This window comes from Macaca nemestrina, chromosome 11 (genome assembly GCF_043159975.1).
Source record: "Macaca nemestrina isolate mMacNem1 chromosome 11, mMacNem.hap1, whole genome shotgun sequence".
In the NCBI taxonomy this organism is placed as follows: domain Eukaryota; kingdom Metazoa; phylum Chordata; class Mammalia; order Primates; family Cercopithecidae; genus Macaca; species Macaca nemestrina.
In genome coordinates this window covers 113,967,108-114,255,465 of record NC_092135.1, presented here as the reverse complement: position 1 = coordinate 114,255,465, position 288,358 = coordinate 113,967,108, and the positions used below count along the sequence as shown (strand labels likewise).

Genomic DNA, 288,358 nt, shown 5'->3' with positions numbered 1-288,358 from the left:
CCAGGGGCTCAGATGTTTATTATAGATAAGAAACGAATCTCCGATTGGCCACTCCCAGATTTTCTAGCTCGAAACACACATTCAGGCGCATCTGCCATACAGGGTCATTATAAAGGTGTGCTTAAGTTATTGCTATCAGGTGCATTTACCCTACACTGGGTAAGACACTGATCACATGGACTCTTTCTTTGTAACGCGCAAGAATTCATGAATAAAAGGACACAAAGACAGAATATCTAATAACAGCAAACATTTATAGAATACTTGCAGCTTGTTTCATATTCACATTCTCAATAAATGCAGAGAGATTATGTCTTCACAATTTAGTAGTCGGACCCTTTCCACCTATATAACATGGACAAATGTTTATCACCTCCTAACACAGCAAGAACATCTAGCACACGTGCACACAAACACATTTATAAAAGAAGGGGACTAAAATGGTTGAGTCCCATATTTCAGGTGCTGTTCTAGGTATCTGATATAAAACACACTCCCCAAAGTCCTGCTCACGTGTCTGTGTGTGTCTAGTTCAATCCCCTCCCTCCCCTTTTACCCTTGCCTTCCCACCCCTCGTACCACATGTATCTTCCTTTTAACTCCACACATTTGTGCTCTGGAGACATAATAATCTCAGTGGCTGTTATGGGTTGAATTATGATCCCCAAAAAGCTGTGTTGAAGTCCCAACCCTCAGTGCTTCTGAATGTGACCTTATTAGGAAATAGTCTTTCCTAATGTAATTGGTTGATAAGCTCAGATGAGTGGGGTGGGCTCCTCATACCACTGGTGTCCTTATAAGATGCCCTAGAAAACCAATACAGTGGCCTAGGAGGGGAATGTGTGCGTGTATGCATGAACGCTGGGCACTGGGATTATGCCTAGTGTGTGGACTAACAGTGTATGTGTGCATGTGTGTGAGAGAAGGTTTGAGTCTGTGTGCCCATGCAATATGCATGGGAAGCCAAGGGATGATTCTGGCATTTACCAACACACACACACACACACACACACACTCTCTCTCTCTCTCTCTCTCTCTCTCTCTCTCTCTCTCTCACTCCAGTCCTGAAGTTCTGAGTGTCCTCTCTGCTTGGACTATTAATTAGAATCGTGTATTCCTGCCTCCCTTTGCCAGTGGGCAGAAGGCAGTTTCTGAGCAGTGACTAAGCCTCTATCAGGACACTAATGCAAGTGGCCCATAAAAGGCATCTAACCCTGACACTACTGCTGGAGGATCTAGGGCCCAGGAAATTGGAAAGAAGGAAAGAAAATCTTTTAACAAAGGAGCCAGGTGAAGCGACATACCGCAGTGTGACTGACCTGCTGAGGTTCCAAGACCTGAAACACAAACATACACGCGCATGCACTCCTCCTCCCATCTAGAACCCAACTGTTTTTGAGTTCTGTTCTCTTAGTGGGCTTTCCATTCCTCCAACATTCTCTGAGAGGCAGCTCTCTGTTTTGTATGAGAAAATGTAGTCTGTTTGAGTGATGCACACTGGATCACAGAGCAAGTTACGGACAAAGATGAAACTGTCTGAGTGTCATTACTTATTTGCTAAACCACATAGGGCTGGGGGTATCCACTCCTAAAAAGCAGAGCAGGATATTTTAAAGCCAGACAGGGGGGCTATATAGAGAAGGAAGAAAAATAGAATTGGAAGGACTGATAATGGAAATATTTACTGTACACTTACTGTACACCAAATATTTTATGTTGTTCATACTCATTTAATCCTGACAGCCCTGAAAGTTAACATAAATCCTGTTTGACAGTTGCAGAAACTGAGACTGAGAATGGTCAAGCAACTTGACTGAGGTCACAAAGCCAGTATATAGAGGCAGATTTTGAAAAACGCAGTTTGATTCCAGGCTGGGCTCTGATAATACTGAGTGGGCATTAAAAAGCAGGCTTCCGGGGAAGATGGAAAAGGAGTTGTGGAATCATCAAACGGCATGGATGTTGTACATAACTGAGGCCCTGGATTACAGAATTAAAATTCCATGTCTGTACTCCTCCCTCCCGCTCCCGCTCCACAGTTGGCAAGCGTGGGCCAGCCCAAGGCTACTGGTGGTGGGAGGAATAGCTTCATGTCCTCAAAGCACTCACCTAAATTCTGGTGTAGGGAGAGCTTAAAGGCTGTGGAAGAGACCCAGCATGCCTTTCCAAGTAGGTCCTAGGTTAGAAAGACTGGGGAGGCCTGTGTGTTAAAAGAGATGGCAGGAAATGATCCAGATCTATATCTGTAAAATCTCTGGCAATGACAGGATGTGAGGAAAGACAGGAGGATCAGGAGGGCTGGGGGGGGGGGGCGACTGAAACGTACTAACACTGATTGCAAACTAAAAATAAAATCCTAGGCCCCCTCTAGCAACCGGAATAGAAACCCTCTTGGCCAAGAGGACCTCAGAAAAACCTTAGAAACTGAGTTCCCAGCCATGACAGGACAGGTCAGACACGCCTCGTTATACTCTCCTCCCTTTTATGGTTTAGACACAATTGACCAGTATTAATGTCAAAATAGAGGTCATAAGACTGACCAAACACATTCTTTGTGGCAAGATACCAAATTATAAACAGGACCAACGGCCACGCCAGGCAAGGGTTAAGTCATGCAGCCCTACACTTAGGTAATAAACTATGTTCTAACTGCCACAAGGTTTTTCCTTTTCTCTAGCAGCTAAATAAGCACTGGCCTCTAAATAAACAATACTAAAACACTTGCAGCTCCACCAGGTGCTGACTAACTGAACTCCACCAGCCGTAACAACAGCTTTGATTGGACAAGAGTGATGTCGGTAACTTCCTCCTGGTAAGAAGCCCACCAACCATGACTGGTTCTAGTGGGTTTACAGAGATTGCACACTTGAGTGCCTTCATGTCCTGAAAAGACCTTTTGATGTATAGGGCCTGATTGTAATATTTAAATATTAAGTCTCCACCCCAAGGTGAACATGGGTCATATGTAACATGCATGTTTAATATGCATGCATCAGGGCCACTTTCATTAATATTCATAGCTCCTCCTGTAACCTGTTGAATATGTGTTCAGCCAACCCATTCAGCATAAAAGCATAAAGCTCCTATCCCAACCCCTCCTCCTTGGAAGTGCCTGTCTCTGGGCTTCTGCTGGAGGAGGCTGTGCTTCCCAGCCTGCAGGATGGCCACCTGGCAGGCAGTCACCCTTAAGAAATAGTCTCCATTTTTCTAAATTTATATCTTATGATTTTTTTTTAAGTTAACATATCTGGCAAAGATGGGATTCTGAAGCAGCCCATGAATTTCTTTTCCTGTGTCACCCAGGACACCAGGTACAGCCAAGGTCACTTTGAAAAAGTCCAGTTGTTCCTGACCATGCTGCGAAAGGATCTGGGTAAGTGCTATCAGAATCCCAAGATCTCCCACTTTTAGGTTGCAGACTTGATTTCTTCTCTTAGGCCCCCTCCATCTGCGAAACTCCAGAGGAGACCCTCCTGCTGGCCCTGGGTTTGGGAGGGCATTCCTAGTTCTTTCAGTCCTTTCTGGTTCCCTCCCTCCATGGACCCCAGAGGGAACATCTCTCCTGGCCTTGGGTTTGGAGGAGGCCTTCCTGATTCCCTCCATCCAAGGGCCCTGGAGAAAATGCCTTTGTGGGCTCCAGGCTTATGGAGAGGCATTCAGGTTGGACTCAACTGGTCCAGAAGGTTTGTGGGGATGCTCACACCAAGGGCACTGCAAGATTTGTCTTCATAAAGTCAGTGCAATGGGTAACTTACCCACTAGGGGCAGGAACTCCTGCAGAAGTTCAAAGGCATGCCAGGTTTTCTAGCACTTCAGCTAGCTACATATGGCCTGTTCTTGTGCACATTTTTAAACTCAACGGGCAAATTACAGCAAGGAAAATTCAGAGCTCAAACGCCCAACCTGCAACTATACAATTAAAATGTAGAGTTTGCTAAAGCTATCTATTTCTTTTTTCTTTTCAGCTGGCTTTGAATTTGCTGTTATTAAGCTACTGCTGTTAAGATAAACTCACTGTTTATGATATTACTAATTCAATGCTACTTGGAGATTTGTTCTTATACAGCTCAGCCCGTTGTAGCTAAAATGTAAACACTGAAAACTCATTTGAAACTTCAGAAAAAAAAAAAGGGTAAAAGGTTTTTAAAAATAAAACTGCCATGAAAACTACTTTTCCCAAGACTTTGGTCCACAGCCTTCACTGGATTACCTACTGGGACAAAGTTTAGCCATGTGAACAGGTCCCAATTTTATCAGAAATAATTTGGATCCAGCTGCCTTTTGTAAAGTGGTGAGTTTGTGTTACTATCTCGTGGCTAAGGTTCCAAAGTAAAAGCTGTTAAGATCTTTGCGTGTATGTGTTTAAATGTTTGTACATGTACATGTATTATGTTGTGTTGTGTCTAGCATGGTACCAATCTGGCTTGTAAGTAAATTATACTTATAAACTAAGTAAGTCCAAATACTTTTTAGATTCTTGTGAACTTAGTAATCTGGTAAATAAAAATGGTTTTAAAATTATTGGTAAAATAAAACTAGAAATGTCTTCAGAATTGTCAGCATACTTTTTTTGGTCTGGGTTTACTAACTATTTTATATTTGCCTCTGCTAGATGTTTTAAGGTATCAGGGTTTGGTACAAAAGTTTATAAGACTATAAACCCAATCAAAAAGAGAATGATCTTTGTGTGCTTTTTTTGACAAGATTAATATATATATATATTTTTTGAGATGCAGTCTCGCTCGCTCCGTCTCCCAGGCTGGAGTGCAGTGGCCGGATCTCAACTCACTGCAAGCTCCACCTCCCGGGTTTACGCCATTCTCCTGCCTCAGCTTCCCGAGTAGCTGGGACTATAGGCGCCCGCCACCTCGCCTGGCTAGTTTTTTGTATTTTTTAGTAGAGACGGGGTTTCATCATGTTAGCCAGGATGGTCTCGATCTCCTGACCTCGTGATCCACCCGTCTCGGCCTCCCAAAGTGCTGGGATTACAGGCTTGAGCCACCGCGCCCAGCAACAAGACTAATTTAATATTGTTGGTTCAATGAAAATAGCTAAGTTGTTAGCTGTTTTGTTAGCTTCTGAGTTGTCGGCAAAAATATCCACGTTTAAGGTTCTTAACTTACATGAACATCTGATATTCACAGGCTACAAAAATGGTTAACAGGGCATACAGGCTACTAAACAGCTGATGACTTATCATATAGAACTTACAGATAAGTCACTGTTGTAACCTTGCTTTTTGGCTTTTATGTTGCTCAAAAGGTGTTTTTTTTTTGTTTGTTTTGTTTTTTGAGACAGAGTCTCGCCCTGTTGCCCAGGCTGCAGTGCAGTGGCGCGATCTTGGCTCACTGCAAGCTCCACCTCCCGGGTTCACACCATTCTCTTGCCTCAGCCTTCCGAGTAACTGGGACTACAGGCGCCCACCAGCACGCCCAGCTAGTTTTTTGTATTTTTAGTAGAGACGGGGTTTCTTTTTTTTTTTTTTTTTTTTGAGACGGAGTCTCGCTCTGCCGCCCAGGCTGGAGTGCAGTGGCCGGATCTCAGCTCACTGCAAGCTCCGCCTCCCGGGTTCACGCCATTCTCCTGCCTCAGCCTCCCCAGTAGCTGGGACTACAGGCGCCGCCACCTCGCCCGGCTAGTTTTTTGTATTTTTTAAAGTAGAGACGGGGTTTCACCGTGTCAGCCAGGATGGTCTCGATCTCCTGACCTCGTGATCCGCCCGTCTCGGCCTCCCAAAGTGCTGGGATTACAGGCTTGAGCCACCGCGCCCGGCCGAGACGGGGTTTCACCGTGTTAGCCAGGATGGTCTCGATCTCCTGACCTCATGATTCGCCCACCTTGGCCTCCCAAAGTGCTGGGATTACAGGCGTGAGCCACCGTGCCCAGTCGCTCAAAGAATACTTATGAAAAGCATTTTGTGTGGGATTAAGTTGGCTGTAATTAAATTATTTCTGAAAGTCTTTCTAAATTTTGGTCCCTTATTTTAAAAGAAAGTTGTCTTAAAATATTGATTTACTCTTAATTAAAAGAGGTTTTGATTTTTAATTCTAAACCTGTTTCTTGTTGAAAACTTCTCAGATTCGTATCTTGGAAGTTCAACTTTCGCTGTGTCTTGCTACTTTGCTTTTTTCCCCCTTTGAGAAAGCCTGAGATGTTAACTTTCCCCTTCAACTGTTTTGCCAGCTCCTGTAACTTTTTTCCTCCGGTTCTAACAGACATTGTGGCCAGATGCTAAAATGTTTTATCTTGAAGGTCTAGAAAAGCAGTGTTTTCCTACAGTATAACTTGATTCTGCATTCTTGGCTTTTCCTGATGTCTGAATTGTTCCACATAACCAGAAAACTTCCCATGCTGTTACTAAGAGTCATGTATTCCCCTGTTCAAGATACAGTTTTCTAGTTTCCTGTTTCCCCTATAATACAGAGTTCATTCATGAGCCCAGACACACTCTTCCTCTGTCTGATTAATTCAAGTAACTTTTTCCAGTTTGATTTCCAAGTTATCTAAATGGGCTTCTCACAGGAGAAGCAACCACACTGTAGGTTTTTCTTTGCCTTTTTGGTAACTGGCCTAAGAACCAAAGATTTTACATTTTATCAAGATAATTCCCATGTTTTCTTTATTAGATTTTTGATTACTTAGGAAAACTGAGGGTTAAGGTTTTTACATCCATGTGACTTTCTATATTGCATTTAAAGTCTTTTGATTATTACTTTTGGTTAAATGAATAACTATTACAATGACCTGTAATTCCATTTTGATCAAATGTTTTGAGCCTTTGAACATCTTTGACAAATGTCCTCAAAATCAAATAAACACTGCTAATTCTTCATGTTTTGCTTTTCAGAGTCAATAAAATCTTTTTTCTTTTAAACTATTTACAGCTTACAGAAATTGGGTAAAACAATGAAGATTACATTTCTCTCTACCTAGTATCTCTAGAATTTGAAAACTATTCAATCCCCCTAGGCCAATCTGCTTTCCATTGCCAAGGCACTGCTGCAAAAGTACAATACAATATCAAGCACCCTCCCAGTAGGCCCCTGGACTATCACAGAAGGGGTGGCAATGAGGTTATAAGGGCAAGTTTTAAGGGATAAAATTAGTTCAGACCCTCCAAATTAAAGATGGGCATACAGATTACCAAACAGCTTATGGCTCAACACATGGAATTTACAGACAAGTCACTTTTGTAACACTGCTTTTTGGTTCTTATGTTGCTCAAAAGGTTTTTAAGGGTTAATGAGCGCCTGTGAACCTCCATCCTCATCTGGCCTCCAATGTTTAATTAGTTATAAGTCTTTTGGTTCCAAGTCCCTTGGCCATAGGGATCCCACCAAAGAACAGAATGAGCCTGGGGCAGGTAACCACACCACCCCGGCAGTGACATGAGACAAAATAAATGTTTGGTCATCAATGTTGCCTCTCGCACATCTTGGCTAAAAGGGGAGAATGTCAAGTAAAAATAAAATCCTAAGACTCCTCCCCTACAGACTGAATGGACCCCCTGTTGGCCAAGGGGACCCAGAAAATTCTTAAAAACAGAGTTCCCAGCCATGACAGGACAGGAGGTTAGACACACCTTGTTATACTCCCTTCCCTTTTTTGGTTTACAGACAATTGACGCGCATTAAAGTTAAAATAGAGATCCTAAGATTGACAGAACAGATTCTTTGCGGCAACAACATAACAAATTATCATGCCAGGCAAGGGTTATGTACCCCAATGCTTGACTCATGCGAGGCAAGGGTTAAGTTAAGCACCCCTATGCTTAAAGAATAAACTAGGTTCTAACTGCCACAAGGTTTCTTTCTCTCTAGCAGCTAAACAAGCAGTGTCCTCACCATCAACACTACTAAAACGCTTGCAGCCCCACCAGATGCTGATGAACTGAACTCTACCAGCCATAACTACAGCTTTGACTGGACAAGAGAGTGATTTCAGTAACTTTCTCCTGTTAAGAAGCCCACCGACCATGGACTGGTTCTAGTGGGTTTACAGAGATTGCGTACTTTGGTGCCTTCCTGTCCTGAAAAACCCTTTTGATGTACTGGGTCTGACTGTAATATTTAAATGCCAAGTCTTCCCTGTGAGATGAACATGGGTCACATGTAACATGCTTGTTTAATGTGCATGCATCAGGACCACCTTCATGAACATTCACAGCTCCTCCTGTAACCTACTGAATATGTATATTTAGACAACTTGTTCAGCATAAAGCTCCTAACCCAATCCCTCCTCCTTTGAAGTCCCTGTCTCTGGGCTTCTGCTGGAGGAGGCTGTGCTTTCCAGCTTGCAAGATAACCTGACAGGCTATCACTCTTAAGAAGTAATAGTTTCCTCTCTCCTTTTCCAAACTTAAGGATTTGTGATATTAAAAAGTTAACATGGCTTACTTCATTGTGAGTGTTACTTAAATGAACTGATTTTAAATCTCAAACAAACACACCAATTACCACATATATGGTAAAACTGGAGTCTATGAGGGTGAAGCAATTTCTCCGAGTTTCCACAGTAAGTGAAGGAGCTTCAAACTGCCATGCCGTTCATCAACTTTGGACGCTCTGCAAGTGGAGATTTCTCCCTCAGGCAGTGGCAGGAAGAGACTCTGCCCATCTCACTTCTGCCCACTTGATACAATGGTATGGGATTATTTCTCCTCTTTTTCCACAAAACAACATCAGGAGTGGATTGCTATGTTTCTCTATTACCGTGCATGGGTCTCACTCCTCAGCTTTTTCCGGTACAAGGTAGACTCTAATCTCAGAGGTGAGCACATTCTATTCTATTCATCTCTAGAACACAAGCCACAGGAATTTAGTGTTGACAAAGATGGTTCTTGGTGTTGCTAAAGCTGCAGAAATGACAGGACTCAGGAGAGCTTCTGCTGTTTTTGTTTTGTTTTGTTTTTTTCCAGCTCCTATCAGACATTCCCAGGTGGAGCTGGGGTATTGTACCATCTGGCTTCAGAAATGCTCTAAGACTCCCTTTCACTCCTACCATCCGCCAACTTCTGTCAATACAAACTGATAAGAAAGGGAACCTATTTTTCAGCCTAGTATTCTTACTGTGGCAGAGATAGAGAAAAGTCATGCACATATGACGTAAGATTGTCAAGATCTGCCAGGGATTCACCCTCTGCCTCTGAGCAAGACTGTTTCTAATGTGAGTAGGAAGACACCAGAGAAAGGAGAGAGAAATCGTTTCCTGTTTTCAACATCTCCAGAGCAGATCCCTCAGCCAAGAAGAGTCTTAACCCCAGTAACAGACACAGCATCCTTGAAACAAACAACAAAAGTGATGTGGCCACATGGATATGTGTTTAATTCTTTGACAGTGTATTTGATCTTGCCCCAGTTTGGCCTCACTTAATCAAACTCAAATCCAACAGCTTGGAATGCAATTTTAAAATTCTGGGCAATGGCAAATGTCTCACACATGCTACCTTTAGTGCTTTCCTGGTCAAGCTATTATCCAGTTATTTACAAGAATAGAGTTCATTTTTGTTCTTAATTCTGAATGGGGAAATGACACGAGGCTTGATTTTGGCCACAGGGGAGGCATGGACATTCAACCTAAGGAGGAGCAGAGTTTGCTATCACCTACATTTGATGATTTCAGGTCGAAACAGCAAGGCATGCACATAACCCAGAGATGACCAGACTCTCTGGGCAGCCTGTTTTCACCCTTGCCCTCCTTGAAACAGGTCACATTCACAGCACTTATATGCATCCCCTAAAAATACCAATTCCAAGCACATTAGTGAAATGCATGTTGCACTGAATACTCAGTGGGGAGATGAAAATTCACTCAACCCAGACAGAGTAACTTAAGACTAGGATGCCTATGGACATTTGTGCTTCCCCAAGCCCCTAAAGCTGCCCTCCCCTGCAGCTGTCCATTGCTGTTGTCTTCACCCACTTCCATCTCTAAAATTCTCCCCTTAAGATAATCTTTATCAACACCAAAGCCAGTAAGCAGCCAGAACATCTCCCCTACCACCAAGTTCCCCCAGAGTGCCATCTTCCTTCTGCTTTCCTCTATCTTGGTGCCACTGCAATGCCTCAAGTAGTTCATCAACGTATTTATCCAACAAACCAGATCTGTTCCTAAGGGAAATTCTGCTGCAAAATAAATTTTAGTTTTCATCCTATTTTGCCAAGCTATTAATATATGCTGTTAGCAGTATGTGCTCATTAATCTTAACAATAACCCTATAAGCTGTTATAATTCCCAGCATACTGAAAAGGTAACAGGGAGGGGTGTAGAGAAATTCAGACTTACCCATGCTAAGACCCCCATTCCAGGTCTGCCAGGGTCCTTACCCACAACACAAGCTGCAGTGCAAAGGTGAGCGGCCCTGGGCAATGTAAAATGGAAGGCTGTGGACAGGGCCTGGGTCTGGAGCTGCTTTCTCAACACTCCAAGCAGTACCCGTTCACACAGTCAAGCAGCTCCTGTGAGTTCCCTTTGGCTGAGAACGTCCTGTCTCCTCCTGGGCCACCCTGCCCACAGATAAAATGTAAGTGATTTATTTTGTTGCTTACAAAGGTTAAGGGACTTGCGAAGGTCATATAACTGTTAAATGCTATTGACATCTGGATTTAATAAACCTAAAATATCTAACATCCAGGTGGCTATTTAAAGCACTATGTCATTATGCCTCTTGAAAGGAAGTGTAGTCCTGGGTTACGTTTAAATGAAGAAGCATTTCTTTCCTTTCCAAATTGACTGCAGAAAGCCAACTATCTAAGCAGGGATTAGCAATTCTACTTCTGATCAGGTGAACTGACCTATATGGGGTAAAACTGCAGGGTGGGGGAAGCCCTATTTCCCCATCGCCCTCCTAATATTCCCCTGCCTGCTATAGGTAGGACTTACAAAAATGGCTGGAGACTGAGCTAGATTTATTACAGGTCGTTAAAATCCCTAATAGGTTGTTTAAACATCATATACATTTCCACTTCCTGCTTCATGCTGTCAACCAGGCACAAGCACCACGGCCTACTTTTTTTTTGAGACGGGTGTCTTGCTCTCTTGCCCAGGCTGGAATGTAGTGGCGTGATATAGGTTCACTGCAACCTCCGCCTCCCAGGGTCAAGTGATTCTTCTGCCTCAGCCTCCTGAGTAGCAGGTATTACAGGCGCCTGCCACCACGCCCAGCTAATATTTTGTATTTTTAGTAGAGATGGGGTTTTGCCATGTTGGCCAGGCTGTTCTTGAACTCCTGACCTCTAGCGATCCACCCGCCTCTGCCTCCCAAAGTGCTGGGATTACAGGCATGAGTCACCGTGCCCAAGGGCCTACTCTTTCCAAGCAGGCCCAATGAGACTTCTTCCCTGTCTTAGGCTTGGCAGTCAGTTGGTGGTAAGATCTGGATGTAGGAGGCAGATGACAAACCTAAGCCATGAGCCACAACCTAGCTGTTCCAAAGATCTCTGAAATAAGCTAATACAAAGCAGTATGTTGATTTCCATTTTGCTGTCTGCTCCTTGTGCATTTAGCTCCAGGAGGGAGTTAATAGGAGAGGGGTGGGTGGCAAGGCAGGAAATGACCATTCCTTGGGCCCTGGTTGTGATACTAACTTAATATAATCAAAACCTAGGGTGACCATATAATCTATAATCCGTACCAGGACAATTTTGAGAGTGAAAAAGAGCACTATTAATTATGCTAGGTCAACAATCCATCCTCCGTAAGCTGGAATGCATGGTCACCCTGTTAAAAGTAAGAAAACCTACCCTGGGTCCTACCCTTACCTTTGATCTCATGGAGACTTTAATTTTTATGTATAACTAAGAAAACCTAAGTCCAATAACAATAGATGATTACAAAGAAGACAGCACTGGAATACTCAAGGTCTTAGAAGAAATAAGGTTAAAATAAAAAAACAGCAGCAGACCTATTTAAAAGTTGTTATGTGGCTGGGTGCAGTGGCTCATGCCTATAATCCAAGCACTTGGGGAGGCCAAGGTGGGCAGGTCATTTAAGGCCAGGAGTTTGAATCCAGCCTAGCCAACATGGAGAAACCCCGTCTCTACTAAAAATACAAAAATTAGCCAGGCTTGGCAGTGCATGCCTGTAATCCCAGCTACTTGGGAGGCTGAGGCAGGAGAATCGCTTGAACCTGGTCAGTGGAGGTTGCAGTGAGCCAAGATCGAGCCACTTGCACTCCAGCCTTGGTGACAGAGTGATACTCTATCTCAAAAAAAAAAAAAAAAAAAGTTATATTCTGCCCAGGCCCTGGATTTGGAGTTTTCATGAAACCATCTCATTTGTAGAAAGCATTTTAGGTTACAGTCCTTTTATGGGCATGCTCTTACTAAGCCTGTGAGACTGTGACAGAAGCCATGCAGCAAGCAGCAGAAGCAGGACTCAAGTCCAGTATCTGGGTTAGCCCAGTGTTTCCTCCTGTACTCATGCTGTGTCCCCTCATGGCATCTGCTCTGCATGGGCCACAAGCTTGTGTCCTGAACTTAGAATATCTGGGGGAAGGCAGGGGACAACATGAAATGACGCCCACGGGAGACAGGGAACCAAACAGAACATCTGTTGCCCGAATCAAAATTAACTGCAAAGCCAGTCATTAGCACTGCACATCATCAAAACAGAAGGAGAGATCTGTGTCTATTTATTTTCGAAGTCATCCTGGACTTGGGGGAAAAAAAAATGCTGCCTAATCCCAACACGATTTTTCAATTAGTTTTCTAAGATTCTAAATCTTTTATGTAAATTAACTGGCAAAGGATTAAAACCCAACATTTAAAATAGTGATACTTAATGAGGGACAGCACATACCGTCAAGGGGGCATCTGGAAATACATGTCATCTGAGTTGTGACTTGGGTGGGGGGGGTCACAAAGAGGATGACTCCTTTTCAAGTCAACAAATTTTAGTGACATAGAAGAAAAAGGTGACAGGGAGCATAGTCAGTGACTTGCAATTACAGACAAGCCTATCATTTGTGGGATTATTGGGTTTCTGAGGGGCAGCCCATGGCAGACTGAGGACAATACAGCACTTGCTGTCCTCCAAGGCTACACTCAGCCGAACACCTGGGAGTTCTGTAGATCTGCCAATCTCATTTCAGGGAAACAGGACTTTCATGTGTTCATGCAAAACATGCTGTCCCTCCTCAAAACAGTACGCTCTGATGAAGTCTACATAGCACATATACTGTGCCTGTATGAAATGGATTTGGAAAGTACATGACTCATTTAGTTCTTTCTCTCCTTAGCCTGTGAAACTAATTTCTTCCTTGAGGTATTCAGATTTAGGTGAAACAGGGTTAGAGAAGCACAAATAATCCTGCTACATTCAAACCAAGTCAAAAAATATCAGAAGATCTAAAGGACTAAGTTGATTTAAACTTTTCCTGGCATGACAAAAAGACAGATGTTTCCAAAAAGAAATTCCCCAAACTGCCAAAGACAGGGGCTGCTGACAGAGCCATACTTACTGAGCTGATTCATATTGCTGGGAGGATCTGATAAGAGTAATGAAGATTTCAGAGATAAAAGTTTCTACTCTGTGGTTCTATGAATGTCTGTTTTGTCCAAGTCACAAACAACCCCTAGGCTTTAACTAACCAGAAACTATGATGTCATCCTCTGTTGGGGTTACTTTAAATGGGCACCTGTATGTCAAGTTTGATGCAAGTGTGTATAGTATTGACAGGATGGCCTACAAGCCCAAAGTAAAGCACTCCTTTCTCTCCTCAGCTAAATGATGTTCTACCTTGCAGATCCATTTTCCATCAATGGATAAGGGTGTTCAATTCTCAGCAGAGCACTGAAGAAGTCTTTTGCAGACAATAATTAGCAGCAATTCACAGAGAAATGAGTCATTTATGCCTTTAATGTTACATGTACAAAATAGTGTATTAGCGACCACTTAAGAGGGTGCTGAAGACAGAGGTGACTGGGCACCAAGAAGTCTGTACACCAAGCAAAGAGGAATTGGAACTCAAGGCAAGAATGAGGACAAGAAAAAAAGAGAATAAGGGCTTTGTTATTTTCTTATTTAGTAAAGGAGATATCATCCAGAAAGATGAAAGCTGACTTAGGTAGAAATGGGAAAGACCGAAAAGTTACCTAAGTGTTTTAATATAACGAAACTTTCTCTCCTTGAGGCTCTCAAGTAGAGAATCGTAAAGTGATATAATTCTAACTATTGTAGTAAATTTCTCAGTTTTTGAGTTTTTAAAGGTTCACTGATATGGCAGAGACTGGGCCAAAAGAAGGTCTTTTCTTCATGAGACCACCATCATAACTCACTGCTTAAAAGGAGTATGAAGGGAAATTGTGCTCCCCTTCCCACCCCACTTAAAGAAAACCACCTATATATAGAGCCAGAGTAATGTGGTAACTAAAAGGCCTCAACTAAAAAGAGAAGTGAGTCCGTCGTTACCCATGGTTTTCCTAACCCAGCTGCTTGTTGGGAGGAAGCAAATGCTATTGCTTGCTCAACATCAGTTGTGACAGCTGTTGGAGGATCAGGCAAAGGAGGACTCTGGAAAGGGTTAAGAAACTCATCAATAACGGTGCCATGGTTCCACATGAGACACTAATCACATCACAAGGGCTGCAATTGTCACCGATATACTAGTACTAGGTCAAGAAGATAACTACTTTCCAGAACTTCAAAGCATGTATGTAATATACAAAGATCAGTAAGACCACAGAAGAAATAATACACCAACCAGAAAATAACAATGACTCTTTATAAACTTGTATGGGGTCTAAATTATCCCTTGTAATATATATGTGTGTATTCATTCCACAGAGAATTAAGGTGATCCGCCTTCGGGTAACCTGCTGGGAATTTCTTGAGCTTTTGGCTCCCCTTGAATGGCTGCATCCAACTTGTTTTGTTAGAACTCCCAGCATCACAGCGATGGCAGCTCTCTTAGATTCCCCATACATCCACGACCTATATCATGTCCAACTGTAAACAAGAACAACACACTTAGAAAGGAACCAGGACAATTTCATACCACTACTTCTCTGGTGAGAGAGGGTTTAATGAAATGACTCTCTGCGTTGGAAGACATGCATGTACATGCTCATTTATTCACTGCTCACTATTTTAGGAGTTAAACATCCAGGTATCCACTCATTTTAGTAATGAGAATGTCTCTAAAAAAGGTTGACATCATAGTATGTAGTGTTTGTTGGACAGTTGTCATATGAAGCTTAAAGGCAGGAAGTTTCTAAACATTAAGGATAGATATAAAAGACAATATTTACTACACAACTTCTCAGGCATCAACAACATGGTGTAACGGGGTCCAGAAATCCTCAACTGCCTATCGGTCTATTTTGTTTACATTAAGTTAATTGAAAACATTTAAGAAGTAGCCTTTTTAAAGGCTGTTTTTATTTGTTAACCCACACAAACTGCATGTTGTATTACTTATTTTTGGCTAAGAGCAATTTCAATGAATTACAACATTTTGCTACTAATGGAATAGCCTCCCTAGTTCTTTTTCAGCCCTTCAAAGGAAAGGATTAATCTGAATGAACAATATAGCTGACACCATGAAACAAAGGAATTTCCATTACGAAATTACCTATCTGATTAAATGTATAATGGCAATTAATAATGGTGTAGGGAGCTTCTGGTGTATTGAAAATTAAAACACAAATAAGCAACAAGTCTATGATAATCAGCCTTTGTGGCTGTATTTACAGCTCAGGCGACTTCAATCACAGAACACCAGGTGCATATTAAAAGTACTTACTAAATCGTCCACATCACCACCTTCTTCAAATACAGCTGCTGTGTCTCCACTTGGTTTGTCTTTGGGGGCCAGAAACTGTAAATAGAAAGTCAGTTATCACACCAAAATGGTATTTTTGCCCCTTTGAAGGAGGGAACAATCTGCTAGCATTGCCACAGGGAAACCTAAGGCAGCCTGCTTAGCAAAGTCTCACTGCAAACCGCCCAAAAGAAACATCATCCTGGCCTAAGTTCCTTTATTTGGCTTTGGGTGAGAGGCCCAGTTTTGAGGTTCAAGTAGTCCATACTAAGTTATCACTAGAAAAAGTGCTCATGAAGAGGGAGGAAATGACATGGCTTGTCAAGACAGTGACTATGTGTAGGGTCCTGTATAAGCATGGTGGACATCTGCTGTTTCCAGTTCTGCTTCCACAGGAAATAAGTTGGCTAGCTAAGGTTAAGAAAATAACCAACCATCCCAAACTAGTATGCTCTTTTGAAAGGAACATGAGAATCAAGTCAAAATTAGAATAATCTCAAGTTGAATGATGAAGAACCAGGGGGGAAAAAAAAAAAAAGATTAGAATAATCTATTCTTAAATTCCACTGTGGACAAAAGCAGTACAAGGGGGACTTCTTATGAGAAATGGATGAGAAAACCGTTCAGCATCACTGTTCAAGATGTGGAGCTTCTGAAAGGCAGATATGTAATAAAACATAATAAAACAAAATAAAAACAGATACATAATAAAAGTCCAGGAAGTGAAGTCTGTGAGGATCTAGGAATGACACTCAGATTTTAAAAGGGTAGTCAGGTGAGTGCCCTTGAAACTTATCTGAACACTCTTTTTCCTGTCCCTCCAAGGGATAGCAGTGGGGAGCCTTTTCCTTCAAGGCATGTGGCAGCTGCCTCTAAGAGCTGGGTTCTAGCAATGCGTATCTATCTAGCAATGCGTATCTATCCTAACACAAGAAGGTGATCTTCTGGTAGCATGCCTGCCTGTAGGAGTGAGTGTTTTAGAGGGGGCAGTGGAAGGTGGGGCACTTCTACTTTTCATCTGGGGGCCAGAAACAGTAAATAGAGTCAGTTATGGTACCACAACTGGCTGGCCCCTAGAGGCATTCTGGCATTCCTCAGGGTGAGAGTGCATGGAGCAGGCATGCGGTAAGCGAACCTTTCAGCCCACTCATGCTCTCCTGTAGTTGCTTCCACCCAAGAGGAAAAAGTATAGTTATACTTTCCTCACTCTCTCAACATGAAAAAATGGTAAGAACTGCCATTCTCTACATTCCTGTTATTTTTATGGTACAATGGACACAATCATGACCTCTGAAACCTAAGACCTATAAACTAAAATATGTCTCTTTAAAAAGTCAAACCAAAGTCAACCATGAAATATGAGGCTGCATGCAGCAAGTTTCAGGAAGCAAGAAAGCTCTGGCTGTCCTTCCATTCCTCATATACAAAAACACACACAGGTAACAAAGTGGTAACAATGGAGGTCATGTCTGCCTTAAGGTACAGGGCCTTTGTCAGCACCATGGACATAATTGTTTGTTGACTCAACCACTCTCTTGGACTTTGTTTTCCCTCAGTTAAAACTACCTCACTATTCATTAACTTCTTTTTTGACTGAGCGAATAAGGGAATTTATCTTCTTTTAAGGACATTTGTGGATCTTTCCATAGTCCTTTGTTACCCTAAACTGGGCCATGTGCAAGACTGAGAATCTATGATGTAAGAGACAGAAAATCCCACAATGGGAGCAGACAATCAGTAAGGAAGCTTCTGTTTCATTCATTCTATTTATTCTGGGTGATTATGAATAAAGATATCTGAGAGCCAAATACAGATAAATGAATAAAAAATCTATACATTCACTGGCATATGATTTATGTGTAAAGGTTAAATAAACTGTACTTTATCCTAGATACTGAAATTGGTTTTAATTTGGGGTTTTCTGGGTTATTATCATACTTTTTATGTTGTACCTCTCCTCTCCTACTCATTATCATTAACCCCTGCAGGATTTTTGTGATATCACGACTATATGGCTACAGGATAAGACTTATCCAGTTGAGACAAGAGAATAAAAAGCAGAGTTGCATCCGGCCATAAATCTCTGTGGGGCCACAAATGACCAGTATCTTCCAAACATCTGAAAAACTCCATGGGCTCAACGGTTCTGTAGTCCACTATACCTTGTATGACCCCTTGACTTAAGGACTTATTGATGAATCTAGAAAAATCCCTGATGTGTTTTGGCACTCAGCCAAATTTAGAATTTGCGATTCTAAAATCTCAAATTCCCACTCCCTACCAACCTGCAAAGCCCCCTTCACACTGCAATTAAAGAATAAATTAACATAGGACTGGTGGCACAGTATGACCACGGTAGATATACTTAAGCACAAATGGTACATCTCTGAGACTAGGCCAAATTCCTAGGAAGAAAGGAGCAGCAGCAAAAATTTTCATCAAGTGCTAAGTATCGTCTGCAACTGATTTGCCTGACAGATCTGCTTCACATTTCTGTGTAAGCAAATTATGTTTAAAAGCTGGGCTGCCATCCATTATCCTTCCCAATGCCCCAGGCAAGGCTGATCTCTTCCACATATCACTCCTCATCATCAGTGTTTGTAACTGTAAGTAATTCCAGCCAATGCAGTGACAGGAAAGCAAGATAGAGCAGAGAACTCAATGACTGGCCTGCTTTCTCAATAAAAGCAAGAGATTCTCTGAATCTCTTCTGCAGAAAGGGGTAGGAGTCAACTCTCATCTTTTTTCATGTGTTCCTTCCCTCTGCAACATGCTGAGAAAGTAGAGAACAGATAGAAAGGGCACGTGTGTGACATATTCCTTCTTCCTCAAACCACCATCACTTACCCGGGGTTACCATTAAAGTGCCTCCTTACCTGGAGAACTTTATGAAATGGATAACCTACTACTTTTCAAGTACACTGAAATATAATCCTGGCCACAAGCAGAGAAATGAAATCAATAACCTCTATATAGAAACTGCCAGTCCTACCTCCCCATAAGACTAAAAAACTAACTATCATCTTGTGCTCAGACCCTTACCAACCCCCAAAGTAAAAACACATGACCTCCACTGGGTTGTTTCCAACACCATCAGGTGATTCCAAAGGATTACTCACAATCTAGATGTGTTTTTGCATCAAAAGTCAGTTTGCATGTACTCTGCCTAAAATGACATATATTTGGGTTTCATTAATGCCACTAGTAGCTTAATGGATGCTATAAACACTAATATGGTGCAAGAGGGAAATCCTGTAGCCTAGTGTGGAGAACACAACCCTGTCAGTTTCTCAGGAACCCTAGAATCATAACCCTAAATCATAACTAATTTCCCTCAAAAATAAAATGTGAATACTACTACTTACCATACCTATCTTAGGGGTTGTATGAGTCTCAGATAAAATAAAGTATAAAAAAAGTATTTACGGTATTGTAAGTTTTATGTTCTAATTCCTAGGAATACACTTAACATATGTCCACCAAGTGATATATACATACAGATATATATATATATATATGTAGATATATATCTACAGCATCTTTATTCATAAAGCCAAAGGATAAACAAGCAAATGTCCATCATTAGGAGAATGGATGAATAAATTGTGGTAAAACCATAAAAGGGACACTACATAGCTATAATCACATAATTGGTGAAAAAAGGCATGATTCCAATTATATGAAGGTCAAAAACAGGCCAGACGACTCTCAAGTGACAGAAGTCAGAACAGTGGTTCCCTTGAGGGATGGGGCTTCTGACTGGGAAGGTACCAGGGAGCCTTATGGGGTGATGGAAATGTTCTATTATTTTGATCTGGGTGGTGAGCACCCAGGTATATGAATGTGTAAGAATTCATCAAGTTGCACAGTTAAGATCTGTGCATTTACTATACACATATTCTACCTCAATAAAAAATTTAATATCATATCTTAAATGTATCAAGTCTTAAATAAACAATGGGTAACACTGTGATACTTTCATTATTACTTTTCTTGTACTAGCAAACTACACCAGAGAATTAAGGCAGAAAATGAAAGCAGAAAAGAGCAAAGAAAAATGTCATAGGGTCCAACAGGGGCCAGCAGTTTGACAAAAATGCTCTCAGGAAATGATTCTTAACCTTTGTCTTCAATCCTTCACTAAGCTTTGGAGAATTCCTGTGCACTCTCACACACAGAACTGGATGTCCTCTTGACAGAGGGAGCATGGGCATCCTTTCTCTAGGTAGATGTGGTCGGTGGCATTATAAGTTGAAGGCGTGAAGAGTTGGCACCATGGTGTGGTGATAAGGTGACTGTAGCAGGCATCAGGGGGTCTGGATTCCAGTCAATTCTGCTGGCCACTAGCTTGCTGTGAGGCACTGAGCCAGAAAACTTTACCTCTCTAGACAGGGGTGTTGGTAAAATGGCCACATTGCTATCTATTAATGTCTGTGATACTAAGGTGGAAAATCCATAAATGTCAACAATAAAGAAGGATAAATTAGGCAGTTACAAGAAAAACAAGTGCTAAAATAACTTTTTTTTTCATAGAGCTTACATCAAATAATTATTTAGACATAGCTCAGCCTCTTGGAATCTGGTAAAAAAAAAAATAATAATGATGATCCCAATGCCATGGAGATAAATCCTCTTTCTTCACTGCTTTCTCAATACTAAAGGATAATGAAGGACTAGGGCAGTGCTAGAACTAGATTCCAGGCCAGTGACTTACTGTGAGCTCTCAGACACACCACTCAACCTCTTCTACCCACTACAGAGCCGGGAGAACTGACAGATGAAGGGCACACAAAGGCTATACAAAGATTCTACCAAACAGCAAATGCTAATGCCATATCTCATCATACAAACTAGAAACAGAAAAAGTGGATGAACTGACAGCTTATAACAATAATAAAAATGAACATTAAAGAATGATAATATTTATGCCTAGGTTTCAAAATTAAATGAGAGGTACCAGGAAACTTAAAAGAAAGTGACTGTCTAAACTTTTGCCATGGAAAAACTTTCTATTTCCGTAGCAGAGCTGACTTCCTTCTATTTCTCAAAGGATCATACAATCCACATATTTCTAGAACACACTGGAGGGTAATAGCTCTTAAGATGTTATACAAATGTAAAGTTGTAATTTAATTTTCACTTAAAATGAACATCCCTGGATAATTACTTCCTTTCAAATGTCAACATTTAATAGCAAGAATTTGACAGCTTGCTAACTTTAAATAACTTACGGGATGTACCTCAAAAGAATTTAAATGGACTGTGAGGATTGTTCTTTAACCTCACTGATTATAGTCAAGTTTCCTTAAATGATTATTTGGGAAGTGACCAAATTGAACATTTGAAGGCAATATAAATGAATATTTCAGTGCATGGTCAAAAGGGATTATACTTCTCTCACTTGGCTAAGAGAAATAGCTAAAGCAAGTCTCTTCTATTAAAACCACAAGGAATCAGGTTCCTTGAGCCAGAATCTTCCTCCGCAATTCTCCCCATTATCATCTACATGTATACTCCTTTTTCTACACTTCTCTCCAAAAATCAACAGATGCCATTTAAACGCATTTTCAGGCCAGGAATGGCTGGTATTACATGCCTATAATCCCAGCACTTTGGGAAGCCAAGGTGGGCAGATCACTTGAGGTCAAGAGTTTGAGAACAGCCTTGCTAACATGGTAAAACCCCCTCTCTACTAAAAATACAAAAATTAGCCAGGTAGGGTGGTGAGCACTTGCAATCCCAGCTACTCGGGAGGCTGAGGCACAACTACTTGAACCCGGGAGGCAGAGGTTGCAGTGAGCCGAGACCATGCCACTACACTCCAGCTTGGGCAACAGAGCGAGACTCTGTCTCTAAATAAATAAATAAAAGCATTTTTAATATAAAAGATCAAGTTTTCACTCTGGAAAACAAAATAAAGGGTTCATGTGATATTAAAGCAGACACAAAAGCATAATCTCACAGTAAGGCACGATATAGTGACGGGGGGTGGGGGGGTACTCACCACTACACTAACAAGAACTGACAGACATAATACAGTGTACACTGAAGGTGAGTCAAAATTACAGGGTCTACTCTATGACTTTCCAGGTTATTCTAACCACCACCTTGGTTCTAGGCACAGAAAGTCATCTGTTGAAATGAAGCAGACAGGGACTACTGTATTTTAGAAATGACTGGTCCAAGATTCCACTTATAAAACTTAATCCACTTGAAAATGAAGGTCTGGTGTGGTGCACAGGAACATGCATTTTAATTCTCTTGCTACCTCCATGAGCTCCAAGTGTAACCTTTACCTTTCTGGGGCTTGGCTTCCCAGAGGTAACAGGGATGGTAGTTCCTGCTCTTGGTAATTCTTAGCAGATAACTGTGAGGATCACAGAGATAATACTGGGCTCTTTGGTTCGGGAATTGAATACAAGTAAAATTCTACCATTATCTAGATACGATGTATATAGTGCTCTAGGTACACACCATACAAAAACAGTTCTTTAGAAGTGAAAGAGTTATATAAATACCTGGCATACATACTACATTGGCTGAAGCACTGATAAAAGTGGGGGGGGAAAAAAGGAAATGGCATTTTCTAGATGTGAAAGAGAGTCTGCTAGGTGAATGTGCAATGTACTTCTTTTGGAGGCTATGAGATAATATATATCAAAGTGCTTAGCACAGAGCTGGTACTCAATACATTTTTGTTGAATTTCCTAACTTCTTATCTGCCATGACAGTGAAGTTCAGTGTTGCTGGTAGTACTGGAAGCATACTCTCTGTGCCTTGACTATCGAAACACTATGCTCTAAAGGAAGAAGAGGCCAGTCAGAGCCAGGCAACCCATGGCTGAAGTAGAAGAGATTCTCTCCACTTGTTTTTTATGATGTTCTCTCTATTCAAAGATGGTGACGTTTTGAGAGGTTTTTTTTTTTTTGGAGACTGAGTTTTGCTCTTGTTGCCCAGGCTGGAGTGCAACAGCACGATCTCAGTTTACCCCAGCCTCCGCCTCCCGGGTTCAAGCGATTCTCCTGCTCCAGAAGAGTTGTCTTAAACTACAACTGACATCAGTTCTGGTGATACCAGAATTATCTAAGGACACCATCTTATACCTACCCGGTCATTAACTGAAATTTCTTTCTATAGCTTCATCATCAGACATTAAAATTCCTCATGCTTAGGCTCAGTGCCTTTACATTTCAAGGAAGACATCCTATTTGCATTATAGAACAAGCCTTGCACAATTTGCAAGTGCATCATCCGTTTTCAGATTTCTTTCCTGTCTAATACTCTGGGTTAACTTTGGCTAAGATGTGCTGCTGGGAGGAAACACAAGCTTTTTTAGGTCACAGCTCCTCACTTCTTCCAAAAACTCTAATATGTACCCAATTGTCACCTGGATAACAAATCTTCTTAATGTAATAACAACAAAAAAATATTTTTCCTGATTTACTTGTTTAGCAAAAACTGATAGGTCTTCACGCCATGTGACAATTAATATTATGTGTCAACTTGGCTAGGGTATGGTCCCCAGTTGTTCCATCAAACACTACTTTAGATGTTGCTGTGAGGGTATTTTGTAGATGTGATTAACATTTACAATTAGCTGATTTTAAGCAAAGATTACTCTTAATAATATTTGTAGGTCTCATCCAATCAAGTGAAGGCCTTAAGAGCAAAAGCTGAGGTTTCTGCTTCAGGACTGTAACATAAAAATCCTGCCTGAGTTTCCAGCCTGCTAGCTTGGTCCTACAAATTTCAGACTTGCCAACCCTACAATCACACGAGCCAATTTCTTAAATTCAGCTAATAAATCTCTCTCTATATATATGTGTATATGTGTGCGTGTGTGTGTGTGTGCGCGCGCACACACACACACATATACGTTCTCTTGGTTCTATTTCTCTGGAGAACCTTGACTGAAACAGCCCAGTTCAAGGAGGAGATATTATCAAACATTGTATAAAGTGACAAATAGAAATAAAACCAAACAGTTAAATGGCATACTCAAGCCCATGGTGCTCAGTACTGACTGTGGCAGAGGGTACAGACACCATGGAATCCCTTCTGAGATACAATCACCACCTTACAGTATGCTTTGAAAATTCCAGGATCCTACTCCCTGAAAGTAGGGATGACATCTGTTTTGTTTTGCTTTTTTTTTTTTTAACAAAAATCTTTTGCTAGGCAAAGTGCTTAATAAAAATTCTTGTATATTTTAATTTCTCTTTCAAACCATACTATGGTTTCTGCCAAATGCCTTACTTAGTTGAAAATTGAAGATATTTAAATTTTGGCCTGAATTTAGCCTTCTGATTAACATTTCCAGTTTTGCGTCTGTCACTTCCCTAACAGATTCCTATTCACCAGCCCCAGACCAAGCTCTCCCTTAGTGTGTATAGTTATTTTCTGAGTCTCCGTTGTTTCCCTCTGCTCCATTTTAACTGCCTGAGCTTCTAGAGGACAGGGGTGCTGTCTTATCATCCAGCACAGTGCCTAGCACACTGTAGAAGCTTAGTAACTGAGAGCTGTCAGGTGCCAGCAGGACTACATTAGTCAGTGACTGTAACTGAAACTGAATGTTATGAAGTACATACTTCTGAGCTATTCAACTTAATTCATTAAAATTTCATCACAACCTTGAGGTACAATGAAGGATTACTGAACTAAATAACTACATGTATTTGACTCATGGCTGAATCAGATTCAATACACACCTAACAAGGAGGCCTAGGCCTAACAATGTGTGTGAATAAAAAGTTCATGGGGACTGCATGGGGTCTTTTATTGAAAATACCTGGACGTCCCTTATGCTAGAATACTAGTGTTTCTCTATTCACTTATAATACAATCACCGGAGGGGTTTTAAAATGCAAACAAACCGGCTGTGCTCAGGACCCATCTCAGACTAACAGAATGTCTACAGTAATTCTAATTTTTAATCAGTATTAACAACAACAGCAACAAAAAGAGGGAGGGAGGGAAGGAGGGCTCACCAAGTGACTAATGTGTGGCCAGGGTGGGAATCACTGTGGATTTCATAGCCTTTACCAGGGCTGAGGCTAAGTTTGTGCACTATGGAGTTCAACAGCATGCTCTAGAGGTACTGAAGCTGGGATTACAGATGAGTTCCAGAAATATAACCACAGCCTACAGGAAACTGAGTAAGATTATAATTTCTCCCATGAGGATGCTGTGATTGAAGCAATTTACATACTGAATACAAAATGAGTACACTCATTTAGTTACCCATAAAATTTAACTTCTTCGAGGGCATCAAGAAAATAAAGTCCACTATAATAATTCATCTGAAGACAAAGAGTTACCCCTCAATACCTTTTTGGCTTCGTCAGCTGTGACAGAACTTCCAGAGGCTTCCTCTTTGGTGATGAGAGTAATTCCATCTAAAAAGTAATTCAGAGTAACATCTAAACACAAAGATACAACCCCAATCCCATTTTCCTTTCCACACCTCCTCCCACCTTTGAGTTGGAGATTTCTTTTTTTTTTAAATAGAGACAAGGTCCCACTATGTTGCCCAGGCTGGTCTCGAACTCCTGGGCTCAAGTGATCCTCCCAAGGAACAAAAGTAGGTCCTTGAATAATGTTGTTTCATTAAAACATTGATGAGAAAAAAAATGGTTTCATTATGTGTCATTTTTCTTAAAGTCAGAATTTTCAAGAACCTATGGACAATGATAAGGGAGGACTTACTGTAGCACATAGCAGAAGTTCAATAAATAAATGATAATTAAATGATTGTATGCTTTTGTTCAAACCATCAGGCACCCAATATGGAACTATGCATACATTTTGTCTTGTGGCCATGTTACTGCCTATTGATAGAGTGGCCAGAGGACTAGGGAGGAAGAAAACATGGTCTTCACCAAGGGGCATGTCTATCATTTAGGATAGTTCATCAATTTTAGCTCAGTAAGAACAAATCAAGGGTAGAAAATCCACTCTTTAGTTTGCTCTTCTTCTTAAGATATTTTCCTCCATCAAATGGCTGATGATACCTGACATACTGTCTGAAAAGCATATGTATTTAACATCTATTTGTACCTATGAATGGCCTTGGCCATCTGTATTCTGTCAGTGGCATATAAGCTATCAGAAAATATGGATTTTGCATATGTCCTATAAGTTTCTTTTCAGCAAATATGCTATAGGCATTCAATAAATACCAAAACCAATCTCCTTCATTTACTGGGTCAACAGCAGAGACACAAGTGATCTGAGTAAGCACCCTTCACTACCCATTCCAATTCCTTTTGTTCTCCAGTGCAGAAGTGAAAGGGCTGAAAAATTAACTGTCAGAAAAACGGTTACCTGTGTGATGAAGAGTTACCCATTAGAAGGTGGACAGATAGGTATGCAACTCTTTTTATACAGAATTTGCACACAAAGAGAGATTGAAACAAATTTTGCATCTCTAGTATAAGTGAAAAGTTTCTCTGTCTCATAAACATCATCGTTTTCATAATATGTATTTTAAACAAGAAATATCTTATACTTGGGTTCTAAAAGAAAATCAGGTCATGTTCTAAAAAAGGTGGGGCAAAGGGCATGAAAAAAAGCAAAGATCAAGCCTAACAATGAAAGAATGTGTGCTGTCTTCTTTCTGAGTTTAATTTGCATTGGTTGCTGTGCAAGTGAGGAACTGAATGGTTTTGGTGCATGAAGATGCTGGTCCGCTGAAATGGAAAGTCCAAGTATATGGTAACCGAAAAATAGCAGGGAGATAAAATCTGGGTGAGGTCAACCAAAGGGCTGTGGATCCAGCAGGAGTGAAATGGCCTAAGGATCTGAGAAAGCGGACAATGTTCACCCACACAGCTGCTCCATTCAACAAACAGAAAGGCACAGCCCTGAAATAGGTCACACTGAGTAAAGAGTCTAAGATGGAACTTACATGTTTATTTATTATTTATCACTTTGTATTTATGCTTATTAAGGGAGAGTTTGAGTTCACTGAACACTGAGCATTTCCCAAAGCCATGTAGAAAGTCATCATGTTTCCCACGTAACTCATTATACAATATAGTTTATATTTAGAATTTATGTGTATATTTAGAATAAAATAGCCTAAGTATTTGCAGAAAAAGACAAATGACAACTTACCCTGAACAACAATTTCCCAGAAATGATTTAACTGTTTAATTTCCACTTTCTCTCGAAGGGCTTTCAGGAAGTTGTTAAAGCGCTGCTCTTCTGAAAACTGTGGTAGCAAGTTGGGGTAGAGGAGGCGGCAAGTCAGAGCAAACACAAAAACAAATTCAGCCCCAGACCAAACAAAGTATTGTATATTCTGAAGCACCTTACTTATTACAAAAAAATAAAATGTTCTTCTTTGGTACATGGGAAGCTGGCATTCCAAACTGAGGTGTGTTCACTGGGGACCAGAAATCCTTCCATCTGTGGAAGGCACAGAGCTTCCCAGAGTCAGTTTTTTTGTGGTGGCCTAGCTCTTTGTTCTTAACATTCAATGTAGAAAATCTCAAACAAAAACAGAGAACAATTTTGTGAGTGCTCACACACTCATAACCCAGCTTCAATAATTATCAACTCAAGCTGGGCATGGTGGTTCATGCCTGTAATCCCAGCACTCTGGGAGGAAAGGTGGATGGATAACCTGCGGTCAGGAGTTCAAGACCGGCCTGGCCAACATGGTGAAACCCCATCTCTACTAAAAATACAAAAATTAGCTGGACATGGTGGCATGTGCCTGTAATCCCAGCTACTTGGGAGGCTGAGGCAGGAGAATCGCTTGAGCCTGGGAGGCAGAGGTTGCAGTGAGCCAAGATCCGTCACTACACACCAGACTGGGCGACAAGAGCCAGATTCTGTCTCAAGAAAAAAGAAAAAGACAAAAAGAAAAAATAATAATCTCTCCATTAAGATTGAATGATATGTCACTGAAGTCTCTTCTGCTCCTCTCTCTCTCTGTCGTTTTTTTTAAGAAATACGGGCCGGGCGCGGTGGCTCAAGCCTGTAATCCCAGCACTTTGGGAGGCCGAGACGGGCGGATCACGAGGTCAGGAGATCGAGACCATCCTGGCTAACACAATGAAACCCCGTCTCCACTAAAAATACAAAAAAATTAGCCGGGCGTGGTGGCGGCGCCTGTAGTCCCAGCTACTCGGGAGGCTGAGGCAGGAGAATGGCGGGAACCCGGGAGGCGGAGCTTGCAGTGAGCCGAGATCGCGCCACTGCACTCCAGCCTGGGCGACAGAGCGAGACTCCGCCTCAAAAAAAAAAAAAAAAAAAAAAAAAGAAATACGATGTGACCTGGTATTTTTAAGGACACTGGGTGGCAACCATGCACAGAGGTGTTGTAAGACACCCCATCTAGCCTGGGTAGTGCTTTAAAAAAACAATACACTTTTACTCTCTCTCTCCATCTAACCAAATCTTTCTCTACCAAACGGAATCATCTGCAGGCTTGTCCTGACTCTACTTTTCCAAAATTTGTCTTTATCTGAAGAGTATTCAGGTTATCTACTTCTGGATCTTTTATTGTAATCTAATTTTAATGAATTTTCTATTTTCTTGTCACTCTTTGTAAACACCTAAATTATTTAAGCATTAATTCATTCATACGTTCAGCAAATATTTAATAAGTACCCACACAAGAACATACACTACAACTGTGCCCACTTTAAAAACATACTTTCTAATTTAAACTTGCTCACTTCTTACCTAAAGATACAAAAGCCTATACAAAATTTGGAAAATGTTTAGAAATATTCTCTAAAAATTCCTAATAAAACAATCAAACAGACAAAACCCACACAAAAGGCATGGGAGGAACTTACGCTCAGTGTTCTTTTTTTTCCTGACATTTAGATCCCTACTCCTGTCTTCATAAAATCTTTCTCAATAATTATACCAATATATATTTTCCATCAATTTCCCTAAAATACCCCTTCCTTTACAATAATGAGCAGGCCACCAGAGGTTATAATGGAAATTTCCTTGGTTCCCTAAATAGGAAAAGAAAGCAAAGGCCAGGGCTTCCGTATAATAAAAAGCCAACTTTCAGGGATAAAACATCCTACCTACTCATCTTTATTCCACCTCAGAAATGACAGTGATAGTAACATGAGTTTAAGTCATTTCTAGTTCCATTGGCATACACTGCTATTCACATTGAGAATGATAATTTCCACGGCCCAGGCTCATTTCCGGGATGCTGTATGCCTCTTTCCCTGTGATAGTGGCCAACTGTTTAGGAAGAAAAGAGATGCAAGGATAACAATACCTTAATGGCTTCTTCTCGGAAGGCTCGGATGCAGTCCATGCTCTTCATAAAATATGGTGTTTCATTAGTATCCAAAAACTGTTCGATGTGATTTATGAGCTGGTTACTCGCTAAAACATAAGACAACACATTTTCTTAGATTTGAGTGATGCTTGAGAGAGGGTATGCTTCTGTGTTTATGCCTATAAGTATGTATTATAGTTCACAAGACTCATGGTCAGCAAGTACAATTGCCATACTTCTTTTAGGAGAGAGAGGAGATGCAAAATCCTGATTTCAAAACTCTATATTTGAGAAGTCTGAATAATACCTATTGATATTTGTCAATAAATTAATTTCTAAAATGCTGAGAATTACAGTCGAAATACTCCTTTTTGGGATATCAGAACCTAGGTTGTAGATGTTTTTAAAATTGTTGTTGTTGTTATTTTATTTTCCCCCAGAATTTAGGGGCCATTTGGATAATTCAAAACTGCCTTTCCTATTGTATTCACAGAAAACAGATCCTCTAGTCCCTCCCCTAATTCTACTCAGGATAACTGTCGAACAGTGCTGGGCAGTGAAAAATAACGAGCCAGGGACACCCCATCTTCTACCAATCCAAGGTTAAATTAGGAAAGATCAGCCCCAGTCTTAACAAAATATCCCTTTTGAATGAGAAATCATTACTATCTATCTTATGCCCTTAGCTGGACCTGAATATTCTCCCTATTGCTCACCACTCCAAAAGCCACAAATACTTAATAAACAGTAACTGTCAGCAAGCAATGTCATAAATGCTACAGAAGGAAAAAATGCATTCACAGTGTTATCATTTCCAAAGTAGGTTACAACTTATAAAGAAACAAAAAATTATTCAGTATGAATAAAAAGCAGAGGAAAACGGAAATCTAAAAGTCATGAGGAAGCTTAATTTGCTGTGCAGATCAAAACTGACCCTTAAGATCTGTGTGGAAGAACAAATCAGTGAGATGTGGGTATTCATGCCTAAAGGCTCCCTCTCCTGTGTCCCCTCAAACCATTCACTAGCTGTGGCTGTTTGGCAATTTATGCTGAATGTTCAAGATATTCTATGACTGCATGTTTCCCCAAATCACAGCCTCCTGTGAGCATTCTAGCAGCTACGTGTGTGTGCACAGTGCTAAAGAAAACTACTTTCAAGCTTTACCAATAAAGACCCCAGGCCACTAACTCTGTGAATCACAGTGACCTGAACATTACTCAACACCTTCCTTATTAAAAACATGAAATCGGTGCTAAGAATCTACTTATTTCCTAAGGACCACACAGCATATAGAAATGATTACAAAACTGGATGAAGTATTTTTTAATACAGCAATTTTCCAGCAAGGGAAAAATATCCCCAGTAACCGTTTCATCCCTTCTACCAACTCGGAAATTATGATCTCCATTATAAGAAAGCACTTAACAAACTTGAGGGATTAAAGAAACATTTTCCTGCAATTTCAGAAATCTTTACCAACGTATCCCGCAGAAGGGAATTAATATCCAACTACAATTCAAAGTAGAGAATGTTCAGATGAATCTTTTTAAACAAGGTAAATAATACAACCCTGATTAGTAGGCAGAGCAGAAAACCATCAACAAAAACTCAAAGCAAACAGAAGTTATCTCCCCTTTTCAGCTTGAAAAGCAAAATAACAGAAATGTCCGATAACAGAAAGCGGTGTACTTTCCCAGATCATTTGATAGAAAGTTCACTCGAAGTTACATATCTGGGCACAAATAAAAACCTTTACAGGCCAAGGACAATAATCCTAGAGACTCTAAATTCTCCATTTCTTTTGAAATGAGAACAGGAAATCTTAGGAAGCTATAACGGAAACGTTTCACTTTGTTTGATAGTATATACTTACTGTATGACTACTATGTAGAAGATACTATGTTATGTTCTGTGGGAGACAGAATTAAGTTGAAGATAAGGCCCTTGCCTTTGAGGAGTTTGCAGTTGAATAGGGGATATAATGCATTTACATAAAATTAACACTGGGAAATAATGTGAAGAGAGCTATGAGTTTTAAGGAATTATATTAATCGGTTTGAATTTTTAAAAAATCTTTGGTGATTACATAAAGTTTCATAAATCAATATGGCTTTTTAGTTAGGCAATGAAAAACAGAATCTGGCAATTACACAGCAGGAAGCAGAATTAGCCTAAGTATGAAGAAGAAAGCACAAGGTGTGTGTGGAGAAAAGCAAATGGCCTCATACATGGACAGAAATAGGGAAAGAAAAAAGAGTGAGGATTAGACAGAAAATGGCTGGAGGAAAGGCAGTTCCAAGAAGACAGTATATGTGAGAGTCCTGAGGTAGGGGGTAGAGCTTGGCTCCTTAGAAAGTGTAGAAGAAATAAGACATTTTAGCGGTTGGATAGTGGAAAGGAAGCTGAAGAAGGTGGCTAAGAAGAATTAGTCACAGAGAGCGAGCGAGCGTGTGTGTGTGTGTCAGGAGTTCATGGCATCACAGATACTAAGAGAAGACATTACTCAAAGGAAAGAGTTGTCTGCTGTGTCCAAACTATTGCAAAAACACTACAAGGAAAAGAATATAAAGAGCATAGGTAATTAAGGATAAAAACATAGGAATCCTAAGAGCTTGGAGCCCATGAAATGACTACACAGGTACTAAACTGCTTTGCGAAAAACCAAAGCAAAACAAAAAAAACAGAACAAACCACCAGCTTCCTGACTCATTTTATCCTGAACTATGATAGAACACGAACACACACACACACACACACACACACACACGCACGCACGCTATCTTACAGAGAAAAATATTCAAAAGAAACAAAAATAAAGCAAATACCCAAGCCAACAATCCATTTGCAATGATAAAGGAAAGAAGGTAGTCTAGTCTGCCGTAACTTTTTTTTTTTTTTTTTTTGAGACGGAGTCTCGCTCTGTCGCCCAGACTGGAGTGCAGTGGCGCGATCTCGGCTCACTGCAAGCTCCGCCTCCCGGGTTCACGCCATTCTCCTGCCTCAGCCTCCGGAGTACCTGGGACTACAGGCGCCCGCCACCACACCCGGCTAATTTCTTTTTGTATTTTTAGTAGAGACGGGGTTTCACCGTGTTAGCCAGGATGGTCTCGATCTCCTGACCTCGTGATCCGCCCGTCTCGGCCTCCCAAAGTGCTGGGACCACAGGCTTGAGCCACCGCGCCCGGCCGTAACTTCTTTATAAAAGGCAATAGCAGGAGTCTTAATACCCAGTTTCTTTGTAAAAAATGAAGTCCTAATGTATCTGTGGGCCTATTTGGATTTAGTTTTTCTTATTTACATGTTAGACTGTTCTGCTCCTTCCTCCAGAGGGTTCACAAACACAGATGGATAAACATATCCAAACTTCCAATAAACCCAGTGAATACAAAGAACCAGATTTTGGCCTTCTAGGAATACTCAGTTACATGGCTTGTAAATCTGGTCCATGATTCTAAATTCTGTCCCTCTACCCAGACTACTTCTGTGGATCACTGACTATGATGAACCATTTAACACCAGGGAATAGCTGTGATGGATGATGTGTGAATATACTGAGTATCAAAAGGGATATAGACAAGAGACTTCCCTTCCAAAGTTTTGTGGCAGTTCACATTTCCCTGCCATTTTTACTAAAAGTAAAATGCAGAAATGGCTAACAAAAACAATATTCCACTTTGGCTGGATTACGCTTTTGATTCCCCTGCCTCACATAAAGGAAACGCTGATCATCAGGATGCTTTTCTCTGCTTCTACATCAATTACAGGGCTAAGGAACAGCTTATCAGTCTTCAAACTCAGTAAATCACAGCCCCAATTATAATTCACCAAAATGCTCTTCAAAATTAGTCAGTGACTCAATAATACTCATTAGTAGCTAAAATAAAAAATGGCCATTGGAAGGGCCATCCATCTTAGGATACTAAGTCAGGCAAATGGCTGTTACTTATTTCCAGGATTACTTCAAATGTCTGTTTTGGATTTTGAGGTTTTAGATATGGGCATCATATACTAACCCAGTATCTCACATGAGTACAGATGTTGATAACCAAAATCAATCTCAATACTTCAGTATCATATTCAAAATGTTATCAAGATTTAGAAATGTTACAGAAGAGGAAAATGGCAAAGTTTTCTTGTTTAATCTGAAATACACATTCTTCTCTACTGAAAACATTTACCACCACCCAAAGTCCCGTAAAATGGACTACACCTCCCTTCTCATTGCAGTCACCAAGGTCAAAACACCCAGGGCCATGTGCATGTCTGCCTCTGACTTTACATTTACTCACTACCTCTGTTCTTTGCAAAGATGTTTCCAGCAAAGTGAAAGGAAGTCATTTATTGTGGGATTTTCTCCTCCATCTGACAGAGCTCAAAAAGCAGTAAGTTCCCTCATCTGTCACAGATTATATATAAAAGACTGTGAAGACACCTCGAACAATTTGGCTGAACTCAGCCATCATTTAGGATATTTCCCAATTTAATTCTTCTCACTTTCTCAATGCCTCATGTAAATGTAACTTATTGAAATGCTGTACATTTTGCAAATGTCAGCAGTTAAATAACTTTTAAATGTTAAGAACAAATTTATGGCCGGTCGCGATGGCGCAAGTCTGTAACCCTAGCACTTTGGGAGGCCAAGGAGGATGGATCACTTGAGATCAGAAGTTCGAGACCAGCCTGGCCAACATCGTGAAACCCTGTCTCTACTAAAAATACAAAAATTAGCTGGAAACCGCTTGAACCCAGGAGGCGGAGGTTGCAGTGAGCCGAGATCATGCCACTGCACTCCAACGTGGGCAACAGAGTGAGATTCCATCTCAAAAAAAAAAAAAAAAAAAAAAGAAAGGAAAGAAAAAAACAAATTTATATAGCCAATGACAATCGCATCTTTGTAACACAAAATTAAAAGTGACAATAAAAATCAAGCACTTAAATCAAAATAAGTATAAGGACAGGTAATTCATTATTAAGAGAATAAAAAGGAGTAATGCCCATCAGCAAATAAAACTCCAGGCAAGCAGTCCAGTCTACCATAAATTAAATCCACGTGTAAATTACAATCATTGTTTAAGCCAGAAATTTGTAAAAGATATTTGCCTGATAAGAAAGAAAGCCTGTTTTAACACAGGCAATTTAAGAAACGTATCAAAAACAGGCTTTCTTTATGCCTCTTTACTATCGGATATAAATTGGCCACTGTGGGTAGAGGCAGTATGTACATCAGTCAGGGTCCAACACCAACAATATAAATCATTCCAAATATTTAACACAGGAGATTTAAGACAGGCAATTGTTTCGCAGGTTATGAAGTGTGTTAAAGCCAACTGAAAATGGTGCTGTAACCCAGGGATTGGTAACGGCAAGAAACCCTTAGCATCCCTTGGTACACAGGAAAAAGAAAAGAAAGGGTATAAATAGAGCTCTGAGGACCAAAGATGCTACCCAACACAGAAAGGGAGGAAGAGCTACCCTGGTTTCTCCCTCCCTACTTCCCACCAGTATCTCTCATGCTGAACCCAGCAGGAAGTCTTTAGACACAGGAGCCTGGAAAATGCAACCCACAGGAGCCAGCTCTGCCCACACCTCCCTCAGATGCAGGGCATACAGAAGAAGGGAGGGGGAGGAGGGGATCTAAGGGCACAGTGTGTTATGAACTCACAAGGGGATGGCCCATTTTATGAACTGGATATTTCCAGGAGACAGAAATGCAAGGGATCAGGCTGGGCCCAGTGGCTCACGCCTGAGATCCCAGCACTTTGGGAGGCCAAGTCGGGTGGATCACCTGAGGTCAGGAGTTCAAGACCAGCCTGGCCAATAGGGCGAAACCCTGTCTCTACTAAAAATACAAAAATTAGCTGGGTGTGGTGGCACATGCCTGTAATCCCAGCTACTCAGGAGGCTGAGGCAGGAGAATCATCTGAGCCTGGGAGGCAGAGGTTGCAGTGGGCCAAGATCTCACCACTGTACTCCAGCCTGGGCGACAGAGTGAGACTCCATTTCAAAAACACAGAAATTAGCAAGGCATCATTTAAATTATAAGGGAAGCTAAAATATGCAGGTTTATTTCTTGCTAGCGAGGTAGGATACAATGAAATTCAATTAAAAGTTATTGAAGAAGTTCAAAAGCGTATTTAAAGCTTTTCCCAGCCATTTTTATTTTTTTTAAAAAGCTATATTTCTGTAAAAAACAAATTACGTAAAAAAATATTGTTTTCACTTCTACTTGAAACATTTTTAGAGCTACATACATTTCCTTTCCTTTGGGTCTAACATGGTTGTGACATGCAACTGTGTGGACCATGACAATAAACAAGAGGTAATGGATGCAACTGAGCATTTCCCATGGCATTCTGGTCCTCTCAGAAATCAAATGTACTTCTGAAATTTTAAGTACAAAAAGAAGGTATCTTAAATATTTTTTCTCTAAATCACACACACACACAGACACAAAATGCTGACTTATTTCTTAAACACCCTTCTTTCTGCTTCCACTTCTAAAGAGTTCGGACTGAAGAGTGCTCTTTGCTCTTGGTATTCTTTGTTTTTTAGTTGTATGGTCTTTAATGAAATATTCTTATTAAGGAAAAATAAATCACTGGATGGCAACAAAAGAGAACTAGGAAAAAAGCATAAGCTTGAGTAACCTGAAAATGACATTGGAATCTGTCATCTTTTTTAAGCAGCTGGACTGAGAAGCAGACATAGCTCTGCTCTTTGCCTTAGCCTGCCCTTCTTCCACCTTCTAGAAACTATTCTGTAAGCTCTTTGCCCCAAACTTCCTCAATCTAAAAAAGAAGTTCCCTGCCTCCCTTTCAGAACAGAAAAATCAGTAGATACGACAGAGAAAACACCACAGACATAATATTATGCGTGACCAGTGGCACAGGAAATTGGACTAAGGTATGCAAAGTGCTGACCACCTCAACACACAGATGCAGTCCTGTATTTTTAAATTATTACTATTCTTACCAATAACTAAAAAACTCAATTAAAACCTCACCATTTAAGTTCCACAAGTTCAGTCAGAGCCCATTTTTTCATGCTTAAGGATTTTCTCATTAAGTGCAGTAATTTCTTACAAATTGCAGTAATAAAAGTAAGTCCGGCTGGGTGTATTCCCCCCTTTTATATGCTGCCTTTTCATTGATGTGTTAAATTAAAACCCCAGGCACAAGGAACAGACTAAATGCAAGGTCTTTATTGTCAGAATCCATTCCTGCAGACTATGAGATCTCTCTCCTTTTATTTCTGTTTTTATTTGAGCTAGCTGTGAATCCTACTTTGTAGCCACAGGAAGAATAATATGGAAGGTCTCTTGGCCTTAGCTCACTCTGTATAACAAATATGGTACTGGGAGCTAATGAGAAACTAGAAAAATGATATCCAGTTAGCCCACTGGCTGTAAGCTCATTTTATGTAAGACAGCATTATGATATAACATTTTTATTGTGATGAATAATAGTTCTCATCTTAAATAGCCTGGGTTATGACCAGATCTGTTACCAGGTCAGCTGGTAAATTTTAAGTTTCCTGGTAAGTGGAATAGTTCTGTGGCATTCTACGGTCTTGTAATTTTTTATTAGAAATATTCAGTTTAACCATTAAAAAACCACTGAACATATCCCACAAAGCCTGAAGGTCATCAATTAATATTTACAGGGCATACAACAGTTAACTAAAGACCAAAGAACATGCACTGCCTAGTGTAACTAATTTTCCCCAATTCTACAAAGGAGTGCACTTAAAGTAGAATATTGAGACATTATGCTAACATAAGAAAGAAACTAAAGGAAGACTTTCTCATTAAATGAGGAAATATCTTTCAGCTTTTTAGGAAATACATATGTCACATGCCTGAAGGAATGTGTTGTGGTGGGGAGTGAAGGCTAAGGGAAGGCAGAGAAAGAGGATCTCCACAATTTTCTAAGGTCCTAGAATTCTAAAACTTGGCAATGCTTACTAGAATTGATAGAGAAGAATTAAGAACCTTTTCACCATGCTTGATTCCATTCCAAATGAGCAGTAGGGGAAAGGAAAAAATGCAAGATAATAGCGATAGGTACTGTAGCAAATTTATAGTATCTATCTAGCTTCATACCTGAGTAAATGTCATCAAACTAACATAGCAAGTAAGTAGAAGACACCAAGTAGTCATAGTAATGGTGCAGCCAAGAGGAAACAGGAACACAAAACCAATCTGGCAACGGGATCCAATTAAAAGTTGGTAATTGAACGGAACTGAAACGCAGGTATCAGTTGAAGAGACAGAGTGAGTGATGAGTCAGACTCCTCACCAAGGAGAGAACAGGCAGCCATTGTTGAATGGCTTTTGGGGAAGTTGGACAACGGGGACACAGCACACAAGTCTTCTAGGATGCCTCAAGAATTTCAGTATTTTTTGAAAGGAAATACTAGGTACCAGAAATTTTATAAAGACAGTATTCTATCTGATAACTCCTAAAAACTGATAAATAATGCCTTGTGTTTATACGGTATCTTTTCTTAGGGACCTCTCAGATTCTTCTTTCTTTTCATTTTCCCCCCTCTATCCTTTCTGATTTTATGAAGGAAGTTTTATAATATTCTAGAGGTCAAAATACAGACATGTTAGATTCTCTACTTCTTCTCTGATGGGGCTAAGACTTAAGAACTAATCCAAAGAACCAGAGAAGTAAATCTGCTACAATTCAAAAATTCAAATCATTATTACTCCCAAGCACTGTTTTATTAAAGTTGGCAATGGAAAACAAAAAAGCCAGATGAAGGTCATTTTGTCTCACTGATGGTAGAGCACCAGCAGTATCTAAGATAATGAATCATACTACAATAAAAATACAACACGTCATTGGGATCCAAAGATATACTGGTTCTCAAATCACAGACATCTCTTTAGAGTAGGATTTGGGGGTAAATACAAGAACGGTCATTTTTAATAAAGAGTTAATCAGCTTTAGAAAGCCGATGCTGCAAGGGCATTAGCAGGAATATGGTTTGAATACAAGGTTCATAGAGGGAATCTGTATAAGAATAGGTCAGGAGAGGCAGAATGGGACCAGACTGTGGCAAGTCTTGAATGGGGGGTTGAATGGGAGTAATTGATAATGGTTGACGCAGAATAAAATCTGTGCTATAAGAATTTAAATCTGTATAAACATATGGGCAGGAATGAAGGAGAACTTTGAAGGTTATTAATGAAGGATGCTGGAACTGTCCAATGACAAAATAATGAAAGCCTGAGTTAGGATAGTGATAGGATGGAAAGGAAGAGACAGACCTGAGAAGTAAATTAGAAGACGATTAGAAAGCAGAAGAGAAATGGATACAAAGTTGTCAGAAATGCTCATTAAACTCAAGGCCAGCCATGGTGGCTGATGCCTGTAATCCCAGCACTTTGGGAGGCCGAGGCGGGCAGATGATCTGAGGTCGAGAGTTCAAGACCAGCCTGACCAAGACAGAGAAACCCCGTCTCTACTAAAAATACAAAATTAGCCGGGTGTGGTGGTGCATGCCTGTAATCCCAGCTACTCAGGAAGGCCGAGGCAGGAGGATTGTTTGAACCTGGGAGGTGGAGGTTGCGGTGAGCCGAGATCACGCCATTGCACTCCAGTCTGGACAACGAGAGTGAAACTCTGTCTCAAAAAAAAAAAGATACTCAAGGGGCAAAACAACAGCAACACTGCCACTTATTTCTGGAAAGTCCCATTAATAGCATCAGGACACGCCATCGCTTAGGTGGTTGCCTTCCTTAGAATGCCCTTCCTTTGGGCCCTCTCCTATCCACCTGTACCATAATGGACCAGGTTATGCCAACCTCCTCCAGGAATTATTTTTAAGACAGAGTCTTGCTCTGTTGCCTAGGCTGGAGTGCACTGGCATGATGTCAGCTCACCGCAACCTCCTGCCTTCCAGGTTTAAGCAATTCTTGTGCCTCAACCTCCCGAGTAGCTGGGACTACAGGCCCACGCCATCACGCCCGGCTAATTTTTGTATTTTTAGTAGAGATGGGGTTTTGCCATGTTGGCTAGGCTGGTCTTGAATTCCTGGCTTCAAGTGATCCACCCGCCTTGGTATGCCAAAGTGCTGGGATTACAGGTGTGAACCACTGTACCCGGTTCCTCCATGAATTCTTCTTCAAAGGAGTAACCTACCCGCATTTGCACCCATATATTCTGCCTTCCATCCTATTGCCTTTGCTGAACTGTGTGTTATCTAAGTTATCCCCTTCCCCTTGTGCCCTAGATCCCATGCCTCTCCGCTACTCCAGCATTTCTTCCAGTCTCACGTCTTACAGTCTCTATGGCACCTTCTCCATGATTTATACATACGACTCAGACCTTTTTCCTGAAGTCCAGACCTGTGTGACCATCTTCCCCTTCTCAGCAAATGGCAATTCGTCCAGTTGCTCAGACTAAAAATCTTGGGAGTTATTTTTAACCTCTTTCTCTCTCACACACTCTACATTCAAATGATCAGCAAAACTTGACAATTCTACTATCAAAACAGATAAAAAAATCGGACCTCTTCTTACTACCTCCTGTCACGTGGATTAATGCCAAAGCCTTCTAACTCATCTGCCTACCTTAACCTTGCCCTTTTCCTCAACATGGTATGAAATATAAAATCAGATCATCCACTACTTCAAACTCTTCAACGGTTTCATATTTCACTCAGAGAAAAGCAAAAGGTCTAGGAGGCCTTATGTGATTATGTACCCCAGCCAGCTCTCTGATCTCAGCTACTTTCTTTGCTCCAGCCACACAGGCCTCTCTGATGCTTCTAGCCAAGCACACTCATCCTGAGCTTTTCAAGAACATGCTGCTCCCTCTGTCTGCAAAGCTCTTCCCACAGATATCCACTAGGTTCTCTCTCTCACTATCCTCAATTCTCAGTTCAACAGTCAGGACTTCCCTGATCCTCTACATAAAATTATAAGCCCATCTCAACCCAGCATTCCCTATCCCACTATCCTGCTTTAACTTGTCTCTATAGTGCTGCCACGAGTTGAACAGTATCCCCACCCCGTCCCTACATTCCTGTCCTTACCAAAACCTCACGTGACCTTATTTGGAAAAAGGGTCCTTGCAGATGTGTGATCAAATTAAGATGAGGTCACTAGGAAAGGCCCTAATCCAACAGGACTGACATCCTTATAAGAGGCAAATTTGGATACAGACATACAAGAACTCCCTGTTAAGAGAGACGCAGAGATAAGAGTAATGTATCTACAAACCAAGGGATGCAAGAATTGCCAGCTGTCACCAATGGCTACAAGAGAGCACTGAACAGATTCTCCCTCACACCTCTCAGAAGGAAGCAGTCCTGTGATTTTGGACTTTAGTCTCCAGAACTGCAAGGATAAACTTCTATTGCTTTAAGGCACTCAGTTTGTGGTACTCCATTACTGCAGCAACAGGACACTAACACAAGTGCTTATCACCATTTGACATATATTTTCTTATTTGTTTACTGTCTGTATCTCGGTATGCCTGGCACACAGTAGGCATTCAACAAATATCTGTTGAAGGGATGAACAAATGGTGTAGGCCTCACTGGTTTACTCTTCTAAAAGCCTAAGGAATGAACATGTCTTTTTGTTGTTCGTTCAATTTAAACCTGTAGGCTGTGTATTTAGTACTGGCTGCCCCTTAGGGGAGTAGACAGTCTAGCACTCTCTTTTATCCCCCTCCCCGCCCTTAATTTTACAGAGATGGAAATAGTTACAATAAAGCTCTACTGAAGGGGGAAATGCAGAAAGAATAACAGGCTATGTAAGAGATATATGCAGATGCACAGGGATGAGATATCACATCCAACATTATCATGATTATATGCATGAAGACATCGTGGCTTTTTATTGTTGCTTACTAAGTATGCCTCATCTCATCTTGGTGTACACCTTTTTCTTTTCTTAGCTCAAGCTGCTTGATGCCACTGGGAACGGAGAGTTCTCCCAAAATGTACTGTCTCTGACTATATTCCCAATTCATTACACCCGAAAACAATTAACCATCTTGATCACAATACAGGGCATTAGTAGGGATGAACAGGGTTATTCCTATGAAGACAGAGAATGTGGGTATGGGCAGAGTTTCAAAGGGAGGGAGACAATAAAGAAGATGTCCACTTTTTAACTTTATATGCTATTATATTACTATTTGCCTTTTCCCCCATATAAGCATGTACTTATTCTTAATGAGAAGCCTAAGCAGCAAGTAAATCATCTCAAAACAGTTAAGAGATTGTCATACCAGGAGACAATAAACAAGTGTTTCTATTTCTAGTGAGCTCTCAACAGGAAGACAATTTTCATGGGGTGACACTTAGGATACTTCTATTTCACTGATCCTTTTCTTTCTTTTTTGTTTTATTCTTTCTGAACCAAATACTTTGTTCTTTTCGTTTATTACTCATATACTTAAAGAGCAGTGGTAAAAAAGGCCCTTAGAAATAATTTCATCTACTGTCCTCAGGAAATTTGAAGCAGGTCTACAGGCATATCTTATCTTTGGTTTGTGGCTTTTACCATTCTTACAATCCTATACATTTAAAATTCCTATGTATACGTCTTGCTGGCTTCATTACAATCCACCTAAGAATAATCAGACACAGGGCAAATTGCGGGAATAATCCAACCTTAGTTATATTTTCTTCTCAGTCCATGAGACAAAAAAGGAGTCAAACAAAATAAATACATGCTTGACAAAAATGGGACAAAAGAAGAAACAAATGAAAGGAATAATGAACCTGTAAATTTTCAAAATCTATAAACATCAATCTAAGACTTGATGTACTTGATATACCTGTTGCCACTAAAATTGACTTTCATTTCTCACAACTAATCACTTTTCTGCTCCAACAAGTTCCTAAAATCTACACAATTTTTCCAGTACTAAGTAAATTTATCCTCTACTAATATAAATTAATATTTACTCGAAGCAAAGGATTCAGAAACACACACAAACTTGCAGCACACATAGCTAAGTTTATTTTTCTTAAAATGCCAATACCTGAAGACCCGTATTTAAAATATACTCTATTACCTGAACTGACAATGTTTTCTTTAGTGTTACCCTGTAAAAATTCACTAGGATCTCATGACCCAAGCTGGTTTAGCTAGGTGAGACAAAAATCATAAAGGTCTCACTAGCACACAAGGTCTCAAGGTGAGTAACTTTCAATACTCAAAACACCACAGAAAACAACTAGATAGAGAATCAAAAGACAGATTTGAACAAACTATCAACCAAATTGCCCTGACATTTCCAGCACACTTGACCTAGTAACAAGAGAATACACGTACCTTTTAAGGCCATAGGGAACAACTGTCAGAACAGACTATATGTGAGACCACATAAGAACAAGTCTGAATAAATTCAGAAGGACTGAAGCCACTCAAAGTATGATTTCCAATCACAACAGAATTAAACATCAACAAACAGGAAGAAACTGGGAAATCTTCAATATTTGGAATTTAAGAACACATTTAAATAACCTAAGAGTCAAAGAAACAATCATGAAAGACATCAGAATATATTTAAACTGGATGAAAACAAAAACATAACACATCGCAATTTGTGGTGTGCAACTAGAAAACTGCTTAGCAGGAAATGTATAGCTTTAAATGCCTATATTAGAAAAGAGGTTTCAAATCAATAATCTAAGCTTCCCTCCACCTTAAGAAACAAGAAAAAGAAAAGCGAACTACAGCCAAACTAAGAAGGAGGAATGGAATAATAAAGATCAGAGCAGAAATTAATTAAATGAGAATGGAGAAATCAATAAAACCAATTAAAAGCTGGGATCTTAAAAAGATAAAATCCATAAGCCTTTACCTAGACTGACCAAGAAAAAGGGAAGATACAAAATCCCCAAATCAGAAATAAAGAACAGATCTCAAAAATATTATTACAAGGGAATAATAATCAATGTTATACTAACAAATTAGACGAAAGGAAAAATTCTTATAAAGACATATTACTAAAACTGATTCAAGAAGAAATTTTAAAACTGATCAGATTTATTAGTTGAAAAATTGGGCCCGGAGCAGTGGCTCACGCCTGTTATCCCAGCACTTTGGAAGGCTGAGGTAAGTGGATCACTTGAGGTCAGGAGTTCGAGACCAGCCTAGCCAACATGGTGAAATCCCGTCTCCACTAAAAATACAAAAATTCGCTGGGTGTGGTGGCAGGTGCCTGTCATCCCAGCTGCTTGGGAGGCTGAGGCAGGAGAATGGCTTGAACCCGGGCAACGGAGGTTGCAGTGAGCCAAGATCATGCCACTGCACTCCAGTCTAGGCGACAGAGTGAGACCCCGTATCCAAAAAAAAAAAAAAAAAATTGAATTAGTAATAAAAAGCTTCCCACAACCTCTTCCTCACAGTTCCATACTGAACTTGAGTTGGAGGAGGCAAGTCTAGTCTTAAAATGCAGGTAAAACCACTACCTGGTCGCCCCTAGGCTAGCTCCGGCCATTGTCACTGCTGCTGCCACCAAGAGGAGGGAGGCCATGATCCAAAGGAACCCAGCGCGGTTGAGAAAATTGTTTATCAGTGGTCTGAGTTTTAAAACTACAGATGGGTTAAGAGAACATTTTGAGAAAGGCAGTACGCTCACAGATTGTGTGGTAATGAGAACTCCAAGCAAACATTCCAGGGGCTTTGGTTTTGTGGCTTACTCTTGTGTTGAAGAGGTGGATACAGCAATGTGTGCTTGACCACACAAGGTTGATGGGTGTGGAGTGGAACCAAAGACAGTTGTTTCTAGAGAGGATTCTGTAAAGCCCGGTGCCCATCTGACAGTGAAGAAAATTTTTGCTGGTAGTATTAAAGAAGATACAGTTTGAGAAATTACTCTGAAAACTATAGCAAGACTGAAACCATACAAGTTATGGATGACAGGCAGAGTGGAAAAAGAATGTACACCTTTAACTTTTGATGATCATGATACAATTGATAAAACTGTTGTTTGGAAACACCATACTATTAACAAGCACAACTGTAAAGTGAAAAGGGCCCTTTCTAAACAAGAGATGCAGTCTGCCGGATCACAGGGGTGACGGAGGTGGATCTGACAACTTTATGGGTTGCGGAGGAAACTCTGGAAGTGGTGCAAGTAATTTTGGCTGTGGTGGAAACTTTGGTGGAAGAGGAGGCTCTGGTGGTGGAGGTAGAGGTGGTGGCAGCAGAGGTGGTTATGGAGGATATAATGGTGGATATAATGGATGTGGAGGTGATGGTGGCAACAATGGTGGTGGGCCTGCCTACAGCAGTAGTGGGGGCTATGTAGACTGTGGACCAAGATATGAAAACCACGATGGCGGGTATGGTGATAGTGGTGAAGGATATGATGGTTACAACGAAGGACGAAATTTTGGCAGTGGCAACTATTGTGGTGGTGTGAACTATAATGATTCTGGAAATTTTAGTAGACAAAACCCATCAAATTATGAACCCATTAAAGGGTGCAGTTTTGGTGGAAGAAACTCGGGTAGTTCCTGTTGTGGTGGTTATGGATCTGGTGGTAGACGTGATAGATATGGTAACAGAAGGTCCCAAAAACAGCAGAGAGGGGCTACATTTCTTAGCAGGAGAAAGAACAAGGAGTTGTCAGAAAAGTTACAGGTTATTTGAGATAGTCATCCCAAATGCATTAGAGGAACTATAAAAATCTGCCGCAGAAGGAATGATGATCCATAGTCAGAAAAGTTATTGCAGCTTAAACAGAAATCCCTTCTTGTGCAGGACTGTCATAGCCAGCTTGCAAAAGTGCAGCTATTAATGAATGCAATACAGTGTCAATTAGATGTACATTCTGGAGTTCTTTTATCTGTTGTAGTTTTGTCTGTTTCTTCTTCATTACATCAAGTATATTGCCCTGTAAATTGTGGTAGTGATACCAGGAATAAAAAAATTAAGAAATTTTAAACTTTTCAATATTTGTGTAGTTTTTCTATATTTTAGTACAGAAACCTTAACAAAATGCAGTTTTGAAGGTATTTTCTTTTCAATTAACAAGTAAAGAAGATTATTGCTAATTACTATTTTGTATAAATTTTGCTAAAGTTAATTATAAAGAAACATATGCTGACTTGCAGCTTAAGGGGAACCTACTGTCCCCATTTCCAAACCATGACATGAATGGGCACTGACATGTGAAGAGAAGAGATATTTGTATGTTTGCAATGTATGTTTTAGATACACAGGATTTGGTATTTAAATTAGCATATTTGTGAATTTAAGAGCATTAAGGTGACCTTCAAATGAAACAATCTCAAAATTCAAAAAACAAAACAAAACAAAAGCTCCCCACAAAGAACTCAGATGGCTTCACTGGTAAATTATATGAAATATGTAAAGAATAAATAATAGAAATCTTGAAGAGAAGGAAACTTCCTAACTCATTATGAGCCCAGTATTTTCCTGTCACCAAAGCCAGACAAAGACATCACACAAAACAAGAAAACTACAAACAATATCCTAACAAAATATAAGCTGTCTTAGTCTATTTTGTGCTGCTGTAACAGAATACCCAAGACTGGGTAATTTATAAAGAACAGATATTTATTTAGCTCACAGTTCTGGAGGCTGGGAAGTCTAAGAGCATGGCACCAGCAGCTGGAGGTGGTCACCCCACATCAGAAGGTAGAAGTCAGCCAGAGACAGAGAAGAAATGAGGCCGAACTCATCCTTTTTATAACTAACCCACTCTGGTGATAAGGGCCTGAATCCTTCCATGAGAATGACGCCTCCACAATGTAATCACTTCTTAAAGGTCCCACCTCTCAGCACTGTTAGAATGGGGATTAACTTTCCAACACATCAACTTTGGGGGACATTATTCAAACTGCAGCATTAGCTAAATGAATTCAGTATATATAAAAAGGATTTTTTAGAATGACTGGATTTTACACTTGGAAAGCAAGGTTGATTTAGCAACTGTAAGTCAATTAATGTATTAGCAGAAGAAAAAAAATCACAGTCATCTCGCCGGGCGCGGTGGCTCACGCCTGTAGCCTGTAATCCCAGCACTTTGGGAGGCCGAGGCGGGCGGATCACAAGGTCAGGAGATCGAGACCATGGTGAAACCCCGTCTCTACTAAAAATAGAAAAAATTAGCCGGGCGCAGTGGCGGGCGCCTGTAGTCCCAGCTACTCGGGAGGCTGAGGCCAGAGAATGGCGTGAACCCGGGAGGCGGAGCTTGCAGTGAGCCGAGATTGCGCCACTGCACTCCAGCCTGGGCGACAGAGCAAGACTCCGTCTCAAAAAAAAAAAAAAAAAAAAAAAAAAAAAAAAAAAATCACAGTCATCTCAACAGAGGCAGAAAATGCACCTAACAAAACCCAACATCCACTCATAATAAAAACTTTCAACCAATTAGAAATAGAAGGAAACTTTCTCAAGCTGACAAAGGAAATCTGGGTAAAACTTACAACCAACATCATACTAATAGTGAAAGACACAGTTTTTTCCTTAAGATCAGGAACAGGGCAAGGATGTTCACGCTTATTTCTATTTAACACTGTGCCGGAAGTTCCAGCCAGCACGATAATTAAAAAGAAAAGAAAAGAAAACATACAAGTTAAAAAAGAAGTAAAGCCTTCTTTATTTGCAGACATGATCCTGTATGTAGAGAATCCTAAGAAGTGTATTTTAAAAAACCACAAGAACTAATAAGTTTATCAAGGTTGCAAGCTATAAGATCAATACACAAATAATTTCATTTCTATATACCAGCAACAAACAATCCAAAAATAAAATTAAAAAACAATTCCATTTACAACATCATCAAAAATAATACTTGGCAATAAATTTAATAAAAGAGGTGTACAGCTTGTACACTAAAAACTATAAAACATTATGGAGAAAAAGATCTAAATAAATGAATAACTATTCCATGTTCATGGATAACTCAGTATTATTAAAATGGCAATTTTCCCTTAATTCTTCTATAGGCTTAATAAAATCCCTATCAAAATACCAGTGGGCTTTTTCATATAAATTGAAAAGCTGGGCTGGGCACGGCAGCTCACGCCTGTAATCCCAAAACTTGGAGGTCAAGGCAGGTGGATCACCTCAGGTCAGAGCTCGACCAGCCTGGTCAACATGGCGAAACTCCGTCTCTACTAAAAAAATACAAAAACTAGCCAGGCGTAGTGGCTCATGCCTGTAATCCCACCTACTCAGGAGGCTGAGGCACGAGAATCACTTGAACCCGGGAGGCGGAGGCTACAGTGAGGCAGGATCATACCATTGCACTACAGCCTGGGAGACAGAGTGAGACACTGTCTCAAAAAAAGAAAAGAAAAGCTGATGCTAAAGTTTACATGGGAAATGCAAATGACATAGAGTAGTTAAAACATTTTTAGAAAAGAACAAACTTGGAGTGTATCCAAGTACTCTATTTTTTTAGTCCTTTTTTCTTAAACTTTTCCTTCTTAGGTTCTTTGTATTAACTTTTTAGTTACGAAATAACAACCTTTACTCTCCTCCCTTCCACCAGACACTCCCTTGCATTGTTAGCTTGTCTAATTATGTTTGCTTAGAAGTTCCAGAGACAATCCAGGTATCTGTAGAATGTTCCACCACCAGGTGATTACTTGAAGGCTGCAGCTAATTTACAACTAACTGGTCAAGCCCAAGATGGCGCCAGCCCATTCAACAGATGGGGCAATAACTCAAGATTATCAGAACAAGTCATGTAGGCCGGCATCACCTTGCAACCTCCCCCAACCTGTGTGCACTCCCAACCCAAACTGACTATGAACAGGTCCCAGGGATTTTTGGGTGTGAGAGAAATGTTCTTTGAACTGTGGTGATAATTTTACAATTCTATAATTTACAAAAGTTCATCAAATTATACTTACCAGTATATTTTATAGTAGAAAATTTTACTTCAATAAAGCTATCTTAAAAAGTAGAATTAATAAGTGCAATTTAAGAGACTTGTAGAGATTTACCACAGACAGAAGAGAGAAACTAGATGTTTCCATCACAGAGTAAGTATGAAAACTTAGCATAAGTTACTCTCAATGTCCCAAGAAAACACTATCGGATTCCAAGAGCAAGGGAATTGTAAAAAAGTAGTTCTTATATGAGCAATGGCTCCTCTGACTTCAACGGCTACCAATGAAGTACAGTAATTATCCTGAGTGTTACGGCTGAGCCTCATTACCACTGAGAGACATGAACAGATAACTACAGATTTCAGTAGTTTAATCTGACAGAGGAAAATGAAAACGGACCTTTAATTATAACTATTAACTGAAGATTTTTCTCCAACTGTCCATAAGGAACCTCTAAAAACAAGTTAAATTTTCTCCAATTTCCAAAAACATCTAAGCTGGTAATATTCTCCAGCCCTGCTGAAACTGTTCTATAAAGGAATTAAACTCCCTTCCCTTTTCTGGCCAAAGAAGCAAGCATGACATTTTTCTAGGTTTTATGTAGACACGCATGGATCTGACAGGCTAACTGTACCAAATTACACTTGCCACTTCTTCCTGTGTCAGCATATTTTTTGCCTTGGGCATGCAATTTGAAAGGGGAGGACCCAAACACTTTTATTACATTTAAGTGGAACTCTTAGCTGTTTCTTGGCTCCTCTTAACACATTTCAGTTGATTAGTGACTATTTTAACAAAAGCCTAACATCCTTTCCTAAATATCTTAATTGGTTAAGAGCTTCTGTTGTTTGCCACTAAAATTGGAGGAGACAATTTTCCCCAAAACCACCTGAAGTCATTGATTAAAGCAGTTTGCACATCAGTACAATCTGAAATCAGTTTCCTTTTTCAACCAGCTGGGCTTATGGAGCAATCTTGAAGACAGCCCAGTTCAAAGAGAACCAAGTGCAATACCCTATATGACAATGATCTACCATGGAAGGAAGAACTGCAGAATCTATAGGAGGTGGGAAGAAAGAATCAAATTGCCATGAATAAGTACTTGAACCGCTCTCTGCCTCACAAATCATACTCATTAGCACTTACCGCAAGGGTGAACTCTAACAGCAAGCTGGATGCCCTTTCTCCTAAGCACCCAAGAGTTCTGCGTTTCCATCAGAACCAATTGTGAGCACTGCCTTGTTGCACTGATGGCCCAAGTCACTGATGCAAGCTGAAATGATATGGTTCGGATTTGTGTCCCACCCAAATCTCATATCAAATTAGAGGAACCTGGCAGGAGGTGAATGAACCACGGCAGAGGACTTCTCCCTTGCTGTTCTTGTGACAGTGAGTTGTTTTGATACCTCATGGTTTAAAAGTGTCTCTCTCTCAATCTCTCCTTCATAAAAGATTCGTACCAGGAGTGGTTTAGTATATTAAATAAAGGCTTGAATGGACTCTGGGCTCATTTAGTTCTGATGCTGAGAAAGCCTTCATGAATTCCACATTTTTAGCCAGATGGGAAATTATCCTTTCCATTTTTAATATAAAAAGAGAAAAATTACTCAGCACATTTAAGGGAAGCAACTTTCCTATGTAGCATGAGAAAACAAAACACTAGGAGGAAACAGGACACTGTCATATATTTCATAAAGACTTTTTAAAAAAACTCTCAGGAAGAAATTCAGGTGCTCACAGAAATGTAAACTAAAAGTCCCAAGCTCTCCACTGACCAAATGGACCCCTCTTGACAAAGCGGACCCCCGAAAACCTTAACTGGGTTTCTGGCCATGACACGACAAGGGGGCAGGTTGCATTTTTTTTTCTTTCTTTTTTTGACACAGTCTTTGCTTTGTCACCAGGCTGGAGTGCAGTGGCACGATCTCGGCTCACTGCAACCTCTGCCTCCCGGGCTACAGGTGCACGCCACCATGCCCAGCTAATTTTTTTTTTTTTTTTTTTTTTTTAGTAGAGATGGCCTTTCACCATGTTGGCCAGGATAGTCTCAATCTCTTGACCTTGTGATCCGCCTGCATCAGTCTCCCAAAGTGCTGGGATTACAGGTGTGAGCCACTGCGCCCAGCCAGGTGCGTCTCATTATACCCCTCCTTTTTGCAGTTTAGACACAACCTTCCAGCATTAATGTTAAAGTAGGTATCATAAGACTGAGAGAACAAACTGCGTAGTAAACAGGACCTAAAGCCATGCCAGGCGAGCATTAAGTCACAGCCCTATATTTAAAGAATAAACTATGTTCTAACTGCCAAAAGGTTTTTCTTTTTCTTCAGCAGCTAAAAAAGTACTGGCCTTGGAATAAGCAATATTGTTTTCAAAACAATTTGCAGCTCTACCAGATGCTGACTTACTGAACTCTGGTTCCACCAGCCGTAACTACAGCTTTGATTGGACAAGAGAGTGATTTTGGTAACTTTCTCCTGATAAGACCACCAACCAGGGACTGGTTCTAGTGGGTTTTACAAAGATGGCACATTTGTGTGCTGTGTCCTGAAAAGACCTTTTGATGTACAGGGTCTAATTGTAATATTTAAATGTCAAGTCTTCCCTGCAAGATGAACATGGGTCTTATGTAGCATGCATGTTTAATACTCATGCATCAGGACCACCTTCATGAATATTTATAGCTCCTCCTATAACCTGTTGAATATGTATAGTCAATCAGGTCAGCAATAATGCTCTTACCCCAAACCCTCCTTCATAGTGCCTGTCTCTGGGCTTTGGCTGGAAGCCATGTTTCCTGGCCTTTGAATACACTAGGACTAGCCTTTCCCAGTCTTTCATCAAAAGTCCTACCAATAGGTACAAGGTTTCAGATACATGACCCTATAATGTTGTTTTAAAAATTGTAGGAAAAGAAGGCATTAGGAATCAAAAGAAACAGTATGGCTAAGTAAAAAATCCAGTATTTGAAAGAGACGTGTTTGAATTCCTATGTGGTCTTTGGGGAAAATTGTCTCCTCCAATTTTGGTTTATCCATCAGTAAAATGGGGATATTAATACTTACTGTAACTTACATGCGATCTAGGGTCCACTTGGCCTTGCTATTTCCACCTTGCAAGCTGAAACCCTTTATAAGAAATAAAGCTCTCTTCTTCTAAATTTATAGATCCTGTGATTTTTTTCAGTTAACAGAATGTAACTACAGCAAACATGCTTTCATTTTTATGGTACCAGACATTTCTCTTTCTTAATGGATAGCCAGGCTACATTTTACAAGAGCTATATCCTGTAATTAGGGATATTCTGATACAGATTGACAGAAACTTAAAAGGATTTTAAAAGCTGGATAAGAACAGATGAAAGCCTTTTAGGAAGAGTCGCTGAAAAATGAAAATACTTAAAAATTATTATGTGTGTATAATGGTCTTTAGTTTCCATGTCATGTGATTTTTTATTTTTTCTTTTCATCTTTATTTCAATGATTCCACTTAAATTATTTGGCTGCCAAGTTTCATTATATTAAGATGTAAACTTCAGGGTGGTGCCGTGCCATCCAATGAAATATACACAACCAGTAAAAAGGTTTAAGCCACAGAGGCCGAGAATTGGCTCTCTGGAATTTGATCCAGAGTCTTCCACATATTTGCAATTATCTGTGAAAAGTCATCCTAACTACTCTGGGCCTCAGGCCGCCCACATGGAAGATGAACAACACTTTAAAGGCCAATGGTGCATAATTACTATGTCAGATAACACACCCTTTCAGCAGGTATTCTCTACAATTCCAGATTGATTTTTGTGTTACAATGAGACCACTTGTCTTGATAAATGAAGCATAAAATAAGCCTGGATCATCAAGTTCTGAGGTTGAACAACTTAAAGTGAGTTAAGAAGAAAACTAGTGAAAAACAAGTGAGATATTTAATAAAAATACAAAGTACAGACTAAACCTCTAGAATCCTAAATCATGAATTTCTCATGACTAGATGTATCAATGCTATTTGGAGACAGGACTAAAAAAAGTATGTCAAATTCTTTAAGAAAAAAAACTTGTATAGGGCTAAAGATGTTTAAAATTTTAGTGACTGTATGTATTTAGTATCTTTCCTTTTAAGATGCTCAAGGTATTTGAAAGAGCTTATTTTTCTTAAATTTACCAGTGCTGTGTAGAAATATGCCATATTTTTATCTTCTTATCTATCTGGGCAGAGTTTAATTGATTATATAATTCATACCCAAGATTACATAAATCAGGATCAATTAAAAAAAAAAAAATCACACACACACCCCCACCCCCACAAACCCACACCAACACGAGAGAGATTTCTGCTAGATCACAATTCTCTAGGGTTTATTGTTTAGGGCTTGACTCCTGGCAGAAAATCACATAATGTATGTAAGTAAACAGCTATGCAAATGGCACAGTGCTATACCATACAAAAACAACACTGAAAACTATCTGGCTTTGATGAATATATTATTACTAATTGTACCATATTCTATCTAGTGCTGAAATTGCTTGGAAAAGTGAATTTTAGGAAATACCTTTTAAAAATGAAAGGCTGTTTCTGATAAGTGAGATTAAAGAAGGTTGAAGAACAAAGGCAAAAAGACTCTAGGATGAGATGTAATCTAAATAAAGTGAAAGGGGAAAAAAAAATGAACTGATCACCGTCTAATCAAATGGACAAGTACATATTACTGCTCTCTTATACCTAAGTCAAATGTTAAGGCTGTTTGGGGCCTGTACTATTTCTACTTAGGTCTTCTCTTGACAGACTTTTTTTTAAACCAGTTATGCTCGTGTGAATTCAATTTGGTAACATGGAGCTCTGCCACCCTGTCACTACACGCAAGCCTAATACAGAACCTACAATCTCCGTGGCAAAAACAAGGTCCCTGAAACAGAGAATCATCTCATTATAAAGTTAAGTTACATTCCATCCTTTTATCTGTCCCCATATATCCATCCTTTTTGGCTCTTAAGGTCCTCACAAAACCTGTTTTTGACACACCAAGAACACTGAAGCTATTTCACATTATCTCCCATACTCAGTGGGAATTTATAAATTCAGACATAATCGCACAGGAATTGTCTGGAGGAAAGAAGTAATGTGGCTTTTCCTTCTCGAATCTGCTGTCTATCTTTTGACATTTTATTATTTTATTTTAGCATTCTTCCTAAGTTGGGAAAGGGCAAGGAGTTGAAAATCATGGCATTCCTCCTTAGCAGCTCTGTTGATTAGCTGGGTGGAAGATGTCCAAATAAGTGGATAAACTCAATGTAAAGAGCCCCTGGAGACTCTGTGAAACCCACAACTACAGATAACAAATCCCAGATGATGGCATGATGTGCTTATGAATAGCGTATGTAGGGAAACAACCCTACTTTCACAACTGATAGATGATTATTATATATACAGCTGTAGTCAAAATTTTTTCTGAGCTGGGCTTGGTGGCTCACACCTGTAATCCCAGTACTTTGGGAGACCAAGGCAGGCAGATCGCTTGAGCTCATGAGTTCAGAACCAGCTTGGGTAACATGGTGAAACCTCATCTCTACAAAAACTACAAAAATTAGCCTGGTGTGGTAGTATGCACCTGCAGCTCCAGGTACTTGGTCGGGGGGCTGAGGTGGTAGAATCACTTGAGCCCAGGAGGTTGAGGCTGCAGTGAGCCGTGATCATGCTACTGCACTCCAGTCTGGCCGACAGAGTGAGACCCTCTTACAAAAAAGGAAAAGAGAAAAAAAATTGTTTTCTATTCTAACACTGTGGTGATGGGTAGGGAGAATGGAGGAAAGGGGCTGGGAAAAGGGCAGCCAGAAAGAACATGCTTCCTGGGGTTCAGGGCATTGGTTCTCTCCTCTGTGCCGGTAAGCTTAGAACAAGATACATCCCTCACACTGAAAACCAGAAGTTAAGAAAACGTGCAGCTGCCTACTATAGAAAAATGTCGACTGCTGATGTCAGGGAGAGAATCACAAGACTCTCAGTCCGACTATGCTACTATTAGGCCTGAGAAATGTAACTATGCCCATATTTTAATTTATAATGATAGGTAAAACAGCCAAGTTCTACCTAAGGGTCAAACAATCTTACCAACTATCTATCGCTGATCACCCTTTTGACACCTGAATTTTAAAAAATAAATTTACTGGAGAAAAGGGGAAGGGATTCCTGTCTCCCGACTCTGGATAGAAATCTCTCTAAAAGAAGATCACTACTAGGGACGGAGAACTCTTTGGGCCTGCAAGAGAAGTGAGTCTCTGCTTATAAAGGGCCTTAGTAAAAAGATGCCCTAGCGGAAGAACAAACAAACAAGATGCCCAAAACAAAGAACAGGACATTAATAAAGAAACAGAATTTCTGGAGCTGGCACCGAGAACGGCAGAAGGGATAAAAGGGAAGCCAAGTTAGAACCACGAGGAGAACTAGTTGCTAAGAAGCAGTCCCATTTTCCAACAGCTCTGTGGAGAGTCTGGTTTCGTGACATCACTAGAGGGCTCTGATTTACCAAGTCTTAGACTGAGGTCAGAGGGACATCTTTTGTCGAAATACCAGCAACATGCTGGGTCTCAAAGTCACATTCAATATAAAAGGACAGTCTATTCATCAAAAGTACTATCAGTAGGCACAAGGTTTCAGATACATGACCTTAAAATGTTGTTTAAAAAGCGTAGGAAAGGAAGGCATTAGGAATCAAAATAAACAGTATGGCTAAGTAAAAAATCCAGTATTTGAAAGAGACATGTGTTTGAATTCCTGTGATCTTTGGGAAAATGCATCTTCTCCAGTTTTACAGTTTATCCATTAGTAAAATGGAGATGATTGATACTGTTACTAATTGTAACTTACATGCTATCTAGGGTCCACTTGCCCTTGCTATTTTCACCAGACTGCTGTGAATCCCCAATCCCATGGCCATAGGTAAGACATATTTTCCTAAGATGTGAGTAGATTCTCAGGAACTGACTCTTTCCTGGTCTTTTCAGACTCTGGCCTCGTGTGTGCTCAGGTGCTTTCTCTGCTCTGCATGAAACAATGCAAACTGCCAGTTTCCCCAAATACAGCACTTTAAACCTGGCATTTCCAGAGTTTTACTGATACTGAGTAATTTGTGGTCATGAGTTTGAAACGTGTCGTAGAAGGCCGTGACTGTGCGTAAATTCACCCACTTTGTCTCCCTGCCTCTTTCCTCTTCTTCTAAGTCCCTCCTCTCCTAAACTAGCTCCAGTTACTTATATGATGCTGAGGAGCTTCCCTTTCCTCTGAAGCCTATGGACTGGCCAACCAAGTTTGGGGATGGAGACTCATTCTCTACCCTAAGCACTTATCAAAGTTATTTTCCCAAGTAAAGCAATTCTCTCAAAAAATTCTGGCAAAAGCTGTTAAAGCTCTAACATTTTCTTCATTTCTTCACAAAACTTTGCAGAACTGCTAATGCAGGGTAATTAAAATAACATAATAAAGTGCTAGCACAATGCCTTGAACATAGTAAATATGAAACCGCTAGTGGCTGCCATATAATGGTGATGACAGCTAGATTCAGTCCCTGAAAAGACCATACCTACACCAACCACAGAGTCTAATCACTTCCAAACAGGGGACCTTGGACTTTGGCTGAGGTAATTGACGACATACAACTGAAAGATAGGAAAGTCTCAATTTTCCTTCAAAACCATAACAGTCTTGATAAACAAGAGTTCATTGACTTGTCACAGTAGCATCTTTGGCCCTTTCCAAACACCCTGTAACAATATACAGCTGAACAGACAACAGGTATAATAATGTGAAAGTCCCTTGATCACTTCAATACATTAAAGAGAGAAATTCTGAAGTACTGTTTTCACCAGTACTAGAAAACTGTCACTTAGAACTTTAGATCTCCTTCTGTTTACATGAGGTTTTGTTTTGCGCTAAAACTCAAAGTTTTTCTCCTATATGGCAACTTTTAGCAGGACAAAAAGCTCTTCTTCCATCTCAAAACCGAAAACATATACACCCCACTTAAGAGACTGCAGATTACTATGATAACGAAGCTGTTCTTCCTCTGGAGATTCTCATGGGTTTGGCCTTTGGCATTCCTGCTGACAGGATTTAGCCTGGTAGACTGTAAGTTCTCTCTGAGGCTCAGCTGCTCATGCTTGCCTCTGGGCAACAGCACAGTAGATCTGGGGATCTTGCCAGGATTCCTAGACTCTAAGTAGTAAGGTACATTAGACCTACTGCAGGCAGTAGTGCTTCTAGGCATTTAACTCTCACTTTTGGGCTGGGCACGGTGGCTCATGCCTGTAATCCCAGCATTTTGGGAGGCCAAGGTGGGCGGATCAGTTGAGGTCAAGAGTCTGAGACCAGCCTGGCCAACATAACGAAACCCCATCTCTGCTAAAAATACAAAAATTAGCCAGGCATGGTGGTATGTACCTGTAGTTCCAGCTACTCGGGAGGCTGAGGCATGAGAATTGCTTGAACCCAGGGTGAAGGTTGCAGTGAGCTGAGATCTCACCACTACACTCTAGTCTGGGCAACAGAGCAAGACTCTGTCTCCCCAAAAAAAAAGAAAAAGAAAAAGAAGTAATTTTTGGCCAGGCATGGCGACTTACACATGTAATCTCAGAGCTTTGGGAGGCTGAAGTGGGAAGATCACTTGAGGCTAGGAGTTCTAAACCAGACTGGGCAACATAGTGAGACCCCATCTCTACAAAAAATTTAAAAATTAGCCAGGCACAGTGACACGCGCCTTTAGTCCTGGCTACTCAGGAGGTGAGGAGGAAGGATCACTTGAGCCCAGAGGTCCAACATTATAGTGAGCTATGATCCTGCCACTGCACTCCAGCCTGGACGACAGAGCGAGACCCTGTCACTAAAAAAAAAAGAGTAATTCCCCTGCCTCTGGCAGGATGTTGGAAGAGAAAGTTCTATACACACATGAACAAACATAAACACTCACATACATAGAAGTCAGCTCACAGACAGGCCAGATTTGGACCAGTAATAATGAATATAATAGTTTATACATAAAGCTGCAGGATTAACAACTGCCAGTTGCCATCATTTAAAGGGTAAATGAACAGAAACCTGAATGCAATCAAGTGAATGAATGTTAGTCCCAGGCCCTCTGTGCATCCCTGAAAGCTATTTTTATGTTAGCCACAGCCTAAATGGGATTCTAGGTACTATCTGATAAGGAAAAGTGACCATGTAGTCATTTTGAGAAGGATTAAACTTATTCGAGTAGCATCAAGGTCTTTCTGGGTCTACTATAAAAGGGCCACAAACTCTTAGGACTGGAACAAGAATTACGTGTCTCCAAAAATAGGAAGATGTGGCCGGGCATGGTGGTTCACGCCTGTTATCCCAGCACTTTGGGAGGATGAGGCAGACAGATCACCTGAGATCGGGAGTTCAAGACCAGCCTGACCAACATGAAGAAACCCCGTCTAAACAAAATTAGCCGAGCATGGTGGCACACGCCTGTAATCCCAGCTATTCGGGAGGCTGAGGTAGGAGAATTGCTTGAACCTGGGAGGCGGAGGTTGCGGTGTGCCGAGATCGCACCATTGCACTCCAGTCTGGGCAACAAGAGAGAAACTCCGTCTCAAAAAAAAAAAAAAAAAAAGAAAGAAAGAAAAAGAAAGAAAATAAAATAGGAAGATGTGAGATAAAAGCGTTTTATTTATAGCTCACCACAAAATCCTAAAAAACTTCAATGACGTGGAGCTATAAGCGCCAAGGTGTTGGCCCAAAGTTTTTTAGTATAGAGACCTACAAGTTAGTTCCTTTCTGGGAAAATCTGTGCTGAGTTCACTTTCATGTGCTCATAATGTTGCCTAACAAGGGAAACCACAAAGATCCGCCAGTAAAGAAAAATGCTAAAGTGTTACAACAAAAGGCTACAGTTCTTAATCTAGACTTTAAATCAGTTAGCTTAACTAAACAGCTTCTCCTAAATGCAAAGCCAACCACTCACCTTCCTCAAAGCTGGCCTTCTTCTGTTTCACTAGAACACGGAAGTTTTCAGCAGGATTCACACTTCCAACCTAGAATATACCAACAGACAGGTTATTTCTTTTTAGCAGTACCCCAGGCAATACAGGATGGCTTAATGTAGTAAGTGTGCTCTGATAAAATAAAACCAAAGACAAAGAGAAGGCCTTTTCTACTCATATTCATTTCTAGGGCCGGCAGATTTCAGTGGTCCAACAGCTGCCCTCTGTGCTTTCACTCACCTTGCTTTATGCAAGCTGATTTCTTTCCAGAGGGGTCGGAAAAGTATTACAGCTCAAGCCACCAGCCAGCCCAGCTGGAAGGCTTTGTGTAGCACAGACTGCCTGTATATCCTGTCACCCAACCAATTAGAAAGTAGAGGATTCTGCAGTGTGGGGTCGGTTTCGAATATACTTGCCCCACTAAGATAACATGAGAAATACAGCTTAATGCCTGATTCACCAAAGTGCCCATTAGTGGGACTGCTGCTGACCCTTTGGCACTGAAGTTTTGGTAGAATATACAAGCATATCCAGGTTGAATACGTCCTCAGAAAGTAAAAGCAGATTATGTACAAAGATGTACTGCAGTGCTGGGTGAGGAAGTTTGAAAGACGAAACCCTGCCATATTGTATGGAACTTTCTGATTATACCTCTGTTTTTCATCTGCTGGCCCCAACCCCTCACAGGGCCGAAGAACCACTCAGCTCATAAGAAAGAAAACGATGGGGTTCCAAAATATACTAAAGCTTCCAGTTTGCTAGGGTATTGGAAGCAGAAAAGCTCTCAGAACAAGATCATGACTTTTTCCTTTACTATTATATATAAAACATCTAAATGAAATCTAAATTAAAGAAAAATTTTTAAATTTTTTTTCACACATTCAATTTTTCTGAGTTTCTGTTTGAGGTGAGAATAAAGGCATGCCCTTTATTCCCTGACTATCCTTCCTAGTATATTTTGTTAAAAAGTTATTGGCCAATTTTTAAGTTCTGTCAATTCACACTAATGCTGCTTAAAAGAAGGCACTATTTGGCTGGGTGCAGTGACTCATGCCTATAATCCCAGTGCTTCGGAAGGCTGAAGCGGGCGGATTGCTTGAGCCCAAGAGTAACATACTGAGACCCACCTCTATGAAAAAGAGCTGGGTGTGGTGGCATGTGCCCTTAGTCCTAGCTACACAAGAGGCTAAGGCAGGACGATCACTTGAGCCCAGGAGTTCAAGGCTGCAGTGAGCTAAAATCACACTACTGTACTCCAGCTTGGGTGACAATGACAATGTATTTCTAAAATTAAATAAAATATTCTTCCTCCTGGCTGAGCAAGATATAAAAATAAATAAGTAAATAAAATAAGGTAGTATTTTCAAGTTCCAAAAAATTTCTCATTAAATAAAAATCTCATGTATCAAAGGATACTTTCTTGGGGAAATCCTAAACTTGTGAATCCTATTCTAAAGTTGCATGTTAGAAATTAGGAAAGTTACACTAACTTAAATTGTACGTACTTGAAGATTAAGGCTCATACCACTAACCCCCACTTGTCCTAGCATTTTGACTAGCTGAAAAGCTGCAAAATAATGCCAACAGCAAAATCTCAACACTGAGATGTTCCATGTTCTATAGATTATAAAGAGCTCTATATACCTTATGTCATATAGATAATTCTGTAGGCAATTCATGATAATAATTACTTAAAGAAGTATGGAATGGGTCTTTATGGCTTCTATAGAGCAAGGACCAGAGAAAGTGATCATGATCTTATTTGAAAGTGATAAGAACAGACTAACAAAAATTGATGCACTCTTCCTCAAGCCCCAACCTTCCTGCAAAGGGGGAAGCACACTTGAAAAGCTTTGCTTACAGAGGTGACACTGCCTTCAGCCAGACTGGAGACGCTGAAGTGGGCACCCCCTTGCTCAGTCTTTAATTTTTTAGCGGTAGGTCCATCTTCATGGCTAGAAAAGAAAAAAAAAAAAAATTATCTTAAAACAGAACAAAGAATACAAAACCAGATTGCTATTGTGAAACTTATTTTCCAAGCACCAAATAAATAAATAAATTAAATTAAATTAAATTAAATAAAGAAAAAAAAGAAGAAGAAAAGAAAAACAATAGCTACATGTAGTCCTCTTACAAACGAAAGCTGCCTCCCTTTCCCAGTCACCGGGCTCCTAAGGGCCTAACTTGAGGCAGCTCTGGCTTTGTTTCACAGCAGTATGAGAATCAGAATTAAGCAATGACATCATAAGGTCCTTGCAAAAGATGAAACTGCAAGCACAGATAACGGAAATTTAACATTTAAGTAAGAAATCCATTTACTCTTCAGATATTATTTTCTAGTTCCTGTCTCAGAATTGACAGCTATTAGCTTTCCATGTACACAGAAGACCTTTGTGTCTAACAACCCATTTTCTCCATCATGTATGTTAGAGCTTTATAAGCTTCTGTTTACAACTGTCAAAACTTACTAGACAATCCTTAATTAACTATGCAAGAGCTTTCTCTCTTTAAGAAGTCATAAACTATAAAAAAACACTTCCCCAAAAACTTTCAATTTTTTCTTTTATAAACCTAATTCTGTTTTGTGCAATATGCTAACAGCCCAATAGCATCTGTGTGCTAAGATGTTTGAAAAGTGTATCAAACATCTTGCCTCAAGTAACATACTGGCTTTAACAGCCTGTCTTAAAGTAAAGAAGAGGTCAAGTTAATTGCAAAAGAGAAGAAAATCAAATCCAAAGACTCTGCCTGTAATCTCCCTTAAGCTGCTGAACATAAAGAAATGAAGATGCAATCTGGGACAAAAGCAGCCATCAGAAATGGCTAAATGATAAGAGAAATTAGTAACCAAGATCTAGAAATTTTAAAAATTCATTTATTTTAACAAATAAAAATTGCATATATTTATCACGTACAAAATGTTTTAAAATAAGCATTTGTGAAATAGCTAAATTAAGCTAATTATTGTATGCATTATTTCATTTACTTATCATTTTATTATGAGAACAGTTAAAATTTCTCAGCAATTTTCAAGACTAGTATTCTAAATGTGTTTTTTTGCTCAAAGCCCCAACCTTCACACAATGAGGCTTGAAAATGAAGTCATTTTAAAAATGAAGCAAAAATAAATTTTAAACATAAAATGAAGCAAAGAATAAATAAAACATACATGGGCTTCCTCAATTTCAATAATGAATTTCCTCTTAGAGGTAGGTAAAACAACTAAAGTAATCATCACAGCCATACATCCATGAATTAAAACTTTCACTATCTGGCATCTTTCCCATTCACTACTAAACGTTTTCCCTTCGAGAAGTAGACAAGAGCTAAGTAGAAGACAGAAGGGTGGGAACCAGGAAACATTACAAGGCATAAGTCACCCAGAACTCTTTTCTTGCAAATAGAATAAAAAATAAACAAAGCCTTCATGGAAAAAATGAAAGAAAAAAAGCAGAAATCCAAGGTAGGATGAAATTCCATTAGCAGTTGAGTATATTTTAAAAAAAAGGTCAGAGCCAGTCATTTCAATTAACCTTTGCCAGTTCTTCCCAAGAGACAAGTCAACAACATTAAACTACTGAAGAGTTGGGAGTCAAAAGACCTGGATTCTAGTCTCAATTTTGCCACTGACTAGCACTAAAATCTTATACTTTCTTGATGGCGTTCACTGTGTACTAATTTTTATCTGTCTAGAGTTTAGAGTCCAGTAAGCTACTAACCTCTCCAAGCTTCAGTCTGCTCCTTAGGAAAGCACTATAATGAAAAGTACCATCAGTATATCGACTATTCTGTTCCAAAAATACAGATTAGCTTACATAGTAGTATTAAGAAGGATTACACATAAAAAGCTAAGTTATGTGGGTATATGAAGTTGAATCACATGAAGAATTTCTTTTTTTTTTTTTTTTTTTTTGAGACGGAGTCTCGCTCTGTCACCCAGGCTGGAGTGCAGTGGCACGATCTCAGCTCACTGCAAGCTCCACCTCCCGGGTTCACGCCATTCTCCTGCCTCAGCCTCCCGAGTAGCTGGGACTAGAGGCGCCGCCACCTCCCCCGGCTAGTTTTTTTTTTTTGTATTTTTTTAGTAGAGATGGGGTTTCACCGTGTTAGCCAGGATGGTCTCGATCTCCTGACCTCGTGATCCGCCCGTCTCGGCCTCCCAAAGTGCTGGGATTACAGGCTTGCGCTACCGCGCCCGGCCGAAGAATTTCTTCAACCCTCCCAAAATGAGGTTCTAGGGAAGGAAGGGTAAACAGACATACATACAATTTTCCCGTATTGTAGAACACAGTAAAATTTAGTATGGTTAATATTCTCCAGGCCAAATCATTTAATAGCATTATTAGGAATTTTGCATATACTAAATTAATAATGTCTACGTGAAGTGGGAAAGGGTAATGACTCTCTTCCCTAAATTATCTATGAAGGAACTAAGCTCTAAAAAGTAGAAATTTATACACACAAGATCACAGTAGACATATAAATGTCAGCAGTTGGTGCATTTGGATGATGAGACCATGGGTAATTTGTTCTTTTTCCTTTCTTATTTTCTTTCACAAACATGTATAAATTTTGCAACTCACTTATTTAGGCTAATATTTACTGAATATGTACTATGTATCAGTCACTAAGCTAGACTCTAAACTCTCAATATACAAAAATTAATATACTATCAACACCTTCAGCCAAATAAAAATTTAAGTATACATATAGACAATTAACAAAATACTGTGATAGGTAGCCTATCTCTTTCAGAGGATAGAAAATAGTTGTATTGGGCTAAAGCATAAGGTGCAAGCTGGGAAGTAGTGACAGATGGAGCTAGAAAATACATTAATTAGGAGCATTAAAAAACGTAAGGAAAGAAAATGGTTTTCTCTACACAGCATGTGTGCTGTCTGTCCTCAGTCTGGTGGCTTTGTTGCTGGGCACACTGCTCTCAGCTGATCCCTGCTGAACTGTGGGGACGGTTGCCTGGACAGGATCCTTCATGACCGCTTTTCTGTTCCTCCGTCATCACGGGGAATAAATCTGTCTCGAAACTCTCTGGCCCGCTCCCAGAAAGGCAAAAAGATATTCAAAAGCCCTTCTTCCATCTTCCTTCCTTCCAGAGGGCACTGAGCCCAGCATTTGCAGCACCCACTGCTGGCAGTCTGGCCAGGTGTCTGTTACCTTGAAAAATGGCTACTGGACAGGATCGTGTGGTTGCTCTCATGGACATGGACTGTTTTTTTGTTCAAATGGAGCAGCGGCAAAATCTTCATCTGAGGAATAAACCTTGTGCAGTTGTACAGTACAAATCATGCAAGGGTGGCAGAATAATTGCAGTGAGTTATGAAGCTCGTGCATTTTGGGTCACTATACATAGGCAGATGATGCAAAGAAGTTACGTCCAGGCCTTCTACTGGCACAAGTTCGTGAGTACCATGGGAAAGCTAACCTCACCAAGTACCGGGAAGCCAGTGTTGAAGTGATGGAAGTAGTCTCGTTTTGCTGTGATTGAATGCACCAGCATTGATGAGGCTTACGTAGATCTGACCAGTGCTGTACGAGAGACTACAAAAGCTACAGGGTCAGCCTATCTTGGCAGCCTTGTTACCAAGCACTTAAACTGAAGGGTTGCCCGAAGACCCCACAACAGCGGAAGAGACTGTTTCAGAAAGGTACCTCCATAGCATATTACTTCTGCTTCCTGCCTTTGGAACCTGCTTTGCTTGGTCATGCTGATTCTCCTTGGAATAACTAAAAGGAAACTTAACCTATGGCCTGAATGAATCACAAGGACTCACATGGAAGGATATACAAATGTTCTTATCTTCCCAGGTATACGGATGTTGAGAAGCTGTGAAATCTGTATGAAAGTAAATTTTTCTTTAGATATAACTAGGGCAGGTTAGTGTTATAAACAGAAGGCAGAAGGTTGACTGAGCACTTTGTCATTGGTAGTTTACTTTATATCATTGTAACTTAGAGTCTTGGCTTCTTCATCTATAAGAAGGGTAAGCTTTTTAAAGAGGGACCTCAGGTATAGGGAATTCAGTCACTCAAAATTTCTAATCACTTCTTAGCCCATTATCAAATACGGGCTGTGCAAGGCCCTTCTCATTGTATTTTACTATCTTTCCCCTTCATAGTGATTTTCCCACTCCCTCTGCACCCCACCTACCCTCTTGTACCCAACGATATATCAGACGTATCTTAGATATGTACATATCTTTATAAGTTACACAGTACTGCTTTATGTATGTGCCTTCTAATTACAAGATGATTTTGTGCTATTATAGATCTCATTTTCTTAATTTTCCTTCAATGGTGACCTTAGAGATCTGTCGATGTGGTTGTTACTTGCAGCATAATCCATGATATGGATCCACCATGTTTACAGACCATTTTCCCTAGTGACAAGTTCACTGGTAGCTTCTAATGTCCTACTCGGTTTACATTCCCCCTTAGCAGTACACAGAAGTTCCTGTTTCTCCCATATTCTCACCAACAACTGGTCTCATCTAATGTTTAAAAATATTTGCCAATGTTTGTTTGTTTTGCTTTGATTTACAGTTCTCTGATTACTAATTGAGACTGAAGATCTCTTCATACACTTGTAAGCCAGCTGAGTTTCTGCTCCTGTGATTTGCTTATTTATAATCTTTGCCTGTTTTTCCATGGAAAAATTAAAAAATTATTTTTTGATTTTCCAAGAGGTCCTTGTATATCCTAATTATTAGTTCCTTTTTTTTTTTTTTTTTTTGAGATGGGAGTCTCACTATGTTGCCCAAGCTGGAGTGCAGTGGCTATTCAAAGGTGTAATCATGGCTCACTGCAGCCTTGAACCCTGGACTCAAATGATCCTCCTGCCTCAGCCTACAGAGTAGCTGGGACTACAGGTGTGTGCCATCATGCCCAGCTAATTTTTATATTTTTTGTAGAGATGGGGTCTTACTATGTTGCCCAGGCTTTTATATATATATATATATATATATTTTATTTATATATATAAAATATATATATATATTTTTTTAATTTTCTACTTGGTTATTGATGTGTTGGGAAATGATAAATGGTTTCTTTAAATAAGTTCATTTTTTACTTGCTTTACAAAAAGAAAACGGTTTTCTCTAGATAACTGGATTATGAATAGATGCCTCTTTTCTTTCTGCTTATCTGGATTCTCTCATTTGTGTAAAAAAGTTTGACATTATGCTGAGGATAATGGGAGGCCATTAAAGCAAGGGTTTTTTAATTGGGGGTCCAAAGATGACATCAAGGAATCTGTGAACTACCAGAAATTATAACCAAACTTCAACTTAGTCTGTTAAAGCATTTTTCTAGGAAGAGGGTTCATAGATTTTGTATCAAGTGAGTTCACTGCACTCTCTGTCTCACACATATGATTAAGAATCATTACTTTTAAGAATTTTAGGCCGGGCATGGTGGCTCACACCTGTAATCCCAGCACTTTGGGAGGCCAAGGCGGCTGGATCACGAGGTCAGGAGATTGAGACCATCCTGGCTAACATGGTGAAACCCCGTCTCTACTAAAAATACAAAAAATTAGCCGGGCGTGGTGGCGGGCGTGTGTAGTCTCAGCTACTCGGGAGGCTGAGGCAGGAGAATGGCGTGAACCCAGGAGGCAGAGCTTGCATGAACTGAGATCAGGCCACTGCACTCCAGCCTGGGTGACAGAGCAAGACTCTGTCTCAAAAAAATACATATATAATAATAATTTTAAGCAACAGAGTGATGGGATCAGATTTGTTTTTTAAACTCACTCAGGTTAACAGCATGGATTGGAAAAGGTAAGACAAATTAGGGAAATTATTGAAGAGGTTATCTCAGTGAGGCAGGCTAAAATGAGAAGGCCTACATAAAAGCAGTGGCAGTGGGCGATGCTATTAAGAGCTTACATTTCTTTTTAATGCTTACCATGTGGTAGTCACTATGTTAAACACATTTAAATTACCTCAGTTAAACTTTGCAACAACCCTACGAGTTAGTGATTATCAGCATCCTTTTACAGATGAGCAAACCAAGCCTCAAGAAAGTTTGATCCCTTGTTTAAAGCACACAGGAAGGGGAAATAACTAATCCTGTACTCATCCATTCTCCTATCCAACCTCCAGGAAGGCAGGCATTTGTTATTGCCACTTGACACTGAGTAACTTGCCAATTTCAACTGCTTTTAAGGGGAAACGCTTGAGTTTAGCTCCAAATTAGACCCCAAAATCAACGCCATTAGCCACCAGACTAACCTTAAGTGAAAGGGTTAGATTTGAGGTAAATGTAATACAACTTGGTAAACCAATTACATGTAGGATGTAAAAGAAAAGGAAGACTCGGCCGGGCGCGGTGGCTCAAGCCTGTAATCCCAGCACTTTGGGAGGCCGAGACGGGCGGATCACAAGGTCAGGAGATCGAGACCAGCCTGGCTAATACGGTGAAACCCCGTCTCTACTAAAAAAATACAAAAAACTAGCCGGGTGAGGTGGCGGGCGCCTGTAGTCCCAGCTACTCGGGAGGCTGAGGCAGGAGAATGGCGTAGACCCGGGAGGCGGAGCTTGCAGTGAGCTGAGATGCGGCCACTGCACTCCAGCCTGGGCGACAGAGCCAGACTCTGTCTCAAAAAAAAAAAAAAAAAAGAAAAGGAAGACTCCCAAGAAATTAGGTGTCATTCACTGAAATAAGAGAATAATAGCACGAAGAGGGGTTGGAAAGGAGTAGGAAGAAGAAAGCAGATAACAAAGCCATTTCTGGCATACTGAACTTGAGGGGCCCACAGGCACCTAAGCTATTTAGTGGATGGGATACAAATCTGAACTGAAGATAGATATTTAGTAGTTTTGAGGCTCTGAAATAAAAAAGAGGTCTTGGGATATGCACTGCTAAGACAAAATGGCATTAGTTTGAAGTACAAGCTCTGGAGGCAGAATGCCTACGCTTAAATCCTTACTCTAACACCTACCAACTACAATCTTGGGCAAGTTTCTCATCTTCTCTAATCCTGCGCTCTAATCCTGAGCTTTAAGTTGGGGGTCAATAAAAGAATCTATTTCATAGGATGGCAAAGTGGGTCCAAACAGATAATGTGTGTAAAGCATTTAGCATCATGCAAAGCACTTAACATTAAGTTTTGAAGTCTGAATATAATTTCAGGTAGTTCACAGATTTCTTGATGTCATCTTTGGAACCCTGATTAAAAATGCTTGCTTTGATGGCCTCTTCAGCATGAGGTTCAATAAACGTTTGCTGTTTCTGAGGACAAATCCTACAGAATATCAACACAAAAACACACAAAAGCAGCCCTCACAGGAATCTGAGAGGGAGTTGCCAAAGACTGAAAAAAATGTGGAGAAGCTGAAGTTAAGACAGATACATGAGTTTTAAGAGAGAAGGAATAATTGACAGTGTCAAGAGTTACAAAGAGGTCAAGAAAGCAAAGGACCACAAAGCAGAAGTAAATTTAGCAGTTAGTGTCATTTGGAAGATGAGTTTCAAGGATGTGGTGGGGGCAGAAGCTGGTGAGAATGAGAGCTGAGAAAGGTTGCAGAGTAGACTATTCTTCTAAGAGCCTGGCTTCTGGAAGGAAAGATAATAATAGATTAATAATTAGTAACAGGTAGTAATTAGAGGGAAGCAGCTAGGGGATTATTTTATTTTGTGTTAAATGAAAGAAATTTAACATGAGAGAAGAAAGGAGCTGGTGGTAGACGGGGAGAAGCTAAAAATACAGAAAGAGAAAAGAAATTATTAGTGGATTAAAGTACCAGATGAGGCAGAAAAAGGAATCCATCCTAGGGAACAAAGTAAGACTCTCATCTTGGCCGGGCGCGGTGGCTCAAGCCTGTAATCCCAGCACTTTGGGAGGCCGAGGCGGGCGGATCACAAGGTCAGGAGATCGAGACCACAGTGAAACCCCGTCTCTACTAAAAATACAAAAAATTAGCCGGGCGTGGTGGCGGGCGCCTGTAGTCCCAGCTACTCGGGAGGCTGAGGCAGGAGAATGGCGGGAACCCGGGAGGCGGAGCTTGCAGTGAGCCGAGATCGCGCCACTGCACTCCAGCCTGGGCGACAGCGTGAGACTCCGTCTCAAAAAAAAAAAAAAAAAAAAAGACTCTCATCTTGACAAAATATAAAAAAATTAGCTGGCGTGAGCTACTCAAGAGGCTACTGAGGATCCTCAAGTTGGGAGATCACTTGAGCCCAGGAGGTCAAGGTTGCAGTGAGCTGTGATCACGCCACTGCACTTCAGCCTGGGTGACAGAGAGAGACCCTGTCTCAAAAACTAAAATTAAAAAAAAAAAAAGAAAAGAAAGGATCCAGGGCACAGGTAAAGGAATTCACTTTAGGCAGGATGAAATAAATACCCTATTTCACTGAGACAGGAAAGAAGGAACGTAAATGCAAAAACATGCATGTTTTGAGATAAGATGGGCCAGAAAACTGAGGAGTTCCTACCTGCTTTGGTTAGGCTTTGTGTTCCCACCCAAGTTTTTCCTTTTTTTTTTTTTTTTAAGACAGAGTCTCACTCTGTTGCCTAGGCTGGAGTGCAATGGTGTCATCTCAGCTCACTGCAAACCTCCGCCTCCTGGGTTCAAGCAATTTTCGTGCCTCAGCCTCCCGAGTAGCTGGATTACAGGCTTGTGCCACCACAGCCAGCTAATTTTTGTGTGGAGACAGGGTTTCACCATGTTGGCCAGGCTGGTCTGGAACTCCTGACCTCAAGCAACCCACCTGCCTCGGCCTCCCAAAGTGCTGGGATTATAGGCGTGAACCACTGAGCCCAGCCCCAAATCTCATTTTGAATTGTAATCCCCAAGTGTTTAGGGAGAGACCTGGTGGGAAGTGATTGGATTATGGGGGCGGATCCCTCATGCTATTCTTGTGATAATGAGTGAATTCTCACGAGATCTGATGGTTTTACATAAGGTAGTTTCTCCTATGCTGATACATACTTGCTCTGGCCTGCTGTCATGTAAGATGCACCTTTGCTTCTCCTGCCATGATTGTAAGTTTCCCGAGGCCTTCCCAGCTATGTGGAACTGTGAGTCAATCAAACCTCTTTCCTTCAGAAATTACCCAGTCTTGGGTATTTCTTCATAGCAGCATGAGAAGAGATTAATACACCACCTATTGGCCTCTACTGTCATTGTCACTGCTAACATGCCAGGCACATGACTAGGATTTTTAAAATCATTTATTCCAAACTCCATTTACTCTTACTATTTGCTAGGCACTTTGCTGGGTCCTAGGGATACAACAGTGAACAGCATACACTGCTCAATTAACCCCCATGACAACTCTATGAGACAGATACTCCTATTATCCCTATTCTACCCATGAGGAAACTGAGGCTTTGAGAGGATAAGTAACCTATGCCTAAGGCCACACTGAAGAGCAAGGGGTCTGACTCATATTGACTGACTCTGGAGTCTGAAGTCTTAACCATTAACCAAGTGAGGATGTCTGCTGAGAGTAAGTGAGGAGTCTTCGTGGACCTGAAAAGAGCAGAAAGCTTTAGACTATCTGCATAGAAATAAATAGAAATCAAGATCACGTACACATCAGCTGCATAAGCAGGATTAGACCTGAGATGTCCGAATTCTCATGCAAGTTCCCCGTCCAAGAGATGAATTTTCATTTCAAGGGTGTACAGCAACATTAAGGGAAGCAATGCTTTTATTTGATAAGGGTAATATTTAGTATATTTTGGGACTACCGCGTCAAATGGTGTTCTTATCCTCTTGAAAAGAAGAAATCACTTCTAACACTAGGTATTCAACAAGTTCAAGACAAACATTAGATCTTCTCAAAGATTGAATGTTTTTTATAGATAATGATACGATTATTGCTTTAGGTTTTGACTATTGGTTTCCCTCCAAATACATTCATAGGCCACAAAATGATGTTTTGGTCAATGACGAGCCACATATACATGGTGATCTCATAAGATTATAATGAAACTGAAAAATTCCTATCGCCTTGTGACATCAGGGCTGTCATGACATCACAGCACAAGGCATTACCTTTTCTTTTTTTTTCTCTTTTTAAATTAAGATGGAGTCTCGCTCTACAGCCCAGGTTGGAGTGCAGTGGCGTGATCTCAGCTCACTGCAACCTCTGCCTCCCAGGTTCAAGAGATTCTCCTGCCTCAGCCTCCCAAGTAGCTGGGACTATAGGCGCATGCGTTCATTTTTGTATTTTTAGTAGAGATGGGGATTCTCTACTAAAAATGTTGGCCGGACTGTCTCGAACTCCCGACCTCAGGTCATCTGCCCACCTCAGTATCCCTAGGCATCTAGGCATCTATTATTAGATATGTTTATATATGTAAATACCTCTTTGTTACAAATGCCTACAGTATTCAACATAGTAACACGCTGCACAGGTTTGTACCTTGGGGCAAAAGGCCATACCACATAGCCTAGGTATGTAGTAGACTCCACCATGTGGGCTCATGTAAGTACACACTGTGACATTTGCACAACGAAATCGCCTAACGACACGGTTCACAGAATGTATCCCTGTCGTTAAGTGAAGGATGACAGTTGCTCAAAGTGCTTTAATATCTGTGATTTCATTGTTATATCATCTCTCGAGATTTTTCTTTAGGTGAAGAAAATCTCATAAAGGTAAAATTATTTCACCAAAATCATATCGAGTGAAAAAACTGGAATGATTCCCAGCTCTTAAGACAATTAAACTTCCCGAACAGACATTTGTCCACTCCTGATCTTAGGCCCTCTCCAGGTACACTGGAAATATGTACCCTGGATCCAGAGATGATGAATATACACAAAGACACTGCAAACTGTTGGCAATTTTTTCTTTCCTTGGAAAAATTACCTCTAGAACTGACTGGAGGTTCATCATCAAAATTGAGGGGTTTTAGAACCTTGTAGAAAGGACTGAATCATTCTTCTTGAATACAGGTGGTATTCAATATTTGCTAAATGAATCATTTCTGCAATTCTTAAAAACTAAGCTTTCTCAGAAGAGAATAGGAGCGTGAGCAAGTGTGTGTGAATAAGATATTTCTCAGGCCCCTGCAAGAGTAACTTAGCTATGCTGCGAACCATTATGGGAGCAAAGAACAAGAAGCTCAGCACACCCAAACTTCCAGAAGAGTGCCTAGCAGGACCACAGCCAAAGGTGTGATCACAGCAGGGATCAAATGACAGAACAGCATTCTTCTGGGTCTGTGTGGTGTGCTTTTTTTATCCAGCTGATTTACATTTTAATCAAAGGGAAGAGGAGAAAATGGCCCACTTCTTTCCCACGGCACCAGAGTAAGATCATGGACTGGAGCTTTAACACACACAAAGAGAATAGCCCTGTGATTGCAGTAAGACTAGAGTAAGGTGTCACAGAAAGAAAAGGCTGCAGACTTTTATTGAACTGTTTTAAAATACAAATCCAGAATGTAGATAAGGATAGCAGAGGGAAAGTGAATTTTTAGGGACAGTCTTCTTGTGTAGAATGATGATAGACTAAACAGAAACGAAAACCTCTCCAGGATGTGTAAGGAATGCACATCATAAAAATCTATCAAGAAACAATCTATCAATCTCCTTGAGAGACGGTCTTACGGGGGGCAGGCAGTGTGCGGGGAGGAACCAAGTGCATGATTTTTTTTTCAATTCTGACAAAGCTTGGATGTTAATCTTTAGAAAGTCACAGAATGTGCAAAGCTTTCTATTCAATTTAGACAGTAATTCTCTAAATCAATGATTTATAGAAAACTGTGAAGATTTCCGGAAATTACTCAATACTTCTCCACTGCGGTATTTATAAATAAGAAGCTTTGTCAATAAAGATAGTTGCGGAGAGAAAATCAAAAAAGGGGAAAAAAGTCATGGTTTAAAATCAGATCTCAAAATACAGCCAAAAGAAAGGTATAGATTATTCTGGCTTGAGAAAAAAAAAGTCACCAATAACTGGTTGACCTAAACCCGGTAAAAATCAATTTTACATACTCAAATAATTCTGGATAAGGAACAACAATTTCTTGTTTTATTTCTGTTTTGTTTTGAATGGAAGCTGACACAGATTGTGAACAGAAGAGGGAAAAAACTTAACAGCCAGTTGTAAGCTTGATTTAAGGGTATATGAAAAGCATTTTGGAAACCTTAAAGTACAAATACCTCCCCAATAGCACAACCAAGTACATCACTGATACACTAACAGAATGGCTAAAGAACTGATAGTTTTTCACTTTCGTTTCCACTTTTCCTCCAAAAAATCTCATTGATATCCCCAACATCTAATCTCCTCCCAACCAAAAAAACCTATGATCTTCAACACAGTCATTCTCAGTACTGTACTTTAAAAAGTCTAAAGTATTTTTAGACTCAGATATTCAGAAACTTATCTGATTATACATTATATATAATTCACCAAAGAATCTGATGTTGATCAAAAAGTCATCAGCCCAGAAGGTGGCTCTAAATCCAAGGTGAACAGCAAGGATAAAATATGATCACAGCAGACAGATATAAGAAATCAGTACTTCAATGTCAGGGCCAAATAGCAAAAGGCTTCTTCCTCTCACCTTTTTAATTCCATAGTCCCCTATGTGACACCTCCAGAGCCACTCCAAAATGACCACAAATCTTACATACCCCAATTTATATGCAACTATACCGAGTACTTACTTGTCTTGGAAAATGTCCTGAGCGGTCACTTGATCCTTTTTCTTGGCTTCAATCAGAGGAAAAAGGGTCTTTATTTTAGAGAGAGGAATCTGACTTTTCGTTGTCACCTCAGCAGGAGGATTCAGCATGTTCCAAATATGCTGCTGAATTGGGGGTAGAGGCTCCCGGGGATGTAAAGCTCTGTGCAGCAGACACTGTTGGAAAAGGTAAGGATTTTAAAACACAGATGGAGACATATATGGCTTCTTTATATTTTCTGATCAAGGATCCTCCATCTTTAGTGTGGGAGGGCTAAGTGATTCATACCACATGTAAAAAATAACAGAGGATTCACCCAGAACCACCTTTCTTGGCAGGATATTGGTCAATACCTAACCAATTGTAAAAACAGGTCCAAACCTAGCAATAGTATCTTCTGCTCTGGACCTCCTGGAAAGAAGTCTCACCTTATAAATCAAAGCTGTTGCTTTTACTACTTGGGGAATATGCAAGATTCCCTAAAATACCTAATTCCAAGACCTGATAATCTGGGATTGTAACTTTCTTGTTATAATCCTTTTATCTCTCTTAATCATGCTGTGCTTTCTCTCACTTAATTTCAGAGAATGCCATGTGGTGGATGAAACAGGTTGCTACAGGGAAGCTGCCCATGCTCAGTGAGTCCCAGAGAGAAGTCTGCGAAAAGAGATGAGAATACTGAGTTGTCCCCAAGTGCTGAGTCTGCACTTTTCTCCACAAGTCCATCCATCTTTCTCCTTCCCCACTGCTACCATTCTTGCCCGGGCCCCATCACCTCATCCCTGGCCTACCACAGTCACCTTCTAACTGGTCTCCCGGCTTCTCCTTCCACTGTCTGACTGGAGGTGGTACGAGAATGAACTGCTCACTATACCCTAGGATCCTGTGATGCAGCCCTGCTTGCCTCTTTGATGGCATTGCCAGCCACTTGTTCTCCTCACTCACAATCCCAACAGGCTGGGCTCCTCCTGCTTCACTCGTACACCAAGCTCATCCCACCTTTGGGGCCTGGACCTAATGCTACCCCTGCCTCCTCTGTCTTTCCCTAAACCTCGAAGGAGTTAGCCCCATCCTCATCCCTTTTTGTTTTAAAAATCATTTTGGTCTTTGCTGAGATACTATCTCCAAAGAGAGGACTTCTCTGACACTCTAAATGAAGTAGCCCCTCCACCCCATCCTACCACCCTAGTCATTTTCTGTCACTTCCCTTATTTTATATTTTTATAGCCTCCATCATTATCTAAAATTATCAATTTTCTAGTTTACTTATTATCTAACCCTCCTCCTTACAAGTAGGACTCTTCTCTTCTTTACTGCTGAATGAATTCTAAGCATCAAAAATACTACCTGGCATATAATAAGCACCTGGCAGATAAGGGCTGAAGGAATAAAGTGCTCTTTTCCAGGGCTCTAGTTGTTGACAGTGGTGTCAAGAAGCAACACCAAGGGGTAGGGGCACCAAGATCAAGGCCAGGGCAGGTTCTCCACTGCCCATATGAGTGAAGTTCTGCACAGCATGCCACCTCATTCAACCACCTATCCTGCCTCGAGTCTACTGGGCCAGGCCTTGGCAGTATGCCAGGCGTTGGCCTGCCCAGAAAACGTAATGCTCTAAAAGGAGTATACAAAGGTAAGCAGTAACATTAGATGTCATTAAACAACAAAGAAATGAAACTATCTGTTGATTGACGTTTTCCTTCCTTCGATAAAGATTAATTCCAAAATTAAGGTATAACTATTCCACTTTTAAACAACTTATAAATTTGTAATTCTAAAAAAAACAAACAGAACACCAGGGAGCTGAAGAGCTCCTGTAATTTCAAAATACTACTCCTATCACAAAGTATATGATTTATACTATCCCATGGACTCCTCTCCTACACTGAGGAAAATGTAAGCTGAAAGTTTCTATTCTAAAAAAATAAAAGATGTTTAGGTTTAATAGTGAGTATCATCCAAGAGTCAATGTCCAGTAAGTTTCAAAAACCCTGAGGTAGGAATTAAGTACCAACTTCCTCCAGAAATTCCATGCGCTTCTCCCTGCTCTCTCCCCATTTCAACCACCAACCACAGCTCTTCCTTCTCCGTAGTACATATTCATTCCTCTCAGAGTTTGATGCTTTATTCTTTCCTAATTACTTGACTTTCCCTTGAGCATCAATAACATCAGGCCTATTCAATGTAAAGCAAGATAATCCCAAAATTGTTTAAGCAAATCCAAATGATCCCAAACTCTGTGAATCTACCCCCTCCGCCTTCTTATTATGCATAATCCTTTATTCATAGTGCTCTCCCTTGGTTCATTAATAACAGCTTAGAAAGTCCTAAAGATGTAAAGCAGTAATCAAACACCCAACATAGCTGACTACCTCTCATAAACTCCTAAAGATTCTATCTGTGATATCCAATTGACATGTCTTGGAAAAGGGCTAGAACAACCAATGGACAAGTATCCTACCCAGCCTTCCTACTGAAAAACATTCCAGATTCTCAGCATAAACTCCAGGCAATCTTTTCAGTGTCATCATCCGTAAGTCAATAATAAAGGATCTACAAGAGATGTTCTGAAGTACCAACCTCCCTCTCGTATTTTCTGAAAGGTCACATTTTAGGCAAATTAAGCTAAGCGAGATACTTATAAAACTCATTCAGGTAAAAATTCCCAATGCATTAAAAAAATGGGATTATGAGAAAGTGACATTTCTGAGTGGCTGGGAAGCTGAGATCACAGTTCTTGACCTATTTATTTCTCTTTTAAACAACTGTTACTCGATGTGATTTTTACAATTTGAAAAAGATTAGAGGAAAAACCTACAGACCACAGTAGCTCAGAAGTTACTAATATACTGATTTTAGCAACATTGCATCAATTATTTAAAAGGTGGTTTTAACCGTTATACATTTTTAGCATTTCTTTCCAAAATTAGAATTAATCTCTTGATAACAAATTGATTATTAATCTCTCTCTCCTTCTCCAAGCTCATTTACCCTTAGCTGTTGGTATTTCATTCAAAAAGAAAAAAGTAGCCTTCTTGGGTCCCACAACCTCCTACAGATTACTGTGTCCTCTCTTTCTCTCCATCAGGAAGTCTTTCTCATCTAGGCATTGTAACCTGGCTTGCACACCACTACTCAACTGATTCTGTGTCCCCGAAGTCCTCAAACTGGACTACGAATTCCTAAAGATCTTTGCTAAGCTCACCTCTACTCGCCACTGTGCATCTGACTTGGGATTCTTTCCTCTCCAAGTCTTCTCTTCCTGTGCCTTCCAAGATGCATTTCTCCTAATTTTCTACCTTGCTGATTTTTGCTGGGGGATGGAGGTAGGAGCATTTGGTTTTGTTTTGTAACAGCCCTTTTTTATATGTCTAATTGTTCACTCATATGTTGGGGTTCTCTACTTAGTTCTCTCCTTCTCACCCAATGTGTTCTCCCAGACGATCTGACTCACTTGTCTTTCTGCCTCAATGAGGAGGACTCTCAAATCTGTGTGTTTAGACCTGACTTGTCTTCTGGGCTCTGCAACCGTTTCTAACTTCTCACTGAGTGACTATACCAGGATATCCAATAGATTTTCTCAATTTTAACTCTTGTGAAAACAAATGAATTATCTTTTCCACCTGCTCATTCTGTATTCCTTATCACATTGAATGGTGACATCATCTTTTCAGTCACCCAAGCTAGGATCCTGTTATCTTCAATTACTCTTATTTTCCATCAATCACTCAAGTTCTAGCTATACCTTCTAAATGCCTTAAGAATAGATTCTCGTCTCCACTCTCTCCATCACTGCTTTAACTCTTAAGCCTTCAAGTGGGCCACTGAAAATTGTTTAATAATTACCCACTGCTGTAAAATCCAAATGACTGAATGTGGCATATAAGGTACTCACAACCTACCTACAATTTAACTTCTCTGTCACCTTTTCCATCATTTTCCCATACAGAACTTATACTGCAGCCAAAGAGATCCACATCCTAGCTCTTCATATTTTCAACCTTTTCCACATCATTTATTTTGCATGGCATGCTCTCCTTACAACATGCATCCCCTTCGTTCTTTTAGAACTCTGTCCGAATGCTCATTCCTCAGCAAAGCCTTCCTTAAGTCACCCACTTGCAAAAATCTTTTTCTTCTTATTCTCATGGTGTTTTCCAACCACGGTTTTAACTACTGGTTTTTTATCTCTGTACTTTTCTCACTCTTCTAGAGGGGTCCATAAAAGAAGTAAGCTTGGCTGGGCGCGGTGGCTCATGCCTGTAATCCCAACACTTTGGGAGGCCGAGGTAGACGGATCACGAGGTCAGGAGATCGAGACCATCCTAGCTAACATGGTGAAAACTCGTCTCTACTAAAAAAAAAAAAAAAAAAAAAAAAAAAAAAAATTAGCCAGGCATGGTGGCGGGCGCCTGTAATCCCAGCTACTTGGGAGGCTGAGGCAGGAGAATGGTGTGAACCCGGGAGGCAGAGGTTGCAGTGAGCCAAGATCACGCCACTGCACTCCAGCCTGGGTGACAGAATGAGACTCCGCCTCAAAAAAAAAAAAGAAGTAAGCTTATAGTATCTTTAGCATGTGGTCCATTATTAGTACTCAATAAATAAGTTTTTTTAAGTTTATATGTCCTAGTAAAGATACGTCTTTATACAGATAAGCCATATTAAAAGCCCTCCCCCACAAAACAAACTAATAAAAATCAAAGCTTGTGCTTGCAGCCACTTTGGAATATAAAAATGCCTGCATTTATGGCTTGTATCTGTCTGTTATTCCAAGAAACATTTATTAAAGATAAATACAACCTACCCTAGATAAGTGTGCAAAATAGTATTAATAGAAGTTCTCTTTTTCTCCATAGTGAACCATTTTGGTAAGCTTTGAACTGGTCTGCTCCTACCTTTCCTACAAATGGCGTAAGGCTTTAGGTCTTCAAGTACACTTGCCAAAAAACACCAAAGGATTTTTATATCTGTAATTTATACTTCAGTACACTTAGCATGCTGCAGTACAGATGGTCCCTGGTTTATGATGGCTCAACTTACAATTTTTCTACTTTACAATAGTGTGAAAGCGATACTCATTCAGTAGAACTCAGTAGGACACTTGCAATGCCGGACAGTGATATCAAGCTGCAGCTCCCAAGGGTAGACAACCTCTACAGTGCATTAGGCTGCCAAATGATTGTGCCCAACTGTAGACTAATGTAAGAGTTCTGAGCACATTTAAAATAGGTGAGGCTAAGCTATAACAATCGGTAGGTTAAGTGTAATAAATGCATTTTCAACTTATATTCTCAATTTAGATGGGTTTATAGGCATGTATCCCCATCATAAATTGAGGGGCATGAGTATTCAGAGTCAAGTCTTCACATGTTAAGCCTCACATTTCTGATTTTAGAACAAAAGATTTTTTTCACTACTTAAAAGAATTAAAAGCATCAAAAAACAGGCAGTTTCTTTCAAGTAGACGATCCCTCAAATCACAAGCCCCAATACGAACTTAAGTTAGTTACAGATGTTTCATGAAGTGAGTCAAAAGGGAGAATCTGTGGTCTCTCCAGCACACGCCCTGTTACCCCCAAGCAGCCGAAGAGGGCCCTCTGCTCCTCTGTGAGCAACAGCTCGCCTAAAAAAGCTGCTTATAATCTTTTTTCAGTTTTGTGAGGCTCAGAGAAGCCTATGCCCTGCTCTCATCAACTGAATCCAGGACTGGAATATTCCTTTCTCCTTCAACCATGGTCTAGCCCTCACCTTCCTCAGCATAAGTCAGCTCTCTTGTCAACTTCCCCAGTTTACCTTAATCCAATCTCTGCCTTCCAATTCCTTTGGCCTAAGATTCAGAAGTACATTTTTTATATTTTCTGTATTTTAATTATTCTTTACTAATTTCACAGTATAACCTCTTTATCTGACCCCATGCTCCCTTTAATTATGAAATTTTTGAGAAATGTGGCACTAGAACACTTCTTCTCTAACAATGTTATTATAGAGTTCACACAAGCTCTCCTACTATTTTGATATAGAAAACGAAGAAAAGTGTTATTTACATACAATACAGGAGAAAACCCTGAAAAAATATAAAAGAGCCATCGCGGGGGCAATGGCACACACCTTTAGTCCCATCTACTCAGAAGGCTGAGGTGGGAGTTAAAGACCAGCCTAGGAACCTTTTTTTTTTTTTTTTTAAAGACAGGGTCTCACTCTGTCGCCCAGGCTGGAGTACAGGGGTGTGATCTTGGCTCACTCCAACCTCCGCCTCCCAGGTTCAAGCAATTCTCCCACCTCAACCTCCTGAGTAGCTGGGATTACAGGCGTGTGCTACCATGCCCAGCTAATTTATGCATTTTTTGGTAGAGACAGGGTTTCACCATGTTAGCCAGGCTGGTCTTGAATTCCTGACCTCAAGTGATGCACCTGCCTCAGCTTCCCACAGTGCTGGGATTACAAGAGTGAACCACCGCACAACGGCCAAGAACTTGTCTTTATAAAAATTTTTAAAAATTAGCCGGGCATGGTGGCATGTGCCTGCAATCCCAGCTGTTCAGGGAAACTGAGTTGGGAAGAGCACTTGAGCACAGGAGTTTGAGGCTACAGTGAGCTATGATCACAACACTGCATTCCAGCATGGGTAACCGGCCTTCCTGTATTTTTTTTAAGTAACCTTCTTCCAGAAAAAAGAAAAGAAAGAAAACATTCTAACTTTATTTTTCCTTTTAAGAGCTCAGAATATTTTTACCTTTTGAAGTAAGAGAGGAAGATGTTATTCTTTCATTAAATAGAGCAAATGGGGCCTTTAGAGAATAAAGACATTTATTTAGGACTGGCCAATGATTGTAACTTTGCACTGAGCTCTCTTTCATTTAAAAGAAATAAGACTTGTTCATTCTTCCTCTCTCACCTGAAATAATCTCTGAAATCGAGGATTTGGGATTTTGGTGGTTGGAAACAAGTCTTCAAGGGTGTCTGTCTTCTCGTCTTTCTTTGCCAAGCTCATGGAGTCAATCAAAGCATCAACAGCATTCAACTGTGCCTCTTAAAGATAGAGAAGCAGAAAGAAAAATGATTATTTTTTATTATTCTCCATGAAAACAAATGCTTTCTATGTAGAGCTATCCACAGCAATATTGGCAGGTTATACAGTCCTGGCCCTGCCAAAGTATTCTCTAGCTATGCACGCATTTAACTCAAGTCTTGGTTTTCTTATCCATGAAAAGATCGATTTAGAGTGATTGATTAGGTTCCAGTTCTACCATTCAGTGAGCCTTTAACAATGGAGTATCAGATCAAAAGCAAGAGAGTTTGTTTCAGAGGAATACAGCCATATAAAAAACAATCCCTATATGGAGATTGGAACAAAATATTTAGTATTCATTGAGCTAATATTTTAAAAACTAGTAATTAGCTAAAGAAGAAAAACATTAAAAAGAAAAAATCTCTCTGGTAATGAAGCATAAGCATTTTAAGGACTAATATAACTTTTATCAGAGTACAGTACCTTAATAGGAAGACACCACTGGATCAGGGTGAGCTGATTCCTTCACAATCTACCAAGGCACAATAAGCTCTCTTCTCTCTCAATGCCTCCATGAAACTAATCACACCTGAGTACATGTCTTATTCTACTCCATTCAAACTCTCAAGTTCTATGAGAGCAGAAATATGACATCCTCTTTCCTTAGGTCTCTCCTAATACTAATAGAAAATAAGTGCTCCTCAATAAAAATCTACTCAGTCAACAAAAATGGCACAGCCCAAAGCAATATGGATGAAAGGCAATGCTCCCAAAGATAACTTCTGCCTAAACTACCGTGTGTAACTTTCATTTTGCTGATTTATACAGCAGTTCAGCTGCTGAACCTGAGGCACTATTTTTGGAACATCCACAGTCACCAGGCAAAAGGTGGAAGACAGTAAGCAGTTTCTAAAAAGTACATTATACTTCTATTCTGCACCTTTTCAAATATCTCTTTCGTACAGCTACAAAAATAAAAGACCATACAGATATTTATCATGAGATATTTCTTTTCTACCTGTTTATGGACTTTTCAGGGGAGGTTTCAGGCAATGGCACAGCCAACACCATCTTGAACTTGCTAATTCAAGGCCCTCCCAGCAACAGGTAGGAGGCAGTGCTTGTACATGTGAACATTCAGTGATTTTTTATCTACTACTACAAGGTAGTAGGAGGCCCGATCATCCTGGCATTGCATCCCTACATAGACATCTACTGGGAAATACACGAAATAACTTTAATGGTCCATTTTTCCAATGGAGAAAATGTAAACAAATGCTAACTCACAGAAAATAGATAACAGAAGGTATTTAATGTTTTAGATACTGAGTGATTTATGTCAACAAAATAAACTATTAACAAAGTGGGTTTTTAAAAATATTCTGGGCTGGAAGTGATGGCTCATGCCCATAATTCCAACACTTTGGGAGGCTGAGATGTGAGGACTGTTTGAGCCCAGGAGTTTAAGACCAGTCTTGACAACATAGTGAGATTCCCTCTCTACAAACAATTTTAAAAATGAGCCAGCCATAGTGGCGCGTACCTGTAGTCCCAATTACTTGAGAGGCCGAGGCGGGAGGATTGCTGGAGCCAGAACTGGCTGTGTCCCCACCCAAATCTCAACTTGAATTGTATCTCCCAGAATTCCCACATGTTGTGGGAAAGACCCGGGGGAGGTAAACAAATCAGAGGGGCTGTCTTTCTCGTGCTATTCTGATGATAGTGAATAAGTCTCTAGATTTATTCACTTCAGATCTGATGGGTTTATCAGGGGTTTCTACTTTTGCTTCTTCATTTTCTTTTGCTGCCACCATGTAAGAAGTGCCTTTCGCCTCCCGCCAAGATTCTGAGGCCTCCCCAGCCTCTTTTTCTTCCCAGTATGTCTTTATCAGCAGAGTGAAAACAAACTAATACACAGGGAGTTTGAGCTATGATCATGCCACTGCCCTCCACCCAGGTGACAGAGTGAGACCCTGTATCAAATAAGTAATTAAATTAAATATTCTACTCATTTAAGTTTTGGAATTATCAAGAAGTAGAGACAGAGTAATACTGTAACACAGTGGCAACTTCCATACAATCAGGTCCATGCCTGCCTCCACCATGATGCAGACAGACTCATTTGTAGAAGGAAGGTAAAGATACAGGCCCTAGAGAACCAACTGATTCTTGGCCTGTTGATAGCACACTACTTCCACAGGGTCTAGCCAAAATAACAGAAAGAATTGAGTTCCGAAACCCACCTCACAATTCCCTAATCCTGCACTGATAGAGACAGTATATTTAAATTTATAAACTAAAACATCTACGCATCATTTGTTGTTCTCTTTGGTATGTTTTCTACTTCTGCCCCCTATTATATTTTATTACAATTGTTTTAAATGATAGACTCTCTGAAAGACTGGACCTGTGGCTGTAAGAATCATTCTGTATAGGACCCTGACATTTGCAGCCGGATGCTCAATAAGGGCCTTTCATACCAAGCCTGAAGTAACTCCTAAAAGCCAGAAATAAGTAACAACGAGACTTGGACTGTTGGTGCAAACTACAAAAACGGGGCAAAGAGAAAAGTTAATCTTCAGCACTGTCACTTTTCATTTCAAAGCTACATCAGACTTTACATAGAACACTGAAATCACAGGTTTGATACTACTCAGATTCACTTCAGCAGGGGCAAACTCTGCTCACAACTAGAGATGGACATCCATTACCATCAAGTTTTCCCCTAGGTACATGCTCCAAGGCAAAAACTGGACAGTGTTGGATGAGTTTAGGGCAAACCTATCCCTACTAGTGGAAAAACACCAAGTAAACCACCTTCATCATTACTGTGTGTAAGTGTATGACTGGAAATCCAACTAATTGAACCCTGTAAATACCTGGCCCCAACCAATAACTAGCAGACAGGTGATTTCCCAAGAACAGTGTGTGTAGAGTAAATGAGTGATCTAAACGAAAACAAACTCACCAGTGGGAGCATATTTCTTACTGTTTTTCAAGGATGAAAACATGTATTGCCGCAAGTCTTCCATGAAAGGCAGCTGCACATACACTAAACACTAATGAGAAAGAAAAGGGGTAAATGCAGAAATGATCAAAGTAATGAAAAAATATAAAACTAATCCCAAATTCTGTGAAAGTAGCATAACAGAAAGATTTTAAACATCAGACAGCCCAATTCCGGCACATGAAAACTGAAGTGTTTTGATTTCTGCTATTGGCTGTTCACAACTGCAAACAGTATAAAGAATATAAGAGAAATGCATAAAAGACAGGCTACTAAAGGATTGCTATAAATTGCATGACCAATACAACAAATGAGAAGACTGGGGTGCAGAAGGTTGACCTGGATGTCAAGACATGTGCCTTCTCTTTCCAGTTCTGCCACAGTAAATTCTCTGAGACAGAGGAAACGGTAAGGAATTTAGAACTGTATTTTACACAAGAGAGCCCTAAATAAACTGTATCACAAGGATCACAACAAAATCACATCCTCAACCTGTATTCATAGTTCTCATTTGTAAAAATGGAGGTAATTTCTCTTTCTATTTGGTTCCAATAAGTCAAGAAGGATGAGAACCAAGAAAAGGCCATAGTGAACCTTTATGATTAGATTCTTTTAATCTAAAAAGATTTTCATAATACTTAGTAAAGAGATTCTTGTAATACTTTATAATTAAAAGATTCTTATATCATTTTTATAATGTATACTTCTTCCTCCAACTGAAAGTATGGTTCACAAAACAGTATCAGCATTTTTTGAGAGAAACGGAGAATCGGTGCCCTGCCCCAGAACTACAGAATCAGGATCTGCATTTTAACAAGACCCCCAAGTAATTACCATGAACATTAGCAGCCGAGAAACCCCGCTTAGACTAAACGAACTGAAGAAAAAAAAAAATTAAGACTTTGGGTTTTACCTCATAGTTATGCTTGATATGAGGAAAAGCCACACCGACTTGAGGATTAGCTCTTTTGTCATAAGCATATCGAACTATGGCCACCATGTCTAAATCCTCCAAAGCATGAATCAGGGAGGAAAGTGCAACTGCTGCTGCCTGGTAAGAAAGATGGATGTATTAACACATATTCAACATGTGAGAGTTTTCACAACAGAACTAAATACTTTACGACTGTTATCACTTTCTTTCCATTTTGTATTTTTTAGGTGCCCCCTTACTTTAAGGACGAACTGCACACATTTGCTTTTGATTACATTTACAGCAGCTATTCTGGGACTAACCTCATTAACTAAATCCTGTCTTACTGCTCCAACCTTCCTTCTCTAAATTTATCTTTACCCTAAAAATAAACTCATCTCAGTCCTCCTAAACAAAATCTTTTGTCTCTCCCACTCCATAAATTGCTATCAGTATCTTTCCTGTCTTTACCTCTAAATTTCATAAAATAATAGGCATGCTGTTTCCACTGCTTAGTGCATAACTATTCTTCAGTCTAGTCCAGCTACTGCCCCCACTTCCTTACTAAAATTATCCTCTGAAGTCACCCATCACCTCCTAATTGCCAACTCCTTGGTTCCTGATTTTTTTGTTTGACAGTAGCATCTCACCATTCTGCTGTTTCTATACTTTCTCCTTCCTTGGCTTCAGAAACAACATTCTCCCGATTGTTCTCTTTTCCCCAATTTGTAAATTCTACTTTAGGCCTTTCTCTCCTCCTCTCACTCTAAAACTCTACTTGGGGATTATTTCATCCAGTCCCACGAGTTGATGAATCAAAAATCTGTACATTCTTTTTTTTTTTCTGAGACAGAGTTTCACTCTTGCTGCCCAGGCTGGAGTGCAATGGTGCGATCTTGGCTCACCGCAACCTCTGCCTCCCAGGTTCAAGCGATTTTCCTGCCTCAGCCTCCCAAGTAGCTGGGATTACAGGTACCCGCCACCACACCTGGCTAATTTTTTATTTTCTGTAGAGACGGGGTTTCTCCATTTTGGTCAGGCTGGTCTCGAACTCCTGACCTCAGGTGATCTGCCTGTCTTGGCCTCCCAAAGTGCTGGGATTACAGGCATGAGCCACCGTGCCAGGCCTGTACATTCATTTTTAAAATTCTCCTAAGATCTAGACTTAGATTGCCTACTAGCCGGTGGATATTTCAAACGGCATCCTCAGTTATCTCAAACTGTTCAGTATGAACGGTTCACATTCACCACGACAAGACTAAAACCTAAACTTACTATCTTTCCCCTACAATCTCCTCCTGGATTCCCTATTTCCATTAACATCATTGCCCAATCAACCAAACTGGAAACCCCAGTCTTTGATAATGCCACCACACCATTCTCATCTTTCACTTTTTTTTTTGAGACAGAGTCTCACTCTGTCCCCCAGGCTGGAGTGCAGTGGCACTATCTCGGCTCACTGCAGCTTCTGTGTCCCGTGTTCAAGCAATTTTTGTGCCTCAGTTTCCTGAGTAGCTGGAATTACAGGTATGCACCACCATGCCCAGCTAACTCTTTGTATTTTTAGTAGAGATGACATTTTGCCATGTTGCCCAGACTGATCTCGAACTCCTGACCTTAAGTGATCCACCCACCTCGGCCTCTCAAAGTACTGGGCCTCATCCCTCACCTTTTAAGTGTTCACGAAACTCTACCAATTCTACCTCTACACTGTCTCTCAAATCCATCTCTTCCCTCACAGCCTGCTCTGTTTACAGAGCTCATCATGTCACTCCCTTCCAGTGGTTCCTCTATTCTGGCCTTACTGAGCTATCAATGATTGGAGCAGGTCTCATACTTGGCCTTTGCTCATACCATTTCCTGCTAGCTAGAATGCCCCCTTACTAATCTCTGGCTCTCCAGCTTCTAACCTTTTCTGAAGGCTTAGTAAATTGTTACCTTCTCCATTCCAGATTTACCTTAGTCAGCTCTCTCTCTCTCTCTGTAGAACTCCCCAAACACTATGTACTTTTCTCACTATCATGGTTAACCTTATCAAAGTTAAAAAACTATGACCTCTCAGCCATGCTGTTGTAAAAACAAAACAAACAACAAAAAACCTATGACCCCAAGACCTGGCCATTAGAATCCTGTACAAATTTCATAACAGAATCATTACTTTTTCAGTTCAGTTCAAAGGCTATTTTACTCAGTGCCTGTTCTTTGCCAGGCACTGTCTTGAGCCCTGTGAAAAAACAAAGATGAGTCCCTGACCTCACTTAACTAATACATTCTTTACTAGCAGAAATGAGCTATGTAGGGATGTAGCAAATACGGAACATGTATGTTCTAATAGTTAAGTCCCATAAGAAAGGGCTAAACACAATGAGAATCTGAGGAAGAGATTACTTTCAATTTGTTTGAAGTTTTTTTATTTATATGTCTTTGATAACACCAATTAGGATGTTTAAAAGAAGGAAGGGGCCAGGCATGGTGGCTCACGCCTGCAATGGGAGGCCGAGGGGGGGGAGCGCATCGCCCGAGGTCAGGAGTTCAAGACCAGCTTGGCCAACATGGTGAAACCCCGTCTCTACTAAAAATACAAAAAGTAGCCGGGCGTGGTGGCGGGCATCTATAATCCCACCTACTTGGGAGGCTGAGACAGGAGAATCACTTGAACTCGGGAGGCAGAGGTTACAGTGAGCCGTGATCACACCACTACACTCCAGCCTGGACTATAAAGAGCCAAACTCCGTATCAGAAAAAAAAAAAGGAAGGATGGGGCTGTGAATGACTGCTACATGGTAAGACAGTACTACACCTGTGTATAACTCAACTAAAGCTCCATTTCCTTCCTTTCTTTTCCCCCCTTGTTTTCTACACACAGTGCAAATCGGCACATAAAAGTATAGATTCTCAACACAAAAAATTATATGCTAATGACCAGAGAAAACTGTAAGAGGGAATTATCCAAAGAATCAGAATATTTGAGCTAAAAAACAACAGTATTGATCTAGTTTAACAACCCACATGTACATCTGACTGGGGGTGATAAAGACCTTTCTTGTAAACTTATAGAAATGGGGATCTGACCATCTTACAAGAAAACAATCCAGTGAGGACAGTGATTCTTGTTGACAAAATAATTCTTCATCTTCAACAAAAACCATTACCTGCTGTTTCCAGTTCACCCCTCTAATATGAAGCAGAGTTTAATTTCTATTCTACAGGATAATTCTCCAAATGCATGAAGAGTGCTATTATGTCTGTCATCCCTCCTACACTTGCCTACCTACACAAGTCTCTTCCAGGCAATTTTTTTTTTTAACTGGAAGTCCTCATATGACATTGTTTCCTTACTCCCTTGCTTATCTCATAAGCTCCAATTAGATATTCTCATTTTTTGACTACATCAAAAACTGACACTAGACAGTATCCCTTTGCCATTAGGAGGTAAATTTTTTTTTCTTGAGTTACCTCAAAGTGATCCTATGATATACAGAAATTAGTGTTTGTATAAGGCCAGATTCGAATTATGCAATCCACAAGGCTGCCCTTAGCTAGCAAGTCTACATAATTACCCAACATGTGTGTCTCAACACAGCTTTGTGATTCCTCACTGCATACCTAGCAAGTCTCATGAAGTGATCAGAATGTTCTTTGTGTAATGAGACAGTAAGTGGAAGTTAAAACTTCAGCAGAAGCCAGGAATGGTGGCGTACACCTATAGTCCCAGCTATCTGGGAAACAGAGGCAGGAGAGTTGCTTGAGCCCAGGAGTTCCAGGCCAGCCTGGGAAACATAGTGAGACCTTGTCTCTTAAAAAAACAAAACAAAATAAAACTTCAGCTAAGTTGTGGTTTGACAGTATATACCAGACTTCCATGATTCCCAACAGGATTTGACTCAAGAGAAATCCATGAACTAGGATTCTCAAACTTGAAGATTCATATATGCTAATATTCTGCTCTAATAATTCATTCAGAACAGCGTAGAAGCCAAACATTTTCTTCCCTTAACTGTTCTGAGATAATAATGGCATAGTCATTCACTACATCAGCAACCAGCTACCTTCCAGAAGTGAGGAGAAAAAGAGAACTATACTAGTTATACCACCACCCTACCCCCACCTCATACAAAAAATATTCTTCTACATCCAGTTTATTAATTGCAAATGTAAATACTTCAGGATCTTGGAAACCTGCTTAAGCTGCCTTAAACAGATAGTAGACTGCACACTTCCAGTTAAAATCAACATCTCCAACAAAGTTAGTTCTAACTTGGAGATCAAATAGAAAATATTTACAGAAAGAGCAGATATGAGTGCAGAATGCAGCAGTCATGGGCTGTTAGCGAGAGCAAAACCAGCCTAAAAACAAAGTATCTTGGGGAGGCAGGAAAAGAGTGCTGAGAGAGGAATAGAGAAAAGACACATTTCCTCAATGACGAAAGCAGTCTAGTGAGTCACTGAAGTGCACATCCAGGATGCTTATGACAACACAAAATGTCAACCTGACCCCAACCCTCCTTAACAATTGACTGTGAAATTCCCATACTTAAATGCAGTTGTTCAAAATGTTTTTAATACTTCCTTGGTCTCCATGTCCTCGGGTCTTGTGCCCATGCTAACACAAATTCATTTACCATATCTCCATTTTCAGTTAAAGATTAGTGGATTTTCCCACTCCTATTGCAAGAATTCATGTCATTTTAAACTATAAAGCGCCAAACAACTCGTTTTCACAGACTTACAACTCAATTCTGCAGCACTACCTCAAAGACGTGCTGCCAACTCACCTCATCATCTCTTGCTGCAAAGACCTTTAGAACTTGATTTCCCATGAAGAATCTTCTCTGAACCTACAAGAGAGGAAAAGAATTGGTTTTGATCCAAAATAAGTAACATGTATAACCATAATGCCACACATTGCTAAGAAATTCCATTCAAAATCCTCTTACTGAAAAACATCCAGATACTAATAACATCTTAAAACCTGAATTTTAATTCAATTCAACACAACAAATATCTGAGCATCTAGCATACGTCCAACATTGAGTACTATAAACACAACAGTGAACAGAATATAATCTTGCCCTTGAGGAGCTTCGATAGATAAATATGAAATTAACTGCAGTACAGTATTACAGTCCAGGTTACACGGTGCTGTAAGAGCACATAAGGAGGGCAATAAGCCTGGTCATGAGGGATTAGGGAAGGTTTCTGCAAATGGTGACACCTAAGTTGAGATTTAAAAGGACAAAGAGGAACTAAGAGAAAAGTCTGGGCACAAGCGTTCCAGAGAAAACAGTAAGAATCAAAGTCTGGAGTGCTGTAAAAGCATGGTACATTTGGAGAGTAGCTCTTGGAGTAGTACAGTGCCACTGTGTGAGGGGAAAGGTGAAAAATTAGATTAGTGAGATTAGCAAAGATCAGACGATAAAGTCTAAGAACAAAGCTAAGTGGTTTGCATTTCCTCCTAAGAGTAGCAACGAGGCACTGATGAACAGTAGAGGCCTGAATGAAGAATTAGAGGGGAAGGGCTGAAAGAGAAATTAAATCAAAAATGAGTACTGCATGTCTCTCCCCCCACCCGCTTAAATTCAATTAACTTATCTAGCACAGTATCAAGAGGGGTCAAGACAGCTCTACTAATATCAGATTAGAAAATGAGTACTGAAGAGTTCTGAAAATCATAACCACCTGCACTTATCTATCAAGATGAACTTTGTCTCATCTATGAAATCTGGAGCCTGGGGTTTATTTTTAAGAACATGCCATGTGCTGTATTGGGCAATGTTTCTCACGTATTTGTTATGCCCTCTCACCTCTAGAGTTGAGATATTATGAGCACTTTCACCATAATACCAGCTCAAGAAGACTGAGTCTCAAAGGGATGAGGATCAGGCCCATATAATTCAAATACCCCTCATCTCCACTTCCATTCCCCATTCAAAAACCATCCTATATTTTTAGTTTACTATGCTCATATAGATTTACTTAATGGCTCTGAACCTCAATTTCCTAATGTATAAAATACATACCATGGCAACATTAACCCCCAGACTACATTTCAGAAAGATTAAAAGTGAAATAAGGCCGGGCACAGTGGCTCACGCCTATAATCCCAGCACTTTGGGAGGTTGAGTTGGGCGGATCACCTGAGGTCAGGAGTTTGAGACAAGCCTGATCAACATGAAGAAACCCATCTCTATTAAAAATACAAAATTAGCCAGGCGTGGTGGCACACGCCTGTAATCCCAGCTACTTGGGAGGCTGAGGCAGGAAAATCGCTTAAACCCGGGAGGCGGAGGTTGTGGTGAGCTGACATCATGCCATTGCACTCCAGCCTGGGCAACAAGAGCAAAACTCCATCTCAAAAAAAAAATAAAATAAAATAAGTGAAATAAATATACCTTACACACAAAATGACCAATCAAAAGCACACCATTTCAAGTAACAGCTAGGAAAAAGCTCATTCATTTTGTTCACAACTGTACCTGAGAAGATTTACAAAATCCCAAAACAGAGAAGCACTTCCCCTCCGATTTATATTTCATTTGTTCCTCATCCACTTTAGAGAAAGGAACTATATCACTTCCATAGCGGAACCCTGGAGAAAAAGGGAAGAGCATCTGTTAAGCATATGGGGCCTCATTTTCTACAAGCTGAAATTAGCTCTATGCATACATTAACAATACAAGCACACGCCAGACCAAGCCTCCATCTTCTATTCCCTGGAATCAGATTACTGCCCCTTGTGATCAATGGTGAAAAAGCAGCAGCAGATACACAAACCACATATACAATATAGAGACGATTAAAATCTAATTACATTTTTAAAGCAGCATATTTTGCAATCTAGTTACCTTAATGATTACCCAGCCTAAAAGAAAAAATCTGGCAAACGTAATGTACTAGTTATCCTCCAAAGATAAACTATAGTTGACTGAAGTACAGCATGACTTGTAAACATAAGAACACATTATTCAGAAACCTAGAGACCTACAGAGAAAAATGCCAACAGGAAATTTTCAGAACAAAATGTTCTCAAAAACGCATGCTGGAGATATGCAATGCCTGACAGAAGCTAAAACTCTTGTTTGGAAATATCTAATTGATAAGTTGTATATTTTTCTATATTTAAATTTCTTTTATTTCTGGGATTTAATTGTATTTTTTTCTTTTTAATTGCATAGGATATTTACATAAATATAGGCTCTTGGCTTCTTGAAAAAAAAGAAAAAGAAAGTTCAACCCTGTTCTGTAGCCTGTATTCTATGGAAAATCACGCCCTTTCAATACACAGTATATGTTTTGTGGGAAGAAGGAGCATCAAAATCCAAGGATTCTGGCCTTGGATAAATGCAAAGGAAAAGCACATGCATCTTTACTCCAAGACACAATAAAACTTTCATATCCAGGGACAGATTCTGTGATCTAGTATTAGTCTGTTGATGACATCTATTTTATTAAAAAGAAACACATTTTTAGGCTGGGCACGGTGGCTCACACCTGTAATCCCAGCACTTTGGGAGGCCAAGGCAGGTGGATCACAAGGTCAGGAGATTGAGACCATCCTGGCTAACACAGTGAAACTCCGTCTCTACTAAAATTCCAAAAAAAATTAGCCAGACATGGTGGCATGCGCCTGTGGTCCCAGCTACTCAGGAGGCTTAGGCAGGGGAATCGCTTGAACCCCGGAGGTGGAGGTTGCAGTGAGCTGAGATCGCACCACTGCACTCCAGCTTGGGTGACAGAGCAAGACTCCATCTCAAAAAAGAAACACATTTTTATTTCCATTTATGTCTTTTTTAAAAAGCTAGTGACAAAACCAAAAATTCCAACAAAAATTAACAGGGAAATGTATGGCACATGATTAAGACTGGTACCTAAACCAAATGTTTGTCTTAACTTATCTCTGTCATCAGTCATCTTCTTACTTGAATCGTGTGAATCGTGTAACTTGTAACAAACATTCTAACTAAAACTGTTTTATATTTTCTTGTTCATTTACTTAAAGGGCATATAACTACAACTTTTGTACATTGTATACTTACAACAGACTACAACATTTAACCATATTCCTTTGCACACATGTGTATACTGGTACCTTCGCTCAAGAAAAAAAAAAAACACACACACACACACACACAAAACTGCTAGCTGATTAGGGGCTGGAAATTGGAGGATAGGCAAAGAAAGTAAGCAGGTAACCACAAAAAGGTACAGGAGAAAAGATTCACTTCTACCCTCTTTGAACCCAAGCAGTTTTTAACTCTTCCCTCTCCATTGCCCCAGCAATAAATTTCCTTTTTGCCTAAGATAACCAGGGATGCCTTCTTTGCTAAAAACCAAAAGAACTGGCATTCATCCTCGTCGCTAGGTCCTTCTCCTTCCAATCCACCCTACAACCAGTTTGAGTCATATTAATCTTCCTAAAACATAGCCCCAATGGTTCCTCAAAACCGTAAGTGGCTCCACGTTGTTTTCAAGGTTATGCATAAACTTTTAGCCTATTATCCAAAGCCCTTCACTACTCAGTCCAAATTCAGAATAGTATGCAGACACAGACTCTGAAGCAGTACAGGCCTAGATCCAAGTCCTGCTAGTTGAGAGCTCTGTGGCTTTGAATATGTGAATGAGTATCTTTCAGCCTCAGTTCCCTTATCTATAAAATGGAAATAACAAAGAATGCCTGCTTTATAAGATGGTCGTTGATGATTAAAAGAGAAAATGCAGGCTGTCCATTAGATGCTACCCGCAAGTACTAACCTGTACATGCTCAATACACCAACCCAACTGGACTACTTAGTATCTCTGAGAAGTCCCCCTACTTTCCTGGTCTTGTGCCTTTAATCATGCTATTCTTCCTACTATGAGCCAGTTATTATACCAGGATCACATGATTAACCAATGATGGAACCATGATTCTAACCCAGGTTTGATTCCAAAATTCATGTTCTATGCTACAGAACTGAACTCAATAATTAGTAGAAATTGTAGGGTATTAATTACATTCTATACATAATCCATCAGGAGAAAGGAAGGAATCATAATCACCACCACCTTTAAACAACCCCCTCCCCTCCAGCACACACAAACATACACGGTAAGATGAAATACAGTGTCACAGAGGAAAAGAATTATTTTCAAGACTTGCAAATCAAAACTATACTGGGTAGTGAATAGCCTGGCAAAATATTTATTTAAGGACTCTGGTTTCTATCTTAACCATCATCTGGTATCTTAATAATTTTAGGTCTTGAACATACAGATATCCTCAGCTAGTTTCTAAGTCCTCTGGATAAAGATGCCATCTAGACACACTATTCAATCCAAATGGGTATAATAAAGGAGTACAATTTTTTAAAAAATCCTATTTAATATGAAGCAATATAATAAATGCAAATAATTTTCAGCCCCTGGTATGATATAAAACCTGAAGTTGGCACTTACAAGAATCATCACCATGAAAGTCAAAAATAAAATTAAAAAACCTTAGTTCAGCCATATTAAACATTCTCCTAGCTAGTGAGTTTCAAACTTTAAAATAAAGCCAAGTATTATCACTTAAGACATTTAAAACTCAGAGATGGAACACCCAAGCGTAATCCTGAGAACCAACCTGCCTAAGACCCAACAAATGAGCTAAAGGACCTAGGGTCTCATTATCCTTTCAAACTGTTGTATCTCTATAACTCAAAGACGTAACTTTAAACAAATAATAATACAAACTCCAGCTGGCATCGTATCATGTTAAAGAAAATGTCTTTCAGGCAACAGTGAAAACTCTTTCTTACTGACATACCTTGAATAATATCCTCTTTTAAAACTTCAGTTTCATCATCATCATTTAAGCAATAAACTGTTTCTTTTTGAATATCTTCTTTTTTCAGGGTTTTTGCATCCACAACTGTCCAAGTCTTTTTAACTCTCTCCTGTAGAATCTTACATTCCAAAACACAAAGGGAAAACAAGGAAAGTTGGGATTCCGATTGATAGAAGATGAAAAACCTAATACACCCTTTGGCACAGACAAAAATCCAGAACAATTACTCTAGCTACATTATTTTGTCTGCTCATGCCTATTATTTTTAGTCTATTTCATAAAAAAATATACTGGATAACTTTCTCCACATTTCATTTTCTCCCAAAGGTAATCCACAAATATTTACGTTCACACTTTCTATACAAAACCTCACACTGTCCAATATTTTTATTTATTTTATTATTATTATTTTTTGAAGGCCGGGCGCAGTGGCTCAAGCCTGTAATCTCAGCACTTTGGGAGGCCGAGACAGGCGGATCACGAGGTCAGGAGATCGAGACCATCCTGGCTAACACGGTGAAACCCCGTCTCTAGCCGGGCGCGGTGGCTCACGCCTGTAATCCCAGCACTTTGGGAGGACGAGGCGGGCGGATCACAAGGTCAGGAGATCGAGACCACGGTGAAATCCCGTCTCTACTAAAAATACAAAAAATTAGCCGGGCACGGTGGCGGGCGCCTGTAGTCCCAGCTACTCAGGAGGCTGAGGCAGGAGAATGGCGTAAACCCAGGAGGCGGAGCTTGCAGTGAGCCGAGATCGCGCCACTGCACTCCAGCCTGGGTGACAGAGCGAGACTCCCTCTCAAAAAAAAAAAAAAAAACCCCGTCTCTACTAAAAAATACAAAAAACTAGCCAGGCGAGGTGGCGGGCGCCTGTAGTCCCAGCTACTCGGGAGGCTGAGGCAGGAGAATGGCGTAAACCCGGAAGGCAGAGCTTGCAGTGAGCTGAGATCCGGTCACTGCACTCCAGCCTGGGCGACAGAGCGAGACTCCGTCTCAAAAAAAAAAAAAAAAAAAAAAATTATTTTTTGAGATGGAGTCTCGCTCTGTCGCCCAGGCTGGAGTGCAGTGGCACGATCTCGGATCACTGCAAGCTCCACCTCCTGGGTTCACGCCATTCTCCTGCCTCAGCCACCGGAGTAGCTGGGACTACAGGTGCCCACCACCATGCCTGGGTAATTTTTTGTATTTTTAGTAGAGACAGGGTTTCACCGTGTTAGCCAGGATGGTCTCGACCTCCTGACCTCATGATCCGCCCACCTCGGCCTCCCAAAGTGCTGGGATTACAGGCATGAGCCAACACGCCCGGCCTATTTATTTAACTTTTATTTTTTGAGACAGAGTCTTGCTCTATCGCTCAGGTTGGAGTGCAGGTTGGTGTGATCTTGGCTCACTGCAACCTTCGCCTCCCGGGATTAAGCGATACTCATGCCTCAGAAACCCAAGTAGCTGGGACTATAGATACACATCACCACGCCTATTTTTGTATTTTTAGTAGAGACAGGGTTTTGCCATGTTGACCAGGCTGGTTTCAAACTCCTGGCCTAAAGTGATCTGCCCACCTCAACCTCTGAAAGTGCTGGGATTACAGGCATGAGTCACTGCACCCAGGCAGACTGTCTAATAAAAAGAGGACTATACATTTTATCATAGTTTTCAATAGAAAAAAAAGAAGCAATATATCTGTGTCAGAAATCAACAAAGAAATTTGAAAAGGAGGCCAAAATAAGAAAGGGGGGAGACTGTATTCACATTCTTAGGGACACTATTCTAGGCTTTGATGGAAGCTGAAATAAATAAAGAACTACCCCAAGGTTCTCAAGGATATAGCATGTATTTTGGAATTAAGCTCTTTAATACACAAAGAAAAAAACTGAATACATAAAAACATGTTTTTGTATATTTATTTTATGTCTAAAACGTTCCTATGTATTTTGAACACTTAAAGGGAAAAGGCAAGGAGGCTCATATGGAGGCACCAATCAGATTCCTACTCAAACTAGAATTTCATCAAATAATCACCAAAAGCAATTCATTTTTTAAAGTGTGCTATTGTAAATAAATGTACATATATTATAAAATGCAATTTTACAGTAACAAAACTTCTTTTACATTTCACAGATGTTATTACTATCAGATCATTCATAACTAAATTAGGTGTGACTGAAGCTCTAAAACTGAACTTAACTTTGGTGCATTATCTACATTTCTGCTACAATACTACAATAACACAGCTTAATGCATTTCACTTTCTTTCTTTTCAAAGAAAGAGAGAGGCCTAGAACTTATGATTAACAATCAATTACCAATGGAGAGAAAGTAAAAAAGGAGGGAATCAAACTCTATTATAGGCAATTTTTTAAACTTCCTCTCCTAGCCTGCCTTTTACACAAAAAGCTAAACACAGAGATTAAATGAGCAGGGAGAACAACTAGAAAAGCAGCAATTATAGTTCCGAGTAACACACACACGAATGGTCTGTTCCTTATATACACATATTTATCTGCCTGGCAACATTTCTGTTAAAAATGTGTACCTGCCACTTACCGATTTATAGGCTGCAATCCTTATAGACAAATTGGAGCCAATGGTCAGTCGGCAGGGCCAGTGAATGGAATGCCTCTCAATTTTCTTGAAGACACACAGTTTTCTCAGACTCTCACTTAAAAAAAAATATAAAATGAAAGCAACAATTTTTAAATGTTAACTTGTTCTGGATGATGCATTTGATTTTCTAGAATGAGAAGCGAGCTGTTGTTAATTATAAAGAGAGAAACAGCAGGGGATGGCAGGAAAACAACAACCACAAGTTGGGAGATAGCCAGGGCATGAATGAGTTGGCTTAGAAGGAAATAGGAGCTACATTACTAACAGGTGAAAATGAACAGCTCTATCTTCCCCTTATTCAGTATTTTCTTTCAACTCTGCCAGAGGTTCTTAACATTTTTTCAGGACCAAGGACATCTTTGAGGATGTGATGAAAGCACATTCATGAATGAGCCTGCACACAATATAAAGGGTTCACCACCAACTCCCTGAAAACCATGGACCTGAGGATAAGAACCTCTGCTCAGGCCCGGCATGGTGACTTACGCCTATAATTCCAGCACTTTGGGAGGCCAAGGCAGGCAGATCACCTGAGGTCTGGAGCTCAAGCCCAGACTGACCAACATGGAGAAGAAACCCCATCTCTACTAAAAATACAAAATTAGCCAGGTGTGGCGGCACATGTCTATAATCCCAGCTACTCGTGGAGGCTGAGGTAAGAGAATCACTTGAACCTGGGAGGCAGAGGTTGCGGTGAGCTGAGATCACGCCATCACACTCCAGCCTGGGCAACAAGAATGAAACTCTGTCTCAAAAAAAAAAAGGAAAAAAAAAGAACCTCTGCTCTAGAATATCCAAGGGAGGGCACCATCCTATAACTATCATCACTGTTTACAACTCTATAATTCATTAATTCCAATTCTGAATATTAAAGATATATGTTTTTATTTTTTTATTTTTTTTTTATTTTTTATTTTTTTTTTTTTGAGACGGAGTCTCGCTGTGTCTCCCAGGCTGGAGTGCAGTGGCGTGATCTCGGCTCACTGCAAGCTCCGCCTCCTGGGTTCACGCCATTCTCCCGCCTCAGCCTCCCAAGTAGCTGAGACTACAGGCGCCCGCCACCACGCCCGGCTAGTTTTTTGTATTTTTAGTAGAGACGGGGTTTCACCATGTTAGCAAGGATAGTCTCGATCTCCTGACCTCGTGATCCACCCGCCTCGGCCTCCCAAAGTGCTGGGATTACAGGCTTGAGCCACCGCGCCCAGCCAAAGATATATGTTAAAGACTCTCCAAGGAATAAAGGAATTTAGTTCACATTTAGTCTTAAGGTAAAACAGGTTAACTCTAGGTTTCTTACTGGTGGGAAAGGCTGGCAGAGGTGTAAACAGTGTTGTGGAGTGCTGCTTCATTTAAACAAAAGTGAAGATCAATCATATTTTCATCTGGCCCCTAATCAAACACAACAGGGAAGACGACAGGACATAGATGGAATTTGTGGTATTCACTAAAATCAGCAGCAAAGGAATTAATGACAAAATACACTCAAAGCATACAGTCCAGACTTTCTGGCTGAACTCCTTGGTATAGATAAAAAAACCAGATCTACAAAGTGGTAAAGAGAATTATTTTACATTATCCACAGGGTTATGGACAGAGAGGTCTCAAGAGACTCCAATTTTCAGAAATAATTTAAAATGAATAGTAGATATCTTACCTGACACCCAGCTTCCAAAGCCTATGGTGCACAATGGCTCTGGATTTGTTGAGGAATGAATGGGTCTGAATCAGGTCTAACCTGTCTCATACAACATTACTAGTCAAACAGAATATAAACCTCATGGCCTAAAACCACCATGAGGTTTAGATTCTATTTCAGGGAAAATTCTAAAGACCGGCATCCAATATATAAGATCTGAGTAGCTGGGCATGGTGGCGCACGCCTGTAATCCCAGCTACTTGGGAGGCTGAGGCATGAGAACTGCTGGAACCCGGGAGGCAGAGGTTGTGGTGAGCCGAGATCACGTCACTGCTTTCCAGCCTGGGTGACAGAGAGAGACTCTGTCTCAAACAGAAATCTGAGAACAACTGACTCAGTTCTGCAGTAGAGCTCAATCTCCTTAAGTAGATGTCAAGTTCTGTTCCTAAGATCTATATGGAGATAGATCTAGTCCAGTGCTGTCCAGTACAACTCTCTGCAATGATGGTAATGTTCTATTTCTAACCATGCTAGCCCAATAGACACTTTAAACACAGATACTATGACTACGGACTCAATTTTAAAATATATTTAATTTTAACTAACTTGAATTTAAATAGCCACATAGAGCTAATGGCTACTGTATTGGATGGTAAAGTTGTGGTCTATACTTCATTGCAGATCTAAAATCAAAGAAGCATCGAAATGCTAAAACAATGCATAGTAAATAATTTCCCTACCTGATATGCTACAGAAAATTTTAAAAAACAAAACCACTTTTTAAAGAGTAATCTATATTGGCCTCTAATTTTTCTTTTCTTTTTGAGACAGAGTCTCGCTCTGTCACCCGGGCTGGAGTACAGTGGCATGATCTTGGCTTATCGCAACCTCCACCTCCTGGGTTCAAGTGATTCACTTGCCTCAGCCTCCAGAGTAGCTGGGACTACAGGCATGCACCACCATGCCCAGCTAATTTTCTATTTTTAGTAGAGACAGGGTTTCGCCATGTTGGCCAGGCTGGTGTCAAACTCCGTCTGACCTCAAGTGATCTGCCTCCCAAAGTGCTGGGATTACAGGCATGAGCCACAATGCCCAGCCTGATTTTTCTTTATGATATCATGGGTAGTATGTTTAGCTTAAGGCATTTATTCGCAAATTTGAAAGAGAAACAACTTAGGAACACATACCCGTACATATTGTGACAAGAACACATTATGCCAAGAAACTTCACCTCACAGGATTCCTCACTGATTCCTAGGGCAATCCTGTGGGCAATTACAATTCTGTTTCCTAAATTTCCATTTACCTATCATTTTTCAAGGCTGTCTGTATTTAGAAAATCAGAATACAGTTTTTGTCAATTATAGCTCATCAGAAATATTAAAAACATTGAGAAAAAATATTAAGGAGATATACACTGTAGCTACTTAAAAAAATTCCAGTTGTTGAATCATTACTTCAATGTGCTTAAACAACCTGTATTTTGTGTACAGACTGATAAGTTGGAAATAATTCATGAATATCAAGCAGTATCATCCCTGATGATCTGAACCACCCAAGCCATAATGCTATGTAAAGTACTATTGCCACTTTTATCAAATTGAACCCCATACACACACACTATTCTAGATGCCACCGATCCTTCTTAGGTTCTTTGCTCAAAACGCATGTATGTCCAATTCCAACCAAGAATAAGATAAAGGAGACGGTTTCTTCCATAGTCTCTAGCTGGATGGTTGAAAAAGCAGTTTGCTTTATTGTTAGATGGTACTTCAAGGAATTCACTTGTCTTAAATCATTCTGCCTTTCCAACGCCCACATAAAGTAAGTAGGCCATGAACTCTTTACATTGTAGGTTTTTTTTTTTTTCACTCAATCAAACTGCTTTGTGATCAAAAGTTTTTTTAAAAATCACTAAACCATAGTATGCTACTTTCTAAAACCTTAAATGGATGATAAGAAGATAGTGACTATCTCAGATCTGAGACCACTTTCTATAATTAAGAATTTTTGTAGATGTGTAAAAAGAAAGGGCCCAAGAAATGTATCCCAAGCTTGGCATAATGAAGAAATCTACTATTTCATCTTTTGCAATTTGACTTGTTAATTTCTCATGGTATCTATATACTCCTGAACTTCGCTGACACAGGTCCTGCAAATAAATGAGAAACACGTGCCAAGAACACAAACTTTAAAAAGGGTGATTAAGGGTGGGTGTACCATTTATTTAATAAAACTCAGAATATTAAGGAATGACTAATTCAATAGTGGCCCAGAAAAAGGAAACATTTGGGAGACCTCTAATCAAAACAGCAATTTATGAGGGTACAATTAAAAATTCCCATCAATTTTTTCAATTCTTACCTGAATGAATAAATTTCATCCAACCCATCTTCACCTTCTAAAGATATCATCACCATTTTCACTATCTCAAGACCTTCTTTTTGCTGTTCGGTAATTCCTTTTAGTGGAAAGGAGGGCCCATGGCCACCCAAGCGAAAGGTGCCATCTCCTCTGTCCCCACTTCCATCTTCCATGCCAAGCGAGAAAGGCAAGCTATTAAAGAAAGATCAACAGTAGTTAGTGTTCTAATCCTGTAACTGTAACTCATCAGCTATGAGAAAATGAGCACATCAGTCAACCTTACCAAGCTTTGAATTTCTCAGCTGTCAAACGACTCTTACCTACCTTAGCCAATATTCTCCCAGTTTCAAGTGACTGAAACGTCTTTGATTTGTAAAAGGGGAAAATCACTGGCTACTACATAACCAAGTAACTGAAAGGGCAGGGTGGCACAAGGCCTTAGAAAGTCCAGACCCAGGGTCTCAACTGTGGCAAGGATTTCCCTCCCCCTCTCTCTATTTTACCTTCATTTGCCTTTATGCTGGCTTCCCTCTCTCAGACTGGCCTCTTCCACATTGTAACGGTCTATACGTGTCCCCCAAAATCATTGTTTTGAAATCTAATCACCAATATGATACCATTAAGACAGAGGCCCTTCAAGAGGTAATGAAATCCTGAGGGTGGGGAACTCATAAATGGAATTAGCGACCTTAAAAAAAATGGAGAGGCTTTTTGCCATTTTTGCCTTTTATGTCCTTCCACCATGTGAGAACAGTGTTAGCCCTTTTGACATGGGATGACACAGCAACAAGGCACCATCTTGAGAGCAGAGATCTCTCAGCAGATACCAAATCTGTTAGTGCTGTGATCTTGGACTTCCTGGCCTCCAGAACTATGAGAAATAAATTTGTTTTTAAGATGATTTCTCATTTTATTTGCTACACTTAAAACAGGACTTTCTGTTCGCAATTTTTCTTCATCTACTTAGCAAACACAGCATGATGTAATTTGCATGTCCCACATTATTTATCAGGTAAAAAGTTTCCAGGGAGGAAAGTGTGACACACAAGGTTTGCATCAGGTTACTCCTGTTTCCAAAGCAACAACCAGAAAAGGACAAATGTCATAAAAGCGAAGAGAAAGGAAGTTATCCTGGAAAAAGAAATTACAGTAACAGTTCTGGCTATTCTGCATTAGATCAGAAAAAAGCTTCCTCAGTAGTCAGTAGAAGAAACTAAAAACTACACCAGGCATAGTGGCTCACGCCTGTAATCCAAGCACTTTGGGAGGCCGAGGCAGGTGGATTACTTGAGGTCAGGAGTTCAAGAGCAGGCTGGCCAACATGGTAAAACTCCATCTCTACTAAAAATACAAATATTAGCCGAGCATGGTGGCACACACCTGAAATCCCAGCTACTAGGGAGGCTGAGACAGGAGAACTGCTTGAGCCTGGGAGGCAGAGGTTGCAGTGGGCCGAGATTGCGCCACTGCACTCCAACCTAGGCAACAGAGTGAGACTCCATCTCAAAAACAAACCAACCAACAACAACAAAAAACCTAAAAACTGCTGGGTGGGGTAACATGCACCTGTAGTCTCAGCTATACGGAAGGCTCAGGTAGGAGGTTCACTTGAACCCAAGAGTTTTAGGCTACAGTGAGCTATAACTATGCCACTACAGAAGAAGACCTCATCTCTAAAAATAAATCAATTAATTAATTAATTAAAAACAGAACACAGTGCTTCTCTGGCTGCTGGTATTTTTTTTAGTCCAATTACAACAATCAGTTGTACATGGAATACATCAAACAGTAAAACTATGAACTCTACTTTGTATGCTGGAGGTTTGTAGCACAGGAAGAAAGCACATTACCAAGAAAAAAATACAACCAAATAAAAAGCAGATACGTTATGCTTTCTCTTCTGCACACTTTTCTGTATTGCTCATCAAAAAAAATGGGTAGCTCTTTCGAATGACATTCACAGAAATGCAGTATGCTTCTAACATGTAAAGGCATCCTGAGATTATGAAAAGGGACCAGAAGCTGAGCTGGGCTTCTGAAGTACTGAGAAAAACCTCAACTCAATAAGAAGTGTCACTTAAAAGCACTTAATTTCTCTGAAGTACCATCTTAACAAGTACTGGTTTGATGGGTTATTCTGAACTCTTTTTCCAGTCATACAGAAAGGAGATGTCACTCAGTAGTTTTAAGAGAAGACTACTCATATACGCAAAACAAGTTCTTCATGTCCCCTGGCATTTTATGAAGCCAAAGGCTTACTACTCTAAGCTACAGGCTTCTTGGCATAGCTCTCAATTTGAAAAACGAGTATTCCCAGAAGATTAATAATTCAACATCCTATATCACCACTCAATTGTCACCAAAAATAGGACAAGAAAAAATAGGTTCCAAATGCAGCAGGAAGGGTTAGTGTAATGAAAAGAAATTTTTGTTAGGGATATAACACAGAGAAAATAAATCCTGGAGGGAAAATTCAAGTTACTGTGCGAGGAGGAATTCTCTCCCTAACAAATTGTGAAATACATATTTTTCCCCTAAAGTTTTATACTCCATCTCTGAATAAACATAAGCAAATCAAATTTTACATATGTGTCTACATATTTTGGATCTGTAAAGAATTAAATATAGGCCGGGCGCGGTGGCTCAAGCCTGTAATCCCAGCACTTTGGGAGGCCGAGATGGGCGGATCACGAGGTCAGGAGATCGAGACCATCCTGGCTAACACGGTGAAACCCCGTCTCTACTAAGAAATACAAAAAATAGCCGGGCGAGGTGGCAGCGCCTGTAGTCCCAGCTACTCGGGAGGCTGAGGCCGGAGAATGGCGTGAACCCGGGAGGCGGAGCTTGCAGTGAGCGGAGATCCGGCCACTGCACTCCAGCCTGGGCTACAGAGCGAGACTCCGTCTCAAAAAAAAAATAAATAAAATAAAATAAAATAAAAGAATTAAATATAAACATGTTATGTATTTAGAATGATTCCCAAGTTGGCATTCCTGTCTACCCTAAAACATCCACTCTCTATAGGACACAGTTCTCTAGAGCTGTTTAAAAAAAAAAAAAATCCATCAATCTGCTAACTGTTTGGGTAAAGCCTTCTATGCAGGAAGGAGACAAACTGGATATCCTCAAAGGGTTCTTCTAATCCTCAATTCTTTGAGTCTAACGACACTAAACAATGATCTGCCACTAAGCTCAATTCTTCTGGATCACTGACTTTCATCTTTTTGTCACCACCACTCAGAACAGTTCCTAGAACACAGAAAGTAATCAGCAAATGTTTGCTGAGTAGTCAGTCATCTGACAGATTCAACCTTGGAGCAGAAAGTGAAAATTCCCATAAACCAAGTACTCTTTTATAAAGAGGTCCCATTCAGTGCATTAGGAAATCACAGGATTTGTCTACATGCATTATTCTTAGGCTCTTACAAGAATTGCAGGGAGATGTCACATTTCTTCAAGCTATGAATTATAATATCCAGCTGACTTTTGCTGAATCGGCTGCTGAGGTCAGTGAATATTTCAATATGCCTCTTCTCAAACTTCTTTCCTCTAAAAGACAGAGTTATCATATTAAGAAATCATTCTCCTGAATTATTATTTTTCTACAAATTCAAATATACTTGGTCACTGAGGACAGAAGCTTAGAAACAGATCTGGATAAAGTTAATAAATGTGATTACATTCTAGTAGTCCAATGAAGTTCTCATTAAATTCATAATCAACCTGATATACTTTATACTTTGAACATCTTGGCCAAAATTTCTGAGCATTATGAAATATTATCTTTCTGGATTTGTAACTCAAATGTGATGAAAAAATATCCCTTCCCAGCCTCCATACAGGCAGAATGTAAACAAAGAATTATCCCAGCATACTATAACTTCAGCCTTGCTCAGGTTCACTTTCTAAATATCCTGCTCTGATTCCATGCAGATTTTGTGTGGCAAGACTCAGCAGAGGATATGTAGAGACTAAGAAATGATTATACAGATTTAGGCCTGGGATTTTAGTGCAAATGATTTTCCTGACAGGCAAGAGGTATGTGTATATGTACATGTACGTCTCCAGAGATACATTTCCAAGGCACAATAATTAAATAACGAATTAGGAAGCAGGCCAGGCATAGAGGTTCATGCCTATAATCCTAATATTTTGGGAGGCCAAGATAGGAGGACTGCTTGAAGCCAGGAGTTTGAGAAAACCTGGGCAAAATAGTGAGACCATCTCTGCAAAAATAAAAATTCTAAAATTAGCTGGACTTGGTGGCATGCACCTGTAGTCCCAGTAGCTCAAGAGGCTGAGATGCAAGGATCTCTTGAGCCCAAGAGACCAAGCTGAGGTTGCTGTGAGCCATACTGGCACCACTGCACTCTAGCCTGGGTGACAGAACAAGACCCCAACTCCAAAAACAAAAACACCAACATACACACACAACAAAAAAGGGAAGTTGGCCAGAGTTACTATGCACTTAATGACATATGGCTTATACCACTTAGTGTTTTTTAAAATTCCTGGTAATCAGCTTAAATCTAATAGGAAGTAAACTGAAATAAGTCAAATGTTTTACTTCTCCCAGAGAAATACTCACCGAGTATAGCCCTTCCTCTTTTAAAACTCTTATAAAACAGAAAGGTTGGACTGAACCATTCAATTCTATAAAATATTTGTCCTGCCACACAAACATGTTGCTTGATTAACAATGAATCACAAAGTACATTCAATATATTAACCCATACAATTTTTGCAGAAAGATTCACTTCCAGCTCTCTTCCTTGGAACACTTACATTGTTTCATGTTGAATCACATCCATGCTCACGATTAGTGCATCCAGGACTCAGCTAGTTAAGGACAGGGATATCACCAAACAGTCTCTTCATGCCATGAACATGCAACTCTTTCCAATGAAGTCCACTGTGCTGGAAATTGTGGACACTGAACTATGTGATGACTTAAAAGTACGTGCCTGAATGTCCTTCTTCCAAAGTTCACTAACATATATTCATACATTCAATATATCAAAGTACATATTCTGCCAAAAACAACCAAGAAATATAAACAAAAGGTAACCTAACACATTGCATTCATTTAACCAAAAATTATGTCATTTAATAGTATCTAGAACCCATTTTTGGTGGTCACAGTTCATTTTTAAATACGAAGCGAACCATAATGTAGCATTTGCAAGTCACTCCTAACACAACAGCACTTCCCAGTGATCAGGAATAGCACTACTAATTGATTAGAAAAAGAACAAGAGTGATCCCTTAAAATTAGGGGACCTGTGGAGTAAACTGGAAATCTCACTTTGGGTATCAATCTGATTTCTGGCACAAAAACATCTTCCACCCAGAAAAAAAGTAGAGAACACTGGGAGGATGCTCTTTTAAAAATATCTTTTATTGGCCGGGCACGGTGGCTCAAGCCTGTAATCCTACCACTTTGGGAGGCCGAGAGGGGCAGATCATGAGGTCAGGAGATCGAGACCATCCTGGCTAACACAGTGAAACCCCATCTCTACTAAAAAATACAAAAAAACTAGCCGGGCGAGGTGGCGGGCGCCTGTAGTCCCAGCTATTCGGGAGGCTGAGGCAGGAGAATGGCGTGAACCCGGGAGGTGGAGCTTGCAGTGAGCTGAGATCCGGTCACTGCACTCCAGCCTGGGTGACAGAGCGAGACTCCGTCTCAAAAAAAAAAAAAAAAAAATCTTTTATCCACCTCCAAACATTTCTAACGAGCACCCCTAAAACCCTCTGCATATAGTCAATGCTCACATGTGCTCCTAGGATCTTCCTTCTTCCTATGCCTCCCAACCTCTCAATATCATCACCCATGCAGAGAATAGGGAAGTGAGTGGAGGGCTAGGAACCCAGGCACCGTTTTAAACTGATTAATTTCACATTAAACCCTATTAACACATTACCTCCCCCTCCTCAGAGCAAAATATACCCATATACTCATAGCTGAAACTCTGGGGGTGTCTCATCAAACTGCTTTACGATTCCCGGAATAAAGGAAATTTCTTAAAGTCTTCTCTGGCAGAAAAAGGATACAGTCAGCCTGTTGAGAACCTGGTTGGATTTTGCTTTCAATGTCCTCCAGTAAATCAAAATCTGGTAGCATCAGATGTCTGTGCACTGTGATGTTCTGATACTGATCCCCACCAGAAAGGGGATTGTCAGTGCCATCTGTACCAAACAGGACTAAAGCAATCTCATCCTTGTTCTCAGCAAACACCTAGAAAAAAAGTCAGATGGCAGAAAACTATATTATAACAACCTGGAAGCAATAAAATACCTAACCTTCAGGGAGCAGGAAAACCAGACCTCCCTATGGCAGATCCCTGGGGTCATATAGTACTGGGCGGGATGAAACATGAGACTCACAGACAATGACAATTCTTAGGTTCTAAACATATTTTTTTCATTGACTATAAGTCTCACCCTTCCTTTCAGCAGAAGTTGGGGTGTGGAAATAGGAGGGTAGTTAAGTGCTCTTGATGACTTCCAGCCAAATCAAACTCTAATTCTCAATTAGAGAACCAATCATGAATAATTTGAAAAGATTTTAGTATGTCTTTATAGAATGTCTAAGGTTTAAATTTTCCAGAGGTTTAAAAAAAATGCAGGATAGCCTGCATCCCAGCAATTTCACCAGTAGGCATATACCGTATACCCTAGAAAAATTATGTACAGATAGGAAGTTTACACTTCTGCGCCGTTTATAATGGGGCAAAAACTGGAAGCAAACTATCAATAAACAGGAGAATGCAAAAATACATTGCAGAATATTTATACAACAAAATACCATACTCCAGTAAAAATGAATAAATTTGTGCAACACATATCAACATGAAAAGATCTAAAAAAAAAGGTTGATAAAAGATATGCTACAGAATTACATGTACTATATAAAACCATTTACATACACTTTTGACAGCTTTATACAATACTAAGTATTTATGAGTATATATTCATGTCCAAGTATAAAATATACATGGTACTAACTACCAAAATCCTGAGAAAAGGAGAAGAGAAAAAAAGGGTTAGCAAGGGCCTTCAAGTTTATCTGTAACACTTTATTTAAAAAAAAAAAAAAATCCAACAAATGTGGTAAAACATTAAGATTTATAGCATAAGACAATGGAAAAATTGGTTACCTGTATACTCTCTGCATTTGCCTCTTTTATAAAATACTTCATAATAAAGTATAAAAACCAAAAATAGTATCTGACGCAAAAGACAGGCTTGTCCCCATCTAATTACTAACACAGGCCTTTTTACATTGATGGGGAAGAGTGCTGTACGAATAGATAATTGAATTCTGTCATTCTTCATTTTTGTAGGGTCTGTTTAATCCTTTAGTCTGTAAACAACACAATTACAATTCCCAGTTGTACATGGAGTAAAGGTGTCTGCTGCTGGATTCAAACATGTCTAGCATAATGGCTGAGCAGGTATCTGCCGCCTAAACAAGCAGCCATCTTAAGGCAAGGGAATCTTGCCCTAGAGAAAATCTCAGTCATGGGAGGGGAGAAAATTCAGAATGTAGAAAGGGAGTGGCACTAAGCTCCTGATTCTGACTTCCTGATTCTTTCTCCTTAAAACAGACACAAACAAAAAAACACCTATACTCTTGTTACTGGGGTGTGAGTCGGCAGTTATCCAGAGAAACTCTGCAGGCGACTCTGCAGTAATCTCAGTTCTTGATCTTCTCGAAGTAAAGAATTCAAACGACAGACACAGGCAAGATTTAAAGCAGGAGGAAAAATTTATTTTTAGCAAAGTCAGAGTTTACTGAGAAAGCAGAGTACGCTTGGAAGAGAACCAAGAGGGCGACATAACAAATCAAGTGCGCTGCGCCCTTCTTTGTTTAGTTTTTAGACAGCCCCGCCCCCGCGGCGCCATCTTTTCCCGAGCTTCCAGTTTCCTTTGTTCCTCCCTTGAGCAGGCCGAATTAATCAACGCATGCGCACTAGCCCTGCTTAGGAGTGGGCCGCACGCGTAGTGTTTACTAGTCATGCGCATGCTCAGTAGAGGCAACTCGCCCTTTTTGCTCGAGCGCCCCCACAGGAAGCTTTTATACCGGTTAAATTTCACCATCTTGCTCTTTTACTGCGCATGCTCGAAACCTTAGGGATTATGGCTTGCTAACTCCAGGTGTTTTCTGTCTGTTGTTAAAATACCTGGCGCCAATCATGGCCACTTATTACCTTAGAGTGGTATTTTATGCCCGCCTGTCTTCCCCTCAATGAGAACCTGACAGCTTTGGGGCCCCTCCCTTGCCCTGCTCATCACTTCAAAGGGACAGATTTCTAATTGCCTAACCATGGTTTCACAAATGCCCAACATTCTCGGAGGCCCTCTCTCCTGCCCTGCTCATGTCTACCTACCTTCTCTAACAGCATACTAGGGCACTGCCACGCTACTTGAATTCCACCAACACAACCATAACCAAGAACAGGGTTAGAGCACCTTCCTTGACACAACACCTCAAGGATTCCAGGTCATCAAGATTTTTAAAAATCTGGAATGACAGTTGGGACGTACTAGTGCTCAACGGAAGTGGACACACACAGAAGAACAGAAGTGTCCAGGAGGAGCAGCAGTAGACAGTGAAAGAAGCAGAAACTCATGGACTTAGCACAAGTGGCAGTCATACCAAGTAGAAGGGGCAGAAATAAAAATAGCTGATACTTACATAGTGTTTACAAAATTCCAAGCACTATTCTAAGCACTTTATCTACATTAATTCTTTTATTCCTCAAAACAACCCTATGTGACAGGTATTATTATTCTCATGTTACAAATGGGACACTGAGGCACTGTAGTAGCTAACCTCAAGATAGCCACCATCCATTCTTTCTCTCCCTGTATTTGCAGGCTACTCTTTAAGAAAGGGAGTCTAATTCTCCTCCCTTAAATGTGACCTAGCCTTAGTGTCTTGTTTGACTAATAAAAAACAAACGACTTTCTGGGGTTTTTAAAAATAGGTCATAAGAAGCCACATAGGCAGGGTCTCATAGAACGGATACTCCTTAGAACCAGCTGCTTCATGTGAGAATTCAAACTATACAGAAACCACATGTAGAGGTTCTAATGGACAGCCCCAACTGAGCTCACAGCCACTAGAAAGCATCGTCTTCCAGCCATGTGAGTGAGCCATTTTGGACATCTCGTCCAGTGGAGCCTTTGGATGACTCCAGCCCCAGATGCCATCTGATTGCAACTGCGTAAGGGGCCTCAATAGAGAATCACCCAACTGAGCAACCCAGTCATCCCACAGAACCATGAATGATGATTTTTTAAAATGTGAGACACTATATTTTGGGGTAGTTTATTACATAGCAAAAGATAACTGAACTAGTCACAAAGAAGTTGAAGGACTTGTTCAAGTTCAGGTTAGTAAATAACATGGCAGAGCAAGGATTCAAACCCAAGTCATCTGTCTCTAGGGACTGTGCTTTTAAACATCACTTTTTACTGCCTCTTGTTTCTGATAAAAACTGTAATAGTGAAGGGGCCAAAATGAGGGAAGAAAAAATATCAGACTGTAGTGGAAGGTGAACTTGTATGTGAGTACACATAAGGAAACTCCCCAGATTCCCTTAAACAGAGGGCTGGACACTATAAGGAGGCTGGTATCTTGCATTAGTAAGGTAGAGGCAACAAGCAGTTGAAACATGGGTTACAAGCTCAGTGTCAATCTGAAACTTACCTGTCGCTGGACAAACATGGTTATCACCTTCTTTGCTTGCTCAAATGGGGATTCTACACCAGGAATGGAGTTACTCATGGTAAAGCCCACGTCCATGCACAGCACAACAGCTGCCTGAAAACAAAGTTCCAAAGAGTGTTTGAGAAAAGAAGTCATGAGAAAAGACGGTCAGAATGTCCCTTGCTTATTGTATTCACGAACCTGTATCACTATGTAGTAAAGATGTGAGACAGGGATGTGTTCCACATAAGAATGTTTGTAAGACATAAATTTTCACTACGGAAAACCCTTAAATAGTCCTGGTACTTTCTAAAAGCTACAGAAGTTTCTACCCGGAGAGCAACATGCTCCAGATAGCTGCCACTCCTTTGGTCTGAGCCCCAGAATAACTCCATGATGAGTAGATATGACGCCAACCTGCAGGCCAGAGTTAAACCCAGTTATGCCCAGTATGCATCAGACAAACTGCAGCTGATCTGTAGACCTACAAACATGAGAACAGATGTTTTCATTGTAAGTCACTGATTTGGGGCATAATTTGTTATGAAGCATTTTTGTTACAAGTAACTGCTAGAATCTAGATATATGCTAAGAGGTAGACCCTGACAATTTGAGTCAGTTTGTAAACTGATGATCTAAAATAAAGACACCAAATCTATTCTAGTAGAGGACACAGAAGATAACAAATAATACCAGAACAATGTGCCATGAATAGAAGTATGCACTGGGCACTGAGAGACACAAAAGGAGCATCCACTCAAGACTGGTGGAGGGGATTACCAGAGTGGTGAGGGGGCAGAAAAAGCTTCCTGAATGTGGACTTCCTTGGGTGAGTCTTAATGAGTAGGAGTCAATCATGTGAACAAGGAAGTTACAGACAGAGGGAATCACATAAGCTAAGGCACAAGCCATTACATAGCAATCACGTATGTAGGAGACTAAGAAAACAAGAGAAACATAAACTAAATGCAATACATGTAAAGTTATTTATACCTGGCTTCCAAAGTTTACCTGAATACAAGCCAGAAGAGACCTGGACTGATGGCAACTCACAATTTCAGTGTGAGTTATAAAATCAATCAACAATGTGAAATGTCTTTTGCACCACATTCCCCGCACCTATCTTACTTCATTGCCTAAATACGTTGGTCTGTATCAACAGTGTAGTGAATTCAAAAAGAGAAAAGAAGGGTTTTCCGGTGAAAAAAGATAATAGCAATTGGGAGACCTGGGATCTAGTCCCATCTCTCCTACCCATTAGTTCTGAGTCCTTGGGAATGTCACTTAATCTCACTGTTAATAATACTAAAAGGTAGGAAACTGTTGGACTAGATGAGGTTTAAAGTCCTTTCTGGAGTTAACATTCCTTGACTCTCACTGATAGTCCCAGCAGTGCTTTGTACCGATCAAACAAACTGTGAGCAGTTCTGGGCTAACATCTTACCAGGAAAATTAATTACAAATGAACATGAAACAAGCAGGTTAGGGAAGAATCTGAAGAATACATGATGTAAAGAACAGTAGGAAAAAACTAGATATTTAAGCCAGATGAGAAGATTAAAGGAAACATAATAGTCTTCCTCCCCATCATTTTTTTCCCTTTTTTTTTGAGACATAGTCTGTCACCCAGGCTGGAGTGCAGTGGTGTGATCATGGCTCACTGCTGCCTCCATCTCCAGGGCTCAAGTGATCCTGCTACCTCAGCCTTCCAAATAGCTGGGACCACAGTTGCACTCCACCATGCCTAGCTAATTCTTAAATTTTTCTTTTTTGTAGAGATGGGGTCTCACTGTGTTGCCCAGGCTGGTCTTGAATTCCTCGGCTTAAGCAATCCTCCCACCTCCGCCTCCCAAAGTGCTAGGATTACAGGCATGGGCCACCGTGTCTGGCCTCCCCCAAGATATTTGACAGCTGTTGTATAAAAGGATTGGTCTGCAAGAAAGACAACAGGATCAACAGATGGAAGTTACAGGGAAACTGGTGCAACTCCATACAAGGGATAAAAAATAACATTTAGAAGTGATCAATAAAGAAATTACTCTTTTTTAAGTGACCTCTTAACCCTAGAAATGTTTTAAAAACCTGAATGAATTTCTATCAAGAAAGTTATAGATGATTTCTTTTTTTTTTTTTTTTTTTTTTGAGACGGAGTCTCACGCTGTTGCCCAGGCTGGAGTGCAGTGGCGCGATCTCGGCTCACTGCAAGCTCCGCCTCCTGAGTTCACGCCATTCTCCTGCCTCAGCCTCCTGAGTAGCTAGGACTACAGGCGCCCGCCACCGCGCCCGGCTAATTTTTTGTATTTTTAGTAGAGACGGGGTTTCACTATGGTCTCGATCTCCTGACCTTGTGATCCGCCCGCCTCGGCCTCCCAAAGTGCTGGGATTACAGGCTTGAGCCACCGAGTTATAGATGATTTCTAAATGTGGTTGTATCTCAGGCAACATATGAAAAGGAAAGATTATTTTTCACTAGTTTACAAACAACACAATGCACTAATATTAAGAGATTTCTGAAGTAAAAATAGATAACTTAAAAAAAAAAAAAAGGTGCTAATAAACCACAAAATTCCTTTGAGAACAGTAAAATGTACATCCCAGTTTCAATGCCTGGGGCATAATAACCTAAAAAAACTTGAGTCACAAAATATGCTGTTGCACTTATTTGATACACATCCACAAAAGCTACTTTTAAACCAGAAAACTCTATAGAGGACTAAAGCACTTTGTCATGAATTAGGTATGCAGAAAATGCCATCAAAGGTTTTCAAATATGGAACTTCTTGTCTGGAAGCAGAGTGGTCTATATATCCGAGTTCCTATCTGGCAGCAGTAAGAAAACTGAGAAAAAGAAACTGGGCAGCATAGCAACTCTTCATTTCTATACCAAAGCAATACAAGCTGTTAGAATTTTACTTCCAGTCCATCTGCCACAAACAGCTCCTCCACTAGAGCTACAAAGTTTTCAGGAGCTGAAAGAGGAGGAACAAAGGAGGTGAGTGGCATTATTAAAAGCTCACGATCGTTTTAATCAACATTTCTCAATGACGAGTGCTCAAACTCGTTTCTTGTTTATCTGTAGTGAATGAATTCATTAATCCCTGGAACCACATCTCCCTCTAGTGACCCTTCGGAGACAACTACCACCCTTTTATGTTGAAAAAAAAAAATCACTTTAAAATTCATTGTAATTTCTGTTATTGATCTGGGACACCAACGGTCATAGATTTCTAGCAACACAGGGGTTCTCCAGGGCCCTGAAACCAGACTGCTTGGATTCAAATCCGGATTTCACCACGAAAAGCCCACAGTTCTTTATTCCTCGGTTTTCCCACTTGCAAAATGGGGGTAGTTTTCACTTCAAGGGGCTGTGAAGATTAAATGAGATAGGAATAAAAGGTTTACATCCGTCCCTCACAGAGTAGGCTTTCAATAAATGCGGGATATTACGTTATTATAAAGGTAATAATACGACACTTTGCATTTTAAGTTATTTTAGTCACAGATAGTCCTTCTCTTAAGTTTTACAACAAGCCCTGTGGGATAGTTGCTTTATCACAGCTAATTTTCACTCTCACAGAGATCTTAAGAACCCAGGCTCCGAAGTAATAGAGGAAGTGGGGTTAAGGAGTGGAATGGGATAAAGGGAGAGAGGGGGAGGCGGGTGGGGAGGGAGGTGAGACAAAGAGCAGATAGAGAGGGAGAAAAGGGATGGGATGGGTGGGTAGTGGAAAATATGGAGTCAGCGAGGCTCAAATTCAGGTCTTGGAACCCGAAATCCCCAGCTTTTCTCATAGCGCATCCCTCGGTCCCGGCCCTCCTGACTGAGCCCACCACCACGATCTTCTCTTGCCCCATTCTTTGGCATGGCCGTGATCCCACGATTCCCGCTTCCGAACCACCCTCTCCGGATCCCCCCGCAAGGGTAAGGCCCAAGTCCATGGCTTTCTTTATACCTTATTCCCCGACCGCACCATGTTGCCGGTCCTCAGGCGCTTTGGTCGCTTCTTCCGGGCGGGAACCTGCCGTCTCGCAACTCGCTTCCGGTGGACTAGCGGCAGATAGCGGGAAGAACCGCTTCGCTTCCTGCTAGGCCTGAAAGGGGCGGGGAAACCGTGCCCCGCAGCTCTGAGCATGCGCAGACTCCCGCCGAGCTTGCGCCGACTCCCGCCGAGCTTGCGCCGATTCCCGCCGAGCATGCGCCGATTCCCGCCGAGCATGCGCCGATTCCCGCCGAGCATGCGCCGATTCCCGCCGAGCATGCGCCGATTCCCTCCATTACACCCTACTCGGGAGCCTGTGGTCCTTGAGCGTCTTGAAACGCTAGTACGACAAATTTACTGAACGATTCGCTTAATCACTTACAGATTCACTTCCCTTTTCGCTCATTGAGAAAAACACCTACGGCATTTTGTGTCAGAGCTGTGGAGTTAGATTTTCTTTTCTTTTTTTTACTTTTAAAAAAAATCTTTTTTTAATTTCATTTTTTCATTTTTTTTTTAACTTTTTATTTTTTGTTCTCTTATCATTTGTAGATTTTTTTCTACTTTTTATTTTATTTTTGGTTATTTTGGAGTTACATTTTCTTGAGTATGAATGCAGAAAAATTTCTTCTAAAATGTGTGATAATGAAACATTTCACCGATGTGATAAACTTCGAACCTACTCAGGAAGAGTAGGACTTCCCCATGAGCACAAAAGTAAAAAGGAAATTCTTCCAGAGAAAATGGGATGCACGAACGCCTGGAGGCATGAGACGTTATCTGCTAAGGCTCTGTCAGTAGTTATCAGTGGCTGCAACTTGGAAGGGAGGAGTCGAGGTTTAATTTAGGAGACAAGTCTAGGGAGATATTATAGAAATAGCAGCTGTCATCACAGTGCTTTACTTGACTACGAGCCCTCTGTCCAGCCCGCAGCCCCTAACCCTTTGAGGGAGGCAGGCCCGAGCAGTAACTTGCATAGAAATGACTGCTTTCTATACCAAATGACCCCCGGCTGACAGGTGGCTGGACGAAGGGTCTGGCAACCTGCAGTGTCTGCAAACCTCTGCCCAAACTGAGAAAATCAAGTCCAATAAATATTCTCTCCTGCTTGAAAATTGTTTCTGGGAAAAGCAAGAATCGAAGCTGAAAAGATGTGGAGAATCCATGAGCCAAAATTATAAATATATTGAAACCTCTAGGATGTAGAGTAAGACATTTTCAGACGTGCACATAGAGCCCCGGCTCTTCCAGCTTTTGATTCAAACTCAAGGAGTTATTTAAAAGCTGAAATAATTATTTTGAATAATACTTTTAAGGAACAGCAGTGCCCTGGCCGCTCAGCTTTACGCGGGCTGCGGCAGGGAGGCAGGCACAGACACTCGCCCTTCCCTGCGGGTAAGATTCCTGAGAGAAAGATCAGCTCAGCAGAAGGGGCGGTGAAGATCTGCGAGGTTGTCAGCTAAATCTGCTCCAGCAAAAGTGGAAACGAAGCCCAACGAAGGCAGCAGGACAGCATAAATTTTCAGACAAGTAAACAAGGGAAAATGGGAGCAAAGGGCACACAGGCCAAGTGGCTAACAGGGAAATGAAAGATTTCCCTGTGGAAAACGGTGAAACTAAAACAAGGAGAGTTCAGCCTCTGGAGAAGCAGGACAGAAAGAAGCCAAATCTGATTAGTATCACATACCATATCTTATCAGTGGTCCTTGTCTCCCTTCTTGTACAATCCAGAGCTAGAGAGAGAGAGAAAAAGAAAGAGACAGGGTCTCGCTCCGCCCAGGCTGGAGTCTGGTAGCACAGTCGTAGCTCACTGCAGCCTAGAACCCCTAGACTCAAGCGATTCACTTACTTCAGTCTGCCAAGTAACTGGGACCACAGGTGTGTGCCGCCAAGCCCAGCTAATTTTTGTGGGGCTTCTTGTGTGTGTGGAGGCGGGGACTTCCTATGTTGCCCAGCCTAGTCTTGAACTCCTGAGATCAAGCCATCCTCCCACCTCAGCCCCCCAAAGTGCTGGGATTACAGGTGTGAGCGACTGCACTTGGCCTCAGAGAAATATTTTTATCAACTATTTTGATAAGGAATATTTTTATCGACTATTTTTAAATGCAAGTTTTTTAGTAGCCCTAGAAACATTTTTTTTTTTGAAAAGGAGTTTCACTCTTGCCCAAGCTGGAGTGCAGAGGTTCAAATTCTGCTTACCGCAACCTCTCCCTCCCGGGTTCCAGCGATTCTCCTGCCTCAGCCTCACAAATAGCTGGGATTACAAACATGCACCACCACGCCCAACTAATTTTGTATTTTTAGTAGAAATGGGGTTTCTCCATATTGGTCAGGCTGGTCTCAAACTCCCGACCTCAGGTGATCTGCACCTCGACCTCCCAAAGTGCTGGGATTACAGGCGTGAGCCACTGCGCCCGGCTGAAACATTTTTAAGAAGGAGGGAATCCCACCCGCTTCATCCCATTTTTAAAGTGTAGCTTTTAAAAGGTGAAATAATTCACTTGTTTGTTGTTTGGTACAACCAGCAAACAGTGGAATAGTGAATAATGGGAGGATTTCACTGTCTTGGAAGTCAGTTTAACATTCCCTAGGGAGAGGGTATTTTATTTCCTATAGTACAAAGCCTACTAAATGGCAATATAGAACCACAGTCATGCATTTAATATGTCTTTAAAAATTTTATATAACTTCTATTTTCATGGTTGTTTAGAATTGTTTCCTGAAGAAAACCATTCCTTGATCACGTTGCTATCCGTGTCAAAATTGTGTGCACTCTAACATCTTTGGTTATGTTAGTCCAATTTTCCTGATAACTTTGTTAATGTGCTGTGAAATACTGAAAGTGTGAGTGTGTAGAGTATATGATATTAAATTGTGAATTGGTGGGACTTATGTGACAACTTATCAACAGTTGGATATAATGTACCCTGATAACCTCTTTTTCTCTTCTTTTTTTTTTTTTTTTTTGAGACAGAGTCTCACTCTGCACCCAGGCTGGAGTGCAGTGGCATGATCTCGGCTCACTGCTAACCTCCACCGCTCCCACCCCCCACCAGGCTCAAGCGATTTTCCTGCCTCAGCCTCCCAAGTAGCTGGGATTACAGGCACCCACCACTGTGCCCGACTAATTTTTGTGTTTTTAGTAGAGATGGGGAATGACAAAATGTTATTTTGGTGATCCCTGTGAGCCATGCCTCCCAGCATTCACGCCGTTATGTATTTCCTTCCCCTTGAATCTGGACAGGCCTTATGACCTGCTATAACCAGTAAAATGTGTCAGAAGTGACAGTAGACAGTTCTGGGCTGAAGCCTTTAGAATACCTGGCAGATTTGTCTTTTGCACCCTGGTGAACCCAGATACCATGTATGAAGTCTGCCATGCTGTGAAAGCCCAACATAGCCACACGAAGGAGCCCTATTATGGACTGAGTGTGTCTCCCCAGAATTCATATGTTGAGATCCCAACCCCCAATATGATGATATTTGGAGATGAGGCCTTTGGGAGATGATCAGATTTAGGTCATGAGGGTGGCCCTCCTGATGGAATTAGTGCTTCTGTGAAAAGAAACAAGAGCCTAAGAGATGCTAGAACTCTCTCTCACTCTCTCTCTCTCTCTGCCTCTGCCTCTCTCCCCGCTCAAAGAGGTCATGTGAACACAGAATGAGAAGATGGCCACTTGCAACCCAAGAAGAGATCCCCCCAGCCTCTAGAACTGTGAGAAAATTAATTTCTGTCATTTAAGCTACCTAGTCTATGGTATTATCTGTTATGACAACCCAAGTCTGTTATGGTAGCCCAAGCAGACTAATACAAGCACTGAGCACCAACAGCCCCAAGAGTAACCTGGATGTCACCCAGCACCAACTTGGCAGCCATGCAAGTGAGGCTGTCTAGGGAGAAGATCCTCCCTAGGAAGCAATCTCAGCACTAGAAACATTGAGCAGAGACTAGTAGTTTCCACCAAGCTCTGCACAAATTACAGAACTGTGAGCAAAGGAATCAAATGGCTATTTTGGTGGGTTTTTTTTTTTTTTGGTTTTGGTTTTGAGATAGGATCTCACTCTGTCACCCAGGCTGGAGTGTAGTAGCTCTATCTTAGCTCACTGCAACCTCCACCTCCTGGGATCAAGCCATCCTTCCACCTCAGCCTCCCAAGGGGCTGGGACCACAGGTGCACACCATGCTGTTATTTTAAGCCATTGTGTTTTAGGTGTTACAGCAGTAATAAATAACTGAAACAACAGAGATTTTTTTGAACTATTGCTACAATGTAGACAATGTGCTCCCTTCAGGTAGTTAACAAAGGCAAATAAAATTTTTATTTTGTAATTATAATTTAAGTTGCTGGAATATGTTTGCATTTGATATTACCTTGAAAGTGAACTATATGAGTAATGACTTTGTGAGCATTATAAAAAATTAAAATGTACAGGCTTTGTGCTCTGACAGAGAGCTGTTACAATGGTTATATGGGTAACTGAGAAAATAGGTAGAATATTAACAGAGTACAGATATGAAATAAAATTTTATATCCTGGCCGCCATGGTGGCTCATGCCTGTAATCCCAGCACTTTGGGAGGCTGAGGCGGGTGGATCACCTGAGGTCACGAGTTTGAGAGCAGCCTGGCCAACATGGTGAAACCCCATCTCTACCGAAAATACAAAAATTAGCCAGGCATGGTGGTGGCGCACCTGTAATCCCAGCTGCTGGAGAATCACTTGAACCCAGGAAGCAGAGGTTACAGTGAGCAGAGATCGCACCATTGCACTCCAGCTTGGGAGACAAGAGTAAAACTCCGTCTCAAAAAAAAAAAAAAAAAAAAAAAAACAGTTTATATCCCAAACAGATGTGAGCAGTGAGATGTCCACTAATATTTTTCAGCATTGCACAAATTAAGCTCCAGGTAGCCATTCTGAAATGGCAAAATGAAACTTTCACATCATCTGAAATTAGTTATTTTTAAGATTTAGAATCTTGTTTTATAGAAAATCATGCGTTTTACTCTTCTTGGATGTGAAGTGAAATGAAGGGTGCTACCTAATGTCAATAGACAAGATGACTTGGAAACACATCAGTGTCACCGTATGGGCCAGACATGGTTTATTGAGCTCAGTACATTATGGCTGTTAAGCAACTGGAAAATATAGTCCTCCTCCTTGACATTCACCACGATGATCAGGTAACTATGAGCCAAAAGAATTGTTCAAATATGGTATTGAACTCTCCAGTTTCTCCTCTAATGGTCTCTGTGGTGTTTGCTGAGAGTAAAGATGAGACACTTTGGTTCTTTTTGGTTCTGTTTTTCCTTCCTCTAGTCTAGGCTTTTACATACCTCTATAGAACCCCTTTGAAATGATTTTAATTTACAAGCCTATTTCTTCCACTAGATAAAGGCCATGTCAACTTTATCTAGGTATCTCTTGGGTATGATCTCATCAACATCCCACACTCTTCCATGGCACCACAGCCACTTTACCTGTGTCCTAATCATGACTTTTTGGCTTTTCCCCTTGGTTTCCCCAACCCCAGAAAAATGGGACAAATGTGATTGCAAGTTTCTAATGTGGTTTGTGAAAATAGTCCACCTAAATAGAATTCCCCAAAATTAGTGAAGCGTGGAAAGAGTCCAAACATAAGGACTCATATTAAGATCATTACATATATAACATACATATAGGACAGCCATCATGCTCACCCTTTTTCTGCAAGCCATAGCATTCAAAGCAATTTTGAAGAGCTTCAAAGACAAAATGAACAAATGATAATCAGACTTTATTTTTATTTTGTCTTCATTTTAATTGTTCATATCTCTGCAAATGCACCATAGAGCACCAAGGTTAACATTAAAACTGTTGGGCACTTTTTTTCTTGTCAAGCTAATAATAGTTATTTAAAAAAAAAAAAAAAAAAAAAAAAAAGAGTTCCTCTGAAGGTGGAGCTCAGCACCATACATCAGGCAAATGTCCTGAGCTCTCTGTGGGGAGCATGACCAACTCCTGTGGTTTGATTCATCGCAGCAGTTCTTTCAACAGCTTTGTTTTGAGATATGAACAAAAGAGCACCAGCTATTCTTATAAGGACCCAAATCTCCCAATTCTGCTGACTTCTTAGGAGTTGATATTTTGAAATTAGAAGGACACCCTTAGGAGTGACTCTTTTTTTTTTTGTAAGTTCAGAGTCTGTTAATCTGGATTAATCTGGTTTACACTCCCTAGAGGCCAGGAAGACACAAGTTTCTCAGCACAGCAAAGATCATGTCTGTGGTTAAACTCAGAAAGGTCTGAGGGAGTAAAGCTCTGAGTGAGGTTTTGCCAAACAAGAGAAGGCTAAATCTGGCTTCTTTGTGCTTAGGGCTACTGATCTCTGTTGGAAGAAACTTTGGCAGATGCAATTCCTCCCTTGCTGGTCTTTAATCTAGGTTAAATAATACCACTTCGTCCCACCTCCACCACCAGGACAAAGAGTTATGCTACTATTATAAATTGTACTCTCCTGTCCACTATTCCTTTCCAAAAACAAATCACATGACATTACAGAAGCTTAATTGCAAAGTATATGAGGTGCTAATATCTATGTATAGCATATTCGAAGTATATGTAGCTAATATCTATATATAAATTCTCTGTGTAAGATTCAGGCCTAAATAAATAAATGAATAAACAAATGAATGAATAAATAAATAAATAAATAAAACCATATTAGCAGTTTGGGGTTCTGAATGTATTTAAATGATCATTGTGAGGCAAACATTCTGACTTGCCTACCAAAATAACCATTTTTTCCTATAATCCCAGCACTTTGGGAGGCCAAGGCAGGCGGATCACCTGAGGTCAGGAGTTCAAGACCAGCCTTGGCAACATGGTGAAACCCCATCTCTACTAAAAAAAATACAAAACTTAGCCGGGCTTGGTGGCATGCACCTGTAATCCCAGCTACTCGGGAGGCCAAGGCACAAGAATCGCTTGAACCCGGGAGGCAAAGGTTGCAGTGAGCCGAGATAGTGCCACTGCACTCCAGCCTTGGCAACAGAGTAAGACTCCGTCTCAAAAAGCAAAACAAAACAAAACATAAAACAAATAACCATTCTTCCTTTTTCTCTTCAATTAGTGTGAACCCAATATTTAGCTGAGAATATAGCTACCCAGCCCAACAACTACATTTCCAGCCTCTTTTGCTCATGAGATCATGTGACTGAGGTCTTGCCAATGAGATATAAGAAGAATTGAGTGGGACTTCTGGGAAGTCTCCTTGAACAGGAAGGGTGTGTGCTTCTCTGCCCTTTCCTCTATTTTATCAGAAACATGGGGCCGGGCACGGTGGCTCAAGCCTGTAATCCCAGCACTTTGGGAGGCCGAGACGGGCGGATCACAAGGTCAGGAGATCGAGACCAGCCTGGCTAATACGGTGAAACCCCGTCTCTACTAAAAAATACAAAAAACTAGCCGGGTGAGGTGGCGGGCGCCTGTAGTCCCAGCTACTCGGGAGGCTGAGGCAGGAGAATGGCGTAGACCCGGGAGGCGGAGCTTGCAGTGAACTGAGATGCGGCCACTGCACTCCAGCCTGGGCGACAGAGCGAGACTCCGTCTCAAAAAAAAAAAAAAAAAAAAAAAAGAAACATGGATGTGATGGCTGAAGATGTAATCAGCACTGGGATGTTGAGGATAAGGGTGAGAAGGGTCACATCCTACTAATGGTAGAGAAATAGAAGAAGCCTGGGACCTGGATTACTTCACAGGGTCCCAGGATAGTCTGCCTCCAGACTTCTGTACAAGAAAGAAATACACTTCTATCTTGTTTAAGCCACTGATATTTTAGGGTTTTAATTCTATGCAGCTCAATCTAAATCTAAATGATGCACACAAATGTTTACCTTCTGCTACACTGTGGTAGCCCAGCTTCCTAAATGTCTCACTCCATCCCTGTCTATTATCTTGGTGGATGTGGTTACCCCTGAGGTTCTTTATTCTCCCTGACACATTTGGTCACATACTCCCCTCAGTTCTAGGCACCGGTAACACCTTCAGGCTCCCAAAATGACACACCGGAGAATTCCGTTGTCCTAGATAAATGGTGATTTTAGGGCAGGGAATCAAGAAGAGTTTGTCCATTGGATGAACTGCTTTGGCACAATTGCTCGTCTGTTCCCTGCCCTCCTGGAACCCTCAAGATGATAAAACTGATCAGTATGGACTATGGTTTCCCAGAAGAACTACAGAGAGCAGGGGGTAATTTAAAGAAAGAATCTGCTGGAATTGTAAGATGATATATAGGCTACTGGGGCCAGAGGAGGAAGTAAGTTGTTGGGAGTTTAGACCGTGGAGGTTTCTACCTCTTGGATGGGGTCCTTGTTGGAGAGAGTGCTTGAGATATTGTCGGATTCAAGCAACTCTACAATGCTGTAGGGAGAACAGTCCTCTAGACCCAGCTTGCTGCAGAGCCAGCCACAGAAGCCTTTCTCCATGTCCCGGGCAGCTTGCCACCATGCTCCCCAGGACCACGAGAGCTGGACCACAGCGGCGTAAAGGCCCAGGGAGGAAGCCATGGCCATGATGAGCACTGGATAGAAGAGAATGAGGCAGGGGCAATACGAGATCTTGTGCCAGAAAGTCCTTTCCTCATTATACACGAGGAAGATGTTGTACCAGGTGATAGTGCCATAGTAGAAAGAGACAACAAAAGAGAGGATGAAAACCACAGGCAGGCAGACCAGCGTCCAGAGGACCACATGGGGCCCACGGTCGGCTCCCACCTGGCAGGCCATTCTTCCTTCAGGCGTCGTTTCCCTTGATGACTCTTTAGGCTTGGTCAGTTCCTGCAGCTCTTTCTCTGTCAATGTGACATGGATGTCCACCATCTGACCCTTTTTCTTCCCTCGTGTGATGGTCCCAGTTAAGGTGACATAGCGGCTGTCCAGAGGCAGGTTCCACATATCTGCAGGGTACAAAGGAGGTGAGAGTCAAGATCAGAAGAGTGGGCATTGCATCTCCATGTCACACCCTCCCAGGCTGGGCATGAGGACAAGAGTAGCCTTTTTTACAGCATCTGGCACAGTCCTGAGTCAGTGATTCAATGGGGGACTGAGTGGGTCTCCCTTGGGAAGGCGACCACTGGTGTTATTGCTCCCACGTGAACTCACACTCCTTGTGCCTGGGCCCTGATAAAATTGTGAGGCATGTTAAGCTTGTTTTTCATGTACTCTCTCTGCTTTTGGGGGCCTCAATCTTGGCACAATCTCTGTGGCATGGAGGAGTGTGAGGAACTTTGATACAGACATGATGCAAATGATGATCCTATTTCTAGGTAACCGGTGCTGTGAAGATACTGTTCCTGTGTGTCAGCTACTCTGTCAAGACTGCATGTGTGTGCACTGGACTGATGGACAGCCACCACCTTCCCTTATCATGCCTAGTTCTGTGCTTTCTGAGAGGGGGCCCCTCACATGCCTGATCCAGCCCTCACATCTAGGGGCTGCACGCACACACACATGCATCCCACATATACCATACACATACACCCTCTCACATACTACATACACACCATACACACACACACATGCCATCTCCCATACACACGACACCGTCCCATACACACAACACACCATGCACGTCACATACACATACCACATACATACCCCATACACACACCACATACCCCAAACACCATACATAACACATACACCACACACATGCCACACACAACCTCCCCACACCTGCCACATACAACACATACATACACACGCCATATACACACCACATACCCATACATACCACACATACACACAACATACACACATCACACACCACACGCACCCCACACACACATAGACACATCTCACACACCACACATACACACACCATACATGCACACAAATGCTACCCCCCACACATTCCACATATACGCACTACACATACCCACCCACATGCCATAGGCACACACCACATAATATACACATTCTACACACACACCACATACCCATACATACCATACCACACATACCATACACATACACACACCACACACATACCACCCACACATACATAGACCATATACTCCCCCATACCACACCACCCACACCCATCCACACACACAACACACCACACATCACACACATACCATACAACACACACAAACAGCCCACACACCTCCACATGCACCACACCCACACCGCACACCACACACACACACACATACATGACACACCCACACAGAACCAAATAGCCATCTTCTGGCCACCCGAGAAGTCTGGGTGGGGATGGGAAAATACAGGCTTTAGGCAGGCATGGACCTTGGGCCCTGTGGCCTCCTTGCCCCACAGCTGAGAGATAAGACGAAGTCACTTAAAGAGCAGGGCCCTGGATAGTGGCAGGAACTCTGCTTACCCAGAGAAAAGGAATGTGCAGTCCCCCAAGCCCCATCTTTTCCCAGTCTTCATCACGGTAAACACCACCATCTATCCTCTCTGTCATTCCTGTCAATCACCCAGGAGTCATTATTGATTCCCCTCTTTCCCTCACTCCCTGCCTCTGGTCAATCAGCAAGTTCAGATTGCATCCTGAATCCAGCTTTCTCCTGCTATCACCCGAACTTCTCCATTAGTGCTACTGTGGCTGCAGGGACATAATAGTCTCCCATCAGCATCCAGTCTTAACCCTTATAATTCATTCTTTATAGAGAAGCCAGAGTGATCTTTTACAAATATAAACGAGATGATGTCTCTTTGCTTAAAAGTCCTCCATTGCCTTCCTCTTGCACCTGGAACAAATCCCAAACTCTTTGCCAAGACCTGCAAGGGTCACCAGGATCCATCCCCTGTCCACCTACCTGTCCTCCTCTCACCATCCTCCCGCTTATTCCCTATACTCCCTACACTGAAATAACTCCTTTCCATAAACAGGTCAAAGCTGCTCTCACCTCAGGGGCTTTGCCCTTGCTGTGCCGCCTCCTCCAAAAACTCTGCCCTAGAACTTTTCGCGGTGGCTCCCTCATGTCATTTGGATCAATTCAAATGTTACCTCCTCAGAGAAAGCTTTCACAACCATGCAATCTCTCCCCCACCACCTTCCACCCTCCACCAGTACTCATCTTCCCATCAGCGTGGTTTTGTCATCTTCGGAACTCATACCACTACCTGAAAAAGTATCTTTTATTTGTTGACTTGTTCATTGTCTGTCTTTCCCTGAAGGTCAACTGCAGAAGAGCAGGGAAATTGCTTATCTTATTCACTGTGAGCATATGTCTTAGAGTTCTATCCATCTACACAAGTAGATCTGCCTCATCTCTCTACAGCTGCACAATAATAATAATAATTATTATTTTTTTGAGATGCAGGCTTGCTCTGTCACCCAGGCTGGAGTGCAGTGGCAGGATTTTGGCTTGCTGCAACCTCCACATTCTACAAACACACATTCTCCATCTCCCAGGTTAAAACAATTCTTGTGCCTCAGCCTTCGAAGTAGCTGGGACCTCAGGCATGCCCCAGCACACCTGGCTAATTTTTGTATTTTAGTAGAGATGGGGTCTCACCGTGTTGGCCAGTCTCAAACTCCTGTTGTTGGTCTCAAAGTCCTGACCCCACGTGATCTGCCTGCCTTGGCCTCCCAAAGTGCTGGGATTATAGGTGTGAGCCACCGTGCCCAGCCTCCACAATAATTCTTAATACAAATACATCATAGTTGCATTAGCTGCAACAAATATTCGTATACATGCCTCCTTATACAAGGATAACATGGGCACAAGTTTCATGGAGTAGATATTGATAATTTCTGGGTCATGAGGTATGCATGTTTTGAACTGTGAATTTTACTAAATATTTAATAAATGTTGACAAGTTTCCTCCACAAAGTAGTTGAGGCAGTTTCCACTTTCACTAAGGTGCATGAAGTATATCCATTTTCTCATATTGATGTATTCATAGTTTACCCAATTTTTGGCAAGCCTACATGGGAAGGAATACTATATCTCATTGTTGTCATCATTTGCCATATGATTTTCTTATGGCAAATTTTCTCATAATTTTCTTTATTTATATGAAAGTCAACAATTATTATTTTATATACATTAAGTAGTTAGCATAGTCTGCTTGTGTTACCAATTTTTGTGTATAAATCAGCCTCTTCCATTACATTAGGAATTCTGAAAGGGTGGAGATTTCTGTACTATCTAGAAAAAATGTAATAGGTGCTCAGTAAATACCATTTGTTGAAATGAAGACTGTAATATTGCGCCAGGCGCAGTGGCTCATCCTATAATCCCAGTGCTTTGGGAGGCTGAGGCGGGTGGATCAATTGAAGCCAGGAGTTCGAGACCAACCTGGACAACATGGTGAAACCCAGTCTCTACTAAAAATACAAAAATTAGCAGGGCATGGTGGAGCATGTCTGTAGTCCCAGCTACTCAGGAGGCTGAGACAGGAGAATCGCTTGAACCCAGGAGGTGGAAGTTGCAGTGAGCCGACACCATGCCACTGCACTCCAGCCTGGGTGACAGAGCAAGACTCTGTCTCAAAATAAATAAATAAAAGATGGTAATATTGCAAGAAGAAATGTATCACCAAGAAGAAATAGGTCAGTAAGCATACGCCTGTCTGTTCTGGAAGATGCCCTTTTGGTTTCCTTCTCATGGCTTTAAACACGTGGGCTAGAGAGACTTACCATCATCCACAGGGTAGTCTAGGAAATCATCTCCCTCCTCCTCTTTCGGCCGATCTCCACCTTCTGATTCACTGGGCTCCTCGTCTGTTTTCTCGTTGTCTGAGCGGTAGATGATGATGGATTCTGGGCGTGACTCTTTCCTCTTCTTTTTCCTGCGCCCTATTGTGGATTCGCCATCCAGCGCCAGGGCAGCAGCCACAGCCTTCCTGAGAGAGCCCTGGTGGGGGCTTGGGAGCTGGACCTGGCCTTCTACTGCTGCTGGCTCTTCCATCCCAGCCCTGACGTCTACCTATGTATTATAAAGAGTTGGACTTCTTTGAGCAAACTCACAGTTCACACATCACAGAGCTTCTTCCTAGATGGGGCTATGCATGTCCCAAGGATGCATTCCACCTGAAAGATAGGAAAGCAAAGCCATCAACAGGAAGCAAATGGGGTGAGATGGACAGGAATGTGGGAAAGGATCCTCAACTTGGCAGAAGCCTTCCTCTCCCTTTACTTCTTGCAACACTTTATTTTGGGAGTGCAATAGAAATCTCTTACAATAGATAGTGAATAAACTTTTGCTACAGTAATATTTTTATCATTTATACAAACATATAATATTTGGCAAAATCCATGTGAAGGAATACTATATCTCATTGTTGTCATAATTTGCATTTTCCTTATTCATATGAAAGTCAACAATTATTTTTTTTTTACATACATTAAGTAGTTAGCATAGTCTGTTTGTGTTACCGATTTTTGTGTAGAAATCAGCCTCTAGTTGGAGCATGCAGAGTATAAGGAAGTTGGGTGAGGAAGCCTTACCAGTAAATGAGAGTTAAGAATCACAGGTAGGCCAGGCGTGGTGGCTCACCCCTGTAATCTCAGCACTTTGGGAGGTTGAAGCGGGTGGATCACCTGAGGTCAGGAGTTCGAGACCAGCCTGGCCAACATGGCAAAACCCCGTCTCTACTAAAAATACAAAAATTAGCCGGGCACAGTGGTGGGTGCCTGTAATCCCACTACTTGGGAGACTGAGGCAGGAAAATTGCTTGAGCCTGGTGTGGGGGTGGGAGCAGTGGAGGTTGCAGTGAGCCGAGATCATGCCACTGCACTCCAGTCTGGAAGACGGAGTGAGACTCTGTCAAAGGAAGAAAAAAAAAAGAAAAGAAAAAACCACAGGTGGCTGGGACCAGTACTCCAGACTTCTGGCTATTGAGTCATACATTAAAACTATACTCAAATGGATAAATATAACATTAAGCAAGCCACTCACAGATGGTACAACCTCACCAACCATGTCTACCTTGCTATTCTGTAAAGGAAATCTGTCTCCTGGCTTCTTGTCAGCCCACAATCTCAAAAAGTTGCTGGGATTTGTCCTATCACATGCTGCAAGAGCAGTGGAGAGGCTTCACTTTCACCCTTAAAATAACATTGTCTCTCCACTTTCTGTTCTGGACAGCGCAGGTCTATATACCTGTCCTTCATTATTTTTCCTGGTAACTTATTTGTTAAAGAAAGCAGGTCATTTATCGTGCAGATTCTCATAGTCTGGTTTTTGCTGATTGCATCCCCACAGCATATGCCTCTGAACTCTGTGTTATGAGTTGATAGTTACATAGAAAGTCTTGATCAATTTCATGTTGAAATTTTTTTGGTTGATGGTTTGTTTTGTTTGGCAAGACAACTTTAGAGGTGGTGTTTTGTACTTCCATTAGAAGTCCCCTAATGTCTGGTTGACTCTTTTTGTGAAGTTAATAGCCCATTTATGGCCATTGACTATACCCATTAAATCATTAGGGGTTACAGAATGATGCTATTCCATTTCTCTCACTTCGTCATTTATTAGCTAGAATACTGTCATACACTTTTAACATACCCAGTTTTAATCCTAGTGAAAGAGGCAAATGTTCCTGCTGTTATGCAATATTATTGACATTTATACTGTGAAAAATAGCATAGGAACTATAGTGGCACCCCATATGGATATAAAAAGTTTCCAAGCTATTTACCAAAAAATTCCCCACTTTTCAAATAACTGTGCATATTATTGAGAATAGCAAGCTTCTACTCACAACCCTGCTGCCCCACACTCCTCGAGGCTGTACACTCTTCAGCAACTCCAGGTTACTGGCTGTTACTTTTGTTCCCAACTCCCAAATCCCTCACTGTATTTCAGTGCTCTCTGAGCTTTTCCTTTCTTGCCACATGTACACCATTTGCCATCCCTTTATTCCCAATAATAAAGCTTCTTCTCCTCTCATGTGTATTCAAATGTTCCCAGTGTCTAGTGGACTGGCCCAGTGGATGGGAGTGGGGCAGTGGAGAGAAGAAAGAAACAAAAATTTCACTAGGCTCTAGGATTCCACTAGGCTCCATTCATTTTGAAGCAAATCCCATGTCTAAAAATTATATATCTTTGGTAATTACCATGTGACAGGAAGGACTGTATATCATATCTCTTCAAATGCCAAAATACATATTTTTTTTCTCATTTCAATGTTTCTAAAATTTAGGTGAATTTTAAGCCCAATGGAATGGCTTTTTCTCTCCCTCCAGGCAGGGGAGCTCTCCTCTGCTGCTCTCTCACCCAGTATTTCCTCTGTCTTCTGTTAATTTTCTTTTCCTTTTTTTTTTTTTCTTTGAGACGGAAGTCTCGCTCTTTCACCCAGGCTGGACTGCAGTGGCGCTATCTAGGCTCACTGCAAGTTCCGCCTCCCGGGTTCATGCCATTCTCCTGCCTCAGCCTCCTGAGTAGCTGGGACTATGGGCGCCCGCGCGCCCTGCTAATGTTTTATATTTTTAGTAGAGACGGGGTTTCACCGTATTAGCCAGGATGGTCTCGATCTCCTGACCTTGTGATCTGCCCGCCTCGGCCTCCCAAAGTGCTGGGATTACAGGCATGAGCCACGGCGCCCGGCCCCTCTGTTAATTTTCTTTGTCTTTCTGTTGGATTGGCAGGTGTTGGATCTAAATTAACTTTATACCTGGGCACTTAACCCAATGCCTGGAATAAATCAGGCACCCAGCGACAGAATTGGGAATCTTAGTGGTAGGATCCACAGGAAGAAATGGGCAGGTTTCACTACATCCTCACTGCCTGACTTTGCCTGGGGGGTGTACTGTGGGCAGAATGAGCGCAATTATCTTTAAATTCTTATACATGGAGCTTTCTGGACCAGGAGACTAATTTGGCTGAGGTGTCTAAAAGTACAAAGATGTACACAGGGAGAAGCAGGGGAGACAGCCCTCCGAAGGTAAATAGCTCCCGAGGACATGTAATCCAACCGTTAGAATGCTGAGCAGGCCTTGGGCAATGATGAACTCGACCAGGGCTCTTCTACCAAAGTGGCCTCAACACAGAGGACAGCGGACCTCTACCCACAGGAAACTGAATGTGGAGGCTGAACGCGATCCACCCCCAGGTGAAGATTTTCAGGTTTTGTTGTTAAATATATGTATATGTATATGTATATGTATATATATATGTATGTACACACACACACTTTTTATTATTACTTTAAGTTCCAGGATATACATATATATGTATACCTATATATGTACTTATACATATGTATATATACACAAATGTGTATATATACACATTTCTCATTCTACTCTCTAAGTAGAATGTTTAATACAAAAATGTTTTCCCTGATCAAGTCCTCTTGTAAACTGACACTCAGAAAGCTGCATCATGGTAATTCTATGGTAGGAACGACCTCTGAACAAACCACTTTGTACCTACTTGAAGGATGCAATGATCACAGCTTGGGAGGCCACCCTAATCCACTGTGTTTTCCTACTTAGATCTTCTGTTTTTCTCTGTAGTTTCCTTGGCCCTTCTATACAGTGTAAGTTTTCATACTAGGGGTTGAGACCCTGAGGAGATTAAAGGACCAGAACTTCTGAGCTGGGAGAAGGTTTATGTTCTGTACTCCTTACTCCTTCTTTGAAGATGTGCCTAGATGTTCAGAAGGGAGACAGAAATGTTAAAGAGTATATGTGAGAAGGCAAGTTGCAAATCTCATACTTCTCATTCCCTTTTCCTCTCTCTTTGTTGAGGGGATAGTGCTCTAGGAAGATGTGGCAGGGCAAAGTGAACACATGCATGGAGATCATGACCCTTATTAATGGGCCTTACAAACAAAAAAAGGTAGCCGGGTGCGGTGGCTCATGCCTCTAATCCCAGCACTTTGGGAGATCAAGGCAGGTGAATCACTCAAAAAAATTTTTTAAATTTAATTTAAAAAAACATAAAAAAGCTATGATGTTCGACACTCTTGATTTGGTTGGGCACAATGGGAGAGGCCAATGTTAGATAACAGGAAGAGCTTCCTGAGCCCAGGGACAGACTAATATAGAAAATAGTAGCTAAGAGAAGCTTTGGAGTCTCTTGGGGATATAAAAGATAAACGTGATCATCTTGTCAGCTGATGGCGGAGAGGGACAATCCTATCGGAGGCAAAAAGAGAGATGACTTTTGAACATCCCATTAAAACCTTAGATAAGAAATATGAAATGTAAAGGTTGGTGAGCTCCTGGCCATTCACATTAGGGGGCTATTTTTTGCCTCAGGCACAGCTCATTTTAGAAAGGTGCCCAGCCAATGTCTACTCACAGTAGTCACAGGACAGAGACACTGTCCTTGATTTACCTTGAAACATGATTTCCTCATCTCCCTACAATTAGAACATTATCCTTTGAGACTACAAAATATTCCCACAAACTTAGGAAAAGATGGATTGTTTTGTAGTCATGGTAAAAAGTAGACAGTAGAACCAGTTTTTTTTTTTTTTTTTTTTTTTGAGACGGAGTCATGCTCTGTCGCCCAGGCTGGAGTGCAGTGGCCGGATCTCAGCTCACTGCAAGCTCCGCCTCCCGGGTTCACGCCATTCTCCCGCCTCAGCCTCCCAAGTAGCTGGGACTACAGGCGCCCGCCACTTCGCCCGGCTAGTTTTTTGTATTTTTTAGTAGAGACGGGGTTTCACCGTGTTAGCCAGGATGGTCTCGATCTCCTGACCTCGTGATCCGCCCGTCTCGGCCTCCCAAAGTGCTGGGATTACAGGCTTGAGCCACCGCGCCCGGCCTTAGAACCAGTTTTAAACCTGTTCAATTGATTAACAACAATCTCCCTCAGCGTCTTAGTCCATTTGAGTGGCCATTAAGAAAATACCGTAGACTAGATGGCTTATAAACAACAAAGATTTATTTTGTACAGTTCTGGGAGCAAAAAGTCCAAGATCAAGGTTAGGGGTTTGGTTAAGGGCTCACTTTCTGGTTCATAGAGGGTGACTTCTGACTGTGTTTTCACCTGGTTGAAGGAGGAGCTGACTAGCTCTCTGGGCCTCTTTTTTTTTTTTTTTTTTTTTTTTGAGAGGGTGTCTCACTCTGTCACCCAGGCTGGAGTACATTGGGGCAATCTCAGCTCACTGCAACCTCTGCCTCCCGAGTTCAAGTGATTCTTCTGCCTCAGCCTCCCAATTAGCTGAGACTACAGGCGCCCGCCACCACGCCTGGCTAATTTTTGTATTTTTAGTAAAGATGGGGTTTCACCATGTTGGCCAGGCTGGTCTCAAACTTCTGACCTCATGATCTGCCCGCCTTGGCCTTCCAAAGTGCTGGGATTACAGGCGTGAGCCACTGAGTCCAGCCTCTGGGTCTCTTTTATGGGGGTACTAATCCCATTCCTGAGGACTCCACCTTCATGACCTAAAGCCTCACCTAAAGCCATCACCTTGGGGGCTAAGATTTCAACATATGGATTTTGGGAGAACACAAACCATACCATAGCACTCAGCAAAGTTGTTTTTGGAAATTAACCCATCAGTCAGTCCTTTGTTTCTGAAAGTCAATCAGGTGAGTGACTCTGTCCCTGTTTGGCTGACTTTCACACTAGTGTGAGTTGACTTTTGGCCAATCAGGGTCTGGCACTCTGATGTTGGCTTTCAAAAACGTGCTCACTTAGGCAGTTGTTGATTTAACATGTTTAAAACCAGTTCTGGTGACTACTTGTTATCACGAATACTGAAAAAACAGTGTTTTCCTAAATTTGGGGGTATTTTTTATTGTTCCTGCAAGGCTGGAATGGTATCAGATGTCTCAGTACTAGAATATGAGTTATCTGTTGTCATGCAACAAATAACCCAAAAAGTAAAGGTTTAAAACAATAAAAAAGTTATTATCTCACACAATTATGTGTGTCAAGAAACTGGGAGTGCCTTAGCTGGGTGGTGAGTAGTCTTCTCTACCTGCTTCCTGCCTATAGAATTTGGAGGTCCAAAAGCCTTTTGTTTTGTTTTTGTTTTGTATGGTTTCTGAACCTTTTAGTGTTCTGTGAACAGAATTTTCTCAAAAATTCTGTGGGATTCCTATAAATAGTTTCTCTGAGTCAGAAATGTGAGAGTGGCTTAGCTGGTTTTGTTTCAAGATCTCTAAAGATGTCAGGGCTGCAGTGATCTGAAGGCTTGAATGAGGCTAGATCTGCTTCCAAGATGGTTCACTCACATAATGCTGACTCAGTTTCTCTCCACGTGGGCCTCTCCATGGTCCACCTGAGTGTCCTCATGAAAGTGGCTGGCTTCCCCCAGTGTGAGTGGTCTGAAAACAGGTATTTTTTTTTTTTTTTTTTTTTTTTTTTTGAGACGGAGTCTCGCTCTGCCGCCCAGGCTGGAGTGCAGTGGCCGGATCTCAGCTCACTGCAAGCTCCGCCTCCCGGGTTCACGCCATTCTCCTGCCTCAGCCTCCCGAGTAGCTGGGACTACAGGCGCCGCCACCTCGCCCGGCTAGTTTTTTGTATTTTTTAAAGTAGAGACGGGGTTTCACCGTGTCAGCCAGGAAGGTCTCAATCTCCTGACCTCGTGATCCGCCCGTCTCGGCCTCCCAAAGTGCTGGGATTACAGGCTTGAGCCACCGCGCCCGGCCTGAAAACAGGTATTTTCTTTGACCACCCTGACTTGACTCTTGATCCCATCTCTTCCTCATCTTTGATTTCCTCCTTCTCCAATAGCTCCAACTTCCTTCTACTGGCTCTTTCCCCTTTGCCTTCAAACAAACTCAGAGTTCCTTATCTAGAAAAAAATAACTTTACCTTGCCACTTTACTCTGATATCCCATTTTTTTCTCCACCAAGCTTTTCTATCAAATAGTTTATAGCCACTCATATCCAGTTCCTCCTGCAATCTTCTGCCCTCTTTTTCTCCCCACTCCCAACCTCCGTACACACACACACATATGCACGTGCAAATCACTTGCAAAGATGATTTAGGCCAGGAAATTAGCATGTATCAAGCCTTAGGTGTCAGGCTGTAAGGTAAACTCTTTATAGACGTTACCTTACTTGCATGTCTCAGCAAGCTTGACGGGTAGGTCTTATTTTCCTCACTTGACCTATTAGGTTCAACATGTTAAATATAGCAGTGAGAGAACTTGGGTTTAACTCTATACTTGCATAACTCTAAAGTCCAAGATTTCCCCACTGAGAGTTAGAAGTCAAGGCCGGGTGTGGGGGCTCACGCCTCTAATCCCAGCATTTTGGAAGGCCAAGATGGGTGGATCACTTGCAGTCAGGAATTCAAGACCTGGCCAACATGGTGAAACCCTGTCTCTATTAAAAATACAAAAAGTAGCTGGGTGTGGTGGCGCATGCCTGTAATCTCAGCTACTCAGGAGGCTGAGACAGGAGAATCGCTTGAACCTGGGAGGTAGAGGTTGCAGTGAGCTGAGATCGTGCCACTGCACTCCAGCCTGGGTGAGAGAGTGAGACTCTGTCTCAAAAGTAAAATAAATAAAATAAAATATAATGAAAATAAAAAACTAGAAGTAGTCAAGTTGTAGTAGCTGCAGTGAGCAGCTGATGGTTTTTGGGTTTTTGGTTTTGTTGTTTGCTGTCGAAAACCCTATTTCTCCTTCATTTGATGACAGATCCACTCATTTCGGTGAGGAACAGTCTTGAAAGTGCCTGATGGGATCACAGTGACCACTTCGCCATTCTTACTCTCCTTGTCACACCAGTGCTGTTAATTCCACTAATTTCCAAATCTTTCTTGAACCTTCCCTCACCTCCTTTAACTTTCTACTCTCTCTTTTACCTCTCAAACCTTCCTTCTGTCTCTTTTGCTCCCTTATCTGCCTTCTCCAACCCATAATTGCCAGTATTTTGTAGGCCCGATTCTTAATTCATTGTCCTCTATTCTCAATAACACACTCTGTTCCTCTTGTTGAAATATACAGCCTTCCTGCACACAGCTGTAGGACCACTGCTATACCAAGAACACCCAAATCTAGATCTCAAGACTGTATCTCCAATAGCCTGGCAAATATTTTCTAATTGAATTCCCATCATTTTAGCAAAGCATGTTCAAACCAAACTCATGTTTATTTACAGCAGACAACCTCTCAGTGTTACTAAGAGGAAAGGAAAAGGGGGAAAGGACAGGAGAAAGGGATGAAGAAGGAAACTCCACAACATTTGTGGGGTTTACTGACTGTATAATTTGGTAGGTTCTGTGTTAATTGATTATATAGTTCAGGCATTATCTCACTTAATTACACATTCGAAAAGTATTTATGTATTCATTTATTTTTAGAGATAGGGTATTTCTATGTTGCCCAGGATTGACTTGAACTCCTAGGCTCAAGTAATCCTCCCACCTCAGCCTCCTGAGTAGCTGAGACTACTGTCATGTGCCACTGTGCCCAGCTTCAGTAAATACGTATTAAGTAACACTATGTGCTAGATATTGCACAATTGTTCTAGGTACAACAAATCTTTTTTTTTTTCTTTCTTTTTTTTTTTTGAGACACAGTCTCGCTTGGTCACCCAGACTGGAGTGCAGTTGTGTAATCTCAGCTCACTGCAACCTCCATCTCCAGGTTTAAGCGATTTCTGTGCCTCAGCCTCCTGAGTAGCTGGGACTATAAGCATGTGCCACCATGCCCAACTAATTTTTGTACTTTTAGTACAGATGGGGTTTCACCATATTGGCCAGGCTAGTCTTGAACTCCTGACCTCAAGTGATCCATCTGCCTCGGCCTCCCAAAGTGCTGGGATTACAGGTGTGAGCCACCATGCTGGCCTAGGTACAACAATTTTATGAAGCAAGTATTATTTTGCAGATGAGTACACTTGGACTTAATAATAGTAACAACAGAAACTTATTGGATGTTTATTGTGTGCCAAGTGCTCTAAGTACTTTAAAATAATCATATTGTTCAATATTCACAACAAACCAATGAAGTAGGTACTGTTTTTATTCCCATTTAGAGGAGAAATTTGCTCAAGCTTACATAGCTAGTAAGTGGTGGGGATGGAACTCACACCCAACTTTGCTAATTTCAAAGCCCATGTTATTTTCATTGTGCCATACTACTCGCCAACATTTATCCAAAGATCTATAAACTTCTAGAATGTTCTTTGATGAACCCATTTCCTATATGAAGGACATATTTCCATATACCTAATAATAATTAGTCTCAAAGTACTGCTAGTCATTCCTATGAAATCTTTTTGTTAATTTGTTCATTTGAATTTCTCCTACCACCATATGCCAGAATATAGCCTTCATACTACTTCCTGTAAACTGGAAGTCATTCTAAAATAGAAGACATTCCTCTACCATTTTTTACCATATTAATGTTGATTAATAAACAAAACAAAACGAAACAAAACAAAACAATATTTTTATTTTGTCTTGCCATTACTGACTAAAATACATCTGAAGGCCTGTCTGGTGTTTGAGGCTCTCCATATTTGCGCCCCACCCTAGGATTCAGAAACAGTTTTTCCCCTTCCCTTTCCCACATGACTACTCAACACATCTGCTTATGTTGATTTATTCATCTTTGTCACATTTCTCCACCTTTTTCAAGCCTGGCTCAAGACACACTCACTCACTCACGTCCTTTCCTATGACTACCCCAGCCCCCACGTCCTCTCCTCCCACCCTAATCCTGTGTTGCAGGTGTATGGTGAGAATTCAATGAATGGCCCAGTATAAAATGCCTAATACATGACTGACACTTCATAAATATGTTTCTATTCCCTTTATTTGGCCTCCTTCTATATGCAATGTAATAGCATTTGCCATCTGAACCATACTCTTAATACTTAATTACACAGCATTTCATATCATTGTATGGATTATAGATGGCATCATGAGTTTTCATTCATCTTCCTAAGTAGATAACAAACTTCTAGAGATCAGGAACTCTCTTACTCTTTTTCTTCACCACCAACGGGAAAACCCCAGGGCTGGACATATAGGACAAAGACAGTATGTATTTGTTGACTTGATAGGACAGAGAAGAGAAAACGCCTTACCAGAAATATGACATAAATAGCTGTTAAGAAAGAAAAGCTTGGCCGGGCGCGGTAGCTCAAGCCTGTAATCCCAGCACTTTGGGAGGCCGAGACGGGCGGATCACGAGGTCAGGAGATCAAGACCATCCGGGCTAACACGGTGAAACCCCGTCTCTACTAAAAATACAAAAAAACTAGCCAGGTGAGGTGGCGGGCGCCTGTAGTCCCAGCTACTCGGGAGGCTGAGGCAGGAGAATGGCGTAAACCCGGGAGGCGGAGCTTGCAGTGAGCTGAGATCCGGCCACTGTACTCCAGCCTGGGTGACAGAGCGAGACTCTGTCTCAAAAAAAAAAAAAAAAAAAAAAAAGAAAGAAAAGCTTAATTCTCTTCCCCATTTTTGTATACTTTATTATGCTGTTAGTATTAGATCTGAGAAGCAGGTTCTAAACATCTCTCCTTCCTTTTAGATTTCATAAGAGAGAGGTTAAAAGAAAATCTTACCCAATTTCCAAGGCTTTAATCAATAGACTTGAGAGGAGAGAGAGGACTCTGTTCTTTTCTCTGGAAGTTAAGCTGTGCCCATCTTCCACTTCCACTTCCAGTCTAAAGATTATTAATAGGCTGGTCATGGTGGCTCATGCCTGTAATCCCAGCACTTTGGGAGGCCGAGGCAGGTGGATCGCTTGAGATTAGGAGTTTGAGACCAGCTTGGCCAACATGGTGAAACCCCCTCTACTAAAAAATACAAAAATTAGCCAGGCATGGTGGCACACACCTGTAATCCCAGCTACTCTGGAGGCTGAGGTAGGAGAATTGCTTGAACCTGGGAGGCGGGTGACTTCACCCTGGGTGACAGAGCGAGACTCTGTCTGGAAAAAAAAAAAAAAAGATTATTACAAATGTGATATTACAGAGTGTTAGCTTCAAGCAACCATTAACTCTGGACTCTTGGTCATTGTAGGGGGGAAAACAGGTTTTTAAGAACATGCTTATACTCTAGAATTCATGCTTAGAATAACTGCTTTTAAGCCACTTTTGAAAAAAACTATCCAGATAATTCTTTTTTTTTTTTTTTTTTTTTTTTTTTTTTGAGATGGAGTTTTACTCTTGTTGCCTTGGCTGGAGTGCAATGGCACGATCTCAGCTCACCACAACCTCTGCCTCCCGGGTTTAAGCAATTCTCCTGCCTCAGCCTTCTGAGAGGCTGGGATTACAGGCATGCACCGCCATGCCCAGTTAATTTTGTATTTTTAGTAGAGATGGGGTTTCTCCATGTTGGTCAGTCTGGTCTCGAACTCCCAACCTCAGGTGATCCGCCCACCTTGGCCTCCCAAAGTGCTGGGATTACAGGCATGAGCCACCACTCCCGGCCCAGATAATTCTTAAATTCATCTACCCAACTTTCCCATCTCCACTGCTTCTCCTCTGGTCTAGGAGGCCACTGTCTCTTAACTGTGGTTCTAAAAAAAAATGCTCCTATCTTCCAGCTTCCACTCTTGCTGCCTTCCAATCAATTCCTCACTCAGCAGTAAGAAACATCTTTTACTTAATTTTTTTTTTTTAATTTTTTGAGACAGAGTCTCGCTCTGTCACCCAGGCTGGAGTGCAGTGGCATGATCTCGGCTCGCTGCAACCCCCACCTCCCCGGCCTGATTCGCCTGCCTCAGTCTCCCAAGTATATGGGATTACAGGTGTGTGCCACCACGCCCAGCTAATTTTTGTATTTTTAGCAGACATGGGGTTTCACCATGTTGGCCAGGCTGGTCTCATACTACTGACCTCAGGTCATCTGCCCACTTCAGCCTCCCAAAGTGCTGGGATTCCAGGCATGAGCCATGGCACTCAACCAGAAACATCTTTTTAAAACATAAAGAAAATCAGATTGCCAGGTGTGGCAGCACGTGCCTGTCATCCTAGCTTCTTGGGAGGCTGAAGCAGGAGAATTGCTTGAACTTGGGAGGCAGAGGCTGCAGTGAGCTGAGATCGCTGCCATTGTATTCTAGCCTAGGAGACAGAGTGAGAATCCATGTCAAAAATAAAAATAAAAAGAAAAAAGAAAATCAGGCTGTTTTCTGCTTAAAATCCTCCTGAAACTTCCTACTGTTATACAGGTGGAAGTCCATGTGGCCTAAGGACCTCCTGATCCTGCCACTCCATCTATACCACCATAGGAGGTACACTATGCTCCAATCACACTGGCTGTATATTTATTCCTCAAGAGCACCAAATGCTTCCAAATGCTTGAGGTCTTCTCCAGTGCTGTCTACTTTGCTGCTCTGCCACTCCACCCCTGCCTCTTCCTATGCCCGTTTTTTTTTTTTTTTTTTGAGTCCTTGTTCAAATGTCTCCTCCTCTGAGCCCTTCTTGACAACCAAACTAAAAACTTGACTCCCTGCTCTGCCTCTCATTATTCTTCATCACAACAGCTTGTTTCCTGTATAAGACTTACCAACATTTGTGATTATTTATTTTTCTTTTACTTATGTATTGCATAGCTCTTCTACTAGACTCTAAGCTCTATGAAGTGGTACCATAGAAGACGACCAACAAGTAGATGTTCGATAAATCTTTTTAAGTGACTGGGTGAAGTGGTAGCAACTCAGGAATAGCTTATTTCTGTGAAAGCCTGAGACTAAGGAGAAGTTTAATAAAAAGACTTCAATAAGCTCCTTTATATGCCTCGTTACGGCACAATTGCTAGGGAGTTTTGCTTCGAGGTGGGGGCAGGACCAGATGCCTCACTGACATTCCTTCAGCACTGAGATTCTGGAAGTCTAAATGTTGAGAATCCCACAAGCCCCTGTCAGTCTGAGCTAGCAGCTGCTTTGCAGAGGGGAGAAAATAAAGTTACCAGGCAGATGGGGTGGGGGAGGGGTGGGAAGATGAAGGCAGTCATTGCTAATGGGGTATGACAGAGCCATGGGGAGAGGTTTGGGGGTGTGGGAGGACCTTGGCCACAGGAATGCCTTTTTCCCTAGGACAAAGAGGGCAGTGACACAGAGCACAGGGAAGAGCAGCATTTGATTCAACCAAAGGAGTGGTCAATGCGGCATGGCGTGGTTGCCTTGGGAAGAGATGCCTCAACTGGAGGCAGAATTAAAATCTGAAACAAAGAGCATCCAAGCAACAGAACTATTGCTGTGCTTCCAGACCTTTTCGCCTGGAACTTAGTGGATTAGTGGACTTTCAAACCCTGACAGAGGTCAGAGGCAGAGGCAGAGATCACGCCTCTAATTTTAAACAAAAGATCACTTGAAGAGACCCCAAAGCTCTCTTAATCGCAGGTTCTGCCTGGATTGTGAAAAATCGCCTTCTGACTGCTCATCCTGCAGCTTCCTTGCAGCTGAGGAATGGCACCTTGTCATCCTCAGTGGGCATCACTGGCTTGCAGCCCTCAGTCCCTGTTTCACTGGAAGACATCAGAATCCCACTCTCAGTCTACTCGGCAGCCACACGGAAGCTGCAGAACAGCCAGATTCCCACTGACCTGCCCTGGCACACCTCTGAGAATCCATGGGTCCAGGTCAGGGCATAAATCATGTTAAGTTATATCTTCAGTAAAGTTATCATTTAAAAGAATTTAAAGTGTCCCCACCCACAAGAAAGAAAGCGTGGACTTTTCTTGAATAAGTTACCCCTCAGAACTGAATCAATATTTCTTTTCCTTAAAAAAAAAAATACTTTGTCATTGGGATCAAACCAAGAAGAGGTATATTTTTCTGCAACAATACTTTGAGCTTTCCTGTTTGAATTTACTTTGTCTTAAAGGAGGTGATGGTGTTGTGATTTTGAAAAATTGGTCCTAACTACAGAACTGACTTAAGTAGTAGAGGTAAGTGATTCCTGGATAAACTATCTAGCAAATGGCAACCAGGAGATTTATCCTTTTCTTTAATGAGTGTAGATTTGAATCTGTCAGCAACAAGGATAGAGGGAGAAGTGTTTCTAAAAAGAGATCAGAGAAGGACAAGAGGATGGAGGAACAGGGAAGTGTAGCTTCCAACAAGAACCGCAGCCTGGCTGGTGGGTGGGACCTCATGGAGGAAGTGATGTCTGATTCCTCTGTCAACCAGACCCATTTCCAAATGGCTTTTGAATCCTAGGTGGTAGGTCCAACAAAAGGATGATGGCATTTATTTGCCTTTATATCGTTTTAATACCTGTCAGGGGAAAATGCAACACTCTGACAACAGCCTTAGAAATAGCATCCCACCTGGATTGTTAAGACCACCGCAACTGGCACATTTGGCCAAGTTCTTATGGTGAAGTCTCAGTAGGCCAGTCCAGGTGTAATCTGACTGGTGGGTTGACAGCGGGAAGCGAGATGAAAAATAAGGAGCAGATCTGAATAATAAATCACTGTTACTGGGCACCAAAACACAGATGAGAAATTTCCCTCATCCTCAGCAGGTTCACCCTCCTGCACAAGGAATCAACTACAGGACATGATCTCAAACACCTATAGATGCATCTTGCAGGAAGCATACACCCTTCAATGAAAGATCCTCTTCTGGACTTGCTATGCAGCCCAGCTGAAATGGATCAGGTCTCAAATCTGGTAAAGATGATCTTTCCCCTTGATTTTTGGGTGGGGAGTGGGAGGTGAGACAGGGGTGGGCCTGAGTTTATTTTTTAAATCGTGTATTCTCTTGGTTCTGTGGAAAACTGCAACCGTATCTCCTCTTCTCCTTCACTCTCTCCTCCCGGGCTCCCTCCCCAAGGATGAAAGGATCTGAAAGTCGGATTTCTCCCCCTCAGCTAAGCCTGCCCTTTCTCCCCTTCCCAGCCAGCAGCACACAGCACCTGGAGCCCCAGCATCGCCGACGTCCGACTCTGGCAGGCGGGCGCAGCGAGGGCGCCGAGCTGCAGCCCTTTTCCAGCTGCACTGGAAATTTAATTATAATTAATCGTGAGAGCTTCAGCCTTGAGGATTGAATTTTTGAAATAGAGCACACCCCGCTGGTTTCTTTCTGGTCTTTTTTTTTTTTTTTTTTTTTTTTGCATTTCCCTTCCACCCTCCCCAATGGCATCGAAATTTAAGAAAACGAACGAGGAGTCTCACCCACACCTGCCCAGGGACCGACGCTGGCGGAGGATGCGGACAGTCGGCGAGGAGCTGTTCTGCTCGTGGAGGATGCGGCTTTGCCGCGGCGCGCGGGCGGGGCGAGGGGCGGGGTGGGGCAGGGCCGGGCAGGGGAGGGGGCGGGGTCCTGGCTGTCACGTGGGCTCGGGCCCTGCCCGGCCCTCCCGCCCGCCCGCCTCGAATGGCTCTGAGAACCAGCAGGGCCCCCGCTCAGCTGTTCTGGCACGCCGCTGCAGAGATGGCCTCCTGGGCTAAGGGCAGGAGCTGCCTGGCGCCTGGTTTGCTGCAGGGCCAAGTGGCCATCGTCACTGGCGGGGCCACGGGCATCGGAAAGGCCATCGTGAAGGAGCTCTTGGAGCTGGGTACGTGAGCGGGCCGCTGGTGCACAGAAATGGCTGGGGTGTCCTGGGGTAACCTGGAATCGGGAGCCAGGGGCTCTCGGCGGGGCGGGGGAGTGCGGAGCTGCAGAGCAAAGCGGGGGCAGGTGTGGGCGAAATTACGACCACCATGGAGACAAAAGAGAGCAGTTCTTCCTAAGGAATTATGGAGCCACTGGTTAAAAACTAAAGGGACCACTCAGGCCAAAGAGACTGTGCCCGAGATAGGCAATAAAAAGAGCAGTGACACATGCTGTGCAATTAGTTTTATATTCAGATTTAAAATTCATCCATTCTATATGCTTAATGTGAGTGATTAGGAAACGTGGGAAGACTTCATTTAACTGGAAAAAATTGTAAGCATACTGAGAGTCTCTCATAGTATCTTCTCACATCTCTTAACCACAGCAAGGAAGTATGCTGAATATTTACCTTAACTTGGGTGAAGGAAGGCCTTTGTAAACATTAAGTGAGGGAATAAACCACAAAGGGGAACATAAATCAGTCTGCCTGTATGAAGGTGTAAATCTTCATTGAATTAAAAAAAATGTATAAAGTTTAAGGGCATATGAAGAAAAATATTTACAACATCGATAAATTATTTGTTGGTTTTGAGATAGGGTCTCACTCTGTTGCCCACGCTGGTCTAGAACACCTGGGTTCAAGGGATCCTTCTGCCTTGCCTCTGACTCCCAAAGTGTGGGGATTACAGGCTGAGCCACTAGACTCGGCAAAGAAAAAATCCAACACACTGATAGAAAAATTAGACTAATGGTATGGACTAAGTGTTCCAAAAGAACTACAGACAGGCAAGAAGCATACGAAAAAAGAATCAACTTTATTGGTAATAAAATATAAAACAGTAAGATTTCATTTTTCTAACAAAATTTTGAAATATTGGGAAAAATTAAAGTGTTGATGCAGGAATGAGAAGGCAGGAATGTAAATTATTACAAAATTTCTGGAGGGCAATTTGGAAAAAAAGATCCAAAAACCTTCACAATGTTTATGCTCTGACAGTAATTCCTTTCTCAGGAATTTAAAGAAACAGAGTCAAGCAAAGATTTTCATGCAAGGATGTAGTCTTGAGTAGTGAAAAAATGGAAATTGCCTAAAAATCCAATATGAGGGAAATAGTTAAATCAATTACAATGAAATATAATGCTTCCATTTAAATATCTTGCTATTTGTCCTGGCGAGGTGGCTTATGCCTGTAATTCCACACTTTGGAGGGCTGAGGCGGGCAAATAACCTGAGGTCAGGAGTTCGAGACCAGCCTGGCCAACATGGTGAAACTCCATCTCTGCTAAAAATACAAAAATTAGCGAGGCATGGTGGTGCACACCTGTAGTCCCAGCTACCTGGTAGGCTGAGGCACAAGAATCACTTGAACCTAGGAGGCAGAGGTTGCAGTGAGCTGATGTCAAGCCACGGCACTCCCGCCTGGGCAACAGAGTGAGATTCCATCTCAATAAATAAAGAAATAAATATCTTGCTATTGAAGACTTATTTGGATAAATGCATACCGTATTATTGGGAAAAGTAGAATTCTAAACCTAATAGCCTTCCAATTTTACTTTTTTTTTTTTTTTTGAGATGGAGTTTCACTCTTGTTGCCCAGGCTGGAGTGCAATGGTGCCATCTTGGCTCACCGCAACCTACGCCTTCTTGGTTCAAGTGATTCTCCTGCCTCAGCCCCCTGAGCAGTTGGGATTACAGGCATGCCCCACCTCGCCTGGCTAATTTTGTATTTTTAGTAGAGACGGGGTTTCCATACGCTGGTCAGGCTGGTGTCGAACTCCCAACCTCAGGTGATCCGCCCTCATTGGCCTCCCAAAGTGCTGAGATTACAGGCATGAGCCACCGTGCCTGGCCCAGTTTCGCTTTTAATAAAAAATACACATGGAGGGCTGGGCGCGGTAGCTCACGCCTGTAATCCCAGCACTTTGGGAGGCTGAGGCGGGTGGAGCACGAGATCAAGAGTTCGAGACCAGCCTGGGCAAACATGGTAAGACAGGGTTTCATATGCCTGTAATCCCAGCTACTGAGGAGGCTGAGGCAGGAGAATCGCTTGAACCCAGGAGGCAGAGGTTGCAGTGAGCCAAGATCACGCCACTGCACTCCAGCCTGGGTGACAGAGCAATACTCTGTCTCAAAAAAAAAAAAAAGTATTATACATGCAAAAATAGACCGGAAGGAAGTTTATAAGATTTTTAGCTATTTTTCTGAAAATAATGTTAATTATGAGTAATTAAAATTGTCTTCGTCTTTTAAATATTTTTTAATGAACATCTAAATTATCTTTGGTTACCACTGTTTCCAACATCTGGCATAGTATGAACTGAAAAAGAAAACATCTATGTTTTTAGTTAAAAAAAAAAAAAAAAGCAAAAACATTTCCTAGTAAGGCCATGATATAACCTCATCACCATTACTGCCTAGTTTATTCTCAATACCAAACTCTCTCCTTTTTCAGGAAAATCTATAAGAAAATCAGAATCAGTTATCAATTCATGCAAAGGTCAGCTACTAGGCTTCTCAGCAGATGCATAGGACCCTAGTTCACCTTGAAGGACTTTCAGTGGGATTTTATGTATTTGAACTTTCATCCTGTTGCATAAGTGTGCTATTCGAACTTTCATCCTGTTGCATAACTGTGCACTGGCCAAAAACTACACCCCTGGAATAAGGTGGTATTTTTCTTACCACAAACTAAAACATTAGGACAATGGTCTTGTAATCTTTTGGAAGACATGGATCTCTCTGAGATTCTGATAAAAGCGATGGAGTGTCTTTTGAGAAAAAAAATCATATACTTAAAATTATATATAGACAATTATTTTGTTGTATTGGAAATGGATTTCTTTCAGTGAATGAATATAATATAATATAGTATTTTATATATATATATATATATTTTTTTTTTTTTTTTTTTTTTTTTTTGAGATGGAGTCTCGCTCTGTCGCCCAGGCTGTAGTGCAGTGGCACAATCTTGGCTCACAACAACCTCCGCCTCCCGGGTTCAAGCAATTCTCTGCCTCAGCCTCCTGAGTAGTATTTTTAATAGAGATGGGGTTTCACCATATTGGCCAGGCTGGTCTTGAACTCCTGACCTTGTGATCCATCCCCCTCGACCTCCCAAAATGCTGGGAGCTACCACGCCTGGCCACAAAAATCATTTTTTATAATGACTTTTTCCTCTTTATTTTTTTAATGCAAGAATTAATGGCTATTTCCACAGCATTGTTATAAAAACCCAAATTGAGCAAAAAAGAAAATGTTAGCCAGTTTTTTTTTTTGAGACAGAATCTCACTCTGTCACCCAGGCCAGATTGCAGTGGCATGATCTCAGCTCACTGCAACCTCCGCCTTCCGAGTTCAAGCGATTCTCATGTCTCAGCCTCCCAAGTAGTTGGGACTACAAGCATGTGCCGCCACGCCTGGCTAATTTTTATATTTTTACCAGAGATGGGGTTTTGGCATGTTGGCCAGGCTGGTCTTGAACTCCGGACCTGTAGTGATCTACCCACCCCAGCCTCCCTAAGTGCTAGGATTATAGGCATGGAGCCCTCACGCCTAGCCTCCAGTTTTCTTTCTAGTCAGAAGGCCACTGTTTTTTGTTTTTGGTTTTGTTGAGATGTGGTTTTTAAAACGATGATGACTGTATTGTCTTTCACTTCCACAGGATTTTGACTTTTCCTTTTGCTGAGAGGATACAGAGAGCTTTAGCTCACAAAAGCAGGATATTGTAGGCAGAATTGGATCTCCTTTGTACCTTTGACAGGTGCCGTTAGGCAGAGAGAAACCTGATTTCGTCAAGAAAAACCTAAGGTCATGAAGTTGAATTCATATCAGATCTTTTTTTTTTTTTATCTTCAAGTTAATCATTCACTTTCTGTTACTACAGTACAACATAAATTAGGTATAGTAGATAAAATGCAATTAGGAAATGCAGGTGGAAATTATGAGCCAAGACAGCATTTTTTCTTGCTCTAGTCTAGTCTAACTAGCCTGTTACCAACACCAGGGACCAAGAAGTTGCTGAATAAATGTAGTATTCTGAGTTGAAGATGGAAAAGGATCAGTATCAGCCTAAGCAGGAACGCAGCATACTGGGGCTACAAGGCTCTGATGTTGAAAGAACTCCTTATCCACAAGCTACTCCTATACCTATTCTTTTTTTTCTTTTTTTGAGATGGCGGAGTCTCGCTCTGTTGCCCAGGCTCGAGTGCAGTGGCGCGATCTCGGCTCACTGCAAGCTCCACCTCCCGGGTTCACGCCATTCTCCTGCCTCAGCCTCCCGAGTAGCTGGGACTACAGGCGCCTGCCACCTCGCCCGGCTAATTTTTTGTATTTTTAGTAGAGATGGGGTTCACCATGTTAGCCAGGATGGTCTCGATCTCCTGACCTCATGATCCGCCCGCCTCGGCCTCCCAAAGTGCTGGGATTACAGGCGTGAGCCACCGCGCCTGGTCTTCTGCACCTATTCTAACCAAGTCAGTTGTGCTTCCAGGATCTCTCTAGCTACATATAAACAGAAAGTTTATTCAAATGATTCAGCATGAAAGGTAAGGATTATATATAATATTTTTCTAGTTTATTATAAGGTAACATAAGAGGTTTCCAATAAAAATAGTATAGAAGTGTATAAAAGAAAAAAATGAGCTTTACCCATTCTGCCCTTTTTCTAAATTCCCTTCCTAGTGATTTTCTATAAATTTAATGTGCACATGTATACACATGTATATATATTTGTTTTTTACAAAATTGGGATCACAGTATTCCTGCTCTGTAATCATTTATACACACACACACACACACACACACACACACTTAAATATCTTGTTTTTTCTTTGTTTGTTTTTTTAGACACAGGATCTTGCTCTGTCACCCAGGCTAGAGTACACTGGTGCCATCATAACTCACTGCAGCCTCAAACTCCTGTCTCAAATGATTCTCCTGCCTCAACCTCCCAAGTGTCTAAACTATAGGCATGTACTACAATGTTTGGCTAATTAACACATTTTTTTAGAGACAAGGTCTCACCCAGGATGGTCTTGAACTCCTGGCCACAAGCGACTCTCCAACCTTAGTCTTCCAAAGTGCTGGGATTACAGACATGAGTCACCATGCCTGGCCCATATCTTGTGTTTTTCAATGGTAGTACTGTAGTCATATCTCATTCATTTTAAAGCTGCATAGTATTCCATTGTGTGGATCTGTAATAACTTATTTAACCATTTCCTGAATGGGCATTTAGGTTTTAATTTTACCCAGCATTGCATTGTTTTTCCCTGTAATACGTTTGCACCCTAGTTTAAGTTTGTCTATAATGGACAGTTCTACCAGTGAAAGTAAATGGACTTGTAAAGTGGTATTTCAGTGCATCTTTACTTGTAGTAGACAATTGTCCTGAAGTCTTGAGGTTTCAGATAGTAACTAGTGATAATTTAGTAAACTTCTATTTAGATAATCCATGTGAGTCATCCTATTTATAGTCTCACCATATTTTTTATTTGAGGTCTTGGACAAAGTTAGGCATTAATCACCTTAGTGTTCTTGTTTGGTTTCTCTCTTCCCTCTCCCTCTCTCTCTTTCTCTCTGACACAGTCTCACTCTGTCACCCACGCTGCAGTGCAGTGGCACAGTCTTGGCTCACTACAACCTCTGCCCCCAGGTTCAAGCAATTCTCGTGGCTTAGTCTTCTGAATAGCTGGGATTACAGGCATGTGCCTTCATGCTCAGCTAATTTGTTTTTGTATTTTTAGTAAAGGTGGGGTTTCACCATGATGCCCAGGCTGGTCTTGAAGTCCTGAACACAAGCGATCCACTGGCCTTGGCCTCCCAAAGTGCTGGGATTACAGGCGTGAGCCACTGCGCCCAGCCTAGGTGAAGTTTTTAATCCCCGCCCTGCGGAGCCTATGCCCTACTCTGGGAACTGGAGCGAAAAATACACATGTTGAAGGCAGAAATATCAAAGAAAGAAGTGGGCGAAGGAGGTGGTGGCTTGTCCTGGGGTGCTTATTTCTCCTTTCCATCTCACTGATCAGCTCAGCTATTTCTCCTAAGTGACAGAAACCTAACAGGGTTGGATTAGTCTGGAAGTATATACAGTCATGTGTCACTTAACAAAGGGGAAATCTTCTGAGACATGCATCCTTAAGCGATTTCATCATAGTGTGAACATCATAGAGAGGTAGGCAAACCTAGATGGTGTGGCCTACTATACACCTGGGCTATATGGTATAGCCTACTCTACACCTGGGCTATATGGTATAGCCTATTGCTTCTAGGCTACAAACCTGTACAACATGTTACTGTGCTGAATGCTGTAGGAAATAGTAACACAAAGGTAAATATTTGTGTGTCTAAACATATCTAAACATACAAAAGATATAGGAAAAATACGGTATAAAAGATTAAAAAATGGTATACCTGTATAGAACACTGCATAGGACATAGAAGCTTGTGGGACTGGAAGTTGCTCAGGGTGAGTTAGTGAGGGAGTGATAAGTGAATGTGAAGGCCTAGGACATTATTGTTTACTGTTGCAGAATTTATAGACACTGTACACACAGGCTAAACTAAATTTATTAAAAAAATAAAGTAATTGCACCTATGACATTACAGTGGCTACAGTACCACTGGATGATAAGAACGTTTAACTTCCACTTTAATCTTATGGGGCCACTGCCATATATGTGGTCTATCATAGACTAAAACATTGTTATGGGGCGCGTGACTGTGTTTCAGTTGTTTTTCCTCCTGGGAGAAGAGGGCCCTCCTGGAAACTAAAGGAGAAAGGAGTAAGCATTCTCCTAACCATAGAACTTCTGTTTTGTTGAACATTATATATTTTGATAAATTCCATTTTAAAGTTAGGCAAGGCTTACAAGGAACTCATGGTAAATCTTTCCAATTTTTGCTTCATAAAACCCTCAGATTGCACACAAGAATTTCCAAAAGTTGTTACCATTTTTAGTTTACTAAATTATAACCTAAACTTTAAACATAGTTTTTTAAATTGCCTTACTTTGTACAAGCTCTATGGAAAACAGTATAGAGATTTCTTAAAGAATTAAAAATAGAATTCCCATTCAATTCGGCAGACCCACTGCTGGGTATCTACAAAGGCAAATAAATCACTATGTGAAGAAGACACCTGCTCTAGTATGTTTATCACAGCACTATTCACAATAGCAAGTTAAGGAATCAACCTAACTGTCCCATCAATGGATGATTGGATAAAGAACATATGTTATATATACCATGGAATACTACTCAGCCATGAAAAGAATGAAATCTTGTCTTTTGCAGCAACACGGATAGAACTGGAGGCCTTTATCCCAACTGAAATAATTCAGAAACAAGGTCAAATGGTGCATGTTCTCACTTATAAGTGGAAAGTAGAGAGTGGGTACACATGGACATATAGAGTGGAATAATAGACACTGGAGACTCTAAAAGGTGGGAGGGTAGAAGCAGGGGAGTGAAGGTTGAAAAATTACCTGTTGGGTACAGTGTCCACTATTCAGGTGATGGGTACACTAAAAGCCCACACTACACATATATCCATGTAACAAAACTGCACTTGTCACCGCTACATCTATAAAGATAAGAAATAAAATAAAATGCCTTATTTTAATATGCAGTAGCTAGCTTATCTTATACAACTAAAATAGTTCAGGCCAAATGGAGAGCCCTTGTACTCTGTGCCTTTATGAGCTTCATTTATTCCACATATATATGTTGGACTGTGTGTTAGCATAACAAATAGAGCAATTACAGGGTCCCTACCTTCCAGGAGATGACAGTGAGTGGTGCAGACTGTTAAATTAGCAAGTAATTATGATACAGTGAAATGCTGTATTAGGGTGAGAACAGTCTATAACTGTATCGCCTCACATGGAATTTAACACTGAAGAACCACTGCAGTCCAGCCTGGGCAACACAGTGAGACCTCATCTTTAAAATATATATGTAAAAGAACCATTTAACAGTTCATAGGTAGTCTTTGCTTTTGCATGGCATTGTAGCATTGTAACAATGATCATGCAAGCTGAAACCATGCAAAGCAAAAATAGTCAATGGGAAAAAGTACAAGTATTTCATTACCTTCAGAAATTTTTGTCAAAGTGGTGCCCAAACAGGGACTTTCAGGGACAAACAGAGACCTGAAGGGACCTAAAGAGGCCTGCAGGGACAAATAGAGATAAGTAGGGATAAATAGAAATGGTGATAGAGTTCAATAGAGACTTTTTGGCAAAAGTCATCTTCACTTGCAAGGCATTACTGTAGTCCCAGGAGTTGCTGATTTTGATTGTGAAGAAAACATTCCGGTAGTCATAGTGTCACAAGATCTTTGGGTTTTTGAACGAGGAGAGTATATTGCACAACTATGGCTTGTTTCCTGTAAGTTGCACCCTTCTCCACGGAGGGAGAAGCGAGGGAATCAAGCATTTGAAAGTACAACTAGGAGAGAGATTTTTCTATCACAACCCACAGCATTTAATGGACCCACCTGTACAGTACAAATTGAAATTCTTAAGGATCGTTGTTGTTGTTGTTGTTTTTGGAGACGGAGTCTTACTTTGTTGGCCAGGCTGCAGTGCAGTGGCGTGATCTTGACTCACTGCAAGCTCCACCTTCTGGGTTCACACCATTCTCCTGCCTCAGCCTCCTGAGTTGCTGTGACTCCAGGCACCCACCACCATGCCCGGCTAATTTTTTTGTATATTTAGTAGAGACAGGGTTTCACTGTATTAGCCAGGATGGTCTCGATTTCCTGACCTCATGATCTGCCTGCCCTGGCCTCCCAAAGTGCTGGGATTACAGGTGTGAGCCACCGCACCCGGCCAAGGGTTTTTTTTTTGCTATACTGTTGCACGAGAAGGATGAGCTTCAATTTGCTTTTCCTGTGCCTTCTGTTAATCAGAGAGAGCCTGCATCTCCTTATCAATGAGAAGTTTTACCCTACGGTAATTAACCAAAGAGGCAGAAGCTGAGTTACAGCTTGTGGAGCAGATGCTTCGGCATGCCTCCTGGCCACAGCCACAAAAGCCTTTGCTTCTGTTTCGGTAGATTTACTAACGTGGGGATGAGGGTATCCTTGTATTTTTGCAGGAGATGAGCAAACCGTGTGGGTTCCCTCAAGGTGTGTGCGACCGTAGAATGGGAGACTAGAGGGACCCGTGGATCCCAACCATGGGCGTGGTTCCCCCAGTACATGCTGAATGTGAAGACGGAATGAACCACTGAGGCTACACATTTTGCAATTGCCTTTCTCAATTAATTCAAAAAACAAAAAGGGAGAGATGTTGCAGGCCGAAAGAGTGAGGGTCGTGATCAACTCAGTATAACACTGGAGGGTATATGAGCAAACAGCAAACTGTTCTCGTAAATGCAGAATGTTGGCATACTGACAAACTGTCTGCCACCCGGAAGGAATGCTGAAGATAGTCACGACCCAGGCACAAGTGTTTCTTGTGATGAGGCACATCTGAAGCTTGTTAGCAATAATGTGAACCTGTGATCAGTTAAGCAGCTGACCAATCGTTTCCTCCTCCTCCCTGCTCTTTCTACCCAATAAATACAAAAGGCTGTAGAAGCTCAAGGCTGCTGCTTTTGCTCACTAGAAGCAGGGAGCCCTCTTCTTTTTCCCCTGGCCCCTTCCTTTAAAACAGTTTCTTTTAAGTTTTCATTTCTGCATTCATCTTCCTTCCTTCAGTCTCCTAATGATGGTCTCAAGTAGTAACAGTAGTAACTGTAGGAGTGAGTGTCTCAAGCTCTCAAGTAGTAACAGTAGTAACTATGGCAGTCTGCCACATAGGGAAATGAAAAAAATAGTAAAACTAGACCAGTTTTACTGGGGAGATGTTGGTCAAAGAGTACAAAGTTTCATTTAGACAGGAGGAATAAGTTCTGATGATCTATTGCACAGCACGATGGCTATAGTTTGTAATGCATTGTGTATTTCAAAATAGTGGAAATAGTGGATTTTGAATGTTCTTACCTCAAAGAAATGGTAAGTATAAGAGGTGATGAATACATTAGCCTGATTTCATTATTCCACAATATGTTTATGTATCAAAATATCATGTTTTACCCCATTACTGTATACAGTTATTTGTCAATTAAAAATAAAAATTTTAAAAACTCAGTATTGAAAATTAAACTATTATTTTCATGTGAAAAGTATGTTGAGTCATTTGATTAGTGCTTGCCTTCTCATTGTATACCTTATGATATGGAGCAAGCATTTTTCCTATACCTTGTTAAATTGTAATACTCCTTTCTACGTTTGGATCAGCTTCCAACGTTTTATCTTTTATACTTTCAATGTCATGAAATATTTCCAAAAGTTTCTTTCTTTTTTTTTTTTGAGACAGAGTCTTGCTTTTGTCACCAGGCTGGGGTGCAATGGTACAATCTCAGCTCACTGCAACCTCTGCCTGCCTCCCGGGTTCAAGCAGTTTTCCTGCCTCAGCCTCCCGAGTAGCTGGGATTAACAGGCACCTGCCACCATGCCTGGCTAATGTTTGTATTTTCAGTGGAGACAGGGTTTTGCCATGTTGGTCAGGCTGGTCTCAAACTCCTGACCTTGTGATCTGCCCACCTCAGCCTCCCAAAGTGCTGGCATTACAGAAGTGAGCCGCTACGCCCGGCCCCAAAAGTTTCTTTAATGTGAAATTTTTTGTGGGTGTCATTTCCTTTGGGATATCTTCGTCTTCTTTGTCACGTGTACTTTCCTCATTAAGTTTGCCTTCAGTAAGATCTTCTGGCTTTCTGTAGTTTCTAGAATGGTGGCAGTGTCATGCATTCCCCTTTTATAATTCCCCTGATACGCAATTCTAATTTTGCTTCCAGTGTTACAGATTTTCATTTCTTGGTCTCACTTTTCATGTTTGTTGACCAGTCCCTCCTAAGATCATGTGTTTTTGTAAAATGTCACTTGGGTTTCTTGTTGAAAAACCAGGAGGTGACACAGCTATATTCTTTGCTGTCTGAGCTCTTCTGAACTGAAGAAGAGATGCACAGTGGCCATTCACTGATAGACGTTGGAAGAAATGACATGATTAATCACTGATCTTGATGTACATCTGTTATTTATGATTTGCGGGTTGAAAAGCTAGCAGTGGAGTTTGCATTTTATGCAGTTACGGTTAATATACCGTGGTTATTGAAATTTGAACCATGTTGTTGAGAGGCTGGTGTCTTTAAGCTAAGCTAACTGAAATCAGAGCATAGTAGAGCAGAGCAAAGGAAGGACTGTCTCTACTTCCATTTCACCCTTCTTAGCCATTGTGCTATTATTCTTTTTTTTTTTTTTTGAGACGGAGTCTCGCTCTGTCGCCCAGGCTGGAGTGCAGTGGCGCTATCTCGGCTCACTGCAAGCTCCGCCTCCCGGGTTTACGCCATTCTCCTGCCTCAGCCTCCCGAGTAGCTGGGACTACAGGCACCCGCCACCTCACCCGGCTAATTTTTTTGTATTTTTAGTAGAGATGGGGTTTCATTGTGTTAGCCAGGATGGTCTCGATCTCCTGACCTCGTGATCCGCCCGTCTCGGCCTCCCAAAGTGCTGGGATTACAGGCTTGAGCCACCGCACCCGGCCATGTGCTATTATTCTTAAGGAGAAAGAGGGAACCATTTTATTTCTACATATGTTATAAATCCTATAATACGTTGTTATTTTTGCTTTGAACTATCACTACCTTTTAAAGAGATCTGAATAGAAAGAAGAAAAATCTTTATATTTTCTCACGTAATTACTATTTCTGCAACATAGACCTCATCTCTACCAAAAAAAAAAAAAAAAAAAAAAAAAAAAAGGGGCCGGGTATGGTGATTTATGTCTGTGGTCCCAGCCACTTGGGAGGCTGGGGTAGGAGGATCAGTGGAGCCCAGAAGGTCAAGGCTGCAGTGTGCCAAGATCACCGCTGCACTCCAGCCTAGGCAACAGAGTAAGACCTTGTCTCAAAAACAAACACACAAACGAATTGTTTTTAGTTCTCTTTCTTCTTCTGTGTATTTTTAGATTTTTATTTGGCATCATTTTCCTTCTACTTGAAGGACTTCCTTTCATCTTTCTTGTAGTGCAGAACACCTTGATGAATTCTTCCAGCTTTCATATGGGTGAAAAAGTCTTTATTTTGCCATCATTTTTGAGAGATAGTTTCACTGGGTCAAGATTTCTAAGTTCACCATCTTTGTCATTGCTTTCGGTACCGTAAAGATGTTTCACTGTCTTCTGGCTTGCATTGTTTCTGAAAGAAGGTCTTCCTCTTTCTTGTTCTATATTTAATGTGTTGTTTTTCTCTGGCTGCTTTTAAGATTTTTCTCTTCATCACTGGTCTATTTAATTATGTCATCAGTGTCATTTCTGGTTCTAGTTTTTGTTTTTTGTTTTTTTTTTTTTGTTGTTTTGTTTTGTTTTGTTTCATACAGGGTCTTGCTCTGTTGCCCAGGCTGGAGGGCAGTGGGGTGATCTCAGCTCACTGCAACCTCTGCCTCCCAGGTTCAAGAAATTCTCCTGCCTCAGACTCCTGAGTAGCTGGGATTACAGGCGCACGCCACCACGCCTGGCTACTTTTTGTATTTTTAGTAGAGACAGGGTTTCACCATGTTGGTCAGGCTGTTCTCAAACTCCTGACCTCATGATTGGCCCGTCTCAGCCTCCCAAGTGCTGGGATTACGATTACGGGTGTGAGCCACTGCGTCCGGCCTGGGTCTGTTTTTATTAATTGACTTTTCTCCTCATTATGTGCTGTTATTTTCCTGTTCCTTGGCATGCCTGATAGTTTTTTTGTTGGATGCCAGATACTAAATTGACCTTGGTGGATGTTGACTATTTTTATATTCTTATAAATATTCTTAGGCGTAAGAGACTGAGACCATCCTGGCCAACATGGTGAAACCCCATCTCTACTAAAAATACAAAAATTAGCTGGGCCTGGTGGCGCACGCCTGTAGTTGCAGCTACTTGGGACGCTGCGGCAGGAGAATTGCTTGAACCCGGGAGGAGAAGACTGCAGTGAGCTGAGATTGTGCCACTGCATCCCAGCCTGACGACAGAGCGAGACTCCGTATCAAAAAAAAAAAAAATTATATATATATATATGTATATATACACATACATATACTCTTGAGCTTTGTTCTGGGATACAGGTAGGTCACTTGAAAACAATTTAATACTTTAAAAGAGGCTTGATCTGAGCAGCCTTTAGTCTATGGTGAATTTTGCCTCACTGCGGAAGCCATCTGCTTCTGTGTATTTTACAGAATGCCCTGTGAAAGGTTTCCTTCTGCTGGGCACACTAACCATTCCCAGTGCTGTGTGAGTGCCAGGGTTTGATCTCCCTGCCCAGTTTTGGTGGTTCTTTCCTCTTTGATTTATTCCGAAGCATCGATTGGTACTCAGGTGAAGATTCAAGAGAGACTCTGCAGATCTCTGGAGTTCTCTCTCTCTGTATATCTTTCCTCCCTATTCCCTGGGCAGTCTCACTGCCTTAGATCTCTGGAGTTCTCTCTCTCTGTTTATCTTTTCTCCCTATCCCCTGGGCAGTCTCACTGCCTTGGCTCCCTAGGCTCCCAACTTCTTCTCTTCCACCAGGGAGACTTTGGTCTCTGAACGTGTTCCCCTCCCTTGCTGCAGTCTAGAACCTCTCTCCAGGCAGCAAGCTGGGGCAATCCAAGGGCTCATGTTTGTTTTCAGTCTTCCAGAGATGACCGTCCGGTGCTACTTGATGTCCAGTGCCAGAAAACCATCGTTTCATATATTTTGTCCAATATTTTAGTTATTTCAGGATGGAGGGCAAATTCAGTTTCTATTACTCCATCTTGTCCAGAAGCAGAAGTCCTAATTCAGCTGTTTTTAAGACATAGGAACACACATGGCCAGGTGCAGTGACTTGTGCCTGTAGTCCCAGAACTTTGGGAGGCCAGGTGGGAGGATTGCTTTAGCCTGGGAGAAGTTCAAGGTTACAGTGAGCTATGATCGAGCCACTGCACTCCAGCCTGAGCAACAGGGTGAGACCTTGACTCTAAAATAAAAAATACTTCAAAAAATGAAAGACATGATATTTTTTTCAATATTATTATTGAAATTTGGACAACTGGTGAAAGCATATTTATTTGTTCCCTGGCTGTTTACTTCTCAAGGTGTAATGTGGTCACTGCATCTCATGAAGGCATATTTATTTGTTCTCGGGCTGTTTCTCCTCAGGGAGTAATGTGGTCATTGCATCCCGTAAGTTGGAGAGATTGAAGTCTGCGGCAGTTGAACTGAAGGCCAGCCTACCTCCCACAAACCAGGCACGAGTCATTCCCATACAATGCAACATCCGGAATGAAGAGGAGGTAATGGAGAGCTATCTGTATCGTTTATTCATTCATTGTAATTTGCAGTAGTAGTTCTTAAACCTGGCTGTGCTTCAGGTTCTCCTATTGTAGCTGTCTTAGATGAGGCTCACTAGAAGCAGAGGCTGTGAAGGAGTTTCTCATGTTAATGATTTACTGAGCCAGTGGCTCCTGGAGAAGGAGAGGAAGGGAGGCAAGAGTGTGGTCTCAGCTAGAGATGGCCTTTTGCCCTTTAAGTCATTTTTTATCTTTTTTTTTTTTTTTTTTTTTTTTTTTTGAGACAAAGTCTTCCTCTATTGCCCAGGCTGGAGTGCAGTGGTGCAAAATCGGCTCACTGCAACCTACACCTCCTGGGTTCAAGCAATTCTCCTGCCTCAGCCTCCTGAGTAGCTGGGACTATAGGTGCATGCCACCATGCCCAGCTAATTTTTGTATTTTTCATAAAGACAGGTTTCACCATGTTGGCCAGGCTGATCTCAAACTCCTGACCTCAGGTGATCTGCCTGCCTCGGCCTCCCAAAGTGTTAGGATTACAGGCGTGAGCCACCGTGCCTGGCCCCTTGAGTCATTTCTTAATGTTCATTTTAATCTGATTTCATCAGTGTTTATTCTGGGTTGGTAGCTTACAAATTAATATACGACGGAGGCCTGCGCTACTCAAGGGTGTTCCAGGCCCTTGGATCTATCTTGTCGTCAAAATGACAATTTTAGCTTTGTGATGTGTGGGTATTGGGTGCTGGTACATTATTCGTTGATGTAGGAGTTTTAGGGTTATTCATTGCTGCATGTTCATTCATTGTGGTACTTGGAGTGACTGTTCACTGTGAGAGATTGCAAATTCTGTCTAGAGCAATCAATCAGGCCAGGTAGCAGGTTAGGCTAGTAAACTTTTAGTAACTTCCAATGTTCTTCTTTAGGTGAATAATTTGGTCAAATCCACCTTAGATACTTTTGGTAAGATCAATTTCTTGGTGAACAATGGAGGAGGCCAGTTTCTTTCTCCTGCTGAACGCATCAGTTCTAAGGGATGGCACGCCGTGCTTGAGACCAACCTGACGGGTACCTTCTATATGTGCAAAGCAGGCAAGTACCATCAGTATCCACAAGTCACCATGTCTTTATTTAGAGATCTCAGGAATCCTATGAGGGACTCAGAAACCCCATGTCATTAACATTTCTTGCCTAGATTTTCTCACTTACAACATAGGAATGTAAATTGGTACATTTCAGTATAGTAATTTGGCAATATTTATAAAATGTGGATATCCATCAATCTCATCATTTTATTTCTTGGAATTTATTATGAGGAAATTATTAATGATCTGTACATAGATTTAGCTATAAACTTGTTCATAAAATTGGCGAAAACTCTCACACTTATTTTGTTTTTAAGAAATGAATCTATTAAATCTTTTAGCAGAACCAATTAATAAATTCAGAGAGAATACCAGAGACAGAGTCTGTATGCTCTCTAACAACTAATTAGCATGCATGTATAGTCTTTGGATTAAAGGTTGTGTTTTGTGGGTTGTTAGTACTGAACTCCTGAGTTGGGTAACTCAAGAGATTCTTTTTTTTTTTTTTTTTTTTTTTCTTTGAGAAGGAGTCTTGCTCTGTGGCCTAGGCTGGAGTGCAGTGGCCTGATCTCAGCTCACTGCAAGCTCCGCCTCCTGGGTTTACGCCATTCTCCTGCCTCGGACTCCCGAGTAGCTGGGACTATAGGCGCCCGCCACCACGCCCGGCTAGTTTTTTTTTTTTTTGTATTTTTTAGTAGAGATGGGGTTTTACCATGTTAGCCAGGATGGTCTCGATCTCCTGACCTCATGATCCGCCCGTGTCAGCCTCCCAAAGTGCTGGGATTACAGGCTTGAGCCACCGCGCCCAGCAAGAGATTCTTTAAAAACTACCCAACTCTTTCTTATGATGAAAAATACAGATGAAGTACAACCCTAACTCAAAGGGTCTTCATGCCAACCTGAATTAGGCTTTATATTCTTAGTGTCTACAAGTCAGAGGTCTTGCAGACATCTCTACCTGTCTAGCAGAATCAAGCTCTGTATAAGTTGCGATACAAGCTGGGTCATTCCAGTAACATGAGTTGATTTTTCTCACATAAAAAGTCCAGGTTGGTAGTCTGAGGATTACATGGTAGTTTCATAATCATTAGGGACTGAGGATCCTTCTTATTGCTCTACTGTTCTTGACCTGTGGTTTCCATTGCATGACTGAAGAGGGCTGCTCCAGTTCTTGCTATCAAATGTGCATTGCAGACAGCAGGAATGGGGAAAAGTGTAATGCTCACCCATTCCTTTTATGGGCACCATCTGGAAGTAGCACCATGATGTTTGCTCACATTCATCAGCTAGAATTCAGTTAAATGATCATACCTAGCTGTAAAAGAAACTGGGAAATAGAGTCCTTAGGTGGGCAGCTATGTGCCTAATACAAATTCTATTTCTGTGGAAGAAAGGGAGACTGAGTATTGGGAGACAACTAGTGGTCTCTAACCCAAGCTGTATAGCTCGGTGCTTTCACTCCTTGTAACAAGCAAATCAGCAATGTCTTACCAATCCAAGATTCCTTGCTAACCACTGTCAATTAAAAGTCTACAGAATTGAAATTCAGCAATAATTTTTATTAGCCAAAACTGGCTTGTAAAGAGTACAGGCCGGCCGGGCATGGTGGCTCATGCCTGTAATCCCAGCACTTTGGGAGGCCGAGGCGGGCGGATTACCTGAGCTCAGTAGTTTGAGACCAGCCTGGGCAGCACGGTGAAACCCCGTCTCTACTAAGATACAAAAAAAAAAAAAAAAAAAAAATGAGCCCGGCATGGCAGCATGCATCTGTAGTCCCAGCTACTTGGGAGACTGAGACAGGAGAATCTCTTGAACCAGGGATGCAGAGGTTGCAGTGAGCCGAGATTGCGCCACTGCACTCCAGCCTGGGCAACAGAGCGAGGATCCATCTCAAAAATAAAAAATAAAAATAAATATAAATATAAATAAATAAAAAGAATACAAGGCCTATTATTTTTGCTTTTACTTATTTGGGGCTTTTAGTTTTTAGTTTTCATAAGTTATATTTTTCTTTTTTCTTTTTTTTTTTCTTTTGAGACAGAGTCTCACTGTGTCACACAGGCTGGAGTGCAGTGGCATGATCTCTGCTCACTGCAACTTCTGCCTCCCGGGTTCAAGAGATTCTCCTGCCTCAGCCTCCCAAGTAGCTGGGACTACAGGCACACACCACCACATCTGGCTAATTTTTATATTTTTAGTGGAGACGGGGTTTCACCATGTTGGCCCAGGATGGTCTCCATCTTCTGACCTTGTGATCCACCTGCCTCAGCCTCCCAAAGTGCTGGGATCATAGGCATGAGTCATTGCGCCTGGCATGGCTACTAACCACCATGCTCGGCTAATTTTTTTTTTTTTTGTAGTGCCAGTGTTTCCCTATGTTGCTGAGGCTGGTCTCAAAACTCCTGGGCTGAAGCCATCCATCCGCCTCTGCCTCTCAAAGTGCTGGGATATAGGTGTGAGGCACTGCTCCCGGCTGATTCCATTTCTGATCTTTGCCCAATTTACTTTCAGAATTGGAAGATGTACAATGATGATTTAAAAAATTTATGCCTTATTTATTTATTAATTGGCATTCTTTTATGAAGATGAGTTTTTCCTTGTTTTCTCACCTCCCTATCCCCATCTCCTAAGCATTACTGTCGATGAATGGAATTTATTTTTATTCAGTATTTCTAACCCATTGTCATTTTCTTTCTGACGTTCTAGTTGTCTGGCTGATCTGGCTTCTGTATCTTTTTGACATGGCTCAGACCTGTTTCTCCAAGAAGACCTAGTTCCCTTTACTAGGGAATCATAATTGTTGTTTGCTTATTTATTTATTGACTTTTTGGAGACAGAGTCTTCCTCTGTCACCCAGGCTGGAGTGTAGTGGTTCAAGGCTGCATAGCCCATTGCAGCCTTGAACTCCTGGGGTCAAGCAATCCTCCCCGCTTCAGCCTACCGAGCAGCTGCTACTATAGGCACATGACACCACGCCTGGCTAATTTTTAAATTTTTCATAGAGACAGAGTTTTTCTGTATTGTCCAGGCTGGTCTTGAACTCCTGGGCTTAAGTGATCCTCTCACCTGGACCTGCCAAAGTGCTGGGATTACAGGTGTGAGCCACCACTCCTAGCCGGGAATGATTTTTAGAAGGTGAGATTTGGGTGCTACATGTGTTCACTACTACTGCGTTATCATTTCTTCTAGACATTTTCAGATCTAGGAAATAAATAAATATATGAATATGGTGGTATTTGTCCAGAAGCAGAAAGTCTGTATAGAATAATTTAAATAAATGGTTATTCTTCTTTCTTGTGCTAAAAACAAATGGTTTTATATAGTTTTCAGTATTTGATATGATATGGAAAATATTGCTTTATTTATTTTTATTTCCAAACTTTTCTTGGCTATTCATGACCATTTACTCTTGTTTTCTTTTTTTTTTGAGACGGAGTCTCTGTTGCCCAGGCTGGAATGCGGTGGTGTGATCTTGGCTCACTGCAACCTCTGCCTCCCTGGTTCAAGCAATTATCCTGCCTCAGCCCACGGAGTAGCTGGGATTACAGGCACGTGCCACCATGCCCTGCTACTTTTTGCATTTTTAGTAGAGATGGGGTTTTGCCATGTTGGCCAGGCTGGTATTGAACTCCTGACTTCAGGTGATCCATCCACCTCGGCCTCCCAAAGTGCTGGGATTACAGGTGTGAGCCATCACACCAGGCCCATTTATTCTTTGACATGAATTTTATATTCAAGCTTCTTCCTCAGAAATCCTGGGGAAATTTGATTGGAATTGTGTTAAATTTAATAACTTGGAAATAATTGACATGTTTAAACATAGAATCTTTCCATCATAACATATCTTTTCATTAATAAAATATTGTTTATATCTTTTGGCAAAGGTTTGTGGTTTGAATCACATAGATCACTTTAAATTAAGATTATATGCCTAGATATATTTCATGGCTATTGCTAGTTTGAATGGACTCTTTTTACACTTTATTTTTCAGCTGGACTATTGTTGGTTTATTGAAAACTTATTTTTTTCAAATTTATCTTCTAGCTTTAACTGATAATTTGCAGCTTTATTTAATAGTTTGTCAGACTAGTTTCGGGTTTTCTAGGTATATGATCGTATTGTTTAAAAATAACTATTGTATTTCATTGGGCCAAAGATATAGTTAATTGTGAAATTCACCATCATTCTATATACCATTAAGAAAGTAAAAACACTGCTATTTATAATTGTGAGATACCACCAACTGTAAGGCATCCCAAATTTAGCAATGTGAAAATAAGGTGAAAAAATTGTCTTAGATTCCGAATATGTTGTATTTTATGTCTTCTTTTCTACTGGCTTTACTTTCTTTTTTCTGTTGTATATTATGAATTGGTAAAAACTCACAGGGAAGCAGTCGGTAATAATGGTAAGGTATTCTTATTTTTGCTTAAGCCCTTAATAGGATTGAGTATTTAATTTTGTCTGATCTTTAAATTCTAAGAATTCGGGGCCGGGCGCGGTGGCTCAAGCCTGTAATCCCAGCACTTTGGGAGGCCGAGACGGGTGGATCACAAGGTCAGGAGATCGAGACCATCCTGGCTAACACAGTGAAACCCCGTCTCTACTAAAAAATACAAAAAACTAGCCGGGCGAGGTGGCGGGTGCCTGTAATCCCAGCTACTACTCGGAGGCTGAGGCAGGAGAATGGTGTAAACCCGGGAGGCGGAGCTTGCAGTGAGCTGAGATCCGGCCACTGCACTCCAGCCTGGGCGACAGAGCGAGACTCTGTCTCAAAAAAAAAAAAAAAAAAAAAAAGAATTCGGGTTTCTATTGAAGAGAGACTGGAGATACATCTCTAGCATTATCTTGATTTGTATGAGTAGAATTGGTGCCAAATATCAAGTGGAGCTTCCAGCATATATAAATCATAAAATATTTAACAATGAGGCTAACAAAAGAAGTGTAAGACTTGTATGCTACAAACTGCCAGACACCGCTGAGAGAAATCAAAGAAGATTTAAATAATGTAAAGATATTCAGTGTTTATGGGTTAGAAGTTTCAATATTGTTAATGTGTTAGTTCTTCCGAAATTGATCTGTAGATTCAGTGCAATCCCTGTACATTTTTGCAGAAATTAACAAACTGATCCTACACTATATATGGAGATGCAGAGGGCCCAGAAAAGCCAAAACAATTTTGCCAAAGAAGAAAGTTGGAGGACTTAACGCTTCTTGATTTCACAGCTATTTCTTGATTTTAAGACAATGTGGTACTGACATAGGATAGATGTATAGATCAACATGATTAGTCATTAGGGAAATGCAAATAAAAACTCCAGTGCGATACCACTTCACACCCACTAGAGGGCTATTATGAAAAAATCAGACAGCAAGGGTGTATGTAAACTACATCCCACATGCATTCCTGAGAGTAATGTAAAATGGTGGGGACACTTTGGAAAACCATTTGGCAGTTTCTTTAAAAGCTAAACAGAGTTGGCCAGGCGCGGTGGCTCAAGCCTGTAATCCCAGCACTTTGGGAGGCCGAGGCGGGCGGATCACAAGGTCAGGAGATTGAGACCACAGTGAAACCCCGTCTCTACTAAAAATAAAAAAATTAGCCGGGCGCGGTGGCGGGCGCCTGTAGTCCTAGCTACTCAGGAGGCTGAGGCAGGAGAATGGCGTGAACCCAGGAGGCGGAGCTTGCAGTGAGCCGAGATCGTGCCACTGCACTCCAGCCTGGGCAACAGCGTGAGACTCCGTCTCAAAAAAAAAAAAAAAAAAAAAAAAAAAAAAAAAAGCTAAACAGAGTTAACATATGACCACACAAAGATTTGTATTCATAATTGCCCCAAAGAGGAACTATCCAAATGTTTATCAGCTGATAAGTGGATAAATAAAATATGGCATATGCACATAACAGAATACTACTCAGCAATCAGAAAGGAACTATTAACACATTGCAACATGGATGAACCTCACAAACATGATTCTAAGTGGAGGAAGTTAGACACAAAAGACCACATATTGTATGATTCACTTTACATGAGATTTTCAGAAAAGGTAAAGGCAAATCTAGAGAAACAGAAAGATGAGTGTTTTCCTGGGGATGGGTTGAGCTGCAAATGGGTGTGAAGGAACTTTTTGGGGTGATGGAAAGGTTCTAAAGTTGGATTGTAGTAATGGTTGCGCAACTCTGTGTGTATTTATTAAGTCATTACATTGCACACTTAACGTAGATGAATTTTATGATGTGTAAATTTTACCTCAATCAGGCTTTTTTATAAGGAAATGTAAATGAACATGTAAAACATAAACCAAACAGGCACTGTGCTGAAACAAGGTATCAGGAGGAGCAGGACACTGTTTAAAAATTTAGTGATCGAGTTTGCCTCTATCCTGCAGTTTACAACTCCTGGATGAAAGAGCATGGAGGATCTATCGTCAATATCATTGTCCTTGCTAAAGCTGGATTTCCATTAGCTGCGTAAGCATTTTTATACTGTTTTCGTTCTACGTCTTTGAGTTTTGTCTTCTGAATGGGGGAAGCGGGATAGGGAACATTTCTTAAATCAAGATCATTAATACCTTTAATGAGTTGTGATCCTAATAGTTAGCATTTTCTTTTAATTGAACTTAAAATTGAAGTTAAATTTCAAAGTTTTATTTATTATTTATTGAACTTAAAATTCAAAGTACTTCTAAAACATTCCCGTTCAGATTCAGACTGCCAGATTCAGACTACCTAGTCATGTGTTCACCCATTAACCAAAAACTGTAGAAATTAGGTTGCTCTGATATGCATGGTCAGCCTGAGGAATGAGGAACTGCGGTCATCACCACTTGGACATGCACTGAGAACAGGCAAGAGGTACTTCCTCAGGTGGAAATCAATGTGATGTTACTAAAAACAGAGTAAAAAATGGTGTGCAGGCCATTGATACCACTATACCTTCTTTTCCTGCTCATTATTCTTTACTAAACATATTTACCTATTTTAGCATCTTGGAAGAAATAATTCAGATTGTAGGTTCTTTCTGGCATTTCCCATTCCTCACAGGCAATTACTGTTGATAGTTTTGGGGGCATGTCTTTTTCCTACATTTTAACAAAAAATTTAGGATACTTTAAACACTATTCTGTATCTTGATTTTTCTCAAATGAAGCAAATATCCTGGAGATATTTTCTTACCCAAATCTAAAGAGATTTCTTCTTTTTTTTATGACTAATATGCCACTTTATAAACCATAAGTAAGGAATGATTTATGTAACCATTTCCAGTTGGTGAGCATTTGGGTTGTTAATACCAAAACCCAACTAAAAACCTTCAGTAAGTAACATTTTATATACATCAGATGGTGTGTGGCCTAAATTGCAAGAAGTATATTTGCTAAGTCCAAAGCCAAATGCCACTGTAATTTTAAGAGATATTGCCAAACTGACCTTTGGAAAAGCTGTAGTTCCTTTATGAGTGAAATTTATCCTCCTTCATGCATATGTAAGAAGTAATGAGAGTTTCTTTGCTTAAAATACATTTTTGAAATGAAATCAGTGGCTTTTCTGATATTCGGTTGGAGGAAAAAACACAAACTTGTCTTTGCTATGGAAAAGACAGTCTTTGCTGTGGAAATATGTTTCAGATATTTCTTGCTTTTATTCTTTAAGAATCGTTTCCTTTTCCAATGGCTTTCACACTTTTGACCATGACTCATAGTAAGAAAAAAATTTTACATCTTGACCTAGAGAACACATACGTGTATGTGTGTCTATAGGCAAAACAAAATTCGTGAAGGAAACCTATTCTTACTATCTATGTGCCTCTGATTCTTTTTTTCTTTCTTTTCTTTTTTTTTGAGATGGAGTTTCGCTCTTGTTGCCCAGGCTGGAGTGCAATGGCACGATGTTGGCTCACTGCAACCTCTGCTTCCTGGGTTCAAGCGATTCTTATGCCTCAGCCTCCCGAGTAGCTGGGATTACAGGTACCCACCACCACGCCCAGTAATTTTTTGTATTTTTAGTAGAGACGGGGTTTCACCATGTTGGTCAGGCTTGTCTCTAACTCCTGACCTCAGGTGATCCACCCACCTCAGCCTCCCAAAGTGCTGGGATTACAGACATGATCCACTGCACCTGGCTGATATTTTCAATTTTATTGTGGTCTGCTCTGTTATATTTTCTTTTTTGTACTTGCTGCTTATTACTTGCTAATTTTATTTCACTATTATCATGGTGTTGTAATTTGAGATTTGGAAGACATAGGTTTCGGTATCCTCTACAATAGATGAGGAGGGTGAATGTCAGAGATTGAGCACTCCTTTGTTTTAAATTTGAGCTCTCTTAAGAGACAAATTGAAACTGTTAGCTGTCACTTGTTTACTTGACCGGTATAGGTACATGCACAAGGTACATCTGGAAATACTAAAATGAATCAGATGCCGTCCACACTCTGAGGGAGTCACAATTAGTAGGGGAGCAAAGTATGACAATAATCAGCCAGAGAGAGAAGGTGTTGGATGTTCCAGCAAAGGTATTTGCAAGTGTGCAAGCAGGGGCACAGAGGAGGGCAGCATCCTGGCAACATGTCTCGAAGGTGAACTCGAGTTTGGTGACATAGGAGTAGGAGAAAGGAAGCCAAGTCAATGAGACATTTACTATGTAAAGACGCAGAAATTTGAGACATTATGGCGCTTTTGGGAACTACAAATAATTCATTGTGATGATGGGTGGTGCGGCCAAATGGAAATTAATAGCTGGGAACGGAGTGGGAGTCAGAAAAGGCCTTAACTACCAGGGAGAGGAGTTTGAACTGCATCAGGGCTTCCTACACTAGAGCCTGTGGCCCTGGGGCTCTGGGGCTGTGCATCCAGGAGGGCGCCTAAAGCCGCAGGATTATCACAACTAAGGCATTTACTTGGAGGATCTTTTTACTCTTAATGGTTGAGAAGGAAAACATTTATATTCAAGTATGTATTACAAAGAAAAGCTCAAGAATGATGAGGATTTGGGAGTCATGGTTTGGGAGAGCATCATCTAGTTGTCTTTATGGGGAATATTTATATACTAGGTTTAGCCTATTACAAGTTGTCTTTTCTTTTCTTTTCTTTTCTTTTTTGATACGGAGTTTCGCTCTTGTTGCTGAGGCTGGAAGTGCAATGGCACGGTCTTGGCTCACCACAACCTCAGCCTCCTGGGTTCAAGCGATTCTCCTGCCTCAGCTTCCCGAGTAGCTGGGATTACAGGCATGTGCCACCATGCCGGGCTAATTTTGTATTTTTAGGAGAGATGGGGTTTCTCTATGTTGGTCAGGGTGGTCTCGAACCCCTGACCTCAGGTGATCTGACCACCTTGGCCGCCCAGTGTGCTGAGATTACAGGCGTGAGCCACTGTGCCCGGCCTATAAGTTGTTTTTATATTAAATATCTTTTTTCTTTTTTTTTTTTTTTTAAGACAGAGTCTCGCTCTGTCACTGAGGCTGGAGTGCAGTGGCGCAATTTCTGCTCACTGCAGCCTCTTCCTCCCGGGTTCAAGCAATTCTCCTGCCTCATCCTCCCAAGTAGCTGGGATTACAGGTGCGTGCCACCATTCCCGGCTGATTTTTTGTATTTTTAGTAGAGGCGGGGTTTCACCATGCTGGCCAGACTGGTCTCGAACTCCTGACCTCGTGGTCCGCCCACCTCAGCCTCCCAAAGTACTGGGATTACAGGTGTGAGCCACCGCACCTGGCCTACATTAAGTATCTTTGAATAACCCCAAATTTATTTTTTAGCTAATGACTAACTTACAACATCCGTGACTGTAGAATTTGGAATATCTTGTGAAGTTCACCATAATGGAATTTGACATATTTCACTCTTATTTTGATTTTGATTAATTTTTCCATTGACAATAGATATTTATTTTTTCAGAAAAGAAGTCAGTGGGGCTGGGGGCAGTGGCTCACACCTGTAATCCCCGCACTTTGGGAGGCTGAGGTAGGCAGATCACCTGAGGTCAGGAGTTCAAGACCAGCCTGGCCAACATGGTGAAACCCCATCCCTACTAAAAATACAAAAATTAGCCAGGCATGGTGGTACACATCTATAATCTTAGCTACTTGGGGGGTTGACGTATGAGAATCACTTGAATCTGGGAGGCGGAGTTTGGGCTACAGAGTGAGACTGTGTCCCCGCCCCCCGAAAGAAAAAAGAACTTAGTGACCTTATTTAACCTACTATCTCAGTTATTTCTTTCTTTTCTTTTCTTTTCTTTTTTTTTTTTTTTGAGATGGAGTTTCACTCTTGTTGCCCAAGCTGGAGTGCAATGGCACGATCTCGGCTCACTGCAACCTCCACCTCCTGGGTTCAAGCGACTCTGCTACCTAAGCCTCCTGAGTAGCTGGTATTACAGGCGCCTGCCACCATGCCCAGCTAATTTTTTGTATTTTTAGTAGAAATGGGGTTTCACCATGTTAACCAGGCTGGTCTCGAACTCCTGACCTCAGGATCTGCCCACCTCAACCTCCCAAAGTACTGGGATTATAGGCATGAGCCACCACACCCGGCCTATCTCAGTCATTTCTTTCAGAAGAATCTAAAGGCCATCCAAAGAGAACCAGGAGAAAAACAATATGCCAGGAAGTAACTTGAAAAACACAAGTTTAGCAGTTGACAAGTGTGGATTAAAAATACATATATATTTGCTGATTTCTTTAGTATCTTTTCAACATTCTGATTCCTTCCATTTTTTGGGGAAGCCAGAGATTGCATTTTTAAGAGGCAATAGAGAAGGTCTTTTTCTACAACCTTAGATAACACAGGCACTGAAAAAAAAAAATTACACAAATATAGGTTGAGCATCCTGATCTGAAAACTCAAAATCCAGAACGCTCCAAAATCTGAAAATTTCTGAGCACCAATAGGATGCTCAAAGGAAATGCTTTTTGGAGCATTTCAGATTTTGGATTTTCAGATTAGGGATGATAAACAAGGTAGTATATGCAAATATTCCAAAATCTGAATGGATTTGAAATCCAAAACACTTCTGGTTCCAAGCGTTTTGAGTAAGGCATACTCAGTTTGTAAAATGTTCAGTTGAGGCTCGGCACAGTGGATCATGCCTGTAATCCCACCACTTTGGGAGGCTGAGGCAGGCAGATCACCTAAGGCCAGGAGTTTGAGACCAGCCTGGCCAACATGCCGAAACCCCATCTCTACTAAAAATACAAAAATTAGCCAGGTGTGATGACACACGCCTATAAACCCAGCTACTCGGGAGGCTAAGGCAGGAGAATCGCTTGAACCCGGGAAGCAGAGGTTGCAGTAAGCCGAGATCGTGCCACTGCACTCCAGCCTGCGTGACAGGGAGACTCTGTCTCAAAAACACAAAAAACAAAAATAGAGCCTTCGTGAACTGTGAGACAGTTGGAGTCTCTGAAAGAGAAATGAGAAACAGGGACAGAAAAAAATTTGAAGACACTGTGGGTGAAAATTTTCCAAATTTGATTAAAAACTATAAACCTATAGATCCAAGAAGCTCAATAAATCCCAGTACAAATAACATGAAGAAAAGTGTACAAGGCACATGATAACCATATTGCTGAGAACCAGTGCTGAAGAGAAAATCTTTTTTTTTTTTTTTTTTGAAGAGAAAATCTTAAAAGCAGCTGGAGGAAAAAGACACATTGTAGACAGAACAGATTTCTCATCAGCACCAATGCAAGTTAGAAGTCAGTGGTGTAACATCGTTAAAGTGCCAACAGAAAAAAGCATGCAAACCTGGAATTCTGCATCCATTGAAATATCTTTCAAAACCAAAGATGAATTAAAGACTTTTTCAAACATATAAAATCTGCAAGAATTATCACTAGCAGACCTATGCTAAAATAAATGTTAAAGGAAGTCCAACAAGATTTACTAAATAATGTGTTTTTTACCATCAGATTTCAAATGCCTTTGATTGGAAGAATTTTCCTAATTAGTTGTATAAGTTAATTTTCTCACATTAAATTATCCTATATTTGGTTTTGAGGATCTTGTAATTAGAAATTCTAAGCCATAGTGTCTATCTACACAAGACCCCATACTTCATTTATTTTTGAGATGGAGTCTCATTCTGTTGCCCAGGCTGGAGTGCAGTGGTGTAATAACAGCTCATTACAACCTCCGCCTCCCAGGTTCAAGTAATTCTCCTGCCTCAGCCTCCTGAGTAGCTGAGATTACAGATGCCTGCTATGATGCCTGGCTAATTTTTGTATTTTTAGTAGAGATGGGGTTTCACCATGTTGGCCAGGCTGGTCTTGAACTCCTGACCTCAGGTGATCTGCCCGCCTCGGCCTCCCAAAGTGCTGGGATTATAGGTGTGAGCCATTGCACCTCGCCACCTTTGTTATTTAAAATTGATTTTAAAAACAACCACATGCTTGAAATCCTTAAAATTACCGATATGTTTTCCTTTATAATCAAAGTTCTTGAAAGTATTCCTCTTGCATAGTGATTTGAGGAGCCTTATCTGGGTCTATGCCATGTGAGAGTTGCTTGATCATCAGCTATGGCTTGGATTTAATACTGAAGGACATAGTTTTTTCTTTGTTGTTTAGACAGAAGCTCAACAAGACAGACTCCATAGCAAGAAGTCTCTGGTGGAATTGTCAGGTAGTTGGCATACCTGCCAGCTTGGTGAACAAGAGAAATACTCAACAGAAGCTGATTGTCATGTTTATGTTTTGTCTTTCAAAGGCATTCTGGAGCTGCAAGAGCAGGTGTTTACAACCTCACCAAATCTTTAGCTTTGGAATGGGCCTGCAGTGGAGTAAGGATCAATTGTGTTGCCCCTGTAGGTAAACGATCTATATTGAAATTTATTGACAAATTATGCTTCTCTGATTCCATTTGTGGTGTTGATAGAGGTATTTGGTAATATGCAAGTGTAGCATAAAAGATTGACTTTAAAACATAGATAAAATGAGAAAGTCTAATTTTCTTTTTTTTTGAGATGAAGTCTCACTCTGTTGCCCAGGCTGGAGTGCAGTGGTGTGATCGTGGCTCACTATAACCTCCACCTCCGGGGCTCAAGTGATTCTCGTGCCTCAGCCTCCTGAAGAGCTGGGACTACAGGCACACGCCACTACCCCGGGCTAAGTTTTGTATTTTAGTAGAGATGGGTTTTCACCATGTTGCCCAGGGTGGTCTCGAACTCCTGAGCTCAGGAGATCTGCCGCCTTGACCTCTCAAAGTGCTGGGATTAGAGGCATGAGCCACTGCACCCAGCCCAGAAAGTCTAATTATCATTACAGAAGTACTCTTTGATTTACAGCCAGATTGTCAAGAATGTTAAACAAGTGATTCTCGATTCTGGGTATTTTTTTTTTTTAGAAGGAGTCTTGCTCCGTTGCCCAGGCTGGAGTGCAGTGGCATGATCTTGGCTCACTGCAACCTCTGCCTCCCGGGGTTCAAGTGATTCTCCTGCGTCAGCCTCCCAAGTAGGTGGGACTACAGGCACTTGCCACCACCCCCGGCTAATTTTTGTATTTTTACTAGAGACGGGGTTTCACTGTGTTAGCCAGGATGGTCTCAATCTCCTGACTTCGGGATCCACCCACCTTGGCTTCCCAAAGTGCTAGGATTACAGGCGTGAGCCACCACACCTGGCCTATCTGTAGATCTTATCTCTGTGATGTCAATAGGTGTTATATGTGCCACTCAGTGAAGGCTAAGCATGCCTGACTTCAAGCATGAAGTTAGTAAACTCATCTCTGACAAAGGCACTCCTACTAGTTCTAATTCATGTTTGCCTTCCAGAGACTTTTTTGGTTTAATGACCAAATTTTCATACTTCTAGATTTTATCCTCTTTAAATAAAAGGCAACATATTGTGTAATTGGAAGCCACTATATCTCTCCAGTATCATTTGAAGTAATTAAAACTGCCAAATTTTCTAATTTTATTTTAACTTTGCTTTCCTCCCCTCCTCGCCATAATTTGTTTAACAGTTTGAATCCATTACAAATGGCTGTATCCTGTGACATACAGTTTTTTTTTTTTCTTTTTTTATGTTTGGGACAAGGTCTCGCTCTGTTGCCCAGGGCGAAGTGCGGTAGTGCGATCACGGCTCACTGCAGCCTCGACCTCCTGGGCTCAAGTGATCCAACTCAGCCTCCTGAGTAGCTGGGACCACAGGCGTGTACCACCATGCCCAGCTAATTCTTTTTTATATTTTTTGTAAAGACACAGTCTCCCTTTTTTCCCAGGCTGGTCTCAAACTCCTAGGCTCAAGTGATCCTCCAGCTTCGCCCTTGCAAAGTTCTGAGATTACAGGCATGAGCCACTGCACCTGGCCTGGGATACAGTTTTTGAGTAATTTTCCTGACCTTAGAAAGCTAGCGAAAGATACATTTAAAAATTTTGAAACAATTAACATTTTAGTTTATTGGTATTGGATTCAAATGCTTTATTTGCGATTTCAATCTAGGTAAAAAACCAAGAAAATATTGCATTTTTCTAAGTCTCACGTAGCCATTGCCCAGTCTTCTCTTGTAAAGCAGAGAAGCCAAATGGAAACTAAAATAAACAGAGTCCCCTGTCCCATTGTTCCAAGTTAAGTGCCTCTTTCATTTACTTACATAATCATGACCTTCAGAAAGCAAGTCTTTCATGAAAAAATCCAGGACATGCTTAGGAGGAAGAGGAGGTCACAAAATAACCATTGAGATCATCCATTTGAAGATGATGGGGACTGTACTCCTTTGACAACATGGAGGAAAATTAATATCAGCACTGTTCACTTGTTTTTGACTTAAGCTACTTAATGTTTGAAATGCCAGTAGGCTATCTTGATATCTTTATAATTAAAATGTAATGCACTTTATTTTAGTGCATTTAGTGTAATGCACTAAATTTGTTTTATTTTTAAACACAGGGAATTATTTATTCCCAGACTGCTGCGGAGAACTATGGTTCTTTCGGACAAAGCCTCTTTGAAAGTTCTTTTCAGAAAATCCCCGCTAAACGAATTGGTGTTCCTGAGGAGGTAAGGCATATTTCCAGCATTGATTAGAATTGCTGTGTGTTGTACTTTGGAATTTGTAATTCAGTGTCATTTTTATGTGGTCTGGATGACATTATTTCTCCCACTGCCACCAGATCATTTCCCCTGTTCTTTCTGGCTCTCAGATATACTCTGGTTGTGCTTTGACTACTGACAGCAATCTGTACTTGAGAGTGAATGTGGTATAAATTAATAACAGCGTTTTTTTCCAGTTTGTTTTATTGTATTTTCATCCCATTATTTTGTTACCTGGCATTTGTTGGTACACAGGACCCTAGGACTCTAAGCAAGTCAGACAATTATGGCCATAGGAAGTTCCACATGAGATTTTGGTAAGATTGAAGTCTGTAAAATCAGCGGCTTTCCAAAATGCCAGCAACAGCAGTCTTTGTGGTTTTTTTTTTTTTTGGCTTGAGACAGGGTCTCACTCTGTTACAGGCTAAGTACAGTGTCGTGATCATAGATCACTGCAGCCTTGAACTCCTGCCTTGGCCTCCCAAAGTGCTGGGACGATGATGATGACGATGATGATTTTTTCGACAGAGTTTCTTTGTCTCCCAGGCTAGAGTGCAGTGGCGTGATCTTGGCCCACTGCAACCTCCACCTCCTGGGTCAAGCGATTCTCCTGCCCCAGCCTCCCGAGTAGCTGGAATTATAGGTGTATGCCACCACACCCGGCTAATTTTTGTGTTTTTAGTAGAGGCAGGGTTTCACCATGTTGGTCAGGCTGGTCTTGAACTCCTGACCTTAAGTGATATGCCCACCTCAGCCTCCCAAAGTACTGGGATTACAGGTGTGAGCCACACACAGCACCTAGCTTTGCATCAGTCTTGAAATGTAATTTTTTTTTTTTTTTTAGGAAAAGGATGTCTTTCCCACAACAATAAAAATGAAAATATCTAGTAGTAAACTTACCTCTAAATGAAAAACAAAACAAAAAATCACCTGCCTCCTTAGGGCAGTAGGTGGTGCATCAGTTTCATAAATGAAAAAACAAAACAAAACACAAAAAGTCGAGGAGCAGCAAAAAGACCGGAATAACTAGGGGCATATAATATTCCTTGATGGGGAGAACCAATTTTATTAAAAAGTCAAGTTTCCCTAAATTAATTTATAAATTTATTATCTTTTGGGAATTTAACATGCTGATTCTATCAAAAATATTTATGCAAAAATTGCCAAAAATGTTTTGAAAATGAATAATGAGACGATTACCCTTCATGGTGTAATGAAACTGAAGCTGTATATATTTACGTACTGTGTATTTACATACTATGAAACTATATTTATTTACAGCATCTGGTGCCACTAAAGAAAAATATTAAAAATAGTAGAACAGAACAGATTCTTGAATTGGAACCATATGGGGGAGTTTATGGAGTCAAAGTAGCATTTTAATCTGTAAGGAAAGCACAAAACACTCAGCAAAGTGTTGGGGGCATTTGGCCACTTAGTAATAAATTAGAGTCCCTATCTTGTATTATATACAAAATAACTTTCAGATTTACTAAATTGCTAAATATAAAAGCAAACCCGTGAAACTCATTAAAAGAGTTATCATGCCTAGAACTAGCTTTTATTATCAGTTTGATGAATGGCTTTCCAGAAATGTACTATGCGTGCATTAAAAGTTTGTATTTGTTGACTTTTTTTTTTTTTTTTTTTTTTTTTGTGGCAGAGTCTCACTCTGTGGCCTAGGCTGGAGTGCAGTGGCCGGATCTCAGCTCACTGCAAGCTCCGCCTCCCGGGTTTAGCCATTCTCCTGCCTCAGCCTCCCGAGTAGCTGGGACTACAGGTGCCCGCCACCTCGCCCGGCTAGTTTTTTGTATTTTTTAGTAGAGACGGGGTTTCACCGGGTTAGCCAGAATGGTCTCGATCTCCTGACCTCGTGATCCGCTCGTCTCGGCCTTCCAAAGTGCTGGGATTACAGGCTTGAGCCACCACGCCCGGCCTTTTGTTTTTGTTTTTGTTTTATGAAACGGAGTTACGCTCTTGTTGCCCAGGCTGGAGTGTGGTGGCACAATCTTGACTCACCACAACCTCTGCCTCCCAGGTTCAAGCAATTCTCCTGCCTCAGCCTCCTGAGTAGCTGGGATTACAGGCATGCGCCACCACGCCTGGCTAGTTTTGTAAAGATGGGATTTCTCCATGTTGGTGAGACTGGTCTTGAACTCCTGACTTCAGGTGATCTGCCCACCTCACCCTCCCAAAGTGCTGGGATTACAGGCATGAGCTACCACGCCTGGCCTATTTATTGACTTTTTTATGAAAACAAGATCTTCCTTTATGTTATTTTCCGTAACTTGTTATGGATATACTATAATATAATCAAGTCCCATTATGATTTGCATTCTATTTACATTTTTGTTCTTGTGGTAGTTCTGCATTGAACATTATGAATATAATCATGTACTCTTGTGTGACGGGATATGTTTCTAGAAACAGAGTTCCTGAACCAAAATAGGCTTGCATTATATTTTGTAAGATACTGTTAAATCAAACATTTGATGAGCCAAGGTCTTTGGATTTGTATTCTGAAAACTAAGAGTAATTTTGAATGAATTTTAATCAAGGGAATTATATTACATTTTTATTTTGGATAGAATACTTTGTTTAGGAGGCTAGGCACAGTGGCTCTCACCTGTAATCCCAACAGTTTGGGAGCCTGAGGCAGGCAGATCACTTGAGGGCAGGAGTTCAAGATCAGCCTGGCCAACATGGTGAAACCCCATCTGTACTAAAAAATACAAAAATTACCCAGGCGTGGTGGTGCGTGCCTGTGGTCCCAGTTACTCGGGAGGCTGAAGCAGGACAGTTGCTTGAACCCGGGACATGGAGGTTGCAGTGAGCAGAGACTGCGCCATGCACTCCTGCCTGGGTGACAGAGTCAGACTCCTTCTGAAAAAAAAAAACAACCATATATATATATATATATATATATGTGTGTGTGTGTGTGTATGTATGTATGTATATATTTATGTGGCTTATGTTGTCTATATTTGCTGTATTAAAAATTAAAACCAAAATTTAAGAAATATTTATGAATTCATTTAAAAATTATAATAAAGCAGTACATGTTAACATAACATGTAATCAAAAATAGCTACATTTAAGAAAAGAAACAAGAAAACCATTATTATTTTTTTTTTTGGGGGTCAAGCAATTCTCCTGCCTCAGCCTCCTGAGTAGCTGGGATTAACAGGCATGCATCAGCATGCTTGGCTAATTTTTGTATTTTTAGTAGAGACAGAGTTTCACTAAGTTGGCCAGGCTGGTTCAAACTCTGACCTCAGGCGATCCACCTGCCTCAGCCTCCCAAAGTTCTGGGATTACAGGCCTGAGCCACTGCGCCTGGCCGGCTTTTTGTGTTTTTGAGGGGGTGTGGTGTACAGAGCGTTAGAGGTCATGATTACTTGGGTGAGATGGCTGTTGTCTGGCTGGCATTTCAGAAAGGAGCTCATTGGAGCAAGCCTCTTTTAGATGGGCGGACTTGAACGAACATGTTCATTGGCTGAGTTGTCACTACCGGATCAAACAGGGTTAAAACCAGCTCCGTTGCTTATTACCATGTCTCAGTACAATCTGCCTTTTCACAGCAATGTGGGACCTTTTAAATAGGGAATTCTGTGCCAACCCTGTCCAATAGAAATACAATAATAGCCACATTTGTAATTTTAAACTTTCCAGGAGCCACATAAAGAGGTGAGATTAATTTTAATAATATATTTGATTTAGCTAATACATCCAAAAGTGTCATTTCAACATGTAATCAACATCAGAAATTGAGATTATTTTCTTCACCCCTTGGAGCCTTCAGGATTAATGAGATATTTTACATTATTTTTCCCATACTAAGCCTTCAAAATCCAATGTGTGTTCCACACTTACGGCACATCTCAATTGGACCAGCCATATTGAAAGTGTTTGAGTAGGCAGCTATGGCTAGTGGCCTCGTTTTAGATAGTGCAGCTCTGTACTAGCTGCTGGGAATACAAGGATGGAGAGAAGGCTTGGCTGCTCTCCAAGCTCTTAGGGTCTCAAGGAGGTATAGCCTTGTAAATGTAGGACCAGGACTGGGATGAGGCAAGCAAGGCATGGACAGAAAATGTAAGGACCCGCTCCCTCTCAGGGAAGATTTTGCACTTGTGCAAACCTGAGAGTGAATACCTCCTTAAATCTTGCACCCTTGACACCTTATTTGCCTCACGCTAGTCCTGGCCCTGCCTGAGGTTCTTTTAAACTGCAGATTCTGGGACCCCCAACCCCAGGGTTTACAATTGCTGTGATCCTGGAAGGATCTAGGAATCTGGAGTTTCAGTAAGCCTCCCTAGTGATTCTAATGCAGATGTTTTGGATCATCACTGTTTAAGAAACTCTGCTTCTTCCCACAGCCTCAAATGAGAGCTCCTTTACAATCAGTGAAATAACTTCCTTCTGATTGGGTTGGGAGTAGATGGTGCTGAACCCATCAGCTCCCTATTTGAATTTTTAAGGAGTGCAGTGGGAGTCTGAAGTGCCTTTGGGTTTGTTTCTGAAATGGAGTCTCACTCTGTCACCCAAGCTGGTATGTAGTGGTGCAGTCTCAGGTCACTGCAACGTCCTAGGCCCAAGCAATCCTCCCACCTCAGCCTTGTAAGGAGCTGGGACCACAGTGCTTAAAACTTTAAATACCACAGTGTTTAAAAAAAGAAAGAAGAAAACCATTATTTATTTATTTATTTTTTTGGTTCAAGCAATTCTCCTGCCTCAGCCTCCTGAGTAGCTGGATTAACAGGCATGCACTAGCATGCCCAGCTAATTTTTAGCCACTGCGCCCGGCTAAGTTTTTGAAGTTCCTCTTGTAGAGAGCTCCTTTGAGTGTGTGTTGCTGGGCTTTTGGCCTCACAGGACCACAGACTGAACAAACCAGAATGCTAGTTTATTGCTAAACAGACACGTTGGCTGTTTCAGGGACCAACATATAAAAGACCATGAGGTAGTGATGGAAAATGGGGTTGCGAAGGACAATGAAAGGCATGAAAGGAAGTGAATTGTTTGACATGGGAAAGAGCAGAGCTGAAGCACTGAGTCGACTTATGGCTTCTTCATGTGGTGTAGCTTGCTTGACACTGTCTAAGGCTCCCTCATACCTTGCCACCTTTACCCTATTCACCTACCTGATTTTGGTGATGCTCAGGTAAAAAGGGAAGTTGTAGGAAAAGGAAGTTGTCTATGTACTGTGAGGTTGTGGTGCACATGCACACACTGTTGGATTCATGTTACAGTCATGTGCTTTGAGCTGTCTTTACTAGGGAATGTGAAGTGGTTGGAAATGGGGAGTATTTGCTTTTACCTATTCACGTGTGTGTTTCTGCTTCCAGGTCTCCTCTGTGGTCTGCTTCCTACTGTCTCCTGCAGCTTCCTTCATCACTGGACAGTTGGTGGATGTGGATGGGGGCCAGTGCCTCTATACTTACTCGTATGAGGTACCAGGTGAGCAGCTGAGGAATGAGCAGTCACCAGCTTTATGCTGTGTCGTGTTCAGGAGTTTAAAATGTATTATAAGTAGTTATTTAAGACATGAAGGTGTTCTCTTATAGAACTTAAGAGATGAGGGTATTCTCTTATAGAACATGAAAATGTACAAAATGTTTATATTCATGATGTGATTTTTTAATGAAATATTCCTAGTCACAGAAAATATCTCACTATATTATAGAACTTAGCTTTTTATATATGCATAGGTTGGTGGAATTTGAACCCTGAGAAATATTCTCAGTATGAGTATATGTTTCTAAAGAGGAGATAGAAAAGAGGCAAAAGCATGCTATAGTTTTAAAGATTTAATTCCATTTTGTTCCTCCAATAAATGGCTTACATATCTAAGCAGAAGAATCAGGCCTGCTAGGTGGGGTGGGGTGCTATGGTGCTATTTTGTACTGTCTTTGAGATGTATATTGAATGAAGCTGTATGAAATTTTTGTATTCATCATTTTTGATGTACAAAAAACAGAAATATGGCTGGGCGTGGTGGCTCATGCCTGTAATCCCAGCACTTTGGGAGGCCGAGGCAGGTGGATCACTTGAGGTCAGGAATTTGAGACCAGCCTGGCCAACATGGTGAAACCCCATGTCTACTAAAAATATATATAAAAAACAACCAGCTGGGCGTGTTGGCAGGCACCTCTAGTCTCAGCTGCTTGGGAGGCCGAGGCAGGAGAATCGTTTGAACTCGGGAGGCAGAGATTGCAGCGAGCCAAGATCATGCCACTGCACTCCAGCTTGTGCGACAGAGCAAGACTCTGTCTCAAAAACAAAACAAAACAAAGCAAAACAACAAACAAAAAACAAACCAGAAATTTTATAAGTTTCAATCAAATATTGATATTACATGCAAATGCCTTTGTGTGTGTGTGTGTGTGTGTGTGTGTATCTCATGACTAGACAACAGAACTTTGGCATTTGATGGGTCCTAAAAGATCACGAAGTCCAGTACCCTAGTTTTATAAACAACAAAACAAATCCACAGAAGTTAAAAGGTTTGTCCAACCTAGTAACTCTAAATCACTCCAAAAATGTAGTAAAGGATATAAAATGCAAATGTATTGAACTTCTGTTCCTAAAGATAATTAAGTGACTAGTAGCAAATTAACATGTGGTTGATGTAACCCAGATGAATTTGAATTTCATATCAAGGACCCAGGTTTTACCTACTCTTTCAGGTGCTGACAGTCTGATCAAGGCTTAAGGCCTTTTTTGCATTGATAAATGACTGGTGTATCGGAGAGGTGAGCAAAAACTGAAACTGGTTTTCCTCTGCTCCCACAACACAACAACCATTAGCACAGAAGACCTCTGTGTCCGGTTGTTTGGGGTTATTTCCCCCACACACCAAGCAAGCAAGAACTTTTTTTTAGTTCCGCAGCAGACCCCGGCTGGGCGTCCTCTCATTCAGTTCTGACAATGGAGATAGGGTCCGCTCCCACAGGCTGAGGCTCAGTCCCACAAGATGCCCCCTGCTGCAGACACCGTCGCAAGTCAGGGCCTCCAAAGCTTCTGACTGACTAGCTGCAAGTTGGGGTTCCCATGACCCCTTCTTTGGGTTGGAGTAATTTGCTAGAGCACCTCACACAACTTAGGAAAACACTTCGATTTACTGGCTTATTATAAAGGATATTACAGGAGATACAGCCGAAGAGGTGCACAGGGCAAGGCATGTGAGAAGGAGCACATAGCTTCTGTGTCCTTTTCGGCCCCACCACCTGCCAGGAACCTCCATGTGTTCAACTATCTGGAAGCTCTTGAACCCAGTCCTTTTGGGTTTTTATAGAGGCTTCATTACATAGGCATGGTTGATTAAACCATCGGCCCTTGGTAATGAACTTAACCTTCAGCCCCTCTTACCTCCCCAGAGGTTGTGGGGTGGGTATGGGCTGAAGGTCCATACAGCCTTGGTCTGTCTGGTGACCAGCCCCTATTCTGAAGCTTACTAGGGGCTGCCAGCCGTCAGTCAATCATTAACATATAAGAACACACCACTTTGGAGAGTCTAAGGATATTAGGAGTTGTATGCAGGAAATGGGGTTGAAGACCAAATGTATATTTCACAATATCACGGTATTAAACTTTAATTTTACTTATTATTTTCCCCTCCCATGTGTACTTCATTACTAGTAGCATCAATGTGGTGATGTCCATAAGATACTGTGGTTTGAAGCATCTTGGTTGGAAAGAAGAAACACCTGCCTAGTTTTGCTGTATTGTTTTCTGAAGGAATTCCAAGTAGTGAGGGTGGAGAGAATCTTTCCACTTCTCTCACAGTAGAATTCAGTCACTATTTCTTACGGTAGGTTGCACTGTTTTTCCTTTAGAAGGGCAAGAAATTTCAAATAGCTGCTTCCTTAGGCCTTCAGTGAAATGATTTTCTTTTGTAATTCTAACACTTTTTTTTAATCATTAAAAATATTTTTTTAAGTTTTTGAGGAAAGCAGCTACATCTGTCTTTTAAGAATATACTGCCCCCCGAGAAATGATTGAGACTATTCAGCCTTTCATTATAGTGTTTTCTTTTAAGATTGGCAGCTCCAACGTGAGAATGCCTAAGATGGAAACTTGGCTCTACCCTTATTAGCTGTATGATTGTGAGAAAGTTAATTTCTATAAGCCTCCATTTTTTCCCTATATGCAGGGACACATACAGTATTTATTTCATAGAGCTGTTGGGAGGATTAAGTTAGATAATGCACTTTTTTTTTGTTCTTTTTTGAGATAGAGTCTCACTCTTGTCGCCCCGGCTGGAGTGCAGTGGCATGATGTCGGCTCACTGCAACCTTTGCTTCCCAGGTTCAAGCGATTCTCCTGCTTCAGCGTCCAGAGTAGCTGGGATTACAGGTGCCCGACACCATGCCCCACCACTTTTTTTGTAGTTTTAGTAGAGATGGGGTTTCACCATGTTGGCCAGGCTAGTCTCAAACTCCTGACCTCAGGTGATCCGCCTGCCTTGGCCTCCCGGAGTCCTGGGAGTACAGGCATGAGCCACTGTGGCCGGCCTTAGGTAATGCACATTTAAAGCCCTATGTCAGGGGCTGGGCACCATGGCTCACACCTGTACTCTCAGCACTTTGGGAGGCCAAGGTGGGCCAACTGCTTGATCCCAGGAGTTCGAGACCAGCCTGGGCAACCCGGCAAAACTCCGTCTCAACAAAACATTGAAAAAATTAGCTGGGTGTGGTGGCATGTGCCTGTAGTTGCAGCTACTTGGGAGGCTTAGGTGGGAGGATCACTGGATCCTGGGAAGTAGAGGCTGCAGTGAGCCATGATCGCATCACTGAACTCCAGCCTGGGTGACAGAGCAAGACCTTGTCTCAAAAAATAAAAATAAAAACATAAAGTTCTTTGTTGAACTGGATGTTTTTAGTCACAACTCAAAATGGGCTAATCAGTAAAGGAATTCGCTGGCTCACATAACTGAAAAACAGGTAAGACTTGACTCAGGAGCTCACTAATCTCATCAAGGATAATTTTTCCCCGTTTCCTGTTTTTGCTTCCATGGTGTTGGCTCTGTCTTAAGGCAGGCTGTCCTCATTGCAGGATGGCTGCCTGCTGTTTCTGTGTGTAAGGCTGCATACTTCCGTGTTCCTACCCAGATGGACAGAGAGAGAGAGGGCTGGGGGAGTGACTTTGTTCCAGAATTTCTAACAACATGCTGAGATCCACTCTATATTACATCAGCTTATGCAAATGTCCATTTCCAACCAATAACTGTGGCAGGGTTATAGTGCACTGATTGACTTAGCTTAGACCTCATGCCTTGGTGCCAAGCTTCCCCGGCGCCTTCTAGATCCTTAAATGGAAACAAGCTGTTGGAAGGAAGAGACGGGGACCTGGATGCTGGAGAGGCAACTAACAGTGCCCGGTACAAAGTAAAGACACTATTTTTAAATTGTTATTATTAAGGAGACACTATTTCTTGATGATCCACAGTATGCCAAGCAATGCACACATGGTGTCATGTTTAACCCTCACAACTCTAAAAGGTAGATATTGTTATATCCTTTAATAGAGGAGGAAACTGAGGCTCAGAAAGAGTCATGCCCCCAAATTCAGGAAAGCTAACATGTGGCAGACCTGAGATTCAAACTGAAGTCTTTTCTCAAACGTGTGCCCTAAGAATTTCTTTTTTGGTGCTGAGAAAATGTGTGAACCAGGGAAATTCACAAGAGGATTTGGTGGGATCAAAGAGGACAAATGAGATTTGCAAGTTACAGGAGGTTTTCCACTTCTTTAACAGATCATGACAACTGGCCCGAGGGAGCAGGGGACCTTTCTGTTGTCAAAAGGATGAAGGCGTCTTTTAAGGACAAAGCTAAGCTCTGAGTGGAGGAAACAAGGTGTCCTCCATCCCCCAGTGCCTTCACATCTCAAGGATATGCTTCTGTACTTTTTAAAAGCTTATAGTTGGTATGGAAAACATTTTTCTGATTTTTAAATGTTATTAATTATATCTATTGAAAAACTATTCCTGAAATATATACACTCTTATGTCCCAATAAGCCTGTGATTTAAAAATGTTTAAGTAACAGAAATTAACATATTTTAATGATTTTACTTTGTATTTCTAAGAAAAGTATTTGAAAGATGGAATAATTTTAAATCAATAATAATTCTAGGGATCATGAACTCCCAGAAGATTTTATTATTTAATTGTAAAGGTGGAGGCCAGGAGCCATGGCTCACACCTGTAATTCCAGCACTTTGGGAAGCTGAGGCGGGCGGGTCACTTGAGATCAGGAGTTCAAGACCAGGCTGGCCAACATGGTAAAACCCTGTCTCTACTAAAAAACAACAACAACAAAACACAAATCAGCCGGGTGTGGTGGCGCACTCTTGTAGTCCCAGCTACTCGGGAGGCTGGGGCAGGAGGATTGCTTGACCCCGGGAGGCAGAAGTTGCAGAGAGCTGAGATTGTGCTACTACAGTCCAGCCTGGGCTACAGAGTGGGACTACATCTTAAAAAAAAACCCCAAAAACAAAACAAAACAAAAAAATCATAAAGGTAGAAAATAAATCTAAATTGTGTCATAATTATGATTATTACAATTAAAATTATAAAATGACTTATTTTTGGTGGCAAATACTTTTGGAACAATAAAGCCTTATGGTAATTATTGATGTGTAGTTTCTTTTGTTCATGAAGTCAAATTTGTATAAATTCTGTTAATTCAAAGAAAAAGTTTTTTGTGATTTATTTTTGGCAGTGCCTGATTTGTGTCTTGATTTTCTGTCCAAAGTATTCCCTTTACTCATGAATCTCCTTCTGTAGGCAAAAACAAAATTTCAATTGTATGCAAATGTATTAGGGTTCCACATTCTGCCTTCCGTGGCTCCAGTCTGATAGTTAGACCCTAATTTAAGAAATGCCTTTAGCAGCTTGAGTATGTTCATTCTTTGTCTTAATCAAAGTTCTTTCAAGTGTCTGAGGTGAAGTAGCTATTTTATTTTCTTTATCATTAACACTCATCTTATTTGTTTGTTTATTTTTGAGATGGAGTATCACTCTGTCACCCAGGCTGGAGTACAGTTGAGCAATCTCAGCTCACTGCAACCTACGCCTCCTGGGTTCAAGCGATTCTCCTGCTTCAGCCTCCTGAGTAGCTGGGATTACAGGTGTGCACCGCCACGCCTGGCCAATTTTTGTATTTTTAGTAGAGATGGTGTTTCACCATATTGGCCAGGCTGGTCTTGATCTCCTGACCTTAAGTGATCCACCTGCTTTGGCCTCCCAAATTGCTGGGATTACAGGTGTAGGCCACTGCGCCCAGCCTATCATTAACACTCATTTTAAAGTGTATGATTTACCAAGCTCTGGGGTTTGGGACCCAGAATCTGCAGCTTCCTCATGCTCCCAAGCAGGGCTAGCATGAGGGAGAGGCCAACGCGGTGCCCAGGGTGCAGCATTTAAGGAGGTATTCTCCATTGTCAGGTTTGTGCCAGTGCAGACTCGCCCTTGAGAGTGTGTCCTTAAATTTCGTGCTCATACTCATAATGTGGGAAGATCAGGAAGCTTTCTTTTCCTCCCAGACAGCACTTTAACGGTGGTCTTCTGGAACCGATAATATCATAAAAACTGAGGATTACAAAGTGTGTTCAAGGGCAAAGTGGCCCTAATACAGGTTAGTGGAGAAGATGGAAAAGACAGGGCTTGCTTTCACATGACCTGTGTTGTTGACTGCCACTGACTCCTTAAATCTCCATAGCGTTGCCATTTATTTCTGCTTAAGGCACGGAACCTGCCTATGTAGCACTAAACTTAGGTACAACTCCTTATTAGAGCTTCTTCTTAGACTATCACGGGACAGCTGGTCATTACCTATATTTTAGAATTATGAATTTATTATCCAGGGCTCTTGTATACCTCCTAATAGTATCCTGTCAATAATACTCTTTTGCAACTACACTTAGTAAATTTTGTTGTAGAGTGAGTGTTCTTGAATAGGCTTAATAATTTGGAGCTCCTACTATGTATTTAGCATTATGCTAGGAGTCAGACATGCAATGGTGAAAAAATACACATGGATCCTGCCCTTACTGAGCTTACAGTAGAGAGAGAGTCAGAGAGAGAGAGAGAGAGAGAGCGCGCGCGAGAGAGCATGAGTGCTATAAAGGATAAGGCCATGATGCCCATGGCGTACAACTGAAAGAAAGGGGCATCCAGAAAACAACATGAAAACCATTCTATATTTATGTAAAAAGAGTTTGTTGATAAAGATGACCCTTGTGAACATTATCCCTCCCCACACACTAATCTTACGGCTTGTGGCTTATGTTAGTTCAGGTCCTCTGAAAAGCAGGTGCCCAGACATAATGAGATTTACATGACACTTATTGGGCACCAGGTCTGTGGAGGATAAAGACAGGGAGCCAGAGAAGGCAGCGTTGGCCTTCAGACCATACTGCAAGGGTGACCCCTGTAAAAGAGAGGGGAGAGAGGATTGGGCAGGAGGCATCTCGGATTACAGCTAAGTGATGCTTTCTTAAGACAGGCTTGCTGAAAGTATGCATTCATATTTCCAGTGGCCCACAGGAATACCAAAAGGCCCTCAATGGGTCACATGGATTCCACCTGTATTGCTCCCTGTCCCTACTGTGTAAAAGTAACTCTATCTCCTCCTGCCGGTGCCTGGACAAAGGGAGTTCAGAGTGTTCCGGCATCAGTCATAGTTTGTAGCTCACTGGGACCTTATGTCCCCTGGCAAGAGCCTCCCTCTTTGGGACCAGGATTTCCAGTGCTGCTATTCTCCTTAAATCCTGCAGCAGATCACTGGGAATGATGGAATGCAGGGCCACTCCTGCATTCCGGATCCCAGACATGGTCCCAAACCTACTAGGGACATGCACCCTTGAAGTCAGCACTCCATCCTGGCCCTTCAGCCGGGTCTTGGTTGTTGAAGCCCTCTGTGAGGCTGGCTGCCGATGGGTGGTGCAGAGTGTGGACGGACAGTGGTTCCACAACCAGGGGCTCACTCTTTCATGTCCTTCACTGGGAAGTGAGTCACCTGATTGGATGCTATGTCCCATGGGATTCCATGCCTATGGACCAGGCTTTCTATAGCCCCCAGATAGTCATTGTGTCTGAGTTCCTGCAGGCAGGAAAGGCAAACTCTTGCCTGGAAGAGGCATCTATCAGTATGAGAAGTGACGAGAAACCACACGGCAATTTGAACAGGGACAGTAAAAAGTGAAGAGTGATTATCACAGCAGATTGGAGTAGTGTAGGACTGGCTAGCAGGAAGTAAAAAGAACATGAGAATAGCGGAAATCAGGAGTAGCCTGCACTACTAGGGCCAAGACTGAGAGCTCAAAGAAGAGCCCTGGCTGGGCACGGTGACTGATGCCTGGAATCCCGGCACTTTGGGAGGCTGAGGAGGGTGGCTCACCTGAGGTCAGGAGTTTGAGACCAGCCTGGCCAACATGGCGAAACCCCATCTCTACTAAAAATACAAAAAATTAGCCAGGCCGGTGGCAGGCATGTATAGTCCCAGCTACTAGTGAAGCTGAGGCAGGAGAATCTCTTGAACCTGCAGTGATCCAAGGTTGCAGTGAGCCAAGATTGCGCCACTGCACTCCAGCCTGGTCGACAGAGTAAGACCCTGCCTTTAAAAAAAAACAAAAAACAAAAGAGCCCTCCACAGCACCCCTGGAGCTGACGCCCAGATTGAGTAGGGAGGGCATGGCTGTGGCTCAGTGGAAGGCAGAGAAGTCACTGTGGTGCTCTCCTGGTGGAACTTGCTAGAAACCTGCCCTCTGGGGTCCTGGGGAAAACTGCACAGAGAGGTGTCCAAGCAGAGGCCTCTGATGCAAAGCTCCCCGAGGGAGGTACTGGGAAGCTGGTGCTGCTTAGCACTCCTGCGGAGCAGTCTGCACTGCGCGGGTCAGGAAGCAAAACCCTCTTCCTCCTCCAGTGTCTCTCCATCACTCTCTCCTGACAAAGCTTCAGAGCCCACTGGCCCAGGGAAACAACTTACAGGGCCCAGATCCATTTTCACGGAACAGAGAAGCAGTACATCTGGAGCCAGCCGCTTGTCGACTGGCCATCCTGTGGCCCCTTGGTGTTCTTAAGGAGCAGTGCCACTTCAGGGCTCAGCAATGGTCTGTGTTGCAGGAAGGTTGGACGTTCAGAGGCAGCAACAGCTCTGTTGACCTCGGTTAACGGGGAGTCCATGCTAATGGGCCGTCTACAGCCTCCCTCCATCCCTGTGCCTGTCACACCAGTTCTGGGCTGGCCAGTGATGAAGGCCAGCTATCAATCGGCCGAGTCTTCTTGGCTGCTTGGTTGTTCTCGCCTCTTCCGTGAGGATTCCATTCTAGGGGCATTAACGTGGGAGGCGGAAATGACCCTCCCCTGGAGCACCCACTCCCCTGGGCTCCTCTGTAGGCCTCTACCCCAGTCCTTATTTCCTGGCCACTGTATATATTCTCATCTCGGGCCACTTTTCATTCCCTTGTTGATACCAGTTGCTCCCTCGTACGCAGCCCATTAGAAAGCTTTTCCATCTCCACCATCATGGGGCCACTCCTGAATAGTCCTATCATGAAGTTCTGTCAGCTGTGAAGGAGAGAAGGAAGGGAATTGGGTTGGAAAAAAAAATCACAGACTGCAGTACAGTCCAAGAAAGGGAGGACTAGGCGGATGGGAAGTTCTCAAGCCAAAGTCACCCCTGGGAGCCGCCCTTGTCCCAAGGGAACAGCCTAGATGGACAGCAGGACTGTGCTTGTCATGGGCCAGGAGCAGCCCGAGGGGGAAGGCAGTGGTGGATGGAGAGTGACAGCAGCTGGGGCCAAAGCCAATGGATTTTGTTTCCCGTAGCAGGAAGTCTACGGCATTTCTTTTCATGGCTGCCACTTGGCTATTCTGCAACTGTAAAACTTCACTATTGATCTCATTCAGTTTTTAACACGACCTGGGGCTTGGCTCAAAGCAGTGCCACCTTGTGGTTAGTTGTGGAACACCAGCCTGTCTGGGCAGTGGCTTCTTAGGATTCAAGAGGTGGCTACAAAGCTTCAACTTGAGCTTTAGTTTCTTCCTTTGGTATTTCTTCTGCACCCCTTGTTTACAAGGATTTCATTTCAGCAAAGGAGGCATCTATTGAAATAAGACCAACCAGCAGGAAGATTCTAAACCATATTCAAGAATGGTATACTACATCCAAACTAGCGATTATTGAGCCCAAACTGAATTATTTGGATGGGGGTAACATGGGGGAAAGTGAGCTGACAACACCTAAAGGTTACTGGGGAGAAACAGGACGGAGTTTTCACTGAGCCTGCTATAGTTTATGGTGGTTCATGAGTGTGGCAGAGAGAGTGGAAGACCAGGTCCCAAATAGAATATACGTTTGATGGTGCAAAGCTATTGCCTTCTGACCTGGATTCTGCTCTGCAGGCCCTAGGAAGAACCCTGTACCCCTGGTCAGCCTCCCATGCTGGGTTAGCATTACCAGTGAGTCAGCTCTAGCATAAGCCAGTTGGGTAAATGGAGGGTTGCAAGAAATGGACAATGTCATCCAATTATTCTGTAGCATTGTTGTACCTGAGTTCATATGCTTTGAGTGGGAAAATTATATCCCGTTGGTAAATTTGGAAAAAAACTCAAAGAAATCAGGAAAGCAAAAACAATATTCCTTGTTTCTCTTGCATATTTTGGACTATTTGGCTTTTGTTTTCATTTGTCTGGACTGAGTTACAAGTTTAGTCAGAGTTTGTAGTTCTAAGTATGACTCAACAGAGTCAGCTTTTTCAAATGCAAATGATTATCATGGACTTAAATAGCAAGCATCTGAAGAAAAAGAGTCATTTCTGTAAGTGATTCACAGTAGATATAAGTCAGAATTTCTTACCCTGTAATTTTACCTTCTGCATGAAAAGCTGTCTACCAAAGGCTATTTTGTTAGTTGCCTTTGACTTCCTGTTCTCAGATGAACCAAGAAGAGAGGAACAGCCTATTTCTGGTTTTACTGAAGTCTTTTAAAAATTCTTGATGATTTAAGAAATACAAAAATACAGAGAAATAGAGAGGTTCCATTTGAGTTTATAGTGAAAGATGAGGAGGAAGATGAGGTCCTCAGAAGAAGGTAGGTAAGACTTGCTGGGAGATTTAGCTGTGAGACATCGAATCTGGATTGGGATTAATGGGATTGATTGTGAAGTGGAGGTAGGCTGGTATGGCCATTAGGGGAATTGGGGTAAATGAATGCTTTTATCCAATTCTTTCTTTTTTCCATTTTCTTTCTTTCTTTCTTTTTGTTTTTTTTTTGAGACAGATTCTTGCTCTGTCACCCAGGCTGGAGTGCAGTGGTGTGATCGTGGCTCACTGCAACCTCCGCCTCCCAGGTTCAAATGATTCTCGTGCCTCAGTCTCCCAAGGATTACTGGCCTGTGCCACCACGCCCAGCTAATTTTTATATTTTTAGTAGAGAGGGAGGTTTCACCATGTTGGCCAGGCTGGTCTCAAATGATCTCCCCGCCTCGGCCTCCCAAAGTGCTGGGATTACAGGGGTGAGCCACTGTGTCTGGCTACCTTGTGGTTTTTGGGCTACTATTCTTACTTCAAAGTTAAGTTTCTCTTAGGGAGCTTCTAACTCTACTGGGTAATAGTGGTGAAGTGGTGGTGGCACAGCATTATTTGTTTAAAGATACTTTAATTCACATATTTTTTAGCTTCCAGCAAGTATATTCACACCATTGTTTTGTCTTTCTCTCACCAAATACCAAATGTATTACAGCAGAATATTCCTATCCCACTTTTCACATTTTACCAATAAGAGATGAATGATTTCATCAAGTATCTTTGAATTGTTTGGAGTGTGCCTTTGCAAACAGATAATTATTTTGGACACCCTGAAATCTCTAAACATCATTTTTATTTCAAGAAACTTAAAAGAGTATATGATCATAATACTTCAAACTCCTTTCGATGGAAAATATTCTTTACATGTAGACAGAAGTTATCTCTCATGTTTAAAGTACAGATTTACATAATTTGGCTCTCCAGAGCCTACTACATGGATAGGATGCTTGATTTTAAGTACAGATAGTTTTACCTGATTTGCCTTGTGTGATTTAAGTTTGCTCTGAAGACAAAGTAACAACATTTTAATAATTCCAAGTTATTAAAAAATTAAGGTTCTTATAGTAGAGGGTTAATTTTCATAAAGTGGGCTGTTCCCAGGGATTTTTGGGTTTGATTGTGTGTGTGTGTGTGTATGTTTTACCCCATTTCATTTAATTGAGGTGAAAACGACATAATATAAAAATTAACCAGTTTAGCCAGTTGTGGTGGCTCAAGCCTGTAATCCCAGCACTTTGTGAGGCAGAGGTGGGTGGACTGCTTGAGCTCAGGAGTTCAAGACCAGCCTGGGCAACATGGTGAAACCCCATCTCTACAAAAAATACAAAAATTAGCCAGGCATGGTGGCGCATGCCTGTAGTCCCAGCTACTCAGGAGGCTGAGACGGTAGGATCGCTTGAACCTGGGAAGGTTGCAGTGAGTTGAGATCGTGCCACTGCACTCCAGCCTGGGCAACAGAACGAGACTCCATCTCAAAATAAATAAATAAATAAATAAAACAAAATTAACCATTTTAAAACGAATGATCCAGTGGCATTTAGTATATTCACAATGTTGTGTAGTTATCATCTTTGTCTAGTTTCAAAACTTTTTCATCATCCCAAGAAGAAACTCGATACACATTAAGCAGTTGCTCTTCATATTCCATCCCCCTCCCCTGCCCCCAGCAGCCACCAGCTGGAGTTATGTCTCTCTCTATGGATATTTAATGTATATTGAATCATATAATGTGTGACCTTTTGTGTCTGGCTTTTTTCACTTATCATAATGTTTTTGAGGGTCATCCACGTTGTCACATATGTCAGTACATCTAGGGAAGAGCTTTCATCATGTTTATGTGGGTGAGATTGCTTCTACTTGTGAACAACTTCCTGAAATTTATTTCTAGAATGTTCTCTCCAAAGGGCCGAAGGCTTAAGTGATCATGCCTGGAGGACTTACTCTTATGTTAAAGAAATCTGATAAAAGAATTCCTGGCATTTTGAGGGGAAGGAAATCCTGAGCTTGTGTGACTGCCCACAGGGATGGATTTTGGTGCAGGGATTGCCGGGCAGTGGCTGCTGAGATTGGTGGGCCCTAGATCCTCCCTCCGGAAGGAAGAAGCTGCTGGAAGTGTTGCCAGCCACGGCCCTAGCTGTCAGCCCACATCTGGGACAGCCTCTGCTGAAGAGGGCTGCCTCGGCCAGGGCCATGTTCCCTTCCCCAGTAGCCCTCATCCAAAGACTGATAGTCATGGAGGGGACAGAGAGGGCCAGTTCTCGCTCACCGACTCAGAACAGCTCTAAATTTTCATTCTGTCTTTAGAACTCCCCGTAGGGTTGACTGAGGCCCAATCAGTTCCTTCGTGCCCTTCTTTTCCCCAGGTGTTGGTTCCATGCGCACTTATAATAAATCTGTGTGCTAAATTCCATCTCACAGTTAGCTTTCCTGGGAAGCTGATCGGCAGTACCAGATTTCCTGCCAGTTACAGAGAAGGAAGGAAGGTCTGCACCTCCTCTAAGCCGAGAAGCTTTGCTCTTTGGCTGCTGCACTGTCTGTGGGTAGTAGAGGTCTTCTCTCCTAGTTTTACGATTTTTCCCTGTCAAGATCTTTGAATCAACCTCTTCTAGGTATCAGTGGGGCGGCAGCTAAGGATTTTGCCTTTGTTAATAAGTTTTGCGTTCCTACAAAACCATTCTCCTATGTTGCCATAGGAGAAAACATAAACATTAAAATGAGATGTGCATTTTCATGCATTCTCTTGCTTTTCAGGGATGTCATAGTGCCAGGAATCATGAAAGGAATACTCAAATTTTGAGTCAAACTGTTATGCCAGTGCATCTTTATAATACGTTTTCTTTCTTTTTTTTGAGACAGAGTCTTGCTCCATTGCCCAGGCTGGAGTGCAATTGCGTGATCTCGGTTCACTGCAATCTCTGCCTCCCGGGTTCAAGCAATTCTTCTGCCTCAGCCTCCCAAGTAGCTGGGATTACAGGGGTGGGCCACCATGCCCAGGTGATTTTTTTTTTTTTTTTTGTATTTTTAGTAGAGATGGGGTTTCGCTGTGTTGGCCAACCTGGTCTTGAACTCCTAACCTCAGGTGATCCACCCGCCTCGGCCTCCCAAAATGCTGGGATTACAGGCATGAACCACCACACCCAGCCAATACATTTTCTATAGGCAAGAAACCACATTTGTTTAACAACAACTGGACAGGTTCTGCTCTCCCTTGGACTGAGAAGTACTTGTGATAAGTCATTTGGCCTAGGGACAAAAGAGTGGGCACTGGGCCTCCTTTATTTGTAATTTTTTGTTTTTTTTTCTTTCAGACTGAGACTCACTCTGTCGCCCAGGCTGGAGTGCAGTGGTGTGATCTTTCCTCACTGCAACCTCTGCCTACTGGGTTCAAGCAATTCTCCTGCCTCAGCCTCCTGAGTAGCTGGGATTACAGGTGCCCACCACCACATCCGGCTAATTTTTGTATTTTTAGTAGAGATGAGATTTCGCCATGTTAGCCAGGCTGGTCTTGAACTCCTGACCTCAGGTGATCTGCCCGCCTCAGCCTCCCAAAGTGCTAGGATTACAAGCCTGAGCTAACGTGCCTGGCTAGCACCTGATCTTCTTACAGGGTACGTAGGAAAGATGTGTGCTATAGGGAGGGGTGGCTCCGTTTAAATTCCCTACCTGAAGTGACAAGGCCTTTCTAAATTGAAAACAGCTCATGGGGAGAAGACCCTGCAAGGCTCGGCATGGGAAGGGAGAGAAGCACTTAGAGGCGGACAGATTCAACTCCACGCACTGGTTCAAAGGGTACTCATGCATATGCTTGAAAGGGCCCTCTACTTTTGTCAAGGAAAATATCTAATATTAAGCATTTATCAATTGGAGAGGCTGGCCAGGTGTGGTGGCTCACACTTGTAATCCCAGCACTTTGGGAGGCCAAGGTGGGCAGATCACTTCAGGTCAGGAGTTTGAGACCAGCCTGGCCAACATGGTGAAATCCTGTCTCTACTAAATATATAAAAATTAGCTGGCCATGGTGGTGGGCATGGTGGTGGGCACCTGTAATCCCAGCTACTCAGGAGGCTGGTGCAGGAGAATCGCTTCAATCCCGGAGGCAGAGGTTGCAGTGAGATGAGATTGTGCCACTGCACTCCAGCCTGGGCAACAGAGAGAGACTCTGACACTGACACACACACACACACACACACACACACACACACACACACACACACTCTGAGACAGAGAGAGAGAAATAAAATGTAAAAACAAAAAGTTTTAATGGTTCATTTAAATTGCTTCCTTTGTATTATTTAAGAAATATATCTAGTGGCTTATACATTTTCCCATGGTTTTCAGGCTAATAAATCAAATACCAGTGCTTAATAAGATGAAATGAAATAGTAATGCAATAATCAATGCTATTTGGCACATGGTAGCCAAGAAAAGAGAGGACTTACCTATTGCTCAATTTAGCAGTGCCCTAACAGGTTTAGAGTTTAGTTTACAGCTAGTTTAAATCTCCCACCTAAATATTACTATGTCCCTGTAAGCTCTAGGCTCATACAGGCATTGTGGCCACAGCAGCTTTCCATCTGTGGAGTAAAAGAAAGCTTCCGAACCTGTTTGAGATCCTTAGCCCCATCTCCAGAGACTGCAGTGAATTTACAATTGGAAGCCAGGAGGTGGCAGCACAGAGGATTATAGGAAGGTTTGTAAATAACCTTTGTAGGGAAGTCTAAGGTTTGTATATAACCGTTGTGGGGAAGTCTACCTGCTGTCTTTACTTTTGTAGAACTTGGCCGGGACAGTTGCAGGGTTCTGGCCTGTCGAAGTATCTCCTGAGTGTTGTGGAGAAAGAAACCATATAAAGGAATGGCGAACTAAAAACCCACAGGCATAAATCGGTTATCTTTAACACTCAGATGGGGAAGGATCTGGGCTTCAAGTTGAGGCAAGCCTTCGGTGGCCTTTCATAGCAAATGTGAATGATGCTCAGCTTTTCTCCTACTACAGTTTTTGATGCATATTTTCTCCTATTTTGTAACTTTGAGTCACCTTGCATATAGCAAGTGCTTAATAAATGCTTCTTAGAAACTCTACTTCTGCTTCTTAGAGTTTAATTGAATTAGGAAGCGCACCCATGATAGCTGGGTCCAGGCTTATGTTTAATTTTGGTTAGGTTTAATATGGAGAGACTTTGGAGAACACAGAAAACTTGGAATTATAGGGGGCTTGTCTTCCGGAGGTAGGAAGAGGTTGAATTCCAAATCTCATCTCCGGGGCTGAGACTTGAGACTGTTCCGGGCATCTGGAAAGTGTTTGTTATGGCAGGAGAATTAGCTGTGACAACAGAGTTCGATATAGGAGCATAGTTAGAGATGGAGATATAATCAAAGTGGGAATACTGTTAGATGTAGCAGTATAATTAACCATGGGAGTCTAGTTAGAGATGACAACATAGGTAGCTATAAGAATCTACTTAGAGATGGCAGCATAGTTAATCATAGGAAAGACGGGGGTGAGGTAGGGAAGAAGATATGGTAGGAACCGAAGGATGGGTGACTGAAGGCACCGATGAACACAGAACATTTGAGTTTCATAATTTTCTACTTTTGGCTCTGGGTAGTACACTAAGGATAAGTACTGTTGTTATTATTTTTTTCGAGATAGAGTTTTGCTCTTGTCACCCAGGCTGGAACACAGTGGCACGATCTCAGCTCACTGAAACCTCCACCTCCCAAGTGCAAGTAATTCTCCTGTCTCAGCCTCCTGAGTAGCTGGGATTACAGGTGCCAGCCAGCCACCACACTCAGCTAATTTTTCTAATTTTTGTGTTTTTAGCAGAGATAGGGTTTCACCATGTTGGCCAGGCTGGCCTTGAACTCCTGACCTCAGGTGATCCACCTGCGTTGGCCTTCCAACGTGTTGGGAGTATAGGCATGAGGCAGCACCCCCGGCCAAGTACTGTTTGTTTTTCTTCTTTGCATTGCAGAAGAGGTTGAGCATAGTGCCATGCTTACACGGTTCATAATAAATACTTGTTGAGTCGAATCGTTTCAGATGGTCACAGTTGCCTATGGAAGGTGATGGGGTTGGATCTGACTAAAGTATGAATACTTAACAATAATTGCAGCTAACGTTTACGCAGTGCTTCCCATTTCCCATGACACTGTACTAAGGGCTTTCTGTGTATTATTTCACCCAGTCCTGACAGCAGCCACAGGGAGGCACTGTTATGCCAAAGGCCATACTCTAAACAACCCTGCCAGTGGTTCATAAATTTGACATGCCTCAGAATTCCCAAGCCTCTGGAGCTTGGGAGCCTTTTAAAAATGCAGATTTGGCCGGGTACAGTGGTTCACACCTGTAATCCCAGCACTTTGGGAGGCCGAGGTGGGTGGATTGCCTGAGCTCAGGAGTTCGAGACCAGCCCGGGCAACATGGTGAAACTCCGTCTCTACAAACAAACAAACAAACAAACAAAAAACCAAAATGTTAGCTGGTTGTTTTCGTGCATGCCTGTGGTCCCAGCTACTTGGGAGGCCGAGATTGGAGAATTGCTTGAGCCCAGGAGGTAGAGGTTGCAGTGAGCCGAGATCGCATCGCTGCACTCCAACCTGGGTGACAAGAGTGAGACCGCATCTCAAAAAAGCCCAAAAAGCCCGAGAAATAGTATAAAACACAGATTCTTGGGCCCTACCAAAGAACATCAATTCAGATGATGTCAAATAGGGCCCAGGAATCTGGAGTTTGAATAAGCATCCTTAGGGATCCTAGTGCAGGTCTTTAGGGTCATCGCTCTGTGAGAAACTCTGCTTCTGCCGACAGTCTCAGATGAGAGTCCCTTTACACTCAGTGAAATCATTTCTGTCTGTTTGGTTTGGGGGTAGATGTTGGTGAGGTCACCAGTTTTCTATCTGAATTTTTAAGGGACGCAGTGGGAGTCTGACGTTACTCTTGCAGAGAACTCCTGTAGTGTGTTTTGTGGGGCTTTGGCCCCACAGGACTATTCCCTGTGGGGTCCTTTCTGTCCATTCTAGATGGTGGTCCTCCTTGGATACACACACCCTGCTTGAAACAGTGCATTGGCAGCTGCCATTACCAAGAGTTGTGGATGTTTTCTCTGGCCCTGCCAGGATCCATTCCCCTTTTTGTGTTTCCAGTTGATTTTCCTTTGGAAACGAGACCTTTCCCACTCTTAGCCCTTTCCTGTCTCCCCAGTTCCTCTTCACTTGAGCTCTGCAAGGGTGTGCATGAGACTAGAACCTGCTGGGGAGATGTATTTCCTCCCTCTGAGCAGAGCAATTGGTTCTATTTGGGCCCAGGAGAGTCAAGGCTGGGCCTGTTGATCAACTGTCTGGGAAGGAGCTATCCTCTTTCTGCTAAGATCACTAACAGAAAAGAGGGTGCAATTCAGGCCTAGTAGGGACCTGAGAATGCCATAACTCAGAGCTCAGAGATGAAAAGAGACCAATCTTATTTTATCTTTGGAGGGCCTTGGTCCAGTTATGTCTAAAGCTGGCATTACGTCTGAAGTTTCCAGTTACTTGAGGCAGTGCATTTCTTCTTATACTTAAACTCGTTTGAGTGATGTTTTTTGTCCTTAATAATTAGAAGACGATTAATATCCAGAGGATAAAGGTCATAAATCTCTACACAAAAAAGTGTTAGACACACAACGGGGTTAGAATCCCTTCGTTGAAGAGCTGAAATAACCAAATTTTCTTGGAGAAAAACATCTTACAGTGCTCTACACCTCTTCCAGCCCAGCTTATGTGTGTTTTTTTTTTCTCCCTGGGAAAAATTACTTTCTCTTTTTAAAAGGGCAGAATTATTCCCGAGTATGAACTTGCCTAGAGAGTAATCTCTACTGAATTTTGAGGAGAAGTTATAATAGGTTTGTTGTTTGGAACTGAAGAATAAGAAAAGACTATGACTATTAAGGTTTCCTAGAGTATATACTTTGGGGAAGGAGGGGAAGTGAAACTGACCAACAAACTGCATCCGATAAAAATAGTTTGAGGCTGGGCGTGGTGACTCACGCCTGTAATCCCAGCAATTTGGGAGGCCGAGGCGGGCAGAGCATGAGGTCAGGAGATCCAGACCATCCTGGTAACATGGTGAAACCCCGTCCCTACTAAAAATACAAAAACAATTAGCCGGGTGTGGTGGTGGGCGCCTGTAGTCCTAGCTACTTAGGAGGCTGAGGCAGGAGAATGGCGTGAACCCGGGAGGCAGAGCTTGCAGTGAGCCGAGATCGCGAGATTGTGCCACTGCACTCCAGCCTGGGTGACAGAGCAAGTGTTTGTCTAAAAAAAGAAAAAAAAATTTGAAAATATAGAAAGTCATTTGTATTATGGGAAACGACAGAGTGATAGAACAGATGGAAACCGATAGATAGTGTCTGTTTCTCTTCAGGGAGGTGAAGCAAAGCAGATACACAGAAATAAAAATCTCACCTGACTAAACCAAACTTTGGTGTGTTGTACCCTGCCTAAAAGAGGGTTGTATTCTTTCAGGATTAGCGCTCTCTCTCATCACAATTACCCTTTTCCTGCCTCTTAACCTACTTCAGGTGACTGTATGGGGTTAGTTTTGAAAGCAACAGACTCTAACACTGGTTAACTTAAGCCAAAAAAGAAAAAAAAAATTAGTGTTGACTGACAAGTTATGGAGTAACCCATAGAATGATGGGAATACTAAACAGCTAGACTAACAGACCTTGTTTCGGAAATGCAAGAGCAGGAAAGCTCTAAGCATCTAACGCCTACAGCAATAGCAGTTGGACCGGCTCTTCAAGATGCTACCCTTAAAATCATTCATGCCTCAACTCCAACTGTTTTCCAACTTTGAGTCTTTGCCCTTAAGATGCAAATTATAGAAAAAGTGATTGGCTCATCTTGGTCACATGTCAATGTCTTGGTCACATGTCCATTTCTTGTTGAGGGTTAGGGGTGAGGGATGGAGGGTACCTTCATTCTTATAGCCAACCTATGGAATTGGGGGCGTGTTCTTCAAAGGAAAACAAAACGCTGTTACCAAAAGGCAGAGTGAGGGATACTACAGAGGCAGAAACAAGAGACTCTTTAAGGACCCGTGGCTGGATTTTACTTTGGTGATGTTAGTCATGTCACTCCCTAATGTGACTTCTGTGGAGAGGTGAGGCATGTTGCTTCTCTATCTTGGATCACTTGGGGTGAGTGATGACGCTTGGCTCAGAATACTGTTTTGTTTCAGAAGCTCTCTTTTTTCTCTAAGGAAGAAAGTACTTGTTAGTTTTTTTCTGCTGGATTTGGGGAGCTCATAAATAGACTCCTCAGAATTAAACATAACCTTCCATGTCAACACTAAATATCTTTTTCTGTTTTCCTGCGTTTATTCAGCACATTTGTTAAGTGTGCACTATGTGCATGCATTGTTCTAGATGTTGTTGTATGGCAAGGTCTGCACTGTTCTAGATGTTGGGGATATTGCAAAGAACAAAAGAAAGTCCCTTACTCCATGAATGGACCCTACATTCTAGTTCACCATTGTATTCCCAGTGCCTGGCTTAATAAATTTTTGTAGAACGAATAACTGAATGATACCAGCTCTTGCTATGTTGTCTAAGCACAACTTTTTGGTGAAATGTGTTAATGATGTGCCATAGGAGCTTAATTTTTTTAATTTTTTTTTGAGGTGGAGTATCACTCTGTCAACCAGGCCGGAGTGCAGTGGTGTGATCTTAGCTCACTGCAGCCTCTGCCTCCTGGGTTCAAGTGATTCTCCTGCCTCAACCTCCTGAGCAGCTGGGATTACAGGCATGTGCCACCACTCCTGGCTAATTTTTAAAAAAATATTTTTAGTAGAGACGAGGTCTCACCATATTGGCCAGGCTGGTCTCAAACTCCTGACCTCAGGTGATTCACCCACATTGGCCTCCCAAACTGCTGGGATTATAAAGGCATGAGCCCCCGTGCCTGGGCGGAGCTTAAATGTTTTGAATTTCTACTTCTTCCTCCCTGCCTATGCCTTTTCCTCTAACTCCCAGAAGTCGTCAAAAAATTCTTAAAGAGAGGGGCCTGCAAATTCTACTAGTTGTTTTCAAACCAGACTCTAGAGTTTCCCCTGCTATGGGGAAATCTGAAAATAGGAGCCAGCAGGTCTGCCTTGGAAACAAGCAGATAATGGGTCTATGAGTCACTGATGTCAGGGGACTGCCTACTCCCTGGACAGCAGGTGCCAAGGGGGCTCTTGGTAAAAGTCAGATGCTGCTGCCTGTGGTTGGCGGTGTTGGCTTCAACTCAGGCAGTAGGAACCATCTAGCACCATTCTAAAAAAGGGGAAGCTTGCTGCTCCCCTGTGAATGATATCTGAAATAGGAAATGGGATTGTCAGAATGTGATCTCAGCTACCACATTTGAATGTGAAACTGGACAGTTTGGTCATGTTTTCATTCCTATCAAAGTTATAATTTATCAACAAGGAAACTGTGAAGGCACTAAAATTCTGGGAAGATGAATGCTAAGAAAAATACTGATCTAAAAATCCCTTAAAACCTAATAAACAGAATACTCATATCAGTTAATAAGAATGAGGTAGTATTATGTATACTAACAAGCGTTGCTTTCCAAGACATATTATTAAGTAGAAAAAGCTTGCAAATAGATGCATGCATGCCTTTTAGATAAACAAAATAAAACTCACTACCGATAATAACAGCACACACAATGATGCTACATCACAAGTACACATATGTGTTTATGTGTCCAGAAAAAGGTTTGTACCATATTGATAATAATGATTACCCTGGGGAATGTGGGGGGTGGAGGTAGAAAAGGGATTAGCGTTGTGGACAGTCAACAGAGGAAATCTGAACTGTAATATTCCAATTTTTTAGAACACTATTTCATTTAGAAGTTTTAGAACTTAAAATTAATTTTAAAAATGTTAGTAACTGTTAGAGTTGGCAAACATTCCACATAATCCTTAGCAAGGCAGGACATTAACCTCTTGATCAAGTTTGTTAAATAGATGTAGTTTTGTGGCTTTCTATCAATATGGCTTTCTACAAATACCCTGTCTGAAACAAACCACATAAAAGGTGTCTATATATTGCAGAGGTACAAATGTCATATGCAAGCCAAGTAGTGCTGGAGCAGACATTTCCCCCAACGAGCCTATATTATTTGAATTTGTTTAATAATATTGAATTCTGATATTTCTTCAGCGTTTTATAAAGGTTTTAAAACTGTGTCATTTGAGTCTGACAACTGTGTTGAATAGGGTAAGACTTGTCACCTCTATTTCACAGATTAGAAAACTGAGGTTCAGAAAAATAAGTGACATGTTTAAAAATCAAAGTTAGTAATGGGGCACAGCACCTATATTTTCCAGGAGCTGAATGCTCCAATTTCTCCATTCTCAGCAAATCCAACTCCAATAGTTACTAGTAGTTGTCTGTCCCTAGATTTCATTTTCTTGCTAGCTGAGTTCACATTTTGGGACCCTCCTTTACTCACTTTCTACTTGAACCTAGGTGGATTATCTCAAAATCCAAAATCTAATTTCAGAATACAGTCATTTTTACCAGGGGATTTTCCAGCCAGTAGGAAGTGTGCTTTCTAAAACCACACTCAGCCTTCATCCTGGCACCAGGTGCAAGTGGTAAGCGACATGGTGTGGGCATGACAACACAGTCCTGTGCTGTCTGGTGACAGCTGGTTCTCTGTCACATCCTGTTAATGTTTCATGATGGGTCCATATCCTGTCTCCTCAGCTAAGCCAGAGGCTGCAGGGACCTTCTGTTATTTTTACTTATCCCTTAGTAGCCTCTCAATGAATATGTACTAGATAAGTCCCTTCACCCTCACACTGTAGCTGGAACAGGACGAACCTGTGTGTAGTAAGACACTTTTAAAAATAATTCACCGCCCATGAGGACTGACACTTTCATAAGCTCTTGCTCCTCCTCCTCACCCTCCAAACCGGTTCCTCCCACACTCCTCTATCTCAGCCAGTGGAGATTCAGCCTGCAAGTTTATAAATCCAAAACTTGGGACTCACTTTTTTCTTTTTTTCTTTTTTTTTTCACACCCTACTTACAATCCTTCAGCATATTCTGTTGGCTCTACCTTCAAATTCCATCCAGGGTCCAGCCATTCCTTATCACCTAGACTGTTACCACCCACCACCCTGGTCTAAACCACTGTCATCTGTCACCTGGACCATTAGAAGGGCCTCCATATACATCTCCCTTGACACCTAGATTTTTCTCAAGACAGCAGCCAGTGGATCCTATTACCATCTTAGTCAGACCATATCGTTCCCTCTACTCAAAAACCTCTGAAGATTTGCTCAGCTCATGTGGAGCAAAATCCAGAGTCCTTGCAATCAATGTCCTACAACGTCCCATGTTCCACTACCTCCTATAACTCTTCCCCTTCCATGGCCCCCTTCTCTCTAGGGCCCCTGGAGTTCATACTCTCTCGCAGGTACCCTATAGTTCATTCTCCCTCCTTTAGGGTTTTGCCCATAGCGTTCACTCTGCCTGAAATACTCTTCCTGGCAGTATCATGGCTAGCTTGCTCACCTCCTTCAAGTTTTTCTTACATGTCACAGTCTCCGCGAGGCCTTCCCTGACCACCTCATTTAAAAGTGCAGGCACCACTCCGCTCCACGCAACACACACACGCATGCGCACACACACGCACGCGCGCACACGCACGCACGCACATGCGCGCGCGCACACACACACACATACACACACCCCGCTCTCCCTGGCACTTCTTATTCCCTTCCTCGCCTTATTTTTCTCCATAGTACATATCGGCTCCTAACATACTGAATAATGCTTTGTCTGACTTCCCACTAGAACGTTTGCTCCATGAGAGTAAAGATTCGTATTTGTTTCATTCACTGCTGTATTCCCAGCTCTTAGAAAATGCCCGGCACATAACACATGAGATGCTCCATAAATATTTGTTGAATAAATCAGACTGGAAAAGACAACACTTTAGATTGAACCTTGTATTTGGCGAGGGTATAGGGAAGTAGATACTTTCATATGTTGCTGGTCAGAGTGCAAATTCGGATTATTTCTTTGGGGAGCAATTTGGCAAGATCCATCAAAATTAAAAAGGCCCCAGACCAATGACCCAGCAATTCAACTGCCAAAATTTATCCAATAGATATTTTCTGTTTTTAATTTAATTTTTTTTTTTTTTTTTTTGAGACGGAGTCTTGCTCTGTCACCCAGGCTGGAGTGCAGTGGTGTGATCTCGGCTCACTGCAACCTCCGCCTCCCGGGTTCAAGCAATTCTCCTGCCTCAGCCTCCTGAGTAGCTGGGACTACAGGAGCGTGCCACCACGCCCGGTTAATTTTTGTAGCTTTAGTAGAGATGGGGTTTCACCATGTTGGCCAGGATGGTCTCGATCTCCTGACCTCTTGATCCGCCCCCCTCGGCCTCCCAAAGTGCTGGGATTACAGGGGTGAGCCACCGCGCCCGGCCTATCCAATAGATATTCTTGCAGATGTGTTCAAATACGTTGGTTCAAGAATGTTCACTGTAGCATTATCTTAATAACAAAAGGCTGGAATCCACCCATATGTCTATCGATAGGGGTCTGAGTAAGTAACATGTGGGCATCCTTAAAACTGCTTAGCATGAAACGGTTAAAATGAGAGGAGGATATCCACGCGCTGACATGGGACAGCCTCCATGATACAATGAGTCAAACAAGCCAGGTGCAGAAATGTGTGGAGTTTGCCGCTGTCTGGGTCAAAGGGAGGAGGACAGGTACATATATTAACAAGTCTGTACAAGCACAAATAAATACAACTGCATATAAATAAATAACTCTGGAAACTCACAAGTGGTTGCTTCACAAATAGGGGCTACTTAAGGACTAGGAGGTTTGAAAACAATTTTTCAAATCATTGTAAATATATTACTTAAAAAAAAAAAAACGACAACAAAAAAAAACCCCTACGTCTAGATGCATCAATCCATGCTCTTTTGGTAACTTTTACTCTGTGTGGAGCTGACATCAAAAACATGCCCAAAACTCTGCTTTGAAGGCGTGTGGGGGTGGATAAGGAACTTTAATTTCCTCGCGCAGTGAAGCCAATAAAAGGTATGAATAGATTCAGCCCAACCTCGTGCTCTGTGGCTCTAGGGCTTTCCCCTCTCCGCCCTCCCCCAGCCTGGCTGCCAGTCTTCGGTGCCCTGGGATTTTGAGGACTGGCTGGAGTCCCCGCTTCCCCCTTAGAGGGCGGCAGCGGGGCGTCTCGGGGACGCATGCGCCCCAAATTGCGCTCGAGGAATTAAAAGAGAGGGAAAAAAGCCCCAAGAAAACTCACGCCCCAAACAAAACGCAAGTAGAGGAGGGCGCGCGGCCTGCAGCCCTCGCCCGCGTCCCCGGCCGCGGCGTGATGCGCGCGGACCAGCCCGCGACGCTCGGGCTGCCGCTGTCCCCGCACCTGGACGCCGGCCCCGTGGCCGCGCCCCAGCCTCGATCGCTCGCTGCGGCGACAGGCCCCCAGGCTCTCGGCGCCGGTGGGGCCCTTCGCTCTCCATGGGGCTGAGGGACTGGCTGAGGACCGTGTGCTGCTGCTGCCGGTGCAAGTGCCTGGAGGAGCGCGCCCTGCCTGAGAAGGAGCCCCTGGTCAGGTGGGTGCACCGCCCGGGCCGGGATCTGGGCTTACCTGGGCCGAGGCCGGGCGCCGGGAGTGTGGACACCTGTGTGCTTGTGTGAGTTGGGGAGGTGGGCTTGCTGGAAGGGCACGCGGAGGCGCCATCTCAGCCCCTTGGTTCCTTATAGGATGTTTTGCGTTTAATTCTTGGGTAAGATTTTTGCGGAAAAGCACAAATCTTCGGAGACACCTGAGACCCAGCTGGATGTCTGTACAAAGTGCCAAGAATTCGGGTGTCCTGCCTGGGCAGGGAAATAAGGGAGAGAAGTTGATCAGAAGTTTCCATAGGCGTCTGATAAAATACAGCTGTGACTGGGTATTTGATCGGTATATTACAGTGAAACGGGTGGCTGTGGATTTCTGTGTCATTCAGCAAAAAAAGTTGTCTATTTCTCATTCAATTTTATTAACCCAGAGAAGACGATTCCAGTGACTGAGTATGAGGAAATATTTTTCACATGAAAAAAACGCATGTTTCATCAAGGGGCAGCCTATTCACTAGGATGTTGATTCATTACAGGTTAGGCTATGAAGTGTGAGGAAATGTAATACTCATTAGCAATAAGCTAAGAGGCTTTGTGAAGAGACCGTACCGGCCCAGTTTTGTTCAGGGCTGTGATTTTAAGCAATGATTTTCTATCTCGAGTTTGCTGAAATCGAGGCTGGACTAGGTCATGCCTCAGGGGTAGACATGACAGAAACAGAGTATTTAAAATGGAATTAGGAAACAGTATTTCAGGTGGAACCCCAGGGTTGAGTAAGCCTATACCGAAGCCAGGGTTTCTTTCTTTTGAAGTATGCAAGTCACGTAATACAGCTTGCACAACTTTTTCTAAGGGATAATTTACCTTTTCTTACTCTATCAAGTCCAAACACCCCCTTGACTTTGGAGATCTTACATAACCCCTTCCTGCCTGTCCACTGTGATTTTCCAGTACATTAAACAGTGTACACTCCTTGCGGCCGTGGGAATAATCCACTCATTCGCTCCAACCCTCCCTCAAGTGGTGACCTTTATCCTTGCTCCTCCTTACCAAAAGCTGTTTTCAAGGCCTTCTCAAGCAATCTTCTTTGATTACTTTGCCCTTATCCATCTTCCTCTTGTAGGATGTAGGACTTAGAAATTACCATCTACTCCTTGCTGTTTGGTGAGCACACATGTATATAAACATGTAACTCATGTATATTATATATATAAAGTCATACACACAATACACGGCGTTTTTGATTGCTCTTGTCGATGGCACTCCCACTTAGATTTTTAGATTATTGTGGGTAGGGAGAAATGGAATAATCTATCTCTAATCTAATAGGTAGTGGGCAACTACAATCTAGAACTTTATGCTTAGGTTATATGCTGAACTTGTCAGGGCTCTTAGTAACATGAAATACAGGCTTGAGCTTAGTTTCATCCTCAGAGGCCTGAGTATTTCCAGTTTTCTGTCCAGGATTGCTGTTTCAGTTAATAGTTCTGGTGGTTTTAAGATCTAGACCCTCTCCTGTCTTGGCTTCTGTCTAGTGAGTACAAGTCAGTGAATTTTGCATGTGATTTTAAGAAGCCCCAGGGTCAATTGGAGCGGAATAGCATAGTGCTTGTGAATCAGGTTGCCTGGAAGGAGTCTGCTCACCCAACTGGGTGACCTGGCACAAGTTATTAAAATTATTTGTGCCTCAATTTCCTCATCTGTAAAATGGGGATGATAATGGTACATACTTCAAAGGGTTGCTGTGAGAGACCAAAGGAGATAATACATATAAAGTGCTTAGTAGAGAGTGTGACACATGGTTAACACTCAATAAATTGTAGTAATTAATTATCATTGTTATTCTGAGCATGTGGGTAGGAGTGGACTGGTCTCATGTGGTTTAGTGTCATGCTGGCGTCATTTCCATATAAGAATATTTGGGAAGAACAGCTTATTAATGGATACGTGGAACAGTGGCATGTGTGTATATGGGTACCTGTAGGTTCTTTCCTACACAAGGCATCTGAAGATTGGATCTGAAAACTTTTTTTAGTTGATTTAAAAATTTTTTAAAGTATGCAATTCAGTAGTTTTTAGTATATTCACAAAGTTGAGCAACCATAACCACTATCTTTTTTTTTTTTTTTTGAGACGGAGTCTCGCTCTGTCGCCCAGGCTGGAGTACAGTGGCGCGACCTCGGCTCACTGCAAGCTCCGCCTCCCAGGTTGACGCCATTCTCCTGCCTCAGCCTCCCGAGTAGCTGGGACTACAGGTGCCCGCCACTATGCCTGGCTACTTTTTATTTGTATTTTTAGTAGAGATGAGGTTTCACTATGCTGGCCAGGATGGTCTTGAACTCGTGACCTCGTGATGCACCCGCCTTGGCATCCCATAGTCATAGGATTACAGGCATGAGCACTATCTAATTCCAGCAGGTTTCATCACCCCCAAAAAGAAACACCATACCCTTTTGCAGTCACTCTTCCCTCTCTTCCTGCCGCCACTGAGGCAACCACTAGTCTACTTTTTGACTCTATGGATTTGTCTGTTCTGGACATTTTGTATAAATGGAATTATGCAATATGTGGCCTTAGGTATCTGGCTTATTTCACTTCACAGAATGGTGTCAAGGTTCATTGTGCTTTAGCATGTATCAGCACTTCATTCCTTTTTATGGCTGAAGATTTCATTGTATGGCTCTATCACAGTTTGTTTATCCATTCATTAGTGGATAGACATTTTGATTGTTTCTACTTTTGGGCTATTATGAGTGCTGCTGTGAACATTCATATACATACAGATTTCTGTGTAGATGTGTGTTTTCAGCTCCCTTGGGCAAATACAGTATATCTAACTTTTTGAGAAGCTGGCATGCTATATACAAAAATGACTGGTTTGAAATCTTGATGTGGTGAAATCCTGTGGGCAGATGGTCCGAATTATTATTTTATTAAGAACATCATTCTTCATGTCGATTTTTTTCCATCTATAAAAAAAGTTTTGTTCAGACATCTTTTGTTCCCAAACCAAATCCTTTACTGATTGAAAGAATGGTTTCCATGTTTTCGCTCCCTAAGGCAATAGTGCATGGAAGAGGTGAGGTCAGGGAAGACATTTGTCACCTGTGTGCATGATCACCTCCAGTCCTTTTCCAAAATGCACCAGGGACTCTTGTTCATTCAGGAAAAACCACGGTTGGTCCCAGCTCATTTGCCAGACTGACAATACCACTGATGACATTGGTCCTTTTGACCTTGGTCCTTTTGCTTTTTCTGGAACCATGTCCCTGCGGGGGGAATGCCTGTGCTTTCTCTGATTTTCATCTGTATTTCTTTCTGGCCCACTAGTTTTCTTTCTTCCTTCCTTCCTTCCTTCCTTCCTTCCTTCCTTCCTTCCTTCCTTCCTTCCTTCCTTCTTTCTTTCTTTCCTTCCTTCCTTCCTTCCTTCCTTCCTTCCTTCCTTCTTTTCCTTCCTTCCTTCCTTCCTTCCTTTCTTCCTTCCTTCCTTCCTTCTTTCTTTCTTTCTTTCTTTCTTTCTTTTTCTTTCTTTCTTTCTTTCTTTCTTTCTTTCTTTCTTTCTTTCTTTCTTTCTTTCTTTCTTTCTTTCTTTCTTTCTTTCCTTCCTTCCTTCCTTCCTTCCTTCCTTCTTTCCTTCCTCTCCTTCTTTCTTTCTTTCTTTCTTTCTTTCTTTCTTTCTTTCTTTCTTTCTTTCTTTCTTTCTTTCTTTCTTTCTTTCTTTCTTTTCTTTTCTTTTCTTTTCTTTTCTTTCTATTCTTTCTTTCCCCTTTCTCTAGAAATCTGCTGAGGCTTCACTCAACTAAAAATTTGTCCTGCTGTAGTCCTGCCCTTCAACTCCTGTTCTCTGCTGTTCACTGTATAATGCACAAACGTCTTTAAAGAATAGTAAACTGTACCCCCACCTGCTTCTTCACCTTTGTATTTTCCCCCCACTTAGAATCACCTGGTAAATTTGTTTAAAATGAAGCTTTTGGGACCCATCCCTAAAGATTGTGACTCACTGGGTCTGGGATGGAGCCTGGAATTCTGCATTTCGGTAAATATACCAGGTAGTTTTGCTGAAGGTGGTCTAGGAACACCCTTTGAGAAGCACAGCTCTAAATGCTGATGCTCAAGATGGGACTGAAGGATTGCATCCATTTGGGTAGCATCCATTCATTAAGTGAGTAGTTATTGGGCTTCTACTGTTTGCCAGGCACTGAAATCTGGTTTCTGCCTCTGGTATAATTACATGAAAAGTGCTCTCTTCAAAGAGAAAGAAATTGGATATTCTTTTCTCAGTGTACATGGAATAATACCTCTGTGCAGACTATTCATCCTTTCTTTTACATTTTCTGCTGCCCTGGCTTCTCTGATTTTGCTTTCTCTAGTCTTTTTGTCTGTAAACCTGATCAACCTCATCATGCAGGTTTTCTTCCTGGTGTCATTGCCAATGCCATAATTGTTAGCAGAGACACCTTTTTGTTTTCTTTACTTTTTAAAACTCTGCTCAGATTTTAAAGACTACCTTTTCAGTTGCCACCTTTTTGGTGAAGTCTTAGAAATTCTCCCCAAGAAGTTATGGTATCTCGTTTCTTTCTTTTTACCCCTCAGGTCACTTACTGCATTTTGCCTAGTATCACGTTATAAGGTGGGTGGTATAGTTCCAGTGAAATTGGAGAGGCTGAATCTTACCTTAGTATCCTCTGTGGTGCCCAGCACAGTGGTCTACATGGAATAAGAACTGAGTGAATCCTTTTTTTTTCTCTCTCTCGAGACGAAGTCTTACTATGTTGCCCAGGCTGGAGTGCAATAGCATGATCTCAGCTCATTGCAACCTCTGCCTCCTGGATTCAAGTAATTCTCCTGCCTCAGCCTCCTGAGCACCTAGGATTACAGGTGCACCCCACCATGCCCAGCTATTTTTTGTATTTGTAGTAGACACGGGGTTTCACCATGTTGGCCAGGCTGGTCTCAAACTCCTGACCTCGTGATCCTCCCGCTTCGGCCTCCCAAAGTGCTGGGATTGCAGACCTGAGCCACCGCATCTGGCCCATAGTTTTTGATTAGTAATATTACAATGAATGTTTGTTTATTAATTGCTTTCTATGTGTAAAAATTTTAAATGGTATTTAAAGCAAAATATTGTGAAGAATAATAAAGCTAATACCCATAGCTAGCTACCCTAGCACTCACCTTAAGAAAGAAAACGTTAAATAGAGTTGAGTGACGCACATATTTCTCCATAGCCGCATCCTGCTCTCACCTGCAGTGGTGACCTTTACACTGAATCTGTGTTTAGTTTTCTTAAACATGATGCATACTTGCTCTGTGAACCAAGCCTAGTGGGAATTAGGAGACCAGAGTCCTCACCCCAGCTCTTAACCAGCTGTGAGATCCTGGGGAAGTCTCCTAACTTCCTTGAACCTTAGTTTCTTCTTTTGTAGAATAAGGAGATGAGACTTTAATCATGATCTTGAAGGGCTGTTCCAGGCTTGATTGTCCTCTGCCCATGGACTTGTGTTAGCTGACGTTCTGTTTGACCCGACGTGGAATACAGAGCAGTGAGGCTGGCTGTAGTGCCCGGAAGGAGGCTGAAGACCCAGGAAATGTGAATCCTGACCTTTTGTCTAACTCTTCTGTCCAGAGCTGTCTCAGCAGTGAATAATTTTGAGTGAGCAATTTTTATGGAAGGAGCAATTTTTATGGAAGCAATTTTTGTGGAAGGAAGAACAAGTCTGGGCCTGGAGAAAGGGCACATGGCCTGATTCTAACACAGCCTTGATCCTAACCCAGGCTTCAGTCCCAAATATTTGAATCATCTACTCACTGTTTTCTCACGTTTTCCCCAATTTTAGGACTGAGTCATCTAAGAGTCACAATATCAACCGTCCATATAAGGTTTGAGGTTCTGTATGCCACTCTCCCCTACACTGACCACATTTCTAAAACAGGGTAAATAGTGATCAAACAACAACAACAACAACAACAATAAACCGGTATGCATTGAGGAGAGGATAATGATGCAAATAGATTGTTTTGTTGTGGCTAGATCATTGATCATTTGTCTGTAAAATAGTGAGTGGCTTTTGGTTCAAAATTTCATGTTATTAATTAAAAGAAATACTTGGAGTATGTAATCACCAGTTTTCTGGGGTTGCCACCACCACTTCCCATAAACGTGGTGGCTTTTAAAACAAGATAAATCTATTCTTTCACAGTTCTAGAAGCCATAAGTCTGAAATCAAGGTTTCAGCAGGGCCACAGTCCTTCCAAAGGGTCTAGGGGAGAATCATTTTTCACTGATTCCAGCTTCTGGTGGCTCCCAGTGTCCCTTGGCTTGTGGCCACACAGCCTCATTGTTTGCCTCCCTTCATCTTTGATGTGTCTCTCCTCTGTGTCTAAAATCTCCCTCTCTTTTCTCTTATGAGGACACCAGTGATTGGATTTAGAATCTGCCCTAAAACCTAGGATGATTTCATCTCAAGATCCTTGACTTAATTACATCTGCAAAGCCCTTGTTTTCAAATAAGGTCATAATTATAGCTACTGGGGATTAGGACTTGGACATATCTTTTGGGGGGAAACTATTCAACCCATTACAGAATGCTTTTGGAAAGATGTGTGAGCCCAAAGCATTGGTTATTATTTCACTTTTGTAGCATGGCTTTCTTCCATCAATGATAAGAGCATGCTCTTGCCATATAAAAATCTACCTGAGACCAGGTGCGGTGGGTCATACCTGTAATCCCAGCACTTTGGGAGGCCGAGGCAGGCCGATCACCTGAGGTCAGGAGTTTGAGACCAGGCTGGCCAACATGGTGAACCCCGTCTCTATTAAAAATTTAAAAAAAAATTAGCCAGTTGTAGTGACGGGCACCTGTAATGCCAGCTACTTGGGAGGCTGAGGCAGGAGAATGGCTTGAACATGTGATTCTTCTGAGCATGTTTGTGTTCCTGGTGGCACAGCTGCAGTCACTTTTAAGGAGAGAGATGCTCAGGTCCTCTGGCACCATGGAGCCTACTGCCATGTACGAACTAATACAGACATCAGAGGCCTGGGAGATGCTGAGTCAGGACACAAAAGAGCTGGCTGTGGTGTAAACGTCATGCACTGAGGGATCTTTCACAAGGGTTACTTTGAACTTTTTCAGGGAAGTACAATTGTTACTCTCTAATTTCTATTAGCTGTTAATAACTGATAAACATCATTACATCTGTCTGATTTTTCAAAAGCAAAAGAAGAAATGGAAAGAATGAACAATGATAGCTATGTTTTTATGCGTGGCTCTCTCTTAAGCCACCCAAGAGGACCATATAATGAGCTTCCAAATCTATTTTGCTCCTTGTTCATCTCGATGCCCACCTGCAGCTTCCATTCATGATAACAAACTTGATGTCCTCTGCAGGCAATGAATGGAGAACAGATGTCACTGTTTTGTTTTTCTACAGTGCCTGAATTCCTGTGAGGGAAAAGTAAAATAAAATCTCAGTTTGCTCTAGATGACTATTTTGTGCCCACACAAAGGATCATTCTAAAAAGGAATTGATCAGGGCCTTCGGGTGTGGGCCAAATTCAAAACAAACTGAATTTTCCCGAATGACCCACAGATAGAAAGCATTTACAACAGTGCCTAGTCTGTCACAAGCACTAAGCCCAATCTGTGCAGGATCAGGAGCATGAGGGCAGGGAAGATGAACTTCCCTGTCAGAGACACTTTCCTCCTCAACTCAGTCTCTGCCCCAAGCAATGTGACTCAAACTAAACCATTTCTTCTGTATCTGTTAGTAAAATCCCCACCATAGCCCTATGAGGCACAGCTGTTTCTTGTTGTCTGTGGTCGTTAGCTTCTGTAAAGTCACTTGAACACTGAATTAGTGAATACCAAACCATTGTTCCTAGGGGAAATACAGGGTTAGGTTCCTGTGGGCCGATGGCAGGATTAGATCCCTGTCAACCAATCAATACATAACGTTGTTTTATGGGTTTCTGCCTAAAGACACCTTATTTAATATATATTGTTGATCTATCAATATTGAACTCTTGGCCAACACCCTATATCTCACGTTGGAGTGAAGCTTATCCAACATGTATGTTAGTACTTTAGCACTACATTTTGGGAGATATTCTAAACAGTGAAATTGCCAGCTAAAAGTACAAAAATGCAAAAAAAAAAAAAAAAAAAGCCGCTAAGTGGGGGTCGGGTGCGGTGGCTCACACCTGTAATCCCAACACTTTGGGAGACCAAGACAGGTGGATCACTTGAGGTCAGCAGTATGAGACCAGCCTGGCCAACATGGTAAAACCCCGTCTCTACTAAAAATACAAAAATTACCTGGGTGTGGTGGCACGTGCCTGTAATCCCAGCTACTCTGAAGGCTGAGGCAGGAGAATCACTCGAACCTGGAGGCGGAGGTTGCAGTGAGCTGAGATTTTGAGACACTGCACTCCAGCCTGGGTGACAGAGCGAGACTCCATCTCAAAATATATAAATAAATAAAATGTTGCTAAGTGATCACAAAAAGGACACTTGTTTCCAATCTGATAGCTGAACCAAGAAGCCTGAGTGTTGCCTTTTGACCTCAGCTGGGTTGTGCATCTCAGGCAACTCTAAATTTTTTGCCACTCTAGGCATGTTCACGAATGGCCTTGGAAACATCACTAGTATTGATTTTGGGGTTACAGGTAAATTTTGATGAGTGGGAGAATTTGCAAATACAGAATCTGCAAATAATGAGGATTGGCTGTAATTATGTCCGCCATCCCCACTTGGCCACTGAGGAAACTGAGGCACAGAGAACTTCAGTAACTTGCTTAGAGGCACACGTGGTTGAACTGGGATTCATATGCTAGTAGATTTCAATGCCATAGAAAGAGCAGAGCCCTTCGCGCCGAGAGGTATGGAACTAGCTGCTTACGTGGTGTGTGTTAGAAATTGTGTTTGGAGTTTGAATCTTTCCCTGAATTGTTATAGCCTGGGGTCCAGAAACACTGGGCCTTTTCCTGCATTGAGGCTAGGGAAACCAGGTGCCAGTGGGAAAGAAGGGTGGGGGAAGGGAGGGCTCACAACATGTAAAAGGGAATCACCACCAACTCTAGAAGTATCATAATCTTTTACATTTGTAGAGTTTCTCATTTTACAGTGTGGACTCTCCTGACTTGGAGCTGATCAAATCGTCTTCTCCCCGTTGGAAGGGCTTTTAGAAAGTGTTGACGAGTATGTTTATGTCAGTGAGATTTCTCAGACCGGGGCCCAGATGGCCTGACTTTTTTCCCACCACATACTATTGGGTTTTCCAGAGCCAGGTCTCTGAGCAGATTGGGAAGATTGGCACACCTCATCTGTGGCTTCCTGCAGAAACCTGCAGTGTACAAAGCTCCGGGGCCAGACAGTGATTCACAGGAAGTGCCTGCAGGGGCACAAAGGGTTTGTACTGAAGGAAAGTGCCCTAGATGGAAGATTCTCATTGCAAGGCCGGCACTTTTGCCTGCTTGAAAGACAGGGGAGTGATAGGGGAGGGCCAAAGGGGCGTGAATGCTGTCCCGGGTACAGGGCTTTACCCCCAACAAGTAGGAGGGAAGCTCTTTATAAGAAGTCAGCTGTTCAGAATTCACAAGGATGACTTTTAAAGGTTTTCTTCCCTGGAAAGCCACAGCATCCCTCTTCTTTTTTTGTGACTTGCATTAGTCAGTCTTAGTGCCGTTGGAAGTTCCCAAGATGAAATTTCTTTCTCCTACACATCATGTGAGTTTGCTGGAACTTTTTATTCTCTAGAATCTTGAAGTGATCTTATCAGTACACCGCCTATGTTTAAAAAGTAAACTCTGCTTAAATGCTGGATAAAATAGTTTATTCCTTTAGCAACTAAAGTTGTTTTAGTCTTGTTAATAAATCTTTGTTTTGTGACAGTTATATACCATGCACTCTATTCTTTTGTGCCCTTTTAGGAAGTAATTTTGGTGACATAGTATGCAACAAAAGAACCCTGAACTGTTTGACACCGTCCTGAATCGGCTTTTACTTAGCTTTTTTACTTTTTTTTACAAAAATCTTTTAAAAACGTGTTTGAATGTGTGATATTACAGACAAAAAACCATACACAAATATGTTTAGTATAAAGAATAACTATAGGCTGGACGCTGTTGGCTCACGCCTGTAATCCCAGCACTTTGAGAGGCCGAGGCAGGTGCATCACTTGAGGTCAGGAGTTCGAGACCAGCCGGGCCAACATGGCGAAACTCCGTGTCTACTCAAAATACAAAAAAAAATTAGCTTGGTGTGGTGGCGGCACTTATAATCCCAGCCACTCTGGAGGCTGAGAAAGAAGAGTCACTTGAAGTTGGCAGGCAGAGGCTGCAGTGAGCCAAGACTGCACCACTGCACTCCAGCCGGGGTGACAGAGGTAGACCCTGTCTCAAAAAAAATAAAAAATAAAAATAAAAAGAATAACTAGAAAGTGAACACTCCTGTAACCACCTCCCATGGCGAGAGATAGCTATTGCCAGCCCTTATCTCCTCCTTGATCATATCTAGACTTCTAGCTTTCCCACCTATGTGTGCACCTTAAAGATGTACTTTTGTATTGCCTGCCTTTAAACTTTGCATAAACGGGATCAAACTGTGTGTTCTCATAGAACTCACTTTGTTGGTGGAGCTTTGGGAGATTCCTCTGTGGTGTTGTGTGTGGGCTTGTTCGTGGTTCTTATTGCGTTAGAGTGTATTCCATTTTGTTCCCCTATTCTACTCTTGGTGGACTTTTGGGTGGTTTCCAGTTTGGGGCTATGAAGTATGGTTTAAAGTCAGCATATAAGGTGAAATTAATTATTCATCCCTCAGTCATACTGGCCTGCCCCTGGTTCCTCAAATATACCACCCACACCCCTGCCTCAGGACCTTTGCACTTCCTGCCTACCCTGCCTTGGAGACTCTTTCTCTGGTTTTCTGTGTGGATAACTCTTTCACTTTATTTAGATCTCTGCTCAAAGTCATTTTATCACAACATTCTTCCCTGACCATTCTCTTAAAACCGTGCCCCACTCTTCACTGTGTCCCTTACTCACTATGTATTTCTTTATAGTCCTGAATATCATGGGACATAAACATATGTGCTTATCATCTGCTTCCTTCCACAAGACTGTAAGGCGAATTTTCAAAAATTTAAACAGCTAAAAAAATGTTAGGAGCTCGTCTGTGAGCCTGAAGACACAGAGTCATACTCATCTGTACAGTTTAGAGCCCTGTGAACTTGGGAAACAAGGGTGCATTGGGTCAGGAAATATTTATTGAGCATTTACTATGTGCCAGGCACTGTTTTTTTTTTTTTTTTTTTTTTAGGCAGAGTCTAACTGTCGTTTAGGCTGGAGTGCATTGGCACGATCCTAGCTCACTGCAACCTCCGCCTCCCGAGTTCAAGTGATTCTCCTGCCAGGCACTGTTTTAAGCACTTGAGATATATCACTGAGCAAAGTAGATGCAGATCCCTGTCCTAGTGGCTTTTATTCTAGTGGTGGCGGTGGTAGTGGTGGGGGGCACAATAAACAGTAATAAGTAAACTAGGAGATAAATAAGTTTGTAGGAAACAAAAGTAGAGCAAGGGAGGGAGCATGTTGCAATTTTAAATAGGTTGGTCAGGGCAGGCTTGTTGAGGAGGTGGTGTTTAAACAAAGACTTGCAGGAGAGGGAGGAGTGAGGATGTGGCTGTCAGGAGAAAAACATTCTAGGCAGATGGAGATCAGCCAGTGCAAGGCCCTGGGGTCAGGGTGTGACTGATGGGTTCAGGAAACCGAAGAGGACAGGGTGGTGGGACTGTCACTGCAGGCCTGTGGACCACTGCAGGACTTTGGCTTATCCCGTAGGCCAAATGGGTTAGCCACTGGCAGGTTTTGAGCTGAGGGATGACATGATCTGATTTACATATTAAAATGGTCACTTTGGCCATCCTGTTAATAAAGAGAAATAGGTGGGTAAAAAAGACAACTGCAGAAATTCTTATGCAAAACGTAAGAGGCCTTGGCTCAGGGTGTAGTGGTAGAGGTGGATGGTTTTTGATTGTGGAGCCAATAGGATTTTCTGATGGATAGGATGTAGGGGATGAGGGAGTGGGGGATGCCATCAAGGGTCTTGGCCTGAGCAATGGGAAGGATGGAGTTGCCATCATCTGAGTGGGGAGCCTGTGGATGGGTTTAGTGGGAAGATCAGGTGCTTGGTCTGGACCACACTGAGCTTGTGTTGTCTGTGAGACATCCCAGGGGAGATGGGAAATTTGAAATTTGGGAGAGAGTACTGAGCTGGGGATTCCGATTCAGGAATCTTCCTCATGTAGATGATGTTTAAAGGCGTGGCACTAGATGAAGTGACCAGGTGTGAATGAAAGCAGAGGAGACGCCGAGGACTGGGTCTTATCTTCTTCAGCCCTCGTATTTCCTCAGCTGGATGACATAACAGTGCTTGCTTCACAGGGTGCCTGTAAGGACCATCTTCAAGCCTCGAGAGCAGGGCACAGATGTGTGAAGCAGCATCATACGGGGCTCTGCCTCAGTGTGAGAATAGAAAGCCCAAAGGGTAGGAGCACATCTGAGTGGGATGCCAGGAAAGGAGTGCTCAGGGCTTTTCTTCCTTCACACTGAGGCAGGTCACATCTCTGGGGTTGAAGGAAGTCATGAGTGTAGGTGGCAAGTGCTGAGGAAAGTGCTGGAACCAATGGAACAATCGCCCCACCGCACCCCAGCTTGGGCAACAGAGCAAGACTCTGTCTCAAAAAATAAAAAATAAATAAAAAAATAAGAAAGAAACTTGGGGATAAAACATGTTTAAACACTGGATCAACTAGGTAAGAGAAAGCCGGCATCTGAAAGAACAAAGCAAGGAGAGATAGAGAGAGAGAAAGGAGAAGGAAAGAGAGAATGAGAGAGAAGGAAAGAGAGAATGAGAGAGAAGGAAAAAGAGAGAGGAGGAGAGGGAGAGAAAGAGAGAAGAGAGGGAGAAAGAGAAGAAGAGGGACAGAGAGAAACCAAGAAAGGACAGGAAGAGAGAGGGGGGAAGAAAGAAAAAAAAGAAAGAAAGAAAAGAGGAGAGGGAGAAAGGAAGGACTGAAGGAAAGACAAAGAAGGAGAGCGAGGAGGGAAGGAAGGCGATGGTGGAGAGGGAGAAGATCTTTGGTTCACCTTCTCCATCCCAGGGAGGTCTCAATAGAGGGAAAAAGGGAAAGGTCTTGAAGCCAGGGGAGGTAGCAGGCCAGCGACTTCCTAGCAGGAAATCAGACCAAAATCTGTGAGTGTCAAGGGCGTGGACCATTGATTGCTGTTGACTGGAGATTTTCTTTCCTTGCTGTTTTCAGAGTTTCAGTCTTAAGCTAGTGGCCACTGCCACACGACCTGTGGGGGAGAGCAGTAAAGTCACTGGAACTGCTGGTGTGGGCAGCCAGCCTGTGTGCACTGTATTTGGTGGAGCCTTCCAAGGTCTTTTACATGCAGTCCTTGTTAGTAGTGAGGAATCCTGAGGAACTCTTGGTAAATGGCTTCAATGCTGACTAGCACTTTGCAGCCGTATCCCCAGGCAGAAGTTAGTACCTACAGACCTTTGTCTCTTGTTTAGCTGTAGATCATGTTGAAAGAAAAGACTCTGGATTGATTGGGTCTTGTGCCCCTGGGTGGGATTAAGGGTGAAATCTGAGACTTTTCTCACCCTACCTTTTGAGAGTAAAAGCAGCTTAGTGTGTAACCTCAGAGCCACCTCTCAAACGCCTGACGTTAATAAAATATTTATCATCAGCAGATGGTGGCCAGGGGAAAACAACCACTTTCACTTTCGTTAGAGCCTTTTAGAACTCATGATATGGGGGAGGGAGAGAAAGGGAAGCTTCTGACTTCTGGTCTGTTTCCCCTTATCTGTCCTCCCAGGGGTTTTCAGGCCCAGATCCCTGGGCCTTTGCACTACATTCTCTTGGCACAGGCCCCAGAGCCCTTCATGGTCTGGGATACATAGAGGTTCCAAAGCTGCTTCTCCTTAGGCCATTTGCTGTAGGCTTCTCTCTGTTCTAGTTTCTCTGTCCAAAGGATTAAACGTTTTAAAACAATGTGGCTTGATACCTTGACCTGATGGCTGTGAAGGAGTGAAAGGGGCAGGCCCAGAGAACGGGACCCAGGATCCGGTGAGCCAGGCCAACTCTCACAGATGCTTCTGATGCTGCTGAATGAGCTCACAGCCCCTGTGCATTTTTACCAGTATTTTGAAAAAAGTTCTTTCTTTATTTAACAGTGGCACCCCACCTTTCCTATGCCCCAAAGAAACCTTGCAATTACTGAATAAGAACGAAGCAGGAGCCAGGTCTGGGTCTGGAGAGGGAGCGGGGCAGAGTGGAGGAGGCTGCTCTGTGGCCACCAGCAGGTCAGATCCTGCTGGGAAGGGCCCAGGAGCTCACAGAGATTACCACTGCTGGGAGGCATTGCCCGTCCAGGGGCATAGCAGTTGGTTCTCTTTCCTGATTTACATCATCCCCTGAGTATCAGTGACGAGGCAGAGTTGGAGGCTTGTTAGGGGAACACTGCTTCTAATTAGGGCAGGGCTAGATATGGTGAGATCCCAGGAGGCACTCACCTTCTGGAGACATGGGCACTTCTAAACAGGCTGGGGTTGACCTTCCTATGGAGCTTTACTTGGGCTTGTAGATGAAGGATGAGAGGCTAGTGTTTTATGCTGGCTGAAGTCATGCGTGTATGTGTGTGGATGGATGTGATAGGCGAGAGAAAGAGAGGAGAGACAGAGATGCAGAGACAGCTAGAGAGAGGAGAGGAGAAATAGAGAAAGAGGAAAAGAAGCGAGAGTGAGAGAGAGCAAGAGAGAGGAGGGACAGAGAGACAGAGAGAGAGGTTGTGAGAGGGTGGGGAACTGGCCAGGGAGGCAGCTGAGATCGTCATTTTAAAATAGGAAAAGAAATTGTGGCTTAGCAAAGTAAAAGGTGGCTAAATTATTCATGGTCTAATGTTATTTTTACTGATTTTTCAGGTACTGGCTCCTTTCTAAAGCTCCTGCTTTAGGGAAATTTTTAAAAGGCGGTACCATGAGTTATGTCTGGGATTTCCTTCAGCAGATTTCGGGGTTACAGCGCAGTTTGTTGCATTCAACAAGTGCTTTTAAGGCAACTGCTGTGTCCTAGGACCCTGCTAGGTGATGTGGGAAAGAAATGTAGAAATGTAGAAGAGAAACTGGATACAACCCCTGCCCTACAGGAACTGACCCACCTGTTGAGGAGACAAGACATAGAAATGAAACACATCTGGGAGAAGATGGAAGACCGATGTCAGGAAAAGTACCAGGGTTTCATTGCCCCAGAAGTGCATTTATTGTGATGTTGGAAGCCATGGTTGCCGCTCTTGGTGGGAGCTCTGTGCCAGGTCTGGGTGACTCAAGGAGAGTGCGTCCTGGAGACAAGCCCCCAGGGGCACCTGCTGGTTTGTACAGGGAGCATCCACATAGGTAGTCAGGATCTGAGCTGCTTCACTGTGAGTTCATCCCTGTCACGGCATTTGGATGCTGAGTTATATGACAGTGGCTTCTCTGGGATCCCCACCCAGGAACTCATGTTGGGGGGACTGTCAGCTGGCTGCCTGGCCCAGAAGAAGTCAAGAACTGCAGTATTCTTGTCCCTATCTGCAAAGGATGGGTCCTGACACTGGGACCCATGCTTGTGTAACATGAAGGGTGGAATGCAGGAGCCCTTGGCTCAAGCCCTGAATATATTATGCAGTGGTTGCATATCATCGGCTGCAGAAAGAAATTGGAGTCAGCATCCTTCATGTTATTGACACTTCTGTGGTGTCCACCTGCTCTTTGGCATTCCTCTTTGTCCTGCCTGATCTCGCTTTCTGGACTCACCTATTCTTTTCCGTCCCCTAATCCCCTAAGACTGTTCTTCTGATTCTCTGACCTGCTTCTGTGATGCCATGAAATGCTGCATATTGCTCCCACATCTAGATCTCTGCCCTGTCCTCGCTCCTAAACCCAGGTCCCTGACATCTCCGTGAACATTCTGCAGACTCATGAGGTCAGCCTTGGCTTCTGCCCCATACGTTGCAGTTAAAGGCATCACCTTTGCTGGTACCTCTGTGCCTCCCATGATGGGCTGCTGTCACCCCTCTCAGATGCTGCTGGAATCAGTCCTCATTTCCACTCTCACTGCTATTTCCCTCACTCTCAACCTCACTTACTTTTATCTCAATCATAATTTCAGAATGTTCAAAATTATGTATTTGTTTAGCGATAGAACCCCATTTTTCCTGTGCCTCAAACAACCTTCCTTCTAGCTCTAACAAAGACTATTTGAATGGAGAAGCTGCTCTGGTTGTGGTTGGTTTGTGGGTTCTTTCTATCTCTGCCAGAGAAGCCCTGCCCATCTCTTTCTCTACTCCTGCCCCACTGTGGTCCCAAGGCCCCCTGACACCAGGACCTCAAAGAGCATGGCTTGAAAATTACCCCTACCCCCTGTGACAGTTGATTGTGACACCCTCCTAAGCCATCTTCTTGTTCTTCCTTCACCCAGAGTTATTTCTCTAAAATCCAGACCTGACATGGCTCAAAAGCCTGTTGATAATGTTGCAGTTCACAGAATGAAGCTTGGACGCCAGCACTACTTTTAATCTGACCCCATATTACCTTTTCTTCTTTATGTCCCTCCATTTTCCTTGCTCCACGCACCACATGCTGCAGTCATGCAGGAATACTTCGATTCCCCAATCCTGTGGGCTCCCAAAGCCCCCATATACTGCTTTGACTTGAGCTGATCTTTCTGCGAGGAATAACTCTGCCCTTGTTTCTCTTCCTGCTGGAAGCCTGTTCAGTCCTCAGGTCTGGTTAGTTCTTGAACTTCCTTCTCATCATACATAACTTATCACTTCTTCCAGTTTGTTCCTACAACAATCTGTGCATGCTTTTTTTTTTTTTTTTTAATGTACTGATCTCATTGCATTATAGTTATGTTAAGGGCAGAGACAATGTCCCATTTATCTTCATGTCCCCATGGCACCCAGCGCAGGACTCAGTATACAGCAGGCATTTATTCCACATTTGTTGAATAAACAAACAATGGAACGAATGAAATGAATGAATTTAACATGCTCACATGGGCAGCGCCCAAAGGCATCGTTCACATGGGCAGCGCCCAAAGGCATCGTTCACATGGGCAGCGCCCAAAGGCATCGTTTTCCTCCTCTTTCACTGGTTCCTCATTCTCAGGAAGAGTCAGGCTGTGGGGCTGCCTGTGTTCTCGCTTTTATGGTATCAATCAGTAAAAGCAGTGTGGTTCTGAGCATAGTGCGCTTGAGCTGTGTCTGATTTCCCATCATCTGCACCTTTCCCCATAGGGCCAGGTACTTTGTTCAGTACCAGACCCTAAACTTCTGACCTGCAGCCACAGGGATTTCAGGAGCACTGTTCAACATTCCGTCTCTAAACCCCGTGCTGATTCGGGTAGCTGGCCTCCTGCTAGCCTTGGTTCCAAGGTTCTGTCCCCACCTTTTGCCCTAGTTTTTGTAAGTGGGCCCTGGTTGTTGTCCCAATTTATTTTATTTTATTTTATTTTTTTTTGTGAGCTGGAGTTTCGCTCTGGTCACCCAGACTGCAGTGTAATGACGCGATCTCAGCTCACTGCAACCTCTGCCTCCCCAGTTCAATCGATTCTCCTGCCTCAGCCTCTCAAGTAGCTGGGATTACAGGCATGTGTCACCACACCTCGCTAATTTTTGTATTTTTAGTAGAGATGGGGTTTTGCCATGTTGGCCATGCTGGTCTTGAACTCCTGACCTCAGGTGATCCACCTGCCTCAGCCTCCCAAAATGTTGGGATCACAGGTGTGAGCCACCGCGCCTGGCCCTGTCTTTCAAAATTTGAGACTGTGATTGGCAGTCTGACCTGTACATCATCACTCTAGGGCTGGAGCCCCTCCCTAGCTGGGTGGGTTCCTGCTGCTGAACCCCAATCTGGGGACTAGCACTTTGCTTCCTGTTGCAAGATTTCCTTAGTGCCAACTTCTGAGCATCCCATATTGACATCTTAACATTTTGTGTTTCCTTCCACCCCGGGCCTTTGAAGATGCTGTTTCCTTTGCCTGCAACTCTGTTCCTGTTTTTCCACTTAAAGGTGGAAAAACCTTTAAGAAGAGGTGCTCCAGCACCTCTTCTTCGTGATGCCTGCCTGACGCCTGCCTTCGTGAGGGTTTTCTCTTAGCAGCTTGCATATGTTCTCACGGCCTCCTGAGCTCCCCCTTAATGGCACTTATCACAATTTTTATTTTATAGTCAGATGATCATTCATTAATGTGTTTCCCATACTAGTGAGGTCCAAGGGCAGGGATGATGTCTGTTTTGCTCACAATTTTATTGAGCCCTGTGATTAGCATGTAGTCAGTGCTTTATACATATTACTAGATGAAGTGAATAGCTTCGGTATGACCCTACCTGTCCTTCCCACCGAATTCCCGAATTCAACTGGGGGTTACAGAATTAACTGGGGCTGTGTGCAGGCATGCCCCAGATGTGATGCTCTGTCACTAATCTCTGTAAGTCCACACCCAGGTAACACCTTATAAGGCATAAATCATAAAACAAATGTACAAAACGGGACTGCTGAAATTCTCACTCAACATTCTGTCTTGTTTATTGAAAGTCTTTGGGTATGCGTATTTATTACTTACTTTTCCTGGTGTAAGGAATTTTATAGCTATTATATATCATTGTACTCCAAGTTTACTGTGCTTCCTTGAACTCAGAGCCAGTCAAACGTTCATCCCTTCCTGTTAATCGTTTTCTTTTAATCACACAAGAATTCTATTCCTGGCTGGGCACAGTGACTCACCCCTATAATCACAGCACTTTGGGAGGCCGAGATGGACAGATCACTTAAGGCCAAGAGTTCAAGACCAGCCTGACCAACATGGTGAAACCCTGTCTTTACGAAAAATACAAGAATTAGCCGGGCGTGGTGGCAGGCGCCTGTAATCCCTGCTACTCGGTAGGCTGAGGCAGGAGAATCACTTGAACCTGAGAGGTAGAGGTTGTAGTGAGCTGAGGCGCCTGTAATCCCTGCTACTCGGTAGGCTGAGGCAGGAGAATCACTTGAACCTGAGAGGTAGAGGTTATAGTGAGCTGAGGTTGTGCCACTGCACTCCAGCCTGGGTGACAAAGCGAGACTCTGTTTCAAAGCAAAAAAAAAAAAAAAAAAAAAAAAGAATTGGATTTCCTTTGTTGTCTTAGCTTCTGGGGTACTCAGTGCTGAATTTCATATTTAACTGTAGTAATTACCTCTGCTCAGGTACATCTGTTCTCTGTTCTTTTTAAAGTGATTTATTTGTATTTTTGGTTTGTTTTTACTGCTCTATTGTGTTATGCTTAATTATTAAAGATAATTCAGACCTTTTTGACAATATATTTATATATTACATTGTATAAGTTTTAGTTGATATTGTATGTTGCATGCATATGATATATAACATTATATGTATTATAAAACCCCAATCTTTCTTTTTTTTATACAACAGTGATAGCAATCCGTATTCCTCATTTGGAGCAACTCTGGCGAGGGATGATGAGAAGAATTTATGGAGTATGCCCCATGATGTGTCCCACACAGAGGCAGATGACGACAGAACCCTGTACAATTTGATAGTCATTCGTAATCAGCAGGCCAAAGACTCAGAGGTGAGCACCTTTTGAAGTCTTGCTGTGTGCAGATGATGCTGTATAGCAAAAAATAGTAATTCCTGAGAAGATCAGCTTGAAATAACAAAAAGAATGAAGGATGAGATGTTTGAAATGAAGGGCAGGTATTTCAGCAGCATATATTATCACTGGTTGCTAATTATAGCTAGTCTTGATTGACCTGCTTGATACAGAGATAAGGCTCATTTCTAATTCCTACCTTAATGGCACAAGGCATTAAGGCAATGCTGTTGAAGTGTGTGAAGATAGTTTGCCATCTTAAATGGCTTACCCCGTCCATCTCTAATCTTTCCAGTTGTGTACTAAACCACAGTTACTTGATTCAGACTGAAGTTTGAAGGGTACTTTGCCTTATCACTAATTTTGAATTAGTGAAGCCTGAATTAGTTTTTTTCCCCTTGTTTAAAGATCCTTAAATTGTGCATATTGATCAGACAGCAGTGGATCCACTATATATTCAAGATTCTTCTTGTGATAAGGCTTGAACCCTCGCAATAACTCTAAATCCAAAGTGATTGATTTAAGAACACTAGAATATTAAAAAGGAGAGAACTCTGTAAGTTAAGAGAAAACAGCAAAGAGGATCGTAGTCTTTTTCTCCTTTCTTTCAAAAGTCATGTTTGAGTTAGGTTTTCCGACTTCTGTGTTCATCAGCTAGCTCTGAGGAGGAAGCTGTACTAAATATACACTCCATGCTTCTTTGTATAGAGGAATTGAGCAGGGTAGGGAACCTTATAGTTGGGTTTAGTATGTATGTTGGCAGCGGGGGGCGGGTGGAGGTGCTGTGGAGCTCGTTTTTTCCTTATCGAGGTTTCTTTATTTTTGGTAATTAATTGCTATCTCCCCCCCCCCAAAAAAAAAACATATTTTAACAGGAGGTGATAAACTTTTAGAAGTGCCATGTGTCCCAGTCCTTTTATTCTGATGTGACTTGGATGCTTTGGAGGGGTTAGACATGCGAATCACAGGGCCGGGGAAGGGCCTGCAGTTGCTTCTGCTCTCGAGGCCTAGGGAAGGGTGGACTGGGACTCCTTCAGTGGCTGCTGTGTAGCATCCCACTAGTGACTGAGCACCCACTACCTCTGGCTGCCCATGTCCCCAGCAAAATCCCCTCTGTGATGGGCAATGCTGAAGGCAAGTCATAAAGCCTGCTGCTGCCAAGAACTGCATTCCCTGGCTGCCCTTTCTGAGCGTATAATTGGGAATGTGTGGCCTTGTTTTCTCTTTAGTGGAAAGAACAAATTCTTACACTCCTGTATTACATTAACCAGCTAAAGTTTCCGCTGGTGAAAACAGTCAGTTCTTCTCTTTTCTTCCTCTTCTTCCCTAACTCTGCCCAAAGCAGTAAGAGCAATATGGAAATAATGTATAGTGTCTCTCTCCCTTTCTCTCTTTCTGTCTCTCTCACCAGGCCCCATGCAAATGTGCAAGGGGCTGGAAAAGGTATTTGGCCTGAATTTGGCAGCTCTCCCTGGAGGAGCTCCCACCTTTCTGCTCACTTATCTTTACTTTTCAAAAGACAGCAGAGGCAACATGAACTACAAAGCCCCTGGAAAAGCACAGCTTCTAAAGTGGCCCATTGTGTCTTTTTTGTGTGATCCTTGGGCCTGGTGTGGTGGGTCTTCCAGAAGCCACCGCCTCCTCCTCCTCCTCCTTCTTCCTCTTCCTCTCCTTCTTCCTCTTCTCCCTCTTTTTTTTAAAAATTATACTTTAAGTTCTGGTATACATGTGCAGAACGTGCAGGTTTGTTACATAGGTATACACGTGCCATGGTGGTTTACTCACCCATCAATTGTGATTGCTCAATCACAGACCCAGGTCTGCGATGTTCCTCTCCCCGTGACCCTGTGTTCTCATAGTTCAGCTCCCACTTATGAGTGAGAACATGTGGTGTTTGGTTTTCTGTTCCTGTGTTAGTTTGCTGAGAATGATGATTTCCATCATTCTCGAGAGCAGAGGCAACTGAGAATGATGGAAACCATCATTCATCCATGTCCCTGCAAAGGACATGAACTCATTCATTTTTATGGCTGCATAGTATTCCATGGTGTATATGTGCCACATTTTCTTTACGCAGTCTATCATTGATGGACATTTCGGTTGGTTCCAAGTCTTTGCTTTTGTGAACAGTGCTGCATTAAACATACGTGTGCATTTGAGATACATTCCATCAATACCTAGTTTATTGAGAGTTTTTAGCATGAAACGGTGTTAAATGTTATCAAAGGCCTTTTCTGCATCTATTGAGATAATCATGTGGTTTTTGTCATTGGTTCTGTTTATGTGATGGATTACGTTTATTGATTTGCATGTGTTGAATCAGCCTTGCATCCCAGGGATGAAACTGACTTGATTGTGGTGAATAAGCTTTTTGATGTGCTGCTGGATTTGGTTTGCCAGTATTTTATTGAGGATTTTCACATTGATGTTCATCAGGGATATTGGCCTGAACTTTTCTTTTTTTGTTGTGTCTCTGCCAGGTTTTGGTATCAGGATGATGCTGGCCTCATAAAATGAGTTAGGGAGGATTCCCTCTTTTTCTATTGATTGGAATAGTTTCAGAAGGAATGGTACCAGCTCCTCTTTGTACCTCTGGTAGAATTTGGCTGTGAATCCGTCTGGTCCTGGGCTTTTTTTGGTTGGTAGGCTATTAATTACTGCCTCAATTTCAGAACTTGTTATTGGTCTATTCAGGGATTCAACTTCTTCCTGATTTAGTCTTGGGAGGGTGTGTGTGTCCCGGAATTTATCCATTTCTTCTAGATTTTCTAGTTTATTTGCATAGAGGTGTTTATAGTATTCTCTGATGGGTGGTTTGTATTTTTGTGGGATCAGTGGTGATCTCAGCTTTATCATTTTTTATTGTGTCTATTTGATTCTTCTCTTTTTTCTTCTTTATTAGTCTGGCTAGCGGTCTATCTATTTTGTTAATCTTTTCAAAAAACCAGCTCCTGGATTCATTGATTTTTTTTTGAAGGTTTTTTCGTGTCTCTACCTCCTTCAGTTCTGCTCTGATCTTAGTTATTTCTTGTCTTCTGCTAGCTTTTGAATTTGTTTGCTCTTGCTTCTCTAGTTTTTTAATTGTGAGGTTAGGGTGTCAATTTTAGGTCTTTCCTGCTTTCTCCTAGGCACATTTAGTGCTATAAATTTCCCTCTAAACACTGCTTTAGCTGAGTCCCAGAGATTCCGGTACATTGTGTCTTTGTTTTCATTGGTTTCAAAGAACTTATTTGTCTCTGCCTTAATTTTGTTATTTACCCAGTAGTCATTAAAGAGCAGGTTGTTCAGTTTCCATGTAGTTGTGTGGTTTTGAGTGAGTTTACTAATCCTGAGTTCTAATTTGATTGCATTGTGGTCTGAGAGACTGTTATTATTTCTGTTCGTTTGCATTTGCTGAGGAGTGTTTTACTTCCGAGTATGTGGTCAGTTTTAGAGTAAGTGTGATGTAGTGCTGATAAGAATGTATATTCTGTTGATTTGGGGTGTAGAGTTCTGTAGATATCTATTAGGTCCGCTTGCTCCAGAGCTGAGTTCAAGTCCTGGATATCCTTGTTAATTTTCTGTCTTGTTGATCTGTCTAATATTGACAGTGGGGTGTTAAAGTCTCCCATTATTGTGTGAGAATCTAAGTCTCTTTGTATGTCTCTAGGTACTTGCTTTATGAATCTGGGTGCTCCTGTATTGGGTGCACATATATTTAGGATGGTTAGCTCTTCTTGTTGCATTGACCCCTTTACCATTGTGTAATTCCCTTCCTTGTCTTTTTTGATCTTTTTTCCTTTAAAGTTTGTTTTGTCAGAGACAAGGTTTGCAATCCCTGCTTTTTTTGCTTTCCATTTGCTTTGTAGATCTTCCTCCATCCCTTTATTTTGAGCCTATATGTGTCTTTGTACATAAGATGGGTCTCCTGAATATAGCACACTGATGGGTCTTGACTCTTTATCCAATTTGCCAGTCCGTGTTTTTTAATTGGGGCATTTAGCCTATTTACATTTAAGGTTAATATTGCTTTCTGTGAATTTGATCCTGTCATTATGATACTAGCTGGCATTTTGCCTGTTAGTCGATGCAGTTTCTTCGTAGTGTTGATGGTCTTTACAATTTGGCATGTTTTTGCAGTGACTGGTACCGGTTTTTCCTTTCCATATTTAGTGCTTCCTTCAGGAGCTCTTGTAAGGCAGCCCTGGTGGTGACAAAATCTCAGCATTTGCTTGTCTGTAAAGGATTGTATTTCTCCTTCACTTATGAAGCTTATTTTGGCTGGATATGAAATTCTGGGTTGAAAATTCTTTTCTTTCAGAATGTTGAATATTGGCCCCCACTCTCTTCTGGCTTGTGGGGTTTCTGCAGAGAGATCTGCTGTTGGTCTGATGGGCTTCCCTTTGTGGGTAACCCGACCTTTCTCTCTGGCTGCCCTTAACATTTTTTTCTTCATTTCAACCTTGGTGAATCTTACAATTATGTGTCTTGGGGTTGCATTTCTCGTGGAATATCTTTGTGGTGTTCTCTGTATTTCCTGAATTTGAATGTTGGCCTGTCTTGCTAGGTTGGAGAAGTTCTCCTGGATAATATCCTGCAGAGTGTTTTCCAACTTGGTTCCATTCTCCCTGTCACTTTCAGGTACACTAGTCAAACGTAGATTTGGTCTTTTCGCATAGTGCCATATTTCATGGAGGTTTTCTTTATTCCTTTTCCTTCTTTTTTCTCTAATCTTGTCTTCATGCTTTATTTCATTTAGTTGATCTTCAATCTCTGATATCCTTTATTTTGCTTGATCGATTTGGCTATTGATACTTGTGTATGCTTCATGAAGTTCTTGTTCTGTGTTTTTCAGCTCCATCAGGTCATTTATGTTCTTTGCTAAACTGGTTACTCTAGTTAGCAATTCCTGTATCCTTTTTTCAGGTTCTTAGCTTCCTTGCATTGGGTTAGAACATGCTTCTTTAAGTCGGAAAAGTTTGTTATTACCCACTTTCTTAGGTCTTCGTCTGTCAATTTGTCAAACTGATTCGCTGTCCAGTTTTGTTCCCTGCTAGCAAGGAGGTGGGATCCTTTGGAGGAGAAGAGGCATTCTGGTTTTTGGACTTTCCAGCCTTTTTGCACTGGTTTTACTCATCTTCATGGATTTATCTACCTTTGGTCTTTGATATTGGTGACCTGTGGATGGGGTTTCTGTGTGGATGCCCTTTTTGTTCATGTTGATGCTATTCATGTTGATGCTATTCCTTTCTGTTTGTTAGTTTTCCTTCTAACAGTCAGGCTTCTCTGCTGCAGGTCTGCTGGAGTTTGCTGGAGGTCCACTCCAGACCTGTTTGCCTGGGTATCACCAGTGAAGGCTGTAGAACAGCAAAGATTGCTGCCTGTTCCTTCCTCTGGAAGTTTTGTCCCAGAGGGGCACCAGCCAGATGCCATCAGGGGCTCTCCTGTGTGAGGTATCCATTGACCCCTGCTGGGAGGTGTCTCCCAGTCAGGAGGCAGAGGGGTCAGGGACCCACTTGAGGAGGCAGTCTGTCCCTTAGCAGAGCTCGAGCACCGTGCTGGGAGATCCACTGCTTTTTTCAGAGCCAGCAGGCAGGAACGTTTAAGTCTTCTGAAGCTGCGCCCATAGCCACCCCTTCCCCCAGGTGCTCTGTCCCAGGGAGATGAGAGTTTTATCTATAAGCCCCTGAATGGGGCTGCTGCCTTTCTTTCAGAGAGGCCCTCCCCAGAGACGAGGAATCCAGAGAGGCAGTCTGGCTACAGCGGCTTTGCCGAACAGTGGTGGGCACCACCCAGTTCAAACTTCCCAGCAGCTTTGTGTACACTGTGAGGGAAAAACCGCCTACCTAAGCCTCAGTAATGGCAGACGTCCCTCCCCCAACCAAGCTCAAGCATCCCAAGTTGCCTTCAGACTGCTGTGCTGGCAGCGAGAATTTCAAGCCAGTGGATCTTAGCTTGTTGGGCTCTGTGGGAGTGGGATCTGCTGAGCCAGACCCTTTGGTTTCCTGGCTTCAGTGCCTTTCCAGGGGAGTGAACGGTTCTGTCTTGCTGGTGTTCCACTGCCACTGGGGTATGAAAAAAAACTCCTGCAGCTAGCTCGGTGTCTGCCCAAATGGTCACCTTGTTTTGTGCTTGAAACCCAGGGCCCTGGTGTTATAGGCACCCAAGGGAATCTCCTGGTCTGTGGGTTGCGAAGTCTGTGTTAAAAGCATAGTATCTGGACTGGAGAGCACCCTTCCTCACAGCACAATCCCTCACGGCTTCCCTTGGCTAAGAGAGGGAGTTCCCTGATCCCTTGCTTTTCTCTGGTGAGGCAACACCCCACCCTGCTTCAGCTTGCCCTCTGTGGGCTGCAACAACTGTCTAACCAGTCCCAATGAGGTAAGCCAGGTACCTCAGTTGGAAATGCAGAAATCACCTGTCTTCTGCATTGATCTCGTTGTGAGCTGCAGACTGGATATGTTCCTATTCGGCAATCTTGAAAGAACCTCTTCCTCTTGCCTAAGAAATGAATTCAGGCTCAACTGTAGAGGAACAGGAACTCTGTTTCCAAAACAGGCACTCAAATAAATACCATGAAGATGTGATGATAATTATGCATGAAATGATTAGAAATAACCCTTTTCATCGTGCTTCCTTTATTTATTTTTATTTATTTTTAGTTTTTATTTTGAGACAGAGTTTCACTCTTGTTGCCCAGGCTGGAGTGCAATGGTGTGATCTCAGCTCACTGCAACCTCCGTCTCGTGGTTTCAAGTGATTCTCCTGCCTCAGCCTCCAGAGTAACTGGGATTACAGGCATGTGCCAGCATACCCAGCTAATTTTTGATTAACTATCAGCTAATTTTTGTATTTTTAGTGGAGACAGGGTTTCACCATGTTGGTCCAGCTGGTCTCGAACTCCTGACCTCATGTGATCTACCTGCCTAGGCCTCCCAAAGTGCTGGAGTTACAGGTGTGAGCCACTGTGCCCATCCACTGTCTTCTTTTACATGTGTAACAGTAATGTAGTTTTCAAAACTTGCTTATGTTGCCAGATGTGGTGGCTCATACCTGTAATCCCAGCACTTTGGGAGGCTGAGGTGGGTGGATGATGAGGTCTGGAGTTTGAGACCAGCCAGACCAACATGGTGAAACCCTATCTCTACTAAAAATGCAAAAATTAGCCTGGCGTGATGGTGCTCACCTGTAATTCCAGCTACTCAGCAGGCTGAGGCAGGAGAATCTCTTGAACCTGGGAGGCAGAGGTTGCAGTGAGCCAGGATCGTACCCCTGCACTCTAGCCTGGGAGAGAGAGCGAGACTTTGTCTCAAAAAATAAAAAATTAAAAAAAGTTGCTTATGTTTTCTTCTAAATTGTTGAAATTCATTTTCCCTACAGATTGGATCATATATTATGTACTGTTCTGTACTTTGCTTTTTTCCCACTTAATATATTTTGGACATATTTGCATTTTAATATGCTTAGATTTACTTTTTTGCTTTAGGTGACTCTCTAGTATTCTCTTGCATGGATTCACCATCATTTATTCAACCAGTTCCTATTGATATTTAGGTTGATTTAATGTTTTTCCTGTTGAAAGCAATGTTGTAGTGGACATCCATATATATTTGTATGACCTTCCATAGTTTTTTCAGTAGAATTGTTGTATCAAAGTATGCACATTTGAAATGTTGGAATTGTGACAATGCTTCATGTATTAGTCTGTTCTCATGCTGCTAGTAAAGACATATCCAAGACTGGATAATTTATAAAGGAAGGAGGTTTAATTAATTCACAGTTCCTCATGGCTGACGAGGCCTCACAATCATGGCAGAAGGCAAAGGAGGAGCAAAGTCATGTCTTACATGGCAGCAGGCAAGACAACTTGTGCAGGGGAACTCCTATTTATAAACCATTAGATCTTGTGAGACTTACTCACTACTACGGGAACAGTATGGGGGAAACTACCCCCATGATTCAATTATCTCCACCTGACCCTGCCCTTGACATATAGGGATTATTACAATCCAAGGTGAGATTTGGGTGGGGACACAGCCAGACCATATCACTTCATTCTTGCGAAACTAGGGAAAACACTTCAAGATGGAGAACAGAGGTTGCAACCTCAGATCTCTCCAGGGACTAGGCAGTAACATCAGTAAGGGAAGTGGGCACCCCCTGCCCTTCACCCCGCATATTGAATGGCATTGGAAACTCATACTGCTTTTAATGGGAGCAGCTGTTAACTCTAGATAGCTGCTTGCCATGTTGAGAATGTGAACCCACTCACCATGTTGAGAATGTGGGCCCACAAATACTGAAATTTTTAATTTTTCAAAAGAAGCTGAAAATCCAAATTTTCAAATAAAATGTCAAGATTTTAAAATAACTCAATTAGAAAATATGTCAGCTAACTAAAATATGTTTTCTTTCCAGTAGGAGATAGCTTAACATAAAATAAAATAAAATAAAATATGCCTATGGGCTATTGATATGTAAAGATGTTTATAGCAAGGACTACTACTACTTATGATTATTGTTGTTTTGTCCAAGATAATTGAAAACTGAATTCACCATTGATTTAGAAGGTGAAAGTGGGAAGCTAGAGGGGGGTTGTTTTTAACATTGAATGAGTTCCATATTTATTACTATTGCTTATTTTCTTTTCCACACAGGATAAAATTGTTACAGATTTTAATTTAAAAAAAGGATTTTGGTTTTGGAGGAAAATCAAATTTCACTTACTAAGGAACAAGAAACCCTAGATATATTTTGCATGATACAATTTAGAAGCTCAAGAAAGGTATTAAGAAGAATGGAACATAATATTTTTCCTTGAGTAGCAACAGCACAAAAGACCTAGAAATGTCCATATTTGGAATTCTCTAAATGATGAAAAATAATTTCAAGACAGTGTATGTATTATCTGCATTCCCCTTGGAATCTGAAGCTGGTAGAGGAAGGACCACAAATAATTAAGGCTAAATTTACAGTATTCCAAATTGAAAAAAAGTCAGGAAAAAATATACATGTAGAAGAGCAAATAATGAAACAAAGGCATGAGCTTGAAGTCAGTTGGTGTCAAAAAATACAAAACAACATTATTTAAATCTCATAGAATCCACCTTCATTTACATAAGCCTTCTGGAGCTGATGGAAAACAGACCTTCAGCAGAAGAAATGATGCATTTTCAAACCTCTAAGTAGTGGAAAAATTATTGCTCTTATCGTTGAATGATGCCATAAAGCACATTATGTTTGCCTAAGAAGTAGTAAACAGCCTCAAAGTCATGTCCCTAAATTATCCTTATGTTCATTTTCATTAAAGTAGTTGTACTTTATGTAACATGCTCTGCTCTAGGGAGCTTAATAATTGTTAATGAAATATGGATACAACTTATTATTTATCTAATAATTATAATCATACTGAGTGAACTTATTCTCTAAGATATTAATAATAATGAAAATAGTGCCAGGCACTGTTCTAACCACTTTGCCTATATTAACTGTGTCCTCTTTAACAACAACTCACTGAAGCAGACACCATTATTATTTCCATTTTAAGCAACTTTTCCAAGGGCACACAGCTGCTAAGTTTGGATGCAGGATTTTAATCTGGCTTTGTGGCTCCAGAGATACATAATGAGTATCAGGATTGAAATGGAGAGAAAGGAACAGATATTGTTTGTGATTCAATACAGATTTCAAAATGTATAAGCCAAGTCTGCTCATAAGCCTGTCTCTGTGTCTTGTTGGTGCCAGTGAGTATGAAAGGGATTTTCATGTCAGTGGGATGACAGCTACGTTTGGTCTGAGGATGGTGACCATGTTTCAGGAAGTGCTTCCAGGCACAACACACATGTTTCCCAACTTATGCTTTTCCATAAGCATTGGATTGCCACTGGTTAAGACTTATTTTCTGGGCTTCTGTTTGATGACCTCCAAAATATTTCATTCTACTTTGTTCCATCCCTTCTTCACTTCGTTTAGTGTTCTCTGACCTGTTTTAGTGCCTGTTTCTATGGTTTGGCAGTTCCTTTAGGAGTTTGTACGTAGCTTTAACATTTTGACTCTGCTAAAAAAAGCCTTAATTTTTATTTTTATTTTATCTTAGTTTTTTGGTGACAAGGTCTTGTTCTGTTGCCCAGGCTACAGCATGAGGGGCAATCATAGCTCACGATAGCCTCGACCTCCTGGCCTACAGCAATCCTTCTGCCTTGGCCTCCCACAGCATTGGGATTACAGGCATGAGCCACCGTGACTGGCTGCTTTTACATTTTTGATTAAGGAGATATATGCTAGCTAATACGGTTTGGCTGTGTCCACACTCAAATCTTACCTTGAATTCCCACATGTTGTGGGACGGACATGGTGGGAGCTAATTGAATCATGGGGGCAAATCTTTCCCATGCTGTTCTCTTGATAGTGAATGAGTGTCATGAGATCTGATGGTTTTAAAAAGAGGAGTTTTCCTGCACAAGTTTTCCTTCTTAGCCTGCTGCCATCCATCTAAGATGTGACTTGCTCCTCCTTGCCTTCTACCATTATTGTGAGGCTTCCCCAGCCGTGTGGAATGGTAAGTCCAATTAAACCTCTTTCTTTTGTAAATTTCTCAGTCTGGGGTATGTCTTTATCAGCAGCATGAAAATGGACTAATACACTGACTATCAGATCATTCTCATAAACCCTTTCTAGTACTGTTTTGGTTCAAAAATAGGTGATGTTTATTTGGCATAATGAGTGACAGAAATTCTATGCTTATCCTTTAAGGCTATTAAGTAATTGTATGCTCACAAATGCATATCCCTCTCATGACATGTGTCTGCCTGCTTGTCATTCATCAGCAGGAACCACATGGTCATCAGATGCTTGTGTGGCTGGAGTGATCTCTGAAAACCACACTTGGCCAAACCCCCTGGGAGCAGCTAAATTTTATTTTTTTTAAAACTACAGAGGCAATACTTCCTAAATACATACAAGTATTACGTATCAACTAAAAATAAAAGTGAAAAATTAATACTACAGAGGCAGACACATAAATGATCCTCGTTTATAATGTATTTGCCTCCAGTACATCAAGACTACCTGCTAGGGTGTTGCCAGACATTGTAAACAGTTCCTTAAAAATGTTGAAGATAGGAACAGACCTTCCCAGCGGCTCTCTCCAATGTCTGGGTCATACACTTAGCCTATCATGTCCCTAATACAAAAAGAGGCAACAAAGCAGAGTTGATTGGAATATTTGGTGGGAGAAACAGGGAAATGGGGGTTGAATTGATCATGTACCAGCCACAGAATGCTTAAGCACTCAGAAACCCAGATATTCCAGTTTGGCTCTGTAAAACTATGTCTCAACATGTCCCCAAGAATTGGACAAAGCCCACTCTTTCGGGGCCATCTGATTTCTCCAGAAGTGGGTGAACATTGGCTACATTTAGAGATAGGACTGCAAGTTTTACCCCAGCCATGGAGGAGCAAAATAACTGGAAAATGGAAGCGATTCTGTAGATAATTTTGGGATCCTCTGAAGGCGTCTTTCTTTGAGGTCCAGATTATCTGGATTATTGAATGCATTTGTTCTTTCTTTTACTTTGCTAGCGACTATTTGGGTTCAGAGGATTTGGGGCAGGGTGGAGGGAGAGAATAAACAAGCTTACTAGGATCTGAGAATCAAGGTTTCTTGCACTCTATGTTCTAGAGAATAATATTTACAGAGTATTACCCTGTGTGCTAAGCAGCATGCTTCATGTTCTCCAGACAAATACTGAATCCTCATGGTAACCCTATGAAAGAGGCATTTTGACTCAGATGATTAGAGACTTTGTCACTGGTACAAAGTGTTAGAGGAAATGAGTGGGAAAATTGGGATCCCAGCTCAGTTCGGTGTGACCCAGAAACCTGCATGACTAGACACAGTACTCCAGGCTCTCCAGTGAGTTTAGAAAGAGCTTCAGTGGAACTTCTTTGGTCAAAGACAAAGTTACCAAGCAGATGTTGGCTTCCTACCTCGAGTAGACACTCTGGTCTGTGTTTGCTGATCATTACTCACCCTGTGTCAACTGATTCATGGAGTGACTGGTTTTGGTATTGGTTTTGTATCTACCTGCTTTGGGCACTGTGTATCACGTGGCCCTGATGGTGTTGCACCATTCAGTTACTAAAATCCACTGGATTATACCAGAAGACATTGTGTTCATCGGTCTGTGATGTTTCTACTCTTCGCTCATCCCCCTTCTCCTTTTTAAGGAAAATATAAGCATTTCTTTTGGTTAGCATTAAGAGAATCAGTGTTTCTTTCTTTCTTTCTTTTCTTTTCTTTCTTTCTCTCTCTCTCTTTCTTTCTTTCTTTTTTTTTTTGTGACAGAGTTTTGCTGTGACAGAGTTTTGCTCTTGTCACCCAGGCTGGAGTGTAATGGTGTCATCTTGGCTCACTGCAACTTCTGCCTCCCAGGTTCAAGTGATTCTCCTGTCTCAGCCTCCCAAGTAGCTGGGATTACAGGCATGCATCACCACATCTGGCTAATTTTTGTATTTTTAGTAGAGACAGGGTTTTGCCATATTGGTCAGGCTAGTCTCAAACTCCTGACCTCAGGTGATCCACTTGCCTCGATCTCCCAAGGTGTTGGGATTACAGATTTGAGCCACCACGCCTGGCCAGTGTTTCTTACTAAGCAGGTAGCACATCAGTGCTCCATGTAAGTCAGAGAACTGACACAATAAATAGTGGCAAACCTGATGTATGCCAGGGAGCAACGTCATTAGCAATTCTGCAGGATGTGTGGTAGTGAAGAATGTGGTCTCTGGAATCAGACAGTTTGTGGATAAGAATCATACCTCTGCCATATTCTAATGAGATGACACTGAATAGTGGTTTAACCTTAGAGTGATTATACTATCTGTTGTCCAGTTTGGGACATACTCACCTAAGTTCTTAAGTAAGAGGAGAGGGGCTGCTAATATTAAGTATTCCAGGCCAAAAATATAAACTGGGACTGCCCTAGACAAGGATCACCTTTCTTTTTTTTTTTTTTTTTTGAGACGGAGTCTCGTTCTGTAGTCCAGGCTGGAGTGCAGTGGCCGGATCTCAGCTCACTGCAAGCTCCACCTCCCGGGTTCACGCCATTCTCCGGCCTCAGCCTCCCGAGTAGCTGGGACTACAGGTGCCCGCCACCTCGCCCGGCTAGTTTTTTGTATTTCTTAGTAGAGACGGGGTTTCACCGTGTTATCCAGGATGGTCTCGATCTCCTGACCTCGTGATCCACCCGTCTCGGCATCCCAAAGTGCTGGGATTACAGGCTTGAGCCACCGCACCCGGCCCACCTTTCTTTTTTAGTTTAAAATGTATATAACAAAAATTTCCTATTTTAATAATTTGTAAGTTAAGTGGTAGTTTGGTGGCATTGAGTACATTCATATTTTTTGGCAACAATCACCACCATGCATCTCCAGAACTTTTTCATCTTCCCAAACTAAAACTCTATGCACACTAGACAATAACTCCTCAGCTCCTGGCAACTTTCTACTTCCTTTCTCTATTAATTTGGCTACTTTAGGTACCTACTGTAAGTGGAATCATGCAGTATTTGTCCTTTCATAGCTAGCTCGCTTCACTTAGTGTAATGTTTCCAAAGTTCATTCATACCATAGCAGCCGTCATAATTTCCTTCCTTTTTAAGGTGGAATCATATTCCATTGCATGTATATGCCACATTTGGTTTATTCATTCATCCATTGTTGGACACTCAGGTTGCTTCTATGTTTTGGCTCTTGCGAGTAATGCTGTTGCAAACACGGATGTACAAATATCTGCTTGAGTCCCTGCTTTTGGTTCTTTTGGGCATATATCTAGAAGTGGAGTTGTTGGAACATAGAGTAATTTATTTAATGAGTTATTAATTATTTAATTTAAGTAATTTATTTAATTTGTTAAATTTTTTGAGGAACTGAGATACTGTTTCCCACAGTATCTGTACCATTTTACATTTTCACCAGCAAGGTACAAGAGTTCCAGTTCCTCTACATCTTTGCCAACACTTGTTATTAATCTTCCCTTCCCTTCCCTTCCCTTCCCTTCCCTTCCCTTCCCTTCCCTTCCCTTCCCCTCCCCTCCCCTCCCCTCCCCTCCCCTAACCTCCCTTCCCCTCCCCTCCCCTCCCCTCCTCTCCCCTCCCCTTCCCTTCCTTTCCCTTTTCTTTATTTAAGCCAGAGTCTTGCTTTGTTTCCCAGGCTGGAGGGCAGTGGCATGATCTCGGCTCGCTGCAACCTCTACCTCCTGGGTTCAAGTGATTCTCCTGCCTCAGCCTCCCGAGTACCTTGGCCTCCCCAAGTGCTGGGATTACAGGCATGAGCCACTGTGCCCGGCCTCTATCACTTTTGTTAACCTCCAAATTGCTCATTGGAAAAATAGCTGACAGCTTCATACTGATCAGTTTTCACACCTGCATAAAGTAGATGCACTGAAACTGTGGGCCAGTCACAACCACTCAATGTCATCATGAGGGATGTAAACCTGGAAGAGGCTGATGTCTGGTGGAGCCTCCCTCGAAACTGCTTGGCCATGGAAGGTAAAGGAAAGGACAGGAGACTGGGGAGCTTTTTGTAACTGAATTCTACTCTGTTTTCTGAGCATTCATATTCTAGGATGTGATGACCAGACCTCCTTGTTTTACTCTTCTTTAGATCTAGTCTGTCCTCATTGACCTCCTTCCCCTGGAGCCCCAGAAAGATATATGAAGGCCAAGGGTAACGTAACTTGTGAGTCCTGACAGGTCAGTGAAATAGGAAGGATGGACAACAAATTGGGACCCTCCAGGAGAATGTAGTGCCTGGAGGAAAAGGGCAAGACACTGGCCAACTTTCTCCGTATCCAGAACCTCGCTATCACACCAACACATCGCTGCACTTCTGTGTTTCCTGCGTATTGTGCTTGTGGTAGTCAAAATTTCTGGAAGGCCACCTATTAATTGGCAGGCATGTGCAGGATAATTTGCTGACAGAAATGGGCTCTTTCCATTAGTTTGTTATTACTTTTTTCCCACATCTTGCATATAATAACTGGGCCTGAAAGGAAACTGAAACCATAAAGCTGCCTCAAAGGTTTTATTTTTAAAAAATCACAGTCAATGACATACATTTTGAAACACCAGGGATTAATACCAAGTCAAGCCTCCAGTGACCTACTCAGTATTGACTTTGGTTTTTCTTAGAATGTCTGAGACCATCAGAGATGGCTGCCTGTCATACAGTCAAGGCACCTCCTATAAGCATTTGCTGGCTTCTCATAGCAGTCTTTTGAAATAAACAAACTATTGGCCGGGCGCGGTGGCTCAAGCCTGTAATCCCAGCACTTTGGGAGGCCGAGACGGGCGGATCACGAGGTCAGGAGATCGAGACTATCCTGGCTAACACTGTGAAACCCCATCTCTACTAAAAAATACAAAAAACTATCCAGGCGAGGTGGCGGGCGCCTGTAGTCCCAGCTACTCGGGAGTCTGAGGCAGGAGAATGGCCTAAACCCGGGAGGCGGAGCTTGCAGTGAGCTGAGATCCGGCCACTGCACCCCAGCCTGGGTGACAGAGCGAAATTCTGTCTCAAAAAAAAAAAAAAAAAAAAAAAAAGGAATAAACAAACTATTTTAAAAGAGAGTGAGTGAGAAACCCAAAGAGGTTAAGTGACTTTTCTCAGTAGTGCCCAAGCAGAAATGCACTTCTTGCTTGCTGTCAATGCATTTACTATAAAGTGGAGAAGGAAAGCTACAAGGTTCAGTGAATTTAGGGCAGATAATTGAATACTTTTGTTTACCATTTATTATTATTATTATTATTATTATTTTTTGGGACGGAGTTTCGCTCTTGTTGCCCTAGCTGGAATGCAGTGGCAGCATCTCGGCTCACCGCAACCTCCGTCTCCCAGGTTCAAGTGATTCTCCTGCCTCAGCCTCCCGAGTAGCTGGAATTACAGTCTTGCACCACCATGCCCGGCTAATTTTGTATTTTTAGTAGAGACGGGGTTTCTCCATATTGGTCAGGCTGGTCTCGAACTGCCAACCTCAGGTAATCCACCTGCCTCGACCTTCCAAATTGCTGGGATTACAGGCGTGAGCCACCTCGCCCGGCCTATCTTTTATTTTAAATGTGAACAGAAATAAGCTTATAGGCATAGAACTTTGCAGAAAAAAAAATGTAAGATAGCGTCCAACTTATTTCACTCTTATGAAAACTCCAATGTGTGATTGTTATTTCAAAGGCATCTAGGCTATTGTCATACACAGGGCATGCTTTAACAAAAGCTCAAATTCTACCTGATGTGTCCATTCATCAGTTAATTTTATTTAAAATGACGTGTCTCACATTAAATCAGGAAGCTTTGATTAGTAATTAGAGTGTCGTCATTTCTTCATACACCTGAAAGGCTACTTTTTGTTTTGAGTCTTGATGGTAATTTTGGCCTAGGAAATTCCTTTCTGTTTTTCCTAGATTCCTCACCTCTCAAGTCAATGTGAGAACTGAGTGGTCGATATTGCCACACATTAGATTTTCTCCATCCGCCACCATATGGGCCCGCTTCCAGTTTTACATCTATTCTTAGCGTCAGCATGGTAGATGTGTGAGGAGGGAGGCTGGTCGATTGTTCATGCAAAGCTCACAGACTTGCAGTGCAATCGGTGTGGTGACTTCTGCTCCGATGATCAGCTGTGCAGGTCTCTGAACTTGATTGTTTTCAGGGCTAGGGCTGTGTGAACTTAGTGGGTGTATTAGTCAGCATCCTCTAGAGAAGCAGAACCAACAGGATGGAGAGAGAGAGAGAGAGGGGAGAGAGAGCGAGAGAGGAGAGAGAGAGAGAGAGAGATTTATTTTAAGGAATTGGCTCACGTGATTGTGGAGGCTTGGCAAGTTCAGAATCTGAAGGAAGCCAGCAGGCTGGAGACCCAGGGAAGAGTTGTAGTTCAAATCAAAAGGTAGTCTGCTGGCAGAATTCCTTCTTACTTGAAGGAGGTCACTCTTTGGTCTATTAAGGCCTTCAACTGATTAGATGAGGCCTGCCCACATCATGGAGTAAATGTGCTTTACTCAGAGTCCTCTGATTTAAACATTAATCTCACCCAAAAACACTTTCAGAGAAACATCACAATAATATTTGACCAAATATCTTGGCACTGTGGCCCAGCTAAGTTGACACATAAAATTAACCATCACACAGGGTTTCACTAACACTAACCAAATTCTCAAAAACTGCTGTATAAACCCACATGCATATAACCATCAGGTTGGACATAAACTTGACTGGTCAGTGCGGTCTCTCCCCTTTAACAGAATCTGTTAGGGAAGACAGTGAACATACAGGCAGGTGACTTGGTAAAAAGGAATCAGATAATAAGAAAAATGACAACTGACCTTTATTTATTTATTTTATTATACTTTAAGTTCTAGGGTACATATGCACAACATGTAGGTTTGTTACATAGGTATACACGTGCCATGTTGGTTTGCTGTACCTATTAACTCATCATTTACATTAGGTATTTCTCCTAATGCTATCCCTCTCCCTGACCCCCACCCCACAACAGGCCTTTGTCCAAATGTTCTCATTGTTCACCTATCAGTGAGAACATGTGGTGTTTGGTTTTCTGTCCTTGTGATAGTTTGCTCAGAATGATGGTTTCCACCTTCATCCATGTCCCCACAAAGGACATGAACTCATCCTTTTTTATGGCTGCATAGTATTCCATGGTATATATGTGCCACATTTTCTTAATCCACTCTGTCATTGAAGAACATTTGGATTGGTTCCACGTCTTTGCTATTGTGAACAGTGCCACAATAAATATATGTGTGCGTGTGTCTTTATAGCAGCATGATTTATAATCCTTTGGGTATATACCCAGTAATGGGATGGCTGGGTCAAATGGTATTTCTAGCTCTAGGTCCTTCAGGAATCACCACAATGTCTTCCACAGTGGTTGAATTAGTTTACCCTCCCACCAACAATTTAAAAGTGTTCCTATTTCTCCACATCCTCTCCAGCATCTGTTGTTTCCTGACTTTTTAATGGTTGCCATTCTAACTGGTGTGAGATGGTATCTCATTGTGGTTTTGATTTGCATTTCTCTGATTACCAGTGATGATGAACATTTTTTCATGTGTCTGTTTGCTGCATAAATGTCTTCTTTTGAGAAATGTCTGTTCATATCCTTTGCCCACTTTTTGATGGGGTTGTTTGTGTTTTTTCTTGTAAACTTGTTTAAGTTCTTTATAGATTCTGGATATTAGCTCTTTGTCAGGTGGGTAGATTGCAAACATTTTCTCCAATTCTTTAGGTTGCCTGTTCACTCTGATGGTAGTTTCTTTTGCTGTGCAGAAGCTCTTTAGTTTAATTAGATTCCATTTGTCAATTTTGGCTTTGTTGCCATTGCTTTTGGTGTTTTAGTCATGAAATCTTTGCCCATGTGTATGTCCTGAATGGTATTGCCTAGGTTTTCCTCTATGGTTTTTGTGGTTTTAGGTCTAACATTTGAGTCTTTAATCCATCTTGAATTAATTTTTGTATGAGGTGTAAGGAAGGGATCCAGTTTCAGCTTTCTACATATGACTAGCCAGTTTTCCCAGCACCATTTATTAAATAGGGACTTCTTTCCCCATTTCTTGTTTTTGTCAGGTTTGTCAAAGATCAGATGGTTGTAGATGTGTGGTGTTACTTCTGAGGGCTCTGTTCTGTTCCATTGGTCTATATCTCTGTTTTGGTACCAGTACCATGCTGTTTTGGTTGTGTAGCTTTGTAGTATAGTTTGAAGTCAGGTAGCGTGAGGCCTCCAACTTTGTTCTTTTTGCTTAGGATTGACTTGGCAATGCGGGCTCTTTTTTGGTTACATATGAACTTTAAAGTAGTTTTTTCCAATTCTGTGAAGAAAGTCATTGGTAGTTTGATGGGGATGGCATTGAATCTATAAATTACCTTGGGCAGCATGACCATTTTCACATTTGTTCTTCCTATCCATGAGCATGGTATGTTCTTCCATTTGTTTGTGTCCTCTTTTATTTCATTGACCAATGGTTTGTAGTTCTCCTTGAAGAGGTCCTTCACATCCCTTGTAAGTTGGATTCCTAGGTATTTTATTCTCTTTGTAGCAATTGTGAATGGAAATTCACTCATGATTTGGCTCTCTGTTTGTTAATGGTGTATAGGAATGCTTGTGATTTTTGCACATTGATTTTGTATCCTAGACTTTGCTGAAGTTGCTTATCAGCTTAAGGAGATTTGGGACTGAGATGATGTGGTTTTCTAAATATACAATCATGTCATCTGTAAACAGGGACAATTTGACTTCCTCTTTTCTTAATTGAATACCCTTTATTTCTTTCTCCTGCCTGATTGCCCTGGCCAGAACTTCCAACACTATGTTGAATAGGAGTGGTGAGAGAGGTGACAGTTTTCAAAGGGAATGCTTCCAGTTTTTGCCCATTCAATATGATATTGGCTGTGGGTTTGTCATAAATAGCTCTTACCATTTTGAGATATGTTCCATCAATACCTAGTTTATTCAGAGTTTTTAGCATGAAGGGCTGTTGAATTTTGTCAAAGGACTTTTCTGCATCTATTGAGATAATCATGTGCTTTTTGTTGATGGTTCTGTTTATGTGATGGATTATGTTTATTGATTTGAGTATGTTGAACCAGCCTTGCATCCCAGGGATGAAGCTGACTTGATCATGGTGGATAAGCTTTTTGATGTGCTGCTGGATTCGGTTTGCCAGTATTTTATTGAGAATTTTCACATCGATGTTCATCAGGGATATTGGTTTAAAGTTGTTGTGTCTGTGCCAGGCTTTGGTATCAGGATGATGCTGGCCTCATAAAATGAGTTAGGGAGGATTCCCTCTTTTTCTATTGATTGGAATAGTTTCAGAAGGAATGGTACCAGCTCCTTTTTGTACCTCTGGTAGAATTCAGCTGTTAATCTGTCTGGTTCTGGACTTTTTTTGGTTGGTAAGCTATTAATTATTGCCTCAATTTCAGAGCCTGTTAGTGGTCTATTCAGAGATTCAGTTTCTTCCTGGTTTAGTCTTGGGAGGGTGTATGTGTCCGTGAATTTATCCATTTCTTCTAGATTTTCTAGTTTATTTGCCTAGAGGTGTTTATAGTATTCTCTGATGGTAGTTTGTATTTCTGTGGGATAGATGATGATATCCCCTTTATTATTTTTTATTGCGTCTATTTGATTCTTCTCTGTTTTCTTCTTTATTAGTCTTGCTAGTGGTCTATCAATTTTGTTGATCTTTTCAAAAAACTAGCTCCTGGATTCATTGATTTTTTTGAAAGGGTTTTTTGTGTCTCTGTCTCCTTCAATTCTGCTCTGATCTTAGTGATTTCTTGCCTTCTGCTGGCTTTTGAATTTGTTTGCTCCTGCTTCTCTAGTTCTTTTAATTGTGATGTTAGGGTGTCGATTTTAGATCTTTCCTGCTTTCTTTTGTGGGCATTTAGTGCTATAAATTTCCCTCTACTCACTGCTTTAAACGTGTCCCAGAGATTGCTGAACATTGTGTTTTCGTCCTCATTGGTTTCAAAGAATATCTTTATTTCTGCCTTCATTTCATTATTTACCCAGTAGTCATTCAGGAGCAGGTTGTTCAGTTTCCATGTAGTTGTGTAGTTTTGACTGAGTTTCTTAATCCTGAGTTCAAATTTGATTGCATTGTGGTCTGAGAGACAGTTTGTTATAATTTCTGTTCTTTTACATTTGCTGAGGAGTGCTTTACTTCCAACTATGTGGTCAATTTTGGAATAAGTGCGATGTGGTGCTGAGAAGAATATATATTCTGTTGATTTGGGGTGTAGAGTTCTGTAGATGTCTATTAGGTCTGCTTGTTGCAGAGCTGAGTTCAAGTCCTGGATATCCTTGTTAATTTTCTGTCTTGTTGATCTGTCTAATATTGACAGTGGGGTGTTAAAGTCTCCTATTATTGTCATGTGGGAGTCTAAGTCTCTTTGTAGGTCTCTAAGGACTTGCTTTATGAATCTGGGTGCTCTTGTATTGGGTTCATATATATTTAGGATAGTTAGTTCTTCTTGTTGAATTGATCCCTTTACCATTATCTAATGGCCTTCTTTGTCTCTTTTGATATTTGTTGGTTTAAAGTCTGTTTTATCAGAGACTAGGGTTGCAACCCCTGCTTTTTGTTGCTTTCCATTTGCTTTGTAGATCCATCCCTTTATTTTGAGCCTATTTGTGTCTCTGCATGAGAGATGAGTCTCCTGAATACAGCACAATGGGTGTTTACTCTTTATCCAGTTTGCCAGTCTGTGTCTTTTAATTCGGCATTTAGCCCATTTACATTTAAGGTTAATATTGCTATGTGTGAATTTGATCCTGCTGGTTATTTTGTCCGTTAGTTGGTGCAGTTTCTTCCTAGCATCGATGGTCTTTACAATTTGGCATGTTTTTGCAGTGGCTGGTACCGGTCTTTCCTTTCCATGTTTAATGCTTCCTTCAGGAGCTCTTGTAAGGCAGCCCTGGTGGTGACAAAATCTCTCAGCATTTGCTTGTCTGTAAAGGATTGTATTTCTCCTTCACTTATGAAGCTTATTTTGGCTGGATATGAAATTCTGGGTTGAAAATTCTTTTCTTTCAGAATGTTGAATATTGGTCCCCACTCTCTTCTGGTTTGTAGAGTTTCTGCTGAGAGATCTGCTGTTAGTCTGATGGGCTTCCTGACAACTGACATTTATGGAGCACTCCCTGTACTCCAGATGCTGCTCTAAATATGTTACATATACCACACCAACTACCATTGTCCTCCAGGTATGATAACTTGGTGCTTTCCTCTCCAGTATAAAGTTATTCATGTCATTTGGCTAGAACCTCCTGTCCTTTGATGGTGGTAGATGGTGAATTCTGAATGTCATCCCTAGATGAGTAGTAGCCTTAAGCACTGGGTACATGCAGAAATTTGGGAAGGAAGATAGCAGAATGTGGACTCAAGGCAAATCTAGAATAATGTAATATTGTGTGAATATGGGGCTAAGAGCAAGGGATGTATTTCAAATAAAGGCTCCAGTTGAAGAGGCTGGGCAGATAGATACCCAGACAGAGCCAACAGATTTGGAATAGAAGGCAAGATGCATGGGATAGAACGGAAGGTAGAGTTTCAAGAAATTGTAGTCTGAGTGAAACACACAGATTGTTGCAAGTAGAACTTAATGCATTACCAAGGCTCAGTGAGGAAATGCCATCTTACTGTCCCATTTTTTTTTTTTTTGAGACAGAGTCCTGCTCTATCACTTGGGCTAGAGGGCAGTGGTGCAATCTTGGCTCACTGCCACCCCTGCCACCCTGGTTCAAGTGACTCTTCTGGCTCAGCCCGGCTCCCCCGCACCAGGCCCCCTGTGAGTAGCTGGGATTACAGGTGCACACCACCACGCCCTGCTAGTCTTTGTATTCTTAGTAGAGACAGTGTTTCCCCATGTTGGCCAGGCTGGTCTTGAACTCCTGACCTCAGGCAATCTGCCCGCCTCAACCTCCCAAAATGCTGGGATTACAGGTGTGAGCCCCATGAGACTTCTTGACTGTCTTCCCGTCAAATAATGATATCATCTCTGTTGCCCATTGATAGTTACACTTTTCCAACTGAAGGCTCATTCATTTTCTTGATTCATTATTTAATATATAAAGCTGACTGAAGGTACAGAAACCTATGAGGATATTAAGCTTTGGGGAATCTCTGCCCAAATGGATTGTGGCAGTGTCTAGTAAAGATTGACATTTTTCTCTTGGCTGAGCCCATGGGAAGTGGCTGCCCCCAAATGGTATTCCTTGTGATCAAAACAGCTCCTTGGCTTCTGTGTCAGTCATTTAGGTTGCACTGACTAGCTCTTTTTAAGGTAGAATAGCCTACATATTGCATCTAAATTAAATCAGCTCATCCAGCAGTTTTGCTGTCAATCTAGCCTATGGTCAGTGGGCACCATTCTCACACTGCTAAACAAAGTTATATGTTTCCTGGAGTATGGTTATGAAAGGCAAAATTATAGAAATAAAACTACCTAATGAAAGTACTGGTTAAGTATATCTTAAGTAGCTTCACTAATGAATGCTATATACCTTGAAAAATAATGAGATAGGATTTATAGATAGTGAATTGGAAAGATGGTTATGATTTATTGCTAAGTGGGTATGTATAATGTTATCCCATTTGTGTAAAAGCATATATATGCTAATGTACAGTGATAAGATTTGTGGACAGTTACCTGTATTAGAAGTAGGTGGAGGGAAGGAGGCTTTTACTTTCCTTTAACTTTATCGTTTTCTGTACAGTTTGAATACAATTCAGAGGTATTATTTCATATATATATAATTCATATAAAATACAATTATCTCCCTATTATTTCCTAACACATTTTGTGGTGGCTGTTTCCCTGGGTCTTTCTAAACTATTTTGCTTTGATTTACTGTGGGTGTGCTGGAGAAAGTGGGAGGTGGAGAGAGAGAGAGTGTGTGTGTGTGTCTGCATGTGTGTGTGTTTAGGAATTGTGTCTGTGTGTTTAGGAACTGGAGCAGGCTCTGAGGAATTGCACCAGAGTAGATAAAGCAAAAAGGCGTTGAAGCCATTGGTTAGCATGTATCTTTCCAAGGGTCTAAGATTCTTCCTTTACATCAGGCCCTTTCTTTGCAGCTGTCTTCCCCTCCACCTGCCTGTGAAGTCACATGCTATTTAATAGATCTCTGTGTGCTGGCTTTTTCACCACTGTGCCCTCAACACCACTCCTAGCCCTGCCTCTTCCCCTTGGTTGTTCTTGCTCCTCTTACAGTTAATGAAAATGGCTCTTAATTGCATGGATCCCAGGAGAGCCCCAGATACAGATGCAATGGAACCTCCTGATGTGTGTGGGCTCAGGTGGGGTATTGAGGAAGGTTCTGAGGAGCCCTCCATAAGAACACTGGGCTTGCTCTCTGGCTTTAATTGAATATGTGGGGAAATGGGAGCACCTGCCCAGTTCTGATGGGGGCTGAGACCTGCTGCTTCTCAGACTTAAATCTGCAGAGTTCTGGAAAGAGACTGGATTTTTCTTGACATGAAACAGTCCTTTCCTTTGGGTGCCAGGTCCCCAGATACCTGTTGTTACATAATCCTTACACATGGTCATGCTATTTACAGCCCAGGAGTGAGCTGTGTCATTTTATGGTTTTGCAATCTAGGAGGCAGGCCACACACAGCAAATGAATACAAGCTGGGCACACCCTCTTGAAATAATTGCCATGTTGAATTACAATTTAGGTGAGGTAAAGTCACACCCAAGCTCTTTTACCAATACGCTGTTTTCTTTGTTGTTAATAAAGCACTTAACGTGGGGTGATTTTCAATGGACCCAAGTCCAAATTAACCTAGTTTCTTCTTCCATAAAAAACATGTTTTGCAGCAGGAGGCCACAAGCATGCAGGAAGTGTGTTGGAGTCACAGATTGCCAGACCTGGCTGTGAAGTTGCATTTTTCAACTAAGAAGTAGAAGGTCCAGGTGCCCTTGACGATTAACCAGGCCCAGGTATTGGGCTGTCCTCAGAGAGGGCTGTGATGGGATTAAGCCTGTTGCAGCACAACCAAAATATTTTTTGTTCCAATGTACAACCGAATGTACTTTAATCTGTTCTAGTTTCTTTTCTTTTCTTTTTTGCCAGCGTTGGTGTGTACCAGAAAGTTTGGAAAACAGGTCCAAGTGGTAGAGATAAAAATCTACTGCAGTTGAATTCGTTGATAAGCCCAGGACATGCCTCAGGGACGTGGCATTTATCCATTTGCTCCAATCTCTTTCCCAGCAATCACTTAACATTTGGGGGAGTTGGAGGATAGCTGGGAGTAGGCATGCAACAGCTTGTAAGGAGGGAGAGGCCTGTGGACTGTGGACTGGACAGGGTGTCCACTCTTTAAATCCAGCCTTGGCAGTCTGCAAAAATAAATTCAAAAATGTTCTTTGTTGTCTTACGCTGAATGTGGTGTTACCTGTTTAATGTTGAGGTTTCAGCGTTTCTTTCAACAGGGCGTGACTACAGTACATGCTCTTGAGCCATTATCCCTTTGCTTCTCCAGGCAGAAGTTTGGAGGGAAGGGGCTTTGGAGTAGGACTGAGCTACCCAAAGATGTATTTGTAACCAGCAAGGTGGGCTGCCCTTGCATGCGAGGTCATTCCCCCTATTGTCCTGGGCTTTCCTCTTAACTCCCGGAGGGCCCCTTCTCCAGGGTCATCCAGCCTCCAGGGTTCTTGCCCTGTCATCCTCTGCCTATGCCCCTTTGGTTGCTCCTTACCAAGTTTAGCTCACCCCAAAAGGACCCCAACACTCATATTTTTTTTCTCCCTTCTTTTCACCCAGTTACATGTCCATTCACTCTACCTAGGCTTAGCTCAGCTGGGAATTGTTAAGAAGCAGGTATTAGGAGACAACCAGAGGAATTCAGTGAGGGGTGTGAATGGCCAATGAATTTAACCTGCTCTGCAATTTTGGAAGAGGAACTTGTAAAGTGAAATTCATTGTAACTGGTGAAATTGAGGGACAGGAGAGGTTTTCTGAACAGAGAGGCCAGTTCAATGCTTTCTTGCCGGACGTCCAGATAACCCATGGATAATGCTGCTGACGTTTTTGGTTTTTCCCAAGTTGGAGTTGGAGCAGCCTTATCATCTGAGAAACACTGCCAGAAGCTTGATTTCCAGGATTCCTAGGAAGGAGACAGGGTCCTGAAGGTAGAGGACATGGCACTGGATCATCCAGGTGGCTTCTTGTCCAAAACAATCTTGTGGAGCCCAAGGGCTTGAATGGTCTAGAGGGGGTGATCCCTGGCATGAGCTAGCAATCAGCCCCTGGTACATCTTTGAGTTGCACTGTTGGGCAACTAATTGTGGGTGCCAGGAATGTTTTTCCCATCTGACAGGTTAGGTAAGGCAGCACGTTTGAGAAATGACCTCCCTTCTCGCTGGCAGATCCTTGGCTGACATTGAAACACAGACTGTCCTTCATATACTCACTCTACCTGTTCATCTGCCCTAGTTTCAAAAGGTGTTTTCTTGTTCTTTTGTCTCTGCTGTTTTGGACTCTTTGCCCAGCTACAGTAAGTTGAGAGCAGGGCCGTGTAACACAGGCAGGAAAGGAAGTAGGCAGGACCTCTGCTCCTTTGATCCATCTTTTTCTTCATTCAGCTTGCCCAGGATATTCTACCTCATTCTGTCTGTGCCTGTCTTTATGCAAACTTCTCATCTGACACAGGGCAAGATCCAGTCATCTGGAGGAACTGGCTCCGGACGATATATATCTAGGCTTTTGATTGCTAGGTGTCCAAAAACATAAAATTTCATTGACTCCTTAATATTTTAATCCATGACATGATATTTACTGCTTACCTGTTTTGAAGTGATGTTTGCGAAATAAAAAGCACCTTAGGGTATATAGATACTAGAGAGAGGGCATATGCTGACAGGTGTCAGAATGATGATTTTCTATTGAACTCCTGCCTCCAAGCATGGATAACAGTTGTAGTTGTCACTATTTTATTTTAAGTTCTGGGATGCATGTTCAGAACGTGCAGGTTTGTTACATAGGTATACATGTGCCATGGTGGTTTGCTGCACCCATCAACCCATCATCTAGGTTTTAAGCCCTGCATGCACTAGATGTTTGTCCTAATGCTCTACCTCTCTTTGCCCCCATCCCCTGACAGGCCCCGGTGTGTGATGTTCCCTTCCCTGTGTCCATGTGTTCTCATTGTTCAGCTGCCACTTATGAGTGAGAACGTGCAGTGTTTGATTTTCTGTTCCTGTATTAGTTTGCTGAGAATTACGGTTTCCAGCTTCATCCATGTCCCTGCAAAGGACATGGATGAACTCATTCTTTTTCATGGCTGCATAGTATTCCATGGTATATATGTGCCACATTTTCTTTATCCAGTCTGTCATTGATGGGCATTTGTGTTGGTTCCAAGTCTTTGCTATTGTGAATGTCACTATTGTTTTTTTAACCCACTGTAGCAGCTGAAGCTGTGATTATCTTGTCCTAATAATTAACATTTGTGCAGCACTTTTCTTTGCAACATGCTTTCTCGTGTAATATTTGAGCTTTACAAGCCTATGGCATTGGCAGGCAAGTGTCTTTCACTCTACAGTTGGTAAAACTGAGGTCACAGAGACTGAATGACTTGCTAGTCAGGGGTAAAGCTCAGACTCAGACCCAGAGCCCATGCGTTTCCATACTGCCCTTGTGCATGTATGGCTGTGCAGATGAGTAAGAGACCCTTGTTAGAGAGGCTTGGGTCACAGTCCTTTGATGCAGAAGCCTCAAAGTAGAAAAACTCATATTTCATGACTGGCTCTGTTTATTTGATTCATCTTGTGAATTCAAAATGGAAAATCCATGCATTTAGTGGCTGTGTTGTTTGCTGGGGCTGCCATTCCAAAGTACCATTAACTGGGTGGCTTAAACAACAGAAACTTGTTCTCTGACAGTTCTGGGGGCTAGAAGTCTGAGATGAAGGGTTGGTTCCTGCTGAGGGCAGGATGTTCTCCAGGTCCCCCTCCTTGGCTTGGAGGTGGCTGTCTTCTCCCTGTGTCTTCATGTTGTCTTACTGTGCACGTGTCTCTGTCTAAATTTCCCCTTCTTACTGGGAAACCAGTTGTACTGGATTAGGGCCCACCAGAATAACCTCATTTTAACTCGATTACTTCTGTAAAGAGATTGTGTCTAAATAAGGTCATCTTCTGGGATACTGGGGCTTAGCACTTCAACATACCAATTTTGAGGGGACTCGATTTAACCCGTAATGATAGGCATGCAGTTGATAAAATAAAAAATGTAGGCCATGGTGAGAATTTTTAACTCTGTCCTAAGAGTTAAATACTTTCTAGTGAATACTAGAAAATACTAGAAAATTCTAGAAGTGAATACTTCTAGAAAGTGAATACTTTCTAACCAAATGAGTAGAAAACACTTCTTTGTCCCTTTGCAAGATTTTTTCTTTCCCTCTGAACCCTCTAACTCCTAGCCTGAGAAGCTTACATTGGGAGTCCTAAGTAGGCCTAGCTTTAACTGCACCCCCACCCCTCCATGACTCCCACACTGGGAGACAGTTCTCCCTGGGTTTGCTGGTCTCTGCACATCTTGTGAGCAGAGGCATCGTCTGCCCTTTGTTCTGGACTACCTTTTCAAGGATGCTTATATAATGCATGGCCTTGGGAGGCGGACATAGTGTCTCCCTCTGGCACAAAGAGCAGGCAGGATTATTGCCCATTATAAAAGATTCAGGTTCCCTAAGTTCAGGGTTTCTCCTTTGTAATGCAACCTACTGTATATGCATCATTTGTTTTTCTTTGCCTTACAATATGGAAACTGGGACTCGGAGGTATGGCATAAAAAATGCTGATCCAGGAATCTCATTTCTTTTGCCAGCACCCATGAAATTGGCAGGAGAACTTGTTAGCTTGTAAAGTGGGTAAAATCTCAGATGCTTTACAATTCTTGACACACTTAAAATAGCTCGTGTACTGGCATTGCGGCTCAGATCTTAATCATGGGTCGATGCTTTGGCATAAGTCTGTGCTTTTTACGCTTTTTAATATTATCTCTGGAACTCTTTTCCCTCAAATGAAATCCACCAGGAAACTGATACAATTAAAGCTTCTCTGGATCAATGACATAGGGGTCATTGACTAGAAGCCTAGATTTCTAGAAGCCTAGATTTCTCCATCTTAGATAGCTCCAGAGACATCTTTGGAGAAGCTGCCCAATTTCAAAAACACTGTGTTGGGCTACTAAAGACCCCTTTAAAACTCAAATCTGATGTCTGGGAAGAATAACACATTAAATTCTTATCAGACAATGCCAGGTGCAGTGCCTCACGCCTGTAACCCCAGCACTTTGGGAGGCTAAGGCAGGAGGATTGCTTGAGCTCAGGAGTTTGAGACCAGTCTGGGCAACATAGCAAGACCTAATCTCTACTAAAAATAAAAACAAAATTAGCCAGGCGTGGTGGTGTGCACCTGTAGTCCCAGCTACTCTGGAGGCTGAGGCGGGAGGATTGCTTGAACTTTGGAGGTTGAGACTGCAGTAAGTCATGATTGCGCCACTGTACTCTAGCCTGGGTGACAGAGTGAGGCCCTGTCCCAAAGAAAAAGGTCTCATGAGACAGATTAATTATATTTAGCAAAAAATTGAGTTACCAGTTACTCATAGGTCAGCACAAATTCATTTTTCAAAGGATTGGACTCCAGAACTAGTAAGTTTTGATTGTAGGCTACAGAGGGGAAGTTTGTGAGAGGGAACACTGCATCGGCGGGCCCTGGGCATAGGGCAGGGCTGAGAGGTAGAGTAGGAGAGTGCTAGAACTGAGAGGTGCTAAGAGTATAGTAGATGGTAATGAAAGTCACTTTTGAACTACTTGGTTTCTGTGCTCATTAGGATCCCTTCAAGCCGTCCTGTGAGCTTTGGGTAGGGCCAGGCAGTGGGAGAGAGGCACCTTTCATCCATGTATGTTTTATGTTGGGGTTCTGATGTGAGGCATCGTTTGAAAAAATTACTATCCTGCTGAAGCAAGATTAAAAGCTCATCTTTTAGGCCGGGCGCGGTGGCTCAAGCCTGTAATCCCAGCACTTTGGGAGGCCGAGACGGGTGGATCACGAGGTCAGGAGATCGAGACCATCCTGGCTAACACGGTGAAACCCCATCTCTACTAAAAAAATACAAAAAACTAGCCAGGCGAGGTGGCGGGCGCCTGTAGTCCCAGCTACTCGGGAGGCTGAGGCAGGAGAATGGTGTAAACCCGGGAGGCGGAGCTTGCAGTGAGCCGAGATCCGGCCACTGCACTCCAGCCTGGGCGACAGAGCAAGACTCCGTCTCAAAAAAAAAAAAAAAAAAAAAAAAAAAAAAAAAGCTCATCTTTTTTACTGTCTTACCTGACGCTGTGGTAATGAGTGTTGAAAAGTAAAACAGATGCTTGTTCCCTAGAGCACAAGAGGAAGGTGGCTCAGCAGAAAGAGTTCCTGGGGTTTGGACCCAACTCTACTACTGTCTTCTGACTCTACTGTGAATTTGCTGTGTGACCTTTGGCTGGCCACTCAACCTCTCTGGGCTTGTTTTCTCATCTAACAGAAGGGATACCTCCTTCTGGAGACATGATTTCAAAAAGTCCCCATATTTAAAGGCTGATGTACTGTGAAAAGGTGGTGTAGCTTTTAACCCCCCCAAAACATTAAATATTGGATTCCTATGTGTTTGCATCTTAAGCTGCTAGACCTCATTCATGCCAGACCTCATTCATGCCCTTTGAGCAAGATGCATGCATTGGGCCTGAAGTGGAAGTTGTGGGCATTTTTGAGAGTAAAATGGGTGGATTTGATTCCTCCTGCTACATTTCCCTTCACACTTAGGACACACTATGACACGTGGGCCAAATCCAGTTTGCTGCCTATTTATAAATAAAGTTTTATTGGAACACAGTCATGCCCATGAGGTTACCTACTGACTATGGCTGCTTTTGTGCTACCAATGATGTTTCACACAGAACCCCAACATAAAATACACATAAAAAGTTTGCTGGCCTCTACTTGAGGCCACTTGGTGCTCGGTAGAGTTGGCCCAAATGACTGTGTGGATTTAATTTTTCATACAAAAAGGACACATGAGCAACCTCTTTGAGGAAGACTTCTTATACTCACTGATGTATGATACTTTGGAAGAAGAGATCCTCTTTAGAAATTGAGAGAATCTTCTAGCTTTTTCATTTATGGGTATAAAACATTTTTCATTTACCAGTGATTTCTTTCTTTTGAAAAATGGCTAAACAGTGCTCTATTATGTGAGATTAGTCTAAGTGAAAAAGTGCACTATAATTTTCAAATATATTAAAATGCACCCTCTCTTGGACTAGTGCCACTCTGCTATTTTCCTTTCATAATCTGGGGTTTTAAATCCACAGAAAATGTTTTAATGGCTTTGTTTGAAGCCTATCATGTTGACAAGGAGGCAGGCAGATGACTGACAAGGTAAATGTCTCTTTACCTTGAATGCTGCAGAATTCAGTATTCACAAGGCAGCTTCCTAACTTGCTTGATGAGGAGTCATTCATATGTCTATAATAGCGAGGAAAGACTGGGGTAATTATAAACAAATGTGTTAACCAGTGAGTTTCCAGACAATCCCAGGACTGCTTCAGCTTAAGTGATTATTTTGCCCGAGGCTTTTGGCATCAGGGTTTGTAAGAGTAAACCCCAGCACTTGAGTGGGGGAGGCAGAATCTGCAGGTTCAGTTAAAGATTATGGGGGAGTAAAAATGGACAGTGAATGGGATACTAGAATTGTAAGGGAAAATGTTTGCCAAGTGTGGTGGCTCATGCCTGTAATTCCAGCACTTTGGGAGTCCAAGGTGGGAGGATCATGAGGTCAGGAGTTCGAGACCAGGCTGACAAACATGGCAAACCCTCATCTCTACTAAAAACACAAAAATTCGCCAGGCGTGGTGGCGTATGCCTGTAATCCCAGCTACTTGGGAGGCTGAGGCAGGATAATTGCTTGAACCTGGGAGGCAGAGGTTGCAGTGAGCTGAGATCGCACCATTGCACTCCAGCCAGGGTGACAGAGTGAGACTCTGTCTCAAAAAAATAAAAAATAAAAATATAAAAGGGAAAATGTTTTACAAGGCTTGAACTTAATAATTCTTAGTTGTTAAAGGAATCCTATTGCCATTGACAAGCACAACATACTGTCCCTTTTATTAAAGGATCAGTGTGACCGGATTTGTTCGTAGGGACACAGTGTGCTCTAGATGTGCTTGGGGTGATTAGGGAAGTGGTTTAATTTGTGGCTCTAAGTCTTAAAAAAAGAATATAGGTAATTTGAGAAGATCTGGGGTAGGTCATGAAAATATGGAAAAATTAGAAAGTAGAAATCAAACTATGGAAGTGGGGCGGGATGAGCAAAACCCATTGTCAAATCGGATCCACACAGATCATAAATTTTACCCATCATTAAGCTTTACTAATAATTTTAAAGAGGCAGGCAATTGAGAGGCTCAGATAAAGCAGAGAGAGGTCTGGGACATTGAGGATGCCTCCCTGGGACCCCCTTGCCCTCCCTAGACCTGTCCCTCTGACTCATAATACTAAATGGGTCTAGGTAAGGTATACAATGCAAAGCTTTTAAGTTATAAAAGAACTCCATTTGATACCCCTCATTATTTTGTTGGCTACATGACATTTTCCAGGGAGCCATGCCTCAAAAATTTTGAGTATTGCAACTCTAAGAAATCCTTTGGCCAGAGACATCCTTCTAAGGGCATTCAGTAGGCAAGGTTTTTCCTCCTAGCAAGGATCATTCCTCTCATTACCTGGAGGTGCAGTTGATGAGAAATTAGATAGGATCACCTGTCTTCTTTCCTTTCTTCCTAGGATCATTCATCCCTTCTCACCACCAAGTCCCCTACTCCCTTTAGGTGAATGAATGGATCACAGCCCTGCTGCTTAAACTTCTTCCTCCTAGAGAGTAAAGGTAAAAAGGACTGGCATTGTTCAGTGTCAAGCAGAAATAAACAACTTGACAGCTTGCAAACAAAGGAAGAGCAAATGTAAGTAGGGTCCATGGTGATAGGTTTCCTGAAGAATAATTAGGAAAGGGTTCACCACTACAACAAGAAGCTTTTGGGCTAAAGAATGAGAAACCCAGATTTCTAGGATTGTTGGTTTTTCTAAAAAAGCACATTTTAACTTTCTAATTTCTTCTCTTCCTTCCTCCTTCTGTATCCCCTGCCTGTCTCTGCTGAATGTTCTCCCCTACCCCCTGAGATGACCTCAACTCTGCTGGGGCTCCTGTCCTTGTCGTCACCTTGTTCTTGCTGTCGCCATGCTCCCTGTCTGCCTCCTCCCCTTTGAGGCTGGCAGGGATCCTGGAATACAGGGTCAATGCCCCACAGAAGCAACAGTGTTTTCGGCTGAATTCGGGGACATGCACAGGAACCTGCAAATTTATCAATAGGACTTTCAGTTTAACAAAATTCTTTGAAATCAAATGAGCTATGGCCTGTGAGTTGCCATAGCAAATACCTTTTAAAATAAATGTAAGTTATAATAGTACTCAGACCTAGACTTTTCCATTTTTGAGCTAATTAGATGCTAGATTAGGTTTACAAAGGAAGCTTTAAAAATAATCATTCTTAGGGATTTTAAAGTTTCTGTTCTGATTATAAAAGAAGTATGTGAGCATTGTGGAAAATTTGAAAAGTACAGGAGGAAAAGAGTCACTCATACGTAATCCTAGCCGAGATAAATACTCTTGTACTATTTTATTGCATTTTTCTTCTGGTATTTTGAAAAGAAATATCTGTCTGTCTAGCTATCTGTCTGTCTGTCTGTCTATCTATCTATCTATCTATCTACCTACCTACCTAGATTCTTAGAACTGGAATTCTTGGGTTAAAGATTTTGCCCATTTTTATATGCTTTGATACATCCTGCCAAATAGTTTTCACAGAAAGTGACAAAAATTTTATAACTCAATCATAATACAAAATAGCGCCTTTCACTAGACCCTCTCAAGCACTGGCAACTTCGTTTTATTTTTATTAGAAAATTTGGCTAGACAACAATAGCAAAACAGTGTTCATTGTTTGAGAATTTCTTTGATTATTATAGGGTGGATATTATATCTTAATTGATATTTTTGTGAATTATCTCACTGTCTTTTGCTCATTAGTGTGATTCTCTTTTCTTTCTTTCTCTCTCTCTCTCTTTCTTTTTTTGAGACAGAGTCTCACTCTGACATCCAGGCTAGTGTACAGTGGTGTGATCTTGGCTCAACTGCAACCTTGACTTCCTGGGTTCAAGCGATTCTGGTGCCTCAGCCTCCTGAGTAGCTGGGACTACAGGCACGCACCACCACGCCGGGCAAAGTTTTTGTATTTTTAGTAGAGGCGGGATTTCACCGTGTTGACCAGGCTGGTCTTGAACTCCTGACCTCAAGTGATCCATCCGCCTCAGCCTCCCAAAGTGCTGGGATTACAGGTGTGAGCCACCATGCCTGGCCTGACTTTCTTTCTATATTAACCCCCTGCTATATTTATATCAAATACTTCTGATATTTTCTTGCCATTTTCTTGTGATTTTTTTCCGTAACTGTATAAAAGTTTCAAAATTTTACTAGTCAAGATTATCTTTTCTGTTGTCTCGGAAGTCTTTTAAAAGTAATGAGACGTGTGTCTAAGTGTAGCTGTCAGTTAAGTGAGATTATGGGTATGAAAACATTTTTGTAAAACGAAAGACACTATTATTTCTTTCCCTTCACATATAGAAGTTTCAGATTTGTATTTAGTCAAATTTATTTATCTTTTTTCTTGTCTTAGGGGTCTTTTCAAAGCAATGACGTTAGTCTAGGTGTAGTTATCAGTTAATGAATTAGGGTTATGAAAGCATTTTTGTAAACTGAAAGACATGCTTCAACTATAGAACTAAAAGGGCAACGAATCTTCACCTCCACTATCACCTGGAGAGGGCCTGAAATCCTGAAGGATCCACATGAGAGTGTTTTCTGGTGGTATTAGGCTAAAGAGACATTCCTTTGCAAGTTTTGCCATATTTTAAAATTAAACGATTGAGTATAATGTTGTGTAGATCAGCACTGCCCAATAAAAAGTCAATGTAAGCCATATAAGTCATTTTAAATTTTCTAGTAGCCACATTAAAAAAGTAAAAATAACATAGGTGAAATTAAATTTAATAGTCTAATTTAATCAGTTATATAACAAAATTATCATTTCAACATGTAATCCATATAAAAGTTCCATTTTTTGTTTGTTTTTTTTGAGATGGGGTCTCACTCTATCACCCAGGCTGGAGTACAGTGGCATGGTCACGATCTCGGCTCACTGCCATCTCCGCTCGCAGGGTCAAGCCATCCTCACACCTCAGCCTCCTGAGTAGTTGGGGCTACAGTATTTTTGGTAGAGGCGGGGTTTTCACCATGTTGCCCAGGCTGGTCTTGAACTCCTGGGCTCAAGCAATCCATCTGCTTCCGCCTCCCAAATTGCTGGGATTACAGGCATGAGCCACCATGCTTGGCCCTTTCTTCTTTAGTCTTCAAAAATCTGATGCATATTTTACCCTTACAGCCCATCTCAGTTTGGACCAGCTACACTGAGGTGCTCAGTAGCCATGTGTGGCTATTGGCTGCTGGATTGGACAGCACAGGTCTGGATGTGGAGGCATAGCAAAATGTTTGAGATGTTTTCTCTACCCTGGATTCAGAGTTCAAATTAAATTTGGGTCGCTACTTTGAAGAAGTGGCCTTTCCCAATGGTACATGCTTAAACTAATTGAACGAATTGGCTATTTCTGCCTTGTTAGAAATGTAAGTCTTCTTTTTCTATTCACGAGCAGGAATTTAGTCATGTTATCCTTTGTCTTTGCTGTAACTAATTCTCTTTCCTCCTTGCAGAGCCCCAGAACTCGGAGGTGGTTCCAACTAGTTGATTAGGAATAACAATATCACATGGAAAATGGCAAGCCCCAGCCCTCCCACTGACAGCAATAGCAAAAATCTCATCTTGAGTTTTGCTCTTTTAACCCTAAAGCTGTACGTGAGGTGGGAGTCCCCAAATTAGACAAAACTAGCTCGAATCTTATGCTTAGTGGCCCCTTCCCATGGCTTTGCAGACACACTCGGGCAGCAGGAGCTGTGAGCTCTCCCTTGGCTTAATCTGGTTAAAACCAGGATAAAGAATTAGGTCAGGGGCCTCTGGCTGCAAAGCAGTCTGTTTCCAGAACTCAAGTGGAGCCGTGGAATAAAAATAAATAGAATTGGAGAAGCATTACTCAGCCTTCGCATTTGACCTGTTCTAGGTCAAAACTCTAGCTCGGATTCAGAGTAAAAACAGATAAGCATTGCAAAGAGTGGTGGGACTGCATTAGTGACCAGGCTATGCATGTACCTGTCTAAGGTGCTCTAAGCAGTAACTCCAGGGTGCAATTTGGGATTTGAGGCTCTGCATGGTATATAGAGATGAACTGCCCCCCCCAAATTTCACTTTATTAATCTTTTAAGTATCAGAGCATCTGGGGTGGGGCCTTAGGGCCTGGTGATGGGAGCAGCAGGTAGTCCTAGGCCTGGGGGCATCGTGAACTTCGCTAAGACCCAGTTTTTCCTGGGATTCAGTGAAAGGGCAAGTAGATAGCTCTGGGTCAAAAAGGAGGAGAGGCTGGGTGCGGTGGCTCATGCCTGTAATCCCAGCACTTTGGGAGGCTGAGGCAGACAGATCATTTGAGGTCAGGAGTTCAAGACCAGCCTGGCCAATATGGTGAAACCCCATCTCTACTAAAAATACAAAAATTAGACAGGCATGGTGGTGGGCACCTGTAATCTTAGCTACTAGGGAGGCGGAGGCAGGAGAGTCACTTGAACCCAGGAGACGGAGGTTGCAGTGAGCCAACATTGTGCCACTGCACTCCTGCCTGGGTGACAGAGAAGACACTGTCTCAAAAAAAAAAAAAAAAAACCAAAAAAAAAAAAAAAAAACGACCTATGTGTGAATCTATACCTAGAAGCTGGTTCTCATCTTACTGAATGGGTAGGTCTAATGAGGCATGGAGAGAGATACCTACATCTGAGTTTGACCTGCCCAGCCAAAAAGGCTCATTTTCATCAGCTCTGGTTACCAACAGACAAACCTTTCTTAAAGTGAGTGCTCCAGGGTGATGAGACATCCAAGCTAAAGCATAAAGCAACCATTGATGGGAGTTATTGAGGGCCCCTCTAAGTCCTGAAGGTGCCAGGCCGCTGGGCACGGGTTCCCCCTGGCCTCCACCCCCTCCCACCTGCTACTCCAAAGTTAGTCCAGTCTCTTGCTTATCCTCTAAGTCACTATGTTTCTTTGCTGTGTCATTTGATCCTTTTCCATTTGGGCTGAGGTGAGGGCAGACAGTTAACGAGTGCACCAGCTGTCTAGGAACAGTGAAATACGATCCTATCTTTTTCGCTTGCACACCATGGCTGGTAGATGCAGAAAGTCAGCTTTTGTAGTGCCGGAAGAAGATGACACCATCCAGGCCCAGGTGTGTTTAAAGGAAGCTCGGAGCTTCTTCTGCATGATCCCCCATCCCTCGTCTTCCCTGCACTCCAGCCTGGGCGACAGAGCGAGACTCCGTCTCAAAAAAAAAAAAAAAAAAAAAAAAAAGGGAGTATCTATACAGTCAGTAACTCTACAACAATTTTCGTAAAGGAGCTGAGGAAGTTCAAAGCAAGCAGCAGTTACTTTCAGTTGGTAAGAACAGCAGAGACTTCTCAGAGGTGGTGGCATTTGAGCTGAGCCTTGAGGGGTGAGTAGGATTTAGATCACAGAGGAAGGACATGAATGAACATGGTCGAGGCATGCAGGTTCAAGGCGTGCTGGAGGATAGAGTGGTGATCCCAAGTGTCAGAGGCAGACTATGTGTGGAGGGCTGTCATTGGGAGTAAGACCAGAAAGGCCAGATCGTGGGTAACCTTCTTGGGATTGAAACTTTATTCAGTAAGCGGTATGGAACAACTGAAGTTTGCAGGGAGGGAAGTGACCCAGTCTCATCTTTGGGAAGACAGCAGGTTGGGAAGAGATTGGAGAATTTAGCTTCTGGAAGCAGAGGAACCAGTTCCTGCAGGCATTCAGGCCAATTAAGGCAGAAAAGAGTATGAATCTTGTGCAGAGGGAAAATCAACAAGTTGAGGTGGCTGGCTTAGATTTGGAAGATGGGATTAAGGGAGGGAGCAGCAGTTGACAAAGTTGGGAACATAAGGTGGAAGGGTGACTTGTGGGAGGATGGTGGAGTCTGATTGGGCTCACGCACATGTCAGCAGCCCATCCACTTGGACACATCCAGCAGAAAGGTGGAAACTGAGACCTGGAGCCGAGGCCTGGGGTGAGGACTAAAGTAAGAGATTTAGGTGTCACTAGAGAGAAGTAATAACAACAGAAATTGAGGCATTAGGGGAAATTATCTAGGGGGAGAGAGGTGAGAAGAAGACCTAAGACAGAGCCTTAGGAAAGGACTGCAAAGGAAGAGATGAAGGAAGAGGAACCAGCAGAAGGAAGAGAGCTGAGAGTGAGGGGGATCAGCTGGAGGATGTGCTTTAGAGGCAGCAGATCCCGAATCCCAGAGCTCCTCCTGACTTAGACTCTAGGCAAGCTACTGTCGCTTTCCTCCCCAAAATAGGGATAATAATACTACCCATGGCGCTCAGTGGGCACTTAATAAATGCTCATCTCCTTTCCCCTTTCCCATAGAAACCTAGAAAGGCATGTTAAGAAGGGTATGGCCATCAGGATTAAATACTTCAGAGGCGGTGAGGGTCTTTGGAAAGGACTATAACACTCCCCTAAATCAGGTCACTAGTGGGATGGGGAGAAGTATTAATACCTTAGCCTTTTCCATAGAGAGCAGGCCTGAAGAAGGCAGATTGCTGGGGGCTGGTGATCAGCGGGTAGGAGGAAGTGAGAAGAGCAACGGAGGCTCCCAGTCTAAGCCATTTGGCAGTGAAGGGAGGGATGGAGAATGGACTGGAGCTTGAGGAGGTCAAGGAGTTCGTTAAGGGCAGGGGGCTGTGGCTGCTTGCATCAGTGCAGCCAGCTGTCCTATGAAGAAAAGTGAGCTTGTTTCTTGCAGAATCCTTTTTCTCTTGGGTTTGGCAAATGCCGTCAAGCATTTGGATGTTTGTTAAAATGTGCAGCTGATTAACTGTGGGAGGAAGAGGCCCATCATGTGAGTGAGTGAAACTGGTTTGCTGCACGAACTCTGAAGACGACTTGGCTGGGTTCTAAATCAGGAGTTCTTGAAAGGCTGTAATCTCACAGGCCTGGGGGAAGAAGGGTGCATGCTGTCCAGGGAAGTTTCCAAGGAGAGTCTTCCTTTTGAGATAAGAACTGGGGGAAGGAAGTGGGAAGAGCAGAGGAAGTACCTTAGGTAAGTCTTCCTGGGGGTTTCTCAGTCTGGAAGCCTGAAACCTCATTTCAGAAAAGTATCAGGGAGTCTCACAGCCCTCCCTGCTGCAGACAATCACAGCTCAGTCCCAAATATTTACCTTCTCTCCTCCGTCCTTAGAATCTCAGACCTCTGCGGCTCCTGCCCGCTTCCTCTCTTTCTTCCTCTTGAGGGGAATGATTTACCTTCATCAAACTCCTTGAGAGATGAAGTGGAGACAAAGTGGAGAGGAGGGTGTGGGGGAGGGAGGGACGGGAAAAGTAGGAGGGGCTGGAGGGTCCTGCCACTGGCTCTGAGGAGGAAGAGGAGCGCTGAGGTCCTCAGAGGAAGCACCAGGGCGCTGTGTCCCGTGAATCCACCCTTCAGAAAAAGATCGTCCCTGGGTTTGGCAGCATCCTTTGCTGGATGCGGGGAATCTCTGCCTCTAGAAAAGTTCTGTTTCTCCCCAGATTTCAGTCGTGTTTTCCTAGTTCCTCCTCAGGCGTAGCTGAGGAAGCGTGGCTTCAGGTTGATCTTTTCTCAAATCAGTTGTTTTTTCTCTCTTTTTTCTACTTCTTTTCCTTCCTTCCTCCCTTGCCCACCCTCTCCCGTCCTGTTTGAAGAGGCAGGGTGGACGGTGGCTCAATGTGTCGGTGGCACAACCAGACTGTTTGGGTTTCATATCCCAGCTTTTCACTTACCTGCTGTGTGCGCTTGGGGAAGTTACTTCAGTCTCAGTTTCCTCATCTTAAGATGGATTATAAGGGTATCCGTCTCATAGGGCAACATAGCGCTCCCCAACTGGAACACTGAAGTATAATTTTTAGACTTTATATAGAAACACACTATATGATTTTTAGTCCATGTATGGTGACTCATGCCTGTAATCCCAACAATTTGGGAGGCCAAGGCAGGAGGATCACTTGAGCCCAGGAGTTTGAGACTAGCCTGGGTAACATAGTGAGACCTCATCTCTACAAAAAATAAACAAAATTAGCTGGGTGTGGTGGTGCACACCTGTAGTCCCAACAACTCGGGAGCCTGAGGCAGGAGGATTGCTTGAGCTTGGGAGGTCAAGGCTGCAGTAAACCACAATCATGCCACTGCACTCCAGCCTGGGCAACAGAGTGAGACACTATCCCAAAAACAACAACGAGCAACACCAAAAGAAATGAAATGTACTATAAAATTTTTAATTTCTAGAAATTTAATTTCTACAGGCTATTTCAATATAACATGTTATTTCCTGTATCGCCTGACAAAACCCAAAAAGGATTTAAAGGCATCTGCAAAAAAGGGCAGATAGGTGATTGATAGATTAGATAGGTAGGTAGGTAGGAAGGTAGATAGATAGATAGATAGATGTAATATTTGCAGAGTATTTACCATTTCTTAGGGACCACTCTAATCTCTTAAACTCATTAATCCTCATGAATGCCACATTTTGGATAGATTGTAATGTTTGGTTTATCCAAGCCCTCAGCCTTTCTTTCACATGAACTGCTGTGTAGCCAGTTCTGCTGCTTTGGCTGTGTTGATTTTTTTCAACCTAAAAATAGAGTGTATTTTTATTTATTCCTAATAAATTTTGGTCTTTAGATTGTGCCTCACAGGCTTTATTTGTTATACGTTTGACATTATAATTCCATGTACTAGTAGTAATCCTTTCTACTTTTGTGATCTTTGACTTCATCGAGTCACTGATAAAAATCAGCTCCAAAATTGAGCCCCACGGTGCATTACTGGAGACCTTTCTCCAGACTGACATCAACAGTTCTGTGTACTCCTTAGTAGTGGCAGAACTACCCTAGTCTGCATCATCTGTTTCACATTTCTCTGTGAAAGGCAAACATGAGAGGATTTCTTAGATGCTGGTGGCAATCCAGATCCCCACCGTGTATTATATGTCTTTCTCCACCTTATCTGATATTTCCCACTACCTACAAAACGAGAGAAGACTAAACTGGAGAAGCAGTCAATACAGTTTTTCTATCTTTTAGATGATCCCTCTTCATTTTAAGTAGAAGCAGCATAAGATGATGTCAATGGGTGAAAACTGGAAGGAAAGCGACAACAGTCATCATATTCAAAGAATTCATTTTACCAAGAAGTTGCCACTTTCAAGTAAAAGTATTTAACAACTCTAATTTTTAGTCTGTGATTTAGATGTATTTAATTTTTGTAAAGCAGTGTTGTCAGCATCCCAGCCATGTGGCATATTCTTTTAGTGTGTGGTTTGAGTTGAAATGAAAATTCCCGAAGGGTTGTATATAGTGCATGAATCCATGTGGAAGCTTAATGCTTTTCAACGGTGATACGGGAAAGAATGACTAGGAAGCCAAAAATCTTAAGGAATGTTCAAGTTTTAAGACACATGTAAGAAAATATTTTTCTGTCTATACCAAATGGTAAAAAAGTCAAAGAAAGAGCCCAAATCTTACATTTTCATAAAGACTGATTGCTAAAACATATTATAAAGTGAAAAGTGCAAGGTATAATATGCTACTATTTATGGGGAAAATGCTGCTAAAATTGGTAACATTAATTACCTCTAGAGAGAATACTAGTGACTGGGGGACAGAGCCTTTAGTACTTTTTGAATCATATAAATGTATTACCTTAACAAATAATGAATGTGGCCAGGCGAGGTGGCTCACGCCTGTAATCCCAGCACTTGGGGAGGCCAAGGTGGGTGGATCACCTGAGGTCAGGAGTTCGAGACCAGCCTGACTAACATGGTGAAACCTTATCTCTACTAAAAATACAAAATTAGCTGGGCACTGTGGTGCATGCCTGTAATCCCAGCTACTTGGGAGGCTGAGGCAGGAGAATTGCTTGAACCCAGGAGGCAGAGGTTACAGTGAGCTGAGATCGTGCCATTGCACCCCAGCCTGGGCAGCAAGAGTGAAACTCCTTCTCTAAAAAAATAAAATAAAACAATTGAATGCATAAGAAAAAAGAAGCAGGACTTGAGGAAACAACAATAGTCATTCTTTTCTGTTTTTTTCTTTTTTATAGGGTCTGTGGGCTTTGGGATTCGATGCATTTAGATTTGAGTTCTGGCTTAGCTGCTGTTTGCAGTTGGGCATGGGACAAATTACCTAACTTCACCAGAGTGTCATCTATAACATTTTGAGTGATACTCTTTCAGTTGTTCTCTCTCTCTGTGTGTGTGTGTGTGTGTGTGTGTGTGTGTGTGTGTGCGCGCGCGCGCACACGCGCGCACGGATCAAATACAACAAGGATCATTTTAGCCTGAGTTTGAACATCTTCCTCTGAAGATGGTTTTTCACCATCCAAGAAAGACAAAAGACAAAGTCATCTTAATGGTTGGTCTTCAGATGGTGAATAGATTTTAGCTCCAAGTTTTTAATCAAACGTGAACTTTGAACTGGTCATTACATCCAGCCAGAAGGATTCAACCTGTCTTCATACGAGAGTTGAATGGTTAAGTCAATCATAGTTAGACCCTTCTTGCTTGAATCTTCGGAAGAAATTAGCCAATTAGATATAAGCCACCTCTTTCCTTTGTTATAGCAACATCTCATGAGAGTTAGAGGCTTTGCTCTGCTGGACAGAATTCAGGGGAGGTACCATAAAGTAAGCCCTGGCTACAGACAAGGGCTGCTGTTATATCTGTGTCATTGCCTAAGACACTTTTGGGACAGAAAGATGGGGATCTAGGCAGAGCCATTAACACTGCATCCTCTGTAAGCCCTATCTATTCCCAGCTAGATAAATCCACGCACTGAAAATTTTTCCTGAGGGCGAGGGTGGGAAAATATGAAACTAACATTTTGTGTGGTATCTATATTGTCCTTTATATACTCAATGAGTGGGCTTTGCAACATGAATCTTTCCAATGCAAGGGCCAGAAAAAGAACTCCAGTTGTCTAAACCCAAATGGATTGGCTAAGATAACAGAGAGTTCCTGAAGTAGGTCTGACTTCAGACGAGAATTGACCCAGAGGCTCAGAATATCCATAGGCTCTATATCTCTGTGATTGTTTCAACTTTGTTCTCTGAGTGTTACTTCTTGTTTAATCTGGCTCTTCTCAGGCTAATCAAAGTGATGAGAGCATTTCCTGATTTTGCAGCTTCATATCACATTATGCAGGAAAGAGAAAACACCATTTCTGATTGCTCCAGAAGCTTCATGGATTTCACTGCCTCTCTTTTGGCTTGAGTTGGGTTATGTGCCCATCCCTGAACCAATAGGTTATGCCAGTTGGCTTAGGTCATTGGATTGCAAACCTGGAATCCCTTCAAGGGATTCTGATGTCATTGGTCTGGGAAGTGAATCCCATCCATGGCTATTTTAAAACACTCCTTGGATGATTCAGCCAAATGAGTTTATTGGCATAAGCCAATCAGTGTCTGCTCTGATAGCTAAGACTATAACTGTTCTGCCAGGGAAAGTCTGGGTGTACTTAATAGATTGATGGGAGAAGGGGATAACAGATGTTGGCAAAGAAAACATCATATTACTTGTGGCAAACATATTAGCTGCCCTGGTGTTCATGCCCTTTATTTCTTCCTTGCCATCAGAACCCAGTTTTTGTTTGGGGCAGCAAGGTGCCAACCTTAGGTGATGAATTGTGGTTGTCCAAAGTGCTATTGATAATCTGCTTCCTCACTTTTCCAGCCTCCTGTGCAATGAGATAGGGGAGAGAGAGAAAGAGAGGAAGAGAGAGAAAGAGAGAGAGTGCACATGTGCACAGAGGAAAAGCTAAGTTACTCTTTGTTCATAGAGGGAGTACAAGGAAGTTTAAAGTTAACACATGAGAAAATTGGAAGTATAAGCCTATTCTTGGAGTTATGGAAGTAGCTATCAGAAAAAGAAGAAGAAGAAATGTTGAACAGTAGCTATCTCTGAGGAATTAGACTGGAAGAAGAGGAGTAAATGAAAAATGAAAACCTTTAGTTTTCATTTTGTATCTTTCGGTTCTCTTTGTTATTGTATTTGTATGTGATTATATTATTTTTATAATTAAAAATGAATTGATCTCTTTTGAAGATGTTCCTAAGAGTTTAAGGTGATTTAAAATGTATATGTTATTGTTAGAGTATATTTCTTTAAGTGTGTAAGTCACCTTTTTATAAGAAATAAAAAGTACTTTTAAACTATCCCATTTATCTACAATCAATAATATAGATGAGAATCAAATGTTGTGTTTTAAAATATTTAATTGACAAGTGAAAATTATATATATTCAAGATATACAACATGATGCTTTGATATGCATATACATTGTGTGGTGATTGCCCCAGTCAAATTAATTAACACATCCATTACCACTCATAACTACCATCAGTGTGTGTGCCCACGTGTGTGCATGCAGTAAGGACACTTAAAATCATCTTGAATTCCAAGTAAACAATATAGTATCATTAACTATAGTCACCATATATACACCATGGGGATGTATATCTGTACCCCCATGTTCATTGCAGCATGATTCACAATAGCCAAGATATGGAAACAACTTAAGTGTTTCTGGATGAATGAATGGATAAAGATAATTTATTAAATATATTGCAATGGAATACTATTCAGCCTTAACAAAGAAGGAAATCCTACCACTTGTGACAACATGGATGGACCTAGACGTCATTGTGCTAAGTGAAATAAGCCAAGCGTCGAAAGACAATTACTGCATGATCTCACTTATATGTGGAACCTAAAAAATCAAACCCATAGAAACATAGAACAGTCATTGCCGGGGAATAAAGGGTGGGGGAAATGGGAAGATGCTGGTCAAAGAATCAAATGTTGTTTTAGTTTTATGCATGAGGAAGTGATCTGAGGAGCTTAAATCAGGACTCAAGGTCAAGGTCAGCTCCTGGGGATCGAAAGCTGGAGGAGAATTAGCCATTGATGGTGGCAGGACATTGAGTTTTTTCTGCCTTTCATCTTGTTGCCTCAACCTTCTTATTTAGCAACCCTAATCTGATTTGGCCAACAACTGATGAGGAAAAAACCCCCAAGAATTCAGCTATAAACATCTTCAGTTATTGATTTTCAATTATGTTTTTCAGTTTGACTTGTTCTCAGGTATCTTATGAAATTAGCTCAGTATGTTTTCTTTTGCTACACCTTTGCTAATTTACCCATTGTTAAAGTTCAGGCCCACGGCATCACATTGACCAGAATATATTATTTCAGAAATTAAGGAGAAACAAATAATATTATTTTAGAAAATAAGACTTTAGCTTTTGATGTCTGGTAGAATTGCATTGAAGTCACTTGGGAAGAATATGTAATTGACCTTTAACTGTTATTTTCAAAATATTTGTTTCAAACTTAAAAAAATAGATCATTACTATTTAAAAATTGGAAAGGGACATCAGAAGACTTGCTCTAACGCCAGGGAGTAGGGGAGTTAGTTTCTTTAGTTGTGGAGAGACGTAACTGGATAAAATTTTTTACATCACTATTTTTCATTTGCTGCATTTCGATCTGTATTAGCTTGTTCTCACACTTCTATAAAGAACCACCTGAGACTGGGTAATTTATGAAGAAAAGAGGTTTAACTGACTCACAGTTCCACAGGCTATACAGGAAGCATGGCTGGGAGGCCTCAGGAAACTTACACTCATGGCAGAAGGGTGAAGGGGAAGCAAGCACCTTCTTCACACGATGGCAGGAGAGAGAGAGAGAGAGAGAGAGAGAGAGAGAGAGAGAGAGAAGTGGGAAGCGCTACATGCTTTCAAACAACCATATCTTGTGAAAACTCTATCACGAGACAGACAGCACCAAGGGGATGGTGCTAAACCATTAGAAACCATCTCCATGGTCCAGTCACTTCCCACCAGGCCCCTCCTTCAACACATGGGGATTACAATTCAACATGAGATTTGGGTGGAGACACAGAGCCAAACCATATCAAGATCCAATTCTTTGGAGTCACTTGTTTAAGAAGAATCCAGATTCTCCTCTTACCAATTATTTAATCAAGTGCCTATTCTTAGTTAAAACCCTACCAATGCTTCTAGTTGTTTTAGAGCTTTAAATTTTGCATAAAATTTCCAGATACTTTCATGTATGATTATTCATGACTATTCTGTCAAAAGAAGACAGTAATAATATGGAAGTATGACATCCATATTTTCATTCCACTAATTTTAACAAGCACCTGTCATGTGCAAGCTGTCCCTAAACCATGGTAGGGGAAGGTGGGATCCAAAGATGCATCAACTATGGATTCAGCCTTAGCAGATCTTTAATCTCGTATTGATTACTAGTTGTGTGTTACTTCCCCAAAAAATGTTTTATCAGAATAACAGGCACTGAAACTGAATGAATTCATGTAACATTCATTGTGGATATTTAGGAATAGCAAAATGATTAATAGGTGGACAGCAGGAAGGGAAGGATGTTTTAGAAGTCCAAAGCCTGGATAATCCAATGATGAATGGGTCTCTGAAAAACGGAGATTTGGCTGCACTTAGAACAAGGCCTACAAGGCCTAAGACATCAGCCTATGGAGCTACAAGAAAAATTGGTAGAGACCTCTAATTGCAAGTGGGCGAAGCCACCTAGTGGTTCGTTTCACAAGTTAAAGTTGTGTGAACATATGAGGCAACTCATCCGTGGATTGAGTGGGTCTCTAATCAAGTGTGATTAAGAATCTGGTCACTTTTCATGAATTCCAGAAAGCAGGGTCATTTTCATTGAGAATAAGCACAGTGTAACTCCTCCTAATATTTCTCTTATTTTACTGCCATCTTTTTATCTAAAAGGAGTTAAGGCGACTCACATGAAAGTATAGTGAGATAAGATAAACTAGAATAAGACAGGAAAGAAAGAGGAAAATATGAATAAAGACATAAAAAGCAGCCAGAAATTGAAGTAATTCAAAAATGCTTGTGAAACCCTATATATATATATATATATATATTTTTTTTTTTTCATGAAAGTACTTGAAATTTTCAGGCACAAATGGAAACGGATCAGTTATAAAATTTACAGCATCCAGAAAGACGAAATAATTTTTAGGAAAGATAAAACCATCTGATACTTAGAGCAGATAAATTTTTCTTCTGGAGGTCCTCACAAACTGCATACTGCATAATGTAATGTATCATGTCCTCCATGCTCATAGTAGAAATAATTCTGAGTCCTGGAGGATTTTTTTTTTTTTTGAGACAGAGTTTTGCTCTGCTTTCCAGGCTGGAGTGCAGTGGCACAATCTCAGCTCTGCCTCCCAGGTTCAAGCAATTCTCCTGCCTCAGCCTCCCGAGTAGCTGGGACCACGGGCACACACCACCATGCCCGGCAAATTTTTTTTGTATTTTTAGTAGAGGCGGGGTTTCACCATGTTGACCAGGCTGGTCTTGAACTCCTGACCTCAGGTGATCCGTCTGCCTCAGCCTCCCAAAGTGCTGGAATTATAGGTGTGAGTCACCACACCTGGCCCTCTGATTTTTTTTGTTTTTTTTTAGACAAAGTCTCACTCTTGCCCAGGCTGAAGTGCAGTGGTGTGATCTTGGCTCACTGCAACCTCTGCCTCCTGAGTTGAAGCGATTCTTCTGCCTCGGCCTCCTGAGTAGCTAGGATTACAGGTGTGCGCCACCACCTCCAGCTAATTTTTGTATTATTATTATTATTATTATTATTATTTTTAGTAAAGACAGGGTTTTGCCATGTTTGCCAGGCTAGTATGGAACTCCTGACCTCAAGTGATCTGCTAACCTCCGTGTCCCAAAGTGCTGGGATTAAAGGTGTGAGCCAGTGGGCCTGACCTAGGATTGTTTCTTAATTGTGCTACACTGATTTGGAGGAGCATGTGGACCAACCTCTATTTTAAGGGCTTGCATTAACTCATCTGATCCTCACAATAAGCCAATGAGGTAGGTAGTTTTATTATCCCCATATTGCAGATGAAGCAACTGAGGAACAGTGAGGTTAAGAACTTCTCTGAAGTCAGGCTGTCAGTAAATAACAGAGCTGGGATTCAAACCCAGACACTCAGGCTCAGCACCCACAGTATTTTCCAATATGCTATACTGAGTGGCCAAGTAAGTATAATAAGGCCCATCCAATGAAGACAGCAGTACTTGAGTTTTTTCCCCTACAACTTACATAGTCTGTGGGGGATGAGATAGGTATGCTTTAACATGATGCTAAAGATATGGCCAGGGTTGCATATTTCTTATATGACTTAGTTAACTTTGCCCTCTTCCAAGGTCACAGACTTTGTCTCTGACCCCAATCACCATGCACACGTGCACATGCACATTCAACATGTCTTTGGTAAAATACAAGAGGACTGGGTGAAAGTGTTCAAATTTGCCACTTCCTGACTTCTAGAAAATAGCTGAAAACCCATGGCCTGCGGATGTGCCATCCGCAGATTCAAGATCTAAAATGCAGTCATAACAAAATTTTGCTACCTTTTTTTTTTTCAAAGTGATATCTATAAACATTTGGAAATGGCAGCTAAATTGGGTTTTCTTAACCAGTCATGAGTTGATTAGCAATCAACAAGGCAAGCCTTGAACAGAACTTAGTAGAGAAATAATGGCATCATTGAAACATTTTCAGTTAGAGGAGTCAAAATATCATATAACTTGAGTCCTAAATTGAGCATTTAGAATGATGTTCTTTTGGTCTGTGCATTAGGATAGCTGTGTGGTTAATGTCTTTGCTAAGAAACAGTAAAAGGTATACTCTATAAAATGACTGCTCCGTAGTGACAAGGCTCGTTAAAAACAAATTTCTTTGACATTTTAAAGGCACACTTATCTCAATAAAGATCCTAATGCTCCTAAAAGATTCAAGTTCTATATTGGAACAACATGATGGCATCCTATACATAGGACTGATAAAGAACTTTAATCAGTTGATAAAGTTGAATTTGTGACAGATTCATCCTATCAAAGGAATATAAGTAAAAAAGAATGTTGCTGAGATATAGTGAAGGAAACATTGCCCAGGAATCAAGAAACTTGGGATTTTCAGGTCTACTTTATTCTGACTACAAAAGGAGACATAGATTTTTGTGTGTGTCAGTTTCTTATGAACTTTGGAGCCAGATTTGGGTTCAAATATCTATTCTGATACCTATTAGCTGATGACATTGGATTAGCCAATGAAGCTCTTTGGGCCTCAGTTACTGCAACTATAAAATGGCTTTAATAATATATAGATTTTATTAGGTGCTCACTGTGTGCAGATATTGTGCTTTCTGTATGCCATCCGTCTTTATAACATTCTTAAATGGAATATTTATCATTGTTAACTCCACTTTACAAGTGAGATCACTAAGTTGAGAGACTATGTAATGTGAAGAGTTTCAGTAAGATAGTTTATGCAAGGTGCCATATCACCTGGTGCAGAGCAGATTCTCCAGCAGTGGAAGCTGATACTATTCCTATCAACTTTATCTCATCCGTCTCCTTCTCTTCTTTTAGGCATGCTTTGAAGATTAATAAAAGAGAAGAGCCATGTGTTTAAGCAACATGAGGTTTGGGAATGAGATAGAGGTTTAAGCCAAGGGGTATAAACAAAACTAAACTTTTATTTTCCTACAGGAGTGGCAGAAACTCAACTATGATATCCATACCCTGCGGCAGGTTCGAAGGGAAGTAAGAAACAGATGGAAGCGCATCTTAGAAGATTTAGGTAAGTCTGAAAGAGATTGTGAAATGGTAAAAATAACTAGTTGTGATCATTAGTCTTCAATTTCTCCACCATAGTTTTTATAAAAGGAATGTCAATAATTGACTGATTAAGGCTACTGGGTACTAATTATTTTCCCAATCTTGCTCTTATATCCTCAAGCATAAATGCCTGATGTTTCTGTTGTCACCAGTCCATGTCTTCTGGATACACTCTGCCATGTGTTACTCCATCTGTCCCTAGTATAGGGTACACAGGCCAGTGCAGTCATATAGGCACTACCATTTATTTATTTATTTTTGGCATTGTACATTAATTTAATTAGATGTGGGTGTTGACCAATTAGTCATAGCTTTGTAAGATGAAGCAGGTTGGGAGAAATATTATTTGCAAGACAGACAGCAAAACTCAGTGTAGAATTTCAGAAGAAGTATGGAAGAAAAGCTTTGTCAAGGTTGGCAAAAATACTTGTGACATTAGGTTGGATACGTGCCCTCATCACTAATGGTTAATGATAATGATTTTTCTTAGTTGTCCCAGGATTGTGATGTAATAAATGTGACCCCCACATTATAAAATAATCCTACTTCAGTGTTTAAAAAGTGAATTGATCAGTTCTGAAGTCCTTGATCCTTTTGCTTTGAAAGAGAGCATGACATCTTGGCATCATCACTTTTCAAGCGTGGGGTGCCATGTGACCAGTCTCTGTTGCTTTGGTTGGCATGCAGTGGGATGGGATGGGACCTCTGCCCTCTTTGCACATCCAGTATTGTTGTGAGCTAATAGCCATTTTTTTTTTAAACAATGTAAGTTACTCCAAGTGGGTTTAAGTCTTTGAGTTCTTTATACTTTTGAGTAAGTGGTTTTTACCAGCTAATCATATTACCCTGAGGAAGGAAATCTAGGTTTGGAGAAGGACAGCCTGGAGGGAACCACTTTGCAGGCTGGGAGGCAGGTAGGAATTCTGGGGACAGGGGAGAAGGTAAAACAGTAGGGAGGACAGGAAAGAGGGCTTCAAACCAGAAACAAGGTGGCAAGCAGCTGGTGGATGAGTATCTGAGGCTCTGAGGGAAAAGTTAACAAAGAGGAAAAAAAAAATACCAAAAGAGTTGTAATTAAATATCCAGGCAATCACAGAGATCTGGGAGGCAGCACATGGAATGGTGCCTTTGGCTTCAGTTTTCTGATGCTTTATACTTGTACAGAATCCACATGGGTCTGCTTGTAATCTCCTGTGGGGACCGTATTGCGGGACACTTGTTAACTTGGGACTACTATACATGAGTGGTACATTTTTCTACCTTAGGTTTTCAAAAGGAAGCTGACTCTTTGTTGTCAGTGACTAAACTCAGCACCATCAGTGATTCGAAAAACACAAGGAAAGCTCGAGAGATGTTGTTAAAACTGGCTGAAGAAACCAATATTTTCCCAACAAGTTGGGAGCTCTCAGAGAGGTATCTCTTTGTTGTGGTAAGTGGATGCTTTTTTTCATCTGCCCTAATTTTGCCTCAATTGTTTGCCTTTTAAAAACTATTCACTATCCTACTTATTCCAGCACCACCATCACTATCACAGATGAGGTGGCAGATGCTGGCGTTATATACTCTGATTCCCAGTGGCCCGCAGCATCAGAATCACCTAAAGAGCTTTAAAAGTTCGGATTTCCGTATCACACATAGACCTACTGAGGCTTGGGTTCCAGCTCAAGAGTTTGTATTTTTTCAGTGGATTCTACTGTGTAGTATGTTTTCTGAACCATTTGTAGGTCAAAGAGACGTGAGAAGTATTGTTTATATAACCTATAAGACTAAAAAATAATCTGAAAGGACATTAAGGAGTGGGGAAATATTTCTTGGATAATGTAAGTAAAGGATTAAGGTGTGTCTCTACATTTGTTAGGAAAAAATTAATAAACGTCTTACGTGCTCATTGTCATTTCCAGGGTGGGTTTTGTTGTTGTTAGATTGATTTTTCCTATTGACATGTCTTGGTTCCTATCTTGCCAGCAGGTTTTTGGTTTGTTGTTTGTTTTTGCAGGACCGTCTCATTGCACTTGATGCCGCAGAAGAGTTCTTTAAGCTTGCTCGTCGAACTTACCCCAAGAAGCCTGGGGTTCCATGCCTGGCAGATGGCCGGAAAGAACTGCACTACCTTCCATTTCCAAGTCCCTAAAGGAGAGGCTCAGGGACAGAATGGGAATTCTTCCATGAGGACTCAGCAGTCAACCAAAGTTGGACAATTACATGTAGAAGAGAGTGAGCAAATAGAGAGTTTGCTTAGTGAAAAATGATAATGAATTCTACATAAATGTAAAGTCTTTAATCTGAGGACCCTGCCCCATGAATTGTGCAGGGTGCACTGAAACGCCTTGGTGATCTCACATTTAGGAGGAAAGTTACAGAGTTGGTCAGATGGATAGTTCATAATGGGTGGTTCCATTCCAAGACCCCATTGCCCCAGCTTTGATTTTGGTTGTATCATAATCTCTGATCATGAATCCTACTGACAGAGTGGACTATTTCAGTTCATAAAACAATATGATTAATAGAGAGAGCTGTCACTGAGTCTCAAAACAGACTACCAATTTTAAAATAATTATTATAAAATGTATGCTAACCCCAAAATAATACTAGACATGATGTAACCTCTCTGATTTGGTCACCTTGTAGAACCTTGGAGGTGTCAGGGCATCGCTTTGAGTATCAGTTATGATTATTCAGAAGTATAGATGTATCAGATGACAGACATGACAAGGAGTGGCTGGGCGTGGTGGCTCACGCCTGTAATCCAGCACATTGGGAGGCCAAGGTGGGTGGATCATGAGGTCAGGAGTTCGAGACCAGACTGACCAACATGATGAAACCCTGTCTCTACTAAAAATACAAAAATTAGCCAGGTGTGATGGCACGCGCTTTTAATCCCAGCTACCCAGGAGTCTGAGGCAAGAGAATCGCTTGAACCTGGGTGGTGAGGTTACAGTGAGCCAAGATTGCACCATTGCACTCCAGCCTGGGTGACAGAGCGAGACTCCGTCTAAAAAAAAAAAAAAAGGGAAATGACAAGGAGTACTGCTCAGAAGGGAGACCCAAATGGAACTTCCTACAGCTGCATTTAAAGAGTTCTGTGTTCATGTGTGGTACATGCATTTTAAATTCCCAACATTATTGATATCTGGTTCTCTCATCTCTGTATATTGTCCTTTTCTATTCCAAAAGCCTTTGGCCTTTTTTTTTTTTTGACGGAGTCTTGCTCTGTCACCCAGGCTGGAGTGCAGTGGCGCAATCTCGGCTCACTGCAACCTCCGCCTTCGGGGTTCAAGTGATTCCTCTGCCTCAGCCTCTGGAGTAGCTGGGGCTACAACAGGCGTGTGCCACCACACCCGGCTCATTTGTTGTATTTTTAGTAGAGATGGGGTTTCACCATGTTAGCCAGGATGGTCTCGATCTCTGGACCTTGTTAGCCGCCTGCCCCAGCCTCCCAAAGTGCTGGGATTACAGGCGTGAGTCACCGTGCCCGGCCATGCCCTTGGCATTTTATCTGGAATAGCATCTGTAAACTGAAATGTTTGACCTCTGTTTTCTTCTCTTGTCTTTCATCTGTTTCTGGTTCGTTGGCTGGCAGCTACACCTGTGGGGGGAACTCTCATGCAGACTTTTGCACATATGCAGAGAGTATTGCACTGAAGATCTTTGCTGGACCTTCTTCAGTTCAGAAGATAATTTTCAAAAGGGAGCAATGCTGCAAATGCAGGTTGCTTTTCTCTACAGATTGAGAAGTCCAGCTTCAAAAGTTACTTGCCACTTAAGCAAGGAACTTATCAAGAGATCATGGTTCATTTTACTGAAAAGACTTTAAGGATTTGTAAGTTTAATCCATAGATTGCTGAGAACAATGACAATATGTTTATTTTTACAGATTTTGCACTTCTGAATTCAGGTTAAAAACTAACTTGTATTTAGTCTGCTTAGAGGATTGTGACTTGAAAATTTTTGCATACCAATGAGCTTTTTGGTAGCATCCACAGTGTTTAAAATATTTCATAGGCAAGATCCGTATTCTGCATTTATTAATGCATTGCAGACCAATTTAACTGCTGTGTTTCAGGAAAATTCTTCCTAGTTTAATAAGTAAATTAAAAGTTTTATTTTTTATATTTAGTGCTTAATCTTTGTCTCATGTTATGTAAAATTAGCCTGCAGATATTTTCTCTCACTTCTGTAGGCTCTTGCAAGATAAACATTCAAACAGTGAAACAAACAATAAAATAAACAAATCTAAGGATGTTGTGTTGTTTTAATCTCTGTCTCAGAATTTGCGTTTTGCCTTTCCGCCTTTTTTATGTCAAAATAGATGAGATTGTTTGCATCTATAGAGTATAAATTGTTACCACAGTATTTTGATAATGAATAAGGATAGGACTATCTCTGTGATTATTAAAATACATGGAATTATCCAGGAAATTTTCCTTACAAGGAATTAAAAGACTCCTGTATTTACTTTTCAGCTGGATGTGTATTATATTTCTGACATAAGAAGGGATAGATATTCTTTCCCATCATCCCTTTAAATTAAAGGGCAGAGAGGCTGAAACACTCATGGGTTTAAGGACCTCCCATCATCCGAAAGCTAGTCAAGAATTAGATGTGTGCTAAAGTCCACTGGCCATGGCAGTGCATGAGAGAGGTGCAGGGGTGCCTCAGGTGGCCGCTGGAGATGTCACAGTGTGCTTAGCAGGACCAGGAGCCACAGATGTGTGGGAGGCCAGAGAGTTTCCCACTTTTTGTCTCCCTGTCGACTACTTTAGTACTCATTTTTTATTTTCTTACTTTAGTACTTCTTAAAGGCTCATCTGTGTATGGAGGTTGATTTTGGGTGGTAGATGGATTGAAGTTTTTATATTAATATTTATTTTAATATGCACCAGGGGAAAAACCCTATAACTAGTAGATCAAACACCTGGTTTTACAGTTCATGGATGTATTGCACAGAATATTATTTATGCTTTCTTAAGTGCAAAGGGACACCCAGGAAGGCACAGAGGACGCATGTACTAAAGGGATAAGGAATGCATTGGTCAGAGGGCAGCAGCATCCCTGAGAAGCTCAGTGGCAGTTCTGAAGGCCAGATGCTGTTACAGACGTGAGCTCACTGACAGCAATGGACATGGAAGAACAGAGGCCCAATGGCAGTGAGTCACTATCAGAAGACAAATGGATACAATTATCACAATGAGTGGCCAGGTCGAAGGATTCCTGCACAGAGCTTTGGAGACAATTAATGGAACATGGCATCTTTAGGAGCAAAATAGGTATAAAATGAGTATTGCTCAAACGATACCTTCAAAAGACCTCAAGGATGGGTGATCAGGAGATAGGGCACAGCCTCCTTAATAAAAGGTCGTAATCTTTTGCCAAATTTTCAGACCTTTGTTATTTTCCAAATGCAGAAACTGCTGATTGAAGGAAAGTCTAGGTCTTCAAGAAGGTCTTTGTAAAACCACTGCAAGTGTGTATAGCAATGATGCCCCTATGGTTATTTACTTGGATAACTGTACACTGGGGAAGGGGAGTACATGAATAATCTGAGGGTGCTGAGACACAAGGTCCAAGCTGACATTGATACTTCAGGACCAGAGTATCACTAGAGTCCACCTTTTGGAGCGAGGGGCATATGGGATTCAGATAATACAAGGAGTTCTTTTCCATGTATTACTTAGCACTAGGTCCACTGAATTCATGGCTCTACCCAATGGTAGGGTCCCTGTCGATACTACTTTCAGAATAAATGATCATTTCCCTACTTAGACTCCCTGTCATCTCCTTACTTTCAGAATAAATAATCAGACTGAACATACTTGGGAGTTGACAGAACCGCCATTCCTTTCTTGGTGTGTGTGTTAGAATTGTCTTAAACGGAAAGCCATGTGGAAGCCTCTGAAACTGCCCCACCTCCTGGCCAAGACAGTAAACCAAAATTAATATTCCATCCCATGTGAAGGCAGAGATTATTGCTACCCTTCAAGACCTAAAGCGTGTGGGAATGTTGAGCCTTATCATAATTCCATTTAATTCACCAGTCTGACCTCTATAAAAACTAGACACTGGATGAAAGTGGACTATTGAAAACTCAGCCAAGTAGTAACCCTAACTGCAGCATCTGTACCAGATGTGAAACCTTGGCTAGAATAGATTAAGACAATGTCAGCTACATGGTTTGTGGTCACTGATCTGTCAAATGTGTTCTTTCTCTACCCATCAGAATGGTAGGTCAAAAACTGTATTCCCTTGAGATAGAAAATATTTATGATGGACACACACACACACACACATACTCTCTTACATTGCTCCAGAGTTCTCTATTAGGTTGGCTGAGGCTTTTGTTAAATCTCTCCCTTTCTCCAAGCCTGTCTTCCTTCTCTCCTCCACAGGAATTTGCTAATAGACTTCTTTCATGCCAATCTCCATCTCAAAATAATTTCCCTCAGGGAACCCAACTGTGACGGTATCTCAGTTGCCAATACAATCACTACCACATATTTTCCAATGTGATGGTTTTTTCAAGACCATCATCAAGTATCCTTTCTTTAGTGAAGATATTAAATGTAAGTTTCCCTAGGTGTTATCTGACTAATGGCAGTAACTTTTGGAAGAGAAACCAATTTATCTGACTACTTTCCAATGCCCAGAGAGGGATCATGGCACAACCCTGGCTTCCTTTTCATTGAATTAATGTATTTATTCATTTCCTCGGATCACTTTCTATTACTAATATCACAAGAAATATTTTGCAGTGAAGAGAGTATACTCTCATAACTTCTAAATCACAACCACCTACAGGATGAAAATAGCTAGCCACTTTGAACTTGCTATTTACAATGTTTCAGCAAGTGTTATTAACTTCTAGAATATTCTTCCATCTTCTGTTTTGACACACTATGGATGGGCATTTCGGTATCCAGTTTTCAAGTCACTTAACCTATGGGTTTAGAACACTGGGTTGTGGAGAACTAAGTCAGGCAACCAGATTTTAGCTTGAGTCTCATTGTTTGATCACTTATTAGCTATAGGAGATTTATTTGATATTGTTTCTCACCTATGTTCTAAGTATGTAAAGATAATCAATTTGGAGAGAATAGAATTAGAACTACAAAAATAAAATTATGACATAATAGCTAGAAGAAGCTTAAGCCTATAGATCATCACTTTTTAAAAAACCAACATCGGGTTTACTCATTCTGCCTCAGCCTCCCGAGTAACTAGGACCACAGGCGCCTGCCACCACGCCCAGCTAATTTTTTTTTTTTTTTTCCCAGTAGAGACGGGGTTTCACCGTGCTAGCCAGGATGGTCTCGATCTCCTGACCTTGTGAATCACCCGCCTCAGCTTCCCAAATTGTTGGGATTACAGGCGTGAGCCACTGCACCCGGCCAACATCTGTAGTTTTTATGCAACAATTTATTTTAAACATTTTTGACATAAGTAGTGTGAAATATGCATATGTGTAACTGAACTTTATCATATATTTTAGAGACATATAGTTAGCATTTGAAGTATCCTAATCAGGAATCCACTTTCTAAAGATGGTTGCTTAATCATTTCAATTATCTTCATCAAAATTTGTATCCAAAAGTTTTTTTTTTTTTTTTTTTGAGACGGAGTCTCGCTCTGTCGCCCAGGCTGGAGTGCAGTGGCGCGATCTCGGCTCACTGCAAGCTCCGCCTCCTGGGTTCACGCCATTCTCCTGCCTCAGCCTCCCGAGTAGCTGGGACTAGAGGCGCCCACAACCGCGCCCGGCTAATTTTTTGTATTTTTAGTAGAGATGGGGTTTCACCGTGGTCTCGATCTCCTGACCTTGTGATCCGCCTGCCTCGGCCTCCCAAAGTGCTGGGATTACAGGCGTGAGCCACCGCGCCCGGCCCAAAAGTTTTTTAAGCTGTGTAAAGGATACTAGGAATACTTTTCTGTCTGGTTTCCGTCACCTTTTCTAGGAAGAAGATACTAAAAATCTGTCAAACCCAGCGGTACTCAAGGCCTAGAGCTCTATTTGTTTTTTATCTGTCTAGTTCACACACCTAACAATATGTTGTCGGATCTTATTATTGGAATATTGTTGTGTCTGCCAAAGAATGAAACTTTGCTCCCGTTTCATTGAAACTTTTATTTCAATTGTTGTGCCTGAGAACAGAAAGGAGGACTTATTTGGGATTACAGGAAGCAAAGGTAGAATTTCTGAACAATAAGAGTTGTACATTTAGAAGAATTTGGGCCAACACTTGCTTTCATGGTAACATGCCACCTGGTTATAAGATTATGGGGAAAGAAATATATGGTCTTCACTTTCTTTTTTTTTGTTGTTGCTGGAGATGACTGGTATTTACTAAAAGACTGGATATTTACTGACAGGTCACATTGGCTCAGGTTTCTAATTTCTAATTTCTAACCCATTTTCCAAACAAAAGATTAGTGCAGAAAATTAAAAAAAAAAAGAAGAATCAACTATAATATCAGAACTGTAAGACAACCAAGCATTCATAGCAATTTGGAATATTTCATTCTTTTTTATGTGCATATTTAAAATTTATATGTATAATAATTATTTTTTTGAGATGGAGTCTCCCTCTGTCGCCAAGGGTGGAGTGCAGTGGCGCAATCTCGGCTCACTGCAGCCTCTGCCTCCCGGGTTCAAGCAATTCTCCTGCCTCAGCCTCCCAAGTAGCTGGGATTACAGGCACCTGCAACCACACCTGGCTAATTTTTGTATTTTCAGTAGAGACGGGGTTTCACCATGTTGGCCAGGCTGGTCTCAAACTCCTGACCTAAGGTGATCCGTCCACCTCAGCCTTCCAAAGTGCTGGGCTTACAGGTGTGAGCCACTGTGCGTGGCCTATATGTATAATTTTAAACCCTGATTTTAAAATTTAGGTCAGGGATTGTGAACTCCAATGCTTCCAAGAGTCATTGGATTGGAACTGTGGATCAAAGGGGGTTATATGTTTTTTGTCCTAAAGGGAATGGTTATTACTTAGCTGCAAATAATTGTCATGTACAAGGGCTCAGTTTTGCCAGTTATTCTGATTTTTTGAGTAGAGTCAAACAAACATATTTTTGTGTAAATTTTCTCAGTATGAAAATGTTCACTAAATTAAAATTTTAAAAACATTGTATAAGCCAAAGATATATATATATGATCTGATAGTTTACCACATTTCTCAAGTCATAAACATTTTATGTTACTAAATAGCCTCTGAGAACATCATTTTTACAAAGCTATATAATATTTGAGTAGATGCAACAAAGTTTACAATTTTTCATCTATTTTTGGACTTTTAGAGGCTGTTCCCAATTTTTCTCTGCAGTGAACATCTTCATGCATATTGCTTTGTCCTCTGTTCTTAGTGAAATTGCAGAATCAAAGGTCATGAATATATAAATCATTCTTTATGCTTATCATCACATATTTTCCAAAAGACCTGTACAAATTTATGCTATCACTTACCAGTGATGTATGAGAATATAGTTTCACTATATCTTTGTCATCACTGAAATATACACTAGTAAAAAAAATTGGTAAGGAAACAAATTGGTACCTCCTTGTTGATTTAATTTGCATGTTTATTAGTTAGGTTGAACATTATTCCATACGCTTGTTCACCATTTTTATTTCTTTTGTGACTTGTCTATTTGTTTTCATTGTCCCTTGTCTGTGGGGAAGAAACTCTACTTTGAAATTTTAACAATGTCAATCTATGCAGCAGCCAGGTATAAATAAACATCAACACCTGCTTCATGTTTAAAACATCTGTTTTATGGGGCTTTTCTGTTCTCTACTACTTGTCAGCTTTTATCCTTGGGTCTCTGTCTCACATGGCAGCATTCGTAATAGAGGCAAAATGGATTGAAAGGCATCTTTGAACGCCTTTGATACTGGCTGAGTTCATGTTGTGGGACATCATTCTAAAGGACTAAGACTAATCAAGTTTTACATTTACCTTTTATTATTAGTTTCTGAATTATGTTCTAAATTATTTTGAGTTTACACGTTTTAACACTGTGATACTGGGTGCAAGAGTAACTCTTGGCTTTGAGATTCCATAGTGAAAACTCGAGAGCTCAAATGGATCTTACAAGTCTTCTATTCCAAACTGATCATTTTGCTAACGTGGGTTCAGGTCACTGCTCCGAAGCCACAAAGCTGGTAAGTAACTGCAACATGGTCTACTACCTGTGACTCTGATCTCGAGTTTAATTGTCTTTCCTCTTCATCATGTTCTGTTTGCATGTTACCGCTACATTTTGCAATATAATTTGGTCCTGATATATCTTAATTCAAGTAAGGAATGGCGGCATTTTCGTTATATTCATGTCAGAAATCTGTTACAGAGGAGTAGTTACTTAGCTCTTTCAAGCCTGATGAAAAATTTCTGGAACCATGGAAAACTTTTATAAATATTGGTTTTGTTACTCTTCTCTTTGTTTTTTGATACGGAGTCTCGCTCTGCCGCCCAGGCTGGAGTGCAGTGGTGCGATCTCGGCTCACTGCAAGCTCCGCCTCCCGGGTTCGCGCCATTCTCCTGCCTCAGCCTCCCGAGTAGCTGGGACTTACAGGCGCCTGCCACCTCGCCCGGCTAGTTTTTTTTTTTTTTTTTAGTAGAGACGGGGTTTCACCGTGTTATCCAGGATGGTCTTGATCTCCTGGCCTCGTGATCTGCCCACCTCGGCCTCCCAAAGTGCTGGGATTATAGGCGTGAGCCACTGCGCCTGGCTGGTTTTGTTACTCTTTGAGAGATACAGTGGTGAACCAAGATGCAGGACAAATTAACCATCAAATATTTTACTTTGTTAATGGCAGAGTGCAAAAATGCAGTTTAGATATCTTATTAGAGGTAATTTTATTAGCGTCATTACTGCAAGAGGCTCAAATCCAATTATGGGGCAAAAATTGAACTGATGATTTCTATTCAGAGGCATTTGATGGCAATAAAATACACGAGACAAAGGAAATGGCTGCTATGTTCTAGAAGCTAAGTATCTACTCTTTAGTATCCTGAACTTCGTCTCAGTTGAAGCTTCTGAACCTTTCTTTTGGGCAGGTGAGCAGGTGGCTGCAAGGGTCTTGCCTTGTAAGTGTAGTAGGAGTTCCAGCTAAGCCTACATTAGTTTTCAAAACTGGGGGTCTTGTTGGATATGTAGGTGCCTGCATCCCACTCAGGATAATCTAATTCTGAAGGACTAGCATGAGGCCTGAAAATAGGGATTTTTTTTTTTTTTTGCAAAGATTGTACAGAAAGTTTTCGTGGCTGGGCGCAGAGGCTCATGCCTGTGATCCCAGAACTTTGGTAGGTTGAGGTGGGTGGATTACCTAAGGTCAGGAGTTCAAGACAAGCCTGGCCAACATGGAGAAACCCCATCTCTACTAAAAATACAAAAAATTAGCTGGGTGTAGTGGCAGGGGCCTGTAATCCCAGCTACTAGGGAGGCTGAGGCAGGAGAATCGCTTGAACCAGGGAGTCAGAGGTTGCAGTGAGTGGAGATCATGTCATTGCACTGCAGCCTAGGCAACAAGAGCAAAACTCTGTGTCAAAAGAAAAAAAAAAAGAAAGTTTTCATATACCCCACATCCAGTTTTCCATGTTATTAACACCTCACATAAGTATGGTACATTAGTCATATCTAGTGAACCAATATTGATACATTATTATTAATTAAAGGCTATTCTCTCTTCCTATTTCCTTGGTTTTTACCTAATGCCACATTACATTTAGTTGTCGTGTCTCCTTAGGTTCCTCCTCTTGGGCATAATAGTGTCTTGCACTGTCCATGGTTTTGAGGAGTACTGGCCAAATATTTTGTAAAATATACCTCAATTGGGATTTGTCTGATATTTTTCTTGTGATTAGACTCGGGGGAAGGCCACAGATATAAAGTGTCATTTTCATCACATCATATCAAGGTTACACATTAACAACATGACCTAGTGTGATGATGTTGACCTTCATCTCCTGCCTGAGAAACTACACAGCTTTCATGCTCCCTGCTCCAGGATAGCTTGATGCAGGTGATCTCTGGAGCACCTTTGGAGAAAGAGTGGATGTTGCGTCCACTCAAGGATTCCGGCATGTCTGAAGATGTCTAAGGGGCTTATATCCAAAAGACAGGCAATAACAAATGCTGGCAAGGATGTGAAGGAAAAGGAAGCCTCATACACTGTTGGCAGGAATGTAAATTAGTACAACCATTAGGGAGAACGGTTTGGACATTCTTTGAAAAACTAAAAATAGAGCTGCCACATGATCTGGCAATCCCACGGTTGAGTGTATACTCAAAAGAAAGGAAATCAGTGTATCGAAGAGATAATCTGCACTCCTATGCTTGTTGCAGCACTGTTCACAGTGGCCAAGATTTGGAAGCAAGCTAAGTGTCCATCAACAGATGAATGGATAACGAAAATGTGGTGCATATACACAAGAATGAGATCCTGTCATTTGCACTAACATGGATGGAACTGGAGGTCATTGTGTTAAGTGAAATAAGCCAGGCACAGAAAGACAAACATTGAATGTTCTTACTTATTTGTGGGATCTAAAAATCAAAACAATTGAACTCATGGAGATAGAGAGTGGAAGAATGGTTATCAGAGGCTGGGAAGGGTCGTGGAGAAGGGGTTTGAGGGTAAGGTAGGGATGGTTAATGGGTACAAAAGAAATTAGAATGAATGAGTAAGATCTAGTATTTGATGGCACAACAGAGTGACTATAGGCAATAATAGTTTAATTGTACATTTTAACATAACTAAAAGAGTGTAATTGGATTGTTTGTAACATAAAAGATAAATGCTTGAGGGATGGATACCCCATTTTCTATGATGTCACTATTATGCATTGCATGCCTGTATCAAAATGTCTTATGGACCCTAGATAGATGGATAGATAGGTAGATAGATAGATTTCTCCTTTTGGTTATGTTTCTTGGAAGAATACTGACTAATAATGTGAGTGACCTTGGGCAAGTTATTTAACCACTTTAATCCTTAGTTTCCCCTATAGTTAAATGGGTGAAATGCTTGTTATAAAGTTTAAATGAGCTAATGCATGGGAATTGATCAATTCAGACAGCACCCACTAAGATACCACTTGAAGTGGTTCCAGCTGTGGTTTCTGAGTAAATCAGGGGCCCAAAGATTTTGGAAGGAATTTCCAAATTCCTGAGGTGAGGGTGGCCACAGTGAGTTGAGATGAAACTAGAGAAATTTTGTTATGTGACTGCTCTTGAAACTTTATAGTAGCTTCTTAGCTGAGATGTCCTGAGAAATATAGTTTCACACATGAGGGCAAGGTTGAAAAGATCTGATCTAACTCTTGTTTTTCTCTTTACTGTCCAGGCCTCTGGAAGAGGCAGCACATCCACCCAAGACAGTGATGGTGCCAGGGAAATTACCAGCTCTTCTGAGAGTTCTGCTGATTCTGGTTAATAAACTGGGGCTTGGCATTTAGAGGAGAATGGAACAGAGTGGTGAAGAGCATAGGCTCTGGTGCTGGAGTGCTAGACTTTAAGATGAGTTTACTTGTGTACAGTTGGGAAAGTTATACAGCCTTTTGTGCTTTAGTTTTGTCAATTTAAAACAAGAGAAATAAAACCATCTAATCTGTCTAGGTTTTTGCATGAATTATATAATTAATTTATAAGGCAGTGCCTTTTTTTTTTTTTTTTTCTTGAGTCAGGGTCTCGCTCTGCCACCCAGGCTGGAGTACAGAGGCACCATCAGGGCTTGCTGCAGCCTCAACCTCCCAGGCTCAAGCAATCCTTCTAACTCAGTCCCCCTGAGTAGCTGGAACTACAAGCGTGTGCCACCATGCCCAGCTAATGTTTTGTATTTTTTAGTAGAGATGGGGTTTCACCATGTCGGTCTCGAACTCCTGTACTCAAGCAATCCACCTGCGTTGGCCTCCCAAAGTGCTGGGATTACAAGCATGAGCCACCGCACCTGGTCAAGGCAATGATTCTTATATAACAGGGAAGGGGAGCAATTTTGTTCCTCAGGGGATATTTGGCCATATATGGAGATATTCTTATCTGTCACAACTGGAGCAGGGGTTGGGGGAAGCACTTCTCATGTTGTGGGTGGCCAGGGATGCTGCTAAACATCCTACAACGCGTAATACAGGCCCCTATCACAAAGAACTATACATCCCAAAATACTAGTAATGCTGAGATTGAGAAATCCTGAGATGAAGGATTGAGAATAAAGCCTGTCTTGTGGCAATTGCTCAGTGTTACCTATCATTAATAAGCTTTGAGTAAGAATGACATACATCTGACACATAGTTTACTGAGTGAAAGAGATGGAGAGGAATCTTCATTTTATTCTCTGATAAGCCATACAAATGACATTTCAGCCATAAGGGCTGGTTTCCAGGTTTTTTGTTGTTGAGAAGATGCTGTTATTATTATTATTTTGAGATGGAGTTTTGCTCTTGTTGCCCAAGCTGGAGTGCAATGGTGTGATCTTGGCTCACTGCAACCTCCGCCTCCCGGGTTAGAGTGTATCTCCTGCCTCCACCCCTGAGTAGCTGGGATTACAGGTGCCCACGACCACGCCCAGCTAGTTTTTTGTATTTTTAGTAGAGATGAGGTTTCACCATGTTGGCCAGGTTGCGAACTCCTGACCTCAGGTGATCCACCTGCCTTGGCCTCCCAAAGTGCTGGGATTACAGGCGTGAGCCACTGTGCCCGAGCTTATTATTTTTATAATCTGGGTACACATGTAGTTTCCAACCATAACAAATGCTGGCCTTTTGGTTGGGGTAGTTTGGAATATGTCCAATTATGCTTTCTCAGTGAATGAATAAGTGAATGAATTAATAATTATAGAGGAAGCTCCAAGGCACGTGGTATTAGGAAGATGTCACAGGGAGACCTGAAGGATGAGAGTGAGAAGGGTGTTGTGCCTGGAAAATTGGCTGTGGGATACTGCCCACTGACTCTCCTTTCAGTAACCCTTCAGATTTTTGCTGGCACTGTCACCAGTAACTTGCATCTATGGGCAGACAAGTTGGCAGTCCCTGGGAAGGCTCAGAAGGGTATAAAATCTCTCGGAATGGCAAGGAGAATTTCCCAAAGGATCTGATGGCGTCCTCAGCCAAAGACATGGTGCTATCAGCAAAGTGATGAGGATGAAAGCAGGGCACCTTGGTGGGTATGGAAAACAAGGGAAGCTTGTCTTTCCAAGTGGCAAAATGCTGCTAAGCCTCCTGCTCTTTGTAGCTTTCTGTGTCTGTTAGGTTACATCTTAACCTATATTAATGTACCTTGTATCCTTTGCCCAGGTCTGTTGGGTGCCTTTCTGTCACTTGTCTCCTAAAGAAAACAGATCCAAGTTTAAAAGGCTTGTGTTATGCTAGGAGTACCTACGTCTCTGCAGATAAGCCTCAGAAGCTGGGAGTGGCAGGGGGCTGGGCCAACAGGGTGGGAGGCCAAGGAGAGTGAGGTGAGGAGAGGCAAGAGAAGGGTGGGAGTTCTGGAAGGCTGAGTGGCTATAGATCTGGTTTTTCTACACCAACCCCCCTTTAAAGAGATCAGCTATAGATTATGTATATGTATCTATTCTTTGTAACGTTGTCATTCCAAATATCTCATGTTTTTCCCTTAAAGAATTTCATAGCTGGGGAAAAATGTTGAAAATCACTGGCATACACAGATCTAAAATCACCCCTTATTTATAGATTGTAGCCGATTAAATAGTTTCCCCAGAATTCACTATTCACTGAAGAGTTCAGGTGTCCAGAAAAAGTTAAGGCAAAAGCAGGATTATTTCCAACAATTAACACAATCTATTCCGTTTACTCCAGAGAAGGCTGTTAAACCATCTTAGAGGGCTTCTCGCCTTCAGGAACTCTCACGCACATAGTCCTGTCTTTGAGTTTGAGTCTGAGGGGAAGCTGAGATGAGGCTGAGATGGGCGTGAGATGCATGCCAAGGCTGTGTGATGTTCGGTCTTTCTGGAATTAGGACAACC

At 41.8% G+C, this 288,358-nt stretch overlaps 4 protein-coding genes across 12 annotated transcripts; 2 read left to right on the top strand and 2 right to left on the bottom strand.

Annotated features, from left to right (window-relative positions):
* Positions 1–13,839: 13,839 nt before the first annotated feature.
* On the bottom strand, positions 13,840–113,683 carry LOC105481174 (X-ray repair cross complementing 5). Its single transcript, XM_011740547.2, has 21 exons — positions 113,527–113,683; positions 109,574–109,687; positions 105,910–106,093; positions 104,644–104,692; positions 103,285–103,407; positions 99,859–100,050; positions 95,799–95,913; positions 93,234–93,372; positions 89,923–90,035; positions 88,222–88,284; positions 83,447–83,584; positions 82,495–82,585; positions 79,413–79,546; positions 72,503–72,696; positions 59,716–59,809; positions 57,836–57,905; positions 29,016–29,125; positions 26,876–26,972; positions 25,088–25,155; positions 15,743–15,817; positions 13,840–14,946 (listed from the first exon to the last, which is right to left on the bottom strand). The coding sequence occupies exons 1-21, from the start codon at positions 113,545–113,547 to the stop codon at positions 14,932–14,934; spliced, it is 2,199 nt and encodes a 732-aa protein (XP_011738849.1). The 5' UTR covers positions 113,548–113,683; the 3' UTR covers positions 13,840–14,931.
* A 5,612-nt stretch (positions 113,684–119,295) lies between these two features.
* Positions 119,296–141,664, bottom strand: LOC105481173 (transmembrane protein 169). Of its 5 annotated transcripts, none has more exons than XM_071073342.1 (4): positions 141,562–141,650; positions 136,995–137,362; positions 126,206–126,598; positions 119,296–122,486 (listed from the first exon to the last, which is right to left on the bottom strand). In XM_071073342.1, exons 3-4 carry the CDS (start codon positions 126,474–126,476, stop codon positions 121,864–121,866), a joined length of 894 nt encoding a protein of 297 aa, XP_070929443.1. In that variant the 5' UTR covers positions 126,477–126,598; positions 136,995–137,362; positions 141,562–141,650; the 3' UTR covers positions 119,296–121,863. The 5 variants fall into 5 exon arrangements, with proteins under 5 accessions (XP_070929443.1, XP_070929442.1, XP_011738847.1 ...); XM_071073341.1 differs by having other exon boundaries at positions 141,556–141,635; XM_011740545.2 differs by lacking the exon at positions 136,995–137,362 and having other exon boundaries at positions 141,562–141,664.
* Positions 141,665–141,740: 76 nt separating this feature from the next.
* Positions 141,741–183,038, top strand: LOC105481172 (peroxisomal trans-2-enoyl-CoA reductase). Of its 5 annotated transcripts, none has more exons than XR_011610020.1 (11): positions 141,741–141,938; positions 156,176–156,309; positions 157,227–157,392; positions 163,774–163,855; positions 165,226–165,348; positions 170,083–170,179; positions 172,262–172,372; positions 177,751–177,862; positions 179,092–179,157; positions 180,047–180,215; positions 182,160–183,038. XR_011610020.1 is itself a non-coding variant. In XM_071073339.1 (9 exons), exons 1-9 carry the CDS (start codon positions 141,758–141,760, stop codon positions 182,243–182,245), a joined length of 1,092 nt encoding a protein of 363 aa, XP_070929440.1. In that variant the 5' UTR covers positions 141,741–141,757; the 3' UTR covers positions 182,246–183,038. The 5 variants fall into 5 exon arrangements, 2 of the variants coding, with proteins under 2 accessions (XP_070929440.1, XP_070929441.1); XR_011610019.1 differs by having other exon boundaries at positions 180,044–180,215; XR_011610018.1 differs by having other exon boundaries at positions 179,092–180,215.
* A 19,895-nt stretch (positions 183,039–202,933) lies between these two features.
* On the top strand, positions 202,934–276,625 carry LOC105481170 (melanoregulin). The gene is made up of 5 exons (XM_011740542.3): positions 202,934–203,128; positions 222,645–222,804; positions 272,260–272,350; positions 273,654–273,817; positions 274,385–276,625. The coding sequence occupies exons 1-5, from the start codon at positions 203,034–203,036 to the stop codon at positions 274,517–274,519; spliced, it is 645 nt and encodes a 214-aa protein (XP_011738844.2). The 5' UTR covers positions 202,934–203,033; the 3' UTR covers positions 274,520–276,625.
* The last annotated feature ends 11,733 nt before the right edge of the window (positions 276,626–288,358 follow it).

What these genes read in the sequence shown, in the direction of transcription:
- LOC105481174 (XM_011740547.2), bottom strand. Translation starts at nt 113,547, where the DNA reads ATGGTGCGGTCGGGGAATAAG. An exon ending in GATTTCAGAGATTATTTCAG is followed by an intron (nt 72,697 to 79,412) that starts GTGAGAGAGGAA and finishes CTTTTCCAACAG; the next exon opens with TGTCTGCTGCACAGAGCTTT. An exon ending in GAAGGCCAGCTTTGAGGAAG is followed by an intron (nt 29,126 to 57,835) that starts GTGAGTGGTTGG and finishes CTTATGTTTTAG; the next exon opens with CGAGTAACCAGCTCATAAAT.
- LOC105481173 (XM_011740545.2), bottom strand. Translation starts at nt 126,476, where the DNA reads ATGGAAGAGCCAGCAGCAGTAGAAGGCCAGGTCCAGCTCCCAAGCCCC. An exon ending in AGACTACCCTGTGGATGATG is followed by an intron (nt 122,487 to 126,205) that starts GTAAGTCTCTCT and finishes TGTACCCTGCAG; the next exon opens with ATATGTGGAACCTGCCTCTG.
- LOC105481172 (XM_071073339.1), top strand. Translation starts at nt 141,758, where the DNA reads ATGGCTCTGAGAACCAGCAGGGCCCCCGCTCAGCTGTTCTGGCACGCC. An exon ending in CTTCTATATGTGCAAAGCAG is followed by an intron (nt 157,393 to 163,773) that starts GCAAGTACCATC and finishes TCTATCCTGCAG; the next exon opens with TTTACAACTCCTGGATGAAA. An exon ending in CCGAGTAGCTGGGATTACAG is followed by an intron (nt 165,349 to 170,082) that starts GTACCCACCACC and finishes TGTCTTTCAAAG; the next exon opens with GCATTCTGGAGCTGCAAGAG.
- LOC105481170 (XM_011740542.3), top strand. Translation starts at nt 203,034, where the DNA reads ATGGGGCTGAGGGACTGGCTGAGGACCGTGTGCTGCTGCTGCCGGTGC. An exon ending in GAGAAGGAGCCCCTGGTCAG is followed by an intron (nt 203,129 to 222,644) that starts GTGGGTGCACCG and finishes TTTATACAACAG; the next exon opens with TGATAGCAATCCGTATTCCT. An exon ending in AGCAGGCCAAAGACTCAGAG is followed by an intron (nt 222,805 to 272,259) that starts GTGAGCACCTTT and finishes ATTTTCCTACAG; the next exon opens with GAGTGGCAGAAACTCAACTA.